General features: G+C 42.0%; 3 protein-coding genes and 1 non-coding gene across 7 annotated transcripts; 2 read left to right on the top strand and 2 right to left on the bottom strand.

The window, feature by feature from the left end:
* The first annotated feature begins 14,616 nt into the window (after window positions 1–14,616).
* Trnaa-ugc lies at window positions 14,617–14,688 on the top strand. The gene has a single exon. It is a non-coding gene; the product is annotated as a tRNA-Ala (tRNA).
* A 7,108-nt stretch (window positions 14,689–21,796) lies between these two features.
* Window positions 21,797–148,186, bottom strand: LOC119658794 (organic cation transporter protein). Of its 2 annotated transcripts, none has more exons than XM_038066511.1 (10): window positions 147,455–148,186; window positions 53,317–53,525; window positions 41,362–41,505; window positions 40,831–41,086; window positions 40,172–40,439; window positions 39,779–40,076; window positions 30,860–31,040; window positions 30,637–30,782; window positions 30,206–30,330; window positions 21,797–24,519 (listed from the first exon to the last, which is right to left on the bottom strand). In XM_038066511.1, the coding sequence occupies exons 1-9, from the start codon at window positions 147,579–147,581 to the stop codon at window positions 30,208–30,210; spliced, it is 1,752 nt and encodes a 583-aa protein (XP_037922439.1). In that variant the 5' UTR covers window positions 147,582–148,186; the 3' UTR covers window positions 21,797–24,519; window positions 30,206–30,207. The 2 variants fall into 2 exon arrangements, with proteins under 2 accessions (XP_037922439.1, XP_037922440.1); XM_038066512.1 differs by lacking the exon at window positions 147,455–148,186 and adding an exon at window positions 124,345–126,120.
* A 14,944-nt stretch (window positions 148,187–163,130) lies between these two features.
* Window positions 163,131–165,546, top strand: LOC119658800 (solute carrier family 22 member 5-like). Of its 2 annotated transcripts, none has more exons than XM_038066520.1 (6): window positions 163,131–163,338; window positions 163,401–163,705; window positions 163,758–163,981; window positions 164,056–165,022; window positions 165,144–165,303; window positions 165,367–165,546. In XM_038066520.1, exons 3-5 carry the CDS (start codon window positions 163,971–163,973, stop codon window positions 165,183–165,185), a joined length of 1,020 nt encoding a protein of 339 aa, XP_037922448.1. In that variant the 5' UTR covers window positions 163,131–163,338; window positions 163,401–163,705; window positions 163,758–163,970; the 3' UTR covers window positions 165,186–165,303; window positions 165,367–165,546. The 2 variants fall into 2 exon arrangements, with proteins under 2 accessions (XP_037922448.1, XP_037922447.1); XM_038066519.1 differs by having other exon boundaries at window positions 163,401–163,757; window positions 163,838–163,981.
* A 3,329-nt stretch (window positions 165,547–168,875) lies between these two features.
* LOC119658798 (organic cation transporter protein-like) lies at window positions 168,876–205,646 on the bottom strand. 2 transcript variants are annotated; one of them, XM_038066518.1, is made up of 4 exons: window positions 205,074–205,646; window positions 170,460–170,811; window positions 170,250–170,393; window positions 168,876–170,188 (listed from the first exon to the last, which is right to left on the bottom strand). In XM_038066518.1, exons 1-4 carry the CDS (start codon window positions 205,087–205,089, stop codon window positions 169,186–169,188), a joined length of 1,515 nt encoding a protein of 504 aa, XP_037922446.1. In that variant the 5' UTR covers window positions 205,090–205,646; the 3' UTR covers window positions 168,876–169,185. The 2 variants fall into 2 exon arrangements, with proteins under 2 accessions (XP_037922446.1, XP_037922445.1); XM_038066517.1 differs by lacking the exon at window positions 205,074–205,646 and adding an exon at window positions 174,845–174,991.
* Window positions 205,647–217,120: the final 11,474 nt, after the last annotated feature.

The following is a 217,120-nucleotide window of genomic DNA, read 5'->3' as shown; positions in this document are numbered from 1 at the left end:
ATTTCATTAAAGAAGTCGAGTGGTTTGATGACCGCCCTATGAAGCTAACCATTATATCAGCTGACCACACTATTCATTTCAGCACCACATACGCACCACAGATCAGTTGACCTGATTCCGAGAAAGATGCCTTTTGGCAACTTTTCGTTGATAAGACCTGTAACGTGCTTGCTGATAACTATATCATCATTGCAAGCGATCTTTATGGCCAGGTGAGTGAAAAGGCAGACGGGAACAGATGTCTTCTTGGGAAAGGGTTTGGAGCGCGCAATGAGGGTGGCGAGCGTATAGTCCATTTTCTGGACACCCATGACCTTGTAATTGTGAATACATGGTTCATCAACCAAGATACTTGGCTCTGGAATGACGATGTTGAAATTATAAAAAATCAATCGAAGAGAACAAAAGGATCTAATGTCTCAAATCCAAGATTTACCGCAGTGCCATCTGCCCTGCCACTCTCTATAGTTCTGGGTGATGGTCGACTATAAAAAACAATTAACGCCGCCTCGTGATAATGGAAACAAAGATGTTGTGTTAACACGTCATTATCACATCTGAAACTAGGATACAGGCGATGGGAAACGACCAAAAGGCCGGCCGAAGTGATGGGTTGATACGCTGGACGGTGATTTGAAGATCTCGCGACAAAATCCGGTCAGGACGAGCCGGCCCTGCTTCTGGACGGGATAAAGGCTGAAGAACACTTCTAAGGTCTTGTTAATTTGTACTGTCTACTCAGGGGCCCATTGGGGGCAAAGTAATGCAATATGTTCTTCCAAATTGTCGTTAAGTCCAATATTAAGTGCAGCAGTTTTAGAGGTGTGAAAAATTTTGTTGATTTTTTATGTAGGAATATTTGGCTGTACCATGGTTCCATTTATATATCGCTCGTATTGTATATACGTTGAATATACCCGATATTCAATGCTCGTTCAGCCCATCGCTCGGCTTTTTCTAACTTCTGCCTCAGGATCCGTTCTTAAAGATCCGTGCGATCCGCTGTTTAGCTTCCGGGTTCGTGTTCTCTCGGAGCAGATGCAACATGCGCCTGTCTAGCCGTTGCCGCATCTTTTTTACCTACCCTGAGTTGCCGGTATTAGGCTAAAATTATGGTTGTCCTTGAACGAGGTCCGAGCACTGGTTGTTTGAGGCCTTCGGCTGGGTAGACGTCAGTCCTGGTCTCGAAGGAGCTGGCAACTGTCCAGATATGTAGAGCTTGACCGGATATATCGTCAATTGCTCCTGTGACCAGAGAACGAGTTAGTTACCTACAAGGTCCAGCCCCCCCCCCCTAAGTTGAATGTGCAGCAATGTAATTCACCGCATTCATAGGGATTCACAGTTCTTACCTTCCCATCAAAGATCGTATCAATCCGCACAGCCGTTTCTGAGAAAAGTGTGTATAACAGACAGACAGACAGTGAATTGATTTTGAGATTCTCGAATTCTACAACCAGAAAAAGATATGTAAAACAGCAAGGACTTATTAATCTACTTTCAAGTTATTTGAACTTTGAATAGGTCAATGTGGACAGGTATTCGGTTCAAGTTGTATCAGAAACTTGCGTCGGCGATTACAGTCGGCTTGATTTAGTCTAGAACAACTTGCAAGCTCTGAGATCATGGTTAAGCTTGATTGAGAAAATTATTCAATATTCTAATGAATGAATCTCGACTGGTTTTACAACTGGTGGAGCTGGAGGAGAAGCAATTGAAGTATCTCAAAATCGAAACCCTGTTAGCACCATTTTCCAATGTGAGAAACACTCAGGTACTTTAATGCGCGATTTTCCAGCGAAAGTTATTCTCCACCCTTCGTCAAATGAATTAAAATTGTCATTCCACTCAGGTGAAGCGTTTTGCATCTATTACAGATAAATTGAGTATCTAATATGCTAATTATGACTGCTCGCATGGGCTCCAACGTGATTTTGTTAAACGTATCATTTTCCAATAGCTATGACTGTGAGAAGGACAAAGTACTCATACTTGTCGCTAATATCAGTTACCTCGTATCACATTCTACAGAGAAGATAACGTTAGATCGCCGACAGCCTTGTGGGAGCAAAAACATTGATAAAGCCATCGAGCGAATCGGCTCATTTTGTTTATAAACAAATGGAAAAAGTCTCTGATGAGGCAGAGATAATAAATAAAATTGGGTCAATAAATTCATATCGAGTGTGAAGTGATTACATGAGGGTAATTTCATTTTCTAATTTTGCATGAAACTTATATGGTTAGCATGTTTTCATTGGAGTCGTTATAAAAGATAAAGAATCGCTGCAAGCATCAGAAAATGACTGACTTCTGCACTGACTTGGGTTCAGTTAAATTATGAGCGTGGCAACTATGCTTTGTTATAGCGTCAGTTAGGACCTTTCGCTAATTTCATCTGGAACTATGATACATCTAAATCAGCGGGCAATCTTAGTTCGCTGAAGATCATCATCATCACAATTAAAAACTCAACGAAAACTCCTCCTCTTAGATAGTTTAAGGAATGATGTCTCATAAGAGGGTTTTCGTGTTCCTCTTTGGCTGAAAATATTATACAAGTTTAGCCGGTCGAACTACTACTGCTAATGATTGGAAAAACAAGCTTCAATTGTCAAAAGGCCGCTTCTGAATCCTCTCAGTTTTAGGACAACTCAGGGTTTGCGGTTTACCTGGTGGCTATTTAGTAAAAGGCGGTATTCCGGAAGAAGGCTTACCCAAAAACAATTTGTTCTGAGGCATTCCGCACAAAAGTTTGGCTTTGCACGGAAGCAGTTTCTCTAGTGCCAGACGCGGACAAGGTCTTGCTCCAGTAGGTAATGTTAAGTTGAGTCTCGTGTTAGCAGTACTGACGAAAGAGCCTGCTTGGATCGTCTCGTTAAGAGCTTGGTCTCAATCGAATTGCGACCTAGACACAGATAATAGATGGATATTAGATAGGGGAACTCTCACACTTAAGGTTAGATTCTCATGACCAAAGTTTGATTTCTGTTTTGACTTTGTTCAAAATTTTAAATCGAACTCGGGAGCTAAGAGGGCTTCGCACCTAAAGTAAGGATCAAACTTATTTCAAATTCAACACACCTGCTACAGCCATGTGATTTGTCTTTTTTGAGTCAATGAAAAGTGTCTGGAAAATAATCCTATACAAGGAAAAAAGCTCTCCTTGATTAAAATCCTTTCTGCTACTGTCAGAACCTGTGCTCCCGTACGGTTACAATATGAATTTTTGAAGAGTCTTCTGTTTGGATTTCTGTCGAAGATATGTACAAGTGCAGTTGATCCACCTAATCGATGCAAAAGGTGTGGAAAAAAGGATGATATTATATCATGATCGGTGCTAAAGACATTAACTGCGGTGGGAAAATAAGGTTCATTCAAATCAATCTGAATCAAAGTAGGGTTGCTCAAGGCCTGGTCTCGAAGACCGTATATGGATCGAAGGTCCAAGTGACTGCAACTAGCGAACCATGGCAATAATGTGTGGGTGGGTAATCTGAAAGTGGGACGACGTTGTGAGCATCTGTCGGCCAATGCATATTTTGGCAAAAATATATGCCATGTGCGTCACCAGCTGCTATGTGTCATTAAACCTCACATTGGCTTAGTTAAGGGACAAGCTGGAAAGGCTGACCTTGGAGGCAGAAGAACGGAGACCACAGGTCGTTGCCCATGACTCTAGTGCGAAGGCAACACAACCGAAAATTTCAGATTTATATATACATATAAATGAGGGCCCGGTTTGGTGGTTCACCTGACTATCGGTCACCAAGTAATCGTCTTCGACCTGAAAAACAACGGCTGACGGTCTCCATATGCAAGAATGGGTAGCACGTCAGGTTGGTCTAGAAAAGCAATTTACGAACAAATATTTATGGAGATGGCCCTGAATCAGGACAACATATCAGGCCCAGGCTTGGATAAACTCTGCATTTTAGGGAATGCATCTCGATTAGATGGAACTCCTTCAAAGCCAGGACGTTATACTTCAGTAGAAGGCCCAACTGCTGGTGGAACAGTGAATTGTCTGACCTTCAGCTCAACAAACCAGTGGATAGGAATGGTCATACGGTAAAAGAGCGTGGCTAGAATGAAGCTCGAAGGAACGTGGAGCCAGCTATATAGCGAAGTACGACTAACTGCTTCAAACCACTCTGCGGAGAAATGGAGTCAACCGGTTCGTGAAGCGCCTACAATGTTGAAATGGTAAAATTTAAGATGAGGAAGCTCCGCAAATTATAAGTCCTAATCTTTTTCTAAAATTGTTCAGGGTTTATATACTCAGCGGTGGCAACAATTTCCTGAGACTTTAAGACGTAGTAGAAATACAGGCAGTACAAAAGTAGTCCTGGGGGTTTACTGTAGGCTAGGAAATCAAAGCGCTGACACACCAAAAAACACCTTCGACTTAAATCGAGGATGGATTCATTTTTGGAATTGTTTCAGGTTTGCGTGATGGATGGGATCTTACCTGAGGTTACTGTTGTTACTTAAAGTTGGTAAACTTTCTAGTGAACCATCCTCGTATAGGCCTGTATGCCTATTGGACATTATGGGTTAAATCCTCGAGCGAATATTTGATAACAAATTGCTCCTTGTCATATAGAGTGTGGGAGCCTTATCAGACCGAAAGCTGGGCTTCCATACAGTCCGATTAATCATCGGTGACATGGTGCAGTAGTTTCGGATGTTGAGTTTGGGTATTCATCCAAAGGCTTAAGAGCGAGTGCTGGGTTTTGAAACCATCCCGGAGGACCCGACACATGTTTTCCCCTATTGTCCTAGGCACACCAAGGCAATCAAAGCCTGATAAAGATATTGGGAAAGACGGTAGTGCTGGAAAGAGCGATTAGGAGAATGCTTGAGTACCACGAAATGCAATTAACCACTTAGTAACACAGATCTTAGTTAGGCTTAGAGAGGCAGGAGGAGCGAGAAAAACGCAGTTGCGAACACAGCTGATGGGCAGATGGATTGGTAGCAAAGCTATAAAACCAGGAGAAACTGTGACATAATATAGGTGTCACCATCTTCCGGATACATTACTTAAAAGGGAGTTTTTATCACACTTATGTTGAAGGTGAACCACCTAGAATGCGTTTCAATCATTTTGTTTCCGTTAATATTAGAATATTGAAACCAGATATTGAAACGGGAGTAACGAGATAGCGAGGCTGGCGTTCAACCATTTCGACCATTGGAAACGTTTCTTATTGTTACCATTTCCTTTGCAAGGTTTTGTGTGAAATAAAACCTTATTAAAATCGATTCAATTCCTGCCTGTCTTTCTGTCTTGTCCGCACGCCAGTGTGTGGGATTTTTTGCCGCGGAACCACCACATCGTATTACGTTTCGGAGCGGAGTTGGCTCATTCTAGCTTAGCCTCCTTTCTTCTATTCGCAGCGTAAGTAATCACGCTTTACTCGCCTCTTCTGTCTTTTGCAGTTTACTCTTCGTTCTTCCTAAGGTGGTGGTTTTCTGGTATTAGCAATTCCCCTAGAGTTTCCTCTAGGTTGAACATTGACAGAATACGTGGTGCGTGTCATCTGGGACTCCACAGTTCTGACAATCGGGTGAGGTGCAGATATTGATGATATTCTCCTTCTCTCGAAAGAAACTGGGTAAGATTATAATTTATCTCACCGTGCCGTCTTTCCATCTATTCCTTGATGACGAGGATGAGCCTGCGTGTCCACCATTTACCGAGCTTCCTAACTCTCTTGCGATCTATTTGCAGATCTCTCCATTTCCATGTTTTCCGTCTGCGATAATGGAGAGACTAGCTTCGTATTTTTCATCATTTCATCTACCATGATATCAATGGGTATCAATCCCAACATCACTTGAGACAGCCCTGAAAGAAGCACCTGGAGCAAAATCGAGCGCCCCTCCGTAGCTATAAGTCACCTATATGCAATGCATTTTTTATCAGAAACATACTTCACATGCTGCTTATAACTGGGCTTCACATCTATCGTCACTCCAAAGTATTTAATAGCCGACTTTGAAGTGATGATATGATTCCCAATTTGAATGTGGGCATAATTTCTTTTAACGCGCTTAGTGATGAGAACCGCTTTCGTTTTTCCCCTACAAACGTTAGACCTCAAGAGAGAACTCAATTTCCCATCTATGCTTTGCGTCGGCGGGAGTAGAAGGTTAAGAACATCGATGTGCATAGTGTTCCACAGTAGTGGGCCTAGTACAAACCCCTGCGGGACACCTGCGGAAATAACGTACCGCTGGGGTCCGTCATCGGTGTCATACCAGAGCCTCCATTCTTGTAAACAGCTGTTGACAATAATTTCGAGATAGACGGAAATATTAATCTTTGCCAAAGTTTCCTGAATCAGGTTTCAATTGGCCGAAATGCATTTCTCACCTCCGGGGTCGCCATCATGCAGTATTTGCTGGTAACAAATATCTGATCTGAGAGGCCTCCTTGACTCTAAACAATTGAGAGTAATTTGTTGTAGATTACCCGCTCGAACTATTTTCCACAGTGTCCAGGAGACATACAGGACTGTAGGAGGACTTGTGCCGCTTCTATGGTGGAAGAATTTTTTTATTAGGTTGATCTAACCACACCTCTATAAAGGTCGGCTCATCTAAAGCTTTTGCAGACCAGCTCTCCCCATAGCTCAATGAAGATTGCCTGGCAATTGCTATAAATAGGGCGTACCATGTGCCAATGGAGGGCTGAGAAAGGTTAGGTCTACTAATGAGGCAAATCCCCTTTCCGAAAAGTGTTTATATCACCCTCGTTGGCCAATACTATATCTAATGAACTACGCCATTCCATTTGCTTCTCTGCTACCCCACTCAGGGACCCATGCATTAAAGCCACCGGAAATCTGGGTGTGTGTCTGTTTAATTAGGTCGTGTGGTGTAATATGAATTTTAGTGGAAAAGAGGCCCACGCATGCAATAAGTCACATCATTCTACGTTGAATTTAGCGGGGGGCCCCATACATGCGAAAGGGAGGTGTTCATTTTTTCTTCAACGAATATAGTCATGTGATGTTGGATAGGAGAATACAACTTTGAAACCGTTGATAATTTCTCCTATCTAGGGTCGAAAATCCGCGCACGGTTGTTGTCAGCCAACAGAGCCTATTTCACCTTACAAAAACTGTTCCGCTCGAAACGTCTCACCATAGGGTCAAAACTTTTACTGTACAAGACAATGATCTTCCCAGTCCTCATGTATTCCTCGGAGACTTGGGTTCTTAGCAAGAATAATTGGGAACTCTTGGCTGCGTTTGAGAGAGATGGCTTAGGTCAGGACGCCAGACAGCTTTTAGGGATATCGAATTGGTGGACTTTGACGCAAAACCGGGATGTCTGGAGTTCCTTATTAAAGCAGGCCTAGACCAGATACTCGTTGTTGCGCCGTTGATGATGATGATGATGTTATCCGGTATTAGTTTTGAAGCTGGTTGCGAAACGAGGGAGTGAAGAGGCCTTGAAAGAGTCACTTAAGTTAAGAGGCCATTCTCAGAAACTACATGTCAGAAAAATCTGAAAAAAATCATCATGCTGTGTGTTGATATGACAAATGGGCCCCGAAATATTCTCCATATCGATATCTGCTCCAATAAAGCTAATAACAGCATATTAATATATCTTTATCTATCATAGATACTCGTATGCGCTAATGTAGGCTCTAATATGGGGCATCATATTGGAAACTTTGATGGAAATCCTACTATTATTAACAAAGTTACAGTAGCTCAAATTTACCTCCTTCGTGTCAAATCCCTAAGAGATACAATATCAACATCACATCGAACTGAATATCGGGTATGTTCAACGGATGTACACTACGAGCTATGTATAAGTGAAACCATCGTCCATGTATGTTCTTCACGTATAATGCCCAGCCTCTGGTATTCCGACTTGTTTCATTTTCAATGAGACGATGATTCAGCTTCATTTGGCGCTATTCATGATAAGTGATAAGCGTATAGTAGCGGAGCAAACACAGCGAAAACGCAAACATCTATGACGCAACCAAGGTTCGAACCCCTGGCATGAAACCAACAAACTGCGATCAATCAACTGGGAGAGCGTACCATAAAAAAGGAGGATTTTAGACAGTCAATCGATGATAAACATAATTACCAGTCGGAAAACCGAAAGCTAAGTGCTTCAGGTATGAAAGGTTTTGTGTATTTCTTATATAAGCATATTTAAGTGGGCATTTGTTCCATATGTGTCTAGTTCGTAATGTTTATGCATTGCGTTTGCCAAACTATTCACTTTAGTATGATATTGGCATTCAAAGTCTTAGAATGCAAGAAATTTGCCTAAAAGTGATCTATTATGACTCAGTTAGTAATAGTGCCCTATAGGGGAGCCTATATTACAGCAGTAAGCTGATAATTCTAGGATAAAGTTAAGAGGCGTTTCCAGCCCATTTCTAGAAAATATACTTATAATAAATATGGTAATATACTATTATTAACTTTAGTTAAACAGGTATCGATATGGGGAGTATTTTGAGGCCTTGATACCATGTGCATATTACTTTTCATATAGTTGGGTTGGATGGTTTCTGAGAACGGGTCCTTGATGGAACTGACCCGTTTCGGACCCCCGCACTCCTCCCATTTGCAACTGATGTTAAAACTAATCTCGATTTCGAAAAATGCTAATCGAGACCTTTCATTTGATGCTCCACATGACTATACTCCGGGAAAAAAAATGTACACCCACCCGTTTTGAATGTATGGAGTACCCCCACCGTCCTTAAACTCAACCTGTAACTATGTTATTGCATACTATGAGATTCACAAGTCCCACCTACCAAATTTCGTATTGATAGAAATAACCATTTCTGTGGGACAGACAGACAGACAGTAAACGGTTTTAATAAGGTTTTGTTTTACACAAAACCTTAAAAATTGGCATTCACGTAAACGTAAAATAATTTTAAATTCATGTAATGTTGAAATTATAACACATTATTCATCATTACTGGGAATTTTATTCATGTTAATTTGTTTTCGTTTGGCTTTTATTTTTTAAATATTTGATAGAGATTGGTTCAAATTAATTAAATTCGAATCCATTAGAAAAAAAAATGTAAATGGTTGTTGCTTGCTATTTTTTTGTAATTTTCTTAGAATCTAGAACCTCAAATCTTAGAACATAATGATAATAAGACAAGTTCTTAAATGGTTAATAGACGGGGATTTTTCTTGTTTTCTTATTTTTTTTTTCGTAGATTAATGTAAAAAGATATGCTCTTGCCACAGTCGAATTAGAATTAGGAAATAAACATCAATAGATGAAATGTCGTGAGAACATTATAGTTACTAGCGAGAATGGGCCATTCACATTGATTTATGTTGCCTACCTGTAGCAGTTATCTAATCTCGCAATCTTCACTTTTATCTTTTATCTAAAGTTTTCGTAGTAGGCTTTCAAGAAAGTCTACCTGTTTTCTGCTGATTAATTCAAAATCATTAAACACGGTAACTTAACACAACCTTGACCAATGTCGGTCAGTCAATTAAGTGTGTTTTGGTTTTTGCGCAAACCAAACCGAAGCCAATTTTTACTAGTTTCCAACTTACTTTCTTCATTTAGAATGTTTTGTTAATATAATAGTTGTGTTGTGTGGTTCATGCCATGTATCTCGGTTGGGTTGTGCAAGTTAAAAGTGTTGCGTAAGGTTATGTATAAACTTTTGTGAAATATTGTACGTAAAATATGTGAACAGAAACCGTGGCAGATTGGACTGTTTTGTCTGTTTACTTGTAGAATTGATGAGAAATAAAAAGATAAAAAGCAGGAAAAAACGTCATTGCGCAATGACTAAGCTAAATCTATGAAAGGTGAATATTTCTGAAATTCTCTTATTTATTATTCAAATAGAAAAACAATGAGCTTTACATTTACATTTTTCTTAAAACTATGTAAATGCATCAAATGCGAGGTTGTTGTTTGTTGCAACACAAAACTGCATTCTCGGTGCAATATCCTCAGGAAATGCATGAGATACTACGGAATATTGCGGTATTACCAAATTCAGTTCGAAATTAAATCATCAGCAATCATATAATAGATACTAAACTATCTATTTACACATTTAGTTGCATCTATAACAGTATGCTATAAAAGTCCCATATTTACACCAATTTATGAATAACTTTTATGGCATTGCAGTTTTACGCTGTATAGACATTTTCAGTTCCTACAGCACCAATTCACTTCAAGCTTTTATGAGTATAATTAACAATGAGCGTGATTTTGAAGTCCAGACATTCTAGTGATTGTAGTATTTAATATTAATAAAGTATTGAAGGCCAAGTTTTTACTTTTATGGAGACTATGCAGGATCTTTTTTTAAGAGGTGGAAATCTTCAAACGACTAACCTCAGAGTTCACGATCCCTGAGAGTGTCGGATTTCCACCCCCTAAAACCACCTCTCTCCATGCTGCGACTGAGATTTCCCTATCCAGCAGTTTTCTTTGGTTGGCTTCGTTGAAGAACTGACTGTTCCTCAGTTGTTTATATCTTCAGGAATCCTTTATGTTGGCAAGTCGTTTAGTTTTACTCTTTTCGGTCGTCTCATTACATCGACAATATTAGTCGATTTTCGTACTTCATTATTATCACGGGATCGTAGTGGCTATGTTTAATTGCTTGGTCTTTGATGACTTCATTAACCAATTGCACTTTCAGATTCCTATGCAGATCCTCCTTACGAATGAACCAAGGAGCATCTACTATGCTTCTAAACACTTTATTTTGGAACGTTGGTATGACCTTTAGGTTTGATTCTTTGGCACAGCCCTTGAGCCGGTTGTCGTACGTCAATATGGACCTTAGGATCTGCTTATAAATTAGCAGCTTGTTGTCGGTGGTCAGCTAGGAATTCCTCTCCAATAGTCTACATCTATTTGTATCTGGTATTTAGCTCGACTTTCCTTCTTAGGATGCATCTTTTCCAGCTGAACTTAGCATCGAGTGTTATATCTAAATATTTGACCTCACTCGCCTGTGGCACATCTTGTTCGTTTATGATGACTTTAGCTGGATTCTCTTTTTTGTTTGTGAAGATTCCACAATATTGTCAATATTTGTTTGTAACTTTATTTTTGCTTCTTCGGTAGTTTTACCCATGGCAAGGATGGCAGTGTCGTCCACAATTGTCGTTATTTTGGCTTCTTCACAGCAAGATTAATCATTAGTATACAGAAGAAGCAGTGTTGAGCCCAAGACACTGCCCTGAAGACCTGCAATGAAAGCGAAAATTGTGTTCTCTGCAGGGATCGTGGCGCATCTGGTGAAAGCGTCACACACACTGTGGGCTCGGTAGGGTATTCAATCTTCAGGGCGGAACTAGAGAGGGCTAGGACGGAATGCAACTGTTCATCAGTTGATAGCGCAGTTGGCTACGGAGGTAAATGCTGATCTTGTGTTAATGAGCGAGCAATACCGGCATTGCGACTTATCGGCCATTGCTGCCATCTGGGCTAAGGACGAGGTTCGACTTCGTATTCTTGCCGAAGGAACGGGTTTGTCTGGATTTGGTGTTTAAGATTAACGTTTTTTAGCGTTTATATGATGCCGTATAAGACCATGCCGGACTTTCGGGGCCGGTTTGATGCCCTGGAGGACGCCATTTCGTGCACGGAGGGGCGAATCCTGGTAGATGGTGATTTTAATGCTAGGGCCCTTGAATGGGGCATGTCTCAGCCAACTTCCAGAGAGAAACGGATTCTGGAAATAGCGGCGAGTCCCAGGCTCGTAGTTTTAAACACCGGATCCACGCCAACCTCTTGGCGCCCAGGCTGTGAAAGAAGCATTCCTGACATCACTTTCCCGTCGGAACCCGAGTGGCGAATCCTGGAAGAGTTCTCGGCAAGTAATCAACACTACATCGCATTTAAACTGGTTGATGCTACTTGCCGACGAGCACCAACCCGACGCTCCCTCTACCTGTAGAATGTCGAGAGGGTGAACTCGGGAAATTCATCGAAGCTCTCGAGGCAGGCCGCGCTGGAGGGTGGTAGCGTCGCTTCTACACCGTCGTAAATTCAGCGATGAACCTGATAATGACGGCGTGTGGGGCTTCCATGCCCCGGAGGGGCCCCAATCGCAACATACCTTCTATGTACTGGTGGACAGTGGAACTAACTAACTTACGGAGGGAGTGTCATATGCTCCATCGTTTGGTACATAGTTTACACATGAACGAGGAGGCATGCGCCATAAAGACACAGTACAGATTAGGAAAAAGGGAACTGCGTGGCGCGATTAATAAAAGCAAAACTCGTGGCTGGCAAATCTTGGTCTACGAGGTGAATGAGGACCCGTGGAGACTTGGCTATGAGCTTGTCACCCGGAAAATCGGAGCTCTGCAGAAGATTTGCATAAAACATATCGATCAGATGGACCGCATTGTACCGGCATTATTCCCCAGATATCCTGTAAGGGTTGATGTCAATAGCGCGGAAAGCATCCTGGATTGCCTCCTTTCACAGAAGGCGCCAGGTCCTCATGATATCTCGGCTGAAGTTTATAAGCTGGTGTTCCGCCTACGGCCAGACTTGCTGCTCGGGGCTTGCATTTTTCCTTCTTGCTGGAAGGTTGCGATACTCGTGCTGATCAGCAAGGGAAAAGGAGACCCGGAGCTGCCGTCTGCATATCGACCGCTGTGTATGCTTGGCACGGCGAGGAAAGTGCTCGAAAAGCTTATCAGAAATAGATTCGCTGAAGCGAAGCGGGTTCAGAACAAGCAGATCTACGGTGAATCGCCGTTCTCAACTCTCTTGGCAAAATAAGCCAAGGGGCAGATGAACTGCGCGGCCCATTAACTACTTCCTTGCCAAAGTTCTAAGCGGGCATGAAGGTTTTCAGTCACACACCTTTTTCTCTTGCAATAGGTGGGCTGTTTTTCGTCAGCAGCTTTATGCAGACACAGGAGGGCTCTCTCCATAAAGATGCTGAAGAGCGCTGCAGCTGAAGTCGTGTTGCGCTTTATGTTCGGACTCTCCTTATTGCAAAGAAGATTGAACTCGACCGGCGGAGAGACCGGATGGCAAGGGGTTTCCTACTCCCTTCCTCCCCTCCCGTCCCGTTGGTGAAGGGAATTCCCTGACTTGAAGGCTTCCAAAGCCAGGAAAGTGGGAGGGCTAGCCGGAAGCAACGTTTCAAACGGTTCCAGGCTAGTTCTCTGATGAAAGGGAGGTGTTTAGCTAGTAGTTCGACAGCGTACTGTTGCGGGAGTCCAACACTCTGTGCGTAAACGCATTCACCTACCCTACTCCAAAAACAGGCACTGCCCTGCGGAACACCAGCAACATTTTTTTTTCAATTCAGAGCAGGTTTGATTTTAAAATCAAAAAATCATCTTCGTGCCACACTTTATCAAACGCTTGGGCGACATCGAGAGAAATGGCTGAGCTTTTTTGCTTTTTTCCAATGCATTTTCTATCGGATTCGTGATCCTGTGCACCCGTTGAATTGGGGAATGCTTTTCGCGGGAATCGAATTAGTGGGGTGCTATTAGATTTCGACCCACAAAGATTTGCTTCAGTCTTTTAAGGAGAAGCCTTTCAAATAGCTTGGCTGTAGTCGGGAGTACCGATATTGGTCGATACGATTGGACTCTACTTGACTCCTTCCCTGGTTTGGGGACCATTATAACTTCGACCACTTTTCATTGTCGAAGGATGTATTTTAATTTGAAAGCTGCATTAATTGTTTCTAATAATTTGACTAGATTCCTTTCTGGCAATTCTATTAGTATTCTCCCTGTAATAAGTTCATAGCCAGGAGCTTTGTTTTAATTTCTGTCCTCAATAAGGCTTTGTTTCACAAAAAAATATATTAGCATTTTAAATATAAATTTTATACATTATATAAACTACAAATTCCTGCAGGACTTGCAGGCCCAATCGATGGCGTTGTCATCCCCATGCTTAACTGTTGACTTATTCTTATTTTGCTATCGAAGCTGAACATTTTAAATTCGAATTCATCAGCGAATATAACTTGGACCCGAAAGCCGGTGTCCTTATTAATGTGCTCTTTTTCAAACAAAAGACGACTTCACTAATTCTTCTTACTTATATTTACTTTTTCCAATGCTACTCTGTCATCAAAGTCATGCTTCCGGAATACTCGGCGAATGGTTTCTGCACTACAAACCTAACCCAAGTAATCCTTAATCATACTGGCCAGTTTGGGAGCCGAAGTGTTAGGGTTTTCCTTTATTTTTTGGACAATGTATCGCTCTTCTCCTGACGCTTCTCTGCCATTATTTTGAACTCTATTTTCGTATATAAAGTGTGCTATTATAACCTGCACTGTAGAATTGCTTAGACACACTATTTCCCAAGGAAAACTTTCTCTTTCAATTAAATTTACTAAAGCTTCGTCAATATTGACGCCCCTCGCCCCTAACTTTATGCAAAAACTTGATTGAAAAATTCAAATTTGGCAAGGTAATCATTAAAATTAGAAAATTAAAATATTATTTTAGACAAATTTTCAATGTTCATGGGATTAATTATTATCTAAATCCTATAAAAGTACGATAAACTATGAAGAAAACTTCTTTTATTTGAAGATATGCGTCTCGCCAAGTTCTAGAGGGCGGGGATGTAGCTCAGTGGTAGAGCGTTCGCTTTGCATGTGAAAGGCCCCGGGTTCGATCCCCGGCATCTCCAGCGTTCTTTTTGTTCTCAACTGTTTAATTTTAAATCTGGCAAGCGCTGGGGCAAACTTCTTTATTGTCAAATTTATGTGTAGTATATGACATTTAGTCTATGTGGAAATATGTGCCATTTGGATAGGGAAGATTCTGCATCCAAAAAAGAAAGATTTTTGCGGAATCTTCCTACATTTTGACGCTTTTGAGTGAAAGGGGTTAGAAAATTTTGGTTGAAGTCAATTCGTTATGGCGAAACTTCGCATTCAATACTTATTAAATAGCGCACTAGTTGCGGTCACGAAGCATTTCAAAGATGCTGAGATGTATTCATGTAAAGCAATCAGTGCTGTTAAGGTTTGGTTAGAGAGCGCTGGTTTGGCATTTGCGGACGAAGTGATCCACATCAAGCGCCGTAAATTACGCTTGCATCAGAATTGGGAGTGCTAGCGTTCTCACGTATCTTATGTTCAGGCGGCGTCGATTTTGTCGCCCCCGTGACTTTGCCACATAACGGTTGGGCGTTTTACTCCTCCATCACCCTAATGAGGACTACTTGTTGGATATTCTGCCACTCCTTGATGAACTCAGAGAGTTCATTGATGCGTTCTCCCAGTGAAAGAAATGCTGTTGCAGTTTGCTGCTTTCAACGCTCGTCTTTGACAGCAGTGATCATGTCGATCCGAGGACTATCAAAGTTGTTTTCCGAGTCCCACGACAAATCTCGACTGCCTAGGGATAATGTTGCCTTCGGTGGTGACTTTCCAAGTTTTCAGTTCTTATGAAAATGATCCGGACTGGATCTTATTTCCATGCCAGTAAGATCTCTTGTAGCATTTGATGGCAGAGTAGCCAAGCTTCCCACTATTCAGAGACTGCGGTCGCTGGCTTTCAACGGCCGGGAGCTCGCTTGCCCACTTCCGAAAACCGCGGGTACTGAGTTTCCGAAGCCACTAACCGTAAATAAACCTCCTTCCTCGACCTGAATATTTGGTTTGACTTCTGGGTATCGAAGGATACCCATGGGAAGTCATAGCTAACTTTTATCTACGGGTGGGCGTTTGCGTTGATGTAGGGAGCGCATCCACCAAGCGTTCCCTTATCCGCACGAAGGGACGCGCCCGATGGGAGATTTGGTAACTCCACACAAGGGGTGAGTGTTATTATAATAGGCTAGCTATCAAAGCTTTGGTCACAAATTATCTCTGAAGTGACAAGTTAGGAGTATTAACTGGTATACCTTTAATCAGGATCCCACAATCTTTGATACAACGCAAGAATTGGGATTAGCCCGGAGGCGGCTTGTTCAAAGGTGTTGTTTTGCTCTGAAGTAGAGGACCAGAGTTTTCCGCTCTAGGTCCCAAGTTTTGAAGGTTGGTTAACAGCTTTGTTATTTTAACGAGAGAAGTAGATCGATTCGGGAGAGCCCGAACAAGGGTCTTTGAAACTAGGACCCATGCGCACAGCCAAACCTTGGCCCTCTGACCAGCATGTGCTCGACCCAGTAACCACACCATGACTTCAACTTTAATTACCTCTTAGTCTTAGCTTTTTCCCGAGTTTCATTACTGAGCCCCCTCTCCATGACTTCAGGTGAGTAATCATCGAGGGCAAGTAGACATGTTTGAGTCACAAGATATTGCAGAACCAATCATCCTTAATCTTCTAATCTAATAAATCAATAGCAATCTATTCGATTATGGGAGAAAAACATAATTTGATGGCAGGACACAATAGGAAAATTCCTTTTGAGTATTTTCCAACAAAGAGAGAAATAAATCGTAAATGGTTCAATGAACATCCTTAGAATCGGCCACGTACCGTGCGCCAACGTTCGTATAAGTTCAGATACGTGTGCTATAAGCACCCTTATAATATTTGCCTTCACCCCTTCTCATGTGAAAGGTAATATGTTGCTTTCAATAAAAATGTTCTTGTATAATCGAACATCCGATTTACAGCTTGAATGTAAATAACTTCATACGGAGCCAGGTACATATGAGCAATCCCTCAGACCAATATGTCTCAATAACTTGAGCTTAAACTGACATCTTCCATCCCGACGGATTCTACACGTATCCTTTTGAATGTCTAGTGAATACGTACGGTACATTGAATCTCAAAGAAGAGATCCTTAAGTTGAAAATACTCGTATTCACGTGAGCCATGTATATCTAAGTTCTTCTGGTACTTACAGTTCGTTCTCGTCAAGATTTAAACACTGATGGGAATAAGCGTTTGTAATGGTCCTAACAGGGTAAGGTAGTGAAGTATCTTTTCGAGTTGGTGGAAATTTGCGTCCATGCAAGGAAAAATTGTACAACTATTTGTAAAGTTTAGAGCCTTCTATCAAAGGATTCTGTTCCAAAATAGGGAGCCGAAAACATATTTATCTAAGCTTTTAGAGGGGCTGAAAAGTATCGTCTGTAGTAGAAACGCAGCAAGAGCGCGTATGTTGAAAATTGGCATACCTCCCGGGAAAATCACAAAAGAATTCCATCCATCACTGTAAACTCAAACAAAAACGCACCGACATCATTTCAAACAAAGGAATTTAATGTATTGTTACCGTTGTTTGTCTGTCTTTAGCGTTTATGTCTTTCGTAGTTTTGCCTTTTAAGATACTTCAATCTCATCACGTAGATTAACCTCCCTTTAAGAGCGTTTACCCCGTACTCATTCGCAACGAGAGGATAACACACATAACAATCTTCCTCAGAGATCCTGCTCGTTCCAGGCCGGTGTGTGCTCCTTGACATGCGAATATTCTTAAGCGGGAAGCGTGGTCCTTGCAGAGCAGAATGTCTATATAAAAAATAAATAAAATTGAAAAAAACATAAAGAAGCACTGGTTGGTCTTTAGCGAAACGACTTTCACTAACAGTTAGACGATGGTAAGTTTATTGTATTCCTTGCTGTTTGTTGAGTCAATTGTGTCTGTTCTGTTGTCAATCTTATAAGAAAGTCGAGGGATTTTCCCTTTAGTTGTGTTGCTTTGATTTCGCCTTTTAGAAGATGCTCGTCTTTTGATAATATCCGTTCGCACAGGAGTTGTAAACTCAACATTCGCCCATGGAAGCTCTTGTCTAGATGAATTTTTCCGGTGAAATGCTTTGATTCTGATATGCCTCGAGTGTACATTAGGGAATCATTTGAAAATTTAAGACGTTCCTGGGTAGGAGGGAATCATGTCGGATTCGTCAAACTGTGGTTGAAATTGGTAATGCTTTTATGTGATGAAGTAATTTTCTGACTGTATATTTGTTGACTTTATAAATCATAGTCTTCTCGAAAATGTCTCCTGAGTCTTATCGACTATGAGCAAAAAGTGTTGTCTCACTCAACCCACAAAGAGGCGAAAGTCCACTAGGTAAATCTGTGGCAGAATTTATCAGGACCTCTTTGCCAAAATTTTAACGAGGTAGAGTAACTTGTAGTGGTTCATTACTACACAAAAACTGTCCTACAAGAAGGAATCTGGAAGACCGACTATGGTCGGCCTGCCCGCAACATTATTCCCTAAATCTCTTAGAAAAAGAAAGGCACGGCAGCAGACTAGTTCAGCCGCTAAGGAGGGGAAACTTGAGACTAAATCTTCCCTGTTAGAGCCCTCCACTCATTCTGTACCAGGGAGAAGGCGCAAGAAAGGAAAACTGGTGATGTTTACACAACTAGTCTAATTCCACCATGAATAAACAGATTCGTGCTAGTAGGATATAGTCAACCGTCGAAGGTTCCGAGTCGACAGCAGCGGAAGTCACTGGGAATGAGGGAAAAATTCCTTGAGAATGGGGACATGTGCGCTGCAGCAAGTGAGGCAACATCCACAGAAATCGGACGTAAGATGACCTTAGTGAACCCTAATCGGAAACCAATAGATTCGGAAGCCCAACACATCAGTGTTGGATATTTCCAGTTTTTGCGGTAGTTAGGACCTTTGTATTAAAAAATAATCTAACCAGCGGCAGGCATTTCAATGAAATTGGTTGCTCCCATGTAAACGTTAAAGCGAAACCTTAGAAGAAAAGGTCGTATGCGCAAACACCAGCCTCATTTCTGGCCGCTAGAAGTTTACTTTAAACATGCTTAAATGTCGCCGAAACAATTTACAATTACGCTTGAGTGGCTGCGACAAGCCCTCAAGCTGGTGGTGTGGGATCTAGAACGGGCTGCTCAGTCTAGCTGATACTAAACCAGCATCTTTGGTAAAAACCTTGATGAAGCCTCTCCATGAAGAATGAACCACGAATGACTGATACACGTTGGGACAGATTGGGAGTCCCCGTAGCTTTCTGGCGACGTCGATGGAGCGATGTGTGCCTGGCTCTGCCAAGGTAGTAATGGTAAGCCAACCTCTTCGAGACGCTGATCGGGTAGTGTGCATTGAACTGGTATTAGTAGACCGCGCACTAATCCGTCCGTGAGTTGCGGAATCAGATAAGCAAACGTCACACCTCAGGGAACTGGGGTAGGAGCTTTGCCCACGAAGGTACCCCATCCCTGACTATTACTGCTTTTTTCCTTGCAGCCATGTGCCGGGAAAATTCTCATGAAGAACAAAGATAAAAAAACGTTTTTTTTTAGCGTTTATCTAATGCCGAATGAGTCGATGCCGGACTTTCGATTCAGGCTCGATGTGCTGGAGGGCGCTGTTTCGGGCACAGAGGGGCGAATCCTCGTAGGAGGTGACCTTAATGTTAGCGCTCTTGAGTGGGGCATATCTCACCCAGGCTCCATGGGCAAACCGATCCTCGAAGTGGCGGCGAGAACCGGGCTGGTAGTTTTAAACCCTGGATCCATACCAACATTCTGGCGCCCAGACTGCGAAGTAAGCATCCCTGACGTAACTTTTGCGTTTGAATTTCTGACACCATTGGTAAATCGGTGGTGAGTTCTAGAAGATTTCTCGAGAAGAAACCACCAGCACATAGCTTTTAAAGAGATTGACGCTATTTGTCTGCATGCAACGGATGGCAGGGGGTTCCTTGCCCTAAAAATTCACTTTTTCTTCTATGGTAGAAATATAATGACTTGAAGGCTCCATAAGCCGGGATAGTCAGAACAAAGTAATGTATGTAACAATTTCAGACCAGTGCTCTGCTGGCGGGGTGGTATTTAGTTGGCAGTCTGATGGCGTATCTTTGCGGGAGTCTAACACTTTGTGCTTAAACGCACTTTTACTCGCCAAAAAAGGAAGAACAATGTGGGAGAAATTTGAAACCCGAATACGGACCACCCATTCGAAACATTATTGCGTGTGTGGCAATAGAAATCGGACGCAAGGAAGCGGAACCTTCGGTGGAAAGTGGAGAAAAGTTTGTAATCTCAATGAGATCCACACTCAAAGTACCAGATTTCTCTGTCAGTGACAATTCACGCAAAAAGTGAAAGCCCAACACATCAATTTTGGACAACGCTTGAGAGTGCTCTGAACTAAAGGATACTTTTAGAGTTTCCATGGTCCGGTCCGGTGCGTTAAAATGTAATCAAATCAACTAGAATGAACTCCCTTTCACAGTGCCTCCAGGCACTTTCCATTTATATGGAGCAGAAAGGCTGGCTGTTCGCCTAGAGTTCCTCCTGGGAGGAATCAACGCAGGGGATGAATCCCCTCCGTTCAGCTATACCTTCCAGGAGATGCTCGATTACTGTCTCCGACATCTTGGCATAAATACTGGTCCACAACTCCGGTGCTAGTTTCCCGGTGGCGGAATTACCATCTGCCTGCGCCACACGTACTTGACTTCTAGCCACGTCGTTTAAGGGTTTCACAGTGTGTGGCTTGTCAGCCGGCTGTTGCTGTTTATCTGTTTTCAGAGGTAGCTTGGTTTCCAAGCCATTACACACTCTGCTCCGCTTGTTTTGCTATTCAACCTCGTTTTGAGAGCATTTGTTGTTTTATTATTGAACGATTTCCTCATATTTAGCGAGGCCCTTTTCATCCCGCTTGTCGAAAGTACCGGTGTACTGATTCTTCGCAATCTCGCTCAAAATATGTATGGCCTTCTGCTACTGGCTCTTGAGCAGAACTTCGGTTTGTTTGAATCCATGCCTAGGTCCCATGAGTAGTAAAGGAAAAATGTCTATCCTGGCTAGCGCGGCCACCGGGGCAAGAATCTTATTTGAAATTGTAGGTCCCAAAATGTTCACAGTTTGCATACTAAAAGCCACCCAGCCCTCGGTTAGGCTGTTTCACCTTGGCTTGGGGTCCTGTTAGCATCTTTTTCAGTGCAGCAGGACGATCCCTCCGCTGTTGCTCCGGTTCATTCCTCCGGGAGGTCTGCTTACCCCTAACACATGACCAGTAGGTAAAGAGATTTTTCTCAGTTGGGTGAGTCCACTTCTAGCCCGGCCCTCCACGTTCTTGGCCCATTTAAAGACAGTTTTCAGCAGCCACCGCGAAGGGGTCGTGTGAGGACTTGGCCAATTATGCAACCTTAACCTGAAGCATAATCAGACTAGACCGCCCGAATGGGGTCCCTTTTCTAAATCTCGACCGTTTTTCCTGTCGAACGCGGTGTAGGTTTCCGAAGAACTTGTTTTCGATTTTCCGTAATTATTCCTGCGTTGGATTTTCACCGATATCAGACTGCCCGGCGTCGTGACTTTAAAAAGTCTTGTACTTTCTAAATCTAGATCTATTGTTTTCCAAAGGATTTCCGTCAGTTGATTTTAGGGGTTACCACCGGTGATAACTTATACATTTCACTAGTAGGAAAAAGTACTCAGGTTAGGTTTTCCGCTCATAATAATCAAACAAATCTTTAATAATATTTTTTTCCATTTTATTTGAACTCTTAATTTTCACTTTTTTGAACAATATCATCTTCATCATCATTTATTAATTAGGTTTTGGACATATGCATTGTTTTGCACACCATACAAATATTTAAATTCTATAATTCCATCTAATTGTTAATAATCTAATTAATTTTTTCATGTTTTCCTATTAAACTTCTACAATTTTGATTCAATTTTATTTATATATATATATATATTCTCATGATAGCCAACGAATTTAAAACAGTTTTTAAACATTTATTTCTATATATGATTCTAATGATACGTGCTTATTGCATTATATACGTATAAAAAGGAAAATTTGATGAATTATTTTTTTAAAAGACAAGAAAAAAAAGAAAATGTAGTTATTTACTTTTTTTTAGAGTTAAATAATATTTAAGTACAAAAAAAGAGAGACAAATTGTTCAATAATTTATAACTATTGGTTTGATTTGTTGAATTTACCCAAGGAAATGTCTACTAATTGTTGTGAAATAATTGTAACTCAGGTCAATATTGCACATAACAAGCTGAATCTCTTCTGAAATCTTTTTTAAGACCCTTGAATTGGATTGGTCTAACTGAAATCTTCCTAGTTTAATTGTAACTCAATGGGGGTTAGAATTTTGTTTAGCAACATTGTTCGACTTCGGAATTTATGCTTCTGCCGGCTAATTAATCAAGTTTATAAGAAAAGAATTCAACGAAATTTAAATTTCTAGGCAGAAATAGAATTGACGGGTTCTAATTGACTTCTTCATCTAAATATTGCTATTAATTGTCATTGGAGCGTTACATATATAGAGGTCAAAAGAAAAGCTTAAATTCAAATTTTTAGATTGATTTTTAAACTTTTTCTCCATCTTTTATTTTATCAACAGATACTTAAGTCATCCTTTCGATGACTGAGCCACCTTTTGTTCACTGTCCATAATAATTTGAACTCATTTTAAAATGATAACTAATATATACTTTATTAGTTGTAATCTTGAAGTTTTCATATTTTCAAAAATAGTTTCGGAATAAAGCGTAGTTGTTTTCATAGAAAGTTATAAATTTATATTTTAAATTAAAAAAGAAAAATATTTTTTTAAAGTTAAATTATCAAAATGTAATGACAATTTCAAAAATTTTATATTTCAGTTTAATCAACTGACCTCGATAAATGATTACACTGAAAAATCGAACTCCAAAAATTATATTGATAACAATGAATCCTACATGCAACACTATTTAGGTAAGTAATGTTACAATATATGGAGGACCTGCCTATATATATTCTGTTCATTATATACTTCCATAAACAATTTTCTATTACCTTTCTCAACATACATAGATATACATTTCCATTGACTAGTACCCTAAGTAACAACTACATCGTTATACAATTATAACTATTCAAAATGCGTTCGGTGTTTCTTTTGTTGTTTTTCCATCTAAAAAAACTTAAATATTAAATACTTTATTTCGTTCTAATCTAAACATATTTATAGATTCACTTATTCGTACAATGAGAATTTAACAAAAGGAAATTCTGAAAAGTCAACCTCTTACAAAAAATAAATGCTTTTTTTGATAAAGTGTAATTAAGATTGAGTACTCATTAAATGATTTATATTTATGCTTTCCCGATTCTATGATTTTTTATCTTAATGGGGTATGTTTTGGATTATTTAAATATTCGTTTCTGTTTATGTATTTAAAATAATTCATGTTGTTTGGACCAGCCAAAGTATTCATCTTAAAATTTGAGTTTGGTTGTATTTCTCTTTCTTGCTTATAAATATAATCTACGTATACTTACTCTAATCTCATGACATATATTCATTGACACGTAACCAATTACTAATATGATATTTTATACCTGTTTTTGTGGTTGATCCTTTTGCCTAATTTCCTTTTTGTGACTTTCTTATGTATACGAGTACATGCATTGATATTTGTCTATTAAATAGTAACTGTCATACATTTATCTGCTAATATTATTATTTTTAATTTTTTGCGTAAGTGATGGATATTTTATGCTTCACATTCTTGGCATTATTGCTATTTTAACCCTCCGATGATGGAAAAAAAATTACTGGGCATAGTTTCAAAAATATAACTATTCCAAAAAGATTAGATATCAACTGACAAACATGATTTGACTTTGCACATGATATGATAATTACATTGTCATTATATGACGTTTCATTTAACAGATTTAATTTCATTTATAACTACTGGACACAACCAGAACCAGCTGTCGGAAACTAAGAAAACATAACAAATTATTGAATTTAATTCTTTATATTTTTGGTGCTAATTTTCTCCATTCACTTCGAGGGTTAATCTCTTTAACAACTTTTTGAGAGAATTCAATTTTATTACTAAATTTAATATCAGAGACGACAATCTCAATCATCACCATGCCACCGTTCGAATGAAAATATGAGTATAAAATTAGAATACACATACTATGCGAAAAATAATAAAAATACAATAAAAATGATAGAAAACCGAAAATAATAATACCAAATTCCTCTGGGGAAAACTATATACAAATTAGAGCAATACTGACGAAAAAATTATAGAAAACATTTTTAAAACTAATCCATTTCAATTCAGAATTGGTCCCACCTGTATTCGAGGCATAAATAGAAGCTCACTTGTTCCATTTTGATAAAAATGCTATTTTCCAGCACTCAATCGGTCAGTGCCTTACTGCATATTCATCAAAACTACGTAAAACATATTTTCCATCATATCTAGCTCAAGAAAAATCTGAGTAATAATCAATAAATCTTGTGGATTTCTGTTTTATAGCCTCGACTCAAATGGTCTAAATGCAAATATTCTAGCTTGAAATACTGCAACGTTTTCATGTTCTCTTGACTTAACTAATAATTAGGAGCGTCCATTACAATAATAAATTTTTCATCATTTACGTCGTATTGTTTTTGATCTAAACGCTTTGAGTGCACTAATTTACATCTGGATTTATGGCAGATGCAGATTTTCAAAATTTTAGTGCGCGCCATTTTAAAACCATTTTATGGGGGAAAATTAATTAGTGGTGGTTTTACATCTGTGAAAAGATAGAAAATAATTGAAAATATTAGAAATAATTCAAGTTTTCGGGTGGTTTTGAATGTTTTGAATTGATACTAAAAGCTTCCGGGTATTGATTGATATGATATCAACTCCAGTCCGAAATTAAAAATAGCCGAGAAGAAAGTTCAATCGATATCGATATATCTTGGAATTAAAAATAAAAAACTGAGATATTTCCTTTACTATAAAGAGGTCAATGAACAAAATTCGTGATCACCAGATCAAAAAAGTTTTTAAAATGGCTTGACACTTGGGGGTCAAAAAATTGCAAAAATTAGAAACTTCTCTGGAAAGTGTTAAACGTCAATATCTCCGTCATTTCGTCAAATTCAGGGTGGAGGACTGAAATTCCTTATCAATTATTTAAAGGAGAAAAAGACTTGGGAAATGACGTACGGCTTCAGGGATTGAAAAATTCTTAAAAAATCAGGAAATCTTTTGAAAACATTAAATGGTGAAGTGTTCGTGTCTACACAAAATTGGGGAACCTTAGCAATAAGTTTACAGCATGGGAACATGAACTGTTCATACTGAGTTATATACTATCCCTCCAAATAAAGGAAAATATACAAATACAAAACTTAATTAACTTCATAAATATGGTTGCCAATCACTCCTTTGTGTAATATAGCCGATCACACCTACGCGCCATCGTTTGCGGTTACCTGTGCTTCAGCTTCCCCCCTCGATTCGATACGCCTGCACCCCTTCTTTATCTACTATGACCTCCGTCTTCCCATCACACACAGGTGGCAGGCCTGCGTGCCGACCAAGTTCTTCGTTTATGATAGTCTCACGCCAGCGTACTCCGATGATACGACACAGACTGATGGTCACGAAAGCTTGGGTAGCATTGGAGTTGACTTTGCATGTGGTACTCCTAAATAGCAGCACAAAAAGATCACTAGTAAAGAACAGTCTCAACTTGATCGTTGAAAAACTGAATTTAAAGATTTTAGACAGGGCAACGAAAGCGGATTTAGCACTGTTAATACTTTGGGTAAAATCCAGTTCGGTTCCGCCGTCCGCAAAAACCATGCTTTCTAGATATACCAATTGATCGACACTTTCAATTCTCTGCCCATTAATGCAAATAGGGAAAGTGCGATAACCCGTCAGATTGAAAACCTTGATTTTGTTGGCGTTTATCTTCCGTCCAACTCCACTTGCCTCTCTTTCGGAATACAGAGCCATTTGGCCAAGGTTCACAACCCGATGAGAGAGCAAAAATATGTCATCAGCGTAGTCGAGATGTCATAGATCTTCGGGTAAGGCAGTATGACACCGACAAGGATACACTCCTTATTCACGTTGCCAAAAGGTTTCTCGAAATCGATGAACAACAAATGGGGCGGAGGTCTAAACTCCGTTGTAAATGCTCTCTGCCGATCAAGTTTTCGAGATGTTCTTTAATGGGTTCCAAGGTTACTTTAGTTATTATCTTTGCGACGGCAGGGAGCACGCAGATACCCCTCCAATCGTCACAGTCAAAACATCCTTTTTTGGAATCTTCTACTCTCTGGCAAATTTCCCAGGATCTTCGTGTAAATGGAAACAGCAGATCTGCAGTAACTGCAAGTGCAGTAATAAATACCTCTGCGAGAAGAACGCCAATCCTAGCAGCTTTATTTCATTAAAGTGAATTTATGGCTGAGGAGATTTCTATTTGGAGGTTCAGTTCGTATCCACACGTTACAGTGACTAGTCATTTCATCCACAAGAAAGAAACTTCACCCGATGCCATGTGGCTAATAACTGTGGTGACATATTCCTTTCTTTTCATCAACCGCTCGTCGTGGCTGATGAGAAGTCGAAAAATAACGTCCCTCATAGGACCATCGAAAGATGGTGGTAACACATATGTTAGAAGTTCTTTCGTGATGCGCCATATACAGTATTGAAATCATTGCAATCTGCGGCAAGCAGATCATGACTCGCAGTGATCAATAGAGCCTCCAGTTGCTTCCATTCATCGATCTGTTTCGATGATTCCACAACCAGCCAGAGCTTGCACAGTGGGTAGCACCCAAGAAAAGAATATTTTTGATGGTGGCCCGATGTTCTTCAATATTCTCAGACGACTCGTATAGTGTTGGTCAATTGAAACCCAACTGACCTTGGCAAGCTCTGTGCTCGAACAATGTACCACTAATGATGAGGCGGCGAGACCTGAAGAAATCCATAAACTTCCCGCCATTATCGTTACAATTATCAAGGCCGTGTTTTTCCATCAGATGTCTGAGAAAGGTGTTGTCAGAGCCCACTTTGCCAGTAAGATCAACCAACAAATGTCACCTTTAGGAAGCGTCTTTTGAACAGGTATCATTGCTCATAGCAAGCATCCTTCTCCATATTGAAAACCTCCATTGGTACATAACACTGTACAATTGTGATGCTCCTCAACCTGAGTCGAAATCTTAATAATAATAATAATCGTTGGCGCAACAATCCATATTGAAGTGTGTTAGAGCACTTCATTCAAGACCAAAACGGTACACTACAGTATACTGTAGGAAGCAATGTAGTCAGCATTGTGCTCGCCGAGATTATTACCCTGATTTGACTCAGGTACTCATTTTCAGCTGAGTCGACTGGTATCCAACGTCAAATCACGATACAAATCCCACTGCCACCAGTGAGATTTGAATCGCGACTTTCCGTACGATAGCCTTGTGCTCTAACCACTCAGCTATCTGGACACGGACAGTCGAAATCTTGCCCTTCAGAAACCAACTCCAAGTCCTCGGGTTCTCCTCCAAGTCCGAAAACGACTTAGCTACCACTTGGCTTCCAAAGTACAAGATGGAAGGTGGAGAGGAGTACTTTCCAAAGTTAACTTATACACATACTCAAATCCGAGCCTTCGGTGGCTCCTGGATATCGCGCTGCTCGGGAGGGGAGGAAATCCCTCTTCTAGCATTGTTGCAAGATCAAGGAGAGCATGATAAGGCTCAGGTCTCGGAAGTCATCTGACTGGGCTGGGATGACTGGCGAGATGTGCTTAGCAATCTGGCGTGCTATCCTATCTCATGTCCGGTGTTTGTATGATTGTTCTTTACAGGAAGGATATTTTCCTGCATTCTGGACGATTGCCAGGGTCGCTGCGCTTCTGAAGTTGCCAAAAAAGGAAAGTACTAACACCCAGTTGTTTTTGGCTTAACTCTGGAGAAGATTTCATCTGGTGTAGGGCAGGCAGTATAGCTTCCGAATTGGCAGGTTCATTGACGCCTCCAGTCAGGGTTGTGTTCTATATGGAACAGATTCAGGGAACTAGTTTCATGTTATAAAAATCAAGGCATATATTCATATTGCATTTTACAAATAATGTGTATAAAAGCATATGAGTAAATGTTTCCCTTGCCTAAGGCTCGATTCGCAGAAGCAAGTGACATTTTATATAGTGTCTTACGCTTGTTTCCTCATTGAAAATAAATAAATAGGACCTTTCCGTTTGGCCTTTAATCAGGTCATAGAGGGGTCGGAGTCTGGTCTTCTCGAACGCATTATTGAGTTGACTCAATCTGCCAGCTGCGGGGCGAAGGAAGGGATAGGCAAAAGTCTACAAAAAGCCCTGAGCTACAATTATCCTTTCTAGTGTCGCATCGCTTGTAATTAAATCCCTAGCTACTTCTGACAACTGACAATATTTTATTATAGTTCCGCTTTCAAATACAATATTTTGGGAAACTTTTATTGATTTGATCAATATCATGCACCAGAGAAGGAAAAAATAGTTCACGGAATTCTGGTATACCTCTGACCTCAATTGAAAAGACAGAGCTGCATGCGATCAGGTGCCTATTACGGGTTGCGGATAATGACATAACCAGTAGCCGCGAATAAGCAGATTGTTTCCTTTTTGTGTTCATCTTCCTAAATCTATTTTTCCCTTTTGAAGAGTAAACTTCTTTAAAAAAAAATTCACTAACTCAGGTCCGGAAAGTAATCTCGATCTGGATCGGGCAAAAACCTTCCGGAGAAGCGTTTGGAGCCAATCCACCTGCTGCAATTTACTACACCGGATATCACTGGAGCTGATATTTGAATAGCCCTTGAAAAGGCAGGTAACAAGTTTTTGCTTTTGCTTCAGCAATCATAAATTGATAGCCGAGGAACAAAAAGGATGTGGAAAAGACTTTTGCGACCGTAAACAATTTACTAATTGTTAAATCTAAATTGCTGAAGGAATTTGAACGACGTTTGAATCTTATCCTGAAAACATTCTGAAACAAATGTCAGACGTCAGAGAGATATTTGTCTGGCTGAGGCAGGCATTTATCTGACACAGAAAAAAGTTTTGCTTGAAACAGACATTAGTTTGCCTAATGCAGACTCAGACATTTGCCTCACTGATGTGTGAGATGGACACAGATATTTGATGACTGCAGAAAGAGATTTTGTCTAAAACAGACATTCGTCTGTCTGTAAGGTAACTGGTCCGTGACCCATGTGGTTAATGTATTGCTATGTCTTTGTCTTGCTGTGTCTTTCTTGCCTAGATGCTTCCCTATCCTATCCTAGCAGGAGGTGGATGCATCCGAAAGATTGCTTGGCGTATCTATTATACTTATTTGCTCCTCATTTCATATAAAGGAATTATGATGCATCTTTCGCTCAGTGATCCATAACCATTAATACGAAATGAATTTTTAAGGAAGCTCTGCCTTTGGTTCCCGATGCGATGTGGAAAGACATAAACACTTGTGCAATGTGTAAAAGTGACATGATATTGATATGTATAATAGAATGAATTTTGATTGTGGACAAGTGAGTACTTTTCTGCCGTTTGAGTGACCAAAACCAAATTAGATAGAACCTTACACTTTGCTTGCTTTTATTGTTTTGACTGCTGCTACGTGCCCGCATCAAATCGCAGCCATGTGCTCGCAATCACATGGGCGCATACCAATGAACTGCATCATATACACGCCACTTACACCAGCCCTTATGTGCCGAATTTTTACCGTGCAACTCCCATCGCAGTCGAAGATGTGCAATAATTTTCCATCACCATAAAATTTCAAATATGCGACGTTTTTCTATTCAGCTCGTCGATGAATGTTATGAAGTGTGGTGATACCACAAAAGTCAAAGAGGTCAATACCGCTTATTTCTCTTTTGACCAACTTCCAGTTTGAAAAACTTTAAATGCCGCTATATCAACCCTATAAGAACAAGGGAAAAGGGCTCATTATAGGAGAAAAAGAGCTGTAATATCGAATCTGGATTGGAGGTCCAAAAGTTGAAAAAAAAAGGTGAGAGAGCACACCGTTCAAGCACACCAAAATTTATTTGGAATTTTACGATGCTTTTCTTTCCAATACATACTCTAGGGTATCCTCATAGCTTCCCAGTAATCAGCTCATCTTATTTAGCTTCTCTAATGTTCGATTAAGGTTATGGTTCCTCCTTTCTTCTAGGGAAGCTACCATCAGTATATAAGGGACCAAAATAAAATTTTCCATCCATCTCTTCACGGAGGGAAGCGATTATTCTCAAGATAAATTTATCTCCTCGACAATACTCATAAACGAAGACACTTGACTAATTTGCTCCACATATGACCGTCAGATACGACTTTCTTTAAATTCACCGATAAATCTTTTAAATTGCATCAAATTAAAATCTTTCAAGACGACTCTCATAAATTGACGACTTACCTTCATTCACTTTGTAAATCTTCTGCTGGTAGGTGCATAGACTCGGGTAAAAATATTACAACTAGGCCCCCAAATAAACTCCAAGCTGTCAAGAGCGTCATAAGAAGGTGGTCTTCGATTTTAGTCTGAAACGAAACGACGTACATAAAAGATTTATGTTGCTCATAAATTTGATGGGAAAATTAGCTTTGCTATTTGGATTTTCCTGTTGTTCAGAGTGTTGAGGACGAGGATATTGAGATTTAAGTAAGTTATAGTGTTTAAAACTAATTAATCGTTTTAGAATTGTGTCAAAGTGGGGGATGGGGGCTCAGATGGATTCAGATTGGGGCCAGGTATTTTCGTATAATAAAACCAAACAACGGAATTCTATTGGCTACTGGTTTATGATAGTATCTTTTCTATTTAATTCTGCTATTAGTAATACTTACAAGCATTGAAAGATATGGTGTAAGAATCAGAGCCAATCCAGCGGCCACATTGCATGCTCCAACTCCAGCATTTCGAATAGCAGTTGGATATAGTTCTGCGGTGTAGACCGGCATTATCGTATTACCAGCACTTATCGTGAATTTTCCTGTGGATTAAGATAAATTAATTAATTAATTATAATGATTTTTTCGAAACTCCTTTGGTAATTTTAAAAACACATACCAATCATCAAAAATGTAAGCTTGAGCCATAGTATATCCTCCTTTCCTTCTGTTATTGCTGCACATAAACAGGCCAGTCCAGCACAAACGAGTGTCGCACAGAAGAGCCATTTCTTGCCAACCTTCATTATAATGTACATAGCAATACCAATTGCAGGGATTTCGACTAGACCAGCTAGAGCCTGTTTAAAAAGAGAAATTAACCAAATATTGTTAGTATAACAGTAGGAGCTCTACTAGGCTGCAATGAGGACAAAAAACCCAAATTAAAATTCTGAATCGCAGTAAATAAACAATTTTTAAAGAACTTTTGAGTAATACTTCAATGCGAGGCTCAATCTTTTTGTCTTTTTGTCATCATCATCATCATCAACGGCGCAACAACCGGTATCCGGTTTAGGCTTGCCTTAGTAAGGAACTCCAGACACTCCGGTTTTGCGCCGAGGTCCACCAATTCAATATCCCTAAAAGCTGTCTGGCATCGTGACCTACCCCATCGCTCTATCTAAGGCAGGGTCTGTCTCGTCTTCTTTTTCTATCATGGATATGGCCCTTATAGACTTTCCGGGCTGGATCATCCTCATCCATACGGATTAATTGACTCGCCCACTGCAACCTGTTGTCCTGGTATCGCTCATAAATTTCGTCATTACGTAGGTTAGGGAATCGTGCCTCTTGCATTTACATTTGCATCGCGAATCACTTTCTCCAGGGCCAAGTTAAAGAGGACGTCAGATGTATGAAACAGATATTACCTCGATGCCAATCGTCAGGCATATTCGTTGTTCTACACCTTGAACATCAGTTGATGAAGTGCCTGGTGTAGCTGATCACCTCCATATTCAACCAATTCGGCTGTAATTCTATCGGCTTCTAGCGACTTATGATTTTTAAGCCAGTGGATTGCTCGGACTTTTTCTTCTATGCTTGGTGGTGGCAGCATTTCTCCGTCGCCTTCAGTTGACCGGATCTTCAATTCGCCGATATTTTGGTTATTGAGCAATTCATCAAAATATTCAACCCATCGCTCCAGAATGCTCATTCTATCGGAAATTAGATTTCCCTCTTCCGGCAGGATGAGCATCGAAGTGTATAAGACTTCATCCTGCTGATTTGTTGGTAAAACTTCAACGTCTGGTGTGGTTGCTCTCTGTACTTTTCGAGTTCATAGACCTGTTGGCTCTCCCAGGCTGCCTTTTTCCGTCTGTGAAGTCGCTTCTCCGCTCGCCGGAGTTCGTGATAGGTCTCTGCGCATGCTCGCGTTCTTTGAGAATGCAACATTACTCGGTATGCGGCATTCTTCCGTTCTGCTGCTAGTTGACATTAACCGTCGTACCAGCCGTTCTAACTTTTCCTGCGGCTGGGACCAAGTATGTTTGTGGCCGTATCAATGATAACGTTCTTCAGGTGGCTGTGAAGACCATTTGTTGATGCTTCATCTCCATCTCTCTTAGCTGCGGTTATTGCGGCATCCATTTTGCCCTTATAAGTGTTGCGGAGGGCTGTGTTGTGAATGGCTTCAGTAGGCACTCTACCTGATTGTGGGTGGTGTTGTAATTCGAGCCCGGAGCACTATGCAACGAGATAGTGATCCGAGTCTATATTGGCCCCGCTTTATATTCTGACATTCATTAAGGGGGTCGCGTTCAATCAGCACGTGGTCAATTTGGCCGAAAGTGGCCCCGTCTCGTCGGCTTTCCGCGCAAATCAGGTACTTCCAAGAACCATTTCGTGCCTTACTGCTAACTGAATAATCCACAGACCGTTATCATTGGTATCCCTGTATAAGCTATGGAATCCGACGTATCGCTTGAATACGCGCTCCGTCCTTACTTGGCTATTGAAATCACCAAGTATGATTTTGATATCATACTTGGAACAGGTTCGGAGGATCCGCTCAACTGCCTCGTACAAGGTATTCTTCTCCGCCTCTGCAGTCCCATCTGTAGGGGCGTGAACGTTTATCAGACGTATATTTCTAAATGTCCCTCGCAAACGTAGACTGCATAGCCTTTCGCTTATATTTTCAAAGCCGATAACAGCAGGTTTCATTTTTTGGGTGGCTGAACATCTACTGTCCGGATAGCTAAGTGGTTAGAGCACAAGGCTGCCGTACGAAAGGTCATGGTTCAAATCTCATTGGTGGCAGGAGGATTTGAATCGTGTTTGGCGTTGGATACCAGTCGACTCATCTCATCTCAATGAGTACCTGTGCCAAATCAGGGTTATAATCTCGGGCAAGCGCAACGCTGATCACATTGCCTCCTACTCCCACTGTAGTGTACCGAGACGGTCTTGGAGTGCTCTGACACACTTCAACGCCGTAAACCAATATAGATTGTTACCCCAACGATTATTATTATTAAGAAAGCTACTCCGAGCAACTGGGTGTAGTGAATCTTCTCCAGGAAACCCGGTCCCTGTCCGGCACATCTTTTGCAACACTGTTGAGATTGCATATTGGCTGGCTGCTGAGCAGCATTCGGTCTGCGCAGAGAACGCAGCTTCCATGAGAAAATGCGCAAATCGTTATTCCGTTGTCGTTGCTGGATTCGTCATTGTAAAATCCATTCTGTGCATGGCCCCTTCTGTGGCTTCATAACATCGGTTTTCTGTGTAGGGTTGTCAGCCCTACCCAACCCTTAGTTAGTACAAGTTGTTCCGTTTTTATCGTTCTAAACTCCATCCTGTCCGACGCTCCTTCGTAACTTGAGTTTTCCGAGTCGGGTTGTCAGTAATACCCAACCCCTAACCCGGAGGATCAGCTGGTACAATTTGTTCCGTTTTTAGGCGCGGTAGACTTATCTTCATCCTTTTCCGTCTGCAATTTGTCACTAAGAAAGAACTTCCAGAGACCACCACGTGGAGGTGGAGATAGGGTTTGGTAGTAGAGCTGTTTGTGTTGTTTCAGCAGATATTTATCAGATTTTATGTTCCATCATGGGTACCAATCCACGTTTCGCCCTGGGACCTATACTACCCTTTTACCAGGCCAACTATCTCGGTTTCGTGGCTATGAAGGTGTCAAAGGCTGTTTTATGGATCCAGTTCCTGGTTCGATTTTACGTTTCTTCGACATTCGCTTTCAGTGAGAGTGGAAAAATGGCGGTGTCATATGAGAATATGGTCCATCTGAGTCTTACTTTTCCCACTATAAAATGTAGGAAGATGAAACAACCCTTTTAAAAGGCATATATTGACATGTGTAAGATCGTGAGTGGGAGAAAATCGACGGTATGCTGACCATCGTCATTCCGTGTACCGAAGTTTTCACCTCCGATTGCTTTCTGCATTTTTGCTAATATGGCCATTGAGGTTAGCCAGAATTATGAGTGTCGGTGGCAGGCGTTACAGGTCTTATGTCAACTAGTTGTCAAATGGCATATTTTTGGACGTTGAGTCGACCTGCCTTTAATGCGTAAGCGGCAATTAAATGAATCGTGCGGTTAGCTAGGTAGTGAGCTTATTTTTCGACAGGATTCATCTTCCCACTTTGATTAAGGTGGACGCTCTAATATTTTTCCGAAATTTGTTAAATGGCATGATCAAATACTTCGTTCAAGACTTCTAAATAAGGATATGAATTGAAATTTAACTGTTGGCCGAAGGTAAAAGGAAAGGGAATGGGAGGCGGTGGGAGCTGAATTAAAAGTGGATGTGAATTGGAAGTTTAGTTTAGTAGAGCCATTTTTTATTGGGGGCAGCTGCAGGATTACCCGCTCGTTAATGTGAGAGGATGATTTCGTTTTGGATGAGTTGAAGGAAAAATTCAACTTTTTTTTGGGAATTGGGGAGTCCTAAGTCCGCATCCACTTGATGCCGGGTCGGGTCAAAAGGACACGGACTTCTCTTTTTGAGTTTAACACCCAAGGTTAAAAAATTAAAAGAGGGACGGAGACGGCTACGGTTTCGTACCAGGGCAGAGGCGGCTCGCAGATGTTAGACACTACCTTTTATAATCCGCAAATCAAGACATTACTCGTGGAATTTTTTGACTACCCTGTCTTAATATTTTCACAAAGGGTAGTCGTTAAACCATTTCTTTTGTTTACTATCTACTATTCGTCTATGAACCCTTCCATGCCATTAACCCCAGGACAAATATTTCGAATTCCTTTCTCTGAATGAACTTACCAAATCAATATACACACAACACCATGTAGTCCCGAATAAATCAGTTCATGAGCCATTTATTACAGTTTTGATATTCAATTATGGCTTGTCGCTCATAAATCTACCCACAAGAGTCGTCATAAATCTAAGCACATGCTCACGGTACATACAAACCCTCCGACATACATCCACAGATGATGACGTCAGAAGCAAATCAAAAAAGATCCAATCAACGATAGTCTGGACTAGCTTGTGAATGCCACTCTAGCTTGCTGACTTCACATGATTCTACGACTTTCTGTTTCTTTGATTTTCGGGGGACAATGCAACGTCCCACGTCCAGGTTGTAAATAAATCAGGACATCATGATGGCAATGACGTTTGTCTCGCAAAAAAAAAATTGTTTGAGCTGCGAATCGGGAGGAATACCATGAGTATTCCGTGTCTGTCAGTCAGTCTGTATTGGATCTGCTTTTTTTTGCTGGTGTAGATTTTGGATGAGAGCCAAACATGTGGTTTGATGTAGTTTTGACTTCTCATGTTGTGAGTTTCTAAACATATCTTGTCACATTTAATGGGGTAGTTTTTTAAGTGGGAAAGTTTTAGGCTGTTAAGGTAGCTCTTTGTACCTGATTCATGCTCAAAGAATAGCTAGGCATTGACCTCCATTTCTTCGTTTTCCAACCCCCAGTTTTATATAATTATTTCAGTGCAATGCAATCATCCGTAGATAAATGGTGACAATCCAATTCCAGAAATGTGTCCTATTTTATGGCAACAAAATACTTCTATATTCTAACAATGGAAAGTGTGGTCGATCTTTGCAAAAAAAATTGATTTTGAAAAAAAATCCCAGTGAACCACCTTAAATTCTATGACTTCACCTATTATAAACCACGGCATTTTGATCCACCCCTTTATTTGTTTTCCTCCAATTCAAAATATTTAAGAAATTTGTTGATAGTATGAGTTTATAATAAAATTAATCTAAAAAGACAATATTTATGGCATAGCAAATTCATCATTCAGTTCTCAGAGGAAGTCAGTGAATGTTATATTTTTACATCAAAAGGATAGGAAGATTCGAAGGCCTAACATTTTCAGAGACCTTATTGTATTCGAGAAGAACAATGGCACCTTGTATATTCGCTATGAAAATAAACATGAGCAATTCATCAGATATTACGTCCCCATGTGACCACTAGCCACGATGTACCAAAAGAAAAAAGATGAGAGGCTCGTATTCGACCCATATACCCATGAAAAACCATGGTCTTCTGGTCTGAAGACAGCGGGAAAACCTTTTTGAAATTGCTGACATGGAGTAGGGGTGGTTGTCTAAATTATGCCTACTGTTCTGTGTAAATTGATCTTATGGTGATATAAGCTCAGGATTCAAGTATAAGCAAAGAATTCAAACAAGAGGTTAAAAATGTTCGAAGTAAGTGAAATAACTAACCACTATAGCTCAAAGATAAAATTACACTTTTAGTCTACTTTGACCTCGGTCATTGTAATTTTCAAGCTAAATAGTGTCATAGCATACTTGAGAGAGATCTTCCCAGGCAGAGCGAGTAGGCAGTGAATCTAATAAAGGAGAATGACCGCGAGAATAATTTTGATATCTTGGTAGTTTGCTCGACGAGGACTAGACAGATTTTCGTCAAGGATTTCCCTTTGTTGGTCCTATATGCCTCATGAATCATAATAGGGTAATACCATTTGTTTTTCATTGATTTCGCGATTTTTAGGATCATTAAAAAGTCGATGATCAGCGATTCTATAAAAAAAAGCACTATCACTGGGACATGTATGTGCCCCCCTTCAATCCTGTATGGAGCATATGAAGAACCTCATCGACCGACGAAGACGTGAAACCTCGATTGGTATACTACTACATACACATTTATCTTGTCTGGGGATGTTTTTGTTAAAGTCTACCGACCCATTTTTGTAATGGATTTAGATAAAATTTGAACCTCACAAATGAATAGCATCAACTTCAAGATCACCCTGAGGCGGGGATGTTTGCTTCGGAGATACGTGACAGAGCGCCTGCATCTATGTTTTCCTTGCCGGACACCTTCTGGATGTCTGACGTAAACTGGCTTATAAAGCTCAGGTGTCGAAGCTGACGAGGGGATGCTTTGGCGGTTTTTTTTGTTTCAAAGCATACGTGAGAGGCTTATGGTCCGTGAACACTGTGAACGGCCTGCCTTCGAGGGAGAAGCGGCGAACAGTTCTCGATCATAGGTACTGTAGTTCGGTTGAGCGGGGATCAACTGCTTAGAGAAGAAGCTCAACGGCTGCCATACCTGATTCATCTTTTGGTGAAGAGCAGCACCTACTGCGATGTCAGAGGCATCAACAAAAACGGCTAGGGGTGCATCTTGTAGAGGAAATGCCATGAATGTATTGTCGGCCAGTTGTTGACGGGATTTGTCAAACGCGTGGACAGCCTCTTCAGACCACACAATCTCTCGTGTGTCCTTTGTTTTGGGGCCACATAAGTACGCGTTCAAAACGGACTGGTGTTGGGCTGCCTTGGGCAGGAAACGACCATAGAAGTTTAGCATGCCCAAGAACCTCCGCAATTCCTTCGCAGTATTCGGACGCCGGAAGCTTGTAATTGCTTGCACCTTGTCTGTGTCGGGCTGTATTCCTTCAGGGGAAATGGAGTGGCCGAGGAATCTCACCTGTGTTTGAAGGAACTTGCATTTCTTAACGTTTAGGACTAACCCGGCCTGAAGGAAACGTTGAAAAATGCACTCGAGGTGGGCTAAGTGCTCGGGCTCAGTGGAAGAAGCGACCAAAACATCATCCAAGTATACGAAACAGAAATCGAGGTTTCGCAGGACCGAGTGAATGAACCTTTGAAAGGTTTGCGCCGCATTGCACAATCCGAAAGTCATCCGGGTGAAGTCGAAGAGTTCAAATGGTGTGCATATTGGCGTCTTTCGTATGTCTTCTGGAGCTACAGGGATTTGAATATATGCCTTGGCTAAATCCAAGGTCGAAAAGGTGCGGTAATTTCCGAGATGATACGCAGTCGTGGATGAGCGGAATTGGATATCGGTCTGGAACAGTCTGTGCAGTTAGCCTTCTGTAATCCCCACAGGGGCGCCATTCGCCGTTTGGCTTAGGGACCATATGCAGTGGGGAAGACCAACAGCTGTTTGAAGGTCTACAGATACCCTGTTGAACAAGTTGCTCAAATTCTTTCCGCGCAATTGCCAGTTTCTGAGGTGGTAGAAGACGCACCTTCGAGAAGATCGGGGTACCAGTGGTGTTAATGTGGTGCTGAACATTGTGCTCCACTGGTTTGGAGAGACTACACTCGGTAGTAATCTGGCTGAACACGAGAGTCGATAATGTCCTCTAAAAGTATGGAAAGATTGTTACTTGGATGAGATGCCATTTAGCCAGACGAATTAGGGTTGGTCTTGGGATCTATAAGAGACTTGTTTTGCAAGTCCACCAGCAACCCATAGTAACACAAGAAGTCTGCGCCTAGTATGGGGAAGCTCACATCCGCCAGGATGAATCGCCACGAAAACGTCCTACGCAAGCCAAAACTTACGTCCACTTGCCGATACCCGTAGGTGTTAATTCGGAAGGAATTTGCTGCCGCCAGTTTCAACGGTTCAGGAAATAGCCGATGGTGCCGGGGTACGGGAAAAAGCGAAACCTCCGCACCAGCATCTACGAGATAAATGAGCCTGCTGAGAGTGTCGTAAATTGTTAGGCGACGTGGCGCTGCATTCTGGGTGGCCGTCGCCAGGACCCCCCGCGAACCTAGTTTTTTGAGGTAGGCGCGAATTTACACGGGATCGTAAATCTGGTGGCTTTTCCGCCGAATCTGCAATCTGCTTCAGTCCGTAGGTCGTCCTGACGACCTGCTACCTGACCTATTCGAGCAAAAGACCGCGAGCGACTCGCAATCTGGGGCCCGAACGCTGAGCGTCCAGCGTCGCCCTCATTTCAGCCATACTGGTCACTAGAGCGGCTATCTCAGACTTCAGCTCGCCAACTTCTTCAGAAGGCTGCACCTTATCGGCCGCAGCTGCCCCCGCCTCCAAAGAACCGGAGACGCACGCGAGGACCGCCTGGGTGCTCTCCGGGAGTCGTCGCAGCCAGAGTGATTTCAACAAGTCGTCGTCGATCTTGCTCCCATCCAATTGCCTCATTTCGCGAAGCAATTGGCTGCGAGTTCGATCGCCCAACGACAAACCTACCAGCAAGTGATCCAGCTTAGCTTACTCACTTACCGACAGGCGCTTGATCAACTCGGTCTTCAACCTTGTATAGGAGGCCGATTTCACAATGTCGACCACCAGGAGGATGGACTCCTCATCGAGACCCATGATCGCGTAGTTAAATTTGGTCGCGTTCGCCGTTATATCGGACATCTGGAACTGCGCTTCCAGATGGAGAAACCACAGTTCCGGATTCCGGAGGGAGGGATGCGCACAGCGAGGGCGGTCACCTGAGGGTCTGATGGGCTTGCCGCGTCTTTATTGTCAAGCGACATATCCAAAGCTGATTTTCCGACGTGAGTTTTTGTCGAAGCCGCGGCGATACCGAATTCTCTAAGGCCCTACTTTGACCACAAATGCCCGCACGAACGAAACAGAGACACCAACGGGCCTGGAAACGTCATCGAGCTCGTGCGCTCTTTTATAGTTGCATTGGAATAGTACATGGCAAACAAAGGCAAGGGATTTTTGAGATGATTGAATTACAAATACCCATCAATTACTGCAAAAATATCTGAAACCATTGTAATATTAAAATCGCTACTACTCACCGAATTCAAATAGACATTTCCTCCAAATGTATTCATATTAAGAATGAGGCCATAGTACACAAGGTTCATAGTGAACCATATACACAGGAAGCAAATCGTAATAAGTCGTAAATATTTCGACTTGAACAGCATTATGAATCCTTCCGATGAGGTTTCTTGAATCGGTGGTTTCAAAATCTTCTCGTAATTCTCCGGCAGAGTGCATCCATTAAATGCAGCTATTTTTTGAATAATCTCCTTCACCTCTGGAATGCGTCCTTTTACTAAAAGCCATCGTGGCGATTCTGGCACTACGAACCTGTGAATTTTGGGGTGAAAATAATAGTTTCATTAGTATTGAAAAATTTTCCTGCAAAACTTGAGAACAAGAAGGATGTCCTTAAAGATACTTACCATAGAAAACATAAAAATATTCCTGGTATTCCGATGCACAATTGTAAGGTTTTGTAGTCTTGTGTTAAATAAGCGATGCCGGAAATCATCATATATGAAACTGGCAGTGGAAATAAGTTATACATGCCGGCAATAGTTCGCCATTTTCCATCGACGTATTCAATAGCAAGAATAAGTCCAGCATAAGTTACAGAAACGGACACCAAACCGAGTAGGGTCCTTAGGGTTAAGTACAATTCGAATGAATTAGCAAAATAAAGTGCAATGCCTGTGGGATATCCAAAAAAGGAATTAATTGAGAAAATTTTCGCCACAGTTTCAATTAAATTAAACATATATGGTTTGTTTCAACTATTCTCATTCACTCCCCTAGAATGCAACATCGAAAGGGTGGTCATCAATTAATCATATGAAAAAGTAATTAGCTCCCTAAGCTCATTTGCTAACAACAAAGTATTACAATTTACAGTTCGCTACGAGAAAACTAAACACAGTTCATAATTCACTCCCCTAAGAGCATTATTGTTCTAACAAAATAAGACATAATACAGCCACATATTAACCACAAGGCCATAAACCACCCCATCAAATGCCCGCCCAATCGCAAAAACTATGAAAACCAACCAAAAAAAAGTCGTCCCTTTCATACCATCACTCACCGAATATTGTCTGCAGCACTGCTGATATGAAGAGCATCATCTTTCTTCCAAATTTGTCCGATAAATATCCACTTATGATGCCACCGGTTGCAACCCCCAACAGAAAGAACATCTCGGCTACATTTTTGAGGTATTCCTTATCACAGACCAAATTCCACTCGGACGTCCATGTATTTCCTAAATTATCATTTTCATCGAATTCCCACGACGTACACTGTCTCAATGTTGAATTCTTAGGAATGTCTAGAACACCATCCTTTGTGGGTTTCATGCGGGCGGAGAAAGTGAGAGTGGGAGTTAAGTGATAAATACATCCCCTTGATATATTATGGATGCTGGAGTTTAATTTCGCTTGAGGAAGGTCCGGACGGGACAGATTGTTATCGTGTTCTTTGTAAATCGTCAAAAGGAGTGTCGAAATTTGGGATTTGGGAAAAGGATTTTGGTGGAAAATGTTGAATTTTTTTCTTTTTAAGGATTTAGTGAAGGTTACTTGACTTATGCTATTTCTTTTCAGTGTGTGTGTGATACCTTTATACTATCGGATGTGACTTTTTGCCAATCAATTTGTAGGACATGACAATTGTCCTGTGATCTGCTAACATTTCGCCACACATCGACGGGCGTTGTGTTTAAATGGCTCGGTCGAGAACACCAAAAGGACTTGTGTGCTGCCTGAAAATGTACAGAAGAAAGAAACATTTTAAATTTTTAGATGTTTAGAATATTCATTTTATTTAATTTAATGCTTTTTTCGAAACGTCAATTTGTGATAGAAAACGAAGGGACTTGAATTTCTTTTTCGTAAATAATTCTATTCTCATTTCCTTTAAAAAATGCTTAAAAACCATCCAAAGACGCTGTAGCGTGCACTGTAATCAGACCACGTAAATTCGCATGTTGGACAGTGAAGCTCTACGGCCACAGTAACACCCTAAATGAAGTGCCTCTGAAACCTCTGGGTCATGATCCAAACCCCGAGCATAAGATGGTCATACCCTCCAAAGCTTTGTCCTCAGTAGTGACAACCTGTAGTCTGGTGTGACAACGCCAGGACTCCCTCTCTTTCTTCTGAGTTTCCGGTCATAGGGACATTGAGGGAATGAACGAGTCGACTGAGTGACTAAGGGGGCTCTGTTCACAGATGCGAAGGCTTACCACAAGTCGAGGAAGATTTGGCCCTCCTGTAACAAGATCCAATTGCGAGAGCTTTTGGGCCAGATTTGTGAAAATGGTATCATGTATAATCATTCCCTACAATCCGCTTTGCAGAAGCTGCAAAGAGAAAGGCTGGGAAATTTCCCTAGCAATTGCCCAGCTCTAGTTAGAACGAAGCTGCGGATACTAAGAACACAATTCATGGAGGACCTCAAAGATATCTCTAGTTGCAGGGCAGGGAGTTTCCTTCATAAATGCTGCTAAATGCCGGCTTGATTCTGCTCCCTTTGCTCTTATCGTGGCAGACATGGTCTAAGGAATTTCGGAGCGACTATTGATACTTGCTTACATATATTCGGAGAAAAATGTTTAGACCTGCCCCTTGCATGTATGGAGGCATGTCTTTGATTCGAAATAAAATGATGTTTTTGATTGCTCATTTTGGAGCATCCCTACCAAATTTTGAGGTGAGTAAAACAGTATCAGGGGCTTAACGAATATCGCAAAAATGGAACAAACCACACAGGTCATGCAAGTGATGTCTCCCCAAAATTCATAAAAGATTAATTGAGAAGAAACAATCAAATTTTCTGAATATTTACACGGGGCCAACAGGCAAACATTCTCTCTGTGGAAAAGCAAGTAAGCCAAAGGAAACAAGCAAAGTTGTTGAAGAACTGACGTCTGTCTTAATCACTGCAAAGAAGGTAAATCTCCAAAGCAATCACAGAAAAGAAAGAAATGATGATTACCGTTTAGTTAGGTAGTTGCCTAATAAGATGGCAGAGAGCCTTCTCTGTAAAGTGAACAAATCCTCTCCACAACAGGCTAAGGCGTGGACTAACAAACAAGAGATCGCCATTCAATTTAAGGACATTGACGTCGGTATGACTTATGTAAGTACCACATAAGGAAGAAGGAAGGAAGGAAGGTCTTGTGGGTTCCTCAGCTCTACACCTACAGGCAATCTTCTTCCACCTAAAATGAGCTCAGGACAGAGCCCACTTCTGCAAGAGGGGCGCTGGAATGTCGGGTCATTGAGGTAAATATGTTTGCAAAAGTGCTGTTAGGAAGCCATTATTTCCACTGCGTGGCTGTAAAAAAGGCAGAAGAATTTATGAGACAAATAACTGTTGTAACATGCGAAAATGCCATGCCGAAACGCTGGGTACTCATAAATAGGGGAATATTACCGGAAGGATGTGATGGTGGAGCTGTAGGTGGGGTGCATTCGATGACGAAGAATTTACGAGGAGAAACGGAGGGAGACAGAACTTCGATGAGCCTCTGGAAGCGTATACAAACTATTGCAATAGACTTAAGTAAGCCATACACACCAGTAAGCGGGTTGCATGAAATAACTGTGGAATATATACACCACTTCCATTTAAATTTTTTGTAGATTACATAGGATTAGATTAGACAAAATTTTTAAATAAAAATTGCAATGACAGGTGAATTAAAACATCTTCTCTTCCGTTGCTTGACAATGGAAAAAAACGTCGACTGCTTGGATCCGGCTACTCATTGAATATCACTCCGCCATAGCATACCGCCCCAAGCTGAAACCGTGGGTCTCTCTGTAAGAACGGCTTTATTCTGTCCAAGCAGACCGCGTTGGGCTTGCCTCTAACGTCCAGTCTCAGCGAGTCATCTATATACTGAAGTACCTTATAGGGGCTCTCATATGGTGTTTACAGCGGCTTCCGGGTGGTGCTTCGAGATCCTTACGGGGTGAATACCGGCTGTGAGTGACAAAATAACGGAAGTGGTTTCAATTCGGCAACATCCTCCCGTGGCAGCCACAACAATCTAGGTAGCAAGGTCGTGCACTGAGCGAAGTACTTCTATACGGAAATCGGTCGGAATATATGGCCTAAATCCTTTTCCAGAGATATTGCGACAGGGTAAGCCGATGATAGGAAAATCGTTGAACTTTATGTGGAGTCCGACCGTAGGCACTGAAAAACTGCGTCGTACTTCTGGATCGCAACGATTGCCAGAAAATCGATTGCGACGGGGGTATTGATCCTTGAGATCTGGGTTATCTTTACTAAACACGTATTGAATGCCCGAAGTAAACTGGCTAATGAAGGTTAAGCGCCGAATTTTACGAGGGTAAGTTTTATTGAAATCGTCTGAGCATACATGCGTCTGTAATCTCCACAAGGTCACAAGATGGAGCGGAGATGATCAACAGCTGATGTACATATACCCTCCTTAAGCAGTTGTTCAAACTCTTCTCCTACAATACCGAGCTTCTGGGGTGGTAAACAATTCACCCGCTACCATCGAGGCCATATTAGTCGTGAAAATAGCCATTTCTCTCCGCATTTCTGCAATCTCCACGATTTCGCGAAATACTTTCGCGATCACGGGACACTTGTGTGCCTCGTTTATATTATCGGCCGGCGCTACCAACACTTCCAGGGAGCGGGTGTCGTCACACGTTAGTACGGCCTGCATGCCCTTTAGCTAGCAACAGTGAGCGCCAAGCGTTGAGTAGGATCCCTCGCGCAGAATATTGGCAACGAGCGCGATTGACTCCTTACTCAGGCAAACGATAGCTTGGCTGCATCTGCATCAATTGTGACTCCTGCCAACGCAAACTGGGGCTCTATTTGGGGGAACCAAGCCTCCGATCCGACATATGGGTGCCATATTGGCAGCCATGGGTGCAGACGGAGGGTCTTACATTTCTTGCGGGTTATAAGAAAAAGAACATCTAAACGAGTGAATTAACAATTTAACGAAAATACCTAAAACAATACAAAATCATATCCTTTGCCCAGAAAGTTCGTTTGGTCGCGAGTGTCAACACCCTTCCCCAGCAGTTCTTCTTTGAGTAGTTTTCCCTTATTTTTCTTTGCGTTGGATCTTCTTGAGACGATAGAATTTCGTATGCTCCAACTCGCCGAGTTCGGATACAATGTACTGAAGGGTAGGCTCGATAAGCGGGATGATAACCTGCTCGATGGTATTCACTCTCCAACTGGTAATTTTGATGATTTCATCCTTCAACTTTCCAGCGATACCAATCCAATGAACAATTTTACAGCACTTTGATAATTTTTCTTCAATTGGGCCAGCTGTTGACCTCCAAAAGTCAAACAACGACATAACGACTTGCTTTTTATTATCAGGCCGACTTTCTGTGTTCATCGTCTTAAACATGGTATTAATGTTAGTCCTACTACACCACCGCCGCATTTAAGGGCCGACTTGTAAGGAGCAACTCCATGCACTGAGTCAACTATATGCGCGTAACTGCCACTATAAAAGTGTTAGAAGGAGGCAGCGGCAAATAATCGAACCGAAAACACACCTTCTGGGGATTTTGTTGTGTGGCTGGTTATAGTTGTGTAGTTGTCATCCGTGTTCTCATGAAACAAGGTAGCTTCCGGTGAGGCTTCAAAGTAAAAGCCGGTTCCCACTAGTGACAGACTCGTACTCCCTACGTGCAATGTAACACGCCCATTATAATGCAGATGAACTAGCGTTAAGAAACTCTCTTCCCTTTTTCCCTTCTGCTCAAGCTTCTGTTGTATGTTTCCTGCAACGGATAGCCGCGTTTAACATATACCCATGCACGCTCACTGGTCAGGACCAACTGACGTAATTAAATGCACCTTTGAAATCTACAAAAAAGTTAAGAAAACGCGCAATAAAGTTTTTCATCAAAATATATCAAGATGATGTCCGAAGAGCTCTCAGCTCGAAAGCCATACTGCCTGTCTAACATCAGATGAAACTTTTTCATCTTCAGGACCTTCCCAAAGGTCAGGTGAAGAGATACGATTCTGCGTGGCCGAGGATTATTCTTATCTTGCTCCGGAAACTTGGGATGCACAGCGTTCCGATAGACAGCATTCATTCAAATACCTGACATGAGATGGGGTCAGACAATTTTGCAAATCTCGCCAGTTACCCCGCCCCAGGCAGGTATTTTGCGGGTCCTGCGCCTTGCCATGCTCTACTTGATATCACAACACTGTAAAGCAGGAGTTTCTTCCACCACTTCAGTGTGATTACTTGTGAACACCGAAAGCGCCGACCATGTAACAACTCAGCATTGATTCCCTATTCACCTTGATGGCAGCTAAGTCGGCGCTTCTGTTCCTTTTGTATGATATATTCTATAGACCCTTTCCTTAGGGGAAATTATAGCGAATCACTTCGAATATTCTTCCTTAGTATTCCTTTATAAAAAGGCGCACCTCGTGGCTCGTGACACATCCGAACTCTCTGCAGCGTCACAATCCATCAAAAGGGAGGGATATTATGGTCGAAAAAGTGAGTAACATAATGGATGAATAACTACTTCTTGAGATGATAATACATTTGTTTTGGTTTATGCGGAGTTAACTATATTTCTAGTACTATAATTGTTAGTTTGGGAACTGCTTTTCACCGGAATATGGATTTTTCAGAAGGTTGCCCCAGTGGTAGACATTATACACGCGATTTGCTTTGTTCTAAAATGTTGCTGTCATTTGCTCCATTTTTTGGATTTGTCGAAATTAAGAGTAATTTCTCAAAATGAAAAATTGGAGCCAACTGTCCCACTATCTCTCTGCTTTACTTTTCTAGTTTTCTTTTCTCGAAAATTCAAATCTACAAAATTTCGCCCCATTTCACTTCGCCACCACACAGCTCCTCAAGTGTGGCTGTAACACGTCACCCTTCAATCATTTCCCATGAACTGCATACATCATTCATTCCAACCAGCGCTAAACTAGAAGCAAAAGAAAATTCCCATCAAATTTGCCTTCTTGTCACAACCCATTAAATCCCTTCGTTCATTTGCTCACCGCATCTAAAATCTTACTCACTACGTACTAATCGAAAAAAGTCTGAAAACTTCGGGAACACAGCAGAGCGTTACGTGTGGAAAATTTCGTATCTGACACGTTTCACTTCGAAACAACTGAAATCCTCTTACGCGAAGAAATCCTGTAAAGTTTCCCGGCTTAACATAATCGAACTAGCGTGCAATAAATTTAATAGCAATTTAAGGATAAGCTCCTTGTGTCGGACTGTTAGCAAATTACTTCCGCCCGCTGCGTTGGTAATGGGATCTGTCTGTGGGAGTTGTGATTTAAGGGAATTCCCCGGAATGTTTCCGTGTGGGTTCGGGGAGATCCTAGCGAATATTTTACTGTCGGGCTTCATTGAATTAATAAAGATATTTAGATGTTTTACCTTTGCTTCTACTTATTGGTATCTTCAGGATTATTTATGGAATATTCCGCGAAAGGATGTTTAACTGAACTATCTGCAGCTGAAACCAATTCGAAGTTTTTGATAACTATTGATTTGTGTAGTCGTAGTATTTGTCCCATTTTTTACTCACAAGATATTATCAACTGACCCTCTTTATACAATGTACACTCCTGTGAAGGGAATCCTAAATTGTCCAAAAATTTAAAACGGCTTTTATGGGAGATTATTGGTTTGTTTTCGAAATTACAAAACTCTAGAATTAGCAAGAACCATTTAATGAAATGTGGGGATATCAGCAATATAGGAAGGCGTTAGTCAAGTACTATAGCTGCAGGGCTCACATTAATACATTTTAGAGCATCCTTCGATGTCTTAAACTTTGGGAGAACTGGAACTATATTTTACCATATGCATACATATGTACGTCAATGCTTTAACGATTTCTTTTCAATAAAGATTCAAAAATTGATTTTGGTCAACACGATGAGAAAGCTGTAAAGTGAATGAAGAAAGATGACTAGAGAGGATGGTACAGGTCGACATGTATCTAGATATCTTCCGTCATGAATGATAGTAGATAGTTGAATCGGAAATTTTAAGCACCACCTTTCTACTTGACCTGGCGTCCTCACCTATGCCATCGCTCCATCTTAGGCAGGGTCTGCTTCGTCGTCTTTTTTTTCTATTATAGATATTGCCCTTATAGACTTTCCGGATGGGATCATCCTCATCCATACAGATTAAGTGACCCGCCCATCGTAACCTATTGAGCCGGCTTTTATCCACAACCGGACGGTTATGGTATCGCTCACAGATTTCGTCATTGTGTAGGCTACGGAATCGTCCATCCTCATGTAGGGGGGCAAAAACTCTTCGGAGGATTCTTCTCTCGAACGCGGCCAAGAGTTCGCAATTTTTCTTGCTAAGAACCCAAGTTTCCGAGGAATACATGAGGACTGGCAAGATCATAGTCTTTTACAGTAAGAGCTTTGACCCTACGAGGAGACGTTTCGAGCGGAACACTCTTTGTAAGCTGAAATAGGCTCTGTTGGCTGAAAACAACCGTGCGCGGATTTCATCATCGTAGCTGTTATCGGTTGTAATTTTCGACCCTAGATAGGAGAAATTGTCAACGGTCTCAAAGTTGTATTCTCCTATCCTTATTCTTCTCCGTGTTTGACCAGTGCGGTTTGATGTTGTTGGTTGATTCGTCTTCGATGCTGACGTTGCCACCATATATTTTGTCTTGCCTTCATTGATGTGCAGCCCAAGATCTCGCCCTGATAGCCGCCTGCTCGATCTGGATGAAGGCAGTTTCTTCGTCTTGGGTCGTTTTGCCCATGAGGTCGAAGTCGTCGGCATAGGCCAGTAGCTTCATCCTGCTGACTTGTTGGTAAAATTTGCGCGCCTGTTGCGGTTGCTCCCTGTACTTTTTGAGTTTACAGATCTGTTAATTCTGTCCTCGTCTTTTGGGAATGCAACATTACTCGGTATGCATCATTCTGCCGTCCCGTTCCTAGCTTATATTCATCCTCGAACCAGCCGTTCCGACTCTTTTTGCGAGTGGGGCCAAGTACTTTTGTCGCCGTATTTATGATAACGTTCTTTAGGTGGTTGTGTAGATCATCTGTTGATGCTTCGTCTCCAGGATCTCTACTGACCGCGGTTATTGCGACATCCATTTTCCCCTTATTGATGTCGTGGAGGGTTGTGCTGTGAATGACTTCAGTGTTAACTCTCACCTAATTGTTAGAAGGGATTTTGGATTGTGTTGTTATTCGAGCTCAGAACACCATGTCAACGTGATAGTGGTTCGAGTCTATATTGCCCCCCCCCCCCTCTATTTGTTTTTGCGTTCATCAAGGCTGACAGGTGGAGGCGGCCTATCAACACGTGGTCAATTTGGTTGAAAGTGGTCCCATCTGGACAGGCCCACGTATGTTTGTCGACCGCTTTCCGCGGAAACCAGGTGCTTCCAACAACCATTTGTTCTGATACTGCTAAATGAATAATCCGTAGTACTACTTGGCTGTTAAAATGCCCAAGTATGATTTTGATATCATACCTGGGGCTGGCTTCGAGGATTCATTCTACTGCCTCGTAGAAGGTATCCTTCTCCAACTCTGCAGTCTCCCCTGTAGGGGCGTGAACGTTAATGAGGCTTATATTTCTAAATTCGCCCCGTAAGTGCAAAGTGTATAGCCGTTCGCTTATATGTTCAAAGCCGATAACAGCAGGTTTCATTTTTTGGCTGACTAAGAAACCGACTCCGAGCACATGTTGCCAATATCATTTCAATCAGTCATAGCCCATCAAACATGCCTACGCACTATCGCTGGTGGTTTGTCGAAATGAGTTAAGCTTTCCGTTTTTTACTCTATCGCGCCATGTGTTTGTAAGGACACTCACTCATTGGCCATTCTGGAATAGAGTCGTCTTTTCGTAACGTGTGATCTACCCACTGCAACTTCCGCCAGCTCTCTCAGCTATACCTATGCCATTTGATAAAAGTCTACGCGGTTATAATTAGTTAATCATTTCAGAATTAGGGAGAGTCGATTGGCATGTTAGTGAGGACTTCACTTATAGTAACTACCAAATAATCTGCTTGCAGGATATCAGAGAAGAATACCTGTCTGGATGGACGACAATAAAATCGCAATGTGCTCCTCCGATATTCACGAGAAGAATGTGTAGAAACAAACAAATATTATTGCTTAAGCTGATAGTTCACGCATATTCAACCTGCATGTCATTTATCTATCCAAGGATTCGCTATAGATTTTTATGTTTGGCCGGAGCCAAGCTTTGGTGGGAGGAGGGGTCCTAAGTCCAGACCAAATGCAGAGCAATTTTCTCTCAATTTTTGATCATTCTAGACAATCAATTTTGTAGCTCCGGCTCTCAGTTTATGTTTTAGTCGCTGTTTCCTACTTGTGAATACACCAGATTCGCTTTCGCCATTAGTTTTTTGGAGCTGCACGTATTCTCTTTCCTTATTGAAATTTTCCTTATTTAGTTGGACCACGCCGATTCGATGAGCCTATCCTTGATCATTATTTGACCGTCCAAGAAAGCTGTGGTCGATTATTGAAATCCACCAAAATTAAGCTTACGTCTTGGCTATTGATCATGCCAAGGACAACATCTACGCACCTTATCCACAATGGGGATTTATTTCCTCCTTTTTCATCTTCTTGTTTGCATTCTTTATAAATATTTCACTAAGTAGTGGAGAAAGGAAGTTACCCATTGAGATTCCAAGGGCTGTGGGCCGACCAAGTTCTTCGTTTGAGAAGCGTTTGAGCGCACTCCGATAATACGAGGCAGACAGGTATTGACGAAAACTTGGAGCTTTTGGGTAATAGTGGAGTTCACTTTGCATATGCAACCCCCATATAGCAACACAGAAAGAACGCCAGCACAGAACAGTCCCAACTCGATTTACGGATCTACGGTTGTTAATGCGTCAGGCAGCATCCGCTTCGTTGCCACCGTTGGCAGAAATCACGCTTCATAGTTATACAAATTAATCGACGCCTTCGATACTCTACCCATTGAAGCAGTTAGAGAGAGTGCATTGACCCTCAGACTGAGAACCTTGATTTTGTTCATCTTCAGTCTAATTCTACTTGCCTCTCTTCCCAAATTCAGAGCCATTTGTCCAAGGCCCATGACCCAGTGAGAGAGCAAGTGGATGTCATCGGCGTAGTCGAAGTGTTTAAGGAACTCCTCTGCGTCCTCCGAACACGACAGCATGAAAAATGTCACCGATCACAAGAGAAATAATACTGGTAACAGCATGCAACCCCGACGGACTCTGCTTTAGACCCCAAAATCCTCCGAGATTTTACCTCGATGCAACACGTGACATTTTGCCCCATCGTATGTTGCCTGCTGTGAGCTTTTTATTTGTACAGCGTTAAGCGTGATGATAGTGAAACTGAAGCACAATCTGACTGTGTAGATGCCCTATACTCACGAAGGAATGAACAGGAAACACTAACTATACGTGGCTCTGATAAATTAGTTTCTCGAAAATAGTCCTCCGAGGTAGAGCACTCCAGGCACACTCCCTGTTCACACTATCGAAAGTTTTCTCGAAATCGATGAAGAACAGGTGCAGCAAAAATCCAAACTATGCACAGTCCCAAAGGATGTTGATGTGGTCAATGCAGGAGGATTCCGAGCAGAAACCAGCTCTCTGTTGAACAAGCTTTTGAGATGTTCTTTGATGCGTTATAGAATTATTTTAGCTATTATTTTTGCAATGGAAGAGAGGACGCAGATATCCCTCCAATTGTCACATTCAAAAGGCTCCCTTCATTGGAATCTTGACGATCATTCCCTTTTTCTCCTCTCTGGGAAAGGTCTCGAATTCCCAAGATGTCTGTTACTAGTCATTTCATCCAAAAGAGGAGGGACTTCACTGGATCCAATATGGTTAAGAACCGTGGTGAAGTGTTCGTTCCACTTCTTCAGTTGTTCATCATCGTAGATGAGAAGTCCACCGTTGACGTCCTTCACAGGACCATCGAAATATTTGCGACCACTTACAAACTCTTTCCTGAAATCATTGCGATCTGCGGCATCTTCTGCTTCTCTGACCAGTGCAATAGCAAGTTCTCTCTTGTCATCGCGTACACTACGCCTAAACTTCTCGATATTTTACTCAGTATCGTAGTTCGAGCGCGTCTTGCTGGCCATAGCTCACAGCAGTTTGTAGAGCCTTCAACTCCTTTCGTTCATCTATCCTCTTTCATGAAGTTGCAGAAATTGACGAACCTCCCACCATTACCGTTGCGGTCGCCAAGCCCGTGTTTCCCCATTACATGTCCGAGCAAGGATGTTGCCAGATTCCACTTTGGTATTCAGATCACCCATCACGATCACAATGTCACCTTTAGGAAGCCCTGCCTGAAGTACGTTTGACTGCTCGTAGAAAGAATCCTTCTCCACTATACCGGAAGTTTCCGTTGGTGCGTAGCATTGTACAATTGTGATGCTCTTTAACGTGGCCCGGAATCTTGCAGTCTGTCAGGAACCGGTTTCCAGGCTTCACAGGGTCATTGAATCTGGTGGGGTCTTTCCTCAATTCATGGAAGTTTCCGTTGTTCAAATTGTTTATGATTATGTCGTCCTACGCCTCCTTGCCCACGATCACGATCGCATTTCCTTTATTTGCATTCATGTAGAAAATCAGATTTTCCCTGGGGCGCTTGACGATGGCGGCTCCTTTATGCCTTTTTCAATGCCTACGACAATTTTGGCTGAGTCCTTTCTTGCAGTTTTTGCCGATATCCACGATTATGTCCTGTATTAGGAGTTCCACTTCCTTAAGGGGATAGTTCATGCCATGGTTGAGGAGGAACTAGTCTCTTTTGAGAAGCTTTCCTTGGACTTGTTTATTATGAAGTTGTTTATGTTCTGGACTTTGTTTTTCCCCTTTTCTGTGGTGTTCATGTTGGTGAGTTTTGGTGCTTTTTATTTCTTCGTGTGTTTGGTTCCTTTGGAGCTATTGACGAATTATATATATAAAGTTCCTTGAAAACCTTTGAGTTTTTGAGCCTTAAAGTGCTTTTGTGTTTCTTTCTTCCCAGTCTGCCATTTCCTTTTTAATGGACCCCACTAATGGCTAGAATCTATCTAAAGTAATTAGACTCACTTCTTTCCCTCAATTTAATAAGTTTTTCCAATTCTACTTCAACAAAATTTCTCGTCTTGATCCTAATGAACCAATTTCAATGAACGAGTAATAAGTAATAAACGGATCAATTCATATCGCTATATTGAAGCTATTCCCAAGGAAAATAGCAAAATTCTTTCAATTCCGCAAATACTTCAAACAACACTAGAACAATCCTGGAAAATTTCAACCTCTTCACGTACTTCAAATCGAAATCCTTCACTTCTTAATTGGAAAATAAGATTTTTCTCAATTTCCTCCAACAAAGCAGCTTTCGCATGACGGAGCTACCTCCTTTGTTTCGCGCAAACAGAACTTGTCCTCAACGGATTCGAGATGTAAGTCACATCCATCCCTTCCCTCCGTTCATACGACCGGCTAGAAAAAGTATCTGAAAAAGTAAAATGTTTCCGACTCACCTGATAAACGGGTGATGATATGTGAAATGTGTTAGGAATTTGAAACAGAGACAGGAGCATGGTCATGAGAAATTGCCATTTGCCAAAGTGTCCAACTAGGTCACCGATGACATCAGTCTCGTCCATTGATTCGCGTGATTTCCTTTTATCAGGAATCGGTGGAATTGTGTTATCATCAGGCGACATCTTCGATGTGTACATACTGTTACCTGAAAGAGGAAAGATAAAATGAGATAAAGGATGTGAATTTTGAGCCATCAAAGTCGTAATCAGATTCAAGGTTTGTCTATGTCAAAGATAGTGGTTATGTGGTTTACAGAATTGTTGAGTCTATCCAGAATGTGGAATCATTTCTCCAGGTTTTTCTATTGTATCTAAACTTCCTTTGATCCGACCTGCCCGACAAAGGAATGACTGAAAGTCTTCGCCAATCACACCACAGATCCCTAAAGCTTCCTCCACCGAAGCGAGACGTTGAAATTTTCAGCATTCCAAAGATTCCCACAACTAGTGCGATTACAAAGATTTTCTCACGTTACCGAGATGTAAAATGATTATCTTAATTCGATTCGATTCCACGTCTCGCATCGGTGCCGTTCTAATGGTTAGATTAGACAAGAAGACTCATTGGAGCTCATTGGGGTGTCTACAGGACCAAGCGCAAGTATCAATTGGCTACTAGTGATACTGCCGCCTTAGATACTATGTACAATATTAAATCTGAAGGCAGGAATGCTTTCACATTTGGCTGGATACGAAATTCTATTCGGAAAACGGAATTTGCTTCAGTGATTTCACAGATGTATGGACCATGGTATTGTTGGAATTTGCTTGGGGTTATGGTTGGATGCTTTCGAGATTACCCCCAGGAACGCATCGATGTTGATTAGTATTATTTCGTGGGCACCTAGTCCTATTGGTATCACCGTGTTCACACTACTATGCTTCCGTTATTATCGATGGGGGATTTATGAAAGAAGGTAATTTATCTCGGATTATGAGCATCAAATTCATATGAGCAAGGATTATGGAATGCCTTTTGTACTGAGGAATGTACGCATGGTGATTTTGTTCGGAGCAGTGGCGAGTATTATTTGAAATACATTATGGAAATTATTGGCCACATGAGTGGAAAATTGAATTTTGCATAGATGGATTTGTATTTCATATCCTTAGAGATTAGGCCTAAGGCTATGAGGGATCACTTTGTACATCTAACCTTTGAGAATCACGTGAACTATTGAATTTCGGTAGTAGCTAACATGACTAACGCTTCGCTCTGCTTCATCCTCCAAGCTTATCCGAAAGGGAGTATACCGTTAAACCAATTTTCACGTATATTGGCACCATATTACGGATCATTAGCCTACTAACATGTGCTTGGACTTGAAGAAAATGAAATTTTTTTTTTTAATTTTACGGAAAGAAAATTGGAGAATTAACTCAATTACCTGGAAAAATTGCACGAGTGGATACTGAGAAAGTTCAATTTCATTGTGAAGAATTGCAATGAACAATTCAAAGTAGTTTAGGCAAATGTAAGCTGGAAGCAGGACGAACGAAGTGAACGGGGCTACGAATTTGCATGAAGCAGAGCGAGCCCTTGTGAAAATAAGTTACATTATATGACTATGTAACGTTTGTTTGTGGTAGGGTAGCTCCAACAGAGACTTAGACTCCTGTAACGATCTGTCGTTTGACTACCAACTTAACACTTCCCCGTCGTCAGGGAACTAAGCTGGAACTGTTGGTTACATTATTTCGGGCTAGCCCTTCCGTTCTTGCGCCTTAAGAACCCTTCAAATCAGGAAGTTCCTCTCCCCAATGACGGGGGAACTGTTAGATCAAGGAATCCATTGCCATTCGGCCTCTCCACCGGTCGATCTTTTTCGCAACATGAAGAACCCGAACATAATGCGAAACACGACTCCATTTTTCAACGCTCTTCAATATTTTGCCTTATCAATCTTATGCGGCTTCCTTGAGTTTTCTTCCTTGCGTTTATGCATGGCTTTACCCTGCTTAACATAAACGTCAATGGAAATCATTTCATGATCACCATCACCATCATCATCGACGGCGCAACAACCGGTATTCGATCTAGGCCTCACCATCACAGGCATTTTAAACTTAGTGGGATAGGTGGGTACCATCTGCAGGGCTCCCCGTTTCTGTGCTTGCGCAAGACACGATACGCCTTCTTGCTAAGAGTGTCAGCCCGTACCTCTATGCCGTAGAATCGACTGCGCTGCACTCATTAGAAGATGTCACCTGTTAGATGTAAGAACCCCGAAGATTGCCGCTGCTGCTGCTTTGATTTGCCGAAAAAATCTCATCTTTAACTCGAGCGTCAATCCGAGGTACTTAACCATTGGATTTGACTCGCGGATTGATATGGGACGCAAGGTCGGGATTCTCGTTTTAGTCAGGAAGACCATCTCGGTTTTTTTTTCAGCGGAAGGCTGAAACCATGAGCAATCATCTATCCGCTTATACGTCACATTATTATCACAAATCTGCTTTGTGGTTGTTCGAAAGTACGTCCGGAAAGAAGTGCCGCAACATCTTCTACATAGCCGGCCAGGCGCGGTTCTTCTGGCGTGTCGATTCAAACGTTTTCTAGAGGTACAGCAATAGAATGGATTTTGTGCTACCCCGACGTGACCTCCACACATCAGTCTAAGACTTTGACGAGTGTTTTCTTCCGCTTCATTATCGCGGATATAAGCACACCTATCTCAAGCGCAGACTTCTCGTGCCACTAGGCATTGCTAGCAAATCTGCACAACTCATTATCGACTCGATAGTTGTAGGACAGGCGACTAGAGGCCAAAGAAACCTCTTTAGTTGTTATATCGATTATGCCAAAGCTTTCGACAATATCCTGCATACCTGGCTAATCGATGCCCTATGACTGTATCGTATTGATCCCAAACTAATATTTGTTTTTGGCGACAGTCATGGAAGGGTGGCATGCCACCTTATCAGTGCTTTCATCTGAGGATACCAATACCTCAGAGCCCATCCATATACGGAGGGGCATCTTCCAAGGGGAATTCGTTGAGTCACTTCTGCTTTTGCATGGCATTGAGCCCCTGTTCATGGTTATTGAGCGATACTAGACGGTATGGTTTTGCAATCAAATATGGCCTGTTCACGAACCATAAGCCACTTCCCTCTTCTGTGAAATGGAAATCCGTCAAAGCGTCCTCTCGCTAAATTCCACATCTGAGCTTTATGAACCAGTACATTCCCGGCATTCAACATGTCTCTGGAAAGGATAAGTTACCGACGGTTTCTTACCTGTTGCGGAGATCAAAAATCTCGTCACTGTCGATTTTTCGACAATCGCGAAGGGCCACAAAGACAACGCAGTTTTTCAGAGTGTCAGGACCAACCTAAATACACTTTTATAGAGTCTCTTCGGCTTAATGTCCAGTATATACTTCGAAACCTCAGATAAGGGGCCGAAGCTGTATATTCGGACCGATTTCTGCAAGGAAGTATTTCACGGCGTTTACAATGTAGCACACAGAGGCATCTGGATAACGAATCGGTTAGTCATAGCAAAATGTTTCTTACCTTCCGTGAACAAGGCCATTAATTCTTGGGCGAGAGGGAAGGGCATTGCATACTTGAAGTGCAAAACTACAAAACATGTAATGAGAGAAAGAGGCGTTTCCCCTCGGTTGACCTAGCGCTTTCATGCAAGCCATCTCGCTTTGATTGGCACTTTGCGAGATTCCTTGGATTTCAGGTATTTCCTCACAATCATCGATAGGTTCACGCGCTGGCCTGAGGGGATCCCCCTCAAAAATGTTTCTGCACATTCTTGCGCTGAGATCCTCTGTCGAGAACGGATTCCACACTTCGGTGTGCCGGCAGTTGTATTCACCGCCCAGGGAATGCAGTTCGAGTCCATCCTTTTCTCGGAGTCATTCAGACTCCTAGGCTTCAAATTCCCCCGCAGAACCGCGTGCCATTCGCAGTGCGAAGAATAGGATGCTTGAAAGATGGCACATGACACTGAAAGCCGCTATAATGGACCGAGGCGACTCTTCTTGGTTGTAAGCCTCGCCACTCATTTTATCGGCTTTCGCTCCCCAGCGATCCTGTACTCGTCATTAGGTCGAGCTTTAACACCACCGATTTGTTGCGCCTGTGCAAGGGCCTAGCGCGGAGGTTGGAGCCACCACCACCTGCCAATCACGCGGAAAACGTGGCCGACGTACACAGGGATTCCGACTCCTCCTCGTATATACTAATTAGGATGGGCGTTTCCCAAAGGTCGCTGCAGCGAGCTTATGTGGGCCCCTTCGAGATTGCCAAGCGAGGCCCAAACCATTTTAGCTTCGACGTTAGACGCACTTTCAAAAGAGTCTCACTGGTTCGGCTATAGCCTTTCTTCCAGGAAGAAAGCATAACAGTCACTCGAACTATTTTTCTTGTTGTGCTTGTCTCAGCTCTGATTGTGGGGACAAAATCGAATCTTAAGACCGGGGGATTAAGTCTACGAGACAGGCATTCACGTTAAACCACCAGGACGTAACTTTCCTTTTAGTCTGGTCGTCTGAGGTGGCAACGAGGTAGACGGGGCAGCAGCCCTATCGGCCGAATCAGCACCAAGTGACCGAAAAGAACTTCCATGAGGTAGCACCGGGGAATGCTGTATTCACATTTCCTTGCTGGTCGCCAACTGCATTGGCGAATGCTCCAAGGCTTAATTAGGACGATCGGACCAGAGCCTGCATGAGACTTATCTGAAGTTGCTTTGGCTATAAAGCCTCTCCAGAGGTTATCTGGTACCATGGGAACCGGGGTAACCGTCTAAATTCACAAGTCTCAGGTGAATTCTTGACCCCGTTTCAGTCCGATTATAAGCGGTTGGTCCTCTAGTGGGAGTTTCATGGAGGTTGTGGCTAAGTACAAATGAAAAGAGACCTTCGGGCCTCAAACGTGGAGTTGCGTTCCTTAGTTCAGTAGAGATTGAGAGAGGTAAGTCTCGCATCTACCAGCATGGATCTGCTGAGCCCTGCATTCAGTGTAGACTAGTACTGTTGTTGCTTGTTACAGCGGGGCTCTGATTGTGGTCACAAAATCAATCCGTGTCTTGAGAAGACCATGGGGTTAAACCACCAGGACATAACTTTCATTTTAATCTTAGAATGGTCGCTGTGTACATTGAAAAAAGTTTTGTAATTTCCTCTGTTCAAATTTCCTGGTGATAGAACTTGGTTTTTTTACGATTTCGTTCTCCTGCAAAAAAATAGTTTGTAAAGAGACGAGAAAGGAGCTTTCCTTTATGGGCTAAAATTTTTTTGTTAAGAAATCCACTTGAAGAAAGCACGCTTAATAGGACAGTTGTGTTCCATCAAAGATTCATCTCATCCGTCAGTTCATCCCTACGTGGCAAGAAGAATATTCAATTTTTAAATTAAATGAGCCAAGAGATTACCGTTTCACACAATGGTAGGGCAAGCAGTGTTGAGAAGCTTTTGTCCCTTTGTCCGACAGAGCAAAAGGAAGTTGTGAGTCGGAATAGGCTATAATTCACTGGTTCAAGTAATCGGAATCTTAGATATGTTGGGCCCCAAGTGGGGCGTCATTTCTAATGACAAAATGTGCTATGGTCATTCGATAAGCTCGCGCGAATCCCCTTGTTCGTTTAATTTTCAGAATTCGTTGCGAATCCATGCACCGCAAGGAAACGTGAATTCTTGTATATTGACACGTGAGAGACTGAAGTGCTGAAACGTCGTTCCCATTTTCCTGAGCCTGGGTAGCACAAAAGCAGAACACTTCGATGGAGCTTCAGTATTTGCGGGCGGATCTTCACGGTGAATTATGCCATCTTCTTAGGATTTTGGTCGCCTCCGACCATTCAGAATGGTATTTTGATCATCGACGTCATTACAGATCTTAAAACGACCGCAGTTCCTTGAGATTACAGTGAAATAATTTTCAGCGGTGGGTTTGTCATAGAAGGTAGATCGGGCTCAGAGTTGTTCTCGGAAAACCTGATTGCCAAGTGGACCTAACCAAGCTATATGTACTCCTATGCTTCAGATCAGAAATTCCAACCGTCCAAAAACGCATTTCCTTTCACTATCAGCACCGGAGGTACCTGAACATGAATACTACCTTTCACATTACTGCAGCCATTCATGCATTGCTCAATCTCTTCTGCAAATTGCACTCAACTTGCATGTTGACTTTCGGTTGCATAAAACTAAACATCATATTGCCCCGTCTGTATTGCACTTAATTCCTCGATCATGTAGAGATGTGGACCGTCTGGACATGATTCAGCTGAAGCTAAATCGCTAGATTATCTGGCTGACATTTGCACTCAGTAAATTGGATTACTTGAACCATTAGATCGTGTCTGCAGACTAGAGAGTCCTTGTTCATAATTGTCTGATCGAAAGTGCATAAAAAGTTCGCTTGTTACGGATGCAATACGTATGAGGTTGTACGTCGTACGAACATTGTTGCTGATGGTGTCGACGACTTGACGCTAGGCTAATTAATGGTACGCTATTTGTCATATGCATATGTGGGTACTTTTATTTATTGCATGAGTCTAGTGTGAATTTACATGAGTTGTCTCGCTACCAGCAAGAAGTGAGTTACCATATCAAGCTATTTTGCCGCCTTTACTACAGCTGCATATTGAATTTGGGGCGAAGAATTCTTACCCTTACCCCGCAAGATAGTTGACTCCTTTATAGTCACCATTTTTAAGAGCGAACAGTACCTGATTAAAGATTGATGATATACAAATGAACCTACTAGACTTCGTCGAACAATTAATGGCTATAAAATGGTAAAACGTGGCATGAACATGCCGCTTATATTAACAAAACAGCAAAAGCTCATTTATAAAACAGACGCCTCCTACCACGTCGTTGACGTGTCCTTGGGGAGAGTACTAGCCACAGGTGACACGGACGTGAACGGCTACTTGAACTAGGAGCTCTGTGGTTGGTCTTTTTCCAACACGAGTTTTAGCTGTGCGCTGGTTGTCTTCTATCAGCTCCAACACACCTTGTAATGTCATTACAAATGGCGCCCAACGTGGGACCTAACCTTTCCGATCACTTGAAACAGTGGAAGGTAGTCTATTCTGGCTCACAACTTTGTTTTGATCTATCTGATAACTTCTCAATATTGTCCTCGGCTAGGCGCCACGAGCGCTTGACTTCGCCTTTCAAGTTTAGGTTTGACACCTTTTCCCCATAAGTAAGTGTTCATAGGCCTAATTTTCCCATCCCACCTTTTAGAGTGGAGCTTTCTATCCTGTACTCGATAGAGTACTTTAAGAGCTGGTGTGTTGTGTTTACCTTTGTCTTGTGTCTCGTAGGTGATTGTCTTCCAGAAGTTTTTGGACCTACAGGCTTCTGCGGTTGTATGTTGAAAGGTATTGCTGTCCAACTTGCATATGAAGCGATAATCTCTCCGCTCATTTAATTGAAAAATTGAATATTCTTTCTTCTTCGTCGGGATATGACGTGTGAGATTAATCTTTGATGGAACATGGAGGCAATGGACTAAATGTCGTGCCATTCCGTCCTTAGTGATTCATCTCCACTCCGTCCTCAGTGATTCATCTTCACTTTGTTCTCAAATTTCAAACGGAGCTCATCTGAGCGTGATCTTTCGACGCATCGAAACGATTGACACTGGCATGAGGCCACGGAGAGAGATCCTGGGGGTTGGGTTGATTCTTCCACGTATGATGTAAGGGCGACGGACACTTATATTGCTGTCACTGGTTGAGGGATTGGTTCAAGAGAGAATGGTTGTTTTTCGCGCATCGACCCCGTACACACACCCAGTGCATCAGACTTTTCAGCATCGGCCTGCTTATACTCGTACAGAACATTTTAATGACAGACGTGACGATGGACGAAATATGACAGATTTGACGGTAGATCCGGATCCGATAATTTATAAAGACATAACGACAAATTCAGACGTAACTACGCGTACAATTATAACGAATCGGACGATGAGGGTTCGTTTTTGGGATGCCAGGCACACAATTATAGCATCCTGGGAGCTGGTTTTTGATGGCATACTGACGTCTTTGCCAGTCAACCAATTCTTCTTCCAGATGCTTTGACATACTCAACCCCGCAAGGGGATTTCGGTCTGCTGTGCACCCTTTTCAAAGACAGAATGGTAGATTGGTACTGGGACTACCACCAGTCCGTCGGACAAATCGACTGGACATTCTTTCCGTGAGGCTTTTCGTCTGCAATTCAAGAACACACAAACTGATGCGAGAACGCGCGCAAGGTCCATCCGAAGGACAACAGGATAAATTGGTAGAATTGCTGCGTCGTGGGCTGAGACTCGATATTCAGAGGCAACTTCTCTACTTTTCGGCTAGTATAGCAGAGCCTATTTTTAATGGAGCGTCTCTCAAACAGGTACTCTAACTAATTGCACAGGAGGTGGACGTGAAGTGCAACTCAGGAAATCCCGACCCTGAGAATCAAGATTTGGGTTTACATTTGGTCTGTTAAAATTGTCGATAGATTGTACGAAAACTGTTTGGAGAATACCAAAGTCTTCTGCTATGGTTGTGGCCTTCCGAACACGCATAAACCCTTGTGTCCAAAATGTCGAGCCCAATCCCAGTCATATGGGCGTACCAGCATCGGATGCACATGATTGTGTGGATATTACGATGTCTTCCATGGTAGCTCCGAAAGTTGTCGTGTTGAAGCGGTCCGATATTTTAAGTAAGATCTACCCGGATTTAACCCCACCACTTATTGTTCCTAGGGACACCGATGCTTTCGATTCTGAGACCGTTTTATGTGAGACTATAGCGGCCAGGGAAGGGCCAGGGAACCACCTAGCTATTTCAATTGTAAAAATGCGCTGTCCTATTGACAAATAAAACATGGGATTTTCGTGATCCATATTGTTGTCCAAGTAACATTCCTGAAACCTTGAAGTCACCAGAAATCATCCACTTATGGTCGGAGTGTTTGATAAGTTAGTGGAAGATTTCTGTAGCTCTTTTTGAAGTAAACAGGATAGCTAACTGACAACGGAGCGAATAACTCCCATCATGCAACAGAATTCTCGAGAATCGTTCCTGCGTCCTGGAGGTTGCTTTATTAAAAGCATTTCTGAACATAAAACCAAACTCACGCTTGTAAAAGCCAATTTTCAATACAGTTTAGCAACCCACTCCCCGGAAAAGTATAGGGCTTTTTTCATTGGTACGCTTGGGTATGAATTGTTTCTGGCTGCCGTCCGTCGATCTTTATTTTTCGAGCAGAGATCATACGCTGAGGATCTCCTTGCTGAGATGGATGAATTTATGTGCGTCATCCACCAGGCCATCCGTGCTGGCAGACAACTCATAATGGAAGTACGAGTGAAGAACGACCAGTCTAGAATACATTTGCAAGGGGTTCTCGGCGGATCTTCCCAATAATCAGTGATGGGTAAAATTCGACAGCAGCCCAGATTGTGATGACTAGGAAATAAATAGAAAAAAAGATTAAATCTAGGCTAATTTGTTGTCATGGAGAAAGACTATAAGTTTGGAATCTTAAAAGAAATCTCAGATTCTAGAACTTTTAGGGTAAAATATTCTCGGAAGGCTATACTGCCCTAATGATGGGTGGTAGGAATTGGTTACACAAAATTTAGGATTCGGGACTAAATGAATGCAAAATGCCGTTTTGGGAATGATACTCTTTTTGACTCCTTAGTTGATTAAACATTCACGAAATAGTGGACCATGGAGATGTTTGATGATCCGTCATTTGATGAGATGAGATATGATTCCAAATACTGAATATCTTGGACCAACGAGGAAACCAGCGTTTTCAAATAAGATTTCTCGGCATAGTACTAGCTCGTGGCGAAACCTATGCAGACATGATGACAAAATTTAAGGCCATAGCAGATTAAATGTCTGGCATTGTCTCACAAGGTATTAACGAACTCATTTTCATACACTGGGAAACCCACTGGACTTAGTGCCAACGGTAGGGTTTTTATAGCCTTTCGGCAAAATGATATTTGAAAGTGGGAAAGTATGATTTGCTTGGCTGATCAGTACTAGCATTCTGAAAATTTGGATCGTTTCGTTCCTAGATTGGAGAAAATACCGGCCAGCCATGGGCAATACTTTGAAACAACCAGTTTTCGGCAATAAGGCCTGGAATTCGGGAACAGAGCGATGAACACAAAATTATGCGAGCTTTGAAGATTTTTCATGTGAATTTCTTATTTTCTATATCCAATTTTCAGATATTTCTTGCAGAAAACAACACTGTCAACCTATGGGATGCACTTATGAACAAGTGCGTTCCATTCAAAATACGCAACAACAAACTGAATTAGCAATGCATGCATTTCATGCAAAAACATCTACACATCTGAAATGTTTAGAATTGTTCACCAATAGATTGAAGTGCGCACTTTTGCTCATCTCCTCTGACACTAATTAAAATCGTTACGATAATTGCAACCAATTAGTCTTTTCGCACTTTCTCACGAATTAATTTATGCTGACATGGACGAGTTGGTTTTGTAGCGCTTCGTTATTATATGTGTGTAATTGGTGTTTATAGGATGACGTGCAGTTGTAGTCGATACGCAGAGGAGGTGATATTGGATTACAAAGGTCATCAGAATGTACGAGCACTCGTATTATACGAGATTTGTTTACTAGAAATGTGTCGATGATGTTTCCTAAAAAGCTTATCGAATAATGACAAGTGCTAAGTTCTCGAAATAATTTTGGTTGCTCTCAATAAAAACTCGGGAAGTTAAAGTAGGAGCGGCAAAATGTGTTGTGTCCAAGGACAGATTGCAATTGGGATTATAATACTATCCTCGTTACGTTATCGTTACAAGTAATTAAATCTAAATTCCAGAAAGGTTGTCTTAACCTTCGTCAGCGCACAGGCCACAAATTCGAACATGTGTTGATGAAAAGGCGAAAGTGGCAGTAGATAGGTCACATATTAAGGAAAGGCGACAAGTTCATTGTTAGCTACGCCATACTGTCCGCTATCTCTAGATGGCCGACGAGTGTGGCTCTTTTCTCCTCTTTTAAACTTCCAGTAGGAGTTCTATAGTTAAGGGTATCCCAAATATAATACGGTCCAGAGATGATGGGAATTATCGAAGCTCTAAGGTTACGTCTTATAACTTCTGTCAGCATTAGACAAGATTACGATTTGCAGTAGTTTTCCTTGTCACCACGTTTCAAGCGGCATCATATACGAATTTAACCCATTTTATTTTCTTTCTCTATTTTGAGGTTTTAAAGATGGCATCTTCGGGGCTTTCAGCAGTTCTTCGTTTAGGGGCTCAATCCCTCGCGAATTACAAAGGCAACGAGTGGGGAAGGAGTCTCAAGATCGCTGCCCATATCCCTAAACTAGTTAGCAAAACTGCTTTAAAACTTAGTCCGATAGATATTTCTTCCGAGCTAACTGTCGTAGATACGGACAGGTCTGCACAGTCACTGTGCCATGTATGTCACGGCAAAATGTTATATGGAAAGCCGATAGATTCTATTGGCTGTGCCAAATAGTTATGTACCGCAACCGTGCATCTTTGGACCTATTTCTAAAAAATCTTCAGAGCAGACATTTTTCAGTCACAACAGAATACTCCAATTACTGATTCCCCTCAGGAGGAGGAGAAAGCAATAATCTTAACCTATGCTTAAAACTACTTAAAAAAGAAAAGTTTAAAGGACTAAGCTGTTGTGCGTTGTAACTTCGGCGTTGATGATGATGATGAAGACAATCACAGTTACGGGAGGGTGACCAGAACATGGAGCAGCACTCGAGGGTATTCCTCACGAAGGAATTGAAGAGAGCTAAGTATAAAGCTTGACAATTTTGCTGCTCGATTGGTGACTTCGAAGCGTTGGGTGTCAGAGCGGAGCTTATTGTCGACAGTGACTCCGAGGTCTTGAATGGAATTTAAGCAGGATAAGAAATGTCCGTTAAGAGAGTAGGAGAAAGAAGTGGGTGAGGATTTTAGGGAGTAGAACATAGAGTGACAGTTTCTGACGCTTTGCGCTAAAACATTAGTCGAGCACCAACGAACCAGAATGTCTAGGTTAGATTGAAGGGAAACACAGTCCATAGGCGACGATATAGCGGAACACAGCTTAAGGTCGTCTGCATAGAGCAAACAGGGACAAGTAAGGAGGGGGGGGGGGCAGTTGTTAATCAAAAATAAAAATAACGAAGACTCAGAATAGTTCCTGTGGGACGCCAGAGGAGGGGGAGAAGGAGCGGGAAGTGCAGCCGTCAAACGAGACACGGCAGCATCGGTTGGAAAAGTAAGAGACAAGCCATAAAGCAAATGGGATGGGAACGCTTAGAGACGATATTTTGGATGGAAGTATCTTTTGATTCACATTGTCGAAGGCTCTAGCGAAATCAGTGTAAATGGTATGTAGTTCTTGACATTTGGCGACAAAGTTGGTAAAGTCAAGCGTGTTGCTCTCTATGTGGGCCGGCAACCAGTCGTTGACATATCTTTCCAGGATTTTGGAACAGGAGGAGAGGAGGGAAATAGGACGGTAATTCTCGGTAAGCGTACGATCGCCACTTTTGTGTATGGGGATGATGAGAGCCTCTTTCAACAAGCCGGGAAAATGATTCTCTTCGAGGCTTTTGTTGAAAATAAGTGAGATGGACTTACTAGTTTTGAGCAAAAAGAGGTTTGGAAGACCATCGTAACCAGGTCCGACATTGGCTTCAAGTTTGCCAATGAGGTACTCGACAAGGACAGTGGTAAGAAGGGGAATGGTAGGCGATGCGGGCCAGGCTACATCCACTATTGGGGCCGATTTGGAGGAAGGAGGGGGAACATACACTGAGGAAAAGTAGCGGCAGAGTAAATCACAAGATACCTATGGGGAGTTAGCTGAGGAGCCGAAGATTTTAATGGGCGGAGGGTAAGACAGCGGGAGTTACGAATGTGGGACCAGAAAGGTTTCAGGTCTCCGCGCTTCAGTGAGTCTTTGTTAATAATAGTATCACTTCCACCAAACTTTTCAATATCATCATTCATATCAAAGCGTATATTATTGCATTTTACGGATCCAAAATGAACTTGAACTTGAATGAACGCAGAGTATTTTCAAAATATTATTAACTTTACTTGACCAGATGTCGTAACCAAGAATATTTTGAGGCATAAATATGTGCATGGACCATATAGTGTTTTTTTTTCTGATTTTTCAGTTGGTTTTCTTTAAGTAATTGACCTTATTTGACTCCCGAAATCTTCCCCTTTTCGATCAATTCTAAAACTAATACCTGCTTTTCATTTGATACTCCACGATGTAAAAAAATCTTACACCCCTCTTTTACGGGTATCAACGTAATTCATTGCGTGCAAAAAGAGAGACTACAAGCTCTTAAGTATGTCCCTTATAGTAAGCCTATTCGGAGATGAAAAACTATCCCAGTCGGAACAATCAGGAGCTGAATTATATCATGGCGAACTCCAGGGCTCGCTCGATATTTTTTCGACCACAGTACATAGGAGAGCCCATCCCACAATTCAATCTCTATTATCGAAGCTGGAGCTAATTTTTCCGGGGTTGAATTTTCTAGAAGATAGGAAACGTTCAATATCCTCAGAATGTAAATATTTTCAATACCGGCAGGTAGCCCTTCAGAAAGTGTCCGGCAAATTAACTAGACTCGGTACCTATTGCTTAATTACTCCTTGGGTATATCACGGGAAGAACAGGTAGTTAGGCACTACATATGTGCTGGTACATTCTTTTCATGACGGGTAACTAGATCAAATAATATCTTAGAAGTGCGGTGAGTATGGTCAAACGTAAACATCTAGATTGTATAATACTTAGGGAAACCTGGCAGGGCCAGTAAAAAGAATCTCTGCAGCTGACTGAAAGACTGCATAGATAATTTTTCTTTTAAAAGCTTTATTCGAATTCGGGCAATATATATATATCTATAGATGATGAATAAAATCATGGCCTCACAGCTCCGTAGTTTGAATAATCCGCCCTCTTTTCAAATAACGTCGATTTGCATAGTGCTCTTTGCTATACTTCAGTCGTCTTCCTCGAATTATCTGGTACGCTTTGCTAGTTCTCCTGATAGTATTACGATAGAAATTCGGTTGTTCCAGAATGCTCGTTTCGATGACGGTATTCTCCGTGAAAGTCGAGTTTTGCTCTTGATAAAAGACAGATGAATCATAACTCCGGCATTCTGTGTCTTCGCTCTCATAATGACGATCTTCGGCTTCTACTTCTTTTTGAATATCGTTAACTGGGGTTACAAGGTCACTCAATTTATTGTCTTGCTCTTGCACCAGTGACCTGAGGTGTTCCATGCGAATTTCGTAATATCGTTCATAGCAGGTAGGGCAAAAGTCGCCGGAATTTTGAGTATGGGCAGAATTGATTTTAGACATTTTTGCAACTTTGTATTCTTAGGTTGAAGTGGAGGGACTAATTGTGTTGTGTCAACAAGTAACCTCTTTTATTTACTCTGTTTTACCTGTAATTAAGGTTTAGGTCAGGAGACATATTTTAGGTCAACAGTCACATTAAATAGTAATTGCTCCTCGGACAGGGCATATTTTACTTCGATATTTAAATTATCTCCTAATAACATCCCTTTCAAATCTTCGAAACACGTTCAGATGATATCATTGGTGGTGGAACCAAACAGGGAGAAGATTCTAAAAAGTTCAAGCACAATGGATCAGGAACAAAAAAACCAAATAACATCTACACAAGCTGATGCACTGAGGGATGAAAACTTTTGTACTCAACAAGAAGATAGTAAACCTCGAATTGTTGGTGAAATTTTCAAAGAGACAAGACAATGTAAATTAACACGAGGTAAACGGTTAATACAGAGCTCACAGTATTATGAAAACCGAAGAAAAACGTTAGCAGAAAATAAGGACTCTCATGTTTGTATATTAAGGCAGATTTTTGTAAATTTAAAATTTATGAATAAATAAATTAAGTTTGTATTCGAATTTCAAGTTGTTTGATTTTCTTCTATATTCGCAAATTTGGGATATTCCTCTGTCTTAGCATCTTCTACCGATAATGGTTGAGGATGCCCTTTACGATGGAGGCCTCAAAATGCACCGCCTCCTTAGGATCTGAGGCAAGAGGGGTATCATTTGGAGATGTGATCTGTCAAGAATGTTTCGTCTCGATTCCAGCGCTCGAGTCGTGAGTTTTCTGGCCTTGCGTGTGCTTTCCCCTAGATTACTGTTTTTCATTTAAAACTTTTGGGGCACCAGATCAAGGACACAGGAAATTTTGTTGCAATATGAAATGATATGATTTCAAAAGAACCCCTTCCTATATTTACAACCAACAAGTGCAGAGGCGTGAAGTGCTTGTCGGCGGAACACTTCAAAGACGCTTCACTTATTGTTTCAGAAACAATGCCAATAGTTTCCATATTCCCTCAAATTGTTGCCTTCTTCGATAGATATTGATCTGATTGGCCGCCATCCCAGACACTTCGCCGGTAATATAAAGTGAAAATGGTTTCCTATTTTCTTTGAAAGTCTCTATTTGTTTATGGTTGCCATACATCCCTTGGTGGGATGTAGCACGTCAACCACTTCTAGGCGCCATCGCTCGCAGTTAGTTGAACTGCCCTTCAGTTCGCCCCCACGACTTCCCGAGACGCTTGTACTCCTTCTCTACCGTTCCGCGCCAAGTGCCCTTGGGGATAACATTACTGGTAGAGGAAGCTTTGGTTTCCAGCCTAGAACCCACGAGTTCTCTGAAAATCCAAGACTTTGCCTGCCTGACGGAAAAGAACGAGCTAGAAGAGTCCATAAAACGCGAATGTCCAGAGGTAACTAATATTGGAATTGGTATCACCTCTGCAAACTCTCGGGGTCAAAAACTCGCTGTGGTGGAAGTTGCGGAGCAATACGAAAGGAAGCTTTTCAACAGCGGGAAAATCAAAATTGGTTGGGTGATATGTAATGCAGGCCGATCCAACCAAATGTTACAAATGTTTGGATTATAGACACATGTCTGCAATCTACCGAGGACTTAACAAAAGGGCAACATGTTGCAGATGCGATTACAGGCCATAAGGGGAATACCTACAACGAAAAGGAAAGTTGCGTTATATGCACTAATTGTGGTACGTCCGGTGAGAACATTGCGGACGCAGGGCGGTGTCCAGTCTACAAAGCAAGGGGTGCAACTACTCACGATTTGCTGGCGCAGTTCGTTGCGGAAATTAAACTCTGATATAGTATACATCAGTACCGAAACAGGGACCCAGCATCATGGCACTCCGAAATATCAGGTACCGCTGCCACCTGGAGTCGGGACCGCACCCATCTTAGGATTCTTGGCCAGGGTCGACGGCACGATTTTGCCTGGATTCGGTGTTTCGAGCTAGCGTTTTTCAGTGTCTATCTAACGCCGAACATGAAGATGCCGGACTTTCAACGCAGGCTTGAAGCTTTGGAGGACGCTATCTTCGGCACAAAGGGGCAGATCCTGGTTGGGGTGACTTCAGTGCCAGAGCACTTGAATGGAACATCACTCACACTCCAGGGAGAAACGAATTCTTGAAACGGTGGCGAGAACAAGACTTGTATTTTTAAACACCGGATCCACTCCAACGCGGCGTCCGGGCTGCGAGCGAAGCATTCCCGACATAACCTTCGCGTCGGAATCATACGTGTCGCTGAGAGGCTCTTTCTGTGCGTGAAATGTTGCGAGAGTCAGCACCGGCAGGTTTGTCGAAACTCTTGCAACAGGTGGGGTTGCGCTGGAATTCATTCTTGGAGGGGGAATGGGGACCCGTGGGGTCCGGTTACAAAAACGGGGTCTTGCGAAAACCCTGTTCATTTAAGGCCGAATAGATGGACCGCATTGTACAGGCACTATTTGCTGCGCGCTCCGTACGGGATGATGACGGCACTGCAGATAGCGTCGAGGGCTGCCTACTTTTCTCTATAAAAGAGTTGGACTCGATGGCATTTCAGCAGAGATATACAAACTGGTGCTCCAACATCGACCAGACCTATTGTTTGGCGCATTCAACACTTGCAGGGCAGCAAAGGGAGTTTCTGTCTTCATATCGACCACTTTGTATGCTTAACATTGTTGGGAAAGTGCTCCAAAATCCCATCAAAAATAGACTTGCTGAAGCGATACGTACTGCTGGAGACTTATACCCACGGTAGTTCGACTTTAGAGGGGCGAGGTCCACAGTTGATGCTGTCATGCAAATCGTGGATGCCGTTCGTCGAGCGGAGACACACAGCCGCCGATTTCGACGGGTGGTGCTCCTCGTAACGCCTGACGTCAAAAATGTCTTTAATTCCGTAAGATGGAAATACATTCTAGGCACATTATGCAATAATTTCTATATACCGAACTATCTCTTACGAATATTGAGGGATTATCTAAGGAACCGCTCCCTGGAATGAGATGCTAGAGGGTCAGAGGACGATGGAGATCACGTTAGGAGCAGCACAGGGATCCATCCTAAGATCGGCCTTCTGGAAAGCTTCCTATGATAGCCTGCTACGACTCGACATGCCAAAAGAGTCGCGCCTGGTCGCTTATGCAGACGATGTTGTGCCACTTGTTGCGGGACGCACAGTTGAACAGGCGCAAAGCAGACTTGACATATCCATGTGACAGGTAAGCGGATGGACGACTACTCATGATTTCAGCTTTGCGCTGAAAAAGACAGAAGTAGACAAGTCGCTCCATATCGATTGCCGAGTTGATTATTGAATCAAAACCAGAGGTTAAATGCCTTGGTTTAAAGCTCGACTTGAAGATGAGGTTCTTTGAGCAAATCAAAGCAGTAGCTGGTGTCGCGGACTTGAGTCGTCTAATGGCGATCTATTAGGAGACGTCTTCTTTTGGGAGTAACGCAGTTCGTTCTGCTCTATGGTGCGGAGGTATGGGCTGTTGTCCTTGAAAAGGAGGTGCACCGTAAGTGCCTTGCTTAAATGCGGACACGGTGAGCTTTGTGAGTCTGATTATCGCACTGTCTCAGAACCGACCGTGATGGTCATTGCGGATATAATCCCTGTTGCCCTCCGAAAATTTAAGAGAGGTAGTTGTCCGTCATGAACATCAATGAACACTTGCCGAGTGGCAACTCTCTTGGGAAAATTAGTGGTGATATTGATTACTTCCTTACCCAAATTCTAAGTGGGGATGGAGGTTTTCAGTTTTATCTGCACGACATTGGGAAGGCGCAATCTCCTGATTGTGTGTTCTGCAATGGAGTGGCGAACGACGCTGAATACACCTATTTTTCTAGTGAAAGATGGGGCGGCTTTCGTCAAGAGTTTTATGCAGACGCAGGGGAATTCTCTCCAGACAACATTGTCAGAGAGGTACTGAGGAGCGCTGGTAGCTGGTGTCGTGTTTCACATTATGTTCAGCCTCTTCTTATTGCGAAGAAAATTGAGTTCGACCGCCGCAGGGACCGGGTGGTAAGGGGTTTCTTGAACTAATCATTTCCTGCCTCCCTTCCCCTCTTTGTAGTGGAAGGAATTCGCTGATTTGAAGGCCGAAACCGGGAGAGCTAGCTGGAAATAATGTGTCAAACGGTTGCGGCTAATTCTCTGATGACAGGAAGATGTTTAGTTGGTAGTCGGACGGCATACTATTGCGAGGCTCAAACACTCTGTGCATAAACGCATTCACTTTCCCTACTCTTCAAAAAGGAACTCACGACGTAGCACACATGTTAACTATCGCATTCGTGCATTATTGCATTAAGTTAAGTTTATCCCAGTCGTTTAAAGGATACTTGCACTGTTTGTCAAGAGCCACATTAAATGAGGACTGCTCAATCTATTCGATCTGCTGTGCGATGACTGAAAGTGGAATGCTACTGATCAAAGATGGAGAAAGATTGAGCAATCTTATTGTGCCCACTCTTAAAGATACGCAGATTTCGAAAAAGAGCTACTAAAATCATTTCTCATTTTTTGAAGGACCCGAAATGGCACTAAGGTGTGAAAACTCGGGTAGCACAATTGGAAGACCACAAAGTGGTTTATCGATTCTAAAAGTTTATATGTCAGGAAGATAACCAACTGAATTGTCTCTTAAAAACACAGAGTTTGTGAGAGGAATTTTCTCTGAATGTGGGCCTTAAAGTCAGTATCAGGCATCTTTCAGTCCATTAATGATGGGCAGTACTGAAAGAATGCCTTGTGCTCCATCACTTGAAATCACTTGCCTGCCGGGATCGCCTACAAATTCCGTAGATATGTTTTGAAAGATATAATTTGATTCGTTCAATACCTGGTTAGGTTCGCAATGCATAAACTTAAAAACAAATCAATAAAAGCCATTATGCATACGGAGCAGATACTTGGGATTCTGTTCCCTTCATTTATTTATAAATCCATAAAACACATAGAAATACCATGAAATGAAAATATTGGATATTTGCATATCAGAATTTATCTGATTTCAATCCCAAGATAATTTTTATTTATTCCAAATCGATTTATTCGGATGGAGTTAAAAAAGAAATCTGCGGTTCGTCATGTTTCACACAATCTAGAATATTTATTTTGCTGCACGCGCTCCATAAAAATAATTTTTTGTATAAAGAATTCCGCATGCATTTTTGTTTATTTGCTTGTGGGTTAATGAAACATTTTTTTTAATTACAGGAAACTTTGTTATTGTTAGGGGGGTTGTTATAAAAATCGAACACACACGTTGCATTCCGATAGAAATGGCTACATGAAACAGAATACGTAGTTTTGATGATGGGGTTGATTGTTTACCATTGAATGGTTTTGGATAATTAAGAGTTTTATGTGGGATTTTTTTTTTCAGACTATCAAGGATCCACAGGAATTCAGTGTTTGGTGCAATTTTTTTTCGTAATTAGTTTATTTTTCGGCTTTATTTGTGTGGAAAGGAAAATTGTGTAGCTGATAGTCTGGCTTTTATTTTAAATAGTCAAAAGAAAAGCAGACCATTTTTATAAATAACGAATCGATACTAGCCTTGGAAGTCTTAAAAAAATCGGACTCGAATGTGCGTAGTTTAAGAAGATATTCAATATCTCTTTCTGTTCCTGTTAAAAAGCGAAATCGGCTTGTTTTGATTCGACATGAGTATAAATATTCAAATTATATGGACTGAGCAGTATCCCTAGTACTTTATTGATTGGAATTTGTTATTTTTAAGTGACAAAAAATGTTGACAGTGCAGTCACAAAATTTTGAAAAATAGATATTTTCCATACGCTTCTCTTCAATTCATCATCATAACCGGTTTGCGGCCTCACTCTGCCACCATTAGAAACTCCAATCATCCCATATAGAAAAGTTGCGATTTTGCCCAGGACATAGGCAACTCATCAAACACTGCCTCACCTCTGCCTTGGCATAAAACATCCGGCACCCACTTGGGTCACGTTTCTCTCAAAGCAGAGGTAAAGTAGCATCTGATAAGTAGGCTTTGTCCTAGACGAAACTTATCTATATGTTCCAAATCTGATCTCTTAATTTAGGTGACCTCCTTCCGACACCTTCACTTCCCCCCTTTTTAGCTGGCGATTGTCAAGTCCGTTTACTCGCTGGTAAGTTACAGCTCTCATCCCGTGATCTGCGCCACCACAGTCTAATGATATCTCTGCTTCTGGGTTTGGATGACCTAGTAGTTTAGCATTCTTATGATCTGATTTGAATTTTTCGAACGCAGCTACTACAGAGTCGGTCCAGAGGATCGGAGATTTGTCGCCTTGCCATGTGTAGAAATGCCTTCAACGGCTTCTGTATATTGGCTGCATGAGGTAGACTTCTTCGGTAGAAATTCTGCATCCTGAGGAATCTTCGTACCTGCGTTATCATCCCGGCATCACAAAAACACATTCGAGGGAATTCGAACAATCCAAATGGCGTTATAATTGATGTTTTGAATATGTCAGTAGCTGTTCTTGGAATCTTGAAGTAAGCTCGTTCCTGATCGAATTTAGAGAAAATATGTTTGCCGTGTAGTCTCATGATGGGCATGAGGGGGCATGTTGGGCACACCCTACCTATCAGGTACTGATGAAATTCCTTCGTGCTTCTGAGTCCAGTTGATGATGATAGTACTATTACCCATCGTACAATTTGGCGTTGTTTCGATGGAGCGTTCTCAATCGTCCTCGGAGCTGTAGTTGGGCAATTTCCTGGTGGAGTTTTGCTATATCCGCTTGCCAAGCTGACACGATCTTCGTGGGTTGTACTGCGCGGAAAACGCTCGCAACCAGAGGTCTCAGCTGGCGGAGAAATTGAGAAGGTTTCTCATCTCCAATTTGTCGGTCTTCCAGAAGTCCTCTGATCCGCTTGCCTTCAGAGTCCGTGTAGATTCCGATCAATTTATTCTTAAGTTCATTGTAGTTTTGTTAACACATTGGCGTCGGTATCTTGTCTGGAACAAATGGCGTGAGTGAAAACTGGTGACCGTAGCGCTATTTACTCGTAGCAGCTAAACATTGAACTCCAGTTTCTGTATCCGCTGGTGTGCGTGGGAGCATTTCCGGCAACTAGTGGTGCCGTCGGCTATTGTGTTAAATTCAATATTTTTTTTTATTTTGAACCAATGGGTAAGCACATCAGGCATATACAGATGTGCTTCAACCACCAAAGGAATCAGATGGGTCAGAATATTGCTATTCTGACCGACAGCCAAGCGGCGGTCAAGGCACTTAGGTCTAACCAGTTTAACTTCAAACTGGTGTGGGAATGCCTTCAGAGACTGAATACGCTCGCATCGCACAAAAAGGTCTGGATACTTCAGGTTCAAAGCCATGTTGGGTTAGAAAGTATCGAACCAGCGGATGAGCTGCCCAGAAAGGGAGCAGGAGCGCCTCTATACAGAATGAAACCCTTTTGTAGAATCGGAAACAGGTTCATGGCAGGCACGGTTGAGGTAATTTTACTGGATGAATTTACCAGGAATGGAGCTGCGCAGATTGCTTATATGGGGATATGAACCCAAGCGCTCAAACTACTGTAAAGTATATCCAGTGAAAGCTTTTTCGAGGTGCATCTTTATTTCTCTCTTCTACGGACCTGCAAGTCATCAGAGCCCTCGTGGCTTTCCGAGACATGCTTTCAACATGTGTCTTTCAAAGTAATTTTTGGTCTGATGTGATTCCCAAATATTTGACCTATGGTATTCATCTCGCCTCCATACCAATCTCAAGTGATCAAATTTACGCTTCCTAGCGAATGATACCGCCTTCTTGCACCAGTTCAGTTTCAATTCTGTCACATAGAGTATCCTCATACTCGCCCCTTCAGATTAGAACCATATCATCAACGTAACCCTGGACCCGTATTCCAGTGTTTGTTGGCTAACTACCATGCTCCACATTAACGGTGATAGGACCTCACTTTGTGGGAACCCTTGAATAGTGTTCACGACTCTAATATTCTGTCCATCCAGAAAGCCCAGGGTGTTTCCCAACACCTTGGCGTCTCGTATCTCCTCATCTGTGTGCGATATGTTATCGAATGCTTCTTTCATGTAAAAAAAGACCACAGTGCTATTTCCTTTGTTTCTATGGCATCTCGTACTACATTCGTCAGCTGATACAGAACAGTTTCGGTTGATCGACCTGCCCGGTAAACGTGCTGACACGAAGCGTTAGTTCTAATATAGTTGTCTATGGAATTCTCCACTACTTTAAGTATGAACGATGTCAGGCAGATTGGTCTGAAAGATTTAAAGTGAAAACGATGCTTTTTACTTGCTTTCCCTGAAACTGTTTCATTTCGCTTTTCTACGTCCCCTGTGCTCCTTCGTACCTCTCTCAGTCCCCAGGTCACTCGGTTGATGATTTTTCGCACCTCCTTTCTCACTAATTCCTAGCTAATTACTGAGGATGCATTTCAGAAGGTACTGACCTTTTCGAATGAAGTCGCAGCTTCATGCCCCTCATGGTGGGCGTTGGCATTGCAGCCGAGAAGAAATAGTAGCATCTTCCTCTCGTCAGTCTAACGAGCTCTTCCTCTGGTTACCAGGGAGACTTGGACAGCCACGACGTATCCAATTAGACGCTTTGGAAGTTTCTTCTGAGAATGATGCAAGCTCCTGGTTTTTCACGATAGGAATTTCAAATTGCTTGGATGCTTCCTCCTTACAGATTACGAATCTGACCCCGGTACAGCCAGCACTATTCCAATGTTAACCTTGGCAGTTGCCCTTGCTATTATTGCAGATCCAGGTTTACTCGGGCTATTTGAGTGCTGGCCATCGGATCCATTAGTGCTAGGAGCTCTTTTCCACTGTCGAAGTATTGTCCTCTCTTCCGCACACTGCAGCCAACTTTCTTACTCGGTCCTACCTTTCAGACTCTATGGTTTCTGCGATTCCTTTGGGGGCTTCGGTAGGCTTTCAACCCTTCCCTAGCTCGTGGGCTCCATAATCATGTGTGGAAATCCATGTGATAAGCAGGCAAAGAAGCTTCCCCTTCTTAATCGCTGCGGCTTTGGGGGGGTAAACCGATACCATGTGTGCCCCTGGTATGTCAGCCCAGCCTATAGCTACACTTTAGTTCCATTCCATCCTGGCAGTTTAGGGACTGTAGTCCTAAGGCAGTCCGCCATGTTATTCATCGCGTAGTATGCCAGTATAAGACCTGGTTGAAATCGTATGCCGATGAAAATCAGCTCCTTATTCAATCTCTCGCACATTTCCATGACGATGAGATCCTCAATTATTTTCTGCTCTTCACAAGTGGTTATTGGCTCCGGAAATACTTTCGGCAGTATAGCCAGCCGAATGCATTAGCATAGCTAACAGCGGGTCTCCTGGCTCCTGCCATCACTCTTGACCGCCCCGAGATTTCCCCTCTCTTGAACTCGGGTTTAGATTTCTTGGGAGCATTTCCCTCTTGCAGGCGGTTTTCACTGGCTCCCTCTTGCGGGCTCATTCGACTAAGGAAATGTCTATGCGGTTAAACGAGATAAAAAGTTCAGATGAAGACAACTGAGTCGATTTAAGAAAAGTTTTCTTAAGAAGCACTATTAGGAGATAGACACTACGTTCAAAGTACTAAGCACTCGTCTCCCATTAGATAACCTTATTAACATATGTATTTGGTTATTAACACTTAGTTAATAGCAAATATCTTTAAGACGGAAACAGTAGTAAAATGATAAAATACGCATTGTTCAAAAGATACTTTTTATTTGCCTGAACAATTAAACAATGAATTAATCATTAGAAAACTAAAGAATTCTGACGACATCCGGATCAACGATTGCAATACAATTAAGATTATTCCCATTTATTAATATTGCTTTATTTCCATAAAATCTACATATAATGCAAAAGATAGTGTACAAGGATTGCACTTTATTGCAACATAAAATGCAGATTTTAGATAGTTAGGATATTTTTGCCGTGATTAACTGTCATTTGAATAAAATATGGTTCATATCCAATATACGGAAAATGCAATTTGTTAAGAATTTTGCGACTTTACGTGTATATATGTATGCACATATATTTGCGCATTGTCTACTAATTCTTCTTGATTTATATCTTTAGCAAAACAAGAAAATCTATCTCAGTGGACTTCTATTTTCATTTTTAATATTCATTGCATTAAATAATGCTTGCACCGCATTAACGTTGGAATTAAAGATAATAAATTAACATACAACTTCGATTAATTTGTCGGTTTCATTTAGCTATCTCAAGTATGATCCTATGATTGCAAATATTTACTTTAATTCTAGCATTATCTTTGGTGATTTAAATTATAATAACTACAAAAATGATTTAGGACTAAAAGCTAACTTCTATTTGGAAGCTAATTGTACTTTAAATGCTAATGGTTGATTGCTTTTAAGAAAAGTATCTATTGGACAGATGGCTATCTATCTGTCTATGTGTCACATGCAATTTATTCGAAAACGGTTATATCTATTGAAGCGAAATGTGATAAGAATATTGAAGCTATAGACCCTCAGAAATGTAGCAAATACGATGGTTATATGTTGATCTTAACTGCATATAAAGGACCATTCTTTTATGGATTTAGTGTCAAGTTTTATCTAACCTCACATAGGGCTTTATCAGCGAAATTCGACTACTTGCTTTTTGATATATTTTTCACTATTGTCCATAGCCCTTCAGTTTTTATATTTTTGTCCATAATTTTGTCCCAAGCTTTTCTGATACCACTTGCTTTCCTCCCATCTAAGTACTAGACATTCTCAACAACGCTTACCTTCAATGGTTAGATGAATATCGTTTTTTCCAGCGAGCCACCTGCAGAGTAATTGTCGGGATGTATGCAACCAGCAAAAACGCTCGTATAATGTGATATATGGGTCACTAGCATGCCAGACTAATATTTTTAGTTTGCTACTGGCAGTTGGGAAATGGATACTTTAGCCTATTGAAGATGATGAAATTATAGTCACTGATGTTAAGGGCCCTTTCGGGGCAAGGGTAGGCTACGAGGTTGGTTGGAAACAGTGGTGCTTATACTGATGAGGGAGTGTCTCACATAACGGTGATAATTCCATTCATTGATAATTCCATTCATTGATCTTTGGGTCTATATTGGTAAGACATCTGCGAGGGTATTAGATATTCCCCGTTCAATCGTGTATCAGTGTGTACCTTCACTCGACCAATATTGAAGTTGATTGGCAACTCAATGATCCCATTTCTTGGAAAACCCAAGCAAATCCAGATTGAAGATTTCTGCTGGGTGTTATATAATGTATGATTGCCATACTCCTCTATTTGAGGTATCATGCGTCAACCACACCTAGGCATCATTGCTGTGGGTGCCCGGCAATCCATCTCAACACTTACACTCTTCCTCCGTTGTTATACACCACGATGTTGTAGAGCCACCCACTCGTCGCCCATTCTGGATACTAGCTTCCATTACATGGCATGGAGTTGCTGTTTCCAAATTCTAGATAAAACAGCATTTCAGGATAATTTTAGCTAACTTCGCGACAGCAGGAAGTACGCAAATACCACTCCAATTTTCGCACTTAAAACGGGTAGTCCTCTTCGACCCTTACGTACAGGAAAAGATTTCAGATTCCGAAGCCAACAAAGGCAAATTCAGCCCTGTTAGAAACAATGCTTCCTTAATATACAAATTGATTAATGCTTTCGATGTTCTACCAATTAATGCTAATGGGAAGAGGGCAATGACCAGTCACACTGAGAACCTTACTTTTGTTGGTGTTTATCACTAGTCTAATTCTGCTTGCCTTCTTTTTCAAATCTAGACCCATAGGGTCAGGGTCGATTACTCGGTGATAGCGTAAGCAGATCCCTAACATTTGCTGATGACCTGAATTAACACCTGCACAGGAACTACAGAAGGAATAACGAGCAGATGCAGTAGCGAGAAGCAAACTAAAGTGAGCGATTATCAGATGATGGTCCTTTCCGAGGCCGATGTCAGCATCTATCTTTGCTAAGGGCATTTAGAAGGCAACTCTTAAATCTACTGCTCATCGCGATGTGGCCAATCTGACTTGATGTCAGTTGCCGGTCAGCCGACTCTAACTGAAAACGGGCCCTGTGCCGACGTTGTCACGGCTATCAAGACAATGCCTCCTCATCTCATGTCCGATAAAATTGTTGTCACAGCTAACCTTGTCATTCAGACCATCCATCACGATCACAATGTCACCTCTAGGAAGTATATTCTGAACTGTGTGTAATTGCTCTCCGTTGGTACATAGCATTGTTCAATTGTGATACTCCTTAATCTCGATCTTAATGTGTAACCAGTTTCGTCTTCTGATCATATTATCATCCACGGGGACCAAGTTTTTTCCCAAAAGCGTATCCTATGGCAGTGGCACATTAAGAAGGGATGATAATTCTATTGCAGACTACGCCATGCAGTGGAATCCACTCTTCGAAAATGGCCGATTAATGGGGCGCCCTAGGAATACTTGACGCAGAACAGTAAAAGGGGAATGTCTCAAGAAGTCTTCGGGAGGAGTTGAAGCAGAGTTTATCGGATGGTGTACGATGGTGTGGTTGGAGCGCTATGCACCACCAAGTGAGGAATGGAAACCATATATTAACCTGGATTAGAATCTTGCAGTCAAGATGCTGTCGGAAACCGGTTCCCAGAGCAAAAGAACGCATCTTGCGAGAGCCGTCAATAACAATCCGACACCGGAATTTCCAGAGTATAAAAGTGCAGTACAAAAGGAAAGAAGTTCAGCCCAAAGCTCCACCATCACACTTTGTTTAGTTCCAGAAGGTCCAGCTTATCTTTTCTTTTTCTTAAGCCTTTGTCCCGTTCACAAGCGGGTTGGGCTCGTCGTAATCGGTTTCGCCATTTAGCTCTATCAAATGCCTGATCTGGATGCAATCTCGAGGCTTTTTAATCCCCATCCAGCGAAACAAGCCACCGTTGTTTCTGCCTGCCTTTTGGTCGTTTATCATCAACTTCGATGGTCAGACCAATTTTGGCGAGTGAATTCTGCTACGAATTACGTGACCATACCATCGAAGACGCCTCTCTCGCATTTTTTGCAGAAGATCCAGCTTATATCACCGGAGTGCTCGCTCGAGTTGGAAGAAGCGAGTATTTTGGAAGCCCCATGCTGGTTGAACTTCCGGAACCTTGAATCTTTATGCATGACATCCACAAAGGATAGTAGCGATTGTATGAGTGCTTCATCTTCTTGTTGTTTCGCCTTTGTTACATTTGGAAGCGGTGTCGGCTCGTTTCGGCCAATTGCGTCATTTTGTGCATTTATAGGTCTGATCTGGACGGAGCCGGGAGGCATTCAAATGAATGTCGGACTATTGACAGAATGTTTGGTTGTAGTAGGTTGCCCTTTTCACTGTTTTTTCCACGCTTTAATAGCTACGAGATTCAGATAAATTCCGCCGGGATTAGGAGCGGGGTTTCGGGAGGTAATCAATCAATCAGTGAGAAAGATCTCAATGAAGCTAGTTCCTCTCATAGGAATACCTACACGAAGGCGGGGAGGAAAAGAATGTATGAGCAAACTGCATGTCAGAGGGACAATTTACTATCCTCTGGGAATGCTTATGGAAAAAATGCTGGAGCCTGAAACGAAGCCAAGATTTAACAATGAAGGTTTTCGCGATTGGCTTCTCCTTTTGGAATGCACCGATGAGGCTACCCTAAAGTGGGTCTAGCAGGTAATCCCGACTTGGAGTTCTGACGGTCGGCCCACGTTCAACATTGCACAGGACAGGGCATGTCAGGTGTTGGACGTGGAGCGTTTCAGCTTGATATTCAAACTGGACTAAAAGAGTCTGAATATGCTTAGGGACAGTTATCATATGGTGCTTCATTTTTTCCTCGACAGCTTGAAATTTAATAGGATCAGAAAACTGTAGAGCTTCATCTCCATTTTGAAAGCAAAAGACAAAGCTGGTCTTCGATGCAAACAAGATAGAGCAAATTGCAGCATCTCCGGTGCATACGGTGACGGAATCCTAATATAGGGGCTCGCGCTGGAGTTGTCCCTTCTCCAGAGTAAATCCCACCTGCTAGTAACTTCTCCTACACTATGTACGGAACAGGCAGAATGAAGGGAAGTCAGAGATGTGTATGAAACTGATTTGGTGTGAGTTTGTGTGATCGGATCTGTGGAAACCGGGTACCACAAACCAGTGAAGGTGTTAAGTGGAAAACAGACGAATGGTCTGGGTGATGAGGTGAGATCTTTAACTGCAGCTATTCTTAGAAAAAACAAACACCAGGGAATTTAGTCTCTGGCGGTATGGTGTGAGGAAAACCTGGTCACATGCCGGCCGTACCATACGCTTCAAACTGTTTCCCATTACACATTACAGATTGGTGAAATTAACAAATTAACCAGCATGCCATAGCCTCCAGCTATCTACTGGCAGCAGGGCTGACAAAGATGCAAGGCTACCTCTATATTCACCTAGTGTAAAAGTCATAAGTTCGAATTAATAGAATATGTGGCATTGGATCAGTGAAAGATCCAAGATCCGCATCGCAGCAATCTGCAGCAATAGCCAGGTTGCATTGAGGGAGTTGAGTAGTCCTTTGATCATCTCGAAAATCGTTCAGAAATGCAGAAACCGTTTGAACTCTATCTCTAGATTCAATACGGTGGAACTACTCTGGATATGTGGTCACTATGACGTAGAGGGAAATGGACTCTCGGTTGCCTTAGCAAAAGAGGGTTTAGTCTCTTCCGTACCGGGACCGGAACCAGCAATTAGAGTATTAAAGGGCGTTGGTTGAGGCCGTCTTCAAAAACTGGTAACAATCTTCCCATAATGACAAGTGGCAGAGCCTAAATGCTGCTAGACACACCAAACTTTTCCTGCCAGAACCTAACATGCCTACCGCAAAGTTTATCCTGTCGAAAAACAGGAAGACTTGCAGGAGTATTGTAGGCAGTGTATGGAATAGATGTAGCTTGAAAAGTATTTTTTGAGTCGATGGAACGAAGGCAGTATTTTTGGCAACAAAGTGGAACCAATAAGGTGATTGTTGTTCAAATGGAATCTTAAAGGTACACACATAGTTCATTATATTAGTCACATTCCATTCATTGACCGGTACCTCATTATCTGATAATTATACTTCGTAACCACATAATATTGAGCGGATGTGAACCAAGCCATTAAGGGAAGTTATTTGCCTAGAAAGTAATAGTAAGGTTAATTCCGTAGTTATAACTGAATTATAGCTTTGAATTAGTGTGCAACCTTGCACTTATAATCGGACAATTATATTATATTTTTTTTTTAATTTTAAAGGCTTGGAATTATAATTCTAGCTTGACTCTTTAAAAAGTTTGCATTCAGTCATATATGAAAATCAACAATAAAGTTGTAGTTTTCACTACAGAATCTGAACAGAGGTTTTATCTATTTTGCACTTGTGACAACTTTGATTTGTCTACATTACTATGTACAATTGACGCACAATCATATATGGTTGAATATTATCAAGACAGCATATCATTCAGTGCATCGTTATTATTCAGTGAGGAATGCATTATGGGTGATTGCAGCTACTTTTCTGAATTCCATTACAATTAATTTGTGATGAAACAATGAATAATTAAGTCAACTAAATATTCCAAATACTAACTAAATATATACTAAACACATAACAAATTATTATTCACATAACACATCCTCCTGGTATTCCCTATGATATTATCAATCTTAAATGTATAATTTCGTGATAGATGCGGTAAAGTGTAATCAATGCATAGGAAATGAGGCAGTTTTGCGACACTAAAAAAAAAACAAACTAGATACAAAGGAGTTTAATATTAATCTCTTTCTTCCATAAACTCAGGGAGGGAGCTTAGTAAGGAAGCTCAGTAAGGAAGATCCTCCAGGAAACGAGAGGTGACACCTGAAGCCAAGCGGTAATCCAAGTCCCAAGCCAAGGTGAGACTACCGTGTCGAGGGCTGAATGGTCACAGGGGTTAAAATGTGGTCATAAACGGTGAACTCTGGGTATCAGGCAACCCCCAGTTTCAGCTAGTCTTTCCTCGGCAAAAAGGGGCTCTGCGGAGATCGACCTACTTTCCCCGATAAAACTGAGACCATGGTAGCCAATTATGAAAAAACAAAAAAATCTTTCAAAAAACTACAATTAAATCTGGATCGTGACGATCCAACCCTGAGTGAAGGGGCAACCCTAAGCCCGCCGATGGAGAACCTGAGTCTAAATTCAGATTCTCCCCTTACTTAGGTGGGAACCGATCTAATTGGGACCCAATCCTTAACGGACGAGCCCGATTCCAATCGGCGCCACCTAGCATCTGTCCACGGGCAGCAAACAAAATTCGGGCAAAGCACCTCCGGCCAAACCGCCTTTGTGCAAATCACAACCCACGGCTGTGCCACAGTTGAGGGGAAAGGATCGTTCGGGGCACCTGCGGCCAAGGGGAAACCGAAGCGGCAGCGGTGCTCGGACGATCCCAACTCTTCGACACAAAAGACAACAAAAAAGAATTCGGCCGACAACAGCTAGGCCTTCATTTGCAGCGCACGCTATCGAAGCCGATGGATGGATCTTGTATGACGACTTTAATCCATCCGGTTGCGATACTGAGCAGTGCGAACAGCTTAGGAAGGCATTAAGCTTTGCTTTGAGTCGGTAGTTCACATCGTAAAATGTTACGGCTAAACTTTACCGACGAAGACACAAACTAGTGGCTCAGGCAGTACGGCTCCTTCCTCAACGATGTGTGGGAGGGTGCGCGACTAACCCTGAAAAGGGTCCCTGAACGGTCATCGTTCAAAAAGTGCTTCCTGTGGCTTCCAAAATTGAAAATGGAATGGTGCTGGGTTTCTGGAACAACTTGGTGTGCAGAATAACCTCAACACTTCCACCTGGATGCCGCTAGGTAGCAAAACAGGAGAGAGAGAGCCGATAGGCCGGGAACTTTTCTCACTATCGGCGTTCCCCAACCCGATGTTAAGAAGGTTCGAGAACAATCGTGCTGCCGGCTCTACTACGGGCTAGGGACCGTCACGTTACAAGTGTCGGCTCCTAAAACTATTGAAGGGAGGGGCAGCCCTCGGCATCTTCATCTGAAGCGTAGATGAGGTGCCATATTTCCCAAATAAATTTGCAGCATTGTAGAGCGGCGACTGCACTTATCAGTCGTCGTATCCATACCTGCAAGACATTTATATACTTCATACAAGAACCATGGGTTGTTGGTGGGGTAGTCAGGAGCTTAAACTTCCAACATGCTGATCTGTTGTATGCCAGTGAAAGTGATCGACTCCGCTCCTGCATGGTAGTTTCAAAAGACTTCCAGGCTAATTTGGTTAACGACTTATGTGATGGCGATATCATATCGGCTAAGTTAACCATTAAAAGCCAACTGGGAGATAAGGAGTTACTAAGGTGCTCTGTATATTTCCCCCAAGACGCAGAAGAAGTTCCCAGTGGAACATTCATCAGAGTTATCCAGTATGCCAAAAGTAGAGGCATGGGGGTAATAACAGGATGTGATGCCAACGCTCATCACATCTAACATCAATGCAAAAGGATCGAGACTACCGGAGTATCTAGTAGGAACCGATTTGCCGATCCTTAATCTGGGTAATGAACCCACTTGCTTCAACGTGGTCTGGTCATCGACATCATGGTGACATCCCCTGACATCGCGGCGCTGGTCGGAGAATGGAGAGTATCAAACTATATCACACTCTCATATCACAGGCGCATTGATTTCGTAATGGGCATGGATCCACCTCCACCCACTCCATTTCGGAATCCGCGGAAGACAGATTGGACGTCGTATAAAATAGAATTGAGCGCCCGAGTCACGATCCCTGGGAAACGCATCAAATTCATTGCTGGAATTGAGAAGACAACGCAGATGATCACAACTAGCATGAAAGAAGTTTTTGAAGAAAGCTGTCCACTCAAGGGGTAAAACACCATGGTCGAAGTCGGATTTAGTAAAACTGGAGAACGACAAGAATGCTCCTCAATCGTGCTCTGAAGTGTGATTCAGCCGCTGGCTGGAATCGCTACAAAGAGGCACAGAAGGCTCTAAAGAAGAGCATAAGATCGGCTTAACGATCACAAGACGCTTTTGCGAAGAGACTAACTCTCTTGAGCCAACCTCAAAGCTGAAGCGGATTCTTGTTAACGAACGTAGCCAAAAGCATGCAGCCCTCAATCGAGAGACTGGAATTTGGCATGCAAAGTAGTATCACTGGAGCGAATAAAATGAGCATTTAACTTGTTCTATAGATACAAGTCTGCAGGTCCGGATGGCATCATTCCTGCACTAGTAATAGAGGGAATGGATGCCCCTCCATATTCGGAATATGTCGTCCATGCCTAGCACACGCTTACATTCCAATCAACTGGTGTGATGTGAAGGTAATATTTATTCCCAAACCAGGGAAACCCACCTACACAGACGCGAAAAGCTTCCGACCGATCAGTCTAATGTTCTTTCCACTAAAAGGACTAGAAACACTAGTAGATCGGTCCATAAGGGATACACACATTCCTAAGTGACCACTTCACCATAGACAACACGCTTACCAGAAAGACAAATCCGAGGAGACAGCACTCCATGAACTCACGACAAATATTGAAAAGTCGATGTCCGAAAAAGAATGCACCTTCATGGGTATCTAAGGTGCCTTCAATTATGCCTCATCCGCGGCAATTTATGATGCGGCAAGACAGCATGGAATCGAACCACTGTTAATCAGTTGGATCCTTCACATGCTAGAATGAAGAAAAATCCACATATTGGTTGGCCAGTCTATTGAGGCAGGATGTCTTAGGGGCTGCCCACAGGGAGGGGTTCTCTCTCCGCTGTTATGGATTTGGTAATGGATACCCTGCTGTGGCTCCTGGAAGGCAAAAAAGTCTTCGCGCAAGCATTTGCGGACGATCTAGCCGTAATAATTACCGGCAAGTTTGCGGACATAGTATGTGACCGCTTGAATGCAACTCTGCATAAAATCCACAGTTGGTGCCTCCGCAATAGACTCACGGTGAACACTAGGAACGTCAGGTGGGGCAGCCATACGCTACCCACCTTCGCAAGGGCGGAAATCCAGCTTGTACAATCAGTCAAGTATTTAGGAGTAGATTTCGACTGCAAGTTAACGTGGAAGCATCATATCAATCCAATCATACAGTCATGCCTCTATCTGGAAATTCCTTAACAAACATCCGGTAGCCCTGATGCCGCCCGATAATATTGTTTTCAGATTTGTCTCTGAAAAGACGTACACTGTGGTAATCACCAAAAGAGAAGAATGGTCGATAAATGGCCATGAGTCTTTTCAGATTACAGACTTAATAATCTTTACCGACGGGTCAGTCATGGAAGGCGGATCGGGTGCAGGGGTATTCTCGGCAAATTCCATTATCGAACTGGCCAGACCCCTGGCCAGACTGGCGGAAAATGACGACCATACTCCAGGCGGGGATATATGCCATTTCATTGGCAGCAGAAAAATGTGTGCGTCAAAAATGGAGGGGTCGCACCATTCGAATCTGTTCCGACAGTCAGGCAGCATTATCAGCACTAAACAGCCATGACATATCAAACCAGTTGGTGTGGAGTTGTCATCAAGTGCTGCTGTAACTTGGCCGACCGAAGGCAACAATCAAACATCGCTGGTAATGAGGAGGCTGACAGACTGGCTCCCCAAGGGTCTGGATCTACAATTTTGGGGCCAGAACCAGCTTTTGGAATCCAGCCATCCACTGCTAAGTCTACTCTTGAAGGATGAAATCTCAGACGAAGACACCTTGGTAAGGTTTTCTTTAATGAAGAATCTGCACACTCTCTGCCTCTGGAGAATGTTCCCAGATTCGCTAAAGCATGCGGACACCGTAGGCGGAAAACCATTGAATAGGTGATTTACAGGCATAGTACAATGGGCCTAAAAATGGCCTGAGTGCTCGGAGCTGCGGCTCCCCCAGTAAACTGAACTAAGATCCTCGATAAGAAAAAATGCAAATAATTAATCAAGAGCAATCATCATCCCAAACATTTTAACACCGACCATACATTGATGTAAAATAAAAAACAAACATATCCATCAAAATTAGCGATATTCCTACGAAGTGTGCAAAATACAGATATTCATCTTCTTCCAAAACATGGTATGCAGTCCCAAAAAAAGCTCATCTCAAGTCGCTATTAAATTGTATGAATAAATAAATGCTTGTGACAGTCTCACATTGCACAGCAAAAACATTAATTAACTTGTGATTCGAGAGTCCGCCAACGATTTCTACTGGTCATCAACAAACAATTTAAATGTTCAGGGAAAAAAATCGACCCCACGACAGACATTTAAGCCGCTACTATTCATAAATTAACATCAACGCTTTCACAAAACCGCTCCCGAAACCAGCATGGGTACTGTATCTGATAAAAAACATTAGACCAAGAACTATTACAGCTTCCCAACCCCATCCGGACTCATGACCTCGTGGCATTGACAAATTAACAAAAACTAATTAATAGCCATCCATAAGAATTTTTTTCGCGCCTACAATAACGGTCAATGTGTTGGTCAGATAATTAAGTATCTCGTGTGGAAGGCGCTTCTTGAGATAGTCATATGTGACGAAAGCTTGAATGCGGCACATCTATTTGAATTTAAAGTGACGGAAACTATTTAAAAAGATACTCTACAGAAGATACAAGTTGATTTGTAAAGAGAGGGAGATGAATTTTGGTGGTGAAAGATGAAACTTGCTAGAATGTAACATTTTTCATCCCTCTAGGATATAAAATGTCTATTTTCGCGAGAATTTTCAGACTTTTCAGAGGGCGGGCACGTAGTCTTCCTTGTTGCTATTTGTCATGTTTTAGTTCTTTTCGTTTTAGTAAAATATTTCAACTACTGGAATGCACTTTATCTAGAGTAAATTATTGAATACACTAGCCTTCGAGGAAGATCCTGCGAAATTCCTTTAAACACGTAAAAACAATTTTCTTTCAGAAGGAACAATTTGTAAGTGTAAGAAAGAAAATTAACGTCCTTAATTAAGGCAAAAAGCTTGTAATGAGACGCTTAGTGGTCCACCTTCATAGTCATTCACGTAAGAAAACTGTAATAAAGTTTCAGTGGTTTCCACAATGTGGGTATATATACATACCACAGAAAGAATTCTATCTTGTTACCACAGATAATCTTTCCTATTGTCCTCCAGGGGAACTGTATCCTTGTAGTCGTTTGCCGTACTCTTAAAAATGATAAGCATCAAGTTAGAATTTTTTCACTTAACGTCTTTAAGGATATCGAGCCTGTAATTGCCTTAGATTAATACAATGTTAAGAACACGCGAGAAAAGAAATGAGGGAAATCATCCAATTAGCAAATAGGAGGTTGCAGAATAAATCGTGGGGCTAGATACCACTAGAAGTGGAAGCACCTTATTAAGATGAGATAGGAGTGCGAAACTGCGTGACAGTTAACGAGAAATTGGCTTCCTATGATGCCCAGATACTCCTCTTAATCACCTCATTAAAAATAATCTCAATGGACCACGATATTGCCCTTCTAGAATATGATTCAAAAAATCGTGGAACGATCTAGAAGACCCGCCTTCGATGAGAAATGGGAAGTATACGCGAACCTTCGATGTAGGCCTAAGCAGGTTATACAGAGGAGAACGCGAAAATGCTTCAAGGCACTTTGGGCGGTGACAGACCAAAACCCCTGGGGGACGGCTGTATGAAGACTATATTAGAGGGCGAACACCACAACTGACCTGCCCGCATCTTCATCTAGATATAGTGATGGCGTTCTTCCCCCACATAAAGGGGAGCGCAAGAAATAGAGGCAGGTGTTGGACATTTTTACAATACCTGAGGTAACCGAGAGGGTACTTTCGGAGATTTTCCGGAGACTCGGTGACAATAAAGCTCTTGGTTTGGATACTATTCCAAAATACACCCAAAGTCATCGTTGCTTGTCGTAGGAGGCGACTAAAAGGGAAAGAAATTGGTTTGTTAGAAACCTGTAAACTTTACAACTTTATTGCATCGAAATGTCAACAGCACCTCGGATAGGGACTGACCTTTGGCTGTCGAAAACGGACTGTGATTGGTTTGTGGATTGAGCAGGAATTCCAATGATATAAGCTGGATATTCTGAGCCTGAGTAAGTAAGATGGTGGGACTCTGGAAAGCCGAGTGGTAGAAGACGCAAATCCGGTGTCCCGTTGTTTCTGATGGCTACCACAAGACCCTTGAATGCAAGATTCCAGTTCAGGTTGAGCATCCGAATTGTACAGTGCTATGCACTAATGGAACTATATAGTGGAAAAGAATGCTTTTTATGAAAAAAAAAACGCAGTTCAGGAGAGGCTTCCTTTCTAGGTGACATTGTGATCGTGATGGGTGATCTGAATGTAAACGTGGGTTCTGACAATACTTTCCCCCTCTTTTGGATGAAATGGCTAGTCACCGTAACATGCGGATACGGACTGTTCCTCCAAGCAGAAGAGAAATCATTTCGGTTGCCAAATGAAGTAAAGCCGCTCAGCTTGACGTTCGGCGTCGGCAAGCAGTTACTGCCGATGTACTACTTCCACTCGTACGGAATTCCTGACAATTCTAGACATCTCAGATGGAATAGAAGAACAGGATGCTCGTTAAGATTCCAATGAAGGCAATCCGTTTTAGATGTGACAATTGAAGAAGTAAGGCGTGTCCCTTCCGTCGCAAAGATAATAGCTAAAACAATCCTGGAACGTGCAGTATCGAGGTAAAATGTTGGCGCTATTTGAAGTCGAAAGCGGAATCCTTTTTTTTTCTTGTTATCGGTGACTGTCTTCGCGCTGTAAAATAGCTCTGGATTTGGAAAGAGAGGCAGATACGGGTCATCGTGCTCTCCCTATCTGTATTAATGGGCAGAGCATCGAAGGCGTCGATTAATTCGTGTATCTAGGAAGCTTGGTTTCTGCCGGCGGTAGTACCCAACTGGATATGGCCCGACACGTTAGCAGCGCTAGATTCACTTTCATTGCTTTGTCTAAAAAATATAGCTATTCTTCTTTCTGTGTTGTTATATGGAAATTAAGAGTTGCACATGGAAAGTGACCCCGAATGTTATTCGAAGCGTCTAAGCCTTCGTCAACACTTGTCTACGTATCAATCAAATGAAGTTTACTTCACATCGAACGAATCTGTGTCTACTTTTTGGAATAGGCTCGCCGCCTTGGAGGACGAGATTGGAAACATGAAAAGATGCGTTCTAGCTGGAGGAAATTTTAACAACAGAGTCCTCGAATGGAACATGCTCCAACTCCAACGATTGGAACATGCTCCAAAATCCACACAGATTTTGGAGATGGCCTAAATACCAGTCGCACTCTGATATTCCGACGCCCTGGTGGTGAGAGCACTATTTCTAACGCAACTTTTGCTACGGAGTCTTTAGTGTCGGCGGTCCAACGATGGATGGTACTGGAAGATTTCACTGCCAGTGATCAAAAGTACATTTCCTCCGAAATGAACATCGGGAAAATCGAATTTACAAAATTTGTAGAGGGATAAATCAGTGACAAGACTTCGGGGCCGACAAAAAAAACTGCGACTGAATTGCTAGCTTGCAATACATCGGCCCCCAAAAGGAAATTGCGTTCCACGAAATTATTTGTGTGCTGGTTGAAGGCTGAAATTGCAAGCCTACGAGGGGACTGCCCCAAACTTCGGTGGATTGCTTAGCGTGCAAGAAACTAAGACGAAGTGACGCTTGGATCCGCAGAATATATGAGAAAGAAAAAGGAACTCCACCACGAAATCAACAGGTAGAAAGCACGCACGACGTTAACACGCTGCCGCTAAAGGACTGAGTACTAAAGAATGCCCACTTTTCATTACAAAGGAACTAGAGGAGGCGGCCCTGTCCATGAAGGACAAAAAAGCTCCAGAACCGGATGGTATTCCGAGCGAAGTGTTAAAACGTGTTAATATTCGTATGTAAATACAAGCCGAACTTGCTACGCATTCAGCGCATGTTTGACAGCGGGTGTTTTCCCTCCCGTTGTAAGGTTGCGAAAGTTGTGCTTATAAGCAAGGGCAAAGGCGACCCCGAGTCGCTTTCAGCATATTGTCCGCCCAGGATGCTGGACACATCGGGGAAGCTACGTTGGCCCACTCGCCACTGTCGGTGAGTGACGTTGCTTGTGACCCTAGACGTAAGAAACGTCTTCAATTCTATGAGATTATGCCACAAGCTATCGCTATCTTTAATATTTAGGGATTATTTAGAGTAGCTTGCCCTACTCTACTAGACCCGAGAAGGACAGCACAGAATGAAGGTCACATCGGGAGCCGTTCAGGGATCTATGCTTGATCCGGACCTTTGGAACATCTTATCTTATCTTCTAGGACTCAAGATGCCTGATGAATTGCATTTGGTCGGATACGCCGATATTGTGCGGCACTGGTTACCACACGCACGGTTGACCAAGCTCAGCGCTCACTGGATGGATGGCTGAACATGGATTCTCCCTAGGTCTGGGAAAAACCGAAGTCGTGGCCCTGACCAAGGATCCCACAGTCCCCTCTAATCAAGTTGGTGAATTTATAGTCTTGTCAAAGCCGGCGGCGAAATACCTCGGCATCATGATAGACACTAAGATAAGCTTCTTCAGGCAGACTCGCAACACCGCAGACAAAACTGGGACAAGGTGGGAGCAACATCGTGCGTCCTCGGACACCATAATTGAAGCCATGCTGCAGAACGAATACACGTGGAGCCGAGTGGCATGTTACATTCAAGACGTCAAGAATTCACGGGGTTTTACTTTAATTCTGAATAGACTTGATCTGAGATAATATGTCAAACGGTTCCTAGTTAGAGTCCTAGACGCCTCAGGGGATGTTTTAGTCGATATTTTGCCTGACAGAATTCTGGCGATTTGTGCGTAAATGCATTTCGCCTTCCTGCAAAAAAAATCAAAGAACGTCTCAAACCCAAAATTTACTACTGTTGTCTTCCCTGTCGCTCTTTGTAGTTTTGAGTGTTGCCTGACTATGAAAGCCAACGAACCGGCGCATCTGGGTAATTGATCATCAAAAATTGGGAGGGAAGCAACTTCGGTAGTATGGTCATATTATTCACGTTGACAGGATGAAGGTCAAGGAGAAAGCAAATATAGCGAGTCGGGCTTCTTAATACTCCATGGTTAGCATTGGTTGTATGTTCTGTGCTTTTTCTCCAGCATTTAGACAAAAGGTATCTTTCCGATGCCGTGATGCCGAAAAGTCCCTACCGTTTGCTATTGAATTCCATCGATTGTCGTTAATATTATCACATATAAACACTTGAGCCTCATATTTCAAAACAGATTGAGGCAAATTCCTTTCCACACCCCTCACACCCTGTCGTCGTGATCATTAGCTGCAACCAAAATGCAGTTTGATTTGTATATAAATGACTTAATTAGTTTTCCCATACAAAATTGCGAGATGAGATTGAAAATCCATTTATAATGGGGACTATTTTTAACCATCGCGTGCACACCAAATGGTTCCCAGATGACCATCGAAAATACGCTAAATAAGACGACTAACTGCTTCCCTAAAGTCATTGTGCAAGGCGCCAACCTAATGGCTTTGCCGGCACAATGTCTCTATTTTGCAAATATCCCAGCTTACATATTAGTAAACAAACAATGAAAGCCACAAAAGCATTTTCACGAAAAATCCTTCGATTCATATTGTTGTGGAATGTCTTATTTCCCACCAGACGTACGTAGTACAAATGCGCTCCCAAAAAGAGCGTATCACCTCATTGGCTCCCGTACAAATCGCCTTTGCTCCCAGGATTATGGTTTGATTCTGTATTGCTTGGCCCCACGCCAGATAATCTCAAAATTTTGTCAACACAACACAAAAAATAGTGAAATTTTAGTGAAATCACAACATGTCGCACGGGGCCTGATTAAACGACAATAAAGTCGAGAGACGAAATTTTTCTTAATTTTTTTCTTCTTGAAGGAAAGAGGGAAAGTCAAAAGAAACAGGACAATGTGATAAAATAGTTGTTGTGTTGGTTAGAACGTGTCCATGTAGAAGAGTGTGTGATTTTGAGCGCGTTTTCAAGAGCCGTTGAGCGACATTTCGCTGAAAACTTGTAGAAAGCTAAATTTAAAGTGAAAGTCTCGAGTGGGTCTAATTTTGGAGATCAATGGCAAACGAAAAATGTTTTTTATCTGAGGAATGGGCATATTTAGATTCTAATTGTTGTAGATATGAGTGGATATGAATAGGACCATTTGAAAAATGCGTATAATTTTTTTCACGGTAGCCAAATGTTTCGACTCTTCAGTAAAATGGAAACGGGGTCCGTCTGTTGCAGAAAATTCAACAATTTACCTTGATTTTTCAGCAGGACGTATTGATTCATCACAGCACGCCTTCACACACAACACACTTTTCAGCCATTAGTGTTGAAAAATTGAACTATATCCAAATCTCAGCCTTCTTACTAAACTAATTCACATGCTTTTCTTATCGCCGGAAACAGTGGCCCCAAAGTTACTGTATTCAGTCTAGCTCATAGGAGCTCATATCAGTCCTGATTGTATGAATAACTAGGCACATTAGCATGATCTTCTTGGAAAAGGCTTTAACGCGACCAACTTATCTATAAACAAATTAGCAAAATCAGCTCTTATCAGTGGAAATAGTGATACCTAAAGTACTTTCTTTCTCTTATCAGAGCTTAATAAACTGCAAGGATTCAATTATTGTTAGTAATTAAAAGAACTAATGCCAATTTATCACATCGTCTGGGTCGTTATACAATCATCAATGTGTCGATAGAGCGTGTGAATTTACGTGATTTAATTGAAAAACTAAAAGTGATAAGAACAATCTTAATATTGGGTTGAAAACTAAGTAGCTGCCAGTTTAATTTTGAGTGAATTTCTCGATAGACTAGTTTCATTAAAACTGCCTCAGAGGCATATCTGACAAAATTGCCTGATTGGTTTGATCTCCTGTCAGTAGTAAAGGCCCAATCACGGCCTTGAATTTTAGTATGTGCGATAGGGATAAGCGAAGGGCTTCTACCAGAGCGCTGCTCTTTGGACTATGACCTGGAGAAAATCGCTTTAGGGGGCTCAGCTATTTGTAACTACAGGAAAATGTAGAGACGGCTCTGCACTTCGTCTTCGTCAAATTTTGTTTGTTTGTACACGGGAACGTCTGAATTAGGGCGAGTGCATGTGAGATTCGCACCCACTAAAGACCACTCTCCACTCCACTATCCAGCCGCAGCCCCACAGGACCACCATTTTACTTCACGGCGTCGATCGTTTATGATTCTCATCCCGGAGCTTTCCTCTTCCTTACTTCTTTCACCAGCATCTTCTGTATTTTTACAATTGAAAAGGAAACTGTAAACCAGTTCTTCTTCGACCTCATCATCTCCGCAACTATATTTTCCCCAGGCTCTCACTCCTTCACAGCGCTTGATTCAGATTTTTTCTCGCCATCGTGAACCTTTTGCAGTGAAACTTCCCACGCTCTGCATACACCGACGAATCATTCAGCCCAAAGCGGTGTACGAGTACATACTGTGATAGTTCGTTTGTTCTTGTCTCCGCTCAAGCCGCTCATTGACCTTTCGAAGACTCATCCCAGAGATCATGCGACTCTGAGTTTGCAGCATTCCTGCATTCTATGTGCTTCTTCATACATCTCGCATGGTATAGTAATCTCATTTTATTCGCCAGAATATTGACTTGGATCATGGCTGCCAATACTGTCTCATCTGACGTGGTTCTAAAGCGTCAAAGCCGTCAGCTACTAAATCGAATTCACCTGCTGCCTTCTTCGGGATTTTGCAAGCGCCTCCGCCCACACCGTTGACGCATAGAGCAGAATGGATTGCACTACTCCGACAAAAAGCCCCTGCGAGGCCCAATTTAGCATCTATTATCACCCCCAGATACTTAGAAGCGAATATATTTCCACCGATTTACAGCAAGGTCATTGGGAAAGCCAACAACCGTAACCTGCTCTAGGACGGGAAACACAAACAGTCCACTAATCATGACATTCCATAGCAATGGACGCAATATCCTTGCAGTGACGATATACTCTTTGGGACCATCATTCGTCTCGTATCAGAGAGTTGTCTCTAAGACGTAATTTCCAAGCAGACTCGCCAATATCTAGCAACGTTTTCAATTTGACCCCAACTGGCGAAATTGAATGTCTTTTTGACATCTAGTTCGAATACGTTATAGCAGCCACCAGAATGCAGTGCGCCTTTTACCTAGCTCACCACACGTGTTTAACGTAACCGCCCTAAAGTGGGTGCGTCGATACCCATTCTGGCACTGCAACAGGCCATTCCGGCTTTCGACGATGGGTAACACTCTGTTGTAAATGACTCTCTCCATCATTTTCCTTACTGCATCTAGTAGGTAGGTCGGATGATAAGATTTTGGATCTCCAGGTGGCTTATTGCATTTGGGAAGCAAAAGCTTCTTTTGTTTTCTGCACTGAGCAGGGAATATTCCTTCTTTTAGGCACACCTGGAAAGTGTAGGCAAAAAAGTCCGGCCTAGTCTTTACTGCTAGTTCCAAAGCTTTATTAGGTATGCCATTCAAGCCTGAGATCTTCTTGCCCTCGATCCTAGCATATATTTCCCACATCTGCACCTCCCTAACTGGAGATCTCACGCACTAGTTGACTTGCTTTCCGCTGTTTTCGTGGTGAGGAAATAGAGTCTCAACAATTTTTTTTTTTAAAGAACACCTATGGTAATCTTGGCGACCATTTCATTATCACATTGTAAGTCCCATCTCATCGATTTATATCTGTATCCTCGCAAAATTATTTGAAGTAATTCCTTTTATTTTTGCGAATTGCCTCCTTTAGGCAGGACCGCAGTTGTTTGTCTTCTCTCGATCGTCGCTACGGCGTTTTCCCTACCTTTGGTAAAGCCTTCTCGCTCGGGAACATCCGGCTTGCAAGCTTGCGATTTTATTGTTCCACTAGGACTTCAGTTGCCTAATGGGGAAAAGTTGCTTTCTGGGCATAGTAGCATTGCATGGAAATAACTCTTTCTATGGCCGTAGCACTCAGCGGTATATCAGGCAGAAAGTGTCCCTTTCGAAAGCTTTCGCCACCAAACACGGCAAACGTCTTGGCACTCTGCATCAATTTTTTTGGGGGCTCGATTTGCCCTAGATCTCCATGCACTAGTGGTCACTGTGAGTGTAGTTCTCATTAGCTTTCCAAGCAACTCTTCAGACTAAAGCGGTCTTCACGTATATCAGGTCTTCCATGGACCGCAAACCCTTTTCTGGAAGTATGTCCGGCCCCGAAATTCACGAGTACCACTTCTAGTTCCGAGAATTCTTCGAACAGAACACGTCCTTTCATAGTCGTTGTCCAGTTGCCCCATTCAATAACATGGATTGAAATCACCTGCTATGATTATCTGCCAGCGGCCGCTTATATCCAAAACTAAAACGCTCAGCATTTGCTTATACTCGTCAAGTGTAGCACTGGGTTGAGCTTAGCACCTGTATATATGAACTCCTTTCATCTTGGCTCTGATGGAGCCTTCCTCCGGGTGTTCCATTATTTCCTAGAGAGCTTGTTTTCCGCAAGTCCATCGAGTTGTTCAGCCCATTTGATCCTTGCCTAAAACGCCACCACCGTGATTTCGATATGGCTCATTATGGCCACATCGATATTTTCCGCTATGCTATATGCACAGTTCTTGCTTATGCTCCCCTTCATTCCGTATCTCCTGCATTACTTTGACCTATCATCCGGAGCGGAACATGCCCTCGCGGTGTGACCAAAAGCAGGACATCTGAAGCACCGGTTCAGCGCCACCTGCTCCCTAAGACAACACATAACCCGGCTTGTTCTTTCATTCCCTGCTGTTAACAGTTTGAATGCTATCGCGACTGGTAGGCTGATGATGGCGGTACGCTTTTCGCCTCGTTTGGAGATGATAATAACCTGCGGTCATATTTTTCTCCTATCTTTCTTTTTTTCAAAGCACACCTTTCTCGAGGTTTTCACATCACCCTTGTCGGGAAGGCGCACATCCTCTCTTCGGATTTGTGGCTACTTGAATTTCTTCAGCTTTAACCGTCCTACTTAGCGCTCTTCTTAGGATTGATACCTTTTTCTATTAAAAGTTTGTTGTCATCTTAATTCATTCAACTGTCCGCGTAGCCTCTTCCATAGTTTCTCCTCTCCCGAGTTTGGAATGAGCATCACTTGTGTTACCTGGCTTACTTTTTCTCCCGATGGCTTTAGTCCTTTTTCACTCTGGGGCTTACCGTAGGGTAACCTGATGCCTCTAATCATTGCCTTGTATTTTGGTGAATATTCGGGCGTTTCTTGATGAATTCGCAAAATTTCAAGATTTTATTACCCAGTGTGATTAATACAGCTCCCAATTGGACATTGTATCTTGCGATTCTCGGGTAATTAGGCATCATAATCATAGTTTTCCCCATTCCGTATCACGCTCCGCAAGGGGAGGGAAAGGAGGTAGCATTCTGGTTCGCAGGGACTTATGCCTGTTAAGGGTAGGGATCAGTGAAATCAGTTCTACTTCTACTTTTGTGCTTGTAGCATTTGGTAGAACAGTGGACAAGGTTCCCAGTACTAAGGGACTAAGATCGTAGAATATTGAGGGAGCGGTTTAAGTTCATTTTGTCACCCGTAAGGTACAAACGTGGGAATTAACGAATAGTGATCATCCAGGTATGCCAGCATCTAAGTGTGACTCCACAAAAGTTAACGTCAGAAGGTGCTTGCATGTCACTCTACTGGCTGATTCGAGAGATTGAGTAGGGCGTTTGTCACCACTGTGCACCCACAAATGCAAGCAAGTTGTCTCAGAATGGAGCTGAAAATTTGAAAAACCTCCAAAAAGATAAAATGGCTTTCGACAAGATTGCAGAAACAAAAGGAAATAATTCAAACGTCTCAATGGTGTGCTAAGAGCCAAATTATTCAACAAACCACGTCGTGATCGGGTAGAGAGCAATAGACCACGAATATCAAGATTCTTATGACACTCTTAAGCTCAAAGGGCATAAAGGGTGGAGCAGAGGCTTCCATTTTCCTGGCACCTCTAGGCCCATCCAAATTAAAGATGCCTCTTTAGCTTCCACCGAAAAAAAGAAAACCTGAGTAAATGGTTACCAGGAGAATATGGTAAAACATAACATGGTCCCAGTTTCTGCTCCAAATCAGCAGTACCTTATTTGCCAACCGAACAGAAGCAATTTCACAAAGTTAACACTTGAAAAATAAAAAAAAAACATGGGGCACGTGTATGTTTATTTTCATTTTCTTAAATAGCAATTAGTTTTTTGAATCATTTACTATCACTAATTGAACGGGGTGATCTTTCTATAGAAATAATTAAAGATAAGATCGTAAAGTGATAACTGCTTCATGTACGGGTTTTTCATGGGACAGTTGATTTAATGTCGCGGCAAATGCTATAATTGATAGTCAATTCGATTGTTCATTTGCTGATTCCAAATAGCTAACCTGATTTGTCCTAGTAACTTAAAAGTTGTGTCTAGTGTTCCCCTACGTTTGATTGGCTCCTATGAACCATAATAGGTACTAGCTAGAATCATTTATGCCGAGGTCAAGGAAATCTAGAAAAGGAATACGTTAGTTACTTACGATTTAGTACCTGAAGTGAGGTACCCTGAGGTAGGCTTTCAGTGTTCAGATGAGTGAAAAGTTACAGAGGCTCAAGCGGAGCGAGGTTGAGCATCACAAAGCGCAGCGTCGATGTATAACTACTAGGTATTCTTAATATTTTGCCTCACACGCATCATCCTTTTTCGAAGTATCTTAGGAACGTCTCGGTGAAAGTATTGGTAGCCCGTTTGGTTTTGAGGCAAATGAGTGATTCCCTCTAGCTGTCGAAGAAAATATTTGATCTTCAACTTTTTTAGTTGTGAAAGGCATTGAAAGGCTGTGGATGACCAAAATTGCCATTCAGGGTGATTAGTGGCAATGACGACGTAAAATTTTCCCAAGGACTTGGAAGAGTAGCAAAATTTTACGCTTGACATCTAGTCGATTGTGTTGTTCCTCATATTTTCAAATCCATTCCTGCATGCCTCGAATTTTGGAACTAGAAATGGGAACTCAAGTCCAAATCAGATTCTGGGCCCAGAAGCCCCGGATAACCCGCCTCGAATCTGGCCTCTTAAGGAAGCTTCCTTTAATTTCCATTACTGGCTTAGCTATGCAAGAGTCCTTGGGTAAGCTGAATAGGCTTTTCAAAAATAGAAGAACAATCTACTTGATGCTGGGTAATGTGTTCATTGCCAGGTTAATGCACCCTTTAGGCTCACCATTGACGTGCCCGGTATGAAAGTCCACATAGTACTGCAGTAAAAGCAGAATAATCAATGGTTCCCATTAGCCTTCTATTAGATGAGACTTTTCGGCCCGAGATACACGGGTGTATCACCGCAAGTTTTGAGCTATATACAACAGCGTTGGCCACTTCGACCATTATCTGGAGGATTCTGACTTTTTTATTTTGACAGACCATTAACCGTTTCCGTATTTTCAGCTGGCAAAGCCTGGCCACGTCGCTTTCGCCTCTTTCTGCTTTCTCCCTTCTTATTTCCTTCAGCACCTTGTTCTCTAATTTTAAGATTATGGTGGAAACTGTAAGTCAGTTGTCCTTCGACCTCAGCAACTATATTTTCCGGACTCAAGCGCTTGGTTTAGATTCCTTCTCTCCATCGCAAACCTTGGGCGAAGAAAAATCATATGCTTTGAATCGCTAAGCCGAAGCATCCAAAACAATTATCGAATCCAAAGCAATGTAGATACTGCCTGCAGCAACCACCGGGTCCTATGAGGAATTGGGTAAAGTGGCCGCCGTTGGTCTCCCGTAATTCCATTCAAGCTACACTTTAATGTTGGTAATGAGTCTATGCGCCAGGCTTCGTAGACTCGTCCCATCTGATTATCAGAGATCATATGATTTTGTCTTTGCCGGATTCCTGCATTGTGTCCGCCATACGTGGTGTGGTTCAAAAAGTGCTGCAAATTCTCTGACTATCAACCGGTAAACTAAGTTCAGTTGAATTTTTCTTTGAGGGTTTGCGAGCGCCTCCGTCTAGAAGGAACCTCCAGCGGTGTTTCGGTCCGTCAACACAGCTTTTAACATGCATATCCTAGGTGTTCCGTAAAGGTCATTTTGACATAAGTCATCACCTATAGGTATTTGATTGACCCAAAACCGGACGATTGTATGTCTACCGATTTCGACTTTCAGAGGGTTCTTCTTCCGTTTTCCCATCCTCCAAAATCAGCTCTTTCGACTCTTGCTAAGGGCACTGTCTCGGTTGCGTAGACCTGCGTGTTCTCTGTGTGCTTCGCTCGTAACAACTACTACAGCTAGGTCATCGAGAAAGCCAATAATTTTAGCCTCTTGTGGAATGGGGAGAGGAAGCACTCCATTATACATGACACTCCATAGCAAGGAGTCCAGCGCCGAGTCGTGTGGCACCCCCAGTGAGACGATGGGCTTTTTCGCCCAGTCTCGCCAAATATCCAACTGCGCTTCCAGTTGGTGGAGTTGAATGCATTTTTGACATCAAATACCAACACAACCTAGCATGCTCATTGCATCCACCGTAGAGTGGAGGTGTCCACTGTAGCCCGACAATGAAAATGGGGGCAATGGGAAGTAGCCTGGTGTAGATAACTCTCTGCTTCATCTTCCCGATTGTATCCAACAGGCAACTGGGGCGATATGATGCTGAATCTTCGGGTGGCTTATTCGGTTTGGGATGCAACACCTTTTGTTTTTTCCACTGAGTAGGCAATATTCGTTCTTTTAGGCGTGCCTCGAAATCGTTAGCGAGAAGGACGGGCCAGTTTTCACTGCTAGCTTCAAAGCTTGATTCGGGCTGCCGTCTAATCCTGGATCCTTTTTGTCACTGAGCTCATCCTCGGTTACTGGGATTTATCATGCACTCGTCATGCTTGACTACAGCTTACCTTCCGCTGTTTTAGTAGTGAAGAAACAGAGGAGTAACAATCTCCTTGCCTTTTCATTACCACCCTCTAGACTCCACCCCAAGAGTTACATCGGCTTGGTCGCACAAGTGTTTGAGGCACTGTTTGCTCCTCTGAGTGGGCTCTTTTAAGTCGTCCTGCAGTTTCTATGCGTCTCCTCTCGATCGTCCATACTTGGCTTATCCTTAAGGCTTAAGGATTAAGCCTTTTTCCTTCGAAAGACGCGGTTGCAAATATGCTATCTTGTTGTTCCTCCAGTAGTTGCGTTGCCTACTGGGGAGTAGTCGCTTTGTGGCTATCGGATGCTTCCGTCATTCATGGGGACTCCGACATACTAGCCACCATCTTATTGGGCCTTCACGTCATTTGCAACAAGGTCCTCGCTGTTTTTTTGTGCGATAATTCTGTACAGAACCACATTGTCGCTTCTGGGGGAATTTCTTGTTACTAGCGGTGGAACACCTGAACCACATGAGTTCCTAACCAATCTGCGTAGTTTTGCGTGTGAAACTCGTCCCGAGATAGACAGAAATCTTTCAGTTGTTATTGCCTCCACCACTATCTTATCCTGAGCTACATCCAATTCTCCAGCGATTGTCGGTGTTTCTCTAGGAAATCGGCTTCCTTTCGGGAATTGTAACCTTTTGATTTAGTAGTAAAAGATATTCGGCGTTATTTTATTATGCAAATTCTCAGGCCTCCACAGGAGCTTCACTCTGAAATAATCCTACCAGGATTAAATTCAGATTCAGATTTAAACTACTTTTAAGTAAAAGTATATATATGCACAACAGGTAGATACTCTTATCTAAATATTCATTGGAATTTATTCGTGGCATCAAATGAGAATCAGGAGCTTCGTTGGTAGATTAGAATGAACTAACTTCTAACTTGTTTTATTTATGATATCTTCATCTATTGAGATTAAAAACTTAATTCAACTTTTTCAAAGGATCTCTCAGGCAATGTGGAATATTGGGATAACACCAATAAGATTGCTGTGAATTGCGGTTTGAGTTATTGAGCTTCACAGAGATTTAGGTCAAAATTGAAGGACTGTGAAAGTTTTTGATGTAATTTCGTAATCAATTTTTCAGGAAAGATTCGTGAGTTCAAAGAGGCAAGCAATAGTCGTATGCTTCCTATGGATAGATCCGTGAAATTAAAGTATCTTTTTGCATCCATTGATGAGCCTTCAAAGACAAAAAGATATACGTATCCGTTTATCCCTGAAATTTATATTCACTTAATTTCAAACTGAATCTGTTCGCGACTAATCCGTTAATTACATTCAATCCATCACCAAAATCAAACATGAGAAAGTTTACAAAACTTGTGATAAGATCTCGGCTAATAAATATTGTAAATTACCATTCTCGTTCCCAATTTGTTTTAAATTCAAAACAGTTCGTTGCATGCATGTGTGTTTACTGGCAATTCGCAAATAAGCATATTATTATTGCCGCAAACAAATTCAGATTGCGCGCTATTTCCATTCGAACTTGTGCTATTATTGACACAATTCGTACTAATTGATAAGAGCATTAATTATAGCAAAGGTTATCGCTTCTGGTATGATTTACGAATATTACACATTCCATTCATTGGGAGCGCATTCAAATTGGGAAGTGCATTCACTGGTGCACTGATAAGTGGACTTGTTAATCCTGATATTTGTGAACTTGGCAATAAAACGCAATTCCGATGATAATATCCATTTATGGCTTTAGCTTTAGATGGTTAGATGAATTAATGGTACATGCACTTCTCCATTATCTGCAGGGGGATGAAAAATAATCTATTTTCCAGCAAAACAGACTAGGCAAATCCCATACGTCTTCACGGGATGTCTACCTTCATTTAACTAGATATTGCTTGTGAACAATCTTCGGGGTGGCCCAAAAAGATCAAATGTCATTACCATGAGATAAGGACATCTTACCATAGTGACTGATGAGAGAAAACAAGTAGAATAAACCAAAGCCCAACCCTTCTGCAGACGAACCCAATCTCGCTAACCAATTAGATAACTCACTGAACAATTAAATTATGTAAATCTGCTTCGTGCTTCAGCTGAGATTATACTCCCAGTTACCGGTGAATTATTCCGATTTGATGTTGTGCTCGTTTAATTTAAATTTCAATGTTTTGTCATCGTCACGGAGTGTTGTTTTCAGTTGTTCCATTGAATATTGCTGGTGTTTATAGTGAAATTTTGTTTTTGCTTTCAGATACTTCCGAATCGATAGTTAAATGGAATTTATCACACAAAGGGTTAAGCGTTTTGGATTAGAGAGCTCAATGATGGATGTCGCACATGTAAGGTGAGAAATTCATATTATACTTCACGGAAACTAGTGTGTGAAATTATTTTTAAATGGGGGTGTTTGGAGATTCAAATTATTAGTGGGACAATGCTTCAGCTTTAATGTAAATTATGATTTTTTATTAAATAAATAACGCACAACAAACCCACACCGAAATTCGGACTCGGGGTACAAACATTCATGCTTACTGCGAGACCCGGTTAAGAGGTTGCTGGCATGCTAGAGAAGGCCACCGTCTATTTAGAAAGCTTGGAATGACCTTCGTAGGTCTTGGAGCACCCGCGAAGGATCCTCCATCTCCTAAGACGGAGTCTTTCTATTTGGGACGGCGAGTTACCGATCCAGAAAATAAAGCCAAAAACGAGGATAGGGGAGGATGGGATTAGAGGGTCAGAATTTGGTTTAGGAAGGTCTGCGATGAACAAGGAAAACAGAGTGACTGACAGCACTGAACCTTGGGAATGCCCGAATATATATGGGGATTTTCCATTTTGCTGGATTTCCACTCATCTAAAAAGTTAAGAATTAGCTTACGCTCCCCCATATTAAATCGAAAGCTTTTCTTTGGTCTAGGAGGCAGGTTGGAGTCTTCTGGTTAATACCGAGAAGAGTGTCCGTTTTAAGAACCAGAAGTCTGATTAGATCGGTTGAGGGATAGGGATTTGGCAAGTGTACAATTGGCGTTACAGTGCTCGAAGATATTGGGCTTAGTGGTCCGCTCGAAGATCTTAGCGAAGGAGTAAAGGATGGAGACGGGGCTTTAACTATCGGGATTAAAAGGGTTTCCTTTTTTTGGGATGACAGTTATACGAGCACTTTTCTAATCAGTCCTTAAATGAGCATTGAAGAAGCAATGGTTAATAATGGTGGAAAGATGGAAATGCTTTTTTAAGACCAAGGATGAAATTTCCTGGTTTTAGTCGCTCGGATCGACGTCATTACGATGTTCTATGTGACAAAATAGATGGGTGGGGAGTTCTCCCAGCGATCCAGGTGATCGAATGGATGGCTAAAGATGTTTTGTGTGGTTTTGGTGCGATATAAAAAAGTAGGAGAAGCGATTTCTTGACCTTTGTTTCGAGAACATGGCCGCGGATGTGCTGGGTGATAAGGTGTCCTTGCAGGAGGTGTCTTGTCAGGATGTTAGCTTTATCGAGCGAGGATATGATTTGAGGTAGGATTTAGGTTTGTTGGGTTATTTTGCTCAGGTAAGCTTTTCTGATTTCCCTGAAGGTGTCAGGGCTCAGTTCAATGTTGGACTGTCGGTGCGAAGAACTCATTGGCCAATTAATCTGTCAAAGTTGCCGATTTCTTCAATATAGTGAGAGAACTGCGGAAAGTATCTATTCCTAAAAAGTTCCAACCGGCGGGTCTTTTTGCAACTGATATCGTCCAGAATATTATTGGGCAGAGAAATGAGATTACGGTAGTCGAGGAGATGGGCTGGAATCAGTTCGTTGCATACTTGCTAAATAACTGCAGTATACTGGAGAACTGTCCGGTTGATGGTGGAGTTGAATAGAATGCTGTTAGATGAGAGCAGAAGTAGATGAAGTCAGGACTTAAGGATTCGGTTTATCCGCTCCCAAATCACCTCCTGGAAATCCTGTACTGAGGGTGGGATGGAAAGGATGGTTCTTTTAGAAAATTTGATATCGAGGATTATAGAATCATGATCGCTAATACTTAGACGATTTCCAAAAAAAGAAAGATATTAGAATGGGCAGTCCAGCTATGAGTGGCTTAATAGACAATCAATCACGCACGTTAGTGAATACCACATTAGCGTGGATAATGGTCTGGTATCTTAGTGAGCACCATATTCACAGCTATGATCAAGTAATTTTCCTCCACTTCGGGAATGGGGAGCTGACAGTCTGAATTGGTTCGTGGAAGAATTTGAAGGCACGTGTTGAGGTGTGACTTTAGAAAAGACAACACAAACAACTAGACACATAATGGAAGCATGTTACGCTATCATTCCGAAGAAACGAGTTCATATCAATAGACATTAATGAACAATGAAATCGTGAAGTGGCGAAGTACATGCAGTCGAGTAACAGGAGTTTATCTTGAGCAAGTCATACGCACTAGCAAATGAGAATGATTCAAAGCATTTGCGTGGATTGCAGACCTGAAAACAACCTTCGCGGTTATTATGAATAAACTAAGTGTGGAAACACCACCGCCGACCTGCACATATCTTCTCCTCAATATAGTGACGACGCGCGGGGTCAACAAAAAAAACACCAAAAATGAGAAGGAACTTGTGAAAATCTGTCGGAAAATTTATGGAGGGCCTTGAGTTCGTAATCACGACCTGGTCTGACAGATTTACTAACGTGTTCCAGACAGACAGAAGGACTTAAGATCCTCTAATATGAACTGGTTTGTGAGGAAGTACTAGTGTGGGCGAACAGTTGGAAGAGGGTGAACATCACATACCGCTTCGTGGCGCAAAGCGTTTGCAGCACCTTCAGAGCAACTTCAGACAGGGCAACATGTATTATTGGTATGGTCCCGCTATGTGAAAAGCACTGTCTTTAGAAGAAAAAGAGAAAATATCCACCTGAAAAAATATAGAATACCAAAGAGCAGCAAAGCAAGAAAAACTGAAATAGTAACAACAAAGGTTCCGAAAAGCGTCGCTGGACTAATACATTAACTTCTATATTCAGCGACGACACAACGAAAGACTACCAGCTGGCACAATTTCTGACTGGACCTGGTGATTACATCTGTACCAATTCAAGTTCAATGATTCTCTCTTTGGTTTTAAATGTGATGTGATGTGATGTGTGATACATACAGACCCAGAGCATGTTATGTTTTACCGGAATATCTTGACAGTTTCTCTAAAAGTCAAAATATTAACGAGGAAATTTTGAGGTTGAAGGGAAACTGGGGTGCAGTTAACTAAATACGATTCGGGCGGAACATGACAAGGCGAAGCGCCCAAGGAAGACACCAAGAGCGAAAAGCGCAGTCTTCCTCCCGAAGTAATGCTTTGCGGTAGTTCCTTGGGGTAGAAGGAAGGCCGGTTGGGGTGATTTCACTGGATGAGAAAAACGTTTTTAAAATTTTTTTATTTCTTTCAAGGATCTTCTTTTTTTTAGCCTTTGTCCCGTTCACAAGCGGCATCGGCTCGTCGTAATCGGTTTCGCCGTTTGGCTCTATCTTGCCTGCCTGATCTGGATGCAAACTCGAGGCTTTTAAATCCCCATCCAAGAATACTGTTTGAAAATTTGAGATGGACAGTCCGTGCAAGATTACGTTTTCCTTCATTGTCCTGGATTTGAGGGAGAAAAGAAATGGTTAGGAAAATATAAGCTAAAGTTGCGAGGCTGCAAATTATATTGTCGAAGCACCTATTTATCCAGAGAACTGAGGCGCGATCAATTCCTGGGTCCTTTTTCAATATGCGGAAGGTCGCCTTCATTCCGCGGGCCTCGTTCAAACCTCAAGCTTACTTTTTTCTCAATTGCCGTTAAAGAATTTCTCTGGCACGTGAGAATCCATAACAGACTGTAGAGGGCTACGTACATGGATTCTCCGTAGAGTTGCTTCCCATCGATGACTCTAAATACAAGTTGGTATGTAACACAGCCAAAAAGTGTGCGAAATTAAAAGGTAATCGCATCAAATCGGAAGCATTTTTTTCTTATTCCTATTGTAAGGCGACTCCCACGTGGGTTACCTCTAGGTCTTAACAACCCCTCAATTCGATTCTGCACCCTTTCTTCTACTAAAGCGGAAGCATTTTGGCCTCAAGCATAAATTGTTTAACGAACTTATAAGTGCCGACAGTTTGGAGCTGGTTCATAATACCAGCTATATTTCTTACAATTGTATCTATTCATTAAATCTGCAATTCCCGAAGCTTATCAAGTAAACTACAACCATAACTTCCAATGCATGTGTTCTACCGTAACTAACCCGATCCAGTCCACCTTGACCTTATTTTAGCCTCAAAGATTGCATAACCGAAACCATACTCTCACGTCCACTCCACTTTACAAACGTCTAGCAATAGAATGAAATTGGATTTTCAACTCAAACTACCGCAAAATACGTTTCCAATTAAATGAGTCCTTTCAACTGCAAACAACACCACTTTGTAGGGACATTCAGCTTCCTATTTACCCATCCTTTTATGATGCTCACTACAAAGAGATAAACGTACATCCTGCCTTCTTATTTGACGATAAATTTATTCATTATTGTCTTGGATTCCTAAGATGTCGTGAAGAGGATTCCAGATTATAAAATATCTGCACTTACGTACTCAAGCGTGAATTGAAAAGATTTTACAATGAAATATTGTATCTTTACAATAGCCATCGCCATTGAATGGAAAATAGTTTTCACTAATGGTTCTCATCTTCATTGGTTGGAATTTAGAGCAAACGTTCTATTTAAAATGGTAAAGAGAGGGTGGAATGATGGTGGAGAAAAAAAGACGGAGCAAAGTAATTACGCTTTATTTCTTTGTCGTGTAATTTTGCATACATTCACGTGTATATTCTAGAAAAGATGAGATCCTTCAGGTAAAGCACATGAATAACTTTAAAATGCTTTTAACACCCACGAAAAGTAGGTAAAAATCAAGAAAGTATTATACAAGGGACACCATCTCGACAATGCGGTGGCTTAATTCTTGGAATTCGGCCTCTTGATTCACCTTGATCGATTTGATTCTTATGTATAACTGTTGATTTGCCCTGTTATTATAAGTTTTGACCTTCGAAAGGTAGATACATACATTATTTACATGATTTCCAATCCAGAGACCCATGGAACTCAATTAGTTGTCGATCGAAAAATTTATCTGGCAGTACAGGCTCTATGGAAGTGAGATGCTACAGATATTGGCCCGCCAAGGAACTTGTCATCAAAATAATCATATGCTGCAATTAGTTAAATGACAATAACTTACACGCGTCTCTGGCAGATTGGGTCACGCAGTCTCAGTTTTCAAAAACTCCTCGTCCTTGCTACCTGGCTATGTGACGGTTTCTAATAGTACGATTATCTGAGAACGAGAAACACAGTGTCTAATCTACTGTGAATGGTCTTCCAATCGAAGCTCAGTTTAACAAACTATTCTCTTTGAGAAATTTTCGTCACTTGGCCAATAGTGGATGGTGTGCTGCTGAATCCAAATACTAGTGTGTCCTTTATAGTTTTTCGGTGGATATATCTTCCCATCGGAAAGTAGTACCTACTTCCTTAATTACGTTATAGCATCTCAGGACCAAATATCATTCGATTGCTTCATCCAAAGCTGGTAGAATACTGTTAACAGTGCAATTGTTCAACTGTCAAATTGTACCAGCCTAGAGACCACTGCAAGTCAAATCTCAACTCCATGGTATCATAAAAGTTAAATATTGCAGTCGTCCTAGTTGGCCGACTTAACTGTGGCGAATCCACCTTAAAAATCTAACAAATGGGTGTCACCCATCACGGTCGTCTTGTGGGACCAATTCTTGATTTGATAACAGGTGGTGACTATAAACATTCATGTGGGACGTAGGTTGTCAACCACATTAACGATAGAAATTGGTACCGAGTAGTTCCAGGGCGACATTATCCACAGTAGAGTCCCCATGAAACGATGCAGATTGAAGACGTTGATAAAAGCTTGGAACTTCTGAGTGAAAGGGGTGGTTAGTTTCTGCATATTACTTCCATAACACCGCACAGCAAAAGCATTGGCACGGAATAGCCTGAGGTTCAGATAGTTGCATTTTCAGATTTTCTTCCGATGGAGTCAACGACTCCCAATAGAGCGTTTAGACAATGCAGTTTTTGTCAACGGTAGCAAAATAATATTGGAGTGGACTTTAGGAAGCATCCTGAGTGGATTACCGTGGGAGGTACCCACCATGTCACTATGCCGGGCATGAATTTTGCGGAAGTCACCGAACAGGAGGTTCGACGAGCCATAAACAGCTCGAAGAACTGGAGGGGTCCTGTTGTGGATCGGGTGCTAATCGATGTCCTACATCTGTATCATATTAATCCCAAACTATTAACGCTTTTGGCAACAGTCATGGAAGGATGGCATATTAGGTTCTTGGTACATACATTTGAAGGTACCAACACCTCGAAGCACATCCGTATACCAAGAGGCATCTTCCAGAGGATTCATTGAGTTCTCTTTGATTTTATATGGCACCCCTTTTCATGACTACTGAATGATGCTAGAGGACATGGTGTTGCCAGTAAATATGGCCTACGTCCTAAGTGCAAGCAACCAAACTTGATGTACTTAGATGACATCAAGTTATATGTCGGTACTGATGACTGGAATTTGAATTAGATAAATGTCGAATTCATGCCGTCCGCAAAGGTCATCACGAGCCACACGCCGGACATATCACTGGTGACTTCCACATCCAGGTTATGATCGAGACAAACTTCTGCAAATACCTAAGAATTATGCATGGAACCCATGTTCGAATTCTGGCGACTTGTGAAGCTGGTACTGGAATCTCATTTCTCGGGGAAGAATGATATAAGTGAACTGAATATATTCGCTATCCTTTCACTGGCATATGCATTCGGAATTTTGACGTGGACGAAAACCGAACTGGAAAACTACCAAGTTCGGAGACGGATTATTATGTCTAAATTCCGAAAGCATCATCCAAATTCAGCCATGGAGCGGATGAAATTGACTCGTAACATCGGAGGCGGGGGTGTGGTTAATATTGCAACACAACATCACCACCAAGTCGAATCGCTGTCTGCGTACTTTTACAGCAAAGAGCTGGCAAGTTCCTTATATTCGGCTATTTGTATGGCAGATTGCGGTGTGACTCCAATTAATTTGAAGGATCGAAACGCTCTGAGTGGGGTGAAGTCAGACCAAGAGCGTATCGATGAATGGAAATCGAAGGCAACGTTCATAAGGAAGTTCAGTTGGAAGTTAAATACGCATACATTAGGTAACCCTTGGAAGGAACCTATCACACATCCTCATCATAAGATATAATAAGACGGAAATATCGCTTCAGTGCAAAGGTCTTTCATTGAGTTCGCAAAAGCTCCAAGCACTCAAACCTTTGGTAGGCCCATTGTACTATCCCCGGAGATCGCCTATTCATCAGCCTCTCCCTGATGGCGTTAGCAGGCTTTCGCGAATCTGAGAATATTCTCCCGAGAAAAAGAATGTGCAGACTCTTCGCTGAAGAAAATCTTATCAAGGTATCTTCGTCTGATGCCTGAGGAGTCCGAGCAGGTGCCTACGAAGTGCAGGGCCGTCTCTTCTTCCTCTTCGCATTGGCTGCATATGGCTGGGACCACCACTCCTACTTTTCAATGTGGTAGTTTAAGGGGCAGTGCCCCGTTAAAAAGCCTACTAAGCTTTTCATGTCCCACTTCTTAAGAGACAACAAAAATGCCACTCTGGCGGCCTCGGGTTCCTTCACAAAGATTTTCGCCTGCCGGTTGGTTCTGGCCCCACCATTGTGGATCAAGAACCTTGGCGAGCCAGTCTGCCAGCTTCCTGTTTATGTTTTTTATGAGGTTTTAGTGCCTTGGCATCCACATCAGAAATGTTTCGTTCAGTCGGCAAAGTTTCAGCAGCACCTGATGACAACTCCACACCAATTGGCTCGATATGTCATTGCTGTTTAGTGTGGATAATAACGCCCGACTGTCGGAACAAATTCGAATGATGCGATCCCTCCATTTTTGCCGCAAACATTCTTCTGCTGCCAATAAAATAGCATATACGCCATGGACGCATGACCGTGTGATTGGCCGCCTTTCCAAACCTATATGCGTCGTTAGCTGTTTTCGGTTTTACCTCTACTCCGAGTACATTTAGAATAGCTTTGAGTGCGACGGTCGCCGTACTACTCATTGCTCTAGTAATACTTAGGCAACCGAGCCAGGTGTCCATTACCAGGAACCATAACAGAGGAGAGAGAACCCCTCCCTGTAGGCAACTCCTACACCCTGTCTCAATGGCTTTATCTGGATTCGGTGTTTGGGGATAACGTTTTTTGCATTTACCTGGCATTGAATGAAATGATGCCGGACTTTCGGCTCCGTCTTGATGCTTTTGAAGGCCACCGTTTCGGGCACGGAGGGGAAAATCCTCGTAGGCGGTGACTTTAACGCTAGGATCCTTGAATGGAGCGTACTTCCGCCAGACTCCAGGAAGAAACGGATCCTGGAACTGTGGCGAGAACCGAGCTCGTAGTTTCAACACCAACGTTTCAGCGCCTAGGTTGCGAAGAAAGCATCTTTGACTTAACGTTTGCGTCGGCATCTCTGATTCCTCTGAGGGTTCGGTGGTGAATCCTTCTTGGTCATCAGGTGCCCCGTGGTATGAACACACAACAAGAATGCTAGATTTAGCTCATTTTTTCAATAGGACATGATAAATAAAGTCCGCCTGATTATTTCATTCAAATTGAAGTTAAGTTCTGGTAGAGTTCCATTATGATGGCCAAATAGTCACTTTTTTCTGCAGTCTGACGCAGTTTAACCCAGATTGAGTTCATAAGCCTTACATTGTCCGCCACGTTATAAAAACTGAAGTGTCAGCATCCTTTAACATCCATCTCAGCTTTGAGCAGATCGAAGATAATCTAAACAATGGAGGCATTGCTTCATCATATCTGGACCCAAGGTGGTACTAAATGTGCCTAATGTTCATCGTCAGCGATTCCTTCAGATACAAGTCTGGGGAGAGGGTATGATAAGGGGGACTAGCCAGAAATAGGAATTTTTATTAAAAAGGGGATAATATTGGGACTCACATACCTGTGTGGATTTCATCCCGGGCCCGGTTTTTCCTCAAAGTGTTCATCTTAGGTCCGAATTTCTGCTCCAGGCATCTGTTTACGTATTAGAGAAATTCGCTGCAGTTTTGTTATTTTTCCAGTAGGAATCAAACTCTGCCCTTGAATCCTATCTCACTACTGAATCCCGTGTGTATCTCGCGTATTCTTATCAGGCTCATTATGAACCCAGGTCGCCGACCATAACATTTACTTCTAATGGAATTCTAAGTGCTTAAGAAATTAGTAAATATATGTATGGGAGCGATTGCGTAGTACAATAAGCCTAGATACTATGAAGTTTTACAAAGTAACTAGCTTCAATCTCGACCTTCTTTCATCATACAGTGACCCTTATACATATATTTAGAAATCAAGCGTCTTCAGCTGTATAGATGTAATAACGAAATACGTTTCTAACTTTTTATGCTTCCATCCATTTAGCCATTCTGGGTCACTGTTCTACCTTTGAACAAGAAAAGTTAGTTGAGCCATAAAGCATATCAGAGCCTTCGGAATGTTGGTGATATTCGTGCAGTTCCAATCGACTTTCAACACTAAAATATTTGTGCCGAGGATAAGAGTAAAAAGCTTACAACAATTCTTAACAAATACCAGCAGAAGCTTTCCAATCACTTCCTTGATTAATTCAAGAATCGCCTCAGAGGTCATTATCCCGACCATTCAACCGTATAGAACCGTGAAGAAAAAATCTGATATTCCAAGGTAAAATCAGCTCCGTAACCCAATAAGCACCACATTTGCAATCAATAATTCCACCTAGTAATCAATCTTCATCATAGAAATAATTAGCAGATGCAGCTTCTGCATGCAATTATGATTATGCATTTTCAGTTCATCCTCATATTTATCACGGAGCCTTCTGCGTCACAAATTGAATAATGAAGGCCGTGATTATCTTCTCCTAGTAGCCTCGATTGAAAAGCCATTTTCAAGGTTGCAATGGTTCGTTCTATGAAAACTAATGGCTTTAGTTTAATAAATGCTAATATATAAAAGTAATATCTTTTCGTTACGCACGAATGCACTTCACCGCTTCAGACTAGGAAGCTTTTTGTTTTCATAACAAATTCGAATCTTTTGGAGGAGGCAATAATATTATGAGTAATTGGGAAATAAACTTTGAAAAGCTAATTAGGCGATTTTCTTTTATTCAGGGTTTAAGTCTCTAAATTACGATACAAAATTAGATACAAAATCCTGAAACTGCTAAAGGCAATTATCGTGAAAAGTTGCAAAATTAATTATTGTTGGCGGAGGAGCTGAGAGCATTAAATAAATCTCAATGAAAACAAAACGGTTTCACGCAAATGATATATGACTCAATACGTTAGCAGGGAAATTCCTGGGACTGAAATTGCGTTATCAAAAAACTCGTTTTCTCAGACAGTTGCTTTAAAGATCTCCCAACAAATTGTTTCACTATAGATATTTGATGTATCTAAATGCCTCCTCCAGAATGTTGTCTGCTAGGAGGTTACTTTCGGCTTTATTCCAAACGTGTTATCAGTACAGAATCACAGAATCAACTCAGATTCAACCCTCAGTTTTGTTGCTGTTGTTTCGGAATATTTCGTTTTATAGTTTAAGAACAAGTTTACGAATGACCTTCGATTTGAAATTCAGTCTTAAGTTTCACCTTCTAAGTTTAGGTCAGAATTTTGAAGAGATTTCTGTTTCGATTAACAAGTTGAAAAATTAGCCAACAAGTGAGATACCTTCTGGTATTCTGATATTGATGCTCGCATCGATTTCGACAGAATAGGAACCTGTTTCGTAGAAGGTGAAGAAGCTGGAAAGCCAAAGTAAACTGATTCGGTAGAAATATCCAACTTCATCTCCTTTTATCAGAGCAAAAAGACACTTTAGAGATTTTTTTATTATTGATAAAACATTGCACGAAAATCGAAGTTTAGCAGTAACTTCATCAGGCCAGGGCGGAAGGTTTCACGGAGAAGGGGAGGCTCACACAAGTTTCATCCCGGGACTGGCTTTTCCGCGTAATTTTCAATTTGCACTCAGATTTGTTTTCTACGACCCTGATCTTCAGTTAACCGAAAGCAATCCGGTTTCTAGTAATATTCTGCAACTCTCTCCACTACTTGTCCAAAAACTTATAACCCTCCTGGACTGTTCAAGCTGTTTAACCCCTTTTGGGGATGAGTATTTCTAGATAGCATCAACAGAAAAGGAATTGCCTTCTTTTGTGTGACCTATCTACTGCCACTCCTTCCTTCTAACCAACACGTTGCAACACGCCTAGTGCAAGATGCTATAAGATCTGAATACCACAATTGTTGATGAGAGGCTGGGTGTTCGGGAATCTAGGTATGGTCCTTTGGACACTCCAGTTTCTCACACGTCATATTCATAAGACGGCATAGGGCCACCATATCGAACTGCTTCTCCTTACTTTTCATAGTTTAACAAATATTTCAAAAAGAGAAATTTTTACCGCCCAATCATTATCGAATACCAGACTACCACCACCGCAACCTTTTACGATTCGCACCAGGTTTTCGCTGTCACCTAACCGTGTGCCACAGTGTATTTCTGAGGTTTAAAGTGTAATGGATCGAAAGGATGCTTGACGACAGACCGATTTTGATATTGGATGCAAATCAACCCTCCTGAGCAATTTCCACCTTCGAACTGCATTATTAGGAGGTGATGCTGGTGATTGGTGCTGGGAATATTACCAGCTCGGGGAAGTCAGTATTGGGTAAATTTCCGGGAAGCACTCAGAGATTAATCCTCGGACCAATTGTCGTTTGCGCCCAGAATTGATGCAGGTTTGGTTCCTGATAGCAATACTTACCGTGGAAATTATATGGTTAGATACCTGCCCGCACCATGATCTGTCACATTCTCCATATCAATCACGACTTCTTTCTAAACTGGATAGTAAACCTTGCATGAAATAGACTTTCAATCATGATGGTCCTGAAGTGTTCGGGGCTTCCGACTGTACAGAGTCTAAGAGCGATCGTCTACATGAGCGTAGATACCAATTGTGGGGCGATGAATACCCTGCAGCCACAGCACATAAAGTGCTCTGATTCAAAACACGCCCAAAGCTGGAAGCCGCTGAGAGATCGGGGGAAATTATTACGTCCGTCACCTTTAAGCTTAGACTAGCTTGATCCCATCACCCAATACGTTAACGTTTTCAGTCGACGGGGTCTACGGAAGAACAGTATTGACGACGTACAAAACTAAGTGTTCTATCTTCCACTTGCGTGCACTTGTGCTAACTTTCGCGCACAAGACTTATTTGCATCTTCCGCATGTTCAGTCAACAGGATACTTCTCAAACTCCTACCTCCTACTGGCTTCTATCCTGTCCAGGAACTATTCCCTGCGGGGAGCAATGGAAAATTTCAACTGATCCCTGGGCAGAGACAGCATCTGATGAGTCTGATGGCTCTATCTTGCGAGGAACTGCAAGCCATCGTTATGTGACCGAAGTGCCAGCATTTAAAACACTTATGTGTTAAACTCTGTTCACGTATTCAGTACGTATTTTGTCTGCTGCAATCGCGTTTTCCGTTGTCTAGATAGAAAGACACTATCTTTGTGCCACCGTATGCTCTCCTTAGTTGTAAGACATTAGTTTCGCCCGCTGATTGGAGCTTCCATTGAGATTCCTTGGCTTCACAGATCTCGGACTATATGATAACTTCGTCCAGGTCCTTGCACTCGCTCACTACCGAGTCCTTACTCATTTTGACCACTGTATCATTTAGTCACACTTCGATTTTCTTTCGTAAGTCTTCACCTCCATCTTCACCCGCTTTAAGCTCTATCAACAGGTCCCACTTCTGTGTTCATATGAGGAAGAAGCATGTGTTTCACCAGGGATGCTCCCAATAGACATCATGGCGAACTGAAACTGGCATCTCTACGATAAAACGTATGCAACCGCGGAATCTAGCGCATTTCATAGCGGTGGGAATCTATCGCGCAATGTCAAAAGAACTGGAAAGAGTCACAAGCTGGTCACTGGACGCATTATTCCAGACATTCGAAGATGGATTTGATGAAGTCGCGGAGACTTAAATTGCGAGCTAGCACAGTTTTTGGTTGAACATGGAGGTTATGGTGCATATTTACATCAATTTGGGCACGATGCTTCACCGCACTGCTGCGTTAATATAGCTGAAAACGTGAAACATGTTATATTTGATTGGCCCAAGTTTACCGCGTAACAGACAAGATTGGTCGCTGTTGACGGTAGGCGACTGACACTTGAAAATATTGCGGAGTTCATGCCGAAGTCAATGGAGACTTGGAAACAAGTCGAAAAGGTGTTGGGAACTATTCATCGACAACTTAGGTAGGAACAACTCCGAAGAAAAAAAGAAAGAGAGAAAGCCACAACGAGCCCCAATTAAGGACTGATCCAGTCCGTGGTGCAATGCTTTAGAGTAATCCCGCAGAGAGAGTGGAAGGAATAGGACATGGTTTTAGTGAGCAGGTCTCACGTAACTGCATGACAGGAGCCAGCAGTAGGTTTCGAACCTTTCCACCTTCTGACAATGATGGAAAAAAACACATAGACAATGAACCAATCTCAGTAAAGTTTTGTTTTCCACACACACAATAATCCCACAACCTTCTTTCTGCTTCTATCTTTTCAATCTTCATCTACCTACCCTCGAAATTCTACTAAGACTACAGTCGAAAATATAAAAACCTTCACTGCAGCTCATTGGTACGTCAGAAACTCCCACGTTCGTTTAGACCTGGAAGTTCCATTCACTAAGGACAAGATATTAAGGCTGAGAAGCGCATATTGCACTGTCTGTTAAACTACCTTTGCTGCAAAACGGTTACTTCGATTGAAGTAAAATTTGGAGGATGTATGAGCACTATGAAATCCCTCGTATACAATGAATAACATAAATTTACACGAAGTTTAAGGGGGCGCTTTGTAAATGCAAAAGGGATGAAAAATTTGGTTCTCCTACTATACTCGTGTGGGGTATCAAATGAAAGGTCTCAATTAGCAGAGTTTAGTTTCGACGTTAATTGCAAAATATGGGAGCAAGGGATCAACATGTAGAAACTGAGTGAGACAGCACTTATTTTCAGAAGCTACCTAACCAAGAACCCTGAAAAAAAAATTCAGGCTGATGCTCTTGCATTAAATCTAGACCCCAAAATATTATATCATACATCCCATTCTTATTTCTTCTTCGGGTGTTTTATCCCCAACATTTCTGATGAGGAGGATGTCGTGGTAGTTTATCCACCAAGGGGTTCATCTCCTGCGACTTTTCTGTGATTTTCAAGTCAACGTAGGAGTATCATAACTAAAACTATGTAAGTTTGATTGCTAAAGGTTTTCTTGAGTTTCTCCCATCTCCATCTGTTTACACGAATTCTGACTTTATCTAAAGATTTTAAAGGATGAACATTTTTGAAAAAGATGGGTAAAATATTATGACTGCAGTTCCTTTTTTTATTCACCCTAGAACTGAATAAAACATACTCCATGCATCTTTTTTGTCCCCACAAATCAGGAGCAGACCCATTGCCTAGCATTTCTTTCACTTGAATTCATCGATTCGCATCTCTTTCAAGAAAATTACCCCCAATCCCAACAACATCATGACCCTTTCATTGGAAAACCAGTACATCTGCGTTTTCCCGATAAACACGTTATATTAAAGTCTACTACGTTACAATTTCCGATAACAATCCGAGAAATACCAAAAACTGTTATTTTATTATTGATGCTGTATAAGCACAAAAGCAAAAGCAATTGTTAGAGGCAAAGGCAGGCGAAACGCCATTCATTCTCAGCATAAGGACGAATACCTACAAGCACAACATTCACTTTGTTGTTTACTGGATTGTGTAGCGTAGCAAAACAGAAAACAAGGATATGAAAATCCGAGCCTTGTTCTGCCTAGCGAACGGAGAAGAAAACCCCCAACGAAACTGGGGAGAATGCGATTCAAACAGGACATTGAATTGGTCGATATTATGCGAAATTCCAACCTCTTTCGGATTCTTCCTTTCATTTTATTACGCCGACTGTGTGTCACTGTAACTGGTGCGTACGACACAGTATGATGTGAGGCAGGTCCCTGAATGTTATTTTGCTTTCCTATCGGCTCCATCCCAATACCAGTTGATACTTTTTGCCTGCACCATTGGGAGGCTCGTTTTCATGCCTATACATTGCAGCGATGTGATGTCCTAGTGGAAATGACTTATTGAAATGTATCCTAAGCGTATCCATTCAAGGGTATACGTACATAGCATATGTGGATACGATAAAGCCGGTAGTCCTTCGGACGAGTCTCTACTGCCAGTGGAAATTTATGCAAAGTTTATACGCGAAGTGTGAGTTCCTCTGGAGGAAATCAGAGAAAAGCTCCTTTCTCTGTAGACTGGCAAATTTCCAATTCAGTGCCGAGGACTTCCTTTGAAGTTGAGTCCCTTTCGCGAGCAATAACCTCGATTTGTGAAAATTAAATGGGAAATATTAAAGGTGGAGAGAATGGCTCGGGAAATATATGAGCAGTTGATAGAAGTTAATCTGAAACGGTACCATGGCCTATTTCACTTTGCACTTTGGCATTTACAAACAATTGTACCACTTTTTTCGTTGAGAAGATGAATTACCGTGGCTGGTGATTTAGATTAAATTTAAATGAGATCTTTTTTTTCTTGTTTTGAGGGTAGGAATGTTCCCTATCATATTAGGATGTGCATATCTAATTGGCTTCAGGGTAAAACGTTTATACGTTGGGGGTGAAATTGAGATAACCAAACTTTAAAAATTAAAATGAAACAACTGAAGCGTTTTGTTCATAAAAATTGTAGATATTCCCTTCCCTGGGAATCGGAATATCATTTTTCGGCCTTTGTCACAACCTGGTCTAATGTGATGAAGTAGTGTTCGTGTAGTTTCCTTATTTCCTCCTAAGAGCCCCTAAAGGGCTTGTTTTGCAAGATTATTTACAGCCCATTCGGCAAATCTTTTTCAACTTGAAGGAATATTTTTGTAGTGCGTCATACCTTCTTAAAGCAGCCCGCGTAGTGTCTGTCCCGAATCGGTTCGATCAGTAAGAATACAACTTGTCCATCTAAAATAACAGTGGTCCTTACTGGGGATTTAGAGGCAAAGCTAATTGTGAAGCAGTACAAAAATGTTCAGTCGGGGCCTCAGTTCACTGACAGCTACCATAACCTATGCAAAACAGGATTAGTCGCGGGCAATAATATCGCTTGTCACATCATTGGATAGCGCCATTCTACGGATTGGTAAAGTTAGGCAAGTGAGCAAATAGAACAAAGTTGTGGTCCGAATGCAGGGATGTAGATATTTCAGATGGATGGAGCATTGTCAGCTGAAAAGGAGGGCAGGAGGACATGGAATAAGCCTTGTCTTGACGACGACCTTAATCTGAAGGTATATGAAACCCGAGGGTAGAAGGTTTGCTTTGGCTTCTACCAGCTAACCTTCGAGGACATAATCAAGCGATCAACAAAAATATAATGAGTCTCAGTTAACACAAACAGGGAACACTATCATCAAAACCTGAAAATTCAGAGGAGAAAACCAATGAAAGTTGTTGGCGCTAATCTCAACATCCAGGTGACTTTAAACAGCCCTTATAAAACGGCCTAGACCGGATACCGGTTGTTGCGCCGTTGGTGATGATAATTCTAGGCCTCAGCGAAGCGCACATTTTTCTCTGGGTTCCTACTTCTTATCCGGACATTCGCTTATTTTAAAATATCAATTTGAACATGATCATTCTTCTTTATAATTTTAGGTAGAAAGCTTGACCAACTTTTAACTTTCCCTAAAACCTTAAAATTCATTTAAATATTTCCAAGTTTTAATATTGCCTATTTTTAATATTTTGAAAATGATCATTAACCCTGTTGTGGCTGTTTTCACATAGGGGCCACAATCCTTGGATTGGGTTAGAGCACTTCTTTCAAGACCCTAACGGTACACTACACGATTACAGTACCCTGTAAGAGGCAATGTGGTCAATATTGCGTTCGCCGTGATTATAGCCCGATTTGCGTCAAGTACTCATCGTCAAGTCACGATACAAACCCCATTGCGCAAGTGAGATTTGAACCGCGACCTTCCCTACGACAGCCTAGATTTACATATTATTAAATTCATTTGCAACGTTTGTTTCTGACTAAGGGGAAAGACATGGAATATAAATGATACTGGGGATTTTCTATTCGTAATGAGACCAGTTTAGGGTAGGATGGCTCCGTTCAACTTATAGAGCTTTTGTTATGGTCCCAGCTGAAGAAAAATTGAGGATTCGAAGTCTGGGCCGAAAACTGCGGACGATGAACCGGCGAATCAACTGACTTATGGAAATTTGTTCAGGGCCGTTGTTGGAGTAGGAGTAGTTGAGGGGTAGAAATAAGTAAATAGGAGAAAGTGATGTTAAAGTAGCTGAGTGGCGTTTTGAGGAGTTCTTTCCGGTTCGGTGGAGACCATCGAGTTCTAGTTTCTCTTCAGCAGACGAAGAAAACTGAAATAGCCTGAAGATTGCTGCGAATCTTAAGGCTGTAGGTTTTCGCCTTCGATTTTTCGTCCCCATCAATAATCGAATAGTCGGGCAATATCTATGGTAGAAAAAGAAGACGAGGCAGACCCTGCCTAAGATGGAGCGATGGCGTGGGTCAGGACACCAGACAGCTTTTAGGGATATCGAATTGGTGGACCTCGGCGCAAAACCGGGATGTTTGGAGTTCCTTATTAAGGCAGGCCTAGACCGGATACCGGTTGTTGCGCCGTTGATGATGATGATGATCAATAGTCGAACTGCTAGCATAGGAATTCATTCTTTTTTTGCTTTCGCTCATTTATTTTAACGTTCTGAAATCTCTCCTAGGACGAAAGGCGAAAACATGTACTTAGGGGAGTTAGGGACAAGCACTAAAAGTTTAATCTATTGTCTTGTCGCACATCATTGAATATTTTTGCAATATTTCGAAACTTGGCTTTTGTATCGTCAATGATAATGCCACATCGTAGTTCTTCTTCTGGCAAGAGAACTATCACACGTGGATGATATAATAGTTTTCTTACGGTACAGTGTATCGAATGAAGCGCGAATTGATGAATTGGTTGGAATGAAATTGGAGTTTTGTAAAAGCTGGTATTCATTTGAAGCATCCAAATGAGGAGAGCTAGGTGAACAGACCAACAAAGGTTTTCTTTTCTTAGTTTTTGGTATTTTACTTTTATTGGCTGCAGTATTCGTCTTTTTCCCTTACGTGACCTTCGAATCAGAGTTTTCAAATCTTGGATCGACAATCAAACTACTCCCAGAGCAATGATACTGGAGAGCAGCGGACCGCATACTTTTATACAATTTCTTCAGGAGCTCAAAATTCGAGAATGGGGTTGATGGATGAGAAAAAGCGTGCTAGTTCCACCCTTTGGCTGTCTATTATCTATGACAAGGACCTGTCTTAAAATTTGGAATATGTTGTCTCATACTGCAGGATATTGGCTTATTGTATGTCCTACCCAAGTGCATTTATGTGAAAAGTCTCGACCTTGTCATCAAGCAGAGGTAATTCATTAGGTGGATCTGATCAAGTCTTTCTTCAGAAATGATTATCTCCTGGCGATGTGTTTCCACTGCGAGAGCGCGGGGAAGTTACCTTAGATATGGGAGGGTGTTGCGTCCTCTGCATTGCAATGTAAGTATGCTAGGCCTTCAATTATAGATCCTTATTCAGTGTTAATATTTATGTACAGGACGCTGAATGGTTATTAGACTTATCAGTGTTTTCATTTACAGTTTACGTCGTTTGAGGGTCTCAGCCGTTTTAATTTGTCATTCATTCTGTGATATTAATGTCCTATCCTTTTAGCCCACCGTTGTCTTCCAACAATTGGCTAACTGCTTGAGATGGTATTCGGGATTCCTTTCATTTCGAGTTCAACTGCGCTCGCATTGCCATCAATGTCTTTGCACCCCACTATTCATTTCAAAGTTATCTCAAGGTTTTGCTACACAATAGTGGAACCAGAGCCAGGAATTAGAATCAGGCCATGCCTTCTCAAATCTACTGTGAAAGTTGCAAAGGTTCATGCAGCCGAATGTAGATATTTGAATACTTACTAACAAGTAAAGATCTTTCATGAACCGGAGCCTCTAAAGCGACACATTTGCTATTCTTTAAGAAGGAGGCAAAACTTTAAAACGTACACTGTTCTTTAAACTATCATATGGAAAAAATTGAGGAAGAGAAGGAGGGGTCTTGCATTTAATTTGCGACTAGCCGGCCTCTTCAGACCTAAAGCAAAAATACCTTGGAGACGTTTTTTCAACAACGAATCTGTGTACTCTCTGTCTCTGAAAGGCGTTCTCAGATTCACAAAAGCATGCCAACAATACATGCGGGAGTCCGTTGAATAGATGATTTTAAGGTAGAGAACAATGGCCTTAATAAAACGTTCAAGTGGAGCTACGTTTATGGGTATTTTTCTATTAACACAGGTCCATATTGCCGTATCTGTTCAGTTTTGTATATTGTTATATCATTGGAAAAGTGCAGATATTCCTAAATCCTTGTCGACCTAAGACACTACCCAATGAAAAGATGTTAGTCGAATTGACTAATCGATAACTCTTTGGGGAAAAACCCAGGTTTCTATGGCTAATCGCTATCTACGGTAAGTAGTTATTCCAGAACTGTTGAAAAGTGTTCAGCAATCTTAGGAAATCCTGACCGAAATTGAAACAGTGCTTAGCCGAAAGTTCCAACGGGTTACCTATATGTATGAATGATAGGTTCGTTGTGTCCTAAAGTTACGATTTATGGACCCTTACGTGCCACGAGAAAGTCCCGATTCATCAGTAACTTCACGATAGTGGATAGAGGTTCGTTTTAGAGTCCCACTTTTTGGTTAACAATATTAAAAACTTTCAGACTCAGTAAATGTCTGCATTTCAGATTTTAAATAAATTTTAAAGGACATCTTCCTAGTTTGGAAAGAACTGTAGATTTGGATTCTGACCACAACTTGTAGACGAACTAAAGCAAATTTAGAGGAAAGTAACCTTATTTTGTTCAATCTGTGTCCTTAACAAGAGTAGCACTATACGATAGCTTACGCTCTACCGTCGGGGACTGCCGGGACATCTTCAAGACCCGACTTACAGAAAGATGGGCGCTTCATCGCTCACCCGTATTTTTGATACAATTACAAAATTCCTGTAACGTAAATATCTCAAATCCAAGCATATCCTACTGAGTTATTAAATTACATCCACAAAAGACAAACTTACCCTTCGTTTTCAAAGCTAATCGTTGTACCGATCTTCACTCAATTCTGACAACTCTTTCTGCAAATGAATGACCTAATCAGGATGCTGCCGATATATCTTAAACTTCTCTATTAGCAACGACAACAAAGGCTAATATTTCAATAGTAAAATCACACATTTCTATCTACGCGCACAACAGACGCACTTCTCTCATCAAGTATTCACGTAGATTTCTTTTTTGACCACAACAACCACTTTGTTATCTGAACCGTAGAACTGGGTGGCAGGGAAAGTACATCAGATGTTGCACCCATTCCATTAATTCCACTTAAATGAAAGTCAACAATATCCAAGCATCCATCGAATGAGATGTGCGGACCTTCAATGTCGGTCCTGCTTCCCGGTTGGCAGGAAGGTATACTCAATGACCATTCTTTTCACGTCTATTGTGTACGAGCACTGAGCAGGTGGTGCACAAGGGTGAATGGTGGTCTTGTTGTTGCCGAGATGCACCCTTTCCTGCTTCTCTTATTTTGCAATTATCTCCTCTTTCTTCCAGCAATTCCGGCTTCCGGGATAAATGGCACAAGTACGGGTCGAAGGCTGAGCACAGCAAACTGGCTAGCGGGTGATGCTATGGGTGCAGTCGTAGAAGCACGTTGGATCCAATATCGAAACGTATTTATAGTATTTTCATCAACCACTCTCAATGGTTTCCTAAAAGGACTGAAAAGGTTCTATTCGGAATACTCGATAATAATCCAATAAAAGGCCATTAGCCATCTGGGGCTTAGCGGTTTTTCCAATAGAGTAATTCTACAAAGCGTCCACTTTATAATAGACCGTGTGTGCATAGGTACTGGGAGCCGGATCTTCCAATCAATCAATCTATATCTCATTCATGATAACAATAGCCGCAGGTAGGGCACGTTGATTCTAGTGCACGGGAGTCGTTATTCAATGCGAGTATGTTCGACTATGCACTTGGTAAAAGCACTTAATGTCATCACCTGAGTGTCCTTGCAGTTCTACGTAATCAGAATGAGTGTCCACGTATATATGCCTTTTTATTGATTCAGGGCCGTTGGGAAGCCACTCTCAACATTGCTATATTTAAATGCAATCCAACCCAATAGCATTTCTATTGGGGACCAAACTTTTCCTTGTTAATAGTAACTAACACAGTTTGCAGACCTTTTTCCGTTTAAATTTACACCGCCGAAAGGCTAAGGTTATTTTCGTCGTCCAGTCCCACTTGGATAAACAAATTAACTTCCTAATCTACAGAGCCACCCAGAACCACTCTATTGATTATCCTCCTGTGTCTCAGACAGGAAGTTGTCACAAACCACTTAACTCTTACAATTTGCAAACAATTACAGAAGTCGGCACCGCTTAGCCTTCTTGAAACGAGTTCGTCCTTAGCAAGTTGGAGGAAGCACTAGAAGGTTTCCAAAATCCCGATTTATCAGTACCGGAAAAGCATACCAACTCCACAAGAACACGAGACAAACTGAAATTCCGTAAAAAAGATACAAACGTTTTATACACGATTCACAGACCGATCGGAAGCAAACTGAAGGGATTCTGGCTCGATTGGATACTCGCATGGTCCACGACTGGTCGGAAGCTGGGATACGTTTCTTATTTTGGGGGATTGGAGCTTCAGCTTCGCTCGTGCCTCAACATCTTTCTGTTCAGTTAGCTTCGGTAGCGAACTGATGGATACAATGCATATTTCAGTGTTGCTCGAGTGCTAGTCAAGCGCCAGTTCTCAGTTGCCGCCAGTGCCTAGTATCTGACTAAAAACAATGTGCTCGGGCCAAATGAAAGCTCCCCGAACATGTGTTTAAACTTTCAAATGGACTAACTGTTTATCTTAAGATAAGAAACGCTTTCTATCGGTCGGTATCTTTGATGCTGGCGCTGTATCTATCCTAACATCAAACGTGTTTACCGCTTAGATTGGGTGGTTCTAGATGAAATGTAGGAAGGCCATTTTAAGAGAGATTTTTTAAGAGAATTTAAGCTTTTGGAAAGCTTGATTTACAGTGCTATTCTTAACGTATTTACCGTTAAATATAATAATAAGATACTAGATATTTCCGAGTTTATCTGATATGCTTTTTTCAGCTGGTCATCATTAAGCAAAGTTTTTTTTTCATATCTCTGTAAAATAGTAAAGCTACTAAGGCACTAGAAACGTTTAAACTTTGAATGTCCGCTAGAATGATTAAAATTTAATTATGCATGGAATTTGTAGTAAAATATATTCATTCGAAAAGCATGGCTTTGACCTACTATAACTTCGTTATGGTACTATTTATGGAGCTTTTCAGTCTCCTAGCCCATACTACGACTTGTACTGTGCGAAATTTTGTAGCTAAATGTAACGGGGGTTCCAGTAAATTTCCAAAATAAATTAAATGAATGTATTAAAATGCAGATATTCCAACTCCAATCTATCAATTCTACATCTTGGGCGTCTAGACTTTATATGAACGTAATGTCGCAACTTTTTTTAAAAATTTTGCGATAAGATTGCTATTGGGTGTGCGTCCTGTCTTATTTTAAGTCTGCACATTTTGGACCCCAACTCCCCTACTTAGAAATAGGCATCAATGCTAAAATCTCTCAAAGAAAGTATTGCTGCGTGGATGCTGAAACTTTGCATTCGAACTGATTATCGCTTTGTGAAAAGCTGGAACTTGCAAAACCTTTTATGCGAGTCTCCGAGACCTGTATAATTGCAACTATGTTAACGATGTCAGGAGTTCCACCAAAGTTGACAACATATCGCCGTATATTATGAGCTATATTTCTACAACGTCGGGTTCAAGCAAACAGATAGGCTTTGCGGTTCAATTTCGGTCAGGAAGAGGTTATATGAAAGTTGCCTATTGATACAAAAGACATGCAGCTCTACAAGTCCTGGCAAATCTTCGCATATGTAGACGATATAAACGTCATGGTGCATCTTATCTTCTCCTCTATCCTGCCAATCTTGAAAACTAACTGAATACACCAAAAAACAAAGCTTCGAGTATACAAATCGATAGTAAGTCCTATGCTCCGCTATGGATGTCAAACAAGGACCCTAACACAAACTTCCGAAAAATTGGTCAATACCTTCGAGAGGAGGGTCCTAAGGATAATAAGAAGACGACTAATGGCGAATCAGATACAACCATGAGTTGCATCATATATTTTGCGATAAGAAAGTCTATAAAATAATAAAACTTCGACAGCTGCAATGCGCTGGCCATGTTCAAAGTATGGACAACCCTCAGGCACCTAAAAGGGCATTCGACAAGAGAAGAGAAGATAGAAAAAACCTGAAAGCACGGGGCATTTTGCTGATGAAGGCAGCATCTCACTGCTCGGATTTTGAAATTTGAGGCCGTGATCAATGGACAGAGATGTTTGGAGGAAGAACATTCTGAAGGACAAGGCCGGTAACGAGCCGTTGAGGCTCGACGATACTGCAATTTGTGCTTCCATAAAAATCTGTAGAGGGTGGAGGGTGCAATATCTGTATATTATACTATAATATTTGAATTAAATGTGAGTAGATATCGAAATCACAAGTATTTTTAGATGCTAAATAAATTTATTTTTCAGATATTTTGGGTTGATAGTTTCTGAAAATGGGTCCTGTCTTTCTCAACTGATGTCAGAGCTGAAACCTACATAAAGTCCTGATCGAGAAATTTGATACCCCCGTAGCTACATTCGGCAAAAAATTACACCTACCCGTTGCTCATCAGACGCTACCTCACCCCTTTGTTTAGAAATTGACGAAGTTCTAAGTCCACCATTCACTTGATGACGGAGCTGTTCAGTTGGGAAGCAACTTACTATCACGGTTGTTGTCGGTGGAGTCCACAGTCTTGGGCAAGTACTCAAATTACAAATCGCAAGTATAATTTTGCAACTTGTGTGTTTGCCCAATACTGAGGGGTCCATAGAACACAATCATGATACTAAATTTCTTCCCAATTGGTCCGGTCACCCATTAAGTGGAATGCGGAGTTAGGACTCCCTCAATTTCTAAACGAAATCGAGTCTAGCTTCGGCCGGCTTTAGGCCTGAATTTTATTCGGCGGTTTTGCCCTGAATATAATTCATACAAATTTCATGTTTTTGAATTTATATAAGGGAGCAAATACCACCTCCGATCACGTTGCTCCTAGGGCAGTGGTGAGACAGCGTCTGAAGAGTTACCTCTGACCTGGACGAAACCGCAAGTCTAATTTTACAACGCGGTTCGTTAATCACAATCCTGAATCCATCAGGTGGATGGTGAACTTAGGACTCCCTGAAGCCCTAAAAAAACCGAATAGGAAAAATGTTGATGTTGAGCGAGTAAATTAATTCCACTCATTGAGAGGCAAGGTAGTCTAGAAGGACAATATTGATTCTGCAAAGCCAGTTAAACTATTTGTCATCAAATTGGTTGGTGTTGGTTGAAAATGCGATTCTCGCAAGGGGTAGCACCGGCAAATAATGGGTGGTAGTTACTGTCGGCATGAGAAATGCACTTAATTTGATTTTTTGAAGCCTTACACACAGGGTCCCTGCTGGATCGTCCGTGGAACATCATGTGCAATGATGATTGATTTTCTGTGTGTAGATTTTTAGTAAAGTAATTTTAATTTACGACTTTTTTTCACAAGACACAAGTTCAGCAGTGAACGCTGCTATGTTGATAGGTAAGTAGCCTGCGAAACACAAATTAATGTCCCCGTGAACAACAAAATATTCAACTTTGTTTTTATTATCTAGTGAAATTGTTTTTAGTCCATACGGATGGGCTCATTCGTACTACTTAACAGGGTGGCGGAGTTGGTCTTTACCCAGGTTCTAACTGGTTATATGCTGTTCAATCTAACCGCCGACAGGTACCGACCAGCGTTAAAATTTGCTCTGCATACTCAACCCGTGGACCAGGTTTCCAAAGTTGACTAGAGACAGGGAAACATCTGAAATTCGACACTAGAGAATTCTCCTCGAAAGATTGATCGTTGTCTTCAGGAATACTTCCAACCGCCCAGAAAACTTCTTCCACTGCCTTGCTAAGTCAGTTTGGGGACATTATCAATATGCGGAGAAGACAAAAAATTTGGAAAAGCCACAAAGTTTCCAAGTATGCCTCGACAATATCTGGTGGAATTTTATTTCATATTGTGAGAGGTTCGAAGGACCCGCTGATCCTAGTTTTAAAATGTGTGGACTTCCCTTTAGATCAGAAAGCTGCTCTAACAAGGAACCTGGCGTCCTCTACCTTCTTGCAGTTGGTGTCATTACGGTGACTACATTATCACTTACATTAGATAAGGCTACGGCACAAACGTACTAACGTAAGTCTTAAAAAAGAAAATTTACTGCAATTGAACAACTATACTAAATTTATATGAAAGGAGAATTTTTTAGCGTGAATCCGGAAACACTGAAAGAATTGTTGAGGATGATTCAGTTTATAAAAGGGTATACACAAATCAATTCGCAATACTTTCAGCACAGTAATATGTTCGGTGACTCCACACGAATCTCTAGAAGCTCCAGACTATCTCAAAATACTAAATGCTAAGATATGTTCGCACCTCTTTCTATTTAATTTTTAACAAGATGTAATGCAATGTAGAGCTAAAATGACTAGCGGCAATCACGAGGGAAGAGCTATCCCAAAATCGTAAAAAGCGATAGAAATTTACTATGCTGATCTGTCAGCACCTATGTAAGTGCTGCTCAGTTGTAGTGTCTCGTCGACGTACACTTGCTTGCCCCTCTGATAACCAAGTTCGGTGTGGTTCTTTCGACACTTCAGTCTCACACACGTTGTTTATAAAATTACTTGTCTTAATAAACGGCGCCTTTTCGGGCTAGCATCGAAATGAATGAAATCCAAATAATGAAGAAAATCGTAAAATATATATAAAGAGTAAAAAATAAGAATAAAATTTCCGGCTCTAAGAGCTGATGACATGTTCGAGAGAGGGAAATCTATGGTGGATTGCCTCTTGAAACTCATCTTACTTCAAGCCTGAGCTGACTAGTAGGCGCGACCTACGGGGCATCCCCTCTACCTTGGCATCTCCTGGTGACAAAATATGAAGATGCCCCAATTTTTTCGAGATCCGAATGCCGCAATTGGGAGGGAAGATCCACCATGGATTACATCATAAAGCACTGTTTCCCTTCGCTCAGATTTTTTGGAGATGCGGCTTTTGGGGTGCCCACACATCCCTTGGAATCCTGAGGCCTTAAAATGGAGGATACTTTTCTGTGAGCTCGGTAGGAGTTAGGAAGGAAAAGGGAAGGAGAGAATCCTCAAGTTAAAGAACTATTATCTGGAACGCATCTTTATATTTCCTCAACTCAACAATTCAGAAGCCGATTTTTTATGTAAGGTACGCAATGGTTTCATTTATACATAGCTGGGAGTGTAAATACGTTATACCCGATATTCAATTCGATGTGACACTGACATTTTATCTCTTAGGAACTAGTAATTTTACACAAAAGAAACAATTTTTATTTACTATAACTTTGTTAATAATAGTACGGTCTGCACCAAACTGTCCATTATGAAGCCCCATATAAAACCAACATTACTGTGCGGATCTGGCGGGACCTGGCGAGACAGCACAGATGAAGAAAAGTATTTATGACTACTAAGGGTTCGAATGCGGAGAAACGAAACCGAGAGGTCAAGAGGTGAGATGATCTGGTGAAGGAAGCCATCCACACTAGAGCGCCTAGGAGACCTTCAACAGGAGTTCCCGGATCCCTTCTGAAAAGAAGTAGTTCATAAATTGTTGTCACTCTGACAAGTATCAAACCATCAAATTCATTTTATTGTTACAAGACCTTTTATTTGACCACTTCACCTCCATTGGAGTGGAATTAACCACACAATAAAATTTTAGTTATCACTGCATTGTTCAAGACTGCTAATACCTTGAATTCTGAAATCCCATTACATTAGCCTAAAGCGAAGAGGTATCCAACAAAAAATGCAAGCTAAAGACCTATCACTAATTGGGCTAAGTGCTAAGCTAAATCCAATCAACGGCTGATTTTCCCATGTTCAAAATACCAAATGGTAAAGGAAAATAGTGTCACAAAACTAATAATAATTTTAAGATATCCGGCAGGAAGCTGATTTTCATATGAGGAATGTGTCACATGAATTAACGAAATATTTAATCTATTTCAAATTTCTGTATCATTACCGCCGGCACAGGGGATGCGTTGTTTACATTCATGGGAGGGATCATCACCTGGCATTCAGCTTAATTAATAGCAAAAATAAGAATAGCAGATTCAAAAAGTCAAACTATCATGAGTGGTGACCAACAGAAATTAGCAATAAAAAAGCTCATGCGTGTCTAAGAAGCTTTGAAACGTATCTATTTGATGAAAATTAGCTAAAGCTTGTCTAGAGTATTTATTTCTTACGGCTAGAGATGCCTACTTTTAGGTATTAAATATAGAAAAATCTGTCATTAATATATGTGGTACATATGTATATAAATGTGCACTACTGGCTTGTATGTTTCAAGACAATTCGCTGATGGCATTACTCCCAAGCATTATCCGCAAAAGATTCGTAATTGTTATTAATATTTGGTCCATTCAGTGCAGCCTAATCATTGTGGAGGGTTTGTATCTGACCCATACGCTGATGTAGTTATCAACCCAGTATTGTACAGGACGCAAGCAGTTGCCTTTTATTTCAGACCTTTAAGCTTTCAAATGACAACAGTTGCTGGGGGTTTCTCTGCTATGACCACATAGAATAGATTCAGTCGGAATAATCTTAAGTTTTGTACTATTTTTTTCCTCTAATTTTAGAATGATAAACTTATTAATGATATGGAAATAGCCCCTCTTCAGTGCCCTAATTTTTTAAGGGGTGTATATTGACCAGGAGTTTCTTAGTGGGGCTAGAGATTAGCGACCTATCACTCCTTTTTATATACCCTCCTTAAGCACCTCTCAGGGAGTGGAGTCGGCAAACTAAACTTTACCATGATGATATCAAAATCATTTGAGGCGCCATAACTCTCTAAATTTAGTTCACTGCCACGATTTTCGAAAGAATTTTGACAGAAAGCAACTTCTGCAGATCCTTCCATTTCCCCCCTATTCATCCGGGAAGGGGTTCATCCTATAGTTTTAATATCAAAGTAGTCGCATTTTGAGAAGACATAACTTTCCAAGGAGAAGAGGGCTAGCGGCCGAAATTCTTCAAAAACAGGTCGAGGGGAATCCTTCCCTTTACCATCTCCTTCCCCAAGGGTAGGGTTGAAAATTCATTTTTCACCATTATGATCTACAAATTCATTCTAAGGTACTAAAATATTTAAGGCGGCTTTTAAGGGGACCTCGACGTTTTTACATCGAGGTTGAAGTAGGGAGGTCCCCTTCATAATCTTCCCAACCTTAACAAAATCTAAAAGCCATCAAAGGCGATCCCGTTTTTCCGCACATAAGTTTATAATCCAATAAAGGCAATCCTTGAATACTTTCAACTCTCCTTTTCCTCTGTCTGTCTGTCTAGTCGCAAACGTATCAATAACCTTAAAATGATATTCTGAATAAAATTCAATATAAATTAAACCAAGTAAGCTTAGAAAGATGAATGAACGAGTCATTCTCCGGTAATACCATGCAAATAAAACTGTTTCACCACAAGGACAAAATCCATATATGCAAAATGTACTCGAGGACTGGGAACATAATTGCATTATCTTGTTCTCTACAGTCAATTCGGTTTTGTTGGGTGTAGGTCATGGTTTATTGGCTCAATAAAGTCAATTTAGTGAGGATATAGGGGATGTATTAAATGTGCAGACAGAGATTCATGCAGTAATTCGAATGTATGGAAAGCTTGCGAGCGGAGAGATTGTGTCAGTTTATACGTATCCATGCCATACCCACATGTGGACGTTCCAATGTCACTGGGAATTTGCTTGAATGGTTAAAGTTCTGGGGTGGATATTTCACTTGCCAAATCTGTTTCGAATCTTTATAAACAACTGCTATTTATGTTTCTTCCACGAAAATATTATGTATCAACAGATTATTATACCAGTAAGGCGAAAAGATTAATTAGGAAGAATATATAGGGAAAATAACCTTCAATAGGTGTCTGATCCTGAAAAAGTAAATAAAGTGAACAAGGAAGCGGATGCTTTACAGGGACCGAATTGAATTTGTGGAAAAGTGTTCTGCAAGTGAAGCACATTGCTAAGAACGGACAACGATAGTGCTTAGGTGTGGTAGGCTCGCTATGCACCATATGGGCGTTTATGGAAATCATATATGGATGCTATCGATCCCAAAGACGTTTTAGGAGTCTCATGCTATAAAATTGCATTATTGGGGAATTCAGAACTATTCGTTTGTTTGTATATTTCTATTCGCACTGCAGTGCCTGCCTTACGATGACTAAACCGAACGGTAGGCAATATCCCTATGACACCGGCGACAACGATCAGTAATTATTTAAATGGTTGAATACAAGAATACCGCACAGCAGGGTCGACAGACGCATACGACGGTCAGAGTTGTCCCGGGATTGGACCGGCTCCTGTAGCAGTCATTAAGAACGCGATACTTCGACTGGCGAGTATGGAGGTAGTGTGTCCAGGTGAAACCGTATATAAGCTACATTTTGTTAATAAGGCTAGTCAGCGGATTGATGTGCCCAAAAGACTGTATTTGAATTCGGTGTATTTTTGGTAATAAAACACTGTGTGATCGTCCGCCTTCCTTTCACCGCACAGATGTCTGTCTGAGGAAGCCCAGTATTCAAATATGAGTCTGACTAGACTCCTTTATAAAGATAGATCTTATTTGGGGTGACGTAGAATTTGCAATCAGATATCAACAGAATTAGCTTTTAATATGGCTGAATTTTGAATTTGAGTAACATGAGGTCATCGACAAATTTAAAAAGTTGTATTGTCGCATCATATACCGAGGAAGCATTGCTGCGTAAATGTTGAAGGGAATGGAGCTGAGACAGCCGTTTTGAGAAGAAAACCATTCTCCTTAGCGTCCTTATCGAATAACGCCCTTTGTAAGAAGAATCTCGAAATGTGCAATATTATTTGATTGGGTATACCAAGGTTAATTAGTGTATTGGTTTCGTAGAGCGCGGTCCATGGTCGATGCAATAGCAACGGACCTGGCTGCTGTTAATGCGTCGGCCGACATCCAGTTCGGTGGGGCCGTCGGCAGGAACCACGCTGCCTAGATATACTAATGAATCGATTCCTTTGATGCTCTGCCAATTAACGTAGTTAGAGAGAGTGTGATCACTCGTCAGGCTGGGAACGGGTTGAATCCAACTCTATTTCCAAATCCAGAGCAATTTGGCCAAGGTAGCCAGCGTAGTCAATGTGTTTGAGGAAAGATGACAATTGAATTCCTCCACATCCGCCAGATAAGGCAGCATGAAGAAGGTTACCGATAGCAGAAAGAAATAATACCATTAACAAGATGCAACCCTGTTAGACTTCTCTATGGACCTGAAAATCTTCCGGGATTTTACCTCGGTGCAGCACGCGGAAACCAGCCTGCTTTCTGTCCTTCAATCTTTCGAGATGTTCTTTGAATCGTTCCAAGATTATTTTAACCATTATCTTTGCGACGGCGGGGAGTATGCGGATATCCCTTTAATTGTTACAGTCAAAACGTCTACCCTTCTTCCTCTCCCCGGGAAAGGTCTCGGATTCCCAAGATTTCTGTACGAGTGGAAGCAATAGATTCGCAGAAATTACAAGTGTCGTGATAAGTAAGTCTGCGGGGAAACCACCTAGCCCAGCGGCGTTTGAGTGCGTTAATGGCCGGAATAATTTCTCTTCGCATCCGCACATTATAGTGCACTTCATCATCCACTTCATCCAGAAGTTCACCGGGTAATTCGGTTAAGAACTGCGGTGGAATTTTCTTTGCACTTCTTTAACTGCTTTTCAAAGTGGATTAGGAGTCGACCGTTAACGTCCTTCCTTCACGGACCATCGGAAGATTTGCGGCCACATGCAAGCTCGTTCGCGGTATACCCGTCTAAAATCATTGCGTTCTGCGGCATCTTTCGCTTCCCTGACGGACGCAGCAGCAAATTCGCTGAAGTTCTCCGGATTTCGCTCGGTATCGGAGTTCGAGCGCGTCTGCCATCGCTCGCAGCGGCCAATAGATCTTTAACCCCTTTCGTTCATCAATTCGCTTCCACGATTCCGTAATCTGCTTTTATGAGCTTATGTAACTCGGCCGCCGATAAGTGCTGCGTGGTGGTGACGGTGGATGCTAGGAATGCCTTTAACACGGCCAACTGGGGTTGGATTAAGGGCATCTTGCTAAAGTTGGTGTCTCTGCTTACTTAGTTCGGATAATCGAAATTTACCTCTCGTAAAGACTTCTTTGGTACGAGATGGACGATTGACTGAAGGAATACGTTGTAACAGGAGGTATTTCCAAAAACTCCGCTTTGGGGCTCCTGCTGTGGAGCATTATATATGATAGGGTGCTCAACCTTCGCGTGCTAAATGAGTTTTATTGGTTTTGCAAACGACCTGGTGGCAGTAGTAGTGGCGAAACACCCCTAGGACGTGGAGCTGTATGGAAGTGAAACCCTTCATACCATCAAAGCCTGGTTATAAATTGTGTAAAGTGAACCTCGCGGACGAAAAGCCGGAGACGGTCCTTATTACCAATCGCCAAAACTTGGGTTGGTAATCACGACGTCGTTTCAAGATTGATCATCAGATATCTAGAGGTAATGATCGACGCCAAGTGAGCTTGAAGGGGCACCTGGATTATGCGCGTGAAAAGGCTAGCTCATCTTTAGCAATTATGATGCCTAATATTGAAAGACCAACATCTAGTCACCAGCTGCTTAGCGCAGGGGTGGTGAAATCGATCCTGCTATATGCGGCTCATGTCTGGGCCGGAGCACTGGACAACACGATGAACCAGAAGAAAGGTGATTTCGCCATACTGACCAATCGCGTTTTGTGTGTGCAGTGCATATAGGACAGTGTCCGGTGAGGCAGTGTGTGTCATCGCGGGGATGATTCCCTTGGATCTTCTAGCGAATGAATCCCACTGTCTCTACCGAGGAAGGAGCTGTACAGGAGATGGCAGCAACGGTGGGATAATTCCAAAATGGGCCGCTGGACCCATATTGAGAGATAGGTCGAGCGAAAGCATGGAAAATTGAATGACCACCGAACACAGTTCTATACGGGACACGGTAGATACGGGAAGTACTTGCATCGCTTCAGATAAGATGAGTCCTCAGAGGACCCGGAGCATGTTGTGGTTCATTATCCGCTATTGAAAGAGGGAGGTAGTTATCGGGCCCCACAATTTTCTAGGGGCGGTGCTGAGGTCGAAAGCAAATTGGACAGTAACCTCGAAAGTGCAACTTAGTCATGCTGGTGTTAACGAGAACCATCCGCAAGAAGTATTATAATATGTCACGGAGGTTCCGCAGGGATGTGGGCGGAGAAGCACTGCAGCGACCTAGCGCAGCAGGGTTTTTTTAAGATTTCAACCTCTCCCCATAAAAAAACATACTCCTAAGTGCCCGCTTGGTGCAAGGAACATATATTTTGACAAAGCGATATCCGAAATCGAATACGCTTTGGACGCATTTATGGGTATGGAATGATGGATCAACTATCTTTCGTAGGCAGTAATTTGTGAAGCATCAAAACAGCATGGAATCGATCTACTATTGACCACTGGAACTTTTCGCGTGATGGGGTGGAAGAAGACCCATCATTTAGTTGCAAGGAAGTCGATTAAAGTATCCTAGGAGCTATCGACAAACGGGGTTGGCCAGAGAGTTGGCTCCTAGTAATGAATGCCTTATTATCCTTTTGGAATACTAGGGAATAATTTTACAAGCATTTGTAAACCATCTAGCCATTGCCATTGTAGCTAGTTGGAGATACGGTGCGTGATCGCTCAAGTGCAATTTTGAAGATAATCCTGTCTGGTGCCTCCAAAATAGATGATGAACTTTAAAAAGGTAAAAGTATTTAGCTTCACTGAAAATGATAAGTGTGCCAGCTAGATGCTACTTTTTTTATCGGGGGTGCAAATAGGCCAATATTTAGCAGGACATTTTGTCTCGAAATTAACGTAGAGGTACCGTGTCCAGAAGGGAACCACTGGATGTATATATTCATAGGCTTTACTACTTCGATGTATGCGGCGGGGTTAAAGGTTTCTGGCATCGAGAAGCTTCCAGCACCAATTCAAAACCTTAATTTAACTATTACAGGAACGATGAGAACTACAGTGTCCGCGGTACTGGCAACTATTCCAAATATAACTCCTATTCACTTGGGGGTACAAACAGTCGTGTGAACCATGACTCATCGCATGACAATGGGCCCATTTGGAAATTCCCAGGAAAACGTTAGTTGCCTGCGAATCAAATGACCTGGAATCCTTAAGTCAGTAATGATTAAGCCTTCCTTTCCAGGCAAGCATATCCGCCATTCGATTCGCAGTAAAAGAATAATAATAATCGTTGGCGCAACAATCCATGTTGGATCAGGGCCTTGAAGTGTGTTAGAGCACTTCATTCAAGACCGTAACGGTACACTAGGAGGCAATGTGGTCAGCATTGCGCTCGCCCGAGATTATTACCCTGATTTGACACAGGTACTCATTCACAGCTGAGTCGACTGGTATCCGACGTCAAATCACGATACAAATTCCACTGCCACCAGTGAGATTTGAACCGCGACCTTCCGTACGACAGCCTTGCGCTTTAACCACTCAGCTATACGGATAGTAAAAGAATACCTGCGAAAAAGCTGGCAGGGTTGCGTCTTTTAAACCTGCTCCGACCAAGCCATGTTATCAGTACTAAATGGCGACATTATGATACAGATGATACAGATGCTGCCTATACTCGGCCGACTAAATGAAATTTTTCCAATGAGGGTGGCAGAGCACTTAAACATTGTGGGTAATAAGAAGATTCTGGTTCCGTAAGGGTTTGGTTTCAGAATGGTAGGATCACAACTAACTTTCGGCGTTAATCTATCCACTGTTAGGTCTGCTTTAAAAGGTCAAGTTGAAAGGATTCTCGCAGTGAATGGAGAGATTACAAACCATGCTGGCAAACAACAGGGAAAAAATGCATTCTTATTGTCCATAAAGGAAGGGGATGATACTGGCAGGGTCCTTAACAAGATGTTGATAAAACAAGTACTGCTTAGCGAAGCTGAGATGATGGGCTCGTCTAATTGCATTAATCATGAGGAAGAAGCCGAGGTGACCCTGTACTTTATATAGAGTTGTCTGACTTACTCTGACCTTAGACAGGCCTTTGACAGTCAGGAAACCGTCTGCATATGGGACATCTCGATAAGTTGTAAGAATCTAATCATGGATGGTACCGTGACTGGAATATAGCATATGCTATACAGACGCTAAATAAAGGCTGTTGCACACGCGAGTAGAACTCAACTTTTGGATGCCTCGAACAAAAGATTGCCAACTCTTTGACAAGGAGAGCCTGCATGCATTTCTATGCACGTGAATAAGCATATAAAAGTACAACTTGATCATCTTGAACTCTAAAGTGCACGCATCAACAAATATGATAAAGCCAGTTGAATGCACAACAAGAGCCCATACACAATAGCCTCACCATTGTCCATTGGCCGTAATAATCCGGATGCATTACACCGTGACTACGTAAAAGAGGATAATCTTCTCGACAAATCATTTGGCGTCACTGTAACTGAGAAGTTCATTCCATGAGTGATTGTAATCAATGACAATTGTATCACTTACTCACTTGAACTGTATGCTATGGACCCGTTCCGCATCAACAGCATCCAACACTCCCGGTGACAGTATCAGCGTCGGTACCCAGCATCGTCATCCATTGAGCAAGCCAGCGTCTAAATTGTTTTATCAACTTTATCTATTTTATCTGGTGTCCCGCTGAATACATTAGAAATATTATTCAATTAAGGTGATTTCAGTCTTTCCTAGAACAATAGACGTTGTCATTCATGTAAAGACGATGAGTGGCATTACAAGGAGTAGCGTGGTTGGAGTGAATTGTTGCGATTGAAATATTGAATGGAAGCATGATTATCCTGGGTATGTGATGATCCGATGGAAAATGACATTAGGGAAAACAGTCTGCCTCGAATAAATCTGTTTATATTATGCACCATTGCATGTTCTTGAGGCTATTTGTCTTAGATTAAACGAAAGGCCTGATCTTGAAAGTGGAAAAGTACTAGCGTTTGCTGCTTCCCACAGGTCACTCCTTCAAAAAAATCAGGGTTATTTGGTAACAATACTTCAGTTAAATTCCTTGGTGAATCCATCTGGGAAATTTCAATCACTTGATGTGAATACCAGCTGTAATAGGGATCGATTCTCTCGATATTACCTTTGAGGGAAATCGAAATTTAAAACTCCTTTTAGGGCCTCTTCGGCCCCCCAGGTTCAGATTGATCATGCAATAGAATAGATATTTGATATTGACATATTTGATATTATCTAGGAGATAAAAGCCTGATAAATCTAAAATCTCAAATAGCAAATAAGCCTGACGTACAAATCTCAAGTATCTATCACCACTTTCAAAACTAGTCGGTCTTAGATACGAGAATCAGTTTAGATACTGCAACCTTAACTAATTCTGACCCGAAACAATTTAAATTACATTAAATAAAATTTTAATGGCAGGAGACAGCCGGACCTTGTTTATTTCACCCGTAGGGGCGTACATAATCTTCCAGAGAAGCGCGAACTACTAACGCACATATAGAATGGGTGCCGAAAAAAACTTAGTCCCCTATTTTAATGGGTCCATATGTAACCATATATCAAAATCGCTCGAAGCTAGAAATAAAACAATAACTACTCTTGACCCAGATGTCAGATCAGAGGTAATATATTAGTAAATTTGTTGAATTCACACTAAGTATGATAGATAGATTTTGATTATTATTAACATCAGTACAGAGTCAAGAACTGCTGGTTCATTTCATCCAAGCAAATAAATTATTAATCTTTATTGAACCCGGAGATTCGACACGAGTTGGAATTTATACACATGTGTAAATAGATGCATACTCGCATACAAATTGATTCGATCTTAATTTAGATATTCGCAATGGACATATCTAGTGACCATTCTCATTCGCTATGTGGACGTGGTTTCAACGAGATCGAAGAGTGACTTAATTTGCAATGCAATTCATTTCTCCAATAAATACTAATCGTCGGTAATTGAAAGCAATTTACACGAGCTAAGAGCAGTGTTAATTTGTTAATTTTGTAGTATTTATGATTGTTTTAATGGTGGTTTCAAGTTAGATGTGTGCTAAAATATTTTTACTGCCCACTGAATTAGAATTAGAAGGGAAATTAGTGTAAAAGCAGGCTACTTCGAGTTTAGATTTCAAGGACGTCATAAGGAAAAAATTGGATTTGAACTGAAACTTCTACGCATCTAGTATCCCTAATCATTTCGTGCAGATAAAGAGGCCTCCCTTAGTAAGGAACTCCAGACTTTCCGGTTTCGCGTCGAGGACCACCAACCCCTTAAAGCTATTGTAAAGAAGTCTGTTTTTTTTTAATAAAAACCAATCAACTTTAATTCAAATATATATATGGCAGCAGCATCGCTCAAGGTTACCTGAAATTCTCTTCAGCTCTCCTCACGACTTCCCGAGATGCCCGCACTCCCCCTCTACTGCTCTGCGCCAAGGACCCTTGGGGCGATGCGTAACCCGCAACGCATTTGTCGCCCCCTATATTATGTGCGACCTATCTACTGCCACTTCCACCTTCCGATCACACTGCGTATGAGCGCTAGGCCTATGCACCGACCGGTGCTTTTGGGTAATAGTGGAGTTCACTTTCCATGTGCTACAACACAGAAAGGACACTAACACAGAACAGTCTCAATTTGGAGTTCAAATAACTGAATTTCAGATTTTGAACAGGGCAGCGAAAACGGATCTAGTGCTGCTAATGCGTCGGGCAACAACCAGTTCGGTGTCATCGTCGGCGGAAACCACGCTGCCTAGGTATACAAATAGATCGACTCCTTCGATGCTCTGTCCATTAACGCAGGTAGAGAGAGTTCCATGGCCCATCAGACTGAGAACCTTAGTTTTGTTGGTGTTTATCTTCAGTCCGGATAGCTGAGTGGTTAGAGCGCAAGGCAGTCGTACGGAAGGTCGCGGTTCAAATCTCACTGGTGGCAGTGGGATTTGTATCGTGATTTGACGTCGGATACCAGTCGACTCAGCTGTGAATGAGTACCTGAGTCAAATCAGGGTAATAATCTCGGGCGAGCGCAATGCTGACCACATTGCCTCCTAGTGTACCGTTACGGTCTTGAATGAAGTGCTCTACCACACTTCAAGGCCCTGATCCAACATGGATTGTTGCGCCAACGATTATTATTATATTATCTTCAGGCCAACTCTATTTCCCTTTCTTTCTAGACCGACAGGTCCATGACTCGGTAGGAGAACAACCAAATATCATCAGTGTAGTCGCGGTATTTGCGGAAAAATCCTCCAGCGATTTCCTCCAACTACTCTGGATAAGGCAGCATGAAGAACATCACCGATAACAAGAGGAAATAATGTTGCCGACAGAATGCAACCCTGGGGGACTCCGCTTTGGACCTCAATATCCTCCGAGATTTTACCTCGGCGCAGCCCGTTACATTTTGCGCCATAAAATGTCGCTCTGATAATAACTATAACTCTCCAGATATACTCCCTGTTCACGCTATCGAAAGCTTTCTCAAAATCGATGAAGATTAAGTGTAGCAAGGATCTAAATTTCACGCACAGTTCCAAAGTAATCCGTTAGGTGCTGATGTGGTCAATGCAGGAGCATCCGGAGCAGAAACCTGCTCGCTGTCGAGCAAGCTTTCGAGTTGTTCTTTAGCGATCATCCCCTTCTTCCACCATATGAGAAAGGGAAGTCCCAAAATTTCCATACGAGTGGAAGCAATAGATTTTCACAAACTAAAGGTGTAACGACAAATATCCCTACGAGAAAACCATCAAGCTCAGCGGCTTTGCTCTGTTTGAGTGCATTAGTGGCTGAAATAATTTCTTTTCTGCTTGGAGGAACAGTCCGTATCCGCATGTTACGGTAACTAGCCATTTTATTCACAAGAGGGGAAAGTTAATTGGATGTGATTCGGTTAAGAACTGTGGTGGAGTTTTCCTAGCACCTCTTTAGCTGCTTTTCAAAATGGATTAGGAGTCAACCGTAAACGTCCTTCACGGGATCGTCGGAAGATTCGCGACCACATTCAAACTATTTCGGGATGCGGTATACACTTCTGAAATCATTGCGTTCTGGGGCATCTTTCATTTTCCTGCCCGTGCGTACACTACGCTGAACGCTCCCGGGATTTCGCTCGGTATCGGAGTTCGAGCGCGTCATGCCCTCCATCGCTTGCTGCAGTCAATAGAGCCTTTAACCGCTTCCATTCATCTATTCAATTCCACGATCCTGCAGTTTTCTACCCCCCTTCGGGAGGAATGCACTCGCTGATCTAAGAATTCACATCTTTGTTCATGGACGACCAGAAGTATTTCCTGGAGAGTAGCCGGTTCTTTGTCCGAATGCCAGGGTGCATAAAATCGTGCACAGAGGGAAACACCCTACGAAAAGTGGCCAGAATATAAGACCTAGGTCCCTTTTCGGATATCTCGCAATGTATAGACAGAGGTAAGCTGAAGATGGAAAACTCCTTGAACTTGTATTTGGAATCTGACTGCAGGCTTTGAAGAACTGCGTCATCCCTTCCACAGCGTTGGCCAAAAAAAAAACAAGTTGGGGCTCGACGCTTCAGGTATGAAAGGTTTTTTTCATCTTTTATGTAATAATATTTGGGTACACAATGGTTTCATTTATACATATCTCGTAGTACATGTGGTTCTGAAGTTTTATCTCTTAACGAGTATCAATTTGAGGCAAAGGAGGCTACTTTGACCTACTGCAATTAAATCAAAATTATACAATCCCAGCCTGCTCTCCAATATCTCCGGGTGATTTTCAATCAGAAGTTGAACTCCAAGCAACATCTGCAATATTCAGCTGCAAAGGCGTCCGATTTGGTATCATTTTTAAATTTCGTTATTATATAGGGACCAAAAACGAGCACTTACCAGCTAAAATTTGTTTGAAGATCGAAGTTGTTTGGACTAAAAGGCCGATCGAAGCAAAAAAACTGATTGAGATAAGGTGTGAATCCGATCAAGACCAGCAGGAAGAATACGTTTCTTATTTAAGAAGACAAATGCAGTTGCCATTTTCTCAGAACTTGGCTCTTAACTGTCTTAAGTCCTGAAAGTGTCGATAAATAGACCACTTTGAAGACCACTTTCTTTAAAGCTGTAGGACGACTTCATAGAAATGCACGAATATTTCACCAGTGCCTGGTTTGCTTCCTACGACTTATATGTTTTCGGTTTGTGGATTCGTTAATAAACTTTTTGGGGGGACGATTAAGAAGGGACAGCTATCCCAAAAACCTAAAAAGTTGGCGAAATTGACAGTGAGGGTCCTTCGACAAATGTTAAAAGTCGACTGAAGTATCCCAAAGACACGTGCTTCCTTGCCATTTTGCTAGCCAGGCTCGGAAATGTGGATCCCTCACATGTAATTTAACAAAACTTGATAAATACTCCTGGATTCGCACCGAAATCTGAAAAACAAGCAACAATCGGTTGTCGGGGCCTTCACGAGGGGGATCTTCGCCCTCAACCAACAATCAAACCCTTGAAGCGTGCAATTATCAGATCTTCTGTTTGGGGTTGGGTCACGCTCTCTACCTGCAAAATAAATCCATCGGAAAATTCAAAATTTAATTTCCCAAGACAGCGATATCGAAATGCCAGCTTTAATAAATTTTTCACGGACCAAGAACTGTTATCGAAACTGACCTACATGCGGCGAGAAGGGCGAGGGCGCTCAAACACATATCTTTTCACCTGGTAGCTTTCTTAGCTTTTTTACCGTTTTGTTAAATTTTTTTAATCCCAGCGAACAGGCGGCAATTTTGTTGATCCTTTGATTCACGAGAAAAACAACAACTCTCCTCAAGAACAGCCAACCACCTCACCTTTCCTAATTCACCCGAAATCACCTGAATAGTGAGTTTTTTATTTCTCATATACCGGTATTTAGAGAACCAGTTGTCTCCTCTTCCTCAGTGAGTTTTTGTCTGAGCTGCCTATGGTCCAGCTTGTCCTTAAATACCTAAATTCGGATCTTGGTAGAGCAATTGAAACCAGCGCAGATATACGGAGATATAAGCGTTTGAAGTTTTTCCCAAGATTCCATCCAAATTTCAGCAATTTTCCACAGTTCTTGACAAATCCGGCTTGATTCACGGTTATTTCAGCGATTTTACGAATACAGTTGTCAAGAACGCGTTCAAAGATCTTCATGCCTTGAGATAGTAACCAGATCGGACGGTAATTCGAACATTCTGCTGAACTATCCTTCTTTTTTTTTATTGGAACTGTGGTGCTTGCTTGCCAATCAGATGGTGTTCTATTTTCCTGAATAACCTGATTAAAGACTTCACTGAGTCACAGTGTTGGGTGCCAGCTCTTCTTTTTGCAAAGCTCAGATGCGATATTGTCAGGTCCTGTGGCTTTCCCCGATTTCATTCGTTTTATTGCCTCCTTGGCTTCAGTTGCGCTGACACGAAAGTCCTGGGGGTTTAACGTGAGTACCTGCCGTGAAGGCTTAATCCCACGGTCCTCTTCGGACGCGGATTGATTTTGTGACCCCAATCAGAGCCCCGCCATGCAAGCACAGCGGTCCTGGTTTATACTGAGTGCAGGCTCAGCATTCATACCAGTGGATGCGAGGCCTATCTAACACCTCTGCCGCATCTAAGGGGTACGGCGCCCGAGTTGTACAGCGCAACTCCACGCTTGAGCTCCGAGGAGCTTTGCCCGCGATGTAGGCATAACCACAACCACCATGAAACTCCCACTAGGGGGCCAACCGCATATAACCGGGCCGAGAGCACATCCTCCAGGAATTTTCCTGCAGCATATGCTCTCAGAGGGCCATCCCGGTTCCCATGGTACCAGATAACTTCCGGTGAGGCTTCGTGGCAGAACCATTTCAGATGAGTTCCTTGCAGACTCGGGTCTGATCACCCTCCTCGAGTACGTGGGGACGGAACTCAGAGTTGCGCTGACAGGTGGAACTGCTCCAAATGTCGGCAATGATTGTGGAAGTGGAGGACGTGTTAATTCTTCAGTTGAAATCCGTTCGAAATATTCTCACCACCTATCCGTTGCGGCTCGACGGTTGGTAAGCAAAGTACCGTTCTTGTCATTAACGCAACCGAAGTGTTCGATATCCTGTGTGGGTTCGTTTCGGCTTTTGGCAAGCCGATACAGATCTCACTCACCATCCCGAGTGTCCAGTTTATCGTAAAGATTTTTGTAATGGTCTGCTCGAGTGGTAGCGACCACTTTCTTTGCTTCCCGGTTGACATTCTTATAAATTTGCAAATTGGTGTTTTATCGTCGAGAAATTTGTGGTAAAGGCGTTTCTTTTCACGGACCTTCATTTCAACATCATCATTCCAAAGCCAAGTATCTCGGTTGATGTACCGCTTAACTGGCTTGATGACCCCGAGGGTTTCAGAGGATCGTGTCTTTCATTTGGTTCTACGATTCTTCCACATTCGTAATGGCTGGTAATTGGGTAAGTGAGATCATTTCTTCTTTCTTCTCACGAAATCGCCACCATTTAATGAGCGACAGGCCAGTGTGTTCATCAAACTGTTTTATCGGTGACTTAATTCACAGGACGGCAATCAACGGCAGATTTTGATGTGCGATGATCTCATAGGAAACGATTTTGCAATCAGCGACAGTGGTAAAATGTCGGCGTCTTACGAGGATATAGTCGATTCGCGTTTTACTGTTCCCACTATAAAATGTAGGGAGATTAGACAATCGTTTTATGAACCATGTATTCATAAGTACAAGGTCATGGGTGTCCGCAAAATCGATTATACGCTGGCCACCCTCATGACAGCTGTTACCGTCTGCCTTTTGACCTACATGACCATTAGGGTCGCCGGCAATGATGAAATACCGCAGTCGTCAGCAGGCACATGACAAGTCTTTTCATCGAGAAGTTGCCAGAGGACATTTTTCTCGGCATCAGGTCGACCTGTCTGTGGCGCGTACGCGGTGAAGAAGTGAATAGTGCGATCAGCTGATATAATGGTGAGCTTCATTAGCCGATCATCAAATCGTTCGACTTCTTTAATGGCATCACGGAAACTCTCTGAGATGGCAATGCCAACACCGTATTGAGTGTGTGGGCTACCAAAATAAATAAGTTTATAGTTATTTTTACCGCGTTCGCGTTTGATGCGCAGCTTTTGGCGCCATTGGGTTTCTTGCAGAACGCAGATATCAATGCGTCTTTTCCGAAGGGCTCTTGCGAGTTCCTCGGTCCTTCCAATTAGGGTACCAACATTTAGCGTGCAGACACGTATTTGGTTTGTTCGGCCTAACTTACTTACGTCCTGACGTCGTCCATGCGTCAAGAACCCTTGCCCCTTTCACTTAATACTTCAGTTCACCTGGGCCTGGTGCACTATTTATGTCTCCTCTAAATCACCAAGGCGGTATCTACTATGGGATAGGTACTATGCATTCTGGCACTACAGCAATATTTAGGACCGACCACAGATGAAGAATATGAGAATAATTTCCCAAAGTGTGAACTTTAGTTTAGTTAGAATTTGTGCATAGTTTTGGAATGGATCCTTTACTATCTCCCAAAATTATAGTAAATTTACAGAAAGTACTGGGAGTTGTTAATGTTAAAATTACATATTTCTGCTAGCCTAGTTAGCAAACAATCCGTCCTATATAAAAATACAATCTTTTCATATTCCAATCTTTTTGTACTTTTTAAATTTTCAAGACTAGAATAGTTTTGTGGTTTTCCCAAAATTCGCGGATTATTATTTCCTGTGGGGGACTGAAACATTCTCGCTCCCTATAGATAATTGTATGGTAATATTATCAGAAATAACACTACTTACCATCATTGGGTTTTCTGCTCAAAATTTTCAGCTCATTTTTAGTTCTAGGCTTGGTTCCGTTCAGTTTACCGCCGTCATCGCTATAAGCCAGGAGGCTCACCATTTCTCGACTCCCTACGTGATCCATTTTATATGATGTTTGCGCTTGCACTAACAATCAAATTTTCACAAACACTAATTATAAATAATTTTTTTTTATTATTGTTAAATACACTTTTCACTAATTTTACATTTTTTCCTATTATTTATTTTGCAGGTAAGGCACACAATATTGGAAAATATTTTCACACAATACTTCTAAGCGCTGGAACAACACTATTTCACTGAAAGCACCTGATAAATTGTAAATGCATTTGCCGTTTGTAAAGGTAACATGAAGTATCTTCTCATATTTTCGAGTGAAACAGAAATGTTAAATATTTTCAACGGAATGCAATAAGTCCCGATGAATACAGCATAAAATTAGATTCAGTGAATCTACAATTCTCCAGGTTGCGATGATGTGATATGAATATCTATTGTATTTTAAAATTACCACTTTTATTCAATAACGTGGAATAAACGTATCTACACACTGTCGAATGCCCAATTAAGCGATATCAACAAAAGTCAAGTCTTAATAAAAAGGCAATTTTCCAAATGATTATTAAATTTCAACTCCTTGATTACTATCTAATGAAGAGCCACCTGGAGAACCCTCCATCAGTCGCTTGCTCCAACAAAATAATCTGTTGTTGGTGGCACGTGAAATGAGTCTCGTTAGGACAGAAAAATCAACCCCACCTCCCACTAAATAAATTACACCTCAGACAGTCCTACAAAAACCAGTAAGTTACTCTTAACAGCGCATCATTGCGGTGATCATAAAGGCTAGATAAATTCTAGCGTATAAATCATGCATAGATGTCAAGTTAGAATTCTACTTTATCAACTCTAGTCATCTCGAAAAGTCAATAGAATTCGAAACCCCTGAAACCCCTGAAACCTGCTGCTGGTTTTTTCTTTAAGCGGGCACAGTTCGAGTGCTTGGCATTTTTCAATTGAACAGTCAGAATCGGCCGCAACACGCACTAAAACATGAGCCAGTAACCTCAGAGCTACATCTTTCTGAATGGTGAAATAATTGGTCATTAATCTTTAATGGATAAGTTAGCTGAAAGGTGACTATGATAGTTTATAGTATGTTTACTTATTTGCTGCACAAACTCACTAGTTTAACACCAATTACGGTGGCTATAAAAAGATCGTGTGCTGCGATTAGTAAACAAGTGGATTTTGAGGCTGGGTACATTGCTTTTACGACGCCATTCTAGTCACCTTCGTTAAAAGATCTTTTATAATACTCATGCATATATGGAAATTAAGATTTATGATAACAAACTTGATGGCTTGTTTCGTTTGAAATGTATAGCGGCACTGAGTTAAAAGGATCGTGATGATCTGGGAGCGAGGAATTCGTAGACGGTTCTATGCTAATACATAGATCTGTGCCATTGAAAAGATTCAAGTGTTTTTCATCTCTGGCTACTGGTATTGCTTGTATTGCTTCAAGAGGTTCCCACATAATTTTAGGAAATATGGAACCTATAAAGAACTCAATGCTTATTTTCTGAGATCTTGATTGATATGATTCACTCAAATTTCTGAAGAGGCCTAGCTTGTTTGTTTTCAGGTTTGTACCACTTGTGGTTTTCCACGCAACTAGATTCTACAAAATAATTAGATTCTACTTAAAATTGCCGTTCCCATGAAAATATGCCTAGTGGCGAGTGGAATACTAACCAAAACATTAGCATATTGGAAAAGCCCCCTAAGTCAATAATAATTAGGAGGTACTTTATGTAAATGTCTATATTCACTTTGTAAACCCCCGCGTGGCCTGTCATGGTCACGCGCTTCAATTCTCTCCCGAATTTCAGAAGAATTTCGCACTCTTTCTAGCTTCCCTTCAATAAACAGTCTGTACTAACTTGGTACGATATCAATCGCATCTGAACGAAAGAGGGTTATATAAACTACAACCCTTTGACAGGAGGCTTCCCAAAAGCAACAACACGTTTCGTAATTTTAAGCTCTCACGTAATGCCCGAAGATCCGGGGAATTCACCAGGTTGAAGCATAAGGCAGTAGGCAATACCCTGAATGAGAGAATATTTAAGTAACAGGATTTTAATTCGAAGGATTCATTCCTCATCCTGCTTGGTGATTGGAATGTTTGGGTTACCAAATCTGGTAAGGAGAAGTATAGCCTTGGGACACATACCAAGAGCATGAAGGTCGACAAAGTGGGCTTCATTCGGAAAACAGGTAAAAAGAATCTCTATTTACTCTAAATCTTTGAGACAAATTTGGCAGACATCCTTTGCTTGGAAAACCGTGGAGAAGCAACTGAACAGCTTCATTAGAAGCAGCTTTCTAACACATAATCCCTTACATCCATGCTAACATGCTTACTGGCTAGAATGATCTTCTGAAATTGAAATTGAAGACGTCTCCTGTTGATAAAGGACCCCCAACATCCGCCGTTAGCCGCCTTAAAGCCAAGACTTATATCCGCTGCTGCTTTGATTTGAAGCACATCTTCGAGCATTAAACCAAGATATTTAACCGCTGATTTTGACTCTACCGGCACCTCGCCAATCGACGTGGGGCGCAGGGTCGGGCTTCTCTTTCTGGTCAAAATGACTACTTCAGTCTTCTCCAGTGCAAGGCTGAAACCGTGGGAAGTCATCCATCCTCTTACCCGTCGCATCAATTTGCCAAGTCTGCTTTGTTGTTCTTTGTTCAACAATGCGTTCAATTACAAGTATCGCAACGCCGTCTACATAACTGACCACGCGCGACTCTTCTGGTATTCGACGTGGCAACGGCAGACTATTGAAAGCATTTCGGATATCAAGCGTTACGAGGAGTACACGGGCCGACCCCGCTTGTGAACGGGACAAAGACTGAAGAAAAAGAGGAAAAAACATTATGAGGAGTACTATCCGTCGAGATCGGCATCCAAGACCTCTTTAACATCATCCATTGTGGATCTGCCCGCTCTGAAGCTGAATGGCCTTGGGGCTAAATCCCCGGAGCTCGGATCATTTCAGCGAGTTTCCTCCTGATGAGCTTTTCGACCACTTTTCTGGCCATGTCAAACATTTACAGCGGTCGGTATGCAGACAGCAGCTCAGGCTCTCCTTTTCCTTTGCTGACTAGCGCGAATCTTGCCATCTTCCAGCAACAAAGAAAAACGCCCTCCTTCAGACAGGTATTGAACGCCTCGAGCAGGAAGTCTGGCCGTTAGAGGAACGCCAGTTTGTAAACTCCCGCCGGGGTACCATCAGGACCTGACGCCTTGTTGTTTTTCGTGGTGAAAACCGCTGCTTCAAGCTCTCTGATTATGAAAAGAGGGCATGTCTGGAGGGGATGTCTAGTAAATAATGGCCAAACAATGCGGCCTATCTGGTCGGTATTTAGTATGCAGGGCGAAACCTGGATTTTAATAATGATAAGTTTATAGCCAAGTCCCCAAGGGTCCTCGTTAACCCCGTTGATGAGGTTCTGCTAGCCACGAGCTGTGCTTTTATTTATGGCACTGGGCAGAATCTTTTTTGTTGATCTGTACCCTGCCTTTACGACACATACTCTCTCGCGGGCGTGTAAACATTGTGCCACTCCCTTCGCGTCCAGCAATTTCGGACGTCCATCAGTACGTAGAAGGTTTGTCACGGCTGGGGCCTCTCCGAGCCATGGAAGCCTCGCAGGTTATCGCTATTAGGTTAATTACTAAGTTTACGGTATTGTCAGCTGCAACGCTAACATCCCCCGAAGTGCTCTTCAAAGCGACTCTGTCTATTGCAAGGGCTTTGATGAACTTCCCGATGTTTACTCTCGTGATGTTCCACACGCAGGGGGAGCTCCTGGTAGGAGCAAGGCGTTAGCGTTAACCACTTCCAATGCGATATACTGGTAATCACTTGCCGGGCAGTCTTCGTTAACTCGCAATCCATCCTCTTGGGAGAGCTAAAAAATACTTGAATAAAGATCCAGCGTTACGCTGATGATATCATATTAATCTGTAGGAGTAAATACAAGTACACCCTGTGTGACGGAATCCAATAGGGATTGAGAATTAATAGTAACGCAAAGGAGACGCTGAGTTTCCGTCTGCATACCGGGAAAGTGGTCAAAAGCGCATCAGGGCTAAACTCGTTACGTGCTGTGGGGGGTTACATCTCCAGGACAGTTTGGTCTCAGAACTGGGGGATCCTCGATGAATTCTGTCATGCAAGTTGTAAATGCGGTTCATTAAGCTGAGGCACATAGCCGCTGATCTCCGTGAGTGGTGCACCTCATAACGCTTGATATTAGCGGTGCCTTTAATTCCGTAAAATGGAAAAACTTGCTAGCAGAGGAGGATGGAGATCACGCCGGGATTGCCGGTCTGCTAATACTGTTGATATTGTGGGTTCACATCGGAGGCAAGAACCACCGACTGCATTGCCGGCAGTAAGAGGGTCCATTCCGTTGTCAACTGCTCGTATTCGCCTGCTTGCTGGGAAAATTGGGAAATCCTTCACAGATGCTTCCATTTGTGAAGTCTCGAGAAATATTGTGAGCTAGTGCAAAGACGCTACCCCAAACTGACTGGTGAACGCTGTGTGCGGGGATTAGTTGCTCAATCGCGTTCTGTGTTGGCAGAATAGTGATCGTACTGACTGGACTATCGTGCTCGCGACCGATCGTGCAGACATTGCAAGTTTTGCCAGCCGTGCGGACCCAGCGAGAAATGTTTGCGGGGCCCGAGTCCAGGCTCCATTGGTAGCAGCAGCAGCTGGAAAGCATTTATTCAATTATCCACGAATGTTGCCACCTTGTATCCGGGGGAATCTTCCTTCTCCTTGGCATTCGCACAGCTCATCGGGAGGAGTTCCGGGCCAGTCCTTCGGAGATGGTGTACGGGGCGAATCTGCGACTCTTCGCCGACCCTGTGCTGGATATCAGAGCAGGGTTAAATGACTCCACCAATCTGCGTCTGCTCAGGGACGCGCTTTCGAAACCGCGGTCCTCATTAGGGTAGACACTCCTCGGAGGTCGCTATAGCCCCCATACGAGGGCCCCTTTAAAGTCCTAGAGCGACTGGAAAAGTCCTTCAAATTCGACGTTCGGGGCGGGCCCAAATTCGTCTTCTTGCCGAGGCTGAAAGCCTTCACTGAACCGGGGCAAGCTCCGAAATAGTGTCCGTCAACCCTCAGGTTCGCCCGAAAGCCCCATTGGCGCTATTACTCCCCGGGGTCCTCCGCCGAACCCGTGCGGTTTCAGCCGGGGGAGGAGTGATGTGGCGGCACATTGAAGGCAAGAACCACGACTGCATTATCGGCAGTGTGATCATCTCCGCCGACACAGCTGCCAGCCTCCCACGAGGCAAGTGCGCGGACTTCCTCTTCCTCCTTATCCTGACTACCGGAGAGTACGGGCGCCGGCCACTTTTGTTATAGGAGTAGAGAGTAGAGAGTGCATGGTTGTTAATTTAGAATTCCTATGACACCAGATATTTATTGATTAGTGCCTTAAAACGATGAGTTCGAGACTAAATACAGTAATAAATTTGAAATTAAAGACAATAAAGTGAACATTCCTAAAGCCTGCTAATATACGTGTTTGGTCAGTTATGCGGTACCTGTTCCTGTTCCCCAGACACTTTATCTCATATCGATTGGCCAGTTAGTAATCGCGTCAAAGGACGTTAAGCACTTTTAATTGACGCTCTACTTAAAGATGAGCTTTTTCGAGCAAATCAAAGCAGTAGACAAGGCAACTAGAGCTTTGGCCTTAAGTCCGGGAATGACGATCGTTGCGGGCCCCACATCTACCAGGTGGGGTCTGGCATCTAATGAGTGCAACGCAATCTGTTCTACTCTACGGGTGGAGGTTTGGGCTAATACTTTTAGCAAGGAGGTGTATCATAAGCGTCTGCTTAGCGCATTGTCAATGAATCGGTAGAAATTGTGATCGCGGGAGTGATCCCCCTTGTCATTCTTGCTAAGGGGCGTAGAGCCATATATGCGCGCTGGAGAGAAGACTCAAGGGAGATGGTTGCTTGTGGAGAAGGGGCATACACAATAAATGAGTGGCAATTCGCAATTCTCTTGACAATACAAGTCAAGAGGTAGATGGACTGCCCGGTTCATTTTGAAGTTAGGTCTGTTGTTGAATCGAAAGCTTGGCGCGATTGACTATTTTCTTACCCAGCTTGTAAGCAATCGCAAAAGTTTTCAGACTTATCTCCACGATCCCGTGACTGTGTATTCTGGAATGGCTTTGTGGACGATACCAATCATACCTTTTTTGTTGTGGGAAGTGGGATGGGATTCATTAGCAGCACAAAGGAGGTCTCTCTAGACAACCTTGTCAAAGAGAAGCAGTGGAGCGTCTACAAATGGAGCTATATTGCACATTACATTCGGGTTCATTTTGTTACGAAGAAGATAGAGTTCGATCGGCTGTGGGGCTGGATGACATGTGGTTCCTTGAACTAACAATTCCTTTCTTGCTTTCTCCTCCTGTTGATGAAAGGAATTTCCTGACTTTAAACAGCAGGGTTGGCCGAAGTAATATGTCAAAAGGTTCCAGGCTAGTTCTGTGACAACGGCAAGGTATTTAGTTGGAAATTTGACTCCGCACCATTGCGGCAGCCCAATATTCTGCGCTTACAAAATATACAACTACCATACTACAAGATAAACGACATCCTTGGAGGTCCTTCTAGGATTGATTCCACTTCATTTTCACGTACAGATGCAGGCAAAGAAGCCAACCTTTAGATTACTTGGGGGTAGCTTACAGTTCAAACCAACAACTAACTACCTGTGCTTTTTAAAAGCAGCGCTGCTTACGACCCCGTTTCCGGCAGTTGAGGTAATAATAAACCAGGAAGCTGTAGATCAGCCGGGGTAAATGGAACCAGCTCATTTCATAGTCTAGTGAATTCAACTGCCTGTTGTTGGAGATAGAGAAATAAGCACTGCGGTCTGCTTGGAATTCTGGAATTGGAGCAAGCAGAATTGGCGATAATTAGATGTCAACAGCTGAAACTTTTTGGTGAACAGATTTCGAGGCTGAGGGCAGAACTCTCAATTGGGAAGCATGAACTGTTGAGTATTATCTTATTTCGCTGGCCCATCGGGTGCGGTTTGCTCATGTTACAGTGCTCGCAATGTCTGATCTTAGGAATCTTGCCTGGGATCTGGAGTCGAACATGCCATATCAAGGATGGCGCCAATAAAAAAAGGAAATTCTTCTATGAGGAAGCTGCGCTCGAACTTTTGAGGCAGTGGGCGAACTAGCCAAGAAGGGAGCAACAACGCCGTTACAAGAGCCAGAACCCTTCTGCGGAAGGAGGAAGGGGAACGGCTGAGGGAACTATACTGGGGGGTCTACCAGGAATGGAGCAGTCCAGGGTGCTTATTGGGGATACGTACCCAAGCGCACAAAGGACTGCTTAATCTTCAACAAGAAGAACCTTCGAATCATAGTGGGAATTCTCACTGGTCACTACCGGCTAAACTATCACCTAGGAAAGCTAGGGATATCTACAGACACTGCCTGCAGGTTCCGTGCGGGGTGTGTTGAAACCTCTAGACATGTTCTCGAACAGTGTCCGGCACTTGTGGAAAGTAGGTCCCAGTAGGCACCTGGGAGAGCACTTAATATCAGATGTAAAGTTGAAAGATTTGGAAGTACGGAATATACTAAAATTCCTAACGGGTATAGGCTTGCTTGAGATACTATAGTTAATTGTTATACTATAACTTTTAAGGACGCGGTACGACTTTCTCTTAACAGATATAATAATAATAATTCAGTTTTCAACTTGGCTGAACTATTTTCTTTCTACATTAAAATGAAAATTTCAATTTTATAGTACCAAGCGGGTTCCTCCAAGAAATGTCCTTAGACATCATAACTATTCCCAGGCAGGTCACATAGAGAAAATCTGTGCGCGGCCCGAGGTGAACTTTAAGCGGGGCCATCAAATTTCCCTTTTTTCATTCTTCTTCATTCCGTCCCAGGGCATACTCCCTTCCCACCCCTTTACATCAGGTCTGATCCTAGGTAATAATGAAAAGCTTTAAATTGGTAGGGCTGGACTGTGATCACTTGTGAGAAGCTCGCACCACACCTATTATGATGTAGATTAACTGGTAATGAATAATATTTCTGTAACTTGTCCTGACATTAAATTCTAGTTTAACCTGTCCCCCAACTGAAAAACATTTCAAAGCGAAGATAACGTAAATCGAATTCTCGATGGGTGTGATTATGGAGATGAGGACGGGGTTCTGACGTAGTATTGCTATGATATCAATCAGTTGGCGTTTCTATATTTTTTTGGGGTGAATCACCGACGAAAACATTCGTCACGATGTGGACACTGAATGACTTAAAGACGCATTCAGAGTATCCTATAATATATCCGGCGTCATCTTTATTTTTGGATATTGAACATAGTGCATAACTAGCTCTATGTTAATAAAACTATCAACTAGTGTCAATTTTCACACATGAAACTCTGCAAAATTCGTGAAGATTTTAACCCCACATTGGGCGTCAAATAACGAAACCATATATCCTTGAATCTATGGATTATTGGAGTCTTTTGGCATCTTATATCACCCTCCTTGCTTAGTGTAGTGACGATAATAACAATGAAATCAAAGAAAATTAGGTGGAATTCACACCGAACCCTTTATTCCTCAAAATGTCGGCGACTCATAAATTAAGGTATCGGCCCTCAGCGAATGACTTGTATTAGGTGAAGAACTTTAGACCAAAAAATGACTGAGACCAACTCTTGGAGGTAGAAGTGCAGCGCATTCAAGTAGCGTGGAAAGTCCGTTTAAAAACCGACAGCAACTTTTCCCAGGAACACCCACCATAAACTTCTGACTATTTCTAATGAGAATGGTAAACACCTTAGTTGTTTTCCGCCTATAATAGTTACATCCATTAGTTATTTTGGCATTCCCTTCTGCGACGAAGAGCACAGCAAATTTACCTAACGTATTAGCATGAATATCTTTGCATATGCCCTGTTAAACAAACAACAGATAAACGCGAAAACCACTAAAAATTTCCGGCCCCATTGACTTTATTTGATTTGAATAATATCTTTTACGGTGTTGAGGAGGCGGGACACTATTTGCACACCGATTATATGACAAATTGTATTAAAGAACACACAAAAGCCTGCACTTGATCCAACACAAATGTTTCCTCCAAATCAATCACCAAAAACACTTTCCACTAACAATCAATTATAATAAAACTGCTGCGAGCACAATTATTATGATACATGTATCCATTGCTTTGCCACCGTTTAAAGTAATCATCCCAATCAAAACACGGCAAACTACCCATTTAAAGTGCACTGAAAGTTTCAAGTAACACGGCACACATACTCGCGGTTTGCTAGTTCACCTCACATACCAGTTGACCACATGAGTCGCGATACCGCTCCCAAATCAATTGACAGAATACCGGTCCCCGACCCGGTGAAACCAATATCGGCTTATCAAATCACTCTAATTACAACACCGCAACTAAGATAGCCAATATGCATCGTTAATCCGCTAAAATCACAGCTATCGATACGTTATCGATGGGGTCCTTAATTTATGTTAACGAGATAATCCCGCGACGAAATGGTCGATATCAGTCCGTAGAGTCAATTAAAATGCTACCGGAGCGACTCATTGAAATACCAGAAATTCAATTGGGAAAAAAAATTGGCGATAGATAATATTCGCGAATTGTAAGCAGAACTGGTGAGGTGTGTACACTGCAAACTACAGGGTTGGGGTTGTCTAGGCCGCGATTGCTTCAGAGTTTAGACTGTTCCTCGTACTCTTCCAGACTAAACCTAGCGAACTTTCTGTCCAACATACTTGATGAACCTCGAACCCCCAACGGTCAGTAATACTTGGTTAGAGTGTCCAGTTTTCCAGTGAACCCAAAATTGAGACCTCAAGTTGCCAGTGCAATATAGTATTCTGGGCATATCCCACAAATCCAACGCCCGTTTTTCGACTATTAATGTATCTCATACCTCAAGGCGCTTCATATTTTCTGGCCCCGACAATTACACTAGTAAGCTACCCGCAAATAGAAAGCTGTACATTGAAGATGCGTGAGGTTCTGGAATTGGAAAGTTAAGTGTAGTAAACTTTTTCAGATCGTAGATATTTGCAGCAACTTCTACTAACTCACCGCAATGTAAGCTTTTGGCGCTATTATCAACGAAATCCTGGCGATAGCCGCGAGTTTTCACCTTCCCTGACAATTGTCTAGTCATGACGCGTACGTTATTAAAGTTTGGTGTAAAACAAACCCCTATTAAAATCGGTTTACTGTCTATCTGTCTTCGAAAGACACTGGCCTGTACACGTCAAGGTGGGTTTTTTTTCCACTAAAACCACCCCCAACTCCCCGTCACCCCGTAGAACAACCTTTAGGTATTGAATCACGGGGCGGAATAAGCTTAATTTGGCTAGGTTTCCTTCAGTCTAGCTCTTCTTCTTCTTTTTCTTCAGCCTTTGTCTCGTTCACAAGCGGGCTCGGCTCGTCGTGATCGGTTTCACCATTTGGCTCTATCGAATGCCTGATCTGGGTGCAATCTTGAGGCTTTTAAATCCCCACCTAGCGTATCAAGCCACCGTTGTTTCGGCCTACCTTTTGGTCGTTCACCATCGACTTCGATGTTCAGACCAATCTTGGCAAGTGAATTCTCGTTAGCACGAATTGTGTGACCATACCATCGAAGACGCCCCCATAACGATCGTAGATATCCTCATTTCGGATGTGATCAAAACGTGTGACGCCACTAGTCTAACGTAGCATCTTTGTCTCCATTACCACAAGACGCCGTTCATTGTCTTTTATGGTCGGCCAACACTCAGAACCATAGAGAGCGACTGGACGGACGACTTTGTGGTAAATTTTAGATTTTAGACGTTCGTTGATACGTCGATCACAAAGATCACCAGTTGTGGAACGCCACTTCATCCAGGTTGCGTTAATGCGTGAAACAATTTCATAACGAAGTTCTCCATTGGCTGATAGCGTTGACCCGAGGTATTTAAATCGCTCAGTTCTGGGCAGATCACAGCTGAAGTGATTGTGTCTGTTTCATGGGGATCGGTCGTCAGAAATTCAGTTTTGTTTAGATTCAAGCTGAGACCGAGTTTAATGAGGCGATCATTTCATTTTTGGACAAGTTCCTCGAGATCATCACAATCTACATAAAGCAGTGTGTAGGGCGCTGGACGTTGAATATCCCGTGTGACGGTGTCCATAATAAGAACAAAGAGAAGTGGTGAAAGGGGGCTTCCTTGATGAACACCAACAGAGACACGGAACGGTTTTGGTACATCCGCCATTCTTCAGTCTACCTACAGCAATCCTAACCGCGCCTTCCTCACCTCTGCCGCTTTTTGGAGTTTACTTGGGATCATTGCGATTGTTGAGTTGATCGCAACGCAATCCTTCTGGCATGCTACCATACTCCGGAAAATTTTTTTTCGGTGATAAGATTTCAATTAAAGTTTCCGCCAAGTTCTCCCTTTCCTCTGCGAAACTCGGGTATTGGAGGAATGCGTGTACTGGGACGCCTATCTTGGACAATTAGGTGAGGTCTCTAATTTAAATCTATATCCACCATAACCGGTGAGAAACTGGGTGAGATTATATGATAATTAGTCTCCCCATATTTGCTTTACACTCTCGACTCCCTGAAGTCAGGGACCAAACTATGGGTCCAAAGACCCTTTTTGGGTGGTCCCATCGCTGTTACCATCTAATTATAGATTTCTCCCTTTCGGCTCTTTTCGCTTCCGATGAAGGAGCGATGGACTTGATGTTCTATATGTTCGTCATCTCATCTGCCAAGATTTTTTGAAGCGACCGCCGGCTCGTCGAACGCTTTCAGTTTCGACATGGAGACCCTTTTGGGCCAGCTCGGAAGTCGAGCTTGAACGCCTCGCTCCAGAACTCTAAAGGGGCCCTCGTATGGTAGTTGCAGCGTCCGAGGAGTATCCACCCCAATGAGGACCCGTGAACACGTCTTGAGGTCCTTGGGGGCGTTGACCTCCGTTGTTGCATATCAGGACGGTGTAGTCGGTCGCAGCTTCGAAACCGCGCCTCCGAGCAGACACAGCATGCCACAGTCGCTTAATCCTGTTCTGATGTCCAGTACAGGGTCGGCGGCGAGATACAGATTCTCCCCGTACAATATCTCCACGGGGCTAGCCGTGAACTCCTCTCGGCGGGCTATGCGGAGGCCGAGGAGGACGAAATACAAGGACCGCACGTCTGCAGCAAACGTTCTAGCATAGCATTAGACTATGGATGGTATGCAGTAGTCCCATGCCGTTTGAAGTCAAGGAGTTTGCGTAGCTCTGCGAAAAGAGTAGGCAGGAATTGCATTCCCTGGTCCGTGATGATTACGTCTGGTACATCAAAGTGCGGGACCCACTCTCGACAGAGAGCCTCAGCACATAATTGCGCCGTAATGTCCGTCAGAGGTATTGCCTCAGGCCACCGCGTAAACCTCTCGATGATTGTGAGGCAGTTTATGCCAGTCTCGCAAAGGACCGATGATGTCGAGATGGATAATATGGAAGCTCTTGGTCGACCGCCTATATCCTTTCGGACGTGGTTGTTGACCTTGCACTTCTGGCACGCGATGCACTGTCTGGTCCAAGATTTTACGTCCTTGTTCATGGACGGCCAGAAGTATTTCCCAGTGCTGAATCGGTTCGGTGTCCTAATGCCTGAGGGCGCAAGATCGTGTATTGCGTGAAGTATTTCCTTGCGAAAATCGGTCGAAATGACTGGCCTGGATCCCATACCTAAGGTCTCGCAGAGTAAGTAAGAGTTTGAGCCGAAAATAAAAAACTCCTTGAATTTGTATTTGGAATTTGCCCTTAGGATCTGGAGTTTTGCGTCGTTTTTTTGTTCCCCAGCGATTACCGTATGATTATGACCGCGGAAGGGACTGCGACCTCCGAGATTCGAGACAAAGCGTGTGCAACAATATTGGCTGATTTAACTCAAGTGCCGAAGTTGTCAAGGGGACTCTCGGGCTTTTGTCTAAGCGCGAAAATAAGGGGCTTGTGGTCCGTGAACACGGTGAACGGCCTGCACTCCAGGGGAATCGGGAGTATTTTATAGCGAGGTACGCGTTGAATAGCTCACGATCGTAGGCGCTGCAGTTACATTGAGCTGGGTTGAGTTGCTTAGAAAAGAGGCTTAACGGTTGCCAGGTTTGATTCACCCGTTGGTGAACAGCGGCGCCTAGCGCCGTATCTGATCCATCGACGAACACAGCTAGGGGTGCATCTGACTAAGGAAATGCCAGGAGTGTTACATTAACATGCTGTTGCTTGACTGTCTCAAACGCATGGTCAGCCTCAGCTGACTACGCAACCTCGCGGGAGTCTTTGGTTTTGGGCGCAGAGAAGTAAGCGTTAAGGGTCGCTTAGTGATGAGCGGCCTTGGGCATGAAACGACGATAGAACTTTAACATCCCAAGAACCTTTGCAGATCCTTCACCGTGGTTGGCAGGAGAAAGCTCTTAATTGCCTCAGTTTTGTCCAGGTGAGGTTGGATACTGCCAGGGGTTATTAAGTGGCTGAGAAATTTTACCTGCTTCTGTAGGAATCTACATTTTTCAATATTTAGGTCAAGTTCGGCCTCAACGACACGTTGAAAAATTCACCCGAGATAGTACAAGTGCTCAGATTCGGACGACCAAGCGACCAAAACATCATCCACATAAACGAAACAAAAGGTCAAGTTTCGCAAGACGGAGTGTATGAACCCTTGGAAAGTCTGTCCAACGTTGTACAAGCCTAGACTCACCCTGATGAACATGAAGACTCCGAAATGATGATACGCCTTGGCTAGATCCAACGTCGTAAAAATACGCCAGTCCCTAAGTGACTTAGAGAGCAAATGAAGTTGACAGAACCAATAGCTATTGGAAGGTCTGCAGATATCCTGTTTCATCAAATCGTTAAACTCTCTCTTCGCATCAGCTAGCTTCTGGGGTGACAGTGGATGTGATGTCATGCTGCTCATCGTGCTTAACCGGCTGGGATAAACTCCTTTCAGTAGTAATGTTGCGATACTGTCTGAGGAGTGCGCGAATGCAGTGGTCGGGAACGTCCTCGAAAATAATAGAGAGAGAGAGTCTCGTGTTTGTAGGTGTAAATTTTCCCTGAGGTCTGTCCACTAGAACCCCATAGCGACACAGGAAGGCTGCGCCTAAAATGAGGGTGCTAATGTCCGCCAGAACGAATCACCACGTTCGGCGTAGTCACATGCCTTAGACGCTTTTTCCGTGGGCCTGCCAGCTTTAGTAGGTTGGTCCAGCCGTATTTCTATGAAAGTTTACTCATCTGGTGCTTTTGTAGACTAGCCTGAAGTCCCTCTCGGCTTTGGGTATGTTATTCGCCTACTGTATGACCGTCTCCTAATTCGAAGATAACTGCCTGATGATCGCTGTGGGTGTAGTCCTCGCTATCGTGCCGCGTCATACAACGTGTCAGTGCAGGGCTTCTTTTCTAAAGGTACCTACATTACCTTCGTTGTCCAGAAAAATATTTAACTGTGCAAAAGCGTCTAGCAAACTTCAGTCCTTTACCCTTCTCTAGGTGCTCCATTATTTCTTAGAAGGCATGTTCTCCACAAGCTCATAGCGGTGCTTGGTACGTTTGGTCTTTGACTCAAATGCTACCACCGTGGTTTCGATTTGGTTCACTAATTGTGGCCACATCGATGATCGGTTGATTTGTATCAACCTCATCTGCGCCTTGTGTTAAGGGCTCTCCTGAATTCGGAGCATCTGCTGCTGCCTGCAATGTACCGATGGTCCACCCCTCCTTCTCTTTGCACAGTGGGCAATTCGAACCTGCTCTACAGTCTTTGCTAATGTGGCCCTCTGCTCTACATCTCCGGCATAGCTTCGACCTGTCATCGGTCATGCCTTCGCGATATGACCGAAGCCAAGGCATCTAAAACACTGATACAGCGACACCTACTCTCTTAGGCGACACATAACCCAGCCTATTTTAACTCTCCCTGCTGCCCATAGTTTTAGTGCTGCCTCCACTGGCAGACTGATGATGGCGGCTTTTGTTCCACCGTAGGCTTTTCGTAGCGTTTTTAGCACTGACTCTTCAAGTCCAATGAGGTCGAACTCTTTTTCCAAAGCCCGACGATTCGTGCTTCCTCCTTCGTGGTGACCTCATCTATATCCTTGCAAACTTCAGAGAACTCGGGCCTGCTAGCCCTGATTTCGGGTCCCTGTCCCAAGGACTTTCGAATTTGGCTCAAGAATTTATCCGCCGTTATATCCTTCCCTCTATTCTTCTCCTCCCTGTTTGCTTTGATTTCTGGGTATCCTTCCCATACCACATCTCCAGATGCGTGCATGTGCATGCCCATGACACATCCGCTGAGCGTTCGCTTATCCGCGCCAAGGCACGCCCCTGATGGGAGATTTGGCAACTCCACATAAGGGTAACTCCACACAAGAGAAAGAGAGAGAGTCCTGCCATCTACTGACCCTACTGACACAAAAGCTAAGGTTTCTGGATATGCCAATAATTACATATGTCAATCAAATGGAAGTTTTCTGAAAGCCGAAATGTTTTCGTGAATCGGTTGTGAATTATTTGCATTTTTAATTCAAATTCTCTGTCAAACAATTCAAAATTAGGATTCTCTGCTAGAATCAAAGTTATTGGCTATGAACCTTGCAGAGAAACGTAATTTTCAGGAACTGTTTTTTCTACGAAATTTTGATTCCTTGAATCCTGTTTGAGGATAGAAGGGTAAGAGTTGTCTCGTAAATACTCTCTCATGAGGACAACCTAGGCAAACGCGATTATTCCAGATTGAAGGACTCACTAGCATACATGGACCCTATAGAGAATGCTGTTGGTGCCCTTGGGAAATGGCAAATAATGGTTAGCCTCCTCATATTCCTGTCCAGGTTTCCAGTTGCTTTCCTTCACATGGCTATAATTTTCATCGCACCACCGGTGTCCTACGACTGCGTTACGCCGCGGAATTTGTCTGCATGTGCACCAGAATGTAAGGAAGTCCAGTTTGATCATTCCATTTTCGAAGAAACAATTACTACCGAGTGGAAGCTTATATGCAATAAGGAGCACTTGGCGAATTTATCTCAGACTATAAGTATGTTGGGAATTTTGCTGGGAAACCTTTTAATTTCCATGTGGGCTGATAGGTATGCAGTCACATGTTGCACTACTGAAGCAAGTCAGTGCCGTATGCAAAGTGAACTATGTAATATCGAAACCCTTATAGGATTGGACGAAGGTTTCCTCTTGTTTTGTGCGTCGTGGCTCAATTAGTCACGGGAGTAGCTGCCTCCTTTGTTCCCTGGTTCTGGTTGTTCTGCTTACTCAAGTTTCTCTGCGCGTTTACGACAGGAGGAATCATGACGACCAGGTAATCCTACAAAACATACATTTCCATCCCTGATTGGCTTGTGCGCATCTACTAACCCCTTTTGGATTTTACAGCTTTGTTTTGCTGATGGAAATAATTGGCATCAATCGGCGCGCTATAATGTCAGTCCTCTTCCAGCTTCCTTTCAATGTCGGTCACCTAATCCTGCCTGCCTATGGATACTTTCTGCGTCAGTGGAGGTGGTTCCAATTTGCCATTTCCTTTACTTCGATAATAATGCTTCCTTATTGGTGTCTATTGCCTGAATCGCCAAGATGGCTATTACTTCGTGGCAGAATTGCAGAAGCTGCGGAAATACTGAAAAAGGGGGCCCAAATGAATGGTCTTCCTGATGAGAATATTGAAGCTGACTTAATCAAAGAATCGAAAAAGAAGAAGTCAAGTAATGCAAAGCCGGTTGCAAAGGGAACCATTATAGATTTATTTCGAACACCGCCGTTAGCCCTGGAGACGGTCATTGTTTGTTTCGTATGGTTTTCATTTGGTCTTTACTTCTATGGATGCGCCCAATATATGGGTCACATATCTGGGAACATTTTCGGCAATGTTGCCTTCGGAGCTGCATGCACTATACCTGCCACTTTGATTTCGATACCTGCGCTGCAGTACTGTGGGAGAAAGCTCTATCTTATCATCTCCAATTCCATAAGTGGCATCGCCATGCTCATCATTGCGTGCATTTCGCCCGACAACGAGGTACCTGTCATTGTTCTTTCTTCAATCGGGATGTTAGGAATGGCTGCTACTCTGTGTAACGTCTACCTCTATACCGGTGAACTCTATCCTACAGTTGTAAGGAACATAGCAGTTGGTATTGCTGCGATGACCGCCAGGATAGGTTCCATGATTGCGCCGTTTGTGGTGGGGCTCAAGAAAACCGAACACTATCTTCCGCCTATTATATTCGCTGCGGCAACTTTGATCGGGGCAGTTATGGTCATATGGCTTCCAGAAACACGTAACAGACCTTTGGGAGAGACTATTGATGACAGTAAACAACTTTTGGCTAGCACTGATAAGGTATGCTTGCCAACGGGGTTCACGAGTCGGTCTCTTTTTGGAGACTCTCTCATTTGGGGAGCTTTTAACCTGCGTCTTAAGTTCAATGACTAAATTAACATTTCAATATTTTTCTTCTCAGTTTAAGTTTTCGAACGTATCTTCGAATCTTAATAAAGTGTAAAATGGAAAAATCTTTCGTCGAACTGGCTTCAGTAGAAAGAGGATCGAATTATGTCCTTGCCCACCATAGGAACGAAATGGCGCACATATAGTTATAAGCGCATTAGAATAATCTTCAGGTGTTATATAAAACTTATCCCGATGGTACTTATCTTTGAACTAGATTCTATTTCGCTCCGTAGGATAGAAGAAGATGATGCTGAATGTTATCTATGTGAAGTCGTGATGGAACAAATGAAGATACCAATAAGCAGAAAGGGCTTAGAAAGTTGTGTATCATGTTAAGATTCAAGCTAATATTTAAGTTAAAGCCATGTTTTCAGCAGCGAATTATGAAACAACAATAAATATTTTATAGAATCCTCGGTTTTTTTGATAAAATCAAATAAGTTCTGGTGTATCGCCAGAAAGGACTAGAAAGGATCTTCATCATCATAATCAACGGCAAAATAATCGGAACTTGACCTAAGCCTGCCTTAGGTGCACCAATTTGATATCCCCAAAAGCTCTATGGCGTCGTGGCCTACTCCATCGCTCCACATGAGATAGGGGTCTGCCACGTTTTATTTTTCTAACATATAGATCAAATAACCCGTCCACCGCAACCTATTGAGCCAGGTTTTATCAACAATCAGACGAGCGTGGTATCCAGATAGACTTCATCATTGAATAGGCACAGAATTGCCCATCCTCATGTAGGGGGCCAAAAATTCTTTGGTGGACTCTGCTCTCGAACGCGGCTAAGATTTCGCATTTTTAAGGTTTTATGTAAAACAAACCCTTATTAAAATCGATTCGATGTCCGTCTGTCCATCTGTCAATTTGTCATTTTATTTTTTTTAAGGAGGTAGAAAACTTCAATAAACTCTGGTCTGGGCGTAGCCTCCTTCGGAACCGGAAGGTTAAGTATATCATTGTACATGATTTTCCACAGTAGTGAGCCCAATACAGAGCCCTGTGGGATACCTGCGGAGGCAACATGCTCCTTGGTTCCATCATCGGTATTATACGAGAGCGTCTGCTCTTGCAAGTACCTATCGACAATAGCAGCGAGGTAGGTGGAAACACCAATCGTCGCCAGAGACTTTTGTATAAGGTTCCAATTGGCCGATTTGAATGCATTCCTAACGTCCAAAAGCACCACCACACAATGTTTACTGGTACAAACCCTTTCGTGAATTTCATTTTCAGCCAAGCCAGTAACCATTTTGATGGCATCAGTGGTTGATCTGGCTTTACGGAACCCGTACTGCCGATCTGAAAGGCCTGCTTCACTCTCAATGACCGGCAGTAATCTGTTATAAATCACTTGCTCCAACATTTTCTCCATAGTGTCTAGAAGACCTATGGGTCCATAGGAGGACGGTTCCCCTGGAGGTTTGCAGTAGTAGCTACCTCTGCTGCTTCCATGGTGCAGGCTCGAACTTCATACGATTCGTTGTCCAAACGTTTGGAATCTTCCAAACTACTTTAACACAGTTTTAAAAGAGTTTAAAAGTTGGCTTGAGCTGACGCCGAAAACAGTGATAAATAACGCATCGAGTTCCTCTTTTACTGGTGGCAGAATTTGTACAGATATAGCATCACCAAAACTGCGTTTTCTGTTCTCCGATCTCTGGTCTCCATTTTCATTGATCTTTCTGAAATTTTACATGAAATATTGCTAAACTATGACAAACAACCTGCAATTTATGAAATTACCCCAATTGAAAATGAGAGTGCCAATTTGCCGATTTAGATTGCCTTCAATCCTTCTAAAAGGTGCCTTATAATTTCATACTTCTAGCGACAATGTAAGGGGATTTTCGGGTAAATTTCTGCAATATAGCAATCATAATGGGATAGGATATAGAGGCCCAGTTTTCGTATCAATGCATTACAGTGATCTTTTTTCAGATAGATTCTGAGAATGAGACCTGTTTCGCTTTTTGGGGCACACATGTTGAGTCCTCACCGCCCTGTGTTTTACTCAATATACGAAATGAGATCATTTGCGAAAAGTACTAATTGAGCCCTTTCATTTGATACCGTACATGATCATATTCTGCGAAAAAAATTTTTCTCTCCCTTTGCATATCTGGGGAGCCCCCTTTAAATCCAACACAAAATGATTAAACTCGTTGTAGGTGTGGGGGTTCACAAAACAAATATTCTCACTGAATTTCGATACGATAGCTCCAACGGTTTCGGAGTAAAATCTCGTGTAATAGACTGACAGACAGATAGACAGACGGACAAATGAAATCGCTATCTAAAAAACTTGCAAATCGATGTCGGAAAGCTGAATGGTCGAAAATAAACAACAGAGAAATGACCCACGTCAAGATTCCTTGCTAAAATCGGTTGAAATTTGCTATTTAGTGCTTAACTGCCTATTCAGAGCCGCACCAATTTAATATCTGTACTAGGTGAGCTACAGATCGGGTACATGGGGAGATCATAAATAATATCGGGTGAAGTGGCGACCTTTATATTTTCTCAAAAGACTCCTCCATTTTCGAGCCATTTTTCCAGCATCTAGACCACCAACTTATGTACAATTTTCCAGGTCTAATTTTCCTCTAAACTAGTGATCACGAGTTAAGCTCGTTTTCTAGAAATTCATTAACGAAGATACGAGCGTTTAAAGTTCTCCGAAAGATTCTCCCACTTTGAGGCCATTTTCCTAGCACCCAGACCCCCGAACCTATACACCACTTTTAAGGGCTAATTCTCCTCTAAACTAGTGATCGCGAATTAAGCTCCTTTTTTGACATTCTCAATATTAACGGAGTTGCGTGCGTTCAAAGTTTTTAAAAAGATGGGTCGCATCTGGACCTCTTGAATTTTATCCGCGGTGACGGCTAACGTTCCCAGAGACTCCGAATCCGCACATGCCAGGATGGCCTGTGTGCTCCCCGAGAGCCTCTGCAACCAGAAAAACTGTTAGCAGTTGGCTTGACGGACGGTCAGCTAGCGTTAGCTTTGTGTGAGCAAGTGGTTAAGTTTAGCCGTCTCACTTACTGACAGGCGTTTTATGAGGTGCTTATAAGAGCATTCCTTCTTGTCCAGCCCGAACAGCACAGTTGAAGCGAATGGCATCCGTTATGACGCCGGCCAAAGCAAACTGGACCTCGACCTGGAGGGACCATGTTATCGAACTCCTACCCCAAAACCAAGGCGCCCGCATGACCACGGTAGTTACCAAGGGACTTGTCTCGGTGGACGCAAGTGAAATAAGTAGAGAAACGAGCAGAAAGAAAGAGTGAAGAAAAAAATGGTCCTGCACCGTCTCTTGTATCGATTTACTTCGTGCATCATTGAATTTTCACGATGTTCTCGCGTGACCATGTACTTTTCGTTGAGTTGTTTAGCTACATCCTTCACCGAGCTGGCTTAGTTTCCCTCTAAACTAGTGATCACAAGTTAAGCTCCTTTTGAAAAAATTTCGCCACTTTGAGGCCATTTTCCCAGCACCAGGTCCAATTCTCCTCTAAACCAGTCATCACGAATTAAGCTCCTTTTCTCCAAATTCTTAGTATCTGCCAGATCTTTTAGAATTTAAGATTTCACACTTTAATTAGTTAGTAGCTTACAGAAAGGGAAGGATAAGCACAAAGGTGAACGTTGATAGTCATGGCGCACTGGAATTCGGGCCCCGGACCACCTCAAGAGGCTTGCATTCCACATTTGACAGAAAAAACAGTTTCCATACTACTTTAAAAAAAATATTTACTTCTTTGCATTGTCCCAGTTTAACTTACAACAACAATATAGAAATACAATAACTTAAAAGTAGAACTGATTCTTACAAGATAACTAAACTCTAAGATGTCATCGATCAAAAAACATAGATTCAAATAAATTCTGAAAAATTTTCCATATGGAAAGCAGTTCACTGAATTTACGTTGATTTATCACAATACAATTTTCACTTACGCCTATCGTGTATGAGAATCTAAAGCTTATTGTATCTATTCCAAACAAAAAGAATTGCACTAGAATCTATAAAGCAATCTAGACTACACTCCGCTCGCCAACACTCTATCTTTAACACCTTTTGTCTTCTTTCCAAAGTTTTCGGCATCTTCAATTGTCTCAGGCAAGGGTTGACCCATGGTTTCAGGCAACCACAAGACCATAATTGCCCCCAGTAGCGGAACAACCCCGAAAATTATTGGTGGCAACGCATGATTTGCCGCTCCTAACCCAACAACAAATGGTGCCAACATAGATCCGATCCTGGCGATCATTGAGGCAATTCCAACACCAACATTTCGAATCACAGTAGGGAACAGTTCTCCTGCAAAAACGTAGACATTCGGGAAGGATATACTCATTGCAACGATTCCAATTGACGACAAGGTTATCATAGTCGACTCATCATCGGCGGATACAAAAGCAATGCCAAGCATAGCGATACCACTCAATGTGTTGGAAATAATGAGTGACTTTTTGCGACCCCAATATTTCATCATCACGATGCAGATGAGAGTTCCAGGAATTTCCAATCCAGCTCCGATTGCCACATTCCAGAATATATTGCCGCCAATATGACCAATGTACTGTGCAACTCCGAAGAAATATAAGCCACACACCAGCCAGTTGAAGCAAATGAAGACTGTTTTGCTGCACATGTTCGATGTCCGTACCAAGTCCAAGGCATTCCCCTTTTCAACTACTTTGTCGATATTCTCTTTCTGCTTCAAAGCTGCAGCCTTTTCCAGCTCCACTTCAATATTTTCCGTAGGTAGACCGTTTTGTTTGGCAGCCTTTCTTAAAACTTGTGCAGACTCTTCAATTTGTCCGGTTGTGAAAAGCCATCTTGGTGACTCCGGCACTAGCCAGTAGTAGGAGATCAGGACCACTGAAGGAATTGAGATTCCAAACTGGAACCAACGCCAGTCACGCAGGTAATAACCGAAGGCAGCTAGTGTCAAATGTCCGACGTTGAATGGTATCTGATACAGAACTGAAACAAGTTCACGCCACTTAGCCCCGATAAGTTCCATGACCAAGACGAAACTGTAAAAGAAAAGATTTGACATGTTAGATTTTTTGAACCATGAAGTGCTTTAGATTTTACCTGGTAACCATAGTTCCTCCAGTTGCGAATCCTGTAATGAATTTCAAAATACAAAACAGCCAAAACCATGGGGCAAAAGCAGAACCCACTCCTGTAATAAGTTGAATTATTACAGCAACCACTAGTGGATTCCTTCGTCCAAATCTGGAAATAGTATCAGTATTAGTTATGGGGAAAAGGATTTAATTTTTCGTCCTTAACATTACTTACTTATCAGACCACGATCCAAACAATACATTCCCCAGAAGAATTCCCAGCATAAATATAGTTTGCGATAAATGCGCCAAATATTGACTATCACAGACTAAATCCCATTCCGTGGTTATCGTTTCAGTGAAGATCCTTCGGTCATAGCTGTACTGCTTGCATTCGGCCGAACATATTGAAGCGTTTGCCGGTACAGCACATTTAGAATCGATTGGTGGCGCTAGGAAGATGATGGCCATTTGATGCCAAGCCACTGGGAATTTCAACAGGAAGACAACTCCACAAACCCAAATATGCCACCATCCGATAGCTCCCATTGCTTTTTGAACGGGATCCATGTTTTGGTCCTTTTGATCTGAAATAGATAATAGATACTTTGTTAACAGGACATACTTAGTAATTTATAAGAAATGAAGGATTTACAGGGAATGTGGGATGTCACCGATGTCAACTAAATATTTGTTTGAACAATTTGTATATCTAGGAAGCGTTGTTTATGCCGGGACTGAGCTCGATGTCAATCAACGTATTAACGAGACTAAATCGTTTTTATCTTTTGTCTAAAATCGGTAAATATATGTATCTCAACATTAACTAACAATTGAGGCTGTTCCGTGCGAATGTTATGGAAGTTATATCCGGCAAGTAGCCACCACTGTTACTCGAAAGCTCAATGTATTCGTCAACCCTTATTTTCATCACGTTATCACGGCTCAAGCGAGAATACACGTTTGAGAAAATAACAAATGAATAATGTCCTTGACGCAAAGACCTAACACCCGTGGATTTGCTGATCGGAAGGCAAAATTGGCAGTGGATAGGTCACACATTGAGGCAAGGCAACCTAGATCGCAAGGTAGCTTGGGAAGTACAAGATGAAATTCAATGTGAAATTGGTTAATAATAAGAAATAAGATCCTTCAAGGAACTATCTGCAAATTCAAAGAGAATCGCAAGTTTGTCCCCTCCGTAGCGTCGCTCTGATATTTTGCTAATCAATCCAAATACACAACCTTAATATTTGCCTGAGGCTCTCTGTGTAGTTGAATATGACATCATTAAGCCTTGTGATTATTACATAGGGGCTTTCGCAGTTACGTTGGCGTCAAGCGGTCGACTGCAGGGAAATCTCGAGGCGACCAGAGATGAAGGCTGGAACCAGGAGATCCGCCATTAGTTATGCTAATGTGGTAAAAAGCATCCGGCTGGCCATACTGCCGAAAATATTTCCGGAGCAAATACTCACTCTTGAGGAGCAGGAAATAATTCAGAATCTCATCGTCATGGAGATCTGTGAGCGATGGAATAAGGAGCGTGTGTTTACCGGCATACGTTTTCGGCAAGTTCTTATAGTGGTAGGCTGCGCGACGGAGGACACGGCCAACTGGCTTAGGACAATAATCCTTAAACTGTCAGAATATAAATTTGCAGGGAGATGACATACCACGGGTATACATGATGATTGAGACGGGGAAGCTTCTACGCCTCCTCATCACTTAAGACATGAATCTCTACATATGGTTATGAAGAGTATTTAGAAGAAACGATGAGGAAAAGTCAAACTCCTCACGGTCGGAGTAGACGACTGATCCCTGGAGGCAATTAAACGTGGTAACTGCCTCATCAATTACAGATTTGGTAGCATACCTGTGTGCCTGCACAGGAGCCGGTGACTAGCACTAAAATAGCCCAGGTAAACCTCCATCCCGCAAAAGCTGCATCTGCAGCAATTATAAAGGCAAGTTCCATGGATAACATTGGAATAATGCTGGCTTAGAAGTCTGAGTGCACCCAGAGCAGATTCACGTTCTGCACGGAGAAAGTAGGCAGGTAATTTAGGATCCCTCTTGTGAAAAACCAAGAGCTTGCACCATTCTCAAAAGAAACTTAAGATACATATGCCTTTCAGAGTTTCTAACTGGTGACTTGTGGCTGTCTAAGTCACGCTGGGAGCCGGGGGAAGAACTCCAGGAGCAGTCGTAGCATCAGGATATTTTCCAGGAGACGGCACCCGGAAGAAGGCGTTACCAGTTCTTCTCGGCTGCATTGCCAACACCCACAATCAACGCGTTGTGGGAAGCAAAACGAAACACCTTTAGGGAATTCTGTGAAGGGATTGAACAAACGACAGAAACATCCTGGCTATATAAGGCTATATCCAAAGATAAGGCAATATCTTCTATCTAGCTGAAGCAGGAGGATGGGACATTAACCGAGAAGGGGAAGGACAGAATACAGCTGCTTCTCAAAACTGATTTCCGAGGCAGTGGGAATCTTTAAGCCACTGAAATCACCCGGAGTAAGATGGCAGGGAGTGGGAAACACGCTGGCCTTCTGGGTGGGCAGAATGTTAGCGAGGAAGCAAGTGGAAGTGCCTACGAGAACAAATTCATGTCATGCACACTTCTCATGGTTGTCCACAAGGTAGGTATCGTTAGTGAACTCAGTGAAAACAGTCAGCATCACTAGGGCAAGGAGAACTGGCCCAATGGCATCTCTAGAGGTCCTTCAATAAAGTCTGGACACTTCCAGCCAACATTAGGTTAGAAGGCGATGAGGTAGCGGATAGGTTAGCCAGGAAAGTCTTTTGACAGATATCTGTAGATTGTGAGAGGAGAATGATAAAACCTCCACACGTGTTTTGGGAAAATATCCGGCACTTTTCATCCTTTTTGTCATCGTGGGTTGTGCAGCCACTCCAGTCATCATGTGGCCTGACGTCAAACTATTTTTTTTTCTTACAGGTTCGTATGTTAAGTGTCAGCGATGTTACAAATGGGATACATAGTCTTCCTGATGTATCATCAGCTGTGGTGATAGTCCAAACATAAGGTCGCCAGGAATCCGGATATTTTTTCCAAACAGAGCATCAAAAACAGCGATATGCACTGGTACCACTCTCGTTGTTTTTCGCTGACCAATTTAAATACCTAGATTCGCAATTAAAGTCCTATTGAACCGTTCGACCATCCCGTCCGATTGTGGGTGCAATGGTGTCCTATAAATTCCAAGCGTTTTGCTCATTTGTCTGCAAATATCGGATTCAAAGCTCCTTCCTTGGTCGGAATGTAATTCCTGAGGAACACCAAATCTGATAACATAATTCTTACACAACTGATCGGTAATGATGGTTGTCTCCTGATTTGGAATGGCGTAAGCTTCCGGCCATTGGCTCTATCAGGCTCCAGAAACGGTCTCGATCGATAGCTATTCTATCAAACGATGCTTCTACATTGTACTGTGGACACAGTGGTGCAAATACAATGCCAGTCCTCCACGTTATCACGCAAATGGATCCAATAATACCCCTGATATTTTTGGAACCTTAGATCGTGGAACCATTGCTTGCATGACATCTGAAATTCCGTCTGCTGATTCCCATTTAATATTCCGTCGCCCAATTGAAGGGAGTTCCATTGGGCCTTAGCAATAGAAGAAGCTGATAGTCTGCAAGACTTAAAAAGGATACGAAGGCATGTAGGTACTATGCCTGACTGCTTCCAATACTTTGCATTGGGTTTGTCTTCTGAATCCAAACCAAGGGGAAGATTCAACAATAATGGGGATAGGGCAAGTATGAGATTGGAGCCTGTAGGGAGCTGCTATGGCTGACCGCCCCCAATAGTCCCTTTTTTCCCACTTCGGATGTCATACAGGGAAGCATGCGTGGCGTGAGTTGTGGGGTGTGCAAAATTTGATTGGGTACGGAAATCGCAGCGAGGTGCTGGTTCTGACCGTCCCTAATACTTTAATTTGTTCTTAGATTCCAGGCAAAGAGGAAGGAATTCTCCCGGTAGCCTTCTTGATTTTTTCTTGTTTTATTGCTCCTGAGAGCTGTGTGCATCTATCTATCATTTTGATAGTTAAATTTCCATTTGACAGCGAAAGCTCTTTTCACATATCTTTTATTTAAAGCAAAACCACTCACAAGCGGTGCCCAGTACTTAACCGTCAAAAATAGAAAATCCCAGTTGAGATTGCCCAACAATATTCCCCTCATGTAGGATGTGTAGGAGGTCTCAAATGCGCAAAAGAAGGGAACACTTAGCTTCTGAAATATCAAACCGGGGGTCTTCTCCATATTTAAATTTCAATTAAATTATATTTTCACACTTTCGGAATAGCAATCAAAAGAGCACCTTTCTAAATACACCCAATGGAGCGCTTAGAACAAAAAAATTTCAATGTAAAAACACATCTTGAAATAAAGCCACTCAAAACCTAAACAGCATTCCTGGCAAAGAGCTGTCAAATTTGACGACTGTCCTAAAAGGGATAATAAAATAAAACCAATAGATTCATGCACCACAGCACATTTCGGAAGCTATCTCAACTTGATAAAAAATAAAGAAAAAATCAAATGTGTTAAATTTTATAATTTTACTTACTAGATGGTACAAATTTTTCGACTTCCCCCTCCATTTTGCAACTTAAATAAATTTTAACACTGTAAAATTATGCACTTGCTTCATGTGATCTCTTGTCTAAACTGTCGTCTTTTTACTAAACTATACCACATTAAGATAAAATCAGTACTACCACAGATAATCAATTTCGAAGACATCTATCATAAAAGTACTAAATACTACTAGTTTCCGTCCTAACGCAATATTATTACATAAGTCGTTCATTGTTAATATGTCACCTGTTCAGTTGTTTTTCTAGCATAGCGCATTCGGATAGTATCTTTTCTTGCTTTTTCATTGCAAGTAAGTCTATGCCTCAATTAATGCTGTGTGGGTGATAAACCTACACCAACAGGGCAAGCACGAAGAACCTATGACTGCAACCTGGGTTGGAATGCGCCAACAAAGATAACAAATCCAACATACATAGCTCCAAAAAACTTACATGTGCGCTTCTGGTTTAAGATATCGCATAATAAACTATCTTTCTAATAGTAGTGCAATGCAGTGTACTTCAATTAAAAGCTCAACCAGCACTTACATTTGTCAGTATTAGATTAGAAAGCGCCCACATTTCTAATCTCATCACTGGACTTTTTTTGGGATAGGAAAAAGATATCTACTAACTTATAGTATGTAATTAGGCTTCTTTTGTTTAGTCGAATTTTGTGACTATTTAAAAATAATATTTGTAAGATACTTAGAAAATGACAAAGCTGAGCTTTGTTTGTTGCTTTCTCCAAAAAAGTTACTGCACGAGAGAACTTTTATAAACCCAGAAATAACAGCAACCATATGATCAGTTGTTGGAAAATAAGTCTTTGAGGAAGTTGCTACTATTTGGTCTTTAATCTGACCAGCTGCAATTAGATGCTAATATTATCTCAAACAATTGCATAATGAGAAATTCAGACTATCTGACTAAATTCTTTAGATAAATTCAAAATCATAAAAACGATCTATGATGTAAAAAAATATCCAAAAATTACACTTTCTTTATTCGAATCCCGTACGCAGATAAGTATCTAATCTAAAAAATGTTTAAATTCAAAATTTCCCTATTTTATTTTATTTGCTGTCTGATTTCTATCCATTTCATCCATATAATTATAGACAATGTAAAGACGTTTGATAAGAAAACAAGATATTTACCACAATTACTGCCAAAGAATAAAAGATTTTGCCACCGTAAGTTGACGAAAACATTTGTTGATGAAACATAATTGTTTGCTTGGCTTATTTGAGAGGTCTTTTATTTTATATAATTTTGACAGGATGAATTATGAGAATAATTATAAGAGTAATACACACAATGGATTGCAGACCACATTTACAAGATAAAATCCATTTAAAATCTTTTATTGTCACCTCATTTGTTTACGCCAATTTTAGAACATTTTTATGACTAATTTTTACAGGGCAAATACTGCTCACTATTATTTCCACATTTTTGGAATTGTTTTTATCTCCGCTGATAGATAGATAGGTGGCAGTAGTAGCCTACTTAGCTTGAACGATCTTATCCATGAAAATATGGCTCGCAAGCCCATTTCCGGAACATTAAACACGGGGCCCTTAAATCTTCACGAAGGTCCAGACCTGATGAGAGAGGCGCGGAAAGGGGTGATTCCCCTCGGGCCCGGAACGGAAATTTCAATGGCACCAACGATTATATAGAAGACCTTGTATAATTTTCACCCCAGCCCCATTTTTCATATAATGTTGATCTCGGGCCCGGATTTTCTGTATACGGCCCTGCGATGGTGACACTCTGGATCACAGTCTATTCCGGCTTAAATGGATTTGTGGACAGGGAAATTAGTCTTTTCCAGAAAGAATAAGTCCCGATACTACACAGGGAGGAAAGTCTGAAATATGCACATCGTCGCTCAAGTTAACCACTATACTTCAAGATGCAAGAGACGAATTGCACCACATAGACACGAGGGACCACCCGTCACTTCCGGGGACGAGCCACACCAACCTTATAGTTTGTCTGACCTTTGTCTTGTTCCCCCCTAATTCTTGGATTAATTCGCTCTGTCATCCACCACAGAAGACTCAAAGAAAATTATTTTTCATAATTAGTTTTTCTTTCATTCGAGACTCAAGTTCCTGTCCTGTTTTTACGTCACACAACTTAGTGCACTAACTGTTAATCACAGAGTCACAAACCCTCATTTGGACATCGATAATTCCGTGGACAACACGGGAGATAAGATCGTGGTGTCTTTTGGTGTTGAAAGTCCATCGATTTCCTAACTAAATTGACATTTAAACATGCAAAATGACTACTCAACAACAAGCTTTGCAAGGGTCCAACATTTTCCCCTTCGGGTAGCGTGGTCGTTTGAGGGGGGGAGGGGCTGGTTGGTTGTTTTCCATCGGCTTAGATTTTTAGCCCAATCTTGGGTAGCGAATTCTTCACCATCATCATCGGTGAGAACACTGACCTGAGGTACTGAAATCACTCAGTTTTGATCATAGTCGTTGATAGATATAGATAGATAGTCGTTGCGCCAAGGAAACTATATATTATAAAAGAGATTCGCCTCTGGACGCATTGCTTGAACTTGTTTCTTAGAAGGAAAGTATTGCACATGATCGGTGTTCTACAATCACTTGGGCGTGTTAGGTTTGACATTTATTGCGTGTTAGTTTTGACATTTATTTGCAAAGCGCAGGAGTGCAGGGGTCCGAAAAGGCCCTGTTACTTCAAGGACCTACCCATCTCAAATATCTGGAAAATAATATGGTGAGCATGCATTTCAGGAGCTCTCGTGATCGGGCTATGTTATAAGCGGGCCAAATTCTCCTCAACTCGGCACAGCTCGTAAGCCTTCCCCATCTAAGGCCCGCGGCTGCTAGTTAGTGCGAGTAAACTCCGCCCCTGACAGCCGCCAGCGAAACACAGATTGTACTAACCAAAGGGCTGCGAAGAGCAGAGCAGAGCGTCCATTCATTCTCCTCTAAGTTCCTATGCCCGGGAACCCAGAGGAGGGGGACCTTGAGCGGCCCGCGCAGATAATTCAGCGCCTCTCTGCACTGTCCTACCAGCCTGAAAGATGTCGTCGTTGAGTACAAGACCTTGGTGGCTATCGGTCAGAATGGCTATGTTACGCTTGAGGCTCGAATCTCGGTCCAGCCATCGACAGACCTGCAATATCACCAGTACTTCCGCTTGGAATACACTGGCCAAACCTGGGAGGCCATACAGTCCCCCCGTCGACTCCACAGACTATCTTTAATCCATCAGTAAAAAATACTGAGTCATAACCTTCAAACGCGCCGCCGGTCTTCCACTTTGCCCTGGTTAGAAAGTCCACAGCAAAATTTCTCGTGAAGTTCAGCTTGCGTGTGGCATAGTCCATAGGGAATGTCCAGACTTTCCGAGGTACGTTGTCTAGGATGTTACCGTAGCTGTAGGACTTCGCTGCCCAGCATCCGGACCCACGTAGTTTGACGACACTGTACGCTGCAACGTATTTAATGGTAAGGTATAGGGGGAGGAGATGCAGGAGTACATTGAGAGCCGGGCAGGACTGCAGAGTCCCACTAGCACCTACACACGCGGTTCTTTGAATCCTATTATGCTTCATCCTATTGTATTTTTGCTCAAAGCCTGCCACTATACAATAGAGCCGTACGTTCGGATCGGAAGCATTACAGCGGTGTACATCCGGAGAACCATCCTCGGCCGGAGACCCCATTTCTTTGCAAAGGTTCTCTTGCAGGCATAGAAGGCTATACAGGCCTTCTTAAACCTCAGTTCTATGTTGAATCGCCAATTTAGCTTTGGATCCAGGATTACACTCAGAGACTTTACATTAGAGGGAAGAACCAATATTAGCTCATTCAGTCGTGGTAGGTGGAATTCAGGTATCCTTTACTTGGTGGTGAATGGCATCAATTCCTTTTCGGTTGGGTTTATATCGAGTCCGCATCTTACGGCCCGCAGGCACACCTTTCGCAACGCTACTTCCATGATGTCGCTCAGTGACTGCTCAACTGTCCCAATTACCTCGTGGAGGGCGGTTTCTGAGGATTTTCCATTGAAGTGGGCATGTTGGGACTTAGAGAAAGGCGTTCTATCCATAATCATCCTTAAGTGGATTTCCAGGATGCGCCCTAGGGTCTTCAGCACGATAGAGGTCAGGCTGATTGGTCGAAAGTCCTTCGCGGACTCATGACCACGCTTTCAGTATAAAAGCCCTCCTGTCCTGTCGCCCTCTACGATTCTGATTGTTGGCCGACTATAAAGACAATGAACCGCGTCTTGCGGTAATGGAGACGAAGATATTGCGTTGGACTAGTGGCGTGACACGTTTTTATTACATCCGAAATGAGAATATCCGCGATCGTTATGGGGTCACACCGATCGTGGAAAATTACAAGAGAGGCGTCTTCGATTGTATGGTCACACAATTCGCGCTAACGAGAATTCGCTTGCCAGGATTGGTCTGAACCTCCAAGCGAATGGCGAAACCGAGCCCGACCGCGAAGAAAAGAAAATAGGTCTAGCTCGTTTGTTGATCTTTCGCCAGGTTCTTGCGATGACCCATGTTTACTTGATTTTCAGTAAGTAAAGGATACTTGAAAAATTGGACTATTCAAACAGGCAAACAATTGTCAGTCAACGGAGCACTTCGAGGAGCCTTTTGGGATAGCTCTCCCCTCTTGGTCGTCTCCGGCTACACAGAATGGTCTTTGGTCATCGACCACTCACGTCACATTATGTCATTAAAAGGTATTTGGTAGTATTTGGTTAGTAGTTCGCAAACTCAGGAGAGAAACAAGCAGTGACAAGGGAGGAAATACAGGGACATTAGATAATTTTATTTACTCCTATTCAGAGAGTGTTGCTTCCGCAAAACTTTTATTGGTTACGCAGTTATTAAGAGTTTATAACAGTCATATGTACGTGAAGCCTAAGTACGCCCCATACCTCATGAATAATATAATATCAATACAAAATACCAAACAAACATTTAACAATGGACTTTTGTATCTCTGATAAAAGGACACGATTAATTCATTCAGTTTTTTTCTCCAATGCATTTTATCAACCATGATTTTTGCCCTTCAGACGTCCACTAATTTAATTGGCTTTCCGTTTTGATATCTTTTTCTTTCTTAACATTTAATTGACTATTTAAAATTGTCATGTACATATAAGCGCTTGTTCTCTCTATTTTTTTAGTGACTCGCTGACATGTACTTTTTTTTATTTGCCTGCAAAACGACCTTTCTCTTCACACAAACAAAAGCTTCTGCACCACCTATAAACATTACAAACTAAAATTTTGCCCGTTTTATGATAAAATATTATTCATAAAACCAGAAGTGCAAAGCAAATATACTTTTGTAAATTACTCAACATTCAATGGAACTACTCGAATATTGCACATTTTTATGTTTATTATTCATACCTACATAGATATTTGCTGGGTTTATTTCATTTAGTTTATAAATATTTAATTAGTTCAATTGAATATTTTACAATCATTCTGGGAATAGATGTGCTACTATTTTGATATACATTATTATCTCATTGTCAAGAGCCAGTGACCTATAACAAAACTGCAATTAAAGATTAGGGAAGTGAGACAAATGTTAAAATTTATAATAAATATTGAAACTTGAACAGACTTTCGACCTGTAAAAATATAGTAGTCATGCTCATGTAATAAACAATTTAAAAAAAATACTAAAAGAAAGTTAGCAGCGTCTCTTAGCACTCATTTGGTTAGGTGTAGATTTATAGATGAATATTTGTATCTATAAATGGACAATATATACGTATTGTATGTGGATGATCACGAGATTATAAGAGTATAAAAGGTAAAAGAATTTTTGGTTTTCTCTAAAGGCTGACCTGATACTATTCAATCTCCAATGTTGTTATAACAAAAAGATTCATCCCATCCAGAAGATACTGTTCTGCATATGTCAGTTGCTAACCGCCACTTTCAATGGCTGCAGTTCAATGGAAGAATTACACAACGCCGCCTACAAACCACGGCTGATAAGCGCAGTGCAAAGTTTGTCATCAAGAACGTTCCCTTATTTTCATAAGAAATGTAATAAAATGATTATTGTACAATGCAAATGAAGCGCCGACGTTCAAGATCAAATGACCGATAATACAAAATGAGATCGCTTATACCAGTATCTGAATGATGGGAACTTTACGAACTTTGTTCGGACTTCAACGTCAATACGTTTGTTTTGTAAGAGACGAGACATGCCCACCCAGCACTTTGTAGATACGTTATTTGTGACGTACAAATATGTATAGCAGATAGGAAATCAGCTTCAAGCCAGAATATAATTCATTGCTCCCAGAATTTCCTGGTTATTCAATTCTATAAGAAATATTAATCTGGGACTGACTGACATCTTAGAAAAGGAGATACTTCCTTCCTTTATTGAAGCATCGTTGTTAGACTTTCTAGCAAACGTGTTCAGTTACAAAAACAATTATGACGAAAAGGGGTTGACAGTTTTGTGGGTAAAACTGTAGATTGTTTAGTTAACTAGGCATCCAGTGTTCGGTGTGATACAGAGAAATACCTTCTGTAAAAGTAAAATTTACAATAAAGTTTTGAAGACGTATCTTCAAGATTGAGTTATCTCTTTGATGTTTGACTCTCCCTTTATAAGAAACAAATACGCGCCTAGAATAGTTGATTCTTTCTTAGCAAATGAAGGAATTGATCAAAACTATTTGTTAATGATTATATCCCGACTTACGTCTTCTTCCTCGATGTCATCCTTCCGAAATTCCACCCGCTCATCAAAGAGGTGAAAATTTTGAATTCGAAAGAGATCAGGATGTGGTTGTTCTATTTCATTCCTTCTTCCTACTCATTTCTATGCCTATTAACTTCACGAACTTTATTTTATGCTCTAGGTTCGAATTCCTGTCCAGATCATGAATGTTTGTAAGTGTCTAAAGTGGGTAATACAAAGGAAGGCATCCACTACAAATATGGCTCTAGCAATGATGATGCCGAACGTATGAGGGCCACGGTATACTTCCAGATTACTTATAGTCAGAGTGATGAGCTCAATCTCGCTTTATGCAGTACCAGTTCGGGAAAAGGTATAACAGATACCATTTAACGCTCATAAACTGAGTGAAATCTTCAGAAGGGTAGCCATAAGGACGTGCTCAATTATAATCTCTCTCAGTTTCTCATGGGGCATGGGAAGCACGAAGAACGGATACTGAGATAAAGTGAATAGCTCTGCCCCGCGATATAATACCTGATGGTGGTTCCACATTGGGGAGCCGGAGGTGGCTTTAGTGAATGCGAATCCCACACACTGGCGTGTTCAGGCCAGCTTCTTTTGCCCGTCAGATAGATAGATTCAGACCGTCAAATAGATAGATTTTAATATAGTTTTGTTTTATAAAAAGCTTTAAAGAAGCGATTAATAATTTCATCCAGAACAGACGCCCCTCATCAGTTGCTATTCCGACTTTTCCCTAGGAACAGCGTGACTGAAAGTGTTTACCAGGTCTTTGTTGATTCTGAGGACGCTATGCAAAACACTCCTTTAACATCGAATAATAAATATTTAATTCCAACTTTGGAAATTGTGGCAAAACGCATAAAAAGCAAAAGCAGATTATGTCAACTTAAAGAGGCTGCTCAACATGTCTACTTCTGCTTTTATGGTGCTACTGTCCGATGTAGGCCCTTGGCCTCCCAAAAACTCCTATTTTTCAATTTTGGAATCCGAGCGACGTGTAACTTGCGTTGTCCACTTATTTCTTCCATCCACTTCGGGGTTTTCCCGGTGGGGAAAGGGAAGCCCCTTCTACGTTGCCTTTCAGTAGATGCCTGGAAATTCTTGTGTTTGTCTACCTATCTGGACTTTCGAACCTCAATACTGATAGGGGTTTCTGGAACGTGATATAATTATATACCTTACTAATGTACCTCATTTGCCATTCGCATCTACCCTTACGGTGCCTACTATTCTCCTAAATAGCCTGGTTCAGTGTCCAGTTTTAACTGCCGTAACACAGGACAAACCAAAGTTTTTTTTTCAGAATTGACAATGCAAATTTAAGTGTTTTATTAGTAAGCATGATCCTCCTATGAATTTCGACGGTTTCCTTGTCGTTTTTAGTGGGAGTTGTGCCTAAGTATCCAAAACTGTCGATTAAAGTTTGTTTTAGGCCAATTTTCTTTACTACTTCGTCCAGCTTCATCAGGGCACTTTGGCATTTTCTTTCAACCATACCAGGATATTTCATATATCACCCGCATAGACCACCATCTGGGATAATTTATACAATAGCGTACCATTTAGTTCTACTGGCATCTTTCGGATTATATACGCCAGAGCGATGTTAAATAATGTTTGCGCAACCCATCGACTTGTTTTAGTCCGAAGTCTGTTTGGAAAAATCTTGTTAATTCGTATCTATCCATATTTGAGCGTTGGACTGACTTATTGGATTGTGATTATAGTCAATTTCGATAGAAGTCAAATTCAGGCAATATTTTGTACAGTACCGATGGATCGATACTGTCATAGTCTTGTTTGAAGCCATCAAACATTTTCTGGTCATTAACGTTATATTCTCAATACTTCTCCAGTATCTGCTTAACACAGAAAATCAAAGATCAGTCGTTGACTTTCCACCTCCATCCTCCCAGATATTTGCCTGAAACACTCTTTGAAAGGGGTACGAGTCTCCTTTCGATTTGTATTCCCCTATAGTTCCCGCAGCTAAGTTTGTCACCTTTTTATAGACAAACCAAATGATATTTTTGCGAGTTTCGTCAGACCACATAGTATTTATGAGTTTAAGCAGCTTGGTCACTATCGTTCGTTTCTGATCATTTTTATCACATCCTTGACTTCTTCGGGTGTGACTGGTGGGGCTTGTCCGGCCTCTGCTCCTTCAATGCTTGGGGAATGAGTTGTGGCATTGCATAACTACTCGTGGCATTGTGCCCTTCTTTTTGACTTGATTCATGTCTCCGGGTTGTTCATCTGGCGTTCACATCTGCATCGCGAATCACTTTCTCTAGGGCCAGGTTAAAGAGGACGCATGATAGGGCATCCCCTTATCTTAGACCGTTGTTGATGTCGAACGGCCTCGCACATTGGTCAGGGTCAGTCTAATCAGTCTTATCAATTTCGTCGGGATACCAAATTCTCTCATGGCCGCGTAAAATTTTACCTTAGCTATGTTATCTTAGGCGGCCTTAAAGTCGACGAAAAGATGGTGTAACTGATGTCCATATTCCAACAGTTTTTCCATCGCTTGCCGCATAGAGAAAACCTGATCTGTTGCTGATTTGTCTGGAGTGAAGCCGCTTTGGTATGCGCCAATGATATCCTGGGCGTATGGGGCTAGGAGGATATCTTTATAATTGCTGCACTGCGTGATATCTCCCTTTTTATATATGGGACAGATAATGTCTTGTTGCCAGTCATCAGGCACTGATTCGCTCTCCTACATCTTCATCATCAGTTGATGAACCGCTTGGTGTAATTGGTAGCCTCCATATTTAACTGATACGGCTGTAATTCCATCGGCTCCTGGCGACTTATGGTTTTTAAGCGGATGAATTGCACGTTTCATCAAAATAATCAGCCCCGCGCTCCAATATGCCCACCTGTCGGAAATCAGATTTCCCTCTCTGTCTCGGCAGGATGAAAATCGAAGTTGGTAAGGCTTCATCCTGCTGACTTGTTAGTAAAACTTGCGCGCCTCGTGCGGTTGCTCCCTGTACTTTTCGAGTTCACAGACTTGTTGGTTCTCCCAGGCTTCGTTTTTCCAACTGTGAAGTCGCTTCTCCGCTCGACGGAGTTCATGATAAATCTCTGCGCGTGCCCGTGTCCTTTGAGAATGCAACATTACCCGGTATGCAGCATTCTTCCGTTTCGTTGCTAGCTTATATTCACCTTCAAACCAGCCGTTGCGAGTTTTCTGGCGGCTGGAGCTAATTATGTTTGTGGCCGTATCATTGATAACGCTCTCCATCAGCTCCAGGATATCTGTTAGCTGCGGTTATTGCGGCATCCACTTTCCCCTTATAAGTGTTACGGAGGGCTTTGTTGTGAATGGTTTCAGTATTCACTGTTATCTGATTGTCAGAGAGGATTCTAGGCGGTGTTATAATTCGAGCCCGGAACACTGTGCCAACGAGGAATGATCCGATATTCATCAAGGCCGAGGGGTGGGGGTGTTCAATCAACACGTATTCAATTTGATTGAAAGTGCTCTCGTCTGAAGAGGCCCACGTATGTTTGTGGATCGCTTTCCGCGTAAACCAGGTACTTCTAACAACCATTTCGTGTGATACTGCTATCGGAATAATGCTCCTTGATAAAACTTATTAACTTTTACGAAAAACCAAAGGGAAAATATCTTATGTAATGTCAGGCTTTGTGTTTTCCAATTTAATGCAGAAAGTGTAATAAGTATCTGTTTGTACTTTAATTTTCCAAATTACTGAACCACTATTGTATGTATAAACCACCTTTAGAGCTCTGAAGGGAACACCCTATGGAGAACTGCGTTATGAAATTGCTTCACGCATTAACGCAACTTGGATGAAGTGGCGTTTTACAGCTGGTGTTCATTGCGATCGACGTATCAACAAGCGCCTCAAATCTAAAATTTACCGCAAGTCGTCCGCCCTGTCGCCCTCTATGGTTCTGAGTGATGGCCAACTATAAAAAACAATGAACGGCGTCTTGCGGGAATGGAGGCGAAAATATTGCGTTGGGCTAGTGGCGTAATACGTTTTGATCACATCCGAAAAGAGGGTATCCGCGGTCGATATAGAGTTTCACTGCGCGCGAACGAGCTGGTTCTTTGCCAGATTTAGCTCACGTGCTGATTATTTGATAGGCGCATGCGAAGTTCCATGTTTGTTTGACGTTCAAGTTCTGCAGCGGATCCATGAATCGTTTGAGGGAACATGACTGATCAAAGTGCCATTTTGACCATCCGCCAAACCGCATTAAATTATTACACTAGCTATGCGCAAGCGAGCATAGTAAGTGAGCGTGAGAATGTTTTTTTCGACATATATGCAGCCAAATTCCCCGCCTTATTCATCACACAAGAGCTCATAAGCAATGAAAGGAGCCATATTTCTTTGATGAGGGCCTAAAAATCAATCCTGACGGCTAGATTCGCATCCCGGAAATTGTAAAGTTATCCTGAATAAATTACATACCAAAAAGGAATTAACCCTTCTGGGCACTCCAGGTTCTTTTGCCATGTAGATTTAACCCCATGGTTTTCTTAAGGCACGGATTGATTTTCTGACCACAATCAAGGCCCCGCTGTGATAAGCCCAATGGTAGAAGTCTATACTGAGTGGAAACTCGGCATTCATACTAAATCTACCTAGAGCCTCTACCGAACTAAGGAGTACGAAATCCGAGATGTACAGCGCAACTCCATGCTTGTTTCCTGAAGGACTCTGTCCGCGAAACTCCCACTAATGGGTAACCACCAATAACCGGGCTTAGAACACATACCCAGTATTTCTCCTGAGGCGTATGAACTCGCAGGGCTATCCGGTTCCCATGATACCAAATGGCCTCTGCTGAAACTTTGTGCCCTAAGCTCTTTCAGAAAGTGCCCCTGCAGACCATCTAATTGCCCAAGGCCTTGGCACATTCGCCTACTGCATCATGACCAGCAACTCAATATGATTAAAGCATTTCTAGGTACCAACACGTGGGGCATTTGGTCGAGAGGGTTGCTACCCCGTCCAGATTCTCGCCACTTCAGAGCAAGGTGTAGCACGATTTCGATGTTATAAAGATCTAAAGAGGAATTGAATACGCTTCAACTTGGCAAAATACGCTGAAGATGGGAAGAAATGGTTCCGGAAATACAGTATTTTACGTTTCCATTAAAACACTGACAATGGTTGATGGTTTAGTGGCTGCTGTATTTGATTTAAATATTTCTTGATATTCATCTCGATGTCCCTTTAGAATAACAAAAACTACTTAAAGAAAACATTTCCCAATCAATTATCTACCACTCAGCACTCTTACGCATTTGTGAAAAGCTGTTTCACCAGTTCTGGTAAACGATATTTAATTGCTCTGAACAAATATACCGGTACTCTTCGTCATTTTCCCATCTAAGATACAAACATTTATCAATGAAATTCAGTATTACTATAAAAAGATTTTACTACAATATCCACATGCATTTCTTTTTCGCTCAACTGCAATTCTCCTATGTGAAGATACCGGTTCAACGTTTTCTACATTTTTCCTCTTAACTGTTTGCACTATAAACATAAACACTACGGAAAGCAATCAGTCATACTCATTAGATTGCCTGCCAACACACTATCTATAGTAGTTAGTTATTGGTTTGCAGGTTGAAAGTACTATTGTATCTATAGTAAATCCCGTCAATATCTTTCTATGCCAACGAAGCTTGCAGTGAAAACTTGTTTTATATCTATAAGTTAACGAATGCTACCGCTATATATTACAAATACGCATGTGGATGACATATTAGACTTAAATATACTATATATTGGTCATTGGAGAATTTCCTTCGAATCGCGACTAGGAACAATGAAGTAATTTTCAAAGCTTTAATGTGTATCTTTTGTAGAGTTGAGTGTCCTTGACATGAATTGTATGCCTACAAAAGCTTTGCCAGCAATTTATGTAAATGAAACTATTGGAAATGATCATCAACTTTTATCAATTGTGGCCCTCTGAGTATGCAGAGGTGTCAATGCAGTGTAATTTAGAAAAATCTTATATACACAAACAGTGAAAATAAATTTTCACATGAAAAAATACTAAAGTGTTGATCATTAACGAATAAAAGAAAAAAGATTGATCAACACCATTTTTAATTAAAAAGTATATTCACATTTTTTTTTATTACCATCAAAGATTTTGATAATTGAAATTATTTGTGTTTGGAAAATATAATTAATTTTTTTTTTACCAAACATTAGAATGTTAGTAAAAAATAAATTTAAATTAATTAAAAGTTTCGTAATGTTAAACTATTGAATGGTAATTTATACAAATATCTGCATTCTTCTAGTTGAACCTAACACCATAGGTACCCCTGCATTACAAGTGAGTGCTGAGCAATATAAGGCAACTGATTCAGTACTGTAAACATGTACATATTCACTCCTACTTGCATTGAATTGCCAAGTTCGAGGTGAACCTATTTATACGTCAGACTCCCCCGAAATGTATATATATATATTTGTATTGTTTGATCAACGTTTCCGTAATTTAAATTCGGTTCACCTCGTGGTTGAAAGTTCAAAGCCAACACTTGAAAAAAATACTGATAAACCTTTTTTTGAAAGCAGCATTCCAAAATAAAACCAGCAGTTGAGACTTTAGATACAATTGGACACTTTGTTGCATGGTTTAATTATAACAAGTAATCTGGTTTGTAATTTTAGCATTAAAAAAAATTTAAGGAAAAAAATATTTTGAAATTAATTAAAATCATCGTAATAAAAAATATGAATAAGAAAGACGAGAATTGTTCGCAACAGTTGTATATTATACATATATGTATATCTCAAAGATACTATACTATTTCAGATTGAACGAGGTTCTTATTACGAAAATCCGGGAATTAAAAAAAAAAGAGTTATTTGATTGCACCAAACTTAAATCAAGTTAATCTAGTTTCAAGAAACAATTGCTTTTCGTGTGCAAGTTGAACATAAAGTGGCGATATCAGGCCAATGGTATTATTACTCGGGTAATGTTAAAAAAATCAACTGCCATTCTATTCATACAATTCCATGTGTCAGAACAGTCACTATAAAAATTAGTCACGTTTTCAGTCTTTATATCCATTATAGAACTATGACGACAACAAAAATAAAACCAGATATATCACTTAGATAAAAGCAGCATTTAATCCTATTCTTTGAAATAAGAAACAAAAAATTAAAATAGATACATTTTTCTATGATTAGATATTTTTATTTTTGCCTTTTACTGCCTTTATGCCAATTTCAAACATAAATTGCGGTAAAATAAATTGCATTTTTAGATCACTTTCTAATGTAATTTACAAATTTTGATTTATAATTTGATTTTATATTATTGTCAGCGATTTATGGTTGTGGTTTAATCGACATTAAATTTTCATAGAACTTGTTTCTATTGTAGTTAGGGTAAAAATAAGTTTATTGCAAACACGAGATATTCAACAAAATTGTCATTTATATTATTGAGATTAAATGTCATAATTTCAATACTAGAAATGACTATAATATATTTCTACTACTACTCACTTCTATGGGAATAGTATAAAAAGAAACTATCTAGGTACCATTCCAAACCTGTCGACTGTAAAGAATAGGAGTAGAAACTTCAAAGAACATGAACATGGCATTAAAAAAAGAAACCGTAAGGATGTCTATCCTTGTATGTTCACCAAGAACACGCTTTATCGTGTTCCCCGAGTTCGTAACGTAAACATGAAGTTATCTTGTTGCCATTTACACCTTGACGGGGTATAGCGCGTTAACCAGCGCCATCGCTCGTGATTTTTTAAAACACTTGTCAGCTCCCCGAGGTGCCTTCACTCCTCCTCTACTGTTCTGCGCCAAGTGCTTTTGAGTCCTCTCATTCGTCTGTCATCTTACGAGGGCGAGTTCCACGGCATGGCGTAGCCCGTAATGCAATTGTCACCCCTTCTTTGTGGGTAACCTATCCACTGCCATTTCCGCTCATACTCACTAATGACAGCCCTGAAACCATCCTTGCTTGATATACAAATCGATCGACGTGTTCGATACTCTGGCCATTAACGCAGATAGGGAGAGTGGGCTGACCTCTCAGACTGAGAACCTTGGTTTAATTGGTGTTTATCTTCAGTACAACTCTACTTGCCTCTCTTTCCAAATCCAGAGCCATTTGACCAAGGTCCATGACTCGGCAAGAGAGTAAACTAGTATCAAGAAGAAAGACAACATATCTTAGTCCATTGCACTCCTGCACACCTTCCTGGCAAGGCAGTATGAAGAGCGTCTCCGACAACAAGAACAAATAATATCGGTTGCAAAATTAAATCCTGACAGACTCCACTTTGGACACCAAATTGCTCTGCAATATTACATCGATGCAGCTCGTGACATTTTGCGTCATCAAATGTCGCCCTGATAATAGGATCCGGAAAGCTCCTCCTGCTCCCTATTCAGGCTGCCAAATCCTATCTCGAAATCAATGAAAAGCAGATGAAGTGAATACCTAAACTCCACGTAATGTTCCAAAATGCTTGGTTTTGTCCAGGCTCGAAAATATGTTCTATATTGGATTATTTCAGTGTTTCTCATAGTCCAGTTTTTATTGCTACCACTCATAATAGTGACAAAAAGAAGGAAGTAAACTGATAAAATAGATTAGAGTGATAAATTCTTCCATCTTGTCAAAAATTTTATTTGATTGACTTTTTTGGTAGGGGATAGACTCTTCCTGAGTTCCCCTTCTGTTTAATGCTGGACCACACTAATTTTGAGAAGCAATCGAAGTGACTTTGAATAGATGAGAAACAACGTTTGAGTTTGAGGTTCCCTAATTTCACATAAGGAGGCGTTCCGTGTCGATTTAAGGGTTTGTCTGTCGCAGCTACTCGTAGCCTATTTTCCTTTCTTTCTCTTATTCCTTACAGTTCTTTTTCGTCCTTGCAAACGAGAGTTTTTCTTTCCCACTGCCTTTTATGTTTCCTACGGCTGCCCAATCAAATTTTAGCATGACGTTAATGAATGATTGGGTTTTAAGCCAGATTCTCGTCCAAGTATGGGTGTTATTGAATGTGCAACTCATTAAAACTACACTTGGGTTTTTTGCCTGAACCACTATCTAGTCTTTTTTAAGCTTCAAAAGCTACTGTTGACTCCTGTCAGACGTTTATGTGGGACTCTTATCCGCTAAAATTACCTTCTTCTTCTTCCACTGTTCCTCTGGGACTCCCATATGATATTACGCCATGGGGATGAATTTATCCTATGCTCGTGGTCAGGATCGTGTTCGTCACATATTCGTCTTCCTGTCTAGGATGGACAGCTGGCGGCTATCACCTTTTCGACTACAGTTCGTATCCCCCTAGATTTCAGTGTATGCTTCATAATGTTTTCACATGTTAGGTTACCCCCAATTGTAGCTTCCAATGCACGCGGAACTCGAGTATTGTAATAAGGCGTGTTCTGCGCTCTCTCCAATGTTCGGGCACTTGACTCCCTGTCTGTCTGTCACACTTTTTTCTCACAAGATTGGATGGTGCACATTGAATTTAAGGGGGGTACTTCAAGGACCCGTTACCAGAACATACCCAACCATGCCCAAATATTCATATTTAAGGCAACCCAAGCCACTATGACACTTTGAATGAAGTTCCAGTTAAAGCCGTCCAGAACGCCAACCCTAGCTTGAAAAATCATTCGAAGGTGTTCAAACATTGATAATATTATCTTAAATTATTACTTTTTTACAATAGTTTAGTAGTAGTTTTATTGGCACGAGGAAACTCAATGCAGAAGTAGTCAGTATTTAATTTACAGAAGGAATCAGCTGGTCTTGGTCAGGTCCCTTGTTAAATATCAACAGACCTCTAAGACAATAGAGTATAGGGATGGACTTTGAAAAATGCCTTCAAAGCGTGTCGAACCCGCTAAGTGGATGACCCCTAAAGGCACCCGCTCTACTGACAGTCCTTAGACAAATTTTACGGAAATTATGAAAGAGGACGTACGATGACTCACAAACAATTCGTAAACCTGAAGAGGCCCTGGTTTTAATCGAGTACAAAATTTCTGATATCAGAACTTAATTCGCATTCGTTACTGGTTTCCACAAAGCAAGTAATTGGTGGGCCAGAGGAATTTCTATTCTTGCTTGCTATAGGCATTTCTTTTTTATTCTTTCTTGGCAAACGGCTTTTAGTAATAGGAAGACCAAGGCTCATCTTTAGAACAGCAAAAAATTCTCCAAGGAACAGAAGCGTCATCGTTTTGCTTCGTGGAGCTGTAAAAAGTAACTTATAATTGACGTTTCTGACAGAGTTCAACGTACATGACTAATCAATGTCCTACGTTCGTATCCTACAGATTCAACCCTATGTTTCCAACGGCGAATATGGAAAGGTCGCTCGTCGAAAGAAAACGGCAACTAAGAACCGATCATTATAGCTTTTTGGTCTCCCTTCATTAATACTGAATGATACTAAAAACCATAACTTGCAATCAAACATGGAACTGAGTTATCTGGTATCCTTAAGTAGCGTTGAGCTCTACGCTAGTACTAATGCACAATTTAGATGTTTGTTTATCTAAATGAAATGTGTTCAAACAGTAATGAAATATATTTTCCAAACATCTTCGAAGTTTGTCGAACTATTCTGGTCTTCTGTCAATCTACATCAAGACCAGCGAAGCCCTTAGTTCCATTTGCAGGTAAAACCAGACAATATTTGAAAAATATTAAATAATTATAAAAGAGAATGAAAATCACATCAGTGAGGCATAACCAACCTCACTCTTGACTACTGAAAGTCAAAACTATTTCTTGCAACTAAAGCTAATTTTTCCTGAGTATGACTATTCATTTGAAAGTTTGGAATAGACTCCCTTACTCCTTTTCACAGAAGGGAATTGTCTATCTTATCTAATTATCTATATCGCTCCATATTTGATAGATGTCATAAAACTCATATCTAAAACCCTGTCCTATGTGCAATGAAAAAAGATACAAATTGAAAGATTTTTACTCTCACGACTGTTTGACTAGAAAAGAAATGATCCCAGGAAGAACCACCAATGCAAGGTATTTCAAGTTTCAAAATTTCTTAAAGAAAAGGAGGAAGGGAACATCTAGTTTCTATGTCGAAAGAAAAGCATTTCGCTGTACTCACGTAAATAATTGCTTTTGATTATAACACATCCAATTTCGTTCGACTAAGTACAAATTATGCAGAGATTTCTTCGTACGCACTTTTAAATCTGCTAAAAAAATACACATAATTGCATGATCGAATTTATGCTCCACTTTTGCATGAAATTGAAAGCGATCTGTATTCTGTGTTCAATTTGGTAACATACTTGCTATACGCAAGTGTACGTTTCTTATTATAGCTCTTGATCAATATACCTAGAAAATTGCAAAAGGTGTGACAACATCTCAATCGAAAATGTAGAGATTTATACATTTGGGAAACAATGTGCAATCAATACAGGGACGAAGTGATTACAACAGATTTTTTGAATGTGAATACAGGGGTTTTTCTACCACGAATAGGTCCAAGAAATGTGTGCAAATAAAAGGTCCCAAAATGGCCTGACAGAAAAAAGGTTAAATAAGAATATACTCTTCTAAGGTAAATCACTTAACAAATCAATCACATAGCCTAGATCCAGTAGTTGTTGCTGAGAGAACCTCTGAATACTATAGTGAACAGATGGAGATTATTATTATTATTCTGTTAAGGGAAAGTCGCACCGCGTCCTTGAAGAACTATTGTGCCCCTTGTACTGGTTATAGTGTACCTATTGATAATAGTATCTCAAGCAGGTCTATAAACGTTAGGAACTTCAGTATGTTCCCTACTTCCAGATCTTTCAACTTTGCATCTGGTATTAAGTGTTCTCCCAGATGCCTTGACCTACTTTGCACAAGTGCCGGACACTGTCCCAGGACGTGTATAGAGGTTTCGTCATCCTACTCACAAAACCTGTAGGCAGTGTTCGTAGATATCCCTAGCTTCCCTAGGTGGTAGTTCAGCCGACAATGACAAGTGAGAATTCCCACTATGATTCGGAGGTTCTTTTTGGTGAGGTTTAAGCAATCCTTTGTGCGTATGGGCTCTTATCTCCCAATAAGCACTCTGGACTGCTCCATCCCTGGTAGGCCCGCCCAATATAGTTCCCTCAACCGTTCCTCTTCATTTCTTAGATTCATAGCCATGAAACCGTTTCCGATTCCACAGAAGGGTTCTGGCCTGTGTAAAGGCGTCCTTGCTCCCTTCTTGGCTAGTTCGTCCGCTGCCTCGTTGCCTTCCAACCCAGCATGGCCTGGAACCCAAAGTATCCAGACCTTGTTGAACGAGCCGAGTGTATTAAGTCTCTCAAGGCATTCCCATATCAGTGTAGAGTTCACCTCGTTGCACCAAAGTGCCTTGATCGCTGCTTGGCTATCGGTGAGAGTAGCTATGTTCTGCCCCCTATAGTTCCTTTGCAGATTAAAGGAGGCACATTTGTCTATGGCGTAAATTTCCGCCTGGAATATGCTAGTGTACCTGTCCATTGGCTCAAAGTACATTTTCCTTGGACCAATGACACCGGCCCTCAGTCCCTCTGCTGTGAGGGATACGTACGTGTACCAAGTAATCAGTAGCTGGTTTAAGCCGTATGCCGCAGCCACGCTCTCCCAGTTTGCTTTGTTATTCCAACGTGTTTCAAACTTCTTATCGAAGTGAAACCTCGTTGTCATGTTATCCCTTGTTATCAGTAATTCGAGGTACCGCCTAGAAAGAATATCTAGATGGAGATAGCTCTGCAACGTTTAACAATCATCATGACCCCTCACTCAACTGCCCTCGTTGTTGTCTCTAGTGCGACCAATTTTTAGAAGTTCTGATCTTATACAAAGGAGGACCTACCCCAACATTTTGCTCGAATTTATTTGAAAACCTTTTAAAATAAACGCAATCGTATATTGCACCAGGAAGGCGTATAAACCACACTTAGTATGCATTTCAATTGTTAACCCTCTTTGAATAAAAATCAGAACCAGTACAACCACGTCTATCCAGACTATCAATCACAGGATCTTACAAATAAGACCAAGCTAATTCCTGAAAATTAGCCATTTATTGCATTATATTACACCCTCGGGAGCTGGGCAACTCCCACTTCATTTAAGTATTGACAAAGATAATGGAATGGACCAGACCAAAAACGAATACGCCAAAAGTATAAAAGAATCATGGAATGCTTTGCAAAAACTGCATTAAATTATTGTCAAACCGTCATGAAATTCACGCCTTCGACTCCAACACTGTAATACTAAGAATAACCTCATTCTCCCAATTAATTTCAATTTAGAATGCATCGTACTTATGTAACCACGCACAGCGAATTTTGAATTTCAAAATGCTCATACTCGTGTAATCATCAGAACACACTTCATCAAATGGTTTAACTTGCATGATATGCACATATGTGTGATCGCTTTTTGTAAAACCAAATAAAACAACTGAAATCATTAATTGAACCGGAGAATGAGTGATGAATAATTAGTGGTGGCGAGTGAAGTTTTTCACCTAACAAAGAAAGCTCATAATTTATGAAATTTAATATACTTAAATTACAAATAATTCTACTTCCCTATACCCTTCTATCTTTAATTGGACTTCTTTTGCTTTTTAAAATAGGCAATCATGCTACCTTCCTACCTTTTCCCGGCGAAAAGGGGGGGGGTGGGATTCCGAAAAGGGTCAGTTACTTCAAGGACTCGTTTTCAAAAACTATTAACTAATATGTGAAAAAAAAATATGGTGCTCGATGCACACGGTATCTAGGCCTCCAAATACTCTCCATAGTGATTCCTGTTTAAATAAAGTTCACAATAATACCATAAATTACCATATAAACTATAAGTATATTTTTTAAAAATTGACTGGGTACGGTAGAATCCTCAGCTTTTACAGTATTAAAGGCTATAGTATAGAGCATAATACTGGCAAGTTTGGTGGAAATCACACTATTACTAACAAAGTAATAATAGGTTAAAATTGTCACTTTTCTGCAAATTTACTGCACTCTGAGACTTTGGATGTCAATATCATACTAAGGGGAATGGTCTGGTAAACTAGATGCATAAACACTGCGAGATAAGTACTAATGGGATTACCATTCAAATATGCTTATATAAGCAATACACAAAACCTTTCATATCTGAAGCGTTCAGCTTGCGATTTTCCGAATTGTTATATTGAATGGGGGCGTTTCTGTTTCAGAAAAAGGGCTTTCGCCAAAGCACGCTTTCCCCTTAGACTGGACCTCATTTCAAGAGCCTGATGGTGAATCTAGGCTCCATCTGCTATAAGAAAATATTGGAAAAAAAATGCGCTGGGCACACAGATTTTTTCAATGTATTTGCGGTGCACCAAAAAATACCGTGAAATTTATCTAATTAATAGATATTCATATGCGAACTTTATTTGAAAAACGAGTATAGTGAAAGTTGATAATATATATTAGCAAATTCGGTCGTTTGTTTTTATGGCCTTTGGGCATTCTCAAGGTCGTAGATATGTATATGACTACCTTTTGATTGAACGACTCGCTGCTTACCTATGAGACCACCAAAATGGCGACAGAAGAGAGTTAAACGATTAACAAATTTCGCCATGATACTGTCTTTTCTAATACCTACTTCAAACTCTTTCATTCATCCGCAAATCTGGATCACTGAAAGAAAAAAATGTCCCTGGTCTTCCGGAATACTATCGCTATGAGGGCAATTATATGAGCAATCCAATATAGACCCATACGGATTTCTCCTCGCTCAGAAGAAAACTGTGTGGAATTATACTTCATATCTTCGTGAATTCTCTGTATTGAAATCTTGATATTGGTAATCACTCTGAAAGTCCAACGACCGCATTCCGAGCACTTCCATAGTTGTTACCTATTCAGTGGTTTCCTGCTTTCAGCGTTCTTGTCCATCGGATGGATTGAACTTTTGGTCAGTGATTCGGATAATCTATCCAGCCAGAATGTAAATGGACTTCGCCAAACAACTAGTGCCTCATAATCCGTGGCAGTCCTGGAGGCAATGTGGGCATTCTATAAACCGTATAGTTATCTAAACTTGGTATGGTGGTTTTAGGCTCAGTAGGGTAGCCGTAAGCAGCCAACAAGTATATCACATGCTTTTGATATTTGGACCATATTAGCACTGGATGCCCCATCACAAACATGTTAGAGATGCTGCTTCGCGTTGAGCCTGACATCTTTTATCACTACAAGGTAATTGTTTTGCGATGGAAAAATAGCACCCTACTCAATCCTTAACGAATATCAGTTCACTTACCTCCAGCCACTCCTTCATAAAAACGATTGTTTCAACTGAGAAAACCTCAGTATCTTAAAGGTGCAAGGTAACGAGGTATACCGTAGACGTCTCGTACAACTGTAGAGACGAGGAGATTTTCGGGTGCCATCTACGTACCGCACTGTCTCTGAACCGACCGTGATGGTGATCGTGGCAGTGACCCCTATTGCCCTTCTAAGGAGGTAACGCCATTTACAAACGCAAGGGAGAAGAACCAAGAGAGGTGGTTGCTTGTGAAGAATGGCAACCTACACTGGATGAGTGGCAACTCTCTTGGCAAAATGAGTCTAGAGGCAGATGGTCTGCATGGCTTATTGGCAACTTGGGTGCGTGGCTAAACCGGAAGCATGATTGACTGACTATTTCCTTACCCAGCTGCTAAGTGGGCATGGACGTTTTCAGTGTTACCTGCACAAGCTTGGAAAGGCACGGACTTCGGATTGTGTGTTCTGCAATGGAATTGTGGACGACGCCCATCACACCTTGGGGAAGGTGACACGGAATTCGTCATCAGCTCTATTTAAACACATGGGATATCTCTCTAGACAACATTGTCGAGGAGATCCTGAGGAGCGCTGACAGCTGGAGCCATGTTGAGCATTAGGTTTGGGTTCTTGTGATCATATGGAGGAGCCGGATGGCAGGAGGTTCCCTGAACTAACAGTTCCGTTCCTCCTCCCCCTTCCGTTGGTGAAAGAAATTCTCTAATTTGAATGCTCTGAAAGTCGGGAGAGCTCGGGGGCTAGCCCAAAGTAATGTGGCAAACGATTCTAGGCTAGTTCTCTGACAATGGAGCAGTGATTAGTTAGTAGTCCACCACTCAAATGAAGGTGAGATAATGTACTACACCATCCACAGTTGCACTATTCCACCCGTAGTTGCGGGATGATTTATCTCGTATCGGCATTAGTAAGCTCTCGTCATTTAAGTGTACTCCTTTATACGAAGGGTTCCCTTCGAGGGTATACTATTTTCACGTAACTGAATAAGGGTTTCTTTCGCAACCCAGTCCGAAGTAACGTCTGGACCACCCCAGTCTGTAGGCTTGTTTCTCAGAAGAAAAAGTCGGTGTCGGAGTTGGTGTCGACTTAAACTCCGAAACATATTGTGAGATATGATCGCTTAGAACCGAGTCGGACTCTTCTCTTCAGTATCAAACATTTTCTATACAATCTGTTGCACATACTGCAATAAAATTTGGTAGATTTATGGAACTCTGTATCATTATGAATACGTGGTGTTCATACAGTGAAAGGCATGACCCTGTATTGAAAGTAAAGGTGTTTTCCATACTTTCATAAGGGAAGGGAATGTATCATTTATTGTTTTTGCCACCAAATTAAAGCTCGGGATTAGTGCATTGTGAAGTGATTCAACCGGCTTCAAATGGGTTACTAAACAGAGAACAAGTGAGTGGTTAAAAAGTATAATAATAATCTTGTCCGCAGAATGTAACCCAAAACTGTAAACAAACAAAGAGGAAGAAGATAGCATCCTATGTAGCGCGCCACGAAACTTTGGAATGGACTTTCCAACCAGGGCAGAATGGACCGGCGCGTTTTGCACCGACGGACCAAAGATGGGCTGTGGATTCGGTGCAGAAGTTTTACACAAAGTAACCGAGTCGTACGGTGACCCAGAATTTGCTAGTGTATTCCAAATGGAAACACTGGCGATACTAAAACCCTATGGATAGCTGGGGTATGGGCCGAGTCCCAAGCGTAACATAGCCATTCTGACTGACTACATCCACCAGGCTGAGTGCGGGATCACGCGGAACAGTCTGGTTGGTACGCTCAAAATCACCCTCCTCTGAGTTTCCTGTCATACGAACATAGAAGGGAATAAAAAGACTGATAGACTGGTAAGGCAGGACTCTGCTCTTACGGTAGGTTCAGTCGGCGCCCCGCTGGTGACTGGAGCGGAGTTTACTCATACTAGTTAGCGGTAGCGAAAGTTCACCACTTAAGCTACGGCAAGCGGCTTTTGGCCCACCTATTAAAAAACCCGATAGCAAGAGTTCATGTGCCAAAGGCATGCAAATGCATATTACATTACGGCGGCCTACATGGAGTACTGGCCCATAGGGGACCAAGCCGGGAGACTCGGCATACCTTACAGTTTGCAATGAAGCTGCAAATAAGAGGGAAAAACTCTCAGGCACTTCCTTTGTGATTACTCAGCTTTGGCTAGAGCCAAATTACGAACACTAGTGAACTATTCTTTGAGGACCTCAGAGACGTCTCTAGTTATAGGATGGCAGAGCTGCTTTCCTTCGTAAGTGTTATGGAATCGCTCTCAACATCTGAGCTGGCTAGACTCTGCCTCTTGCTCATTCCACAGCAGTCATGGTCTTACTATTTTGTGGCATCAAAGCGATTCACCATTGCGCTAATTGGGCGGAACGACCACAGAAGCCGACCCACCTACCGGCATTTCGCCTGGCTTGTGCGTCCGTTTCTCGAGACAAGTCCTCAGTGTTCAAGCCTTAAAGAGATCATCCTCCTTATCCGAACAGCCCAAGAGTTGATGTTCCATAACCAATCATCGCATTTTGCTAGTGATGCTACATGGAATAAGTAAGTGCTGAATTTCATGTAGATAGCACGACTTATGGTAGAATAGTGAGTGTGATTTTTATCTCAACGGCAGTGGTAACCATTCAAGGCACTAGAATGCCGAAAACAGTGGATGAAAAGATAAAAGAGAAGTGAGTAAACTATCGACGGGCTAATAGATCTTGACGACAACATGGATTTTCGGTTTATTTTTGGGACAGCGAAATTAATTGGGTGATCCACTGAGAAAATCATCATCTCTAAATAAAATTCAAGCACTGTTAACTAACAGAGTAAACACCAGGAGCTGAATACACGCCAATCAATGTCAATCGAACCATGAAGGTTCATTTGATAAGAAGGAAGTAGGCTCCATCATCGGACTTTGAAATTTTGTAATGCGTCAACTATGGAGGCAAACAAATCTTCAAGGAAATCATGGGAAAAACTATTGCGACAATTTTGAAGTGCAAAGTAACTAGTGCAATGGTCTTATCCAAAAAATAAGCCCTCGAATGAGGAATGTTTAAATAAAAATTGAAGGTTTCGGTTTCGAATTAATTGTTCAAATAACCATTAACCATTTCAAAAAATCGGGTCACTTTAGACTCTACAATGGCGTTACTCTTTCAACCCATTTTAACTTATTAAATAGGAAATCCGTCCCTATTTTCCAAACAGATACCACGCGTACATTTATCGCCCTGACCTCTCGCTTGGCTCGGCTCTTTTTGATTCCAGAGTCCCCTAATCTACTGAACTTTTACTCAACAAATAAAAAATGGATTCTGAAACCCATATGTGAAACTTAAACCGAAAAAAAAACAATCTTTCAGAAACAAATCAAATTTTGGAGGCTTGTTCTCAAATCAGTAAACATGAAGCTGATAATATTCAGGCGTACTGTCAAAGTCCTTCGGTTCCGTTTCATGAAAGTGATAAGAGGGCTGAACCATTTAACTCAGAGTACTTTTCTAATCATTGTTGATAATATGTAACATATAACATCTATCTTGGCTGTTGATGCTAATTATTACTATTTTTTGGTCATTGTGAATAGAAGAACCGTTTAGATGATTCTATCCAATTAACACAGATAATTAGTCTTGCGTTACTATGCGTAAACAGTTTTTCCCATGGTCCCAAATTTTGAAAAATAATAAAATTCATATAAAATGCACGTTCCTGATCTGAGAGTTGATTATCTGTTTATGTAATTGCATGAATGAATGACTGACCAATTAAAAGTAGACATCGATTTCGAGGTAGAGGGTCGGGTTCGATTGTTAACCTGACATTTGTTAGCACTTCTCTGTGTGAGGGAGATGGCTTGACAAGTGAGTGAGCCCTACACCCACAGTGGGCACCACCCACACGAGGCCATCTTCTTCAGCATTAAAAACGGAGGAAGCAATCAACGACGCTCTGGAGATAGAAAGGCTAAAGCGGTTGGCTGGTGTATCGGAGCTTCCGAGGAGGAGACATTCCTGGCGGCATTGGAAGGAGCCCATGATCCGGATGGAACAGCGATGGAAAGGGTCACACAACTGTCTCAGCATCTAACCGGAGCATGCGACGCTACGATGCCACGACGACGTTTGCACCACGGCAAGAGGCCCAATTACTGGTCGCCTCAAAATCGATTGTCAAATACCTGAGGGTGATGATCGATGCCAAGCTGAATTTCAAGGGACACCTGGATTATGCGCGGGAGAAGGCATCAAATATTAGCTCATCCCTTGCAAGGATGATGCCTAACGTGGAAGGGACGAAGTATAGTCGCAGGCTACTCATCGCGGGAGTGATGAACTCGATCCTGTTATACGCGGCCCCTGTCTGGGCGGGAGCATGGAACCACGCTGTAAACCGGAGGAAGATAAGTTCGGCATACCGGGCAATTGCGCGAAGGGTGTGCAGCGCATTTAGGACGGCGTCGACGGAGACAGTGTGTGTCATCGCGGCAATGATCCCTATAGATCTTCTAGCGAGCGACGCACACTGGCTCTACAAAAACGGAAAGCAAATCCAGCCGAGGTTAATCAGATTTCCGAAAAGCCATCAGGAGAGAATTGTGTGGCAAGTGACAACAACGGTGGGATAACTGTAACAAGGGCCGGTGGACACATACATTGATCCCGTGTATCGAGAAATGGGTCCACCGAAAGCACGGAGAATTGAATTACCACCTGAAATAATTCCTTACAGGACACGGTAGCTATAGGAAGTACTTGCTGCTTCGAGTTGGACGAGTCTCCCAACTGTCCTGAATGCGGTGCTACACCCGAGGACCCGGAGCACGTTACGTTCCATTGTCCCAGGTTTCTGCAGCAGAAAAGGACTTCACTCAGTTCAAGCAATGACGCGGTGGTTCAATAGTACAGAGACATAGATCTTAAATGGAAGACAGTACGAATTAAGACTGAAGCCCACTAGGTCAGATTGTTAACGGACAGGACTCTCCGGACTATAGCACAGGTTGCAAGGATAACCGCCTTTTGCATCTCCATGTATAGTCCAGTCCTAAGATCGAGCGATTTCAGCGCTTTATGTAAGTTCTGCGGGACTAATCCCGCCGCTGAAATTACCACTGGGGCTACTTCGATCTTTTGTAATTTCCAAGTCTGCTTCATATCGTCCGCCCAGAGGTCGTAGTTCCTGATTTCTCGCTCGTTCTTCCTTGAGAAGCAGAACTAGATCGAGTCTATTGTGATTAACACTGTGGTCGGTGGCAATAGTGTGATCCCACAGTAGTTTGACCCGATCATTTTTTAAGATTCTCTGCGGAGTATACTTATAATAAGGATGGTAGGTTGCCACTAAATTATACTACAACACAAGGTTTTGATGGAGAATCTTGCAGACGGAGTTATGACGACTGGTGTACTCGACACTGCTCAACATTCTGCAGGCAGATGTTATGTGCTGGATGGTCTCCTCTTCACAGTTGCATAACCTACAACTGGAGTTGGTGATTGAGGTCGTGAGAGAGCCTTTTGCGCATCCTTTTTACTCCTCAGCTATCAATTTATGAACATCAAGATGTTTTGAGATGTTCGCGCACAGAACTGAACTGAAGACCTTGCAGATGGTAGGAAGACAAGTAATTGGTCGACATTTTGAATGGCAAGAGGCACCGTGTTCCTTGGGGATGAGAAAAGTTACCTCCTTGGTGAAAAATTTTGAAACTTATTTAGGATCGGCAATCATCTGATTAAATTGGTTTGCCAATATCCTGTGAGTGCTCTTGAAGCGTTTCAGCCAGAAGTTGTGAATCTTGTCAACTCCTGGCGCCTTCCAATTGCCTGCCTTGTCAAGGATTATTTCTACGTCGACTTCAGTTATGTCAGGCATAGTCGTTTCGGGGAGAGCGTCGCATGAACGCATAAGGTGTGCAACGGCTGGATTCGCTCCAAACACTTCTCCAGAAGATTTCTCCCTAATCTAGATCGAGGTTACTTTCCCGAATTGAGTTGATGAGATTTTTATAGAATCCCCGTTGGTTTTGGAAGAACAAGGTGTTGTCTGTCCTTCGCTGAAACCTTTTTTCTTATGTACGCATGTGATTGGAGCATACCGCAAGTTTCTGCATCAGCACCTCGAGGATTTCTTCGATTGGCATATCATTGGACAGATGGTAGTTTCCAATGATGTTCGCTACGCATCTGTGCACTCTTGGTGATGGATTTCCAAGAAGTGCTTGCGTGACACGGCCAATCTCCTTTCTCAACTTTTCGACTCTTTTGTTGAGTCGAAAAACCAAGAACGGTAAAGTCCTCCTGCGGATACCTCTGTTATTCGCTCTAAGATGTTGATTATGGAGACGAATAACCGCGCCAGGTGCAACGTAGATCAGGCTGTGAACCTCTGTAGCAGTAATCTCGCTAGCCAAACGATCAGTCAAAATTTTGTCAACGGCAGCAATGATGTTAGTTGTTGTCGAAGTGAACTTTAGTTTTGGGACCTTTGGCCTAGCGTCTGGGAGAATCTCAGCATATTCTGTGAATGCGACCTGGAATGCGGTCAAAGCCTCATTATAAATTGGGTCGACATCCCCAGTCACTAAGCTTCTCCTGATTACTGGGTTCATGGAGTGCCTTATAGGTGGAGCATTCGCGCTGCTCCTTGTTCAGTCCGGTAAGTTGGTGACTCCAGACCGAGCTCAAGTGAAACTTCGTGGAAAATTTGTTGCCTGGTTGGTAGAGCAACTTGATTATTTTTCACTATCACTCGGTACTGATTGACGACGTTCTGCTCCGGAACATGATTTAGTTCCGGGGAGTGGGTTATGAACGTGTCATGGAGTCGGTGTCTGTACCCTGATGAATTCCATTCCAAATCCATGACGCGATAATAGGCGCGGACAATAAATTTGTTGAGTTGTTTCGTCCAAACCATACGACGCCTAGGTCTTTCGTCCCTGGTGGTTGACGGCATAATCATCAAAACATCCAAGGGCGAAGAGCCGCTCTGGTGTTGTTGTTGGTGACCCTTAGCCGTGTGGGGTACTGTCTTCGTGCCCCTGGGGTCCCATTTAAAGAATTTTAAAAAAAAACGTCCCCAATTTTATTCCCACGAGTAATGGAGAACCAGTGAGCCCCACAACAGAGCCCCAATGTTGCAATGCCCCATGGTTACCTCCAAAGGTAGGACCTATGTAACAGAAAGAAGATTTTTCGGTTTTTTTGGAATGAAACTTTTTATTGCACTATCGCGTGTACAGTATTTCGGGAACCATTTGTTTTCTCCTCAGTGCGGGTTATCGCAATTCAATTGACTTTTTTTCCCGCGATTAGGGAAAAATCGTTTATTAATTATTTTTTGCTAAAGATTGGTTAAGAAATAGATACATTTTCTATGATCGCGATACGAAAAATGTCAATATCATAACTCCTAAATCGAAGAAATATTGCTTATTATTGAAATGACTCCACTATCACTATCCAAACTCAAAACATTTATGAAAGTTAAGATTAGAGGAAACAAAATACCCCAAGGCCAAGTTTATCTTTAATGAAAATTCACCTATAATATTCAAGGGAAAAAAGTTGTTTGCGGTCGTAATTTTCTAAATATTTTGTAAAAAATCACATTTTGGCCATAAACACCACTGCTTATAGCTCCACTGGAAACTGCACACGTTGTAATATGAGCGAGTACCACACATCTTACTCGACTCTACTTAAGAATGCATTTTGTTTTTAAAAAGATTAAAACAATTCCTCCAACAGGTTGAATATTCTGCATTGCCACCAGCAAAACTTCTTGGAAAGTCACACGCTCTAGCGGTTTCGCTAGGCTATTAGTGCTTTTTCCATAAATTTTGCTACAAGATTCCCGTCATCTATGTCCATCTTCATAGGGGTATTATCGTTAATTACACTTTTCACCGCACATACATCCGGGTATACATAGGTATATCAACCCTCAACTCGTTTGCGATACATCCAAGAATTTGCAGTAAAGATTAACACCCATTAATACCATAAATTTTCACTAAGCCATTCATCTGAGGAAGCTGGTTTTTCTTAACTTACTTGTTGTGGAAGTCATGGTGCAAGCTAAATATCTATCCAACCACAATCACTTTTTAACAAAATCAAGGTTTTTAACGATTGTAGATATGCACTAAAAACTCGTCTTTATTTTACTCGAAATTCATTTATAATTTATTTCTTTGGTTTTTCACTTTCTTTACTCTAATTACCGTCGAAGCAATTCACAGTCTATTATCGAACAAAATACCAAAACCAAAAACTTATTATTTAAACACTTAAACACTATTTAAAAAATTCCTATCACATATGCCCGCTAACAGTCACCGAATTTCATTCGCGGTAGTACCATATAGCGTGCGAAAACTGACTAAACGCGATCTGCATAGCTTCAACTAGTTTTATAAGCTAAGCCCAAGCATTAAGACAGACCACGCTCGCGCCGTACCACGCCGGGTCGAGGGTGCTCCAATGGCTGCTCCAGTATTGCTTGAACTTTGAAGTCACCCGAAATGCCAGATACTTCAAGTAAGTGTTACATATGCGCGATAGCTACTCGCGTATCAGCTGTTCATGAAAAGATACAGATGGTAGAGCCAGAGAGAGTGCCTATCTTTGAGTTATTGCAAGGCATGTTCGTACTTAAGATGCAAACTGCAACTCGCCGCTGGTGGATTCCCGCAATATTGCAAAATAGGGCCGGACTTGATTGCTCACTACATCGACCGTTGACTTCAACTGGCATATGCTCTGAGAGACAATCCACTTACTTTAAGACCATTACGCATACGCACTAACAATAATTGAATATATTACATAAAATCATCAAAAATATTTGATGAACATAGATTTGGCTCTCCACGAAATTTATTTCAATTTAAATATTCTTTCTCTTTTCGTTTTATTTATAGCTCATTAATAAACACCGAAACAATCCCCGCCATTTCCAGGAAATACTATATTCTGTATACTTCAATCCAGATAGGAGTCTGAAAAACATCTTTTTCCATGAATGAGTAATTAAGGTTTTCGATTACTGTTTCCGTAAAAAATACTTTACTGTCTCCGTGATAATTACTTTACTCGTTTGTAACATCAACCCTATAGACAATAAATGGCAGTCCTGGTTTTATTTCGAATATAATTGGCAGAAAAATAATTGAAATGTTGGCACTAGTGCAAGCGCGAGGGAGGGTGTAGGGTGGTTGAATGCATTTACGTATAGAGTGTCGGACTCCCGCAATAGTACGCTGTCAGATTACCAACTTAACACCTCCCCATCGTCAGAGGGCTAGGCTGGGATACATTGTCACATTACTTCGGGCTAGCACCAAAAATCTCCCATCTTACGGAGCCTTCAGATTAGGCAATTTCTTCCACCAACGAGAGGCGACAGAAGGGGGCAGTCAGTTCAAGGAACCCCCTGCCATCAGGTCCCTCTATCTTCTCTGCAACGAGAAGAACCCGAACGTAATGCGCAACACAGCTCCACTTGCCAACGCTCGTCTACAACTCCATTGCAAATCGCACAATCCGGAGATCGTCCCTTTCCAATCTTATGCAGGTAACACTGAAAACCCCCATGCCAATTTAAGAACTAGGTAAGGAAATAGTCAGCCTCACCATGCTGCCGATTCAGTCACGCTCCTAAGTTGCTAATGAGCCTCGCAGTCCCTCTATCTTTAGTTTTATTTTGCCAAGAGAGTTGCCACTCATCTAGGGTGCGTTGCCGTTCTTCACGAGCAACCACCTCCCTTGGCTCATCTCCCTTGCGCTTGTATAGGACTTAACGTTCCTCAGCAAGAAGGGCAACGGGGATTACCATCACGGCCGGTTCAAAGACAGTGCGGTACGCAGACGTCATCCACAAAGCTCTCCTTCTCTGTACTTACGATATAACCCCTAGCAAAGTGCGTCAGCCCATGCCTTTTCCCCAAAGAGCAGTACAGACTGCGTTCAACTCATCAGGAGACGCCGCCTGTTAGACGTAGGATCCCCAATATTTGCCATTAGTCTACTTATAGCCGAAACTCCAGCTGCAGCCTTGTTCGCTGCTGCTTTGATTTGCTCAAAAAAAGCCCATCTTTGAGTTGAGAGTCAGTCCAAAGCACTTAACGGTTTTGACTCGATTATCGACTCGCTGAACGATATGGGACCTAGGATTTAGTCAGGATGGCTACTTCGGTTTTTTCCAGTGCAAGGATGAAATCATGAGCAGACATCCGTGAGAGCATCAACTCTAAAGCCGAACTGCCGCGGGGATAAGTCTCCAGCGGCGCATATCACTTCAGCGAGTCTACTTTTGATGAACTTTTCGAGCACTTTCCCAGCCGTATCAAGCATACAAAGTGGGCGTTATGAACACTGCAACTTCTTCCTTTTCTCCAGCCTTTGTCCTGTTCACAAGCGGGGTCGGCGCGCCGTGATCGGTTTCGCCATTTTATTTTATGAACACTGCAACTCAGGATTACCTTTCCCTTTGTTGATCAGCACAAGCCTCGCCACCGTCCATCGAAAAGGGAAAATACCCTTTTTCCGGCAAGCGTTGAATGTACCGAGCAGTTGGAACACCAGTTTGTATACCTCTACTGAGATACCATCGGCTCCTGGCACCTTCTTGTTTTTCATAAGGAGGACTGCCTCTTCTAATAGAGAAAAATAGGTGTCATCATCCCGTACGGGATGCGCAGGGAGTAGTGCTCCTACAGTGTGGTCCATCTGCTCCGGCTTAAGTGAACAGGGTTTCCAGGGAGCCCCAATTTTTCGGATTACCAGTTTGTAACCGAGTCTCCATTCGTCCCCATTCACTTCATTGACCATATTCTGCCAGCAGCGAACTTTGCTCCTATTTATTGCATTGCGAAGTCTCCTTTTGGCTGATCTGTACTCTGTTATTATGGTGCATGCTTCCTCCCGGTCGGTTGAGCGTTGTGTTAAGCGGCGAAGTCTGTAACACTCCTTCCAGAGCTCTGCAATTTCCGCCGTTCACCAATGCGCCTGTTCCAAGAGTTTCGACAAACTTTCGCGACGTTCCACGAACAGGAAGAGCGACGAGAGTTTGTGTTAACTACTTTGAATACAATGTATTGTTCGTCGCCTGCCGAGAAGTCTTCCACGCCACTCGTGCACCGTCTGGAATGCTTCCCTCGCAGTCTGGGCACCGGAATGTTGGGGTGGATCCGCTGTTTAAAACTACAAGTACAAGCCGCCATTTCGAGAATTAGTTTCCCTCTGGAGTCTGGGTAAAGCATTCAACCGCCCTGGCACTGAAGTCATCCCCGTCTAGAGTTCCCCCCGCTATGCCCAAGATATTATCCTCCAAAGCATCAACTGCGTCGAAAGTCCGGCATCGTCTCATTCGATGTTAGATAGACACTGGAAAACGTCACCCCAATCTAGACAATTCCGCTCGATCGGCCTTAAGCAAGAACCTAACGTGGGTGCGTCCCGAACCCAGATGGCAGCGATACCTGATATGTCAGGGTGTTATGAGGCTGAGTCCTTGTTTCGGTACTACTCAGAGACGAGCACTAAATAAGCTTTGGTCTCCGCAGCAAATTGCTCTAGCAACTCACGAGCAGTTGCACTCCCGTGCATATTGGTTTGTAGGATGCGAATCATGTTGACCGGGTCCTAGCTGTTTCCAGTTCTGCTCTGAAGACCGGACATAGCCTCAAACCCGCAGTGTACGCAACGTTCTCATCAGACGCACCACGGTCCCTGCATAGGATGCAACTCTCCTTTTTGTTGCAGGTGTTCGCTTAACGGCCTCCCTCCATTTGCGGGATATTGTCCTTCTGTCAAGTCCCCGACAGGTTTCAGACGTGTTCCCATAATCCAAACATCTGTAACATTTGGTTGGCCTCGGAGGTTCGCAGAGGTGATATCAATCTGGACATTGGTTACCTCCGGACATACGCGTTTAATATCCTCTTTTACTTGGTTCTTTTCTGTGAGACAGTCCAGGTCTCCGATTTCCAGGGAGCACGTGAATTTCAGGCTAGAAGCGAAAGCTTTCTCTCCCAGGAGCTGCTTGATTCCTCCTGATGATTTGTTGTCCTCGGACCCAATTCGACTAGGACTCCACCACCCTTCGTTCTTCGAAAGAAGTCACTTCAGCTTCGCTATCTTCGGCATTTATCTGACGATTTCACTGAGGACTTCAGCTTAATAAACGGAGCTGACCGTCTAGTCCTCCTTCGTCTCTCCACCTTTTCTTTTGTTGCGCCATCCTTCGTGTTCGCTTTAATTTTAAACAGAGGTTTTTCTGATGACGCGACATGTTGCTGCCTGTTATCCCTCTTCGTCTTCTTCTTTTGAGCCCTGGAGGGTACCTAAATGAAGTCTACTTCAGATGCCCCTTCCTCCTTTCGGTTTTTCCCCAGTTCGCTCTGCAACGGGCTGTCTGCATTCTGTTTAGCGCTCGTGGTGTTCTGATCGAGAGGCGCGGCTGTTTCTGCTTTTCGTAGATTTTCTCTTGTTCTCCATGTCCGCCTGTAGCGCGAAATTCTGTCCAGGAGCTCCTCCAGCTCCATCAGCCCGTTCTTCACCCCTTTGCTGACGTTTTTCTAGAGGAACGTTGCAGATCGTATGCGCTTCACAACTGCTGCGCATTTCTTAGTAAGCCATTCTTCTTCAGCTTTGGCCAGAGTAGTCTGCTTATAGTCGAAACCGTTTGGTTTGTTTCGGCAGTTTCCACTATGCCTCTTTTGGCAAGTATAGCACTGTGTGGTACTTTTTCGGTGGCCGCCTTTTCCGCAGGTGCCGTATGACTCTGCCAGTCGTCTTCTCTCTTTGCGCGTGCCGATTTCTCGTCGGGTATTTTAGGCGACGCATTTTCGTACTGCATATATACGAAGCCAACTCATTCTCCATTCCCACTATCTCTTCGTTTGTATTATTTGTATTCGTCATCTAAGTTTTTACCAACACAACGTGTTCTAGGAGCATGACTTCAATTATGGTGTCTGAAGACACGTGGCACCTTTCTGCCGACAGGTGACGGCACCCCCACCTTCTGAAAAAGAAAAAAAATCTGGTAAGCATCATTCACTACATCATTGGAGTATATGCAATCAAGCGACGGCAATTTCCAAATTGTGTCCAGGTAAAATTGAAAATACCCGTGCCGGCTGAGTAAATGGGTTGGGTAATAGCCAACTTCACATTCTTTAGATTGGAACCGTAGACGCCCGTCTTTGATGACATGCGCGCCCATCTGCCCCCGATTCACTTTACTAGCTGTACTCTAAAACACAGGCTCTCCATTCACAAGCGCCGACTTTCTTATTTAGATCGATCGGAATAACTAATGTGATCACCATTACTGCAGACTCCGGGACAGTGGGACAGTGGGCTGCAATTGACAAATTTTCTCACTATTGTGCTTGCGCTAGGCCGTCGCGGTACACCTCCTTACTCCTTCGGAACCGTAAAGAAAGGCGGACTAACCCGCACTTATCAACAAACGATGCCTACTGGATATGTGACTCCTGACATTAATTATCAGCTGGCAAATTCTAGTTGCAGCATTATGCCGAGGTGTTTCACCGCCGGCTTCGACGAGAACATGATTTTGACAACTTAAATAAGAAGGACTATAGGAATCCTCTAATTCGTGAGGAGGATGGCTTAAGTTTTCTCGAGAGCTATGGAGACCAGACTATACACTGACCTTATTTAATCAAGGGTGCAGCGACCAGTGTGCGAATCATCAAGCAAAACAGACTATAATATGAAGCGTTCCAGCGTGCCCGGATGTGACCTTCGTTCTGCGCTGTCCTTCCTGGGACTCATAGTGGAGGATACTCTCAACACAAAAAGACGCTATACCGAACCCCATGATTGGTGAATCGGCCAGGCTTGGCAATACTACTGCTCAGAGAGGACCCATACATAGTAGAATTGATCCCACCACTTTTGTTACGAGCAGCATGTGACTAAATCTTCGTCTCCCAAAGTAGCCATTATTCTTGTTAAATACTAGCTATATAACTGTTCTTACCTTTTTTTTATTTCCAAACTATGATTTTATGGTATGAATGCTTTTACTTCCATGGGGTTCAATGGCTTGGATGTGTTTCGCGACTACACCCACTACTAGCTCATATTTAAAACCTATCGTTATCTCCTTCGGAATGCGAAAATTAATTTAACCTTGGAGAACTCCCCTTCGTAGGTCTCGCATCACAGGAGGAGGTAAGGCAAGGTAATTAGTCCGGAACATCCACTTTTCCGAAGTAAACTTAGTCCGACCCCCATCATCCTTTAAGCAAATTGAAAGAATTAGAAGCGTTTTCAACGTCCAAGAGTTGCCGAATACGATGCCTAATTAGATCAACAACGCTCGCAATGGCATCAATCTTAGAAAAACAGCGTTTTGATAAACTACTACATCCTTCGAGGAACACGAATAGACCATTATATATCACCTCTTCCAACATTTTTCACAGAATGTCAGGAAAATATACAAAGCGATATAAAGAAGGTATTGTGGTCTTTGGAGCTTCGACAGTAAAACCAACTTCTATTTTTTCCACTAGGCGAGAAACAGTCCTAGTTTACGCATTATACTTGGCCTTAGCAGACAGCGATGCCATAATTCCGAAACCATTCGTAAATTACGGCCCCACTAACAGTCAAATCTGCGAAAGCAAGTCCTGAGCCTGAGTCACCACACCACAATCACCTCACTACTTCAGTTACCTGTATGACGCAACTTGCTTCCTCGAAGTCTGCGTCTTAGCCATCGTTCCAGGTTGCTGCAAATGTCTGACCTTTCTTGCTGCAATCACTTGTAGCGTAGTTTCCCGCTGGAAACTACTAATAGCAGTCTGTACATCTCCAAGGGCTTTTCACATGTCCTTTATGGCGTTTTTCACTACACCACTATGGCCGGACTGTTTTTCTAGTGCAGCGGGTTTATTCTCCGGGTTAACCTGCTATTCTGGTATTTTCGGAATCATGTCTCAGTTTCTGACTCTTGACTGACTGACTTCACCCTAAAGTTAATTACTTCCAGCAATAACCATTATATCATTTTCATATGGATCTTTCCTTGTGTGCTTTCTGTATTTCTAGCTGATCTTTATCCAGTGTTCAGCTTTTCGGTTTCTGAGTTTTTCCGTTCCTGCCGGGTCAGTTTCCGTCGTCGAAGAGTCTACTTTGGACTCTCTAATTGTTCCCTTACCACTTGCGTCATGGCCTACCTCTTCCCTTTCCCTTTCTTGATGACTGTTGGGGTCTCACAAGGCTCTATTTCGGGCTCACTATTGTTTTTTTTTCTTCATCAACGACTTCCTCCTCCTTACTTGCCTCTATTTGTTCTATGCAGATGTCCTTAAGCTATTTTTGGTTAGATCGCCACCTGTGACTGTGTTTCCCTTCAATCAAACCTCGACACTCTGATTCTCAAGTGCTCTGCTAATGATTTAAACGTTAGAAAATATTACTCTGTGTAGTACTCGCACAAGTCCTCACCCACTTCCTTTTTTCTTTCTTGACGGATACTCCTTTTCAAATCAGAACTACACTCAAGACTTCAGAGTCACTATCGACAATAACCTCCTTTTCGGCACGCACTGCTGAAGTCACCAATCGGGCTGTAAAATTGTCGGGATAATACTTCACTCCTCCTCTGATTTTGACTCCACTTAAGTCTCTTCAACTCCCTCGTTGTTTATTTGCAAGCACGCTAGAGTTCAGGTTTTGCAAAATGTCTCGCAGAAGACTTTAGCTTCATGAACTTGAATATTTTATTAGGCTCTAAAGAGAAAGGTACCTATCAATTACCGAAAAGATAATTCGAACAATTTACAAGATAGATCGGACTCTGTAAACAAAACGTGAGTAGAAATTTGGATTATTACATCAGTTGTGCCTGTTTCGCAATAGTATCTTTTCAAACAGAATTTCTTACGTAAATAAGCCACAATATTCTGCAGAGTGGACTCTGCGTTTGGAATTCAAGATTATTATTCAATACTTTTTTCGTCCATCAATCTTATTGCTACTAAATCTTAGTTACTATTACCGATCATTGCATTTCCTTCATATTTCTGTGATTAGTGCACACTTTTGCCTCACACTAAACAGGTTACCGGCAAAAATTGACCACATTTTCCCCGCGTGCATAACTTACGCTATATTTATTTATAATGGATCAAAGGAAATCTATCGGTGGGACCAGATCGGAAAAGCACACCATGGAAAACTTGGAAATCACCTGAGGACTTGTTTGGCTTGACCGCCTTTTACTCTGCGGGTCATTGTGCCATTGCAGTAAATTAAATCGGTTGCTCTGTCAATCCATCACATTGAGTCAAGTACTCATGCATTTCAGGGGAATCACCCTCTTAGTGCAACCATGCAAAAATATCTGAAATTAAACGCCTGCATCTAAATTTTATCAAGTGCACAAACTATGGTATCAAAACCAATGGGGGCTTTTAGATGAATATTTTATCACCAGATGACTACTCCTATAAATAAGCCTAGACGCATCGGGTATCTTACCCGATTTTGACATGATTAAGATGTGCGAAGGTTTTGTAATACGCACAAAACTGGGAAACTCCTCGGCTACGACATATTCTGGTTTTCACAACAAATGTTGTTTTAATTTTATATTATCATCGGCGTAGTAATTGTAAGTGCTAATTAAAGCGCTTTTACGACCCATTTTACACTTAATTAAATTCGCAGACGTATTTGATAATTCCACTTGTAATGAGTAGTTCATGGAGAATATTTTAGACCAGCAAATACTTTTCACTTATTCCGTTTTCCGCTTGCTTGGTTTAATGTCTTCCAAATTGTATGAATGAACCAGTTTCGTTTTACTCTAATTTATACAAAATGCACATTGGTATATCAAAACCACATAGCTTTCCTCGTGTGCGGAGTTACCAGGTGTTCTATCAAGTGTGTCCCTTCGTATGTATAAGGTTTGTTGACATATGTGTATATGTGGGCTTTTGCATCAATAGCAGACCCATTTAAAAGGACTTCGATGATTGATAGATCTCTGTCCTTACAAGCAACAACTTTAGCTATTTGGGGTACTCTTCAATTAGGCGAGAATGGCACTAAATCTAGACAAAAGCTCTCCCTTTCCTCTCCTGGAAAGCATGCAGGCAGGTTGGTCCCGATCAGTGTCTCTTGCGCTGTGTAATGATTTGACTTTGGAGCCCTTTGATGGTTCGGCCTCCTTCGATGCAGGTCTCTTTTATTAATGCGACACCGGCGCCTTCCCTTAGGAGGAAAACCAGCAGATTAGTTGAGTCGTATTTCCCAGATTCATCTGCGCTAGCCTCAGCATAATACGGTTGGATACAGAGTTCATCAGTACTGGTTGGACCGTTGATATTCTTCTACTTCAACAATTCCATGGCAGCGTCGATTGTATCCAGGTCGCCCTCCGGTTTCGTGGAGCGGAACGCTTTCAACTTTGGGCTCCTGGCTCCGACCCGCACTTTGTAATCAACCTTTTAGTCCTCGCTGCTATAACAGGGAACTCACGGATCCGAGTAGGAGATTAATCCACTCTATTTCCCTTTGCCGTCCAGGAGATGCTCGATGGTCATTTCCTGCAACCTGGTCTCAACACTCAGTCTACTGATACAGGAAATTTCTATTGATGGATGTAAAGGACTGCTTATGGGATCGTTAGTTCTAATGTAGTTGTCTAGGAATTTCTTCAGTATTTTCAGTACGAAGGATGTCAGGAAAGTGAGAGAAGAGGATGATCGTTAAGATTTCGAAAATGCACCCTCATTGAGTGCGATAATGTATATTGCCTACTGTCGCGAAGATAATAATAATTTTTCCATCGCCTTTCGTGCTTGGACTTTCTGCATAGATACACTCCCTTATGATGCTATGGAAAGCTATCTCGACGAGGTGAAACGGTGGTCGTCAGTTCTGCATCAACAGTATCTCTGTACAAACAGCAACAAAAAAGTAAACGCCACAGTTGTCGACGTCGTATAATTAAGATATTCTAGTCTGATACAATATCGAACGACAGACTACGTCAGCGTATAGGCTAGATACCGATGGATGTATTGATTAGAAGGTGGAAGTGGCAGTGGCAGTGGATAGGTTACACTTTCAGAAAGGGTGACAACTCCGTTGCTGACTATGATATGCAATGGAATCCACCGGGCCCAAAAGAGTAGAAGAGGAGTGGAGGCTTCCATTTAGGGGATAAAATAAACATATAGAGACCCACGCCAATCTAGTGAGTCGTCATCAACCAAAATTGCATGCCACACAATCGAAGACACCTCTCTGACAATTTTTCCGCGATCACTGCAAATCCATATCGACCGTGGATACTACTGACCTAACTCAACATCTTTTTCCCTATTACCGCGAGGCGACGTTCATTGTCTTTGATAATCGATTAGCACTCAAATAGGATAGTCTTTAGATCTGAGACGCAAGTTGAATATCGATGGGAACTACGCTTGTTGTTTAGCACCGCCAACAACACCCGTTGTGGAACACCACTCCAACTAGCTGGCACTCATGCGTGAAGCAATTTCTTGACGCAGTTCACCATTGGCTGAAAACATAATCCAAAGGATTTAAATTTTCCTTAGATCGCTTATATTGCCTGTTTCATAAGGGTTTATCGTCAGAAACCTAATTTTGTTCAGATCCAGTCGTAGGCGGTGCTGCATCTAGAGTTAGCAGATTTAATTAATACGCTTGGTACTTAGAGGAAACAAGCAGATTCTTTTGGGAATTATTTGAGTAATATGGAAAGGGGTACAGAAGAAGAAAGAGATCCTGGGAATATTTTCCCTTCACTGTTCATTATCATTTGCTAGTTATAGTAGAAGAGTTAAAACGGTATGCTCTATTACTTTCTAATACGGGTATCATAAAAAATGTTGAAAAAAGCAGGTGATGCTGGTTCTGATTTAATTCTCTGAAATATTGAATCAGCAGCAGCCCCAAACTCATCAACGGCACTTAAAAGCAAAAAATTAAAGCCCGCAATCATCAGTACCATTATCACCAGATTCAAACCAGTTCAATAGATAGTCTTAGCCGATATAAAAAAGTTCACTCACAGCCTAAAAAATCCCCCAGAAATGAACTTTATCAGAATATTTGTGATTAATCAAGAAAAATCAAAACAAAGCAAAGAAATTTTCAGCAACTTTCTAAAAAAAAGTATATTTTGAAAACTAGATTGATCTGCACAAAATGCCCACTATCAAATATTAGCGCGACCTTGTCTTTGTTTAATTTTACTTTATCATCTTCCAATTTTAAAATAACGCCCGTGGAAAAATTTTCTAGGCGGAAAAAGTTCTCAAAAAGAAACGAAAGCCTATATTATTCCATTCTGCGGATATAGGAGATAGAAAATAATAGGACGTTATCGAACGTGAGCATTAAGTTATCATTGGGGCCACATTTTACTTGCGAAAAGGTCAAAATGGTGATCCAGCGAAAAGAGAATGGAGGCACATGAGACAATTTATATGAACATGTGACTAAAAATAAGAATGATTATGAGTACGTTACATAAATCTGTGTACCATAAAGAGCTACTTTTCATATTAAATGAAAACACAATTACTGAAGTTAAAAGGGCGCATGGCTCTGATTGGTTTACTTCAAGATCAAGCTAAAGTTCAATTCAGAGAAACCTATGTTTTTACAACAACAGGAATTAATTAATTTCCCTGAACTAAAAATCACTCGTCCTACAGAACTCCCGCGAGACTTCTCAGAATTAATTATAATCATAGCAGAGTTTTACATCACACGTAAAAGTAATCAGTGATATAAGTGCAAGTAGAAAATTCTAATCAAAACCGGTAAAACATTTGTGAGAATATGCAGCAGAAGATTCAATTATCAATTGCCCCGGATCGGAAGAATTAATAGACCTTTGTTAACCCATATTGGGCCCTTACCAAAGTAGATCCTTTGCCTCCCTCTACAAGACTAACTTCTCTTTACTAAACGCTTGACTCGCTTTTCTTTCATCAGTTATCATTTTCTCGATCAGTTTTCGAAAGAGTTGCAAATTTTTTTTTACTATAATAGTTCGATTTGCACCGAACTTT

Source organism: Hermetia illucens, chromosome 6, assembly GCF_905115235.1.
Source record: "Hermetia illucens chromosome 6, iHerIll2.2.curated.20191125, whole genome shotgun sequence".
Classification (NCBI taxonomy): Eukaryota; Metazoa; Arthropoda; class Insecta; order Diptera; family Stratiomyidae; genus Hermetia; species Hermetia illucens.
The sequence above is the reverse complement of the archived record's forward strand: the minus strand, read 5'-3'. Positions and strand labels throughout refer to the sequence as shown.

What these genes read in the sequence shown, in the direction of transcription:
- LOC119658800 (XM_038066519.1), top strand. Translation starts at nt 163,423, where the DNA reads ATGGACCCTATAGAGAATGCTGTTGGTGCCCTTGGGAAATGGCAAATA. An exon ending in GGAGGAATCATGACGACCAG is followed by an intron (nt 163,982 to 164,055) that starts GTAATCCTACAA and finishes TGGATTTTACAG; the next exon opens with CTTTGTTTTGCTGATGGAAA. An exon ending in TTTTGGCTAGCACTGATAAG is followed by an intron (nt 165,023 to 165,143) that starts GTATGCTTGCCA and finishes TTTTCTTCTCAG; the next exon opens with TTTAAGTTTTCGAACGTATC.
- LOC119658798 (XM_038066517.1), bottom strand. Translation starts at nt 174,878, where the DNA reads ATGGAGGGGGAAGTCGAAAAATTTGTACCATCTA. An exon ending in CGAAAAATTTGTACCATCTA is followed by an intron (nt 170,812 to 174,844) that starts GTAAGTAAAATT and finishes TATCTATTTCAG; the next exon opens with ATCAAAAGGACCAAAACATG. An exon ending in TTTGGATCGTGGTCTGATAA is followed by an intron (nt 170,394 to 170,459) that starts GTAAGTAATGTT and finishes TACTATTTCCAG; the next exon opens with ATTTGGACGAAGGAATCCAC.
- LOC119658794 (XM_038066511.1), bottom strand. Translation starts at nt 147,581, where the DNA reads ATGGATCACGTAGGGAGTCGAGAAATGGTGAGCCTCCTGGCTTATAGC. An exon ending in TATCATCACCCGTTTATCAG is followed by an intron (nt 41,506 to 53,316) that starts GTGAGTCGGAAA and finishes GTACATTTTCAG; the next exon opens with GCAGCACACAAGTCCTTTTG. An exon ending in TCACATCCGATAGTATAAAG is followed by an intron (nt 41,087 to 41,361) that starts GTATCACACACA and finishes AAACCCACAAAG; the next exon opens with GATGGTGTTCTAGACATTCC.